General features: G+C 38.7%; 1 long non-coding RNA gene across 1 annotated transcript; it reads right to left on the reverse strand.

Moving 5' to 3' along the window:
- Positions 1 to 75095: 75095 nt before the first annotated feature.
- On the reverse strand, positions 75096 to 76527 carry LOC137043517 (uncharacterized). The gene is made up of 3 exons (XR_010898504.1): positions 75841 to 76527; positions 75567 to 75674; positions 75096 to 75457 (listed from the first exon to the last, which is right to left on the reverse strand). It is a non-coding gene; the product is annotated as an uncharacterized lncRNA (long non-coding RNA).
- Between the last annotated feature and the right edge of the window lie 211831 nt (positions 76528 to 288358).

Genomic DNA, 288358 nt, shown 5'->3' on the forward strand with positions numbered 1-288358 from the left:
TCTCTGTGCATGGTAAGCTTCCACCAGTCGCGCCACATTACAGCACTAAAAAACACATTTTCATGGATAAAATACATCTAGAAATAGTGGAGTGGAAAGATACAGGGAAGGTACATAATCCAAAAACATTAGAATTCTTTTTAAGCCATTTTAAGCTTCAACACATTCGCGTTTAACACACCATCATGCGCTTAGACAGTGTTTCCATCCTCACCAGAAAATGTCATTTTACAGGTTTTATCCACTGATCTATATAGAGAACAGTTAGCCTGGATGCCAGACGAACTAAGCCCCGCCCACAACATTTTTAGGTCGGGCGGTTTGGTCTGGCCTTGCTCCATAGAGGAGTAACAATCCCCGAACAGAAACTGTTCAGACCAATGAAATCATCAGGGCGGGCTTTAGACGATGACGGACAGATGATCAACAGTAACGTAATCATGCACGTCATCAAAGGGGCTTGGATTATATTTTTTCGAATCTTAAACGGAGAGCTTGGACTTGGTAACACAGTGCAGTTGAACTCTGTTGACATTTGACAATGCGTCGCTTCACTGCTCTGATTGGTTGTAGCTCTATCCAATTGATATCTTTCCTGGTTCGGTTGAAACTCCCCATAATCACAGCCCAATGGAGCAGTATCAGACTCATATTCTGACTAGAATTGAGTATGACCACATCAGGCTAGAGAACAGTAGTTATATGTTACTAATTCACACAAGTATTTTCATTTTGCATGAAAGCAGGTCCTGACAGTCTGTGTTAAACTTCAAATTTCACTGACTGAGTGCTGAAATTTAGAAATATCTTCTTTAGGACGCTAAATTTAGGTTTAAAATTATTTTATGAGAGTAGTTACTGTAAAGACATAACAGCATTACACTGAGTATAATTGTAAGGCACTTCTTAAAGCCTATTTACAGGATAAAGAAATTACAGTAACAGGTTGCTTTGTCCATAGCGATGTGTGTGTGTGTGTTCCAGCAGAACATTCCTCTAATCTGGTAACACTGAGTTTGTGTTTTTTAGTTATTTTGTTTTTCTTTAATATAATTTTAATGTTGGGATTTAAACTCCAATTGCTTAGTAACTTATGGCACAAACATACCTTTACAAAAAATAACCATGGTTTTAAAATCATTAAACCTGGGTAAAAAGGTTTTCCAGTTAATCGATTCTCATTTTTATGAACCAATATCAATACTTAAATCCAAGAATAGATTTGTTTATTCTGTTTTCACTTGATAAATAAGCATAACTTTAAAGAACCTCTCCCATCCAAATTAATCACAATACGCTTTGTGCTTTGTTATTTTGATAAGATACAAAGTCTCAAATTTCAAATTACGCCCATTTTATTATGAAAATAAATACCGTTACCAGCTCCGCTCAAGAGAAGTGGTAGCGCGGAGCACACATGACCTGATCATCTCTTCCTCTTTTACATCAGTTACAGCACAAAATAAACCTTAAAGAACATCTGACATCTGAAGGTATGTTAAAAGATACAAATCGGAATCGAAAATGAGGACTGAAATCCTTATCATGTCACATGTAACTGCTCAATATTTCAACTGCGGAAAGACGTCAAAAAAACAGCTTGTGAACAATGTCACATAATGTCACATTTACCTCCGAAAAAAACATTTTAGTGTCCATAAACTCAGTAGTCAGCTTGAAAAATTAACTTTGGACATCAGCATTTTGATATGCACCACATTACATAAGCCATTTAAATGTTTATTTAAGAAAACTAATTGGAGTAGAAATATGATTATATAATTGTAAAGTTAGTAATAAAATTGTATTATTGTAAAAAACAAAACAAAACGAAAAAAAAACATCATTGAGTGTAAAGGCCTGTTCACACCGGGATGATTTTCGTGCACATTTAACGCCTCCTGACTAAACAAAGAGTGCCACTGGGCGCCACCTGTGCACACTGATGCGCAAAACGGAATAATAAAAAAATATATATATATAATTTTTTTTGAAGCAGTGCGTTAAACTGTCCGACCAATGAGATTGGCGCTTTGTTCAGCACCACCTTGTGTACCAGAAGCGCCATCTACTAAATTTGCACCTTTACTTGGACCCGATGAAAAACGTCTTAAAGAAAGCTGGCGATAAGCAAGCGTGATATTCGGTGTGTACAGGCCTTAATTGATGTTTGTATATAAATCAGTTAAGGTTAACCTTTAATAGTATAGTAATGTGCCAACTGACTACCATGTATAGTTTACAGCAGTAAAGATTTTTTTTTCTTCAAGAAAATTTGTCATGTACTGAATCGGATATATATCCACAATAATCGATATTGAATTGAAATCATAATCAAATCTAATCGAAAGCTTGTGAATGAAAATCAAATCAAGAAACCATGTTTTTATTATAGTAAAACAATATTTTTTGGGCGTATTGCTTACCATTTGTATAACCACACATATAGTTAAACTATGAATTTGAAGCGAAACCATGGTTAATTTTTGGTTCCCAATTACCATTGAATAACTACAATAACACTTTATTATTTATTTATTTATTTATTTATTTATTTATTTATTTATTTATTTATTTATTTATTTTTTTATTTTTTTATTTTTTTATTTTTTTATTTATTATTTGTTTTGTTCATTGTAAAACCATGGTTAATTTATATGATGGTATTATGTGTTTTCATAGCACTCAGTTTACTCGCTTGTTTGAAGGACAGCACTGGGCAGTATTTGGAATAGTGTTTTTTCAACAACAAAAAAATATAATAATTTTTATCCAATTAATCAAAACAATTATCGGCCAACTAATAGATTATCAAAATATTAATTAGTTGCAGCCCGTAGTATCTTGGGGCTGACGCATTGGGACCACGGATGTGAAGTCAGAAAATGGATAGATATCGCCCGATCATGGAGAAAATGTGAGAAGGACGCTTCCTTTCAGCTAATCAGAATCGAGCATTCAGACAGATCATGGTAAAATACGTCAAATATTTTACGCTAACCAACTGCTATTTTTCACTATTAAAAGCATTGTATTTGCTATTCCTATAATTGACATTTATTCTGGTTTGTCAGCCACTGAGTTTGCAGAAAATGCTATCTTGAAATGCTGCTTTGGAATCTGGCTAAAATAATCTTATAAGTATCTTAGAAGGTGCCTGGCAACGGGCTTTGTATTGGGAGCACATCTACAATGTATTAAATTGTTGCCTATGTAGGAAGCTTAATAGGCTCACTAGTGACACACACATTGTATCCATACAGGAAGTCATGTCAGCAGTAGCTGTGATTGATTGATATTCCTCTGTGTATGTGTCTGATTTTATAAGCTCATCTGTCAGAGGCAGGGAAGGGCGTGTCTCTAGTGTCCTGTTGCATGAAGAAATAATGCCATTTGGATTCAGACATTCCCCTGCATTCATTCTCAAGTTGATATTGCTGTTTTGGGTCTATAATGATTGTACATGAGGGCTGCACGATTACCGCAATCGTGATTTGGCTTATGTGTGATTATGAAAGCGTGATCTGTGATCAGTAGTAAACGCTGCTCCATCTGAAAGCACTGCGAGTTTGAGTCGCTTATAAAGTGCGTTTGAAAAAAACAAAAAAAGACCTTTAATATATTTTATATTGCTTCATATCATCAGTCAAGACTTTGATATTTCCTTTTTTGTGAGCTGATGGGGCTTCTTATCACACAATGAGGCAAACGATTAATTATTGTATAGTATTCTATTCAGTGGTGAAGTCTATGTTGCACTGCATTACAATATACTTTATTATTATGAAAATACCCAAGATGGCTTGAAAAAACTCAAATATACCATACATAAGGTGTATTATCTTCATGTAATACACCTTATGTATTACATGAAGCCTTTCTATATTCTTTTTATTCAGCTACACAACGCTATAACATCAAATTAAGGATTTCCGGAAAACGTCATTTGGCCTATATTACTTCTCTGAGGCAAATGTGGAGTTTCTGCACAAGGGTGCCCTCTTGCTTTCAGTATGAATGAAACATAAGTGTGTTTAGTGCCCAGCAGTGCTTTCACCTATCCTATAAATCTAGACCCAACCTAGCAGCAGCAAATGTAATTTGCAGCCATTACGTCTAGCAGCTCCCCACTGGCTTGCAAGCTGAAAAACCAAACTCTGGTGAGGCCAATCACATCGTGTATAGAGTCGGCAGGCGGGCTTAAAATAATGATGGCAGAGTTGTGACAGTTCCGCGTGCTACTTGAAAGCAGAGAAGCTGGCGAACGACGGCCTTTCAAATCGGCTTTGGTCGTGACTCTGGAAGATTTGGAGTTAAGCTTTTCTTTGAGAAAAGAACAAAGAATTGCACTGAAGTCATTCATTAAAAAGGAAGATTAATTTTGCCGACAGGATACGGCAAACGTTTAATTTATCAGCTATATCTATGTTGTTGGCTATCGTCACGTAAGTAAACATCAGTAAACAACACGATCGTGTATAACGTTAGTTAATTTATCAATATAGCATGCAATCTATGGTGTGTGTTTAAATACATTTGTATTTAAATTACAACAGTAATTTAAATACATTGTAAAACCACCCAAACATAAACCTAGCGTTCTCACAAAGCGTGCTTCGTCATTCAAATGCGCTTCGTCATTCAAATGCGCAATGGTTACTCCATTGTTGTTCTATGTATAACGTTACACTAGTCTGACGTGCAAAACCGTTTTGCTTGCTACTGCTAAGGTTTAGTCGCATACAATAGTCCATAAACCGAATCATGTCCTCATAAACTGTAAACACACACAAATGTTGGCAGGCCACTAAAAACAGTACATACCACAGAGACGGACGTCCTGATGTTGTTCCTTCTCCTGTTCAATTTATTTCAGCCTCCGGATCTGATTCTGGATCATATATGTATTAGTTGAATCTGATTGATAGCCATTTATTAGGGTAACGTTTTCTTCTCCACGCTTGAGGATGTCAGCTTTCAGAAGCTCTCGTGCTTTAGCTGCGCGCTCGTCATTCTTTAGCTCCGCCCACACGATTCGCCTCCAGGCGCTCGTTTTTTTTCCGGAAAGACTCGGTATAGCCTATATTTCTTCTTATAAATATAACAAAACTAAAGACTTTTCGGAGATATGAAGGATGTAATACTCTATCAGTGGCGATTTCTTTAAGACTGCAAGGGAAGCTCGGCTTCCCTTATAATGTCACAAAATTAATGGTCAAATATGTACTATTGTATTAAGATTTTATTGACTAAAAATGCGTTAAAAAACCTTCATCTCAAAGACGAGTTTGTTCAGAATCAGTTACATATAGCAGGTTGGCTGACTCGATTTCCTTCTCATACATTCCCGCAGCGTGCATTTCCCTATTGAAGCCCAGCGTCCATTGACTTCAATGTTTTTTTTCAGCGCTTTGAAACTAGACGGTCAATGGATAAACGCTGCGATTATGTCCCGCCCACGGACGCTCAGCGTCTCTGGGGGTGAATGGGGAGTGGGCTGGCCCGGACTCCGAGCTTCTGCATGATGATTGGAGGGTCTGTGGAAAGACTGCATCTCCTTTTGACTGACAGCGATTCTGTACTATAAGGAATCACTGAAGCTATTCGCGTTCAGTCCCATCACGGATTTCTCAAGTTCAGAAATAAAAACTGCTGCAACCTATTTCTTTGATATTTGCTTGGCGAAATTGCTTATTTTTCATCATACATTTCACACAATTATACACCACATTCCTTGTTTAAGTTTTACAGAGTTTAATATTTTTTTATAGCTCTGCTGGCCATTGAGAGGAAACTGGTCAAGTCACTTGAAAAGACTCCTAGTTGGTACGACAGGGTCACAGACCATTTTCTTGAAAAGGAACGCAGAGCAGAATTTACTTTTAAATAAATAGACAATTTTATGATGTAGGCCGAAAATGAGCTTCCCCTCTCTGACAGACCAGTAGCCGCCACTGTACTCTATAGGTACTCAAGATTGACATGAGATTGACTGAAACTGAGTGTTTCACCCCCCCCCCCTTTAATATATATATATATATATATATATATATATATATATATATATATATATATATATATATATACAAACATACACACTTTTCATTTGTAAAAAAATAAAAAAATAAATCAAGATTTTCACGAAAAAAATAAATAAATCATGATTTTAACCAGAATAATCGCAACTAGATATTTTCCCCAAACCGTGCACCCATATGTATATGCATTTTTGTCTTATTCTTAGGCCCAGATGATCAATGAAGGGGCTTGAGGGCAGAATCAGCAAAAGCTAAACGACCTGGTGTCCTCTGACAGAACCAATAATGTTTGATTATGTTGGGTCTGATTAGTGTTTTAATAATAAATACAGATCAGGGAGATCATGGAGCATAATTAGGTTGTTGAAGGCCATCATAATGAAGGCAACAGTGTTTGTATTGATTTATGTCCATCTGTTGTATGGAAGGTTGATTTATTGATAAACAATAAAGCAGTTCATTTAAAGGCAAGACTGACCTCAGTTTGCTCGTGTCCTTCCCATCTCTCCCATAAAACAGAGGTCAGGGTAAGGTCGTGCTTCAGTTGTCTTTTCACACACTGGCATACACTCACTAATGCACACAGTATGCAGGACATCTTCATTTCCCACTGGACACACAGAGTCACAGGTTTTCAAATATGGCATTCAGTCTTTTTATTACCCTTCCGCTTCCAAACCATTTATTAGGATCAAACTAAATTAAGAATGTGTTTATTCTGAACATTGACTCTCAGTCCTTATTTACCCTTTTCTCATGGTTTCTCAAAATAATTCATAAAAGTATAGAATAAAATATTATAGTTCTAATAGGAGCTCATTGTGACGCAGTGTTACACACACCCCACCTGGGCGACTGGGATTTAAACCGTGGCTCACGTCTTCAGCTGTTAGATCAGCATTTAAGAACTATCTCAACTGTTAAATTAGAAATATAAGATTCTAAAAAACTAATATCAGATTTGTCTTATTGTAAAAAAAAAAAAAAAAAAAAAACAGATGAAAAAAATATATATATTTTTTAAATTTTGGCGCATTTTTTTCTCCATATAGTGTTGATATGGCATCTAGTAAATACAAAAAAAAAATGTCATCCTGGCATGTGTGGAAAGTGTTAAACCATGAATGTTACAACAACACCGCATTAGGTTGTGCCCCGTGCTCCCCTAGACGTGGTCTCAATATTCAAACATAAGATATATAAAATATGTACATATATCTTCGTAGAAATTAATTCTCAGGACCAAAATAATTGTTCGTCAAATCATTGCATTTGGACAAGATTGTAAGATTACAAAATCAAAATGGCAACCCGTGACGCTCTATCCGAAGCGGTTCATGTCCTCAGACTTGGATGTGTCAACACTCAATGCCGAAATGAATCTGCAGCAGTCTGGTGGTACAAGTCAACTTTTATAAGTAGATTACATTCATTATTATTGCAATGTTATGTGCTTTGAGACACAACCTAACGCCGTCTCTTGTATGCTTTTTTGGATGCTTTTCGGACTTTGTTGTGTGCGTGTATGTGTTTTGAAGGAGGTGTGGCTTTGGAGAGTGCTCTGAAGAAAGGAGGGGATCTTGGGTCAATCAGCTCCCTAGTTCTGGGGCTGGTTGCATAAACCACTTAGACTAGTCTTCAAAATAAGTCATCTAATTTGTTTCCTTAAGACTGGTCCTAACTTTTTAAAATCAGTTAGACAAAATGGTAGATCAGTTCAATTTGAATAGTAAGACTGATTACATTTTGACTAATTGCTAGCTGGACAAATTAATGCTTAAGACACAGTCTAAACATAGTGGCTAAGTTTATGCAACTAGCCCCAGTAGTCAGGGCACTGATTAGGGAATCAGCCCATTGACTTATGTCCTGATCAGTGTCCTGACTACTGAACTAGGGAGCTGATTGAGATGCACGCCCATGTTTTCAAAGCTAGCTTGCTATTGCTAGCCTCTCCAAATTGCCTACCTTACCTTTAAACTTCACTTCAATCTGTGAACAGGAATTCAGGAAATAAATCAGGATGCATAATTGCAATTTTAAGCAATTAGCAGATCCATATAATTAAATTAAATTACATTAAAGTTCTACTGTCTGAGGCTTAAAAACATAATGTTGTATTACACAACACATTTTCTGTTAATGAGGTGCAGGGTGCATGTAAGGTTAGAAACAGTTTTGGTGGTTAGGTTTAAGGGTGGGTTAAGGGGTAAGGGAAGGATCAACGGTGTAATTATAGATGCAGTTACATAAATGAATTACAGCTGTAATCACATGCAGGTAACCGACTACTACAAATGTATGCCCTCTCTCTCTCACTGGACCTTGTCGTTCCCTCACAGCGAGTCAAAAAGTCACCCTCCAAAACTTTTACCATCTGTATTTCTATCAATTAGCAAATTAACATTTACTTAATTAGACAATTAAAGCTAGCCAAGTTTACACTACTAAAAATATTTAAGTTGAGATTACAAAGTTAAATGTATTAATTAGCTTACTCTCATATTTTAAGTTAAAAGCAATTAAAATGAGAGTTCAAGAGAGTACAAAACAAAAATCTGCCAATTACCGAAATATAACCTTTGATAAGTGTTAACTGGATCAGTTAATAATAAACAATAAAGAGCGGGGAATATATTTTTCCTAGATATTAGTAAAGCATTCCAATATTTACAAATTAAACTAACAATGTCCTAAAAATGTAAGTCGCTGTCTCCAAATGACAGAGTCAGAGGTCAATAACAAATACAGTCAGCACAGATATTCATTTTGCCAAGCTCATGTTGCAGCAAATGTGCTAAATATACAGAAATGTACATGCCATTTCTGTGTGACCAACTCGAAGAGACACTGGAGAGAAGACGTTATTCTGGGTCAGATCAATTCTGTCATAGCTGCATCAGCACATGTTAAGACAGGTGTCATGTCACAGGTCACTGTGACGGTATAAATCAAATGTGTCAGGTGCAGAGGTGAACGTCAATACAGCTTGTGCGCAGGTCAAGGATAACATAACACGAATGACAGGTCCTCGTATGTTTAATTCAGTTGGACACACTCACCCTGTGACCCTATTACCCCTCTATAGACTGACTATATCATATCAGAACAGACATATAAGAAAAACAGACCAGCTGATGAAACCGAGAAAAGAAAGAAAGAAAGAAAGAAAGAAAGAAAGAAAGAAAGAAAGAAAGAAAAACAAATAGCTATTTTTTGTGTGCATTTATGTTTCAATTTGTGTCTGTGTCACTTTATTTTTTCTTTTCTTTTTTCAGTTGCATGACAATAACACAGCAGTATAGCCAAGAAGTTTCAATATATTTTAACCAAAAACTTTTAACACCAAGGTGTGACACAATATGTGTGTAGTTAAATGAATACTGCCAAAAATGAAAATGCTGTCAAGCTGTTCCTTGCCTGTACAGGACTCAACATTAAAGTGGGGGTGAAATGCTGTTTCATGCATACTGATCTTTTTACACTGTTAAAGACTTGGAATCCCATACTAAACATAGACAAAGTTTCAAAAGTTAAGGTGGACGTTTGATGGGAGTATTTCTTTGTCAAAAATACTACTTCCGGTTAGTCATAAGTTTCGGCAAGTTTTTTGAGATCATGCGTCCCCTTTGACGTTAATGGGGGCGGAATTTCCTTGTATGGGCCTTACGGACAATTCTACCGGAAGCGCGTGAGAGAGAGCGAGGGAGAGAGCGAAAGCAACAGGCTACGCCCATCAAAGCGCTGGCTTGTAGGATGCTAAACAGGTGATGTGCACATAACAATGTCACCAAAAAAGTGCGTTTTTGGTTGCCAGACCAAGACAGTCCTGCACAGATTCCCCAAAACCCCGCGTTAAGGCAACAGTGGATGTAATTTGCTTTTCCGGATCAGCAACTGAGTTGCGCGAATGTTTATATCTGTTCGCTGCATTTCGGTGCCGACTGTTTCATAAACAAGGCCCAGCTCGACACAGGATTTTCCCGATCGCCTAATGCTGAAGGATGGAGCAGTCCCAACGATAAAGGTCCTAACGTTAGAACCGCAGGCTGTGAGTAAGAGTGCTTCAAATGTCTGTGTTTTTGCCTATGCTCATCAAGTAGCCCAAACATGATCACGTATAGCTAATTGATCAATGGAGCATGCGATGTGTAGTGCGTGTACATTTGTTTAGCTGGCCACTATATGTGTAACTTTATGTTTGTGTATTGTAAAAGCACTCCAAACAACAATACACAAAGAGGGGGGAAATATGTTGAACTAAATAAGCGCGCTTCTTCATTCAAATGCGCTACTATTCCGTGTCTTTCTATGTAAACAATAACTAATCCTGCTGTGCAAAACCAGTCCGCTTACTGTCTACACAAACCACGCGTAAACACACAAACACACGTGCACAACTGCACTTCCCACATGTACACCTTCAAAGACAAAAATACGACGATATAATTCAAGTATAAATATGTAAATAACACAAGCCGCTAAGCATATTATATAGTTAGTGTATAACTTGTACCACATATAGACGTCCTGCTCTAGTCGTTTTTGCTGCTGCTCCTGTTCAACTGCAGCCTCTGGGTCTGATTCCGGATCATAGATGTATGGCTGTATCTGATTAAAAGCCATATTTTTATTTTGAATAAAGTTTTTTTCCCGCTGTTAGGGATGACGCACTCGACTCAACACAATAGCAGCGCGCTGCTGCACACGTCATTATTTAGCTCCGCTCACACGACACGCCCCCACCCGCTCGGCTTTTTTCGGAAAGACTCGGAACAGCGCATCTTTCTTATATAATTATAAAAAAAATAAAGACTTTTCGGAGATATGCAGGATGCAATGCTACTCTATAGGTACTCAAGATTGACATGACACTGACTGAAACTGAGTGTTTCACCCCCCCTTTAACGCTTGTCCAGGAAAACATTTTTTTTTTTTGAAGGGGCAAGTAAAAGAGAATTGTACTTGCCCGACAAGTAGCCTGATTAAAATGTCAATAATCACCAAGATGCAAGAATGATTCTGCATTAATTTAGTGTAAGCGGCGATTGATAGTGTATAATATTATGTATAATAAATTGGAAACAAGGTGGTGCTGTTGATGCTCGCGCAGCCTCTCGAGGAGAAATCTAAACAAATGTACCCTGCTCAGTTAACATATTACTGTTGTAAATGTAAATAATATATATATATATATATATATATATATATATATATATATATATATATATATATATATATATATATATATATATATATATATATATATATAGCATTACACAGTCACAACGTCACACTACCAAGTGTGCTGTTTTCCTGAATACCATCACGATTAAAAATGTGACACTGAAATCATGATAGTTCCGTAAACAATTAATTAACATTAAGTCACTAACATTTTAAATGCAATATTGACAGTTTTTGTTCTATTTCAGCAGCGGAAATAGTTCCAAAAAAGATCACAGCAGAAACATAACGCATCTCACAGCAACAGTGTGTTACTGAATGATTCAGCGTTTGGAACGAATCAGTTGAATCAAAGATTCAATGACCTGTTTGTAAATCACTGCCTCATTTCTGAACAAATCAAGTAGGTCACCACCTCAAAATCAAATTGCCGCCACCTACTGGCAGTTTACTTTCATGCTTAAATATTCTTTCCAACTTTTCTTATTTGTATATGCAAACAATATGCAAAACTCATAACATTATGTAATGCAGTTGTAATTTTACAGTGTACATTATTTAATTTGATTGGTGACAGCCTATAGTGTCTTATTCTAATTTAATTTATTGATCAAATTTAAGAATATAAAAGGAAAGCTGAAGCACAGTCTATATTTAATAAGATTTCGGACAAAAATGTTCTTTATCACAAATATCACAAATATGCAGATTTAAATCTGATTGTCAAAGCTGATTGAATGCTGCTTAGATTGCTTTAGAATAAATTATATTTAAGACACACAAATACTAAAAATAAACTATTTTTTTGCAGACAAGTGAATGACAGATTTACTTGTCCAAAGAATGAGTTGAGCCTTGCTTTCTTCTACAGAACATAAAAGAAGATTTGGAAAAATGTCTTTGACTTTATTTCTACAGTAGAACACAAATGAATACTTTTTAACTCCAACCTTTGCAGTCTGTCAGTCATATAATGAGTGGGTCATTGAGATTGAACCAATTCGTTCAACCAACGGCTGATCGATTCAGGAACAAATCATTATGAACAATTAGCAAATCACAAACAATGTCAGTAGCCAAAAAGTCGATGGGACCCATTGACTCCCAAAGTATTTTTCCTTTCCTCACTATGGAAGTCAGTGGGGCCCATCAACTGTTGCCCATATTCTTCAAAATATCAAAATATTTTAATTTCAAAATAAATCATAAAAAAAAATATTTGTTTTGAAAATTTAAAAATGCAGTTTTCTGTAATGAGTAGGTTTAGGGGTAGGGTTAGAGTTAGAGTTAAGGGATGGGATATACTGTTTGTACAGTACAAAAATCACTATGTCTATGGAATGCCCCAATAAAATGCCGGGGTGGATTAAGGATTACACAGGCCCCTAGGTTCAGAGATTTTATTACTGCATGTTTTAGCCTATTAAAATGCTAAAATGTCTCGGAAATTCAAGATAAGGCAACACATTTTATATAATTTAAAAGGTTAGTTCACCCAAAAATGAAAATTATTTCATTAATTAGTCACCCTCATGTCATTTGACACCCGTAAGACCTTTGTTCATTTTCGGAATACAAATGAAGACATTTTTGTTGAAATCCGATGGCTCAGACAGGCCTCCATTGACACAAATTTCATTACCTTTCTCAAGACCTATAAAAGGCACTAAAGACGTTGCTAAAAAGCCCATCTCACTACAGCTGTGTTGGATACAGAAATAGTTCATTCACAACCTTTCTCACAAACAAATACGTAGTATTTCTTATTTTATCTTTTTCTTCAGTTTTTTTTTTTTTGCTAGTAGGCCTATAATGATAGATTTTCTTTTGAATCCTGGACACATTGAGTTGGTAAGTGGAGTTTATTGCCCATATCTTATGATGATTTTATAATAATAAATATTACAACATGCAGTCAATAATACGACTGTAATGTTGGAAATGTTGTGACTTGTGAGACAAGTGGTCATGTGACACAAGAACAAGACTCAGAGTCAGACCCGAAGAACGACTTGAACGAGAAGACTCGAGAGATGAACTGTTTCTGCATTCAGCCTATGGGGAATTGAACGAACGACTTCGAAGAATCGAGGGATGAACTAATCTCTTCTGTTTCCGGTGACTGCATAGCCTTGCCTAGCCTAGAAATCTAGACGCACCCTAGTGGCAGCAAATCTAATCTGCCGCGAGTATCGTCTAGCAACTCTCAAAACACTTCTGAGCTGTAAAAAACAAACTCTGGTCAGGCCAATCACATCGTGTATAGAGTCGGTGGGCGGGGCTTACCCTAGTGACGGCAGAGTTGCGCTTGCGTGCTACTAGTAAACACCATAGACTGTAAAAGAAACTGGCGAATGGCGGTCTTTCGAATCAGCTTTGACCATGACTCTGGAAGACTTGGAGTTAAGCTTTTCTCTATAAAAGAACAAAGAACGGCACTGAAGTCATTCTTTAAAAGGCAAGATGTGTTAGGAGTTTTGCCGACCGGATACGGTGAAAGTTTAATCTATCAACGACCTCCGCTTCACGTTGCTCTGGTTGGTTGTAGCTCTATCCAATTGTGTACAGAGGGAGTTTGAAAGACAACTGTTGATCCCACCTCTCGGATTGAGCTGTCAATGGTGAGTTTCCAGACCAAACATCTTGATGTGGGTCTGGCTTTTCAGGCTAAGCCTTGCCTAAATGGGGCTGGGACTTGATGAATGAATGACTCGAAGACTTGAGAGAACTAATCTTTTCTGTTTCCGGACACATATTAACTTTATGAGGCTGTCACAGCCCAGATCAGACATGATGACAAAACTAACGGCTCAAACCAGAAGTCACGAGAGGTGTAGCCTAGCTACTAATCTTTCTAGGGAACAGACGTGATTAAATGTGAAGTGACAAAAGAAAGAACGATTTGGATCGGCAGGTGAGGCAAGCACAATTAATTAATAATTTCTTTCTCAAAGTTTGACCATGATTGCATTAGCTTATAGTTTTTTTTATTATTATTCCAAAAGTAATAAATGTGTTGAAAAATGTTTCATGTAACATTTTAATTCGATTCTGCTTAAATTAATGAAATGACTTGGGAAAAAAAATTGTTCCTTTTGCTGAATGAGATTCAAAGATCTGAGTCAGTAAAATGATCAGAACTTCTCACCACCACTGGACTGGCAGCTGCAGCACCTCACTAAACCACGCCCCCTCCACACATAATCTCATTTCAAATGCAAAGATGTCAGCCAATCACAACAGTGGGTGTTTTCACTGAGGTCTCACAGCAGACACGCCTCTTGAAACGGAGCATGTCTTATGACATTTTTTGATATAAAACCATACTAACAATATTAGTAGACCTCAGGAAACATCATACAACAATTTTAAAAAAATCCATGCAAAACACTATCATAAACTTTCTCAGTTTATGATACTTAGTTTATGAATTTCCAACAGTCCTAGGAAAATGTGATGGATAATGCAGGATTCAAAGCCATTAAAGTGGCATCCACAATGAAAGTCGACCATTTGACCAATAATATTGGATAATGCATACAATATAGTAAATAATAAACTTTATTTGATATTGAGTTCCTGTAGCTCAAAAAGTAAAGGATGGCACTAGCACGTTCAAGGTGATAAATTTGATTCCCAGGGAAAGTATGGCCTGATAAAATGTATGCTATAGCATAAATGCAAACCCAGAGACGTCTAGTTTGATGCAATCTGAGATATTTATTTTTTGGAGTGTTTGTTTATCTGCAGTGCATCTATTAAATGTTTCCTGACGGATGTAAATTGACATTTAGAAAATGTATTTAAGATTATTTGTGATTTAGAATGCATGTAAAACTCACTTAATCAGATCTTTGTACACAGCAGATGCTTTCCAGATGAAGAGCTCTAAAATACATCTTGGAGACATACACGCTATCTAGGATGTGAGTCACTTGCAGTTTTCTCCATATTCTCCAAAAGAGTGTAATGACCCTACATTCAATATGAATGATGAAACAGGCTGTAGTAATAATAACCATTGGTGATGCAAAGGCCTGAAAGTACAGTACCTGGATTTTTCTTCAGTTTTCATAACTTTAAAAGATCAGCAGAATAATAAAACATAACCTCAAAATGTAAATAAACTATATAGCTTTTATATATTTAAATATAGCCATAAAATGCTTATACAGAAGAAACAAAATAAATCAACTTTATTTAATGAGCACAAGTTAATTTAAAGTAAGTTTCCATTGAAACAAATGTTTAAAAATAACGTAGGCAGGGCTTGATAGGTGAAACAAAAAATAAAACCACATCCCCTAAAAAATCCCCTAAAACCTACTTTATGTAAGACACTGATATCGATCTTTCATGAGGTTCTCTTTGAAATAACATTAAGTTAGATATACCCCCTACATTATGAGGACTTGCCGATGTCCTTGTAATCATAATGCAAAATTCAGAAGGTTTTGCGGAATGGGAAGGTTTAGGGGTAGGATTAGTGTAAGGTGTGTTTGTGATCTTTCATGAGTGTTTTTGTAGTTTGTGAGGTGTTTCTGTACAATCATACACATGGAGAGGTTTTATTTACATGTAATTGATTAAAAGTAGTTCCATAAAGTAGATTAAATCTAGAAAAACAGACATTTCACGAGTTCGTTTGTGAACCCCCCACCCAGGGACTACTAGTGCTAGGAAGAAGAGAAAGGTAAACATGAATGTAAGTAGGTGGAGTTGGGGAGGTGGAGGGAGCAAAACGACTGATGCCTGAAAGAGGTAGGAGGCTGCTTATATGCTTTGCCAACGTGATCTCATGAAAATACGTGAGTATTTTTACGTAAAGTGTGATTCTACTACACGTACATTTACTAACGTTTTCACACACAATAAAACGTACAATACTGACTTATTAACAGCACTAAAATGTACAATATTGACGTATTGACAGCACTAAAATGTAAATTATCAACGTATCTGTTAACGTGTAAGCAGCCAGCCACCGGCTCCCATAAATCGTGGCATTAATATTGTTTATTTTATATCCAATAGTCACATCAACACATGTTTTCAGTCACATTTATTAAATGCATTTTACTAAGTTAATCAACCTAATATAAAATAACAGAAATATAAAATAACATTTTGCTCTCGTGACATCACTACAAACTCATTTCGGGTGACTAGATAATGTTAAAAGAAGACTGAATTTTAAAACCGTCAGATGAATAACATTCTTGCCAACCATTTTGTAGTATTTAGCTTGTTGTTTGCTGTGAGACATAAAAAGGCATTAAAAAGGCGATCACAATATACACCAAAACACAACATCAATTCACAAAACGCAACACTTTATTCGTTTGCTGTAATCCAAATCGTTAGAATCCATATGTTTGCGAGAAACAAATCTAAAATTGAGCCCGGTGATCTTCATCTCCATTAGTCTTCATCTCCTCTCAGTAGCGCGACGGCAAACATCAAATCTCGCGCTCGAAAATTCAAATTTAAAAAACGCGCCCTCATGAAGCGTTACGACATGATTTACGGCAGTGGCATCGAACGCTCATTGGCTCTCGCCTGCTTCGTCACAGATTTTGACATGTCGTGTTTCAGTCGATTTGTATTTGAAATGGGAAACGCGCAACTTCACGGAGAGAAGCCGGATTCATATTTTCATTGATTAATAGCTAACATTCTGCTCTGTACCTCATACAAAACAATTAACGTTATATACCACCAGAGAGGACTGCGACTGCAACACATCTTCATTTGAACTACTTTTGGTACCGCTTTTGACATTTTTGCAATAAATAAATTATTGTGAGTACACTGGTCCGTCTGTTATGCTTTGATTTATAACAGTACGTTGTTTTAATAAATGCTAATGGGTAGGTTTAGGGGTAAGTGTAGGATTAGCCGTTCAAAATATTTTTTTTAATGCTATATTGTTACCAAAATCGTCATTTTCCAACGTTTTACCTTTTATTTTCTTTATATTCTGTATTAAATTGGTAGGTTTAGGTTTTGGGTAGTGTTAAGGGATCGTAGATTAATCAATAAAATGGTCAAAGGGAAATTATATAGATATCTTTATGATATAACAAAACAAAAAAAAATGTTTTTACCAGAATAAAGTTTTGTATTCTTAAAAAAAAGATTTCATGATGGATTCGTAAATATTTTACGTTTTTTAGCTGTAAAAATGTAATAATACTACGTTTAAATGTTGCAAATACGTCTATAATTTTACATTTAGCACTTCTCCAAACGTACTAAGACGTACGTTTAGTCTCTTTGAAAGTAACGTATTAATACCTACGTATTAAGGATGAGACCAGGATGGCTTTGCGGTTGATTGAAAGATTAGATGGGTTCACGCCTCTCGAACTTGCGTTTGTGTACGTTGCTAATTGAAAGATTAGATGGGTTCACTCCTCCCGAAATTATGTTGTGAACTTAACATAAATACAGTCTCTCAGCCTGTAAGAACAATGTTAGATTAGCACAAATTATATAGTCTCAAATGGCCGTGATGATGAAACTGCTGAGCAGAAAAGATTGAGAGGAGAAAATCTAATGAGATGATAGCATCTGTGTGTGTGAGAGAGAGCAGAAATCTGTGATTGTGTTACAGCTTTATTAGGACCAGATCAGTCCTATTATGTTTTAATGGCTTTGGCCCACCTTGGTTGCTGTGAGATTCTCGTTGGTAAATTAGCAGATGTGGTTTATCCGTGTGTGTTTTCGAGGTGTGTGAGTATACGTGTCAGGGGGGCCACAGCGCTCCACTTCATCAGATGAAATAACCTCATTTGGGTTTTCAGCTGCTTGTGCATCCCTATGTCAAAGACCCACACCATGCAGCTTGATGAGGTCAAGGTCTCTCTCGTTCACTCGCTCTCCTCCCTTTCTTTTGCTTCAGTAATCATTTTGTCCAGCTTGTCTTCCGGTCATAAGTGGGCATTTGCACTGTCCTTCATCTAGTTAGTTCAAAATGCCCTCATTAGTCCATTAGCCTCTCCAGTTCTTCCTTCTCTCTGTTTGTATTTGTATCCCGCTCTTTCAGGGATGTGTCAGTAACAAGGATGGATTATGGACCAATGGGGCCAGTGCCATGGGGCCTCTGACTGCCAGGGGCCTCGAGTTTAGAGCCTGACACCTAGTAAAAAGCCACTGCAAATGTACAATTGAGGTAGACAAACAGAGCTTACTTGAATGTTTGGGAATAGTATATGAAAATACTTTAAATGAAAGTTATATTAAGGCAAACTTTGATGTTGGCTTAAAGAATTGTTTTTGTGTAGAAGTTTAAAAAACCCTGTTTGATAAGACCATATGTCATAGATAGATAGATAGATAGATAGATAGATAGATAGATAGATAGATAGATAGATAGATAGATAGATAGATAGATAGATAGATAGATAGATAGATAGATAGATAGATAGATAGATAGATAGATAGATAGATACTCATAATCGGTCATTGGTCAATACACTGTAACCCGTTACTGTACATTTACAGGGAATTTCTAACAGTATTGTATACAGTATACTGTATTTCCATAAACCAGTAATATACTGTATCTTTTACAGCACATCTGTAAATATACAGCACTTTTCTGTTTTCATCTCGCTAAATTCGTAATACAGTATCACACTGTAAAAACATTGCATCGTGGGACTGATTTCAGAACAACAGAACAAACAGCAAACTCAACTCATCAGCGGCACTCAACAGAATCATTATTCATGCTATCATGTCGAAACACTGTAACGTGAATTTGTGAGCAGTTTTTAAGCTTCCTGTGCTTCTGTTTCAGTTTCAGTTCGCGTTTCATAACATTACATTAACTAGTTGCTTGTGTCGCATCAGAAAGGGAGGACGTTACACGAAGACGGCGCGGCGGAAGAATTTGGCATTTGTAATGTAGAAGATGATGAGTTTAGAGTTTAAGAAGATTGAAAATTTTTCGACTCAGTATTGATACGGTAAGCCAATCCATGTTTTGCGTTCACATTTCGACATTTTTTACATGAATGGTTTGATTTTGTGATCACGGTTTGCCACCGCGAAAACAATCTGTTCTCACCTCTTTAACAAGATTATGCAATATTTCACAGGCTAATATTGAACATTACCATGTAATTTGTATGGTCTGCTTTTGAACTATACATATTTTTTTCCATTTCAGGCTTGTATTATAAAAAACGAAGATGGTCCAGTGTATGTAAACAAGCAACGTAAGTGATTTAGTAAGGAAGTTAACATTGTTAGTTATAGTCCATTTGTTAACAAAAATGCTATAGTGTAAGTTCTGTGATCGTGCTTTTGAATCATTGTCAGCATTTTGCCAGCACATGGAAATCCATTTTAATAATCCATTTTAATATTTTTTTTTTCAAATGTGGTATTCCCGATTGCTCCAGAACATTAAAAAAGTTTACTGCTTTCAAGGCTCACATATTCAGGGATCACAAAGAGAGGCCCTCAAAGAAATCTGTTGAGCAGTTAGGAATGGATGCTTTGGTCTGTGACATTGGTGTCTGTCAAGTTATAGTCCATTTACAAAAGTGCAGTGATTTAAAAAAGCGTTGTTTTACACTTGATACAGTATGCAATACAAAAGTATTCCTGTATTAATGAACGCTACCCAAAAAATACTACTAAAACATAAAAAAATTATAATAATTTGTTACATTTATATAGCGTTTTTCTAGGCACTCAAAGCGCTTTACATAGAAAGGGGAATCTCCTCAACCACCACCAATGTGCAGCACCCACCTGGATGATGCGACCGCAGCCATATTGAACCAGAACGCTCACCACACACCAGCTTATGGTAGAGAGGAGACCGAGTGATGAAGCCAATCAGGATAGGGGAAAGATTAGGAGGCAATGATGGACAGGGGCCAATGGGCAAATTTGGCCAGGATTGCGGGGTTACACCCCTACTCTTTATCGAAGGACATCCTGGGATTTTGAATGACCACAGAGAGTCAGGACCTTGGTTAAACGTCTCATCCGAAAGACGGTGCTCTTTGACAGTATAGTGTCCCCATCACTATACTGGGGTGTTAGGACCCACAGAGACCACAGGGTGAGCTGGCTTTACTAACACCTCTAACTAAATGGTGAACCCTGTGAAGGGTGTTTTTAGAGTTGTTTTAATAGTTATATTGAACTGTGAAGAGACAACTACATAAAACCATTTTTAATATTTATTTATTTATTTATTTATTTATTTATTTATTTATTTATTTATTTATTTATTTATATACCAGTGCTGGATGTTAAGTTTGGAAGGTCAAGTTGTTTGTGAAGGAGCACAGCTTGATCCCTGGCCTGGCAGCGCTGTTTGCCTCCTTCTATAACTTCAACTTGCAGTACCAGGAAGAAGTAGCATGCACCCTTAAAGGTGGGATAAGTGTTATTTCAAAACCGTTTTAGGAAAAGGACACGGGCCAAATGGAAAAACAAACTTGTAGCCAATCAGCAGGTAATGGGCGTGTCTAGTAATGATGGCGAGAAGAGCACTCGCTCTCGCTCTGTGCACGTCATTATTCAAAACACACGAGTCACACATGACGGACATTAGCTGACAACTAGTCTAATATATGCTGCTTGACTATGCTCGTGTGTCATGTTCACTTGTTAGTCCATTTGCGATCGTATTGTGTCTCACGTCAGCGTTGATAAAGACCCGTTCATTTCCACACCGTATGGAGCATCTAAATCTCCTCACTGTGTGCTTCAAGCATCAGCTCACACAATGTCTCCGACAAGTAAGATACTATACTCCTAATATATGTTCGTTTACTCTTTTCATGATCTATATAACCCTTATCCAGTCATAATTGTAATATGTCGTTAGCTGGACTGTCGTGCTTGTGTTCTATAGAGTTGTTCATGAGAACAGTTTTATCACCATCTCTAATCTTGTCATAATTGTAATATGTCGTTAGTTGGACTGTCGGCTCGTGCTACAGAGTTGTTCATGAGAACAGTTTCTGATTTTGTGACCGCTATGACTCTAATCTTGTCATAATTGTAATATGTCATCAGCTGGACTGTGTGCTTGTGTACTATTGAGTTGTTCATGAGAACGGTTTGTGTGTGTTTTTGTGATTGCTGTAACTCTAATCTTGTCATTATTGTAATATGTTCGTTAGTTGGACTGTCTTGCTCGTGTACTATCGAGTTGTTCACAAGAACGGTTTGTGTTTTTGTGATTGAAGGGATGACTTTTTCATTGAATATTCGACGTGGATTAAATACACTGAGATTCTGCCATAGCCGTTGATGCCTCTGGGTTTACGTATGTGTGGGGCGGCGCTATCAAAATAGGGGCGAGACCCTTGTGGGGGTAGGGGCGTGTTTGTTTTGGTGAATTGAAATGTCAACAACTGTTACCAGATAGCACTTACCCCATCTTAAAGTTTGTTCAGAGGTTAGTCATTAGCATAGTTGCCATTAATATATTTTAGACTGAATTGTCACTAACCTTGTCTTGATAGCATTTTTTAAGGACTTCATTTTTTGTTCACAAACATTTTGTACAGCTGACTACAGGAATGAACAACATGGCCCTGGTTTCACAGACAGGGCTTAGTTTAAATCCACCTATGATTTACTCACCCTTAAGCCATCCTAGATTTATATGACTTTCAAACAAAGACAATCATAGTTAAATTAAATAATGTCCTGGCAAATCCAAGCTTTATAATGGCAGCGAATGGCTGGTTCAAAGTTGACAATGCCATTGTGCTTGTAAGAGCCAGAATATTATTTAAATGCAACTCTGATTGTATTCATCTAAAATAAGTCATATAATTGTTTTGAGTGTGTGTAAATCATGGTCTTATTTTCAGATTTGACTGACCTATTATTTTATGCCAGGTGTAGGCTTCCATAAAATTACGGTATTTAAGCAGCTTTCATACAAATGTATTGTAAATGTATGTAAAAATAAATTGAGGCTAAACAATGTCACTGACATATCACAGCTCAAACATGCATTTTAAATGATGTTTAACATTATCATGCAGTCATAGTCACATTGCAAGGCTTGCAATTGAGCTTAAGTATTGAAGTCATAAGGGTTTGGACTGGATTCTGGGAAGGTGCTGCATTTCCACTGATACTCAGATTGGACCTGATAGAGGAACAGATGAGGGGATGATAGTGTTAAGCTGTACGGTGTAACCAGTGCAGACAAATATGTTAATTAATCACAACATCCAACATTGCATTTTTCTGTAACAATTGTTTTTTTTTTCCTCTTCTGTTTTTTTTTAGATGCTTTCTTGACATCAATCCAGAACATGGATCAAAAACAAAGAAAGGAAAAGTAACTTCAAAGAAAACTAAGAAAACTGGCAAGTTGTGCAAAAAAAGAACACCACTGTAAACCCACAGGTTTCCTCACTTCTGCGAAAACTTGCAGACTTTGAATGGGATTTTGTTTAGATTTCGTTTTTCAGACTATTTCTGGGTAACTTGGAAGAAACTTTCCATTTGTTGTGAGTAAGTACATTAAAAGCAAATACGATTATGGCATTTTGAATGTTCTGGTATTTGAGAATTGCACTTATAAAAATACAACTGGCATTTCAGCCAACATGTTTATATTTGTTTTTCAAATATGTTTTTCTTTTTTTGTGACTTTTTCTTAGCCTGACAGGCCAGACCCACATCAAGATGTTTGGTCTGGAAACTCACCATTGACAGGGCTCAATCCGAGGGGCGGGATAAATGGTTGTCTTTCAAACTCCCTCTGCACGCGATAGGATAGCGCTACAACCAACCAGAGCAACGAAGGTGAAGCGGAGCTCGTTGATAGATTAAACATTCGCCGTATCCGGCCGGCAAAACTCAGAACACATCTTCCCTTTTAAAGAATGACTACAGTGCCGTTCTTTGTTCTTTTTTCAGAAAAAGCTTAACTCCAAGTCTTCCAGAGTCGTGGTCAAAGCTGATTTGAAAGACCGCAGTTCTTCAGCTTCTGTGTTTACTAGTGGCACGCAAGCGCAACTCTGCCATCACGATATTAAGCCCCACCCACTGACTCTATTCACGATATGATTGGCCTGACCTGAGTTTGGTTTTTACAGCTCAGAAGTGTATTGAGAGGTGCTAGACGATACTCGCTGATTTAGATTTGCTGCTGCTAGGGGGATTGCTAGGGGGATTGTTAGTCTAGATTTCTAGGCTAACTTTTTCTTGGGTCACTTTACGTTTCATAAAAAAAAAAAAAAAAAAACTTTCAATTTGTTGAAATTATACAATATTACTGCATTGTTAAGTGATTATTGTCATCTATTTGTTAAGTATCAAACTTGCATTTTACATTTTAATAAAATACAGCTGGCTTTTCAGGATTTTCTAGTGTTTACTTTGAACTAAAATAAAACCCAGAGAATGATGGTTTATTTTTCCTATTGTGACTACTGTTATGCAACTTTAAAGTATAAAATTTCTAATTATGTAATACATTATTTTATTGCTGTAGAGAACAGTTTAATACTGTGAAATGACATGATATAACAGTAGGACACTGTGTTTGATAATTACAGCTCAGTACTGTAAACGCTGTTTACAGTACTTGTCCTGTAAAATACAGTAAGTGGCTGGCAATCCAGCTGCCAGTATTTCACTGTACAATTACAGCCCAAAATTGTACAGTACAGTAAATAATTTTTTACAGAAGTAGTTCTGTAAAAAAAAAAAAAAAAGTAAGTGGCTGGCAATCCAGCTGCCAGTATTTTAATGTAAAGTCACAGCGAAAAGTTTTACAGTGTAAGGTTAATTAATCTGTGGGACAATGTTGAGTTATAGAGTTCTGGCTATATTCTAGTGTAAGGGGTTTGTAAGTCCATTAGAGTGAATTAGAGTTTGCCCATGTGGTGTGCAGGAATAATTAGACGAGGTTTAATACAGTGATTAATATCGCTTAGTCTGACATGCATTGTGTTCTATAATATTTGAGTTGGTGGGTGTCTAGCACAAATGTTATTAGCCTCAGACAGTCCTAGGGATGGCTGGAGCGTGTTTGAGGTTGACTGGGTATAGACAGAAAACCAAGGAGAAAAATGTTTCTCTGACTCAAATCCGATCACTTTATTTGCATTATACCATATACACTATAGAAAAATGGTGAGTGAAAATCTTTGAAAAACATAGTCATGAACGAACACATACAATATTTACAGAATACACAATGCTAACTAACCATGCCCAGTATATATATACATTACACAATATACATAATAACATGATAATAAAGGGGCTTAACTCAGATTGGCCACCTTTGAAATACAAAATACACCATTTACTCATTAGAGCACCATAATAAGTATATTATATAATGTATTGTATTTACTCAGTGTGCAAAATGTACTTTAAACAGTTACAGTTGAAACGGCATACTAAATCCATTAGAAGAATTCAGGTATTGCACCACTTTCTGAGTTTTATCTATTTATTTTATTTTGTTCTCAGTTATGTCAGATTTCAACCATCCCTAATTTTCCCAAACATTTTCAAAGTTTTTAGTTTGTTTTTCAACTTTTATTTTGTTTCCATTTTGCCCACTCATCACTTTGTTTTATTAGTTACTTTTCTTTTAGTTCAATATCTTGTGTATGTACTGCCCTCAGTTCATTGTCTGGTGTTGGCTGTGCTTTACTACACTGTTATGTTGTATGTCTGGTCTTTCAGAGTAAGTAGCACGTTATATTGTGGAGTAAATGGTCTCAGAGTTCATTATCTTTCTCTCCGGCTCATAGCTAATCATCACTGATAGTCACGCTGGGGCAACTCACCGATTAAGGCGGAGATTATGAATGAACAGCATGATTGAAAATGTTTGAAAGTCTGCTGACCCTTCAGAACCACACACTGTCATAAGGAAACGACACTCCAGCGGCTTTATCTATTGCATCACTTTACCCAAGTCATCATTTAAACGCTCTTACTGTGAATTTAAACATGGCTTTACTGTCAATTTATGAGTGGGAATTAGAATATTTCACACACCACTGGATGCTGAAGGACAGGAAGATGAATTTACTAAACTGCAATTCAAAGGAGTCCAAAACAGTCACAACATAGTCAGTTTATTAGACTTACATGAGCAAAACTAAATAAATGTGTGCGAATTATGTCAGTTCATTGTCAATATGTCAAAAAAAAAAAAAAAAAATTATGGTCTATTCTTCAATCATGGTCCTATTAGATTTAAATTAGGGCTGTCAATTGGTTACAATTTTAATCCCGATTAATCACACATTTGTTGTGTGATTAATCGCGATTTATCATAGCCTGGTTAAAATCAGACCATTCTCAGTAGTAACTAAGTCTGGCAAAGCTTCACAGACAAATCATTTCCAAAGGGGCGTCACCAACAGACGATGACGTATACAGAGTGACGGAGAAACCTCTGAGACAGCAATTCTTTGTTTGTGATTTCGAGGAAGATTTTGCAATGGCTTCTGACGACGTTTGCCGTTGTTTTAAAAGAAATATGATAATAGCTGGTGTCCACCACCATGCCATCAACATTTTTGTAAAATTTTGAAAAATGAAAAGCATCTCAGACCGACTGAAACATCTCGAATTGATGGTCGAACAGAAAACATCGAGCTCTGATCGCATTTGCCTCCTTTGTAAGGAATTTGTATTGCGATAAGAACACGCACAAATTTTATTCAAATTCAGTCATTTCAGATGTGTTTTTTAGACATGTTCAGACTTGAGCATAGTTACGCTAGTTATTTATATACAAGTATTTATATATATTTTTTTTTACATGATTACCAGAACTATTGTGAGGAAAGCACAGAAAGGCCATCCAGAGCTGCTGTGTGTGTTAGCACATGATCACACTCCCCATCCTCCTCATCAAATTAGCTGGTGTAATCCACACATGTAGCCGAGTTTTGTTTTTTCCTTGGGTTTTAATGAAAAGGAAAAGTTTTAATAGCTTAAAACAGACGCGATAGCTGATTCGCACGAGTGATATTCCACAGAATATCCACATTTTGTGTGGGGCACACGCTGTCAGGCTAAGCCAAATTTGTAAAGTTTTAATATGAAATTCAAACAATATATAGCGTTTTGGCTGCCACTTAATGTGCCAGAGCCTTTGAATAACAGAGTTGCGTTCATCTTTCTGCGTCGTGCGCTGTCACGGACCTCTCAATAGCTCCACACAAACCATTGCTGTTAATACATTGAATAGACAACAGCTTCACTATACAAGTAAACAGTACAGTAATGAACATTTTGAGGAGATATTTTGGTTGTAAAAATTATTTATGCAATAATTATGGTCCATTAATGAGCACTTAAAATATTTTTCTTTTCTTTTCTAATATATTTATATTATAGTGTACTGATTAAGGTTAAAATAGAGAATTCCGATGCAAAGAGGCAAGTTTAGTCATTTTGTGACTGGAAATATAATAACTTTTATTTGTAACTCCATTGTTTACCCACTTGGTGCCTGTATGGCTCTTTATTAAATAAATATACATGTATCAATATCCAATATACACTAGATTTCCTTAAATGTGAAATTTTAAAACATTAATACCTTGCATCCTAATATTTTTATTTTATTATACTAATATAAGCACACACAAGTGAAAATGAATGGATGCGAGCAAATACAATTTAACACAAGAAATGTTTAAAATAGTTCTTAAAAAGGCAAACTTTTTTGGGCGGGGCTTAACATAATGATGGCCGCGTTGTGTTTGCGTGCCACTAGTAAACACAGAAGCTGGTGAACGGCGGTCTTTCGAATCAGCTTTGACCGCGACTCTGGAAGACTTGGAGTTAAGCTTTTCTCTGAGAAAAGAACAAAGAATGGCACTGAAGTGATTCTTAAAAATGGAAGATGTGTTCGGAGTTTTGCCGACCAGATACGGCGAAAGTTTAATCTGTCAACTAGTTCTGTTTCACCTTCGTTGCTCTGGTTGGTTTTAGCGCTATCCTATCGCGTGCAGAGGGAGTTTGAAAGACAACCGTTTATCCCGCCCCTCGGATTGAGCCCTGTCAATGGTGAGTTTCCAAACGAAACATCTTGATGTGGGTCTGGCTTGTCAGGCTAAATTTCAAAGGCTAGTGGAAATTCTGATTGGCTGGTAACTTTAGAAGTCTGGTGATCAAAAAAGTTAATTTAGAACCCTGGTGTTAACATGTAACCCAACCCCATCCCATCCCATCCCTAAACCTACCAATTTGTGTATTATATGATATAAAACATGATATAACAGGCAGATACAACTGCATGTACAATTTATTCAAAAAGTACAAATATTATAAGTGTTCCAGGGACAAAACTATTGTTTTGTGTGAAGGAAATCCCCAAAAGCGATCAGCATCACTAATGGAGCATCCTGCTTTTTAAAATAATTATGCTAAAGGGGTACCCTGCCCCTATTCTCCCTATTGCTTGTAAACTTTTTTTTCTACCACATCTTTTCCTTACCTTCGCCTCCTTATAAATGTGCTTGGACACAGTTCTGTGAACAGCCAGCCTCTTTTGCAATGACCTTTTGTGTCTTGCCCTCCTTGAGCAAGGTGTCAATGGTCGTCTTTTGGATAAATGTCAAGTCAGCAGTCTTCCCCATGATATTGTAGCCTACAGAACTAGACTGAGAGACAATTTAAAGGCCTTTGCAGATGTATTGGGTTAATTAGCTGATTAGAGTGTGGCACCAGGTGTCTTCAATATTGAACCTTTTCACAATATTCAAATTTTCTGAGATACTGAATTTGGGATTTTCTTTAGTTGTCAGTTATAATCATCAAAATTAAAAGAAATACACATTTGAAATATATCAGTCTGTGTGTAATGAATGAATGTAAATGGAATTAGTAAAATAAATCAACGTTTTGATGATATTCTAATTATGTGACCAGTACCTTTAGATTCATTGCCTAGATGACATTTATAGGCATGTTTACACACATATTGCATAAAGTAAAATGGTATATCACAGAATTCTGTATTTTTCATAACATTGAGAATCATCTTCATACAAAGTTTGGATAAAAAAAAATAAAAAAATAAAAAAAAACTAAAGCATAAAAATTCATTGGTGAATGAAAACAAAAATCCCATTGTTTGTCATATCTTTTAAGTCTCTAAATGAATGGGATCTGGTGTCCTCTACAGAGCAGATGATATAGCATTTAACATAGGAATAAAAAAATAAAAAATAAAAAACAAAATTCTGTTTTGCATGCTCCAAACGATGTAATGACTTAAAACAAAAAAAACCCAAATAGATTAATAGTCCATTTATAGCAAAATATTTGTGAAATGAAGCAAACAAGGCAAAATGCCTTGCTATCTTCTCCATGTTTATCTGTTTAGCTCCACGATTCGGTGGGCAGGGCTACAGAATCAGGCATCATCAAATGTGTATATATATATATATATATATATATATATATATATATATATATATATATATATATATATATATATATATATATATATATATATATATATATATATATATATATATATATATATATATATATATTGTATATACACACTACATGTGAAAGCTCCCATTTTCTGGGCCTGGTGTCAATAAAATATTTTCTTTGACTAACAAGGAAGTTTTCAGCCCGAAACCTACAAGATATTCTTATATCAAGATTTTATATATCAAAGGCTCAAAGGAAAGTTGATTTCTCAATTCATCACCCCTTTAATATTACAACGCTGCACTCTGTTTGCTGCCTTCATTCTAAATGAGAAGAGCTTTTGTAGTGTAGGATAAAAGTTGCTACAGCTTAAAAGTGTTTAAATTTCAGATTCAAATAATTTATAATTCAATCTTACCTAATAAAACACAGCTCAGTAGTGAAGGCTCTTTAAATCATGTATATTATACATTTGTTTTATATTTGCCTATCAAATCAAATACACATTTTTTTTCAATTTCTAAGAATTTGTGGATCTAGTTCAGATTGTTATTACATTTCCTATTTAAATCAACTTTAAATCTTAATTTAGTAATGGTCTCGTTTTTTCCCCTTCATTCCTTCTTTCTTTCTCTTCATTTTAGTCTGTTTTTAATCTTGCATGTTTGTAATACTCCAGATGTTTGAGTGTATGTTATATTAACCGTCTGTTGCCATTGGCACAGGGCACTACAGGATTGAAATACTCGCTGACCTATGAAGAAACTCTCCATGCATTCAGGCACATGTGGAGAGATATGAGTGTGTGTGTGTAACTGGCATGCTAATGTGTCGAGTTCTTACCACGATCCTGTGACCTGGTTTTAAAGAAATCCTAGTGTGAGAGGTTGTATTTGTTCTCTGTGGTCCTGAGATGGAGTGAGGCGTCAGAGGCCCTGAGGCGGGGGGTGGGGTGGTGGTTGGAAGAGGATGTGGATGGGATTCATGTGGTGTGTGAGATGATTTTATACACAGTAAGAGAGAGTTTCATTAGGTTCACAGGAACACACAAAGCTAACTCTGTCCCCATTTCAATTTCTGCATTATGGTGAATCTCTTGAACAATAACATATAATATATCTAGGTTATATTTTACCCCAAAACTAAAATAAATACATTTTAAGACTATTGAATGTTCTGCATTGTGACTACTTTTATGATAGCTATGCATATTACAGAATAATAATAAAAAATCTTTGCTTTTCTTTAGATTTTGAGGTTAAATGTGGTCTGGACTAGCCTGACGTGGTCATACTCAATTCTAATCAGAATATGAGTCTGATACTGCTCCACTGGGCTGTGATTATGGGGCACATTTCAACCGACCCAGGGAAGAAAATGCCTCTACAATCAATTGGATAGACCTACAACCAATCAGAGCAATGGAGTGACGCATAGTTGTCAACACTCAGTTTCAGTCAATCTCATGTCAATCTTGAGTACCTATAGAGTAGTATTGCATCCTTCATATCTCCGAAAAGTCTTTAGTTTTATTATATTTATAAAAGATATATGGGCTGTACCGAGTCTTTCCGGAAAAAAACGAGCGCCTGGAGGCGTATCGTGTGGGCGGAGCTAAAGAATGACGATCGCGAACAAAGCGATGACGTCCTCAAGCGTGGAGAAACCCATGGCTATCGATCTCAGCTAATAGATATATGATCCAGAATCTAATTCGGAGGCTGAAATAAATTGAACAGGAGAAACAGCAACAGCAGGACGTCCGTCTCTGTGGTATGTACTGTATTTAGTGGCCTGTCAACATTTGTGTGTCTTTACTCGCAGTTTATGAGGACATGATTCGGTTTATGGACTATTGTATGCGACTAAACCTTAGCAGTAGCAAGCAAAACGGTTTTGCACGTCAGACTAGTGTAACGTTATACATAGAACAACAATGGAGTAACGTTAGTGCATTTGAATGACGAAGCACGCGATCGTGTCGTTTACTGATGTTTACTCACGCGACGAGCCAACTGCATAGATATTTGAACCAGTTTTACTCACCGGCTGCTTCCAAAGCAGGACCGAACCTTTATCGCTGGGACCGCTCCGTCAAAAACACACTTCTTGGAGTGTGGAGATCCACTTTGCGACGCGACTGAAGCGATGTTGTGAAGCTTCCCATCATTTCTGCGTTCAAATGCAGCGCTGCCTTCCCGGAATCCTGTGCTGAAGCGTTGAAGTCGCTTGATGTCACCGCGGAGTGTTTATGGGCGTGCATTTCCTCTCTCGCTCTAGTCAGCCAAGCCATACTCGGAAAAAACTCTCAGAAACTTGTGAGAAACCGGAAGGAGTATTTTTGACACAGAAATACTCCATCAAACGTAGAACTTTAGTTTTTGAAACTTTGTCTATGTTTAGGATGGGAATCCAAGTCTTTAACAGTGTAAAAAGCTCAGTATGCATGAAACAGCATTTCACGTTTTGTAAATATTTGCAATAAGACAGTGACTAGAAAAATCAAGTATAGAAATATAAAGGTTCGAAAAATGCTGGTAAAACCTCTTAAAACATTAACACATAGATTTTAGTTTGGATTCTTTTTGATGCAGTACCTGAAACTGTCACTGCACATGTGGACCCTCATGAAGACCAACTTTTTCCCACATACAAAGCCTGTGCCCGAGGAAATGCTTCACTCAAAAAAAGAAAAAGGTTTTTCTTCTGCCCTCTGAGAGACCAGCAATAACTAATGACAGAAGTGAGGAAACACAGCTGAAACTACAAACACCAGACAGAGAGAGATGGGGAATGGAGAGAACTCCAGCTGTGAGGCCCTGCATAAATGATAATGAACTCATAAAGCTCATCTGTGCTGGATAAGGAGATAAAGTGTTGTAATCTCACTCTAGCTAAACACCAGCTCAGAATTCAAACTGCCAGTTTAATAACAGCATGTGTTTATGAGTGGGGAAAAGAGAGAGTGAAGGATAGATAATTGTTGCAAAAGAATTACATATACCACATACAACCCAGACACGTGCACAAGAACGCATTCAAAAACACACATGGCCTTTATGCACAGGTTAGTAATGAAACATTGAGAATATATTCTAGCGCTGTGATGATGGGTTTGTCAGTGTTATGATAGCAGTCTAATATCAGCCTGAAGCAATCAGCAAACTCAATTTAACCACCGAGCCATCTGACAGCCATTATACCCTCCATTACAAAACATTGCAGCTTAATAATACATCTGCCCCTCACTGGGGCCTGTGTGTGAGAGATGTGAGAGGGGTAGAGCATGAATATATAGAGATATGAGCATTTGTGAGTGAGTGAATCAATGAGTGTATGTATGTGTGCTTGAGTGTTAAATGTGTATTGATCAGGAATGGATCAGGGCTTATAATTCCAGAAGCAACGTTTATGCTTTAAATAGAATATTGCCCCACACCATCAAGCACCAGTATTTTGTTTAAAATAAATAACTAAACGCAGACTCATGATCATATACAAATCAGTTCATTAATCCCATATGGTGTTCCCCAAGGCTCTGTGCTGGGACCAGCAGTTTTCCTTATTTCTGGGTAATCTGATCTGCTGACTCATATGCAGGGCCTAAAACTCAAATTCACAATTCTCTATTTCAATATCAATACAACAGCTAAAACTACTAGCCTAACTTATATACATTTAAAACATTATTAAAGACAAGTTGAATTGAGCAATAGCAAAAATAAACAAAATAAGTAGGGGGGACTCAAAGATGAGGAAGAGATGGATCAAAATGCGGTGAGTTTAATGATAAAATAAACATGATAACAAATCCAACACAGAGAACCAAGGAAAAGAATGAGTCCACCAAATCCCATGTAGAACAAGACTCTACATGGAACACAAGAAACACTGGTGCTGCGTCCCAATTCGCCTACTTATACTACGTCGTAAAAGTATGTACTCTTTTTGTGAAGAAAAGATATATACTTTTGAGTGTGTAGCAGAAAAGTATGCAAGCTTTGGGACATACTACTTCGCCATCTTTAATCAGGGGTGGTAAGTAATCAAGTAAAAATACTTTGATACTTTACTTAAGTATTTTTTTCGGGGATCTGTACTTTACTTGAGTATATTTTATTTGCATCTACTTTTACTCTTACTCCACTACAATATTAAAGGCAAAGTTTACTTTTTACTCCAATACATTTCCCCATGCCCGCTCCAAGTATTAAGTATTTATTACACTTGATTTCCAAACCGGTCAGGTCGGTCATTGATGATCCAGTCGGGTAGCCTATAGACTTGACAAGGCTGACAAGTCAGGTTTGCCACACTAACGTTAGCTCAGTGTTTCCCCAACTTTTTTATTTTGCGGCACACAATTTACTATGAAAACATCGGTAACATTTTACAATACAGGTGCACTATTATAATTCATGCCTAACTAAAGCAGATAATCATGAGTTAATGCATTACTAATGAAGAACTAAACCATTTATTAATGATTACTGCATCAGCAACTAATGAACTTTCTCTATGATTAATAGATTAAGTAATATATGAATTGCTATTAATTAAATGACATCATTAATTCCCTAATAACATATTACATGAACTAATAATGTAAATTCATGTATTCAAAGCCATGCATTCCGACTCTCAGTTGTCTGTTTAATTAATCATTAATCATAACAATTGGCAAAATTATAGTATGACTTTACTTGTTGAGGCACATGACTATAAACTAATTGTTATGTAATATGTCATTGTGGTTATGGCTTTTGAATTAATTTGGAATTAGTTAATAGTATCTTGTTCCTCATCTGTTTTATGGAGCTAATGTTATGGAACATGTCTATGTTAAGTTTAACCCCTATACTGCGTTAAGGTGCTTCATTGTCTCCTATTAATTGCAAATCTAACAAATTCTTAATTGCAGTATCTAATCTTATCATTTGTTCAATTAAAGCATTGCATATCAGTCCCAAAAGATTTTATCTGCTTAATTATTGATATTTACAGTTAATTTGAATATTTACTTTTTACTTTCGGTACTTGAGTACGTTTTAAATCTGATACTTTTGTACTTTTACTCAAGTGATGTTTGAATGGAGGACTTTCTACTTTTACTGGAGTATTTTTTTATTTAGGTATATATACTTTCACCCGAGTATAACTTTTGAGTACTTTTACCACCTCTGTCTTTTTGTGAAGAAAAGATATATACTTTTGAGTGTGTAGCAGAAAAGTATGCAAGCTTTGGGACATACTACTTCGCCATCTTTAACGGACTCTGTCGCTTAGTTACATGCATCCCGTCACCGTTTAACTGCCCTGTCAATCATCGTCAGATTCATCACAGTTCAAATTCTCCACATTCAGAATCTCCTACCGTATCGGAGAGAAATGTAGCTGCTTGTTGATCTGCCATTTGTGTGTCTTTGTGGGTCAGAGACTCTCCTCATGTGTTTGCAGTTTAAATATAATGATGCATTTAAAAGTTAATGGCCAAACGTGTCATTAAAAAAGTTCACAATGCTCCTGCAGGTGAAATATAATGTGGACAACACTGAATAAAAATATTTTTGTCAGGTTAAATATTGATAGTTGGTCACTCAAACCCCTTTATCTAAACTTCTCAACCGTCTGACTCGCACATCCGTCATGTTTGTAGTTTATTAACGCTTTTTATCCGAGTTTGTAGTTCTAATCGAATCCTCGTCCAACTCGCAGTGGGTTGTGGGCAATATCAGCCGTTAGAGTGCCCATCGATTCATACTTCAAATTCGGACCGGAAATAGTAAACCATCCGGGAATCTTTGGAATACACTTTTCAACATACTACGATTTGGGACATACTAATTCTAATTTTGAATACTATTTAGGATGGATAGTATGCAAATTGGGACGCAGGGTGGGGCTTAAATACACAAGGGGAAATTGGCAAACAACACACACCTGCCCCCCCCTCCCCACCCCCCACCCCACACACACACACACACACACTCCAACAATAAAAGCAGAATGCTTAACTTTAATGCCAAGTTGATATACAATTCTAAGGTCCAAGGATCATGCAATGGCATAGTTGATCTAAGCAGATCAGCAGAATCACCCCCATTTTGGCCAAATGAGCCAGTTTGATAGATTTCATGATTTCCTTAATGCAGACACATAATCCTCACTGCTGGGTCCATGTTTGGTCAATTATTCTGTTATGTAAGGTGAACTCAAAACAAAGGAGAACTAGATCCTAATGCAGTGAGTTTAATAATAAAATAAACACAATAAAAAATCCAACACAAATGCAATCAGTGAAAAGAATTAATGCACCAAACATAACATCCATGTAGGACAAGACTTAACAAGGAACAAAAGAAACACTGGGATTTAAATACAGGGGTACTTGTCAAACAATACAAACGGGAACAATTAGAGAAATAATCAGTAAGAAAAAACTACAAAGGACTACAAAACAGTTACAGGAAATACAACAAGAACAGGAAATGACATAAAAGTCCATATAAGTGCAGAGGAGCACAGGCTGGGACCTTGACAAGAACAAAGATAGAAATGAAATGAACAGTGCTTTTCTGTTTTTTCAGGTAGGTCTAACAGTAGTTTGCAGGTATAGAAACTGAAAAAAAGTACACCTAAAGTTAATGCAGTCTTCACTCTATAAATTAAATATATTCATTAAATAAGACTGCTGTCACTTTAAGACGAATCCTGTACACATGCATTGTCTTTCTTAACTGTTTACTTTAATCTATAGCCAATACTGACTATGTTTACTAGGATATTTTGGGGCATTTGTTTTTATCATTTTGTGTCAATTTGTCAGTTTGCAAGTAACGGATTGAGTTCTCTTTTACATCATATTGTGCTTGAATATTTGAATGGAAAAGACTCAAACTTTAATGACGATGCAGCCCTGGCTCATCAACTGTCCCGAGCATTGTTCACGTTCTACTTCTCACAATATTGCATTGTTAGGATTCATCAAAATGTTACCAGCCATTCACGTTATCGCTGTCAGGCACCAGTGAGTTTCAGTTCAGAGTAAATAGTGTAGAGAAATTCCACAATTAATCAAAACTATATTAGCCAATAGATACAAGCATACAAGTTTTTAAAACCATGAGCACATATGAAGCCACACTGGAGATTCATCTGGTTGGTAAAGGTGCTTGAAGAGACCTGAGGGTGTCTGTAATCTCTCGCCAATATGCTTTATCTTCTACTGTTCACACTTGCCAGTGAATCACAGAGGACATAAGCACTTTCTGGATTTTTGAAAACTTTGTTTCTTTGATCTCTCTCTGTGATTTATTCCACTTTAATTGTTAATTTACAAACATGCAGAAAGAGCAGCATTAAATATGAATTAACAGGGGAATTGTTTTTTCACCTCTGAAAATAAGAAATTGAAATAGTCACCTGCAGGTTTCTTTGTGGAATACTATGATTAAGCCGGCTGCCTTTTTTCATTCTGTTAAGAGAGATAACATTGTTATTTCTTTTGTGTGTCTTAGGTTAATGGGGTGGGGGTTAAAAACACAAAACTAGAACACTCCAGAAGTACATATACACACATGGTCTCTATGGTTGCCGTTGCCTTATATGTGGTTTTAGAAATTAAAGAGTGTATGCAGACTCTTCCTGCAGCATAATTAAAAGAAAAACGATCAGACCACTGGGGCCAAATTAACCTTCAAAGTAATACATGAGAGAAATAATTGAAATCTCTTCATGCTGTTGTTTTGTATTCATAACAATGAATTATATGGTGGTCTACATGCATCTTTGTTTTTGAGCCCCTTAGATCACTTTGGGAGAGTTTCCTGTTTTCTCTAATATATTGTCTGTCTTCAAACACAGCAACTGGTAATTAAATAACCACATCTGACAATAGCCACTGGCTGTGGCTGAAAAGGAAGGACCCCAAATGGGCTGTAAAATGACCAAAAGGGGTAAAAGCAGAGGGGAGCACACCTGGGACACCGGGTGTTGCTGTTGAGCCCTTTGGAGATGATGTGGGCCTATCAATGAAACACCAAGAAAGGAGGGTGCCCACTTCTTGACCCCCATGAAGTGATTACCACTACCCACTCAAGATGTTACGAAAGTGCCAATTATTCCATGAGATTGTTCTATCAAGTCCTATATCAGGGTTCCTCATATCTTTCCCTGGAGGGCAGATGCGCTGCAGAGCTTAGCTCCAACCCTGATCAAAAACACCCATCTGTAATTTTGTAATGATCCTGAAGACCCTGATTAGCATGTTCAGGTGTGTTTGATTAGGGTTAGAGCTAAACTCTGCAGGAAAGTGGATCTTGTGGGCCAGATTTGAGGATCCCTGCCCCATATGCTAAACAAATATGTCACATTAATGTTTCTGCACTATGTAAATAAAGACTATTGTAAATGTATGTAGTGTTTGTTTTAATTGGCAACCCAGAACAATGAACTCAAATTATAACTATGAGCTATAATTCCAATTTGTGTATTACATTGTAATATATGATTATAACAGATGTATTAACATGTTATAACAAACATTATTTACTACTGCATTCCAAATAATTTTGTCCCCCAGCATTTTTCATCAGTCTGTGGTCTCAGGTATATGTATCTGAGCTGGTTATTTGTGCGTGTTTTGAAACACATCATTTCTCTTCTGAAATGGCCTTTCTCAATGTTCCCCAATATCTTAACTTTGACCCAATTTGCCACTGACCGTTTGAAGCACAGCCAGTGATTGCCAGACAATTTGCATGATGTTTCATTATGTGGTCTGTGCTGAGGTGAAAATTCAATAAATATGGATGATATATCAAGTTGTACCACAAAAAGTCAAATGCACATCATGACAGCGAGAAAAAAAAAAACAATTTATGGAAGAAAGTAATTTAGTTTGCTTTCATTATTTTTTGTTTTGTTTTGACTTTTTTCGCTGTGGGAGTTGCACTGTCTGCACAATAAATTCACTTCAACTGGAAAAAAAAAATATATACTCATCATGTACTAACTCCAGCAGCCATTAATAGCCTAGGCCACGCCCTGGAGTGTACCATTCTACAGGTTAGTTAATCACTTCCTTGCATATATGCTTCTCATCACCTTAAGCATTTAAAAACAACATTATTCCATGATTAAAGGGCTAGTTCACCCAAAAATTTAATCTATGTCATTAATGACCCTAATGTCGTTCCACATCCAAAAAGACCTCCGTTCATCTTCGGAACACAGTTTAAGATATTTTATATTTAGTCCAAGAGCATATACAGTGGTATGCACACTATACTGTCCATGTCCAGAAAGGGAATAAAAACATCATCAAAGTAGTCCATATGTGACATCAGTTGGTTAATTAGAATCTCTTGAAGCATCGAAAATACATTTTGGTCCAAAAATAGCAAAAACTACGACTTTATTCAGCATTGTCTTCTCTTCTGCGTTTGTTTTCAAACCTCAAATAAAGATTAAAACGGTCATGAATCAGCGAATTGATTGATGATTCGGATCACGCGTCAAACTGCTGAAATCATGTGACATTGGCGATCCGAATCATGAATCAATACGCTGATTCATGACCGTTTTAATCTTTATTTGAGGTTAGATACGCTGTCGGACTAAATATAAAATATCTTAAACTGTCTTACGGGTGTGGAACGACATTACGGTGAGTCATTAATGAAGTAAATTTCTTTTTTGGGTGAACTAACCCTTTAAGTTACACTATAACACAATATAACAATACAACAAATGATTTAACAAAGATAAATCTTGTTTTATAGGAATGCTGGAAACCGCATGACATCACCCAACATGGTTCCTCCCATTCAGACAGCATGTTTAAATACTCCTTTTAAAACAAATACAGGTTTGGTCACTGGTGTTTTACGAGCAGGTAAATTATATTTGTTATACTGTTTAACCCTATCTTAAATTAAGACTTGAAATCAGACAAATGTGTGTTGCAGTTACTGATAATAACTAATGGCTAATTTTACCCAAACACATTGTACATACATGTATCCACTACACATTACAAACAAATGCACATTGTATCCCCACATATCTTAATCCTCTGGTGCTCTTCGTTTAGGTCATTGGTTGTCTTCCCGGTCACACCTAAAAATTAAACTTCCTCCACCCCAGTAAAACCAATGCAATTTAAAACCTGTCACCCCTATACTGCTGTGTACTTTTTTTCAGCATTGGGACGGATTGGTAGATTGTACACACAAATGTTCAGAGAATTTTTGTGTTTTTGCCGATTTCCCATTCATTAGGATCATCATTTTTGACCAAAGACTATAAACGCTACTTTTTTTTTTTTTTTTTAATGACCAATTAGCAGGCTTGAATCATGACCCCAATTTTTAGTGTGTTTACATACCTAATGCTAGAAAAGTCAACAAGTTTTATATCATTCCGATGAAGCAGTGATTTTTAAAATGTTAAAAACAGAGAATTTTCTGGTCAGAAATGACAGAAGAGAACCAGAGGGTTGAATGAAAGACAATGCATGGAAACATTCACATACATTGCACAAGTCAGAGTATGATATCAGTGTCAATAACCAGACCGTGTTAATGCTGCAACAATATATGTGTGCGTTAGATATGGGGGACATGCATGCAGTCTATTCATGATCACGGGATTGCTGTTTGATGGTGATGTTTACATTTTTTTCTTCATAATTCTGTAACACAAAGCATTTGCTGCTATCTACGACACTTTGAGGCCAAGTGTAATAAATGATTCACAAAGTTAAACGGATAGCCCCCCCCCCCCCCCCCCCAAAAAAAAAAAAAGAAAAAAAAAAAAAATGGTTCTCTCTCACCCTTATGTTGACTCAAACCTGTATGACTTTCTTTTGTAGAAGATATTTTGAAGAATGTTGGTAACCAAACAGTTTTGGTGACCATTGCCTTCCATTGACCAAAAAAAACACTGAGACATGTTCCAAGAAAGTCATACTGTTTTGGAACAACATCAAGGTGAACAGTCCCTTTATATGTTTCCAGAACACCTCCATTATTCACCATAGATTAGACAAACAGATTGTCCCACACAAAACATACGGAATAGATTGAGTCAAATAAAGTGAGGAATAATTGTCTAGCACCACAGAGGAGGGTACACATACATAGCTTACTTATAGCTGCATATTACGCTGGAATCATTGAAAGCTGAAAGTATTTTACCAGTAAAAATTACACACATCACCTTGACATCTTGTAGTGATGTGTAAAATCTGGGGGGAGAAAAGCGAGCGATTTGACCGTGGGTGTTCTTGACCCAGCTGTCAGTCAAAGCGCTGCCAGGCAGAGGATCTCTGCTTTGGCACTGGGGGGCAACTGCCAGCTGCAGCTGGTGATTTTAGTCTCATAGGCACTTCATCACTCCTCACAGCCCTCGGAGTGCATTCCTCATGGTCTCTCTTGTTTTTAGCATGTAGTGATTTCTATTTCTCGGCACTCCTCTGTCAGAGTGACTCACTACTGCCCACGATAAGCCGCGAAACATGCCGCTAATTACACACAGCAAACAGGAATAAGCTTCATTGTCAGAATCTGAGGCTGTTTAACTGTTAGACAGCTTCACCATCTGTGGAGCATTCCAACAATGTTTACTGCAGAAGTAAATCATTTACTGTGGGTTTTGTCTGTTCCTTTCTTCTATTATAATTTTTTATTTTTATTTTTACAAAAAAATGAGTGAAACCAGTCCTGAATGCAACCCTGTCACACTAACTTGTCATTTATTCATTTGGCAGATGCAACTTCAAAGCAAAGGAACTTTTTTTTTTGTGACTAAACCCACAATTAATCTGTTTTGACTTTAGCACGTAGCTAAGTGAACAACACAATGTAGCTACACCAATAAGCATTAATATACATTACACACAAACCTAATCTATACACTTTGTTGTATATTTTTATTGAAATTTTGGTAACGCTTTAGATTACAGCTCAGAAAGTACTGCGTTGTAGTAAAACGTTGAAAATTGTTTTAAAATCGGCCCATCACTATATGTCATTATTTAGTTTCTTCTCGTAAAAAATATTATCGTAGCTTCATAAAATTATTGTAGAACCACTGAGATGGGCTTTTTGAGATTTGTGTTCCGAAGAAGTCTTACGGGTGTCGAACGACATTAGGGCAAGTAATTAATTAGAGAATTATCATCTTTGGGTGAACTAACCCTTTAAATAGGATTTTGCAGTTTAATATTCACAGACACTAGTATATATTTGACTATAGTATGGAGCCCTGGGCTTAGATAAACACGGAAGCGACTGAATGCAGCTGCGGGTACTGAATATACACAGAGTCTGTAACTTACTTTAGAAACACTGGCATCATCACATTTTTTTTTTATTTCAGTAACAAATTTCCAGTCTGAAATACTAATAAACAGTGGACATACTGCTAACACTTTTTCATTTCTTCTTCGCTGCTCAAACCATGGTTGCTTGTAGCAACACAGCACAACTTCATGTGTTTGCAATACATTCTGAGCAGCGAAGAAGAACCGTGCAGCGGTTAGGAAAAGCTAGCGTTCGTCATAATAATTAACGTTAGGTCTTGTTTAAGAATAATGGTATCGAGTATTTTTCAAGTACTCGCCGATACTGATGCCAGCATTTGTTGTGGTATTGGTAAAAATTTCTGATATCGAAATAAGAACAACTACTTATGACAGTACCTAAAAAATGGGAAAATGCACTGTGGTTGGTCACTTTACATGTTGATATGATGGTCTCTTCAGACAAGGAAGCCAGGAAAGAAAGAAAAAAAGACTATAGTTGAGACTAGGAAGGCAGCTTACTAAGTTTTGGAACAGAGCCTCTCTCTCTGTTCCTCTTCTTGTCTGCTTGCCCAGAGGTGATGCAGGCAGTCATTTCCTTTTCCTGCTATGCTTCAGTGTAAGATGTAAATTTCATAATAACTGTGCCATGTGCTGCTATCTCTGTGTCATGGGCTGGTCACGCACACTGGTGGACTGTCAGAATATTCTCTTGATAAATTAGTGCTGAGGCATAAAGTTGACCGTGATCGCGTGACACTGAGGTGCAGTTGGAGCAGGGTCACCTTAGCAACAGGAAATGAAAGGACTTACGCTTGAAATTGTCTGTTTATTTGTCACATAGATACAAACTAAAGCACAACAGAGAGCACAAGAGTTCTGGAAGCCACTTTGACGCTCGACGTTTATATGTTGACTACACAAAGTTTAAATATTGCATTACAGTCAAGTTAGACTTTTGAAAAGGCTTAGCTGGTTAAAAAATGCCTGGTGTTATCTCAATTATCTCAGTATCAACATCTCAAATGTGTCTCCTTTGTAAACAGATTGGTACACTGTAAAACATTATTTAGAAAAATGTTACCTGGTTGCCTTAAAATTTTGAGTTAATTGAAATTAAAATTTGAAGTTGATGCAATGAAATTTTTTTGAGATTCGACAACCCTTATTAAAATATTATTAAATGTTTTTGTAAGCATATTGGGAAATTGTGCGTGTTTTATTTCTGATGACGCAGTGAAACATGCCAAATAGTGCTATTTTCATGATTTATCATTTTTTTTATGTGGTTCAGATACAATAATATTTTGAGTTTCTATTTATTAAACAAATTTCCTTCATTGTATCAACTCAAATTTTTAATTTCAATAAACTCAAAATTTTAAGGCAACCAGGTTACTTACTGTTTTAAGTTAAACCAACAATTTTTTTTTTTTTTTTACAGTGTAACAATTTAGAAGAATGGTCTGAACTGTAGAAAGTAAGGGCTTTAAAAAAAAAAAAAATAGAAAGTAAGGGCCATCCCAAGCATGGGGTGGGGCACGGTGCAAGTTAACATTCACGATTGTGTCCATTTGACATGGGGCCCTCTAAAGCGCAGGGCCTGTGTGTTCGCATATAAGTTGCCCTGTACTAAGGACGGTCCTGAAGGAAGAACTACAGGACAAATGAGTAGTGCTACATTAACACTTCACCTTCTAATATTAACTAATATGGAAACAAGATAAGTAATAGCTCATTCAGGACTGTGATAGTTCCTTATTAGGTATATCAATACTGAACTACTACACTACTTGTGATCTGGACCATTCATTTAAAGTGAATTTTTTTTCCCCCTACTTTTAAAACAACATGTCCTCCAACCAATACGCCTATATTGGTCGTTTGTCACTTCCTTGAAATCCGACGCATAAGAGCGTTTACTAAAGTTGCAGCCCTATCGACAATATTTTATTAATTAAATACAATGCACAGGAGCGTTTTCTTAAGTTGTGCTCCTATTGACAACAGGACACTTTCATTTTAAAGCATTTTTCCCTTTTCTCTGCTCAATATTTCAGGTTTTGCATAGCTCAGTTGGTAAAGCATTGCAGTGTACAACAACGCCATGTGATCATGCGATCGTGGGTTCGATCCCAGGGAACACACGCTTAAAAGTGTGTATGCACTATAAATCACTGGGTAGGGTTAAGGATGGGGTGAGTGTAGTTGTAAATTAAAAAATATATATTTTTGCTAAATGGAAATATGACAAATGGTGGTAAAAAGTCTAGACATTGCATTAAAATTAACACGCATTTTGATTGGTAACAACAGTCATACGTCATTTCATGACGTCAGACGTAACACGACTCATTATTTTGACGCCAGCTAGAGGGCGCATGACATTAAAACGTAAATATAGGTCGTAATAAGGTGCTTGAAAAACGACCTATAGAGTCGTATTTTTTTGGAGGACAGGTTGGTCAGTTCATGACGTCAAACGTAACAAGACATTGTCATTATTTTCACGGCAGCTAGAGGGCGCATGTCTTTAAAACTTAAATATAGGTCGTAATAAGGTGCTTGAAAAACGACCTATAGAGTTGTATTTTTTTGGAGGACGGGTTGTTTTAAAATAATGATCCAGATTAGAGACCTGCACTCCCGCGGGTGCGGCGCAAGACAATATTCGATGGGTGAATGCGGGTGCGGGCGGCAAGATATTATTGTGTGCGGGTTGCGGGAAAATTAAATTATTTGCAGGACTCCCGCAAAAATGGAAATATCTAACAAAATAAATAAAAAAACTAGAAACAAATAAACCTAATAAAATAAAATAAAAACGACGAGGTGCTAACTCTCACGTAGTTCATAGGCGTGGAACAGCCTAGCCTACCACACAGTGGCAAAATGTCTGCAACACATGGCATGACTCAGGTGAATCGCTTAGTGCTATAGAGATAATAGTAAGTTATTAAAGAAAGGAACATGCAAAACTACTGGTCTGTTTTGTTTTTGAGGAATAAGGATATTTTATTTTATTTTATTTTTAATGTTTGAAGGAATTGCTAAAAGCAGTATTACGCAGGCTTCACACTGCACGCGTAAGCAGCGCGTATTTTTTTTGCCGCTCGTGTTAACAGATGAGTGCATTCACAACGACAGCAGAGGCAGCGCAGCGGCGCATAGCAGGAGCAGAGCAGAAGCGTCAGTGCCGCGATCGTTTCGGCGCCGGCTCTATTTTTGACGCGCTGCTCACGATGAATTAAAGCCACAGTACATTGTTCTGATCAAAATTAACCTGGTTAACATGAAAAATAACACATTTACCCATGAAATAATTTAGTGAAGTGTTCCGTGTGTTTCTCAGTCACCATATGACATCCGGCGCTTCTACACAAAAACCGAAGTCACTGCCATAAGTTTTTGCCTGAACTACAAAACTAATTTTAAATAATGTATGCCAGTTTAGCTTAAATTAAATATTAATTAAATTATTTATATATTATAACTATATGCTGGCATAAAAACAGAAACGTTAAACAAAGCACGTGGTGTCACAGGCAGTGTTCTTCAGGAGTGCACCTGGAAAGACAGCCATGGACGACACTCGTCTCATCGTGAAGGTTGAGAAGCACAGTTCTCTATGATCCACACAATTTGCTTTATAAAGACTTGCAAGTGAAGGAAAAAGCATGGGAGGAAGTTGGTGAGCGTGAGCGGCTCTTGGTGCTGATGGTAAGTCATTTTAAAGTGTTTTTGACAATCTTTCGTTGTCTCACGAACGAACAACTAAATATGGATAGGTAAATAGAATGTACACACAATAATATAGCACACATACAGTATAGACATGTAGATAGACTATGATGTGCATTATTTTGTCATTTAAAAAAAAAAAAAAAAAACGTTTTTAGATAATTTGCTCACTTAGCCTACATATATCATTATGAAGTTTCCTCTTAGTTATTGCAGTCATTTATGAATTATCTTTAAGAGGTTTATGATGGGTAATGCATGTAAATTTGATGCCTATCCAATATTGCAAGACAATTTCCTGAAGTTTCTCTTTTTAGCAGTGTGCTTTTCATGGATATATAGTACGATGGCCTTTCTTCTATCAAAAACTCGCACTAAACGAAATAAAAAAACATCAGAAACAAGTGAAACGATTTTTAAAAATAAAATTAGCTTCATGATAAATCTTTGCTTTATTTCCATTTCAAATGCATTAAAGAGAAATGCAAACTTATCCATTATAGAGTACTCTGTACACAATTGCGCTTGAGAACTGCGCGCGACAAATGCTGCCTGTGTGAAAGCAAAAAGTGCGCGCGCTGCTACTGCTTTAGACACGCACTGCTTCGGTGCTGCCTACGCCCTGCTTACGCGTGCAGTGTGAAGCCGGCGTTAGGCCCTATAGACTACTTTTCCTTTGAACACGAACTAAATCCAAGTTTATTATTATATAATTTATTAGGCTATACTATAGGCGAGCCTATTATAGGTAGGCTATATATATTTTTATTTAGCCTACATTTCTTTCTTTTTTTTTCCTTTTTCTTTTTTTTTTTACTGTATTTCTATGTTCTATGCCTTGCTCAGCTCCTTAAACATTCGGTCCTGCTCTGCTTCATACTACAGTAACGTTAATAATCACATTCATGCACATGATTTCTGTCCGAATCCTATCCTGATTCTTTTCCACCAGCTGTGAGCTGAAGACCACATGTCCCGAGATTTTGCGCTTAAACTTGGCATCATCAAGCTACACCTTTGTTTTGAATATACGCCCTCAAGCGGACAGAAAAGATACATAGTGTAGCTTTAAAAACTAGAGTTTAGAGTAAAATTGTTTTAATTAATATCTTAGGTTTTGCCTCATATATCCTTCTCCCTTTCATGAGAAAATAGGTCTAGATCAAATTCTACACATGCGTGCACATGCACTCTTTATTTAAACTTGAAAGATTTCAAATTACACTGCACCGCTAACACAGAACAATACACATACTACATCCAGTGATATGTTAATCAGCTGTGTTATGGCAGCAGTCAGACCGAGACACTGTCCCATAACAGACCAATAAAATGATAATTACAGATGACGCTTACAGATGATAACAATGATGAATTTCTTCTCTACAGCATAGCACTCTTTTGGGAGAAGCTGGATAAGCAAACATTGCCCCTTTGTCTTTCTTGTGAACTGTCAATCTCTCTTTCAGACTTTCTCGGGTTTTCATAAATCCAGTTTCCCAATCAAACTCAAAGTGTTCAAGGAGTAAAAGTCAATGGAAGTGTTGCTTAAATTAGGTAAAATAGGTTTGAGATAAATACAGGGTTATTTGTCTTGGGCTGGAGTGGTGGTCGATTTCACAGGCCGTTAATTAGACCTGCTCAGGGGGCTGCCATAGATTGCAGGAAGCAGCATTTCCACAAATAGGTGCGATTCGCTGAGCTTTAAATGATTTTTTGGTCTGTTTGGGTGCCGTGCTATGTTCTGCCATATTCTGAGCTCTAGACAGGGAAACTCGGGTATATATAGACAATGTCTGCAACACCACTCGCTGTAATTTTGTCTCTTCTTTTTTATAAGCGTTTCATTTTCAAGTCAGAGGGAGTCACACATGTACGACTAATTCAACACGGTCAGAAAGTGAACTTGTGCTTCATTCTTGATAATGTTACCAGAAAAAAACAAGCTAAATCACCATTTGAAGATTTTTAAGTCACCAGGGGATATTCAGGACTTAAACGCAGACCTGTGAATGGGATACTCATTTGATTTAATATTGGAATATGATACACTTTAAAGTAAATGTAGACATATTGCAGTATTTTTTTTTTTTTCAATATTAAATTTAAGAGTATTCTCTCAATAGAAAATGTTCTCAATATCACTGGAGTTACTGTGAAACTAAAAAGGTCCACTTGCTTTAATTTAAGCCTTGGACATGCCCAACAATTCTACCAATAATTATTATTTTTTTATTTAAATTAAACTTTCTGCAGTCATATGGACATTAAACATTGATGGGAGTTTAATGTAAATAATTCACTGAGTGTTAAGTTTGTTTAGAAGTCAGCAGGGTATTGAGTGCTTTCAAAAACAAAAAAGTAGAAGAGACCGATGCTTGCAGTCACACTTTTAACTCCAATGAATTTCTCAGGGTAGGTTTATTTTTGATAGTCATTTACTTTAAAGTCAGAAAACTTAAAGTCTTGACTTCAAATAAGATATCATAAGAATATTGATACCATTATTGCATTAAAAATCCAGCTCATTGAACACACATTAACTTTTTGGTGACTCAGTATTGGTTATGTTGGCGTACTAAATAAGGCTAACACTTTACAATAAGATTATATTTATTAACCTTAGTTAATGCATTAAAAACATAGTCTAACAATGAACGAAACATTTGTTACATTATTAATATTTGTTAATGCTAGTACATAAAATACAACTGTTCGTTGTTAGTTCATGTAAGTAAGGGATAATTCATGGCTAGCTGTGCATTAAAGAAGGGTTTAATGCCATTTATATTTTGACTTATTTGCACTGTTAAAGAGTTGGATTCTCATGCTAAAAATGGACACAATTTTAAAAGATTAGTTGGACGTATGATGCATATTTATGTGGCAAATAAACTTCAGGATCTGAATATGTTTCAGAAAGTATTTTTATTTTATTTTATTTGGCCCTGTATGATGTCATAACTGGCGGAATTTCTTGTATGGACACTTCTCCCGGATGAGCCCATGTGCACATCAACCAGAGCGAGCGTCAGAGCACGCCCAGCAGCATGCTTCGTTCGGGTCTTTTTGTTTTTAGACCACAAATTCAACAATATCACCAAAAAAGTGTGTTTTTGGTTGTTAGGGAAAGATAACTTTGTCCAGCTTCCCGCGTTAAGGGAACAGTACGAAGTTTGTTTTTCCAGAACAGCAACAGAGTTGTGCAAGTGTTTGTTTGTTGCCGGCATTTCGGTGACGAATGTAAAAAAACAACACAAAAAAACAGAAAAAATAAAAACAAGGATCATTTGAAATTGAAAGATGACAAGGTCCCAGAGATAAAAGATCCCGTCATGATTTAGAATCACAGAAAGTTAGTAAAACTGCATCAAATGTCTGTTTTGTTGGCAATTGGTGCATATAATGTAAACAACACAAAATGTATAGTGAATCAAAGTTAATAAAGGATAATGTGAAGTATTTTTTTTGTGTGTGTGTGTGTGTGTGTGTGTGTGTGTGTGTGTGTGTGTGTGTGTGTGTGTGTGTGTGTGTGTGTGTGTGTGTGTGTGTGTGGTAATCCCTACGTTATGGGGACAAAATGTCCCCACAAAGATGGCAATATCCAAAATCCTTGTCCTTGTAGGGACATTTTTTTTTGGTCCCCATGAGAAAAACATCTTATAAATAATACAGAATTAGTTTTTTTTTTTTTTTTTTTTTTTTACTTTTTTACTTTTTTTGAAAAAGTAAAAATGCATAATTTTTCTTGTGATGGGTAGTTTTAGGGGCAGGGCCAATGTATTGGCATAGAAAATACGGTGTGTTCAGTATAAAATCCATTACGCCTATGGAAAGTCCCCAAAACATGGAAACACTACGTGTGTGTGTGTGTGTGTGTGTGTGTGTGTGTGTGTGTGTGTGTGTGTGTGTGTGTGTGTGTGTGTTTGTGTGTGTGTGTGTGTGTGTGTGTGTGTGTGTGTGTGTGTGTGTGTGTGTGTGTGTGTGTGTGTGTGTGTGTGTGTGTGTGATGGGTAGGTTTAGGGGTAGGGGCAGTGTAGGGGGATAGATTGTAACGGCGTAGATAAACACGCTAAAAAGCGATAATGCGTCTTGATAGAATGCCAAAATGGCATACAAATTGGCATGTCATATATACGCCATTTCATGAGATCAGTCTGGGAATGGAGAAAAAATATTACCACTTAGCGCCTCCAGTGGACGTTTCACCCGAAAGTGCAGGTAAATGTACCTGGAGGTACATATTTCAGGTGTTGCAAAAATGTAGGCAGAGTCACGTATTTACAATTTTTTTTAATTATAGAAATTAGGCTTTTTTTTAATTTAAAAGTAAGACAAGAAATGGAAGCTTCAGCTTAAGTTCTGCCAGGAAGACTTAATCACTTCGTCACTTATTAACCTAATCTCTATCCAATCACGTCTTCATATTTTCTGTATAAACGTCGTACTTACACATGTTTGAGTTCACAGATGCCGATGCGACAATAACCTCCATCCTCCCCACCACCACCAGGATGGTTCTGTCCATACCTCCAAAGGGGGGTCGGCTGCGCCCCTGCCTTCATCTTCAGGCAGGAATATGCTTATCCGCTACCCTCGGATTATAAACTATGGACGGGGCCTATGCCAAATCTTTATTATGCTTGCTGGGCTGTCAATAAATGTATGCTTCATTCATCATTCTATCTCCCGAGTCTTTCTGGTAGAACTTGTTGCTGATACCTATATATCTGTTATAGACTATAGAGATATTCTGTACAGGCATGAAGCAAAGTCTGTTTTATGCTCACTGGATTCTATTTACCATTCTGCTTTACGCTTTGTTACTAAAGCCGAGTGTTCTACACATCATTTTAGTTTATACAGTTTATCAGGTTGGCCTCCACTCTCAATTCGTAGACAGCATCACTGGCTCATTTTTATTTATAAGGCAGTGATAGGATTGTTGCCTTCTTATTTATCAGTTTACTCTTTGGTTGAAAACAATAGATACAATCTCAGGTCAAAAAATTGCATTATTTTTTACTATAACTGCTGTAAAATCTGAATTTGGTAAATTGCCTTCCGTTATAATTCCCCTTCAACCTGGAATGCTTTGCAGAAACACTTGAAGCTAGGCACTATAATTCCACTTAATGATTTTAAGATATATATCACAGAAACCTTAAACTATAAGTGTGATTGTATATAGGCTGTGATTTTTTGTTGTTTTTTTCAGCCTGTTCTTGTTATGGTATTGTGTCATATTTCATTTGTTGTTGTATTTAACTTTTGTCCTTGTTAGGTGTTGCATGGATTATGAGTTGCTGATACATTTTTAAGTGCTGCCTTTCTTGGCCAGGGATCATTTGAAAAAGAGACGGTAGTCTCAATATGATTTCCCCTGGTTAAATAAAAGAATATATATATATATTCCCCATTACGTAGGGATTACCACACACACACACACACACACACACACACACACACAGCAACATAATTGTGGTGATGTAATAATCTATATTGAGACTATATACAATATGGTAAAGACAAGTTGATTAAAAAGCATTCAAGGCTCAAGAACCAGAAGCTCACCCCTAGCATTGCCCATGGCTATTATCTACAATGGCCATGTGCTCAAGTGAGCTCAGTGGGCAGCTCAGGGTGCTACTTTAAGGTTTAAATATACTGTGTACATGTAAAATACACTGAACATGAACTGTGTGAGCACCAATGAACGCCTCATGAAAAGATTACAATATGATAAATGTCTATATTAGTTATTTATTAGTTGAATAAGAATGTAATTGCAATCCATTTGTCGATTTGGCGAGTGCTGTAGCAAATAAGCTCAAGAAGTCCTTTGTCCCACTCTCCAAAAAAAACCTGGGACCCACTTTATTAGGTGGCATTTACCACTATGTATTTAAATTAATCATTTAATATAATGCTCTTATTGTGTGCAAACAAGTATTTACATTGTACTTGCATTTTATAAATTAGAAATGTAATGATGTAGTTACATCTGTAATTCGTTACATTTATAATTACACTGTTGACACTTCCCTTAAACCTACCCATACCACCACACCTATCCATAACTGTACCCGTATCCCACCTCAATACCAGCGTGTGCAATACAATATGAACACAATAAGTACATTGTACTTATTTTTTGATGCAATTGCATAGAAATATATGTACCCCACCTGATATAAAGTGGGACCAACACCTGAAAAACAATGCTCAAAATAGGTTGGTTGGTTTGCAGCAAGTTTTAAATGTAGTACAAGCAGTAGTAGTTTCTTATATTACTTATGTACCATATACTTTATCCTGTTAGATAAAATGTGTTATTTTGCATTAGTAAAGGTAAACATAACTAGCCTAGAAATCTAGACGCACCCTAGCGGCAGCAAATTTAATCTGCCCGCAAGTGTCGTCTAGCAACTCTCAATACCCTTCTGAGCTGTATTCCCCTAACTCTTGCCGGACCAATCACATCGTGTATAGAGTCGGTGGGCGGGGCCATAATGACGACGGCCGAGTTGCGTTTGCGTGCTTCTAGTAAACACTGAAACTGGCGAACGGCGGTCTTTCGAATCCGCTTTGACCGCGATTCTGGAAGACATGGAGTTAAGCTTTTCTCTGAGAAAAGAACAAAGAACGGCACTGAAGTCATTCTTAAAAAGGGAAGATGTGTTCGGAGTTTTGCTGACCGGATACGGCGAATGTTTAATCTATCAACGAGCTCTGTTTCACCTTCGTTGCTCTGGTTGGTTGTAGTGCTATCCTATCGCGTGAAGAGGGAGTTTGAAAGACAACCGTTTATCCCGCGGATTGAGCCCTGTCTTTGGTGAGTTTCCAGACCAAACATCTTGATGTGGGTCTGGCTTTTCAGGCTAAAACATAACCTCATTGATGATACAAAGCTCTCACAATAGAGAATCTCTTATGCTTTTATACATTTCTATCTTTCTTTATATTGGTGTTTGAGCATGAATCCAGTTCAGCTCCACGTAGGCCTATAATCGGTGTGTGGGGCTACAGAATGTGGCGTTCTTCTGCTAAGGCGGCGTTTCACCACAATCTGACGTCACAGCTTGGCATATTCTGAGATCTCTCGTTTGCTGGGCCTCGGTGTCAATAAAAGCTTCTCTTTGACAGCTCCGAAACTTACAGGATATTCGTATATCACGATGAACTTTAATATATATCAAAGGTTGAATGAAAAGTTGATTTCTCAATTGATGAGCCCTTTAAGATTTGAGGGAGAATCCCAAATCATCTGTTTGCGACAGAGACCCAGACCACTAACAGATTCATCTAATGCATTTAAAAACTCCATCAGAGTCAAAATCAGCATATTTATTCATTTACTATAATCCATTAAATCCTTAAAAATTCCCTTGTGAATCCCAGGCCCTGACATGTGACATTTAGATCAGGTTATGCAAATGACACGAGTCCTCTCATCTGAATATGGAGTCCTGCTATGTCCTCTGTGCGAGAGCAAGGACATGCTGATTGGAAGATTGAGTCTGAATATGCAAATTCCCAAATGCACTAGTCAACTTTAAAAGCAGAATATGTAAAAGTGGTCATGTGTTCCCTGACAGTCCGTCAATAAGATGAGTGTGTACAGATGTATATGTGGAGAGAAGGATCTTTGAAGGGTAAAATGTCAAAGTCTTTCTTTCTTTCTTTCTTTCTTTCTTTCTTTCTTTCTTTCTTTCTTTCTTTCTTTCTTTCTTTCTTTCTTTCTTTCTTTCTTTCTTTCTTTCTTTCTGTTTTAACAAAGCCATGTGTTTCCTCTTAAGATCCCTAGGGAAAAGCCGGTAGAGCCACAAACCTTAACTAAAAAGCATCTCTGCAGAAAATCCCTCTGGAGATGGACACCTAAGACACCTAAAACATGCTTTTGAAACGTCCTCCATGGCTATTATTCAGGACACAGCTTTCTATTTGGATGTTTAATGAATGCATTAAAGTTTATTACAGTCCTTCAGAAATAATGATTGCATCTGACCCACATTATAAACACAAATGCAACAGCGTACCTCTATGAGCCACACATTCCCTCATTTAAAATCAAACACATTACTCACAAGAATAATTACTCTGATATTTTCAAACTTGAACAGTCTTAATATTACCATACATCAAATGTGTTTAATGACTTAGCTGAATAATTAATGCACATAGAGGGGCAAGCCATGAGTACATTACCCTGAGGACTGTGAAGTATGCTATATGCCCGCTTTCATTTGAGAAAACTGGAAAATACAAACTTACATTTTGAACAGTAGTTTGTATTACTTGCTTGCTCTCATTCATGTTTCTGTGATTAATATTGTGAAATGATGCAATGAAGATCTAAATTAAAGCAAGCAGTCTGAGGCTGTGCATTAGTTATTTTAGCATTAAGCAGCGCAAAGCCACAACAAGGATTGCAGCCCCAAAAAAATATGTTTAGTTTTATTCTATAAAAACCGTTGCCACAACATAATAATGTATTTTATGCAGTATACCTAAATTAATAATAATAATAATAATAATAATAATAATAATAGATTTTATTTATAATGCACTTTTCATTCCGAAGAATCTCAAAGTGCAACAAAGGGGGGAAAAAATAACAACAAAAAATGAATAACAAATAAAAATATAGAATACTACAAACAATCAACCAACACAGAAAACAGAACAGAAACAGAGCTGATGGTGAACAGAAACAGAGCTGATGGTGAACAGAAACATAGCTGATGGTGAACAGAAAACAGCTGATGGTGGAAGTCTCTGTTAGCTCCGCAGCACGCTGTGGTCCACTCCATGTTTCAGATTTCTCCCAGCGGCAGTCTCCCGATGACATCGCCGAGGAACGACAGCTGAAGACCAGATGATGGGTCTTCATGACGATTCAAACGATGGGGATCGCCGCAGCACCATGCAGGCGGCAGAACATTTTTCCGGGCACTTCTGTGGACACACCGAGGGTCGGCGCAGAAGTCCAAGCCGATCCACGGCCGCAATGCAGGACGGAACAGCGGCGCAGCCGAGAAGCGGAACATCCCAACATCATGCCAGACGCTGATGACGATGGCCCGGATGACGCTAGCCCGGTGCAAACTTCAGCCACCATGCAGCTTAAGCCCAAGGGAGACCAACAGTGAGCAGCCGCGGCGAGAAACATCAAATGTCCTCCAAACCAGAACCAACCGCAGCAATTCAAACGTAAACATTAGAGAAGCTGTGGAAAACGGCGAAACGACGAACAACGTTCTCTCAGTGGCTGCCAGCAATCAGCAACAGTCCCAATTGTAGCTCTGACTGTTAGACTAGTCACAAACATAAGGAAATAAAATAAAATCTAAATCTAATAGTACATTAACATGATTTGTGGGTGGAGAAGCGGCGAACAGACAACGCCAGCGTCCTCTCCCCCACGTTGCCTAGCAACCAATCCAATTTGTTGAAGACAAATACAGTGTTATTTCTTTTGTGGGTTGGGGAATTCGAATATATAGAAATAAAACCTGAACATGTACTTTTAAATAGAAAAAAAGACACAATTTTGTTTTATATATGGTTAATCGCGATTAATCACACACTTGTACTGAAATTAAGCATACATCATGTATCAGATTGAAGAAGTATTCTCACAAAACTGTATTTTCTGTAATCTTTTTTTTAAGTCAAATGTAGGTGTCTTTCTAAAAAAGGTAACTTGGAGACTCTAAAAGGGCACCTAATAACCAGATGATATACACACAAAAGAAAAACACATTACAGAACTTTTCAGCATTCACAGAGTACAGCATGTGTACAGTAAAACTGCAAAGAGCTTGTTTAGAGCTTGTTTACAATTTAGATATGTCAAGTTGAACTGAATACTGAAACAGCACCACATACATAGAGATGTACTGAAATGCGTCTGCATAAATACAATGTGCGATCAGTGCATCAAGAGCGCACATAAACAGTTTGTTTGCGCACCAATAATAACAGACTCACTCATGTCCTTACTCTACGTCACTGCAACATACCTTGGTTAGCTTAACACTTTCACCACCAAACAAATTTTCCGTTGTTTGTAAGAAAATGCTTCCCAAAAACGAAATGTTCTGTGTTTTGACTGTTAGACGCTAGGGGGTGCTATTATGAATCTTCGGAATGAATACTGAATCTCCTGATCAAAGCACACGCGAGGAACATGCAATAAAACAAACGATCGTATGTAATCATATGCATATGCAAAATAACGTGATCATGAGCATTAAACATCATATACATCAAAACGATCTAATTTTACTGAATGAAATGTGGACCCAGAACGAGATACAGGACTGTGAAGCATTAGAGGTGTTGATGGACCCGATCTACTCCATCTGTGTTTGATCATCGCTCTGAATCTGATCTGGATACAGTCTTTCTCAAAAATGGGATTTTATCAGCTTTTTGTTCAAAATGTTGTTTTTTATAAAACTACCCCATATTCAAGTGTTGATAAAACGTGTGTGTTTGTGTGTGTTTAAAAGAAGTGGTTCAGCTCTTTCTTTAAATATAGTGTTTGCTCAGATATTGATCAAACTAAATATTCTATTGGCTATTATACTTTTGTGAAAATGGTCAAAAACCCTGGCGGTGACTGGCAACTTTTTTTTAATGCTGGCAGAGAAAGAGTTAAAACCTGCATCCTTCAAAACTTTACTTGCAAGAAGCTGGTTTGCTTTATCCAGGTGAAAAACATAGTCTGCATTTGATCTGTATAACATGTATAACATGTCTTAATACTTCTTCTTTTTTACGCCATCTTTTTGTTATATTTGACCTTTATTCCACACCGCTGTCTCCACTGTCCTTTGAATGGCTCATAGGCTTCCTGATTCTATGAAGCCCTTTCCTCCAAAAAACAAAATGATCTTAGATTGGTTAGATGGCCAAATGTAGTTTCATGTATTTTTATTGGTTGAAGTGCCAAGCACAGGTTGTCCGGTAACACCACACCCCTTACCATTACGGGCAGAAGTCCGTTGTAGTCCAAACCAGCCATTTTTGTATAGGCAATAAACTGCCATAACTTTAAAAGACAATATCTCCGTTGGCATTGAACTTTCAGCGCTGTAACTTTTCAGATACTGTTTATCCTCAAGCAGCAACATTACACACTAACTAAAAAAGTGAAATCGCATGCAACCACCCCTTTAATCAAAGTGTTGTAATCTGTTTATTCAGCTCACCGATAGTATGATGTTCATGGGTACACCGATTTCCACATGGATTTCCATGAATGACGTGTTATCGTACTTCTGCGGCATTTACTTGGAGTACCCTGCGCGAGAGCGCCCTCTGACTTGCGGAGCAGCGTTTAGTACTGACCAGCCGTGATGCACTGAGAAGCTGCGCATGCAATAATCGCAGACTTTGACTCGTGAGGTTTTATTTTGCGATTTATTACTTAGCAAGCCAGTTAGCATTAGCCAACAATATTTTTCAAATAGGCCCCTAAGTTGATTTACAACATGGTTCCTTCAGCGATTAGCATATGGCTTTCTATCAGTAGAACCCCTGGAGTATATTCGAATGATTGTGCTCCCCCAGCAGAGGGAGCTATTTCCGTATGTTTTCAACCCACGCATGGGGAGTGGGATTGCACTCACAGCTCAGCACACAGCCTCAGGCATTCATATAAACGGAGCGGCCGGCGGAGCAAAGTGAGTGTTTTAACTTCTCAAATTAATTCCTATTAAAAGTTAAACTTCCAAAGGCATGAACTGAAAATCCGCCAGACTGAACACACGCTGAGAACTACTGCCGCAAGTGCGGACGCGTTTTCCTCAGCTCTCATCATGAGAGCTCTTACTTCAGCTCATTCATCACGAACGATGGTTGTAATCTTACTCCTTTGTGACACTCACTCAGCGACTAAATCACAATATATTGAACAGACACGTTCAGTTTATAATTGTAGTGTCTGTTCTCTAACTGAACTGATTTTATGAATCACTATAAGTGAAAGTGATTCAGTAGTGGTCCTTTTGGGAGTGGCCTCACACGGCAGCGAAGCATTCTGGGAATTGTTGTCTTTGATCCCCATGAGACTAAAATACATTGTCTTTTCTCTTGAAAGCACCAAATGCAAAAATAATTTCACATTTCTACTACATTAATGACCCAGTTTAAATACAGATCCATCTTCCCAGCGCTGAAGTACCCCTTTAAAGGGATACTCCAACGCTTTTTCAGGTATGTATCAAATCATCTTAGTTAATAACAGTTTAATATGAAAAAGTGGTGGAGTATCCCTTTAATAAAAAATTATATTTATCTACTGCTGTTTCAGTTTGTCTTTTTTATTTTAACCTAAAATTGATTCCTTTTCCTCTGACCTAAAACCCACTCCTTTTCTAATGAATCCACAGTTCAAGTGGACCATCTTCTCCTTTCGTTAAGTCAGGTTTTGATTTAAGTATTTTTGTTTTAGATGGTAAAACAGTACGTATGAGCAGATTTCCCTAGGACTTGCCTTCAGAGAAAAACAGTAGTCCCTGTTTCCCTGTAGAGGTAGCACTGATCCGAAAACAGAAGTAGGGATATTAGTTAGGGACCCCAGCACTGTTGTACTGACTTCAATGTTCCGCATTTCAACTTCTCCACCGAATCATTACAAAATCAATGAGAGAGCAAACCACTCTCCGCCGTGTGACTTTCTGTCCCTGGAACCCTGCATTATGAGAAGCATGTGTGTATTTGAGCGGATGGGCTGTGTATCTTACTACAATCCCTTTGACAGACCTGTGGAAGATGTTGACCTCTGTCAGTTCCACCCGCTCCACTCCAGCAGAAACACTTTGTGTCCTCTGGGGTGGAACACTTTTAGTGGAACATCTTAATCATGGAACATGTGTCACTGGGAAGGAATTAACCGCAGAGAGGAAATCTCCCCTCAGGACAAACCACTGCTGGTGTCAGCTTCCTGCTCAGAGTGTTACAAAAACAACCGATATATAAAAACAGACACGCTGTAGGGATAAATAACATGCACGTGCACAGCTCAACTGAGATTTCCGTGTATCATTTATGGATGAAGTTCAACCATAAAACATTTGCTCAGTAGCTCTGTTAAACTAACCCAGTGAGCTGCCTACCTACAGTATAGCATTGTAAGGTGGGGCAATAACATGTACCGGTGAGCAGGGCACAACCTAACACTTTTTGGCTTTCTCAGCTTGTATAAATCCATTTGGGGTTCAGATTTGTTGATTAATTTCACACGTCTAGTACAAATATGTGGTCTTGTTTAATACAGCACACATGAAAAAATACTATAGTGTATTATAGTAAAATTACTCCAGTAAATATTATAGTGTTTTTGAACCATACTATAGAAAATATACTACTGTAAATTAACAAAGTGTAGTTAATACTATAATATATTACAATTTAATGTAGTATCTTTACTATAGTATGGCTCAAAAACACTAGTATTTACAAGAGTTAATGTGGGAGTGTATCCTTTTTCCTTTATTTACCCTGTAATAATGAAAATTAAATTTACAACACAACATGCCCCAACAATGCAACATGACTTTTTAAATTGTTATCTAATCATAAAATTTCACCTCAAACTCGATGTTGTGCTTCTCAAAGCATTCCTGAACCATTTTTGCTTTGTGGCAGGGTGCATTATCCTACTGATAGAGGCCACACTGGGGAATACCGTTTCCAAGAAAGGGTATACAAGGTTTGCAACAATGCTTAGGTAGGTGGCACGTGTCAAAGTAACCTCCACATGGATGGCAGGACCCAATGTTTCCCAGCAGAACATTGCCCAAAGCATCACACTGCCTCAACTGCCTTGCCTTTTCCCCATAGTGCATCATGGTGCCATGTATTCCCCAACTAAGCCACGCACCCGGCCATACACGTGATGTAAAAGAAAATGTGATTCATCAGACCAGGCCACCTTCTTCCATTAATCTGTGGTCCAGTTCTGACGTTCACGTGCCCACTGTTACCACTTTTGGCGGTGGACAGGGGTCAGCATGGACACCCTGACTGGTCTGCGGCTATGGAGCCCCATAGGCAACAAACTGTGATCCACTGTGTATTCTGACACTTTTCTACCAGAACCAGCATCAACTTCTTTAAAGGGGTCATACAATGCCATTTTCATACAAGTTAATATGATTCTTTAGTGTCTCAATTAAAACTTTGTAATATACTTTAATTAAAAATTCTCATTAGTATTGTAAGAAAAGACTAATTTTACCTGGTCAAAAAAGCTCTGTTTTCACCATTGACAAATGACCCCACCTCTCTGTTCTGTGGGCCGGTGAGGAGTGTTGCCCTTGACAAAAGTAGAGGTGAAACGTGAGTCTCTAAGGACAGATCATAGACCGTAAAAAAGATCTGTCTAACTCTATCAATTTGAACCGGAGTCGGACCCATGACGTTTTTTTGAATGGTTAGTTAACGTAATGTCACTTTGATCTATCTTTATGTACTGGCAGGATAATGTTAGCGCGAATGCTATGTGTTTACTGATGTATACGTTGGTTCATTGACAGAGTGATGTTACACCTAATGCCAATAAATAACTTTTTTTTCTGTTATTGTCGGTTTGTCAGTGATGAGTAACGCTATATATGCATTGTAATTACTGGAACAACACTTTTTTTTTTTTTACAGTAACAGACACCACTATAAACCATCTACATAATTAAGCTTAGCGTTACCACATCCACGTTAACTTTAAAACCAGCGTACACAGTTTGTAGTAACACAATAACCATAACACGTTCATTATAAAGGTGGGATTATGAATTATATTGAGAACGTCATATACATAGAAAGCATGGCGTTGTTAATTTAACTTTAACCCTGTAAACTATAGCTGCATTCATCGTAAAGGGTGCAAGCGTTACACTCACTTCTTCTGGAGATCTTCACTTCTCTTCAGCAGACACACAAAGAGCTGGTACAGATCTTTATTCAGGAGCAGCTTCTTAGCAAAACCTACTTCATACTAACCCTTGGTTATAAAGCGATCTGGTTAAAAATGCTTTGCGGTTTGCGCAGATGTAAAAGCATCAATGAAAACAAAACTCAACCACGCGTCTTCATTTTCAACCACGCGTCTTCATTTTCATCTTCATTTTCGTCTTCGCGTCTTCATTCGATTTTTTGGAACATCAGAATGACTGCTGTGTTCATTATTACACCCCAGAACAGAACACCACAATCGCTTAGACACCATTCTGCTCCAGCGTCTCTACTTATACAATGGTGGACATGACGACAACATTGAGCTTGAGCTCCCTCAGGGCGGGTCTGAGGTGAAGCGCTGCTTGTCAGTCAACAGTTGTGGGAAGGGCGTCCGGGCGTAGGATTGTTATGTACAGGCACTGCCAACACACATTTTCATGCAATTAGCTTGTAAAAGTGCATGTACCATTGACCCCTTTAACAATTTGAGCTACAGTAGCTCGTCTGTTTAATCAGACTATTGAAGGTCTTGGTCTTGTCTCTGTCTCGACCAGATGTTTTAGGATTGGATTCTGGAATATCACTAAATTGCCAGTGCATGTTCATGATTGGATGTAAAACGTATTGCTTCAGATGCACTCAATAACATATTTCTATACTTTAAATTATTCATTGTGCGGTTCAGAAATGAAGGATTGTGTCAAAAATTACACCACAATTGAATACAAATTCTCACAAAATTCAAGATATTGTTGCAAAAAAGTACTTGTATGAGATCAGGATTTTTATATTATTATAATGTGATCAATATCACAAGAGCAAGAGAGCTGTTTTTCTTACAAATTTGAGCATGACTGCAAAAATATTTCTTTTATACAAACATTGAATAAAAAAATGACAAAAATAACATTATTTATGCATTATAACTTACCATTTCAGAGGCATCTTCAGTGGACCCTTTGCAATACAAAGGAGAATTTTGTTCTTAATGGTTTCATTTAATTGGTATAACAGCACTATATATAATGTCTTATTCTAATTATGTTAATTGATAAAAAAAAGTAATTTCTCAGGCAGTAATGTGGATCTTTTCTTCTGAATTTAAGAAGTGCTGGTCTGGTCTTAGTCTTGACTTTGCCTTGCTTTTTTCTTGGTCTTGTCTTGGTCTAAACCCCTCAAAGTCTTTTTCTTGTCTTGGTCTCAGCACATATTGGTCTTGGTTTGGCTCGCTCGGATTAGGTGTTTTTGATTACAAAATTAACATTTTGTTAATTAATATTACTCAGTACATAAATGTATAATTACACATAAAAAAAGAAGTATAACCAAAAATAGTTTAGAACACACAAATCTTTTTATTCATATGTTTTAGAAAAACTTTTAAACATGTCCAAGAACAATTAAAATGCATGGCTTAAAATTTTATGTTGCGTAATCATCAAGTTAACCAAATAACACATTTTCTTTACACATTGAATGCAAATGAGTTTACGCACTTAACCATCATTTTGAAAAAGTTTTTAAAGATACTTTTCTATGTACAAAGCATTTTCAACATTATTATATCATTATTTATTTAAAATATGTTTTTAGGGGATCATGCCACATTACATTTTACAACCATTTACTAACCTTCCCTTGTCAAAAAAATATCTGATTTTTATGGTATTTTAAGATGTAACCTTGACATTTTCATGCAGGTTTGTATCGTCCTTATAAGCAGCTTTACAAGGATAATCAGGAAAGTAGTGATTCAATGACTCAAACAGAGTTCAATTCTACTGCAAAGCAGTTCTAAAAAGAAGAAAATAGTATCATTGTTCAGCTGAGGTCAATTCAGTGTAGATTCAGTTCTGTTCAATAACTGTGTAAAGATCATCAGAAATTTGTTCAATTCAGCTATCAAGCAGCTCTAGAGAAAACAAGGATGTCATCGTCCAGCTCAGTTCAATTATCATCCAATAGTCTCAATACAGATGCGCCGAGATGCAACATGACAAATTTCCAACAGTAAACTGGTGCCCCATTCTATTTCTGACTCCAAGCCTTTGTGCTACTTCTGATATAAATGACAAATGGATTTGCAACGGTCGCTTTGTCACGTCCGGTGTGAACAGCTCCTAGATGTTGTGGCTGGATGTGACAACTATTGTTGTCGGATGACTGCTGTGATGCATCTTGCTGTTCCTTCAATGACTTTGCCTAGCTGGATCTGGCCATAGCACTTCATCCACATCACAGGTGATGTCCTCTCTCGGAAGACAGCGAGGTTAGAATTTTCTTGAATGGCTAATCCATCCTTGCACAGACCTGCATTAATTTGGCCACAGGCCTCCTCCATGGCTTGAATAAGGGGTATCCTGACATAGGGCTGGAGATCATAAACCTTCCACCACCATGCTGAGAAAAAAAAAAAACTCAATGGGGTTAGGAAGGGAGTATAGTGGGAGGTATTGAAGAGAAAATCATGAAACCAGTTTTGGACCAGAGCAGATCGGTGGAAAGGTACATTGTCCCAGATAGTGTGCAAGCAATGGTAAAAAAGTTTATTATAAGATCTTATAATAAACTTTTCGACCCTGTTGTTAGTTCAAATAAGTTGTACAAGTCTTTAGACCCCTGCTTTAGCTGGCTCCTCAGGCAGGAAAGCTCACAAGGAGCTAATCAGTGAAAAAAACTGGTCTCAAGAACCTTAGCTGTTGGTGTCCACCATCAGTAGATCCAAATATAAATGTCTAAAAAATAACCAGAAGAAAATTCTGTCTTCCTCTCAATCTTTCACAAGTGTTTGCCGTTCGAATGCCTCAGTGAGCTAACAGGTTAAAAACACGTATCCTTGTTATGCTGACCACCTAAAGCGAGCCATCTACCCCCAACTGCCTCAACATACTTGGATAAAAAATGAGTTTCTCTTGGTATACCTCATGAATGTCAGCCACACTCTTTCTCAGTTTCTGTAGTTAGCCATCGGTTTAAAAGGCTCCATCCTTGCCCTCTGCTTGATGTTGGGCTTGCAACAGAGCCACATTCCAGTCTTCAGATATAGAGCAGGGATGTTCGGATACAGAGTGCTGAGATGAGGATATCTCTGAGAGAACACACAGAAACACGTAGAGTGGCCTGTGAGACTAACCAAGGAAACCCCCAAAAATAAGCCTAGAAACCTTAGCCTCTCTTGAGGTCTTCCGTCCTGCAGGTGACCTCTCCTGACCGTGTGTTTGTTATCTACACCTTGCCAGCATTGCCTGCTGGTCATGTGTCCGCCCCTTTGGCCTCTTGGGAGATTGTGTCCTGGCAAACACACCCACAACAGGACGACACTCTGACCTTGAGCCAGACATGACTCCTCTCTGATCTTTATGCCTTGCACTGTTTACCTTTTCTCCGCTTCCTATTGTATGTCTTTTATTTCTACCCTTTCCTATACATTCCCCTTTCCTATTGTGTTTTTCTCTTCTCTCTGGAAGTGTTTGCAATAGCATCCTGCATACTGTTGTTTTTGCAGAATACATATTGAGTACAGTATGCAAAGATATCATAGATTGTATAAAATGCCCAGATGACCAAAAACAAAAATGTTCAGTTTTTTTTCAGAACCCTGAGATGAGTGCAATTTGCTACAATGTGCTTGACTTTTATTTCCAATTAGATGAATTAGAAGAAACAACAGCTGTGATTTGAATTTGAAGGAGCTACAAAAAAATATATTTATATCCAAAAAAACTAAACTATAAAATAATCATGAAAACATAAACAGTTGTGGTCAGAATTTGTGGCACCCCTGGTAAATATGATCAAAGATGGCTGTAAAAATAAATCTGTAATGTTAGTCTGCAATTTCTTTCTTGGGGCTTTCTGACCCCAAGACTAAACTAATCTCTGCAATTCTCCATCTGTGATCCTTGGAAAGTCTCTGACCACTCAAACTCTCTTTCTCATAGTGCATTAAGACAACAGACCCACGTCCTCTCCCAGGTAGATTTTTCAATGCTTTAGCTATTTTCTTACAGCCACTTTCTATTTTGTGAAGTTCAACAATCTTTGGAACATCAGAACTATATTCTTTGATTTTACTCATTGTGAATTTAGCCTTTGTGTTTCCTCGTATCCTGTGAAACAAGATGTCATAGACAATTTCATGCTTATAGTCACCCTGGTGTGCTAAAAACTGCAGATTTTTAATTGGAATATACTTGAGAGATATTTTCCTATATATATATATATATACGTTTTTGACTAAATTGACTCTCCAAATCAAATATTCATGTCGTGAACTGCATTGTTTTATTGATTTATGATGTTTGGGGGTGGACCTGGGGTGGACTTATAATGTTAGAAGGTTTTTCACATTTTAAAAAATGTCATAATTTATTAATAAATGCATTTTTCCTATCATGATTTTAGGGGGCGTGTCTACTGTGAGATTTCGGTGTAAATGCCAACTGCTGTGATTGGCTAACGCCTTTCCATTTGAAATAGCTAAGTATTACTCTCTCTTTAAGAAAATTTTTACTATAACAGTTATGATGGTTAACCAATAGTGAAAAGTGTTGCATTACAATTAGATCTATGGCATTATATTACTATTGTGGCATAAAAGGTTGCAAAGATTAACATTGTAGCTGATCACAGACATGTTGAGGGCATGAAAGCAGCGATCTGTTCATTGCAACTCAGTTTCTGCACACTAATGAATGATTTCATCTTCACTAACAGTGCAAACATGATATAGTTAAGAGATTAGGAATAATGTAAATTTGTTGAATAAAACTTGAGTCACTGATAAACTCACAGTTTGATTGACAGATCCAGAGCGCGCTGCTCCAATGATTGCAAAGGGAGCCATATTTGATCGTATTCTTTATAGAATTAACTGTTAAATAGAAATAATGATTATAGAAATAACTGTTAAATAACATGTTATTTTCATCCTACTAAGAGAAACAACGCAAGTTGACGTTTAGTCACTGGTTAATTTACTGACACACAGACAAAGTTCATCCGACTATACATGAATCATTACATATCAGAAATCACTGATCACAGATTAGAATTAGAATTCAGTTACTTAAATGTTGCATTACTGTTAAATCCAGGCAGCATCCTCAATGGCATTATTGCTTGGTAGCTCTATCTGGTTTAACACCATAGGCCTATGTTGCATAGGCTACCTATTCTATTGCATGTCATGCGTGAAACTTAGGGCAGGGTTAAACAGAAATGTAGGAGTTGATCTTATTCTGCAGAGGTGGCGCTTGCCTACCTTTGACATCATAGATCCCCACTTTGAAAAACCTGCCGTTTGCTGTACCTGGTGTCAATAAAAGCATTTGATGGACTAACAAAACAAGTTTTGTGTTCTGAAACGTACAGATATTTTTTAGTATGAGTGTTATAGTATTTCTGTCATTAATGACTCACCCTAATGTCGTTCAACACCCGTAAGACTTCCGTTCATCTTCGGGACACAGTTTAAGATATAAAATATCGTAATAGTATGTATTTATAATAGTATGTATTTATGACCAAAATGTATTCTCGATGCTTCAAGAGATTCTAATTAACTAACTGATGTCACATATGGACTACTTTGATGATGTTTTTATTACCTTCCTGGCCATGGACAGTAGTGCGCACTTGCAAAGGCTCTCGGACCATATATCAAATATCGTAAACTGTGTTCCAAACATGAACGGCGGTCTTACAGGTGTGGAATTACATTAGGGTGAGTAATTAATGACATCAATTTCATTTTTGGGTGAACTAACCCTTTAAGGTAGCATGGTTATATATTATTGTGATATTTAAAAAGCAAATGAAATGCTTTTTTAGAGATTAGTGTTTAAATGTCAACTATTAAAATACTTAATGTCTAAACTGATTTGCTATAAATTGTTCAACACTAAATATGTGCTATGTTTTAATATCTATTAGACTGTAAAGTAATTAGCTTAGAACCGTTCAAATGTCAAACTTTTTTATCATCTGTGAGTCATGTTTGCTTCTAGTGCTTTTCATTTGGCATTCAGGTGAAAAATAACAACATCATAGCTGCAAAATGCATTTCAGAGTACACTGTACAATTGTAGAGTATACGCAGTATGCTAGTCCATTCCAAACATAAACAGCTATATCTTCATTTCCTCCATTTTGTTCCATTTCTTCTGGTAGCCACACCTCTCCTAATGTCTTGGGTCTGTGGTTTTTTTCCCCCTCTACTCCATCTCTTCTCCCCCTCCCTCTTCTGGAGACTGTGTCCCGCTTGGCTGACGTTAGTGGCGTGCGTGACAGGGTTCATTCAGCATCGGGATTAGCTGTCAGACCGCATGTGTTCACTGCCACGGTAAACAAATGGACAAGGCTGTTCAGACACGGCAGCGAGTTTTAGATGCCAGTGCCTTCGTAATCAGTATATGACAGTTACTAAATACTCAACTGCAAATCATTTACAGAATGTCCAAACATTCTCTTAGCGTTGTGTCAGGAAGATAAAGTTGTGTATCATAACCTTTTAAGTTGACCTTTTTGACTTTTATGTTTGGAATAAAATATTAGCATAATGCTTATTGTATAGGCTACTCCACAGTATAGCCTTGGCCTATACAATTTACCGCCATTATATTGCCCTATACACTTTACCACCATTATATTGGCCTATACACTTACCTTAACTTACCAAGGTGTACCTTATTTTATTAGGTACACCTTGCTTGTACCGGGTTGGACCCCTTTTGCCTTAAGAAATGTGTACACAATCATTTGAATGTACTTTGTAGGTTTATATAGCCTGACAAGCCAGACCCACATCAAGATGTTTGGTCCGGAAACTCACCATTGACAGGGCTCAATCCGAGGGGCGGGATAAACGGTTGTCTTTCAAACTCCCTCTGCACACAATTGGATAGCGCTACAACCAACCAGAGCAACGTGAAGTGGAGCTCGTTGACAGATTAAACATTCTCTGTATCCGGTCGGCAAAACTCAGAACACACCTTCCCTTTTTAAGAATGACTGCAGTGCCGTTCTTTGTTCTTTTCTCAGAGAAAAGCTTAACTCCAAGTCTTCCAGAGTCGCAGTCTAAGCTGGTTCGAAAGACTTTGTGTTTACTTTAGTAGCACGCAAGCGCAACTCGGCCGTCATAATGTTAAACCCCGCCCACCGACTCTATACACGATGTGATTGGCCTGACCAAAGTTTGGTTTTTAAGGCTCAGAACTGTATTGAGAGTTGCTAGATGATACTAGCGGCAGATTATATTTGCTTCCGCTAGGGTGTGTCTAGATTTCTTGGCTAGGGTTTATACTGATACAAAGCCATATGCTAATCGCTGAAGTAACCCTTTAATGTCAACGTAGCCAAAGTTTCCAATTTGTTCCCTTGGTTAATCATTCAGTTCACCTGTCATTCAATTAATTAGCTCATCAGTTCCCTCAGTTTGTCTGGTATTTATTTTCCCTGGTTTTTCCAGTTCTACCAGAAAGACTCGGAGATAGAATGATGAATGAAGTAAGCATTTATTAACAGCCCAGCAAGCATAATAAGTTTTGGCATAGGCCCCGTCCATAGTTTGTGATCCGAGGGTAGCGGATCAGCAAATCCCTGCCTGAGATGAAGGCGGGGCCACAGCCGACCCCCCTTAGAGGTATGGACGGAACCATCCTGGTGGTGGTGGGGAGGGTGGAGGTTGTTGTCACATCGGCATCTGCAAATTCAAGCATGAGTAAGTACGACCTTTATACAGAAAATGTGAAGACATGATTGGATAGAGATGAAATTGGTAGTGACAAAGTAATTAAGTCTTCCTGGCAGAACTTAAGCTGAAGCTTCCATTTCTTTTGTTTTCTTTCCTGTTGGATTGAAGGCAGTTTAGCAGACTTCCTTCTTCTCCATATGCTTGTACAGCCACCCATAACACTCATGTATTTCGCCTTTATCTCTTTCCCCGCCAAACACGGAATTTTCCGTTATTTGTGAGAAAACGCATCCAGGCCAAACACGGAATTAGGAGTGTTGATGGACCTGATCTACTCCATCTGTGTTTGATCATCACTCTGAATCTGATCTGGAAACAGTCTTTCACAAAAAAATGCGATTTTCTCAGCTTTTTGTTCAAAATGTTGCTATTCTATGAAACGTACCCATATTCAAGTGTTAAAAAAAGGAATGCACGAAGCTAGAATAAAAGTTTTTTTGTTGTTGTTTTTGTTTTTTTAAAGAAAGAAGGTCAGCTCTTTCTTTTGATATATTGCATACTCAGATATTCATAAAACAAAATATTTTATGGGCTATTCAATTTTGGTGAAAACGGTCAAAAACCCTGGCGGTGGCTGGCAACTGCAAAAAAAAAACAAAAACGCTGGCAGGGAGTTAATGCATAAATAAAAAATAAAAAATAAATATATAAATAAAAAAAATACAAATACATTTTTTTTTTTTTTTTTTTTTAAAAGGCAACTTGGGGCCAATGCAAGCTAAGGTCTGTTTTTGACTTCCACCTCATTATGTAAAATATTATTCATTTTATTAATTTCTGCTTGTGGACTAGCATGCATATGGAAATGTTTTTTCCCCAGTTAAAGCTGCATTAGCTGTGTTCATTGCAGTGGAGAGAGAGATTGCCTCAGCCCACAAATGCTTTATGAGAATTCAGCATCAGTATCTATCTCTGTCAGAGCACAAATCGCAGAGAGGAGAACACTTTATTGCTTATATCTATCACTGGGTTCAGGGGGTGGGCTGTGTTAATGTTTTGGTGTGATGGTCTTCAATAAAACGAAGCGTATTGAATCGAGGCAAACACGGCAAGTGTCCAGCACTGTTCCTCCTTAATGCTGTGCTTAATTTTTGATGAATTCAGTAATAGAGTTTTTCAGGATGTATCGGGTCTTCTGATGTGGACAGACCTCGCATAAAATACATTCATCTGCAGAAACGGAGACAGAAAATGAGATGGATTCTGTTAAAATGGCAAGAGGAAGATAGAGGACTTTCTACAGCACTCTTCTTAGTAATCAAAGAAAGATATTAAAGATATACCTGTGGTTTCATGCTGTAGCCCAGAGCCACACACACGAGTTGCCTAGGGAAGTATCTTTATAGAGACAGAGAAAGAAAGATAAAAGGAAAATGTTCCAGGGAAGTAGTCGGGAATCTGTAGCAGCCAAATTATATTTGAATTACACTCCCTCTGAAACCAACCACTGATACTCTTGTTATCAACAATATAGCAGTCTATAGTATAGTGCACGTCCAGTAAATGGATTAAATCAAAATTAAATTAAATTGTACTGAATATTGTTGATTATTGTTTTCATTTAATTAGCACTGCTGGCATTTATGTAAGAATATTTTGAATATTTTGTGTGCCCACCATGACCCCTAAAGGGATATGGTGGTGGAAAATAATATAAGGAGGATAAAATAATGTCTTTTTTTTTTTACTTTGTGGCTGCTCACAAAACCTTTTGAGCTCTGTGTGTAAACACAAATCATCTTGGCAGAACGTAAAATGTTTTTGCAAGGGAGCACAAAGTAAAACATACGAGAGAACACAAAAGCATTGATGCTTATTTTTTTCCTTCACCATGTCCCCTTAGGGGCTTTGTACAAAACAAGCATGTCATGCATGAATACCATATTGGTCCAAGCTGGTTTATGCTGGTTAGAGCTGGTATAGATGCTTGTTTAGTTTCTGGACCTATAGTTTGTAGTTTGCTTGCTGTTCTCAAGCAAAATTGAGCTTGGTAAGCTAGTACAGCTATAGTATAACACCAGCACTCTCGCTTCCCATTGGAACCAGCAACCAGCATCCCATTCTTGTTCCAGCATCTAAAACATACCTTATGCTGGTGACCAGCAATTCTGGATTTTTCAGCAGGATGTGTGCTCAGATTTTGCTACATTTTTGGCAGCCAAAAATGACAGTAAAACCTGAAATCTAAAATTGTGTAGAGCAGTAAACACCTCTCATGTGGAAGAGACCATAATAATCCTTAAATCCATGAATGTTAAGCATTATTACATATTTGGGTCTTTAGCGACTTGGATCTATATCTAACACGGATGGATCTCAGACCATTGCAATAATGCAGACGTTCCTGATATTAGTGTAACAATTACATGATAATAAAATAAAGCATATTGTGTTACCTGTCTGAGCTTGGTTCTGTTTGAGCAGATATTTTAAACCATCATCACTGTCCTTGTCAGAGCTCATTTCCCAGTACATTTAGCATCTGGCTCATATTCGCCGTCTCAAACATATGTGGCCAGTCACGGAAAGTAGACACAAACAAGTCGGTTCTGAGGCATTTTGAGTTATTCACAGATTCTGAAAGTGTAGTCTTTCCAACAATGTGTAACACATGGAAATTTGATAATATCTGGAGAAGTTGTGGTCATTTAAATTTCAGCCTTTAAAAAAGCTCAAAAGGAAGAAAACAGCCTCTAAAGTTTGTGCCGTTCTCACCTGTTCTCACCTGCTGGGAGTGACAATAGGGTTATTTTACATCTCATTTAGATAAGCCATACCCCCTGTTAATCTGCATGGTTGCATAGCATCAGCAGATGCAACACGAAAAATTGGACCACATACTATATAATAATAAAGGATAGCAGATGCCAGCATTACCATCTAAAAGCCCATTATAGAAATGGGGGGTTTTGGCAAATGATACGATGCTAACGATTACAATTAAAACGACTGTTACAATTAAAAATTAACACACAAAAATTAAACAATTAAAATTGTTAATAACAATAGATAGGTATGGGAAGGTCTAAACATGGACTAAACATTAGATAACGTGTATGTGTTAAAGAATGAACACAAAATTAGAAACTTTGATGTTTATGGAAACTCACACTATTAGAAACAGAAAAGTAATATATCTAATAAAAATCTCCTATATTGTTTCTATAATCTTTCTCATTTTGCTCAAAAGTAGTCCTGCTGACTTGTGTCACTGGTGTCCGTGATGGGTCACATATTTTCAAATCATGGTTTGTTACTGTATAACCTTTGTTATAAATGACCATCTTGCTCTAAAGGCCTGTTTACACCAACACAAATGTTTAACATGGAAATGCTGTTTTGTCCATTCAGACCAATGTATAAAAACTACAACAGACAGGCAGAATAAAAATGCATAGTCACTCTCTAATAGTAGGTGGCACTGTTACAATCTCCAGTCACCAGCTCAGTCACAGCAGAACTACATTTCCCAGCATCCCTTCTGGCTCCACCTAAAATCACTCAAACTCTAGAATACTGATCACCCACATAGCTCATTCCCTCACCAATCAACCTTTGTATATAAGTACACACCTCAGTTACCCACATTGTCTAGTCCTGTTTTGAGTTAAGACTCGTACCTGGCTTTCTAAGGACATAAACATTTATCTGCAGCAATTACCATGTGTTTATCCATTCCCACATTTCCGTGTTTCGTCGTGTTCAAGTAAGTACTACTAGTCAACTTATATCTGTCATTATGAGTTGTGTACTTCATATCTCACTACGCTATTGTACCCTGTTAGTCCATACAAAGATAGATCAAAGTGACAGCTAACCAACCATTCAGAAACATCCTGTTTGAGCCTTAATTGTCGAATTTTGCTAGGGCTGTCATCTTGTTCCGGGTCCGATTCTGGTTCCAATTGATACGGTTGCACAGATGTGTCCTCAGAGAGTCTCGTTGACATTTCCCTCAACTGTTGTCAAGGCAACACTCCACATGTATTGTGTCAAACCACCCCACAGAACAGAGGGGTGGGGTGAGCAAAGATCATTATCATTAAAGACATGCACTGAAATGGCTTGCTGAAAAAAGAGCTGTTTTTGAGCAGGTAAAATGAGTGTTTTCTTACAATACTAATGATAATTTTTAATTAAAGTATATTACAAAGTTTTCATTTAAACAATAAAGAGTAATATTAACTTGTACAAAAAGGGTATTATATGACCCCTTTAAAACTTTGCAGGATGTTTTCATTCCCTTAGAACTGTTACACACTACATTAAGGAAAAAAAATTCTCCGATGACGCAAATATCGGCAATTTGCATCATCGGAGCAATTTTTGGCCAAAGGCTAAAGACTACACCTAGCAGAGAGAGCCATTTCCGCATGTTTTCAACCTGCGCATGAGGGACGGGAGATCGCACTCACAGCACTCTGCAGGCTTTCATATAAACGGAGCTATGATGAACAAAAATTTAGAACAGAAATTTAGCTTCCAAAGGCATGAACTGAAAACGTGCCAGACTGAACACGTGCTGTGAATGTATATGCTGCGAGTGCGGACGCGTTTACCTCAGCTCTCCTCACGAGAGCTCATTCAGCTCATTGATAACGATGGATGTAATCTGACTCCTTCTGTGTTTGTGCTGTGCCACTCCCTCAGCGGCTAAATCACATTATATTGAACAGATACGTTCAGTTTTTAATTGTAGTGTCTGTTCTCTAACTTAACTGATTTTGTGAAAAAGAACACAGTGGGAAAGTGATCCAGTCACAGTGATTCAGTAGCGGTGGCTTTGAGAGTGGCCTCGTAGGGCAGCGAAGAATTCTGGAAATTGTTGTATTTCATCCCCATGAGACAAAAATACATTTTCTGTCTTTTCTCAGTCTAGAAAGTACCAAATACAAAAATAATTTCACATTTCTACTACATTAATGACCAAGTTTAAATACAGATCCATCTTCCCAGCGCTGAAGTACCCCTTTAATACGACACTTTGTCATCTGCTGTTATAAACTCTTTTAGATTGTTTTACTATTCATCTGTCTTGAGTCTGCTGCTGCATAACAGGTGCTTATTGAAAAACAGAAATATTCTAGTTGCCTTGGTACACAAGGCACTTCACAACTTTCCTTTTCTGACACCAGCTTGTCATGGAGAAAGGAATTACAATATTATTTATGTGTTGAACAGCCATTCAGATTTATATTCACTATGGTGTTTATTAAGTAAAAACAGAGTACAGAGTTGGTTCTTTGGTTTTTTGCTATTTTTTATGTATTTTTTTGCCACCAAGTCATGTAACAGCAGTGGCTCTAGGCATTTGACCAAAAGCACAAATCCAATTGTTTGTCCAGTTGTCTTAGCAGTGCAATAAAAAAGCGATTCAAACCCCTCTACTTAAAACAAAAACAAAAAACCCTAATAATTATAATAAGCTGTCAAGTTGATGGCATTCAGATGTTAATGTCAAATTAACAGCAATTAATTTAAATCAAAATGTTTATCGCACCGAATATTTGCCTTGATGTGAACAGGCCTTAAGGGGGCATCACGCATACATTCACATTTATTTTGTCGCCTCTGTTTCTCTGCCTGCGTTTGCAATGCCGCTCCTCTGCAGATCATGCTAAACAATAAGGCATGCTAATTTCAGCTCTGCTGCTAACTTCCTTCAGCAGCTAATTACAGCCAATTAAGTGGGAGACTGTCAGAGCCGACAGCTCTGGTTTCTGATTGGTATTGTTCCAGTGATTACTAAGAAAAGAGAATGTCACACTCAGAAAGGGAGAAAGGGAGAGAGGCCGCGCAATGCTCGGCTCTCTGTGCATGATCTCATTTTCAGTTCATTCCTCACTCCTTAGGATACTGACAGCATCTACTAATGAACACACGACCACCCTTTATGTGACAGAGAGAGAGAAAGAGCAGACGAAAGAGTGGAGCATAATGATCTTTTTGCAGAGCCTCTCAGGATGTGCAAAACATTTGTTTCCTGTGGAGGACAATGATGTTGCACCCCCTACCCCCCACCCCAAACCCCTCTAGTAATAAATGTGGTGGGTGTAATTCTATTTCCAGTATAATTCCCCTCTGCATGTCTTTAATTGCGTTCTTGTGTTTGTTGCCACTTGCCATTGTCTTGCCTTTTTGCAGATGGGGTTGGGCTTTTTTTCCCTTTTTGGACACATAACGATAAATATGATGACTGTACAAAGATTTAGACTAAAATTGTGGATCAACAGTGAATGCAAATGAATGGAAAAGGATCATTAAACCAGCTGTAAGTGTTTTTTTGGTTTTTGGTTTTTTTGGGGAATACCATGAATAAAATGTTACTAGTCTCTGACAGATAAACCAGAGCAAAGTGGTGCAGGAATGATGGCAGAACCCGGAAGACTTATTCACTGCAGGTTCCTTTGAGATTTTCCAATGGTGTTTTATAAAAGGGTTGTTCGATATGTCTGTAAAATATAGCCTGTAAGAAACATAACTTGATTATACTTTGACGTTTTGTCCTACAATGTAAATTACGCACACGCATAGAGAAAACATGAATTTTGATTTTGGAGTCAAGTCACCTTGAAATTGGTGCTTTCTAGACTGAGAAAAGACAGAAAATGTATTTTTGTCTCATGGGGATGAAAGACAACAATTCCCAGAATGCTTCACTGCCCTACGAGGCCACTCCCAAAGCACCCGCTACTGAATCACTGTGACTGGATCACTTTTCCACTGTGTTCATTTTCATAAAATCAGTTCAGTTAGAGAACAGACACTACTGAATGTATCTGTTCAATATAATGTGATTTAGCCGCTGAGGGAGTGTCACAGCACAAACGCAGCAGGAGTCAGATTACATTCATCGTTTTCAATGAGCTGAATGAGCTCGCGTGTTCAGTCTGACACGTTTTCAGTTCATGCCTTTTGGAAGCTAAACTTTCATAGGAATTAATTTGAGAAGTTGAAACATGTACTTTTCTCCGCACAGCTCAGTGAACTGGTTGCCTGAGAATGCAAACCATGAAACAAGCTTGAAGTAGTTTTGAAACTATGCTATCGTCCCAGCGAAAACCCCTAAAAAGGCAAATCTGTGAAAACGGTCACTGCATGAAAAGTGGGATTTTCGTCCCCGTAAACGGCCGGAAATCTCCCTGATTTTCGACAATTAACGTCAGTTTACAGCCTGTGAACGTCGCGTTCGTCTGTGCCACATATTGACGGAAACGAACCATGACGTATGTGGAGCTTGCGGAGGCATGCTGGCGCCGGCGCTAATGGCTCTAATTAGCATATGAATAGCAGCTCTGGGCGGCGCCTTGCCGGAATGGCTTGAATTTCCTCACTCAGTATTGGTTGAAACTACTACATTGAAACAAGAAATATCACTCGTGATTGGTTGGCAGATCTGTTACTATTGGTCAACCTGGGTAATAAATTAATAAATTTAAACCCCCAAATTATAATAATTTTACACACATATATATAAAATTATGATTTGCATATTTTTTAATTATATATATTTATATTCATGTGATATGCTATTATGTTTTATATTCATGTCATTGTTATCCTATGGACTACGCTATTATAACCATCAAGGACATTCATTTATTGAGGAAAGGAAAATATGCCAGGGACGTGCAGTTTATTCAAAGAAAGAGCTTTATTAGAACAAACACAAACACACAACCAAATGCAAAACGTTTGAGATCTGCCCACACAACAATAGGAAGCTCACGAGAAGCCCAAAATCCTACAGCACCATGAAGTCTCTGTTTTCCGCTTCAGAGCTGTAGGTAACTAGCGCCATTCTGTCTGTTTTAAGTCCATTTTTCAGACGTCTGTCGTGCGTTGCCCTGTTCTTTGGAATCGCCTCTAATCTCGATTGCAGCGTGGCACAGAGCTCAGCGAGCTCCTGGCTGGTCAAACAGTCCATCCAGACACCGCGCGAACGATGCCGTCTTCCTCATCAGACATCAGGTCTATGGTAGCGCACTTCCAAAGGCCCACCTCATCCTCAGCTAACACACTCTTTCTTGCTTGTAGCAGCTGTAAAAACAAACAATAAAGACAATCAGTATTGCGCGATGTACTGCGTAAAATGCACCTGAAAAATAGTCACACTGACCAAAAACGGATCTAATCTAATAAATCTTACCCTCTTTCTTCTCAATCGACTCCGAGCTGAACTCTTCACAGCTTCTGCGTGCGATGCAAGAACTGGATGTTTGTTACCTCCTGCGTACTGTCTCTGTCTTACATGCAGCTGGAAAACAATTAAATGAGTGTTATGACGAAGTTGTGAAGACGGCGTGCTGCTTCCTGTAAAATGACCAGAAAAAGAAAACACTTTTATAAAACAAGGCTAATTTCAGCTTGTGCTACTTAAAAAGCTTTGCTTTAGGTTACTTTAGCTTAGATAACAGTCTTACCGCAATCTTAGGACTGGTCTTCTCTTAGGCACTCGTCTTCTCTTCTTAAAGTTAGTATCTTCCACACAGTTTTTCGACTCCAAAGCAAGCAACCTATCGTCTATGGACAGCAACCTGGAGATTACTAAAGTTAACTGCTCGTTAAAATCGGCAGCAAACTGAGCAAGCTGACGAGATAGCCCACTGATTGCATTCAGCTGTTTCTTCCCGCCGGTGTTACGGATCAACTGGGGATCATGTTATCTGGGGACGGGCGCGTGCACGCAGCTAGTTTTACCTGGATTTACAGCAGATGTTAGACGAGGACAGATTCGTCACAGCGGATTTTCCACTGAACAGATTTAAAATGCTTTCCACATTATTGGTAAATGTTTGCATAATATCAGGCTCTGTGTTTTCCTCTGTCGCTGCTTTGCTGTATGTTTCAAACGCAGTTTAATGGAATTTTTAATGTGGTTTCATTTCACAACACAGACCACGCCCACATTTTGTTACATTCATAAGTCGTATCGAATGACAATTACATTCAATAAATTACATTGTGTCGTATTAGTATCGGAATTTTTATTTTATTTTTAATAACTATTGTTTTTGTAATTTGCTTAGGGTATTTTTTAAATTATATATATATCCTAACTAAAATAACTCATAGCCTGTCATATTACCTTTCTCATATTAGCCTATTATATTCTATTATAATCTATTATATTGCCCACCCCTTGCCCACCTGCACATCCCAGCTGATATACAAGATTTGGGGGGTCATTCTGCATTTGAAAGTTTGAAAGGGTTTTAAATCTTCTAAATAAAGTAAAATGATTCAAAATCAAGTAATTTATATATGCCAAAGTCAACTTTAAACATATACAATTTAATTTCCAAACAGCAAAATTGTGGCCTGTGAAAATGCTGAGTGGCTAGTAACTTTGGAAAACCACTAGCCACGGTGGCCGGTGAGCAAAAAAGTTAATGTCAACCCCTGTATATATATATACATATACACACATATACATATACACACACATATATATATATATACACACACATATATACACACACATATATATATACACACACATATATATATATATATATATATATATATATATATATATATATATATATATATATATATATATATATATATATATATATATATGTAGTGCCGTTAAAATTAATTTGCGTTAACACGTTAATTTTGACAGGCAATGATATATGATATATAAAGTTTGCTGATGTATGACGCCGCTTATTAGCAGGAGACCGCAATGATTGGTAAAAGTTGCGGTGATTGGTCAAAATTACGAGTCACACTGAATTCACGGGGACTGATTGCAAATGACACACAATAAATAATCTAGAATACTTTCATCAAATATATAAATTCAAGCTTAAGTTTAAGATTTTACAATTAGGCTATACTGAGCCTGATCTATCTAAGAGATTTTCTTAGAAGGAAGTTAATACCTTTTAAATGTCACATGGGTTAAAACTCCTGCTACCCTGATTTGCATTTGTATAGCTCACAGCATGTTCATTTACATGTTAAAGCCTCCCCTGGAGTTAAGGGAAGGGGGGTATTGGGGGGGACAACTGCCAAGCAAGGCCCACGTCAATTTCTGACAATTCACGGCAGTTTTCGGTGTCGCCTGCAAACTGCCGTGTACAGTCGTAAACCTGATCTTCCACGACAATCTACAGTGCCGCTTACTGACGAAAATCCCACTTTTCATGCAGTGGGTGACGGCATGTACGCAAGCACTACCTGTTCGCCCTATAGGCATGCGTGTTCGAATATAAATGTGTGCATATGTGTTTTTATCTCTATAGAGGGGAAGCTTATATTGAAGTTATGTTAATTGAAAACGTACGTTTTTAATTAGTAACTAGATAAGAAGGCTTGTGATGTAATTGTGTGCAGTGTACATTGTAGAACAAAACGTCAAAGTATTGTAAATTGAAAAACCCCATTGAAATATGACCAAGGAACCAGCAGTGAATTAGACTTATGGGTCCTGATGTCATATCTGCACCACTCTATAGGTTAGGCTCTGCAAAGAAAAAAATCTGAGCACAGCCTGTGTGTGTTTTGCCTGTCAATCATTCTGCTTTTCTTTGTAGAGAGATCATGTTTGCCCCAAAACAGTTTTTTTTTTTTTGGTAGGGGGTAATACAACTATTGTAGAACCACTGTAGTGAGATGGGCTTTGTAACGACGTCTTTAGTACCTTTTATGGGTCTTGAGAGAGGAAATGACATTGGTGTCAATGTAGGCCTGTCTGAGCCATCGGATTTTCTACAAAAATTAATTTGTGTTCCAAAGATGAACAAAGGTCTTACGTGTGTCGAACGACATGAGAAATGAATGACCAAATTTTCATTTTTGGGTGAACTAAACCTTTAAATTGTATATTGTGGTATAATTTTGCCATTATGCCAAAACATTACTGTTGGTCCTCCGTGTTCTGCCAAATCAACGCAGAGGCGTGGACTCTACAAGACCCCTGAAGGTGTCCTTTGGTATCTGGCACCAAGACGTTAGCAGAAGTTCCTTGCGATGGGGAGCCGCCATGAATCGAACTTGTCGGCCCAGTACATCCAACAGATGCTTAGTTGAACTGAGATTTGGGATACCAGGCCAACACCTTGAACTATTAATCATGTTCCCTCAAACCGTGGTAACATTATGCATTATCCTGCGGAAAGAGGGCACTTCAACCAGGAAAACCCCATTGTCATGAGGCGGTGTACCTGGTCTGCAACAATGATTTGGTAGTTTGCTTTGCACACGTCAAATTTAAATCCACATGAATGGCCAAATCCAGGGTTTCAGAGCAGAACATTACCAAGAGCATCACACTCCTTCCACCGTCTTGTCATCGTGCCACTGTAGATCTTGGTGCATCACTTCCCAAGTATGCAGTACACACTGTAAAAAATACATTTTCAATAAGTTATGACAACCTATGTTTTTACATTTTTTTAACATTTTTTTAACTCATCAAAATAAGTTAAGAAATGTTAAACTTTTTTTATAGGTTATACAAGATTTATGTTTAAGTTTTTTGTTTAACATAATCTATGTTGAAATAACTTAAACATCCATGTCGATTGTTCTTAAAATTTGCAGGCTTTTACTTTTTTTTTTTTTTTTACAGTGCACATGTATACAGATGTCCAAGTCATCATAGGCAAAAGAATTGTCTACTGTCAGCTACTTCCAAATGTAATGGAAATGCATTCAACTGTATTGGTTTTGTGTAAATGGTCATGTGGTCGAATTTGTTCTGACTACCTCATACTTAATTATTGTGGGATGGTTTGTGAAATTGTAGCTACTTTCTTTATCCTTTTTGTCCCCTTCCTTTCCCGAATGCTCAAAATCTTGGTTGCATTGGTTTGCTCAATAGTACTTGTGTGCCATACTCACTCCCCACAAAAGGGATGTAGAGTGTAAAGAAATAACCTTAAAACATTTAAGTTTTAAAAATGTTTGTATAAACTTGAAAAGTACTTTTTGAACAGCTGACATAAAGAGAATACTTCTTAATATTAAACAATACATCCAATAATCCAATAATGTCATGACAACTGTTTAGCATGGAAATGAATATGACAATATTAACATGTTTGGTCTTGGTGGAATATTTATTCTGTGCAGCTGCTACTGTTGCAGAGCAAGTACTGGACTGCCAATACATACGCAATGCTGTAGCCTGACAACGTCATACTCAATTCTAGTCAGAATAGGAGTATGATACTACTCCATTGGGCTGTAATTATGGGGCGTGTTTCAACCGAGCCAGGAAAGACCTCAATTGGATAGACTGACAACCAATCAGAGCAACAGAGCGACACATAACATTAGTTGTCAAACGTCAACAGAACTCAACTGCACTGTTTAGTGTGCGGTCCGCGGTTTTCCCGAGGGTTGTTTTTCATGTCCATGGGTTGAAGTGAAGCAACCTCAATTATGTGATCTATAGACCCAGCAATGCAAATTTTACAAAATAAAAAATAATACACATTTTACCCCCAAACAACTTTTTTTCCCCAGACCCTATTGTTTTTGCTAGTAGTTGCCGGGTTTTGTTGTAAAAACTTTGCAACCCTACTGCACACATGATGGAATAAACGATATTTTCCCGTTTTGTAAAAAAAAAAAAAAAAAGATTTTAAGGATACACAGAGTACTTACCAACATGATCATCAAGTTCTCCGTTTAGGATTAGAAGAAATTTAGCCTAAGCGCCTTTGATGACATGGATGATTACGTTACTGTTTATCATCTGTCCCTTGTCGTCTTAAGCCCGCCCTGATAATTTCTTTGGTTTGAACAGCTCCTGTTCGGGCATAATTACTCCTCTTATGGATCAAGTCCAGACCGAACTGCCCGTGCTCAAATGTTGTGCGCGGGGCTGAGTTCGGCTGGCATCCAGGCTAACAACGCTGATGTGAGCAAGTAAGACATGCTGCTGCTGTACAATATTGCATACATTAATTATCCGTGGCAGATCTATACAGTTAGAGCTGGGGAAGATGGATGGTTTCTGAAAGCATGCTGCAAACAACTATAGCAAACACTGACCAAGTTTGAAAGTTGAGCAGAAAGCTCATTGCATGCTGATGCAACAGGAACCAATAAGCTGAGCCCTGTAGAAAACAACGTAATTGTTAGTAGATTGGCTTTTCAGCCTGCACCAATGAGTTTCATGACAGAACTTTAGGACCATCAAGATTAGGACCATTTATTTTCCACTGAACTGTTGTAAAGTCACTGTAATGAATGGTCTTGTGGCATATAGCTTTATGAAATGTTTGAAAATAATTGATGTCCTGCTGATGCATGGTTTTCTGATAGAGTTTCTAAGTGTTTATGGGAGTTAATCAGCCAAATTTGTAGTGTCCGGATCCTACGGTGTTTGTTAATCGTATATCTGTGAGTTCTAAGAACTTGTGTATGTGTTTGTGTGTTTCCTGCAGTTTATTCTGAAAAAGCTGCTGGCTAGAGAAGCGCAAACACTTTCACTCAAAATCCAACAGACCAAAATAGCTTATTTATTAAACTCAAATTCATTCTAAGATGAAAAGAAATTAATTTAATCTATGATTTCTCTCTCTCACAAGCCTGTGGCAAATCAGATTCAGTGCATCCAGGAGGAAGGATACTGTGGTGCTGTTGTTTACGGACTGTTTGTTGTTTATTTACAGCAGTGCACAGATGTTTGTTGATGAGGAGAATGCTCCAGAGACTTCTGGAACACACAGCACATGCATAACCACTTTCTGCCCCTTCATGGACTTCATGTATAATAAGAGGAAAAACAATATGTTACTTTCAATGTTCTCTCTCTCTCTCTCTCTCTCTCTCTCTCTCTCTCTCTCTCTCTCTCTCTCTCTCCCTCTCTCTCTCTCTCTTTCTCTCTCTCTCTCTCTCTCTCTCTCTCTCTCTCTCACACACACACACACACACACACACACACACACACACACACACACACACACACACACACACACACACACACACACACACACACACACACACACACACAACACACAATATCATGGGTTATTCTCATCCCCTCTAAACTCTGCCAAGGTTTTTGATGTTACAGTGCTCTCCAAACACTCCTGATAAAGGTGGGTACTGTGATCCTAAAATACATACACTGCAGATAATGTCAGATTTTTGGTTTACACTCCAACACATATATTCATTCTATTCAGGCTAACATACTTTTATTTGAACTTTCTGACACAGGTATGAAATAATGCTAAGAGAGCCTCAGATTATGTATACAGATATATCCCATGCAGGCATTAATAAAAAAAAAAAATCTTCAAAATGATATTTCGTTGCTTGCTGCAGGTTTTGTGACACTTTCAAAGTGAATTGTGGCGCTAAAAACACGTTCAGTTTTATCCAAAAACAGGGGAACATGAATCTGGCAAATGTTCATCAAAATGAATCATTAAAATGTTTTATTAGGTTGGTTGGTTGATGTATGTATCACAGCAAATTGGAAATTAAATGTCAGATGAGTGGCGCTGAAGTTGACATAATTTATCTGACATCATAATCTCTATTATTTTTGAAAAACGGTACCAACTATGCTAACCCCAAGTGTTTGAGAAAGTTACTTTGAAAATGCATTACACTATTGCATTATTCCCTTAACCCCCAAATGACTAATGTGTGTGATTCAGAACTGAATACCTCTTTTTTTTAGCATATCTTTCTATGTAAGTAGTAAAAGCAACCCGATCCCACATAAATGCGTATAAATAGTACGAGTGTGCAATGTCGTGGAATGTATACGCCAAAACTCATTTTGGCGTGCATATGATACGCTGTTTTTCGCTTGCATATGATACGCACTTTATGGCGTATATATGACACGCTCTCTTGGGTAGGTTTAGGGTAGTGGGGTGGGGGGTTCGTATGTATAATACGCCATAAAATGTGTATCATATGCACGCAAAAACAGCGTATCATATGCACGCCAAAATGAGTTTTGGCGTATACATTCCACGATATTGCACACTCGTACTATTTATACGCATTTTTCGTGAGATCGCCCTGAGAAAAAGTATGCAGTTCCGAATTCGGTTTAGGAAAAACAGCAACAGTGAAGGGGAAATCAAATGAGAATAGCCATTTAACACACTCTAAAAAATGCTCGGTTAAAAACAACCCAAGTTGGGTTGAAAATGCACCAACCCAACAATTGGGTTGTTTTTACCCAGTGGTTGAGTTGTTCTTACCCAGCAATTGGGTTGTCTTAAGCAACATTTAACCCAACCACTGGGTTAAAACAACTCAACCACTGGGTTAAAACAACTCAACCATTGGGTTAAAACAACTCAATTGTTGGGTTGGTGCATTTTCAACCCAACTTGGGTTGTTTTAAAACCCAGCATTTTTTAGAGTGCACGACCAAAGATCCTATGAGGCTTTTGTTAAAGATGTTTTAAGCTGTAAAAAACACTAAAATATTCAATTTTCATAAAACATTATAATTTGCACCGAGCTGCAATTAGTGCTGTCAGCGCTGGCAATGCTGGTATTAATGTTGCTCTTACTTTAGGTAAGCATATGGCAGGGGCAAAAAATGCTTTAGTGAGTGTTTTATCCTCTATCCAATATATCGCATGAATGGGGTTAGCAATTCAAGGACACACAGATGAGGAGTCAGTTTTTCAGTTATTTAACTTGTGTGCTCTCAAACTGTCCTAAAGCCATGGAGAGCAAATGACCTTTTTTGATATTTTAAATTAAATGACTGAAATGGTGGCCCATGGTGTACTGTGAAACTAATCAAAGAAATAAAATGAACTGAGTTTCTTTTGTGTGTGATTATGAATGAGTCTGCTGACGACACCATCTAGAAGCAGGTGTCTATACGCATGAAGATCAGGACCCAGAGGAACTCTTCCTTAACTTTACAGAATAGTATCTCGTCAAGCTATCTGAGGTTCTCAGATACCTCTTTTTTACCAACAAGGTGTGTTTTGTGGCGACAGACCACAGGCAAATGGTGATGTAAAGCGTTGCAGTGTGACATGCTGCTTGAAAAATTATGGCTTGGATATTTTGCTGAAAGGGAAAGTCAGTTAAAGGGCAGAACAAGTTATTACATTTTGATATAAAACTATGAATAAGATCGATTTTGACCAGAACCACATTTTGTGTTACCTAAAGTTTTGAAAATGTGAAACAACTATATGGTAGACATAGCTAGCAGCAAACAGGTGGTTGCAGACAAATGGATATTTTCCACAGCAAGTTATTATTTAACCCCTAGAGGTTGATGATCGTGCCGGTGCACTGGCCTCAATTTTTTTCTTATCAGTGTCAAAGAAATTTAAATAAGTCTGTTGATTTGTATCATTCAGGCAAGTGTTATACATGATTGTAATCTGTTACATTTCTACTTTTGTATAGTCACAATAAAAACAAAATGTTGTCCTTTTTGCAAAAAAGATGCATGATCTGCAGCCTGTCTCAATGGTCTGCAGCCACTCTCTCATTCAGGTATACTTCAGAAAATGAACTCTAACTTAGTGAAGACTTATCGCACAAACATGAGACATATGTCTAAAAAAACGTTGAAATATGAGGATTTAATCCTTGTATAGTGTTCGGGTCTGTTGGACCCGTTTTAATTTTTTAACGAAAGAAAAATGATACGATTAATTATTTTTTTAAACTGAGACTCATTGGCCTTGGCTAATTTTCTGTGAGGAATATTTTTCAGAACACATTTTCAATGACCACACACTGTACACCCCCCACTACACATTTATATTACACACAGGATGTTCGGGTCATAAAGTGTGGAAATTGTAGGTCCTGTGTACCTTTACTCTGTCCTCCTCCTGTCAGGGCCTGTTGTTAGTGTGTGTGTGTGTTGATGTATATGGTTTATGAGGACACAAATGTGTATAATGATATGGGTATTACAACGTAAACATGGTTTATGACGATATCTGTGTCTTCATACTAAAACATACTAAATGGTGTTTTTTGAAATTCAAAAAATGCCAAAAGTTTTCTGTGATGGGTAGGTTTAGGGGTAGGGTTAGTGTAGGGGGATAGATTATACAGTTTGTACATTAGAAAAAACATTATGCCTACGGAGAGGAACCATACACCGCATATCCAAGTGTGTGCGTGTGTGTGCGTGTGTGTGTGTGTGTGTGTGGGGGGGGGGGTTACGTGCGTGTGTTATGGTTGTGTGTGTGTGCGTATGTGTGCGCATGAGTTTCCCCCCTTGTGTTTCTACCCCTGTCGCTTCCCACAAGAGGTTTCAATTCTTATATGTGATCTAACAAAGGTAAAGAGAAAATATTAACCATATATGCCATTTATATTGCTTGTAATTGGGATAAAGTAAACATCTGTTGAGTATTTTAACATAACATTTTAGATTGAGTTGAATTAAAAACCCAAAAATGCAGCGGGTCCACCAGAACCACGAACACTGGCTGAGTAACACAAATATGAACACCACACAAGGGTTAAATGATTTAATTCAAATTGAAAACAAATATTCTGTGTTTCTGTAATCTGTCTGAAAAGAGAGATATGTAGTCTTCCGTGAGTGTATTATCCACTAATGCAGCCACGCCCACGGAGCGCGCAATCCATGCGAACAGTCAACTAAAATAAAACACATCAAGATTTGTGCATGGAGGCCTACCTTACATCTTTTTGAGACGTGGTAAGTAATAATCGTACAATAATTTACTGTTTATTAATAAAGTGTTTATTTCTAAGAGCAATGATGATTGTGAGGTATGTTTGTTCTGTTAAGAGTCTGTTAATATTAAACCACAAAAAGACAAATACAAAATTCCTGCTGCAACACAAAATGTCATAGACGACCATAAGTATTTGGGCTGTTTTGGACAGATTATGATGTGCTTACTGTAAAATAGCCTAGTGTCACATCATTAAAACTATTGTTCGCAAAGTACTGCTCAGAAGCTATATGTTTTGTGTACAATAGTTTACCCAGTGTAGCCATTAAAACGTTTTTTATTTTTATTTTTATTATTATTATTGTGATGTTTAAATATTATAATGTTATTTTAATTGTATTATGTCGATTAATTAAAAGTGAACAGAACAAGTAATAAAGGACATCATAAATAAACCAAAACTCTAAATTATATTTGAGCATTGTGTGTATTGGATAGTTTACAAAAGCAAATGATTCAAAATGTTTACCACTGAAATTACCTGGGGGACAAAAAGTGTCCCAATCCACCTGAGTTCACCCTGTACTCTTTGAGATCATAACTGCATTGCATTATGTTGCATTATGACCTAAACATTTTATAATAACAAATAACAAATGTAATCTAAAGTCAAATCTTAAGATAATTTAAAATATAATTAAGGCCTTTGTAATGAGCCATTGTTAACTATATTCTAAAAAAACTAAATATATTTATTTAGCTTCCCTGACCTTTATCCTTTTTTGTCTCTCAGGTGTGATTCACAGCATTATTCATGATCATTCTCACCCCCGGGGCGAGGGACCGCGAGAGCAGCCGGTGACGAGTGGTAATGAGTACCAGCTGCGTGACACACCGGTCTCGTCTCGCGGCCAAGTGACGGGAGAATAAAAGGAGGAGCCAAGGCAGTGGAAGACGAGAGAGGACCAGGCCTGGACTTTATGTTGAGTTTTGTTATGTGTTGTGGGCAGTCGTCCGTGAGGGGCTGCCCGCGGTTTACTTTCGCTTTGTTTATTTAATAAAAGTTGTTGAACGTTCGCCGGTTCCCGCCTCCTTCCTTCCCATCTAAGAGTCGTTTATTACATTGGTGCCGAAGCCCGGGAGGAAGGAGGGACGCGCTGTCGGAGAGCCCTCGCTGCTGAGGGGGATCACGGTGCTGAGGAGTTCGGGGAGAGTGGCTCGCCGAGGCGATGGTGCTGGAGCAAGTGAAGACCGGTGGGACGGAGAGCTCGCTGCCGTGCCCCTGGGTCGAGGTGGGGTGGCGGCCGTCCTGGAGGGAGCTGAGGAGTTGCCGGCGTTCGCCGTGGGCCGGAGCCTGCTGCCGTCCGCCGTAAAGGGGAGGAGCAGGGAACACGGAGCTCGCTGCCGACTGCCCTCAATCGGAGAAGCCACCGCCGGCTGCCAGGGGGCGGAGGAGGATCCGGCCGTCCACCTGGCGTCTAGCACCATCGCATTGCACTGCGAGGAAGAGCCTCTCGGCTGGTGAGGACCGAGCGGCAGTGTGTAGGGGAACCGGACCAGATTTTTTTTTCTTTCTTTCTTTTTCACTCTCTCCCCTCTCTCGTTCTGTAGCTCCTCGTGCTCCCGTCTCCATTTCTCTCGCCTCTCTGTCCTTACCCCCAGGTGCCGCGGCCGCCGTGATCGGGGGAGTAGAGCGCAGTCTCGGGAGTGCCCACCGGCCTGTAAAGGGGCGATGGGGGTATGTGGTGTGGCAAGCAGCGGGGCGAGGGACCGCGAGAGCGGGCCGGTGACGAGTGGTAATGAGTACCAGCTGCGTGACACACTGGTCTCGTCTCGCGGCCAAGTGACGGGAGAATAAAAGGAGGAGCCAAGGCAGCGGAAGACGAGAGAGGACCAGGCCTGGACTATATGTTGAGTTTTGTTATGTGTTTATGGGCAGTCGTGCATGAGGGGCTGCCCGCGGTTTACTTTCGTTTTGTTTATTTAATAAAAGTTGTTGAACGTTCGCCAGTTCCCGCCTCCTTCCTTCCCATCTAAGAGTCGTTTATTACAAACATACATCTGTTTGAGTCAATCTGTGCTGAATACAGTGTAATGACACTTTTGTTATTAATATACAATTAATGTGTTTATAAGCAACTAAAAAAAAGTACAAAAGTCTGAGCATGTCAAAACTTCTAAAGGGCCCCAAAACAGCTCAGATTTCAGAGGGTTAAAGAAAAAGACTAATTCTGATTTTAGTATCATGATGATGTTAAAGGCTTGTCACAGTGAAAACGTGTTCTGTGTAAAGCTTTTATGCTTAAACTAGGAGTGATGTTCCTGCCACACAGGATGTGTTTAAACTGACGAGACCCCTCGGTTATTATCTGTCTATCCTTCCTCTCGCAAGCGTTCATTCGTCAAACTCTTTCTCACTTTGATTCTTCCCTATTTCCTCTCTCTCTCTTTCTTTGTTTGCTGTGAAGGTGTGGTGATCCTGGCCCCTGATAGCATCCTTTGTGCTTTTCTGCTTGACTAAGACAAACGCTCCTGCTCTATGCACACACACAGACGCTTGAAGGTTGACTAAGATAAATCTGTTGTGCTGTTGTGCATTCAGCAGGCACAAACATGTCCGACAGCCGGTCAATCAAGCGGTGATGAGATTAAATCAGATCAATTAGCTGCCTTCCTCCTCACCCTTTCTAACGAGCAGCTTACCTGTCTGCATTTGCATTTCTACAGATAAGGATTATTCCACCCTCTATCCAAACAGCAGCACTTTAACACATCCTGCTCACTCTTATTGTATCTGTCTCTCTCTGATGAGCACTGCATTGATCAGAGCAGTGTTGTGGAGGGGATGTGAGAGACCTAGAGCATCAACACAGATACACATGATGCTCCCTTGCTCATTCTTAAACTGCGAGCAAGTGACTCAACAAAAGTAAAACGCTTCCATTATAATCAGCAAAGTTGTCTACATAAGCATGCAACTCTGTAAGTGTGTGATGTCAACATGGAAGTCACAAGATTTTAAGGGGCCAATGGGAAATATCACTCACTTATAAGTATGACACTTTGACATGAGGCAACAAACGAAAACATTTACCTTGTAATTAACGCTATGAGAATGCAAATTTGTGAAGATGCATATGTTATAATTGGATGTGACTTTGGCACTTTTGGCTCTGTAGAATGTTATTTAAAAACAAAATCTCTTAAATACTTTCATTCTCACTCATTTAAGTCAGATGCTATTTACACTAAGTACAAATAGCGATAGATGCTATTTATACCAAGTGTTAATAGGAACTATATTATATTTACATATTTTCGTAAAAATAATTGCTATTTACACTAAGTGAAAATATCATTTTCTTAGCAATAGATGATATTTGTGCAAATAGCTGTAGCTATTTACTAAGTACAAATAGTGATATTCTATTTACACCATATAAAAGTTAGCCTGGATGCCAGCCAAACTCAGCCCTGCCCACAACATTTGAGGTCGGGCGGTTCGGTCTGGACTCGATAAATAGAGGAGTGATTTTCCCCCAACAAAAACTGTTCGGACCAATGAAATCATCAGGGCGGGCTTTAGACGATGACGGACAGATGATCAACAGTAACATAATCATGCACGTCATCAAAGGCGCTTGGATTATATTTGTTCAAATCTTAAACGGAGAGCTTTTTTGTATATGCATTCACCTTCACTATTTCTCTCTGAAATGATGATCATGTTGGTAAGTAACTTGTATATCCTTAATTTCTTTCTTTTTTTTTACAACACTGGCAAAGATTGTTTATTCCAATGCGCGTGCAGACAGGTTTGCCAAGTTTTTACAACAAAACCCACCGACTACTAGCCTTAAACAATAGCTTCTCGGGGGGTTCTCCGAAAAAAAAAAATGGCATTTGGGGTGTAAAATGTGTTATTTTGACAAGGTTGCCTGCTAAAATTCACATTCATGGGTCTATATATCACATAATAGTCGCTTAAACAAGCAGACATGGAAAACAACACGCAGAAAAAAATGTGGAGTGCAGTTGCAGTTGAGCTCTGTTGACATTGGACAATGCGTCGCTTCGTTGCTCTGATTGGTTGTAGGTCTATCCAATTGAGGTCTTTCCTAGTTCGGTTGAAACATGCCCCATAATCACAATTATTGCACCCCAGTATTGTACAGAATGAAATAATAATATATAGATACATAATATAATATATAGAGTATAAATTATTTTATTTATTTAAATTATTAAAGCCCCACTTGGCTACATTTGCTCTCGGGGTCCCCCTACAGTTTGGAAAAAAAAATGTCCTCAACTACTGTCGTAAGCTGTCATCCTACAACAGGGGATGCCATCGCGCGTGCATTTGTTGACATGACAACCCTGATAGCCCTGAACTAGTGATGCGTGGGTCGTCTCATAACCCGCGGACCCCGTATGTCTATTTAATGGTCGCGGGTGCGCGGCGGGTTGTAAAAATATATACAGTGGTGAGGCGCGGGCCAAATAACTTCATAAAAGCGTCCCGCGGGTCGGTGCAGCACTAACAGTTCCCCTGAACACTGCAAGAGGTGTTCTTCTGGCGTCGCGTGTGAAATGTCTTCATCCCAGGTAACGTTACAGTCAGTGGCATGTTTCAGCATGTCATATGAATATAATTTCATGGGTTTTATTTTTTTCAAACGCCAAATAATCACGATGCTCACGTTTACAAGCCAGCGTCATTATAGTAATGTATTGGTTACCGTTTTACAGAATCTATATGATACTTCAGTTCAATGTTTGAGTGGTAGGTAATCACCGTAACAAGCAGGACAGCATCGGTCGGGCACGCCTCCTTGAGCTCATGTCGACGAGCAAACGCTGGTCCAATGTTGATCCTCGTCCTGCCTTTAATCCCATCACTTTTTCATTTCCTCTTATTGCTTTCCTCCAACAAAACCTTTTCTTTCTTATTTGTCTCTGCTGCTTCGGACATGACTATATTATCTGACGAACAAAGTTGGGCTCGCACGTCCGAATGTAAGGAAGTGTGTGTGTTGGTGGAAGTGACGTATATGCCGTAAAGCAGTCGAATTTTGTAGTTCTTTTTTTTTCTCGGGTTACTACCCGAAACCCGAAGTTTAAAAGTACGATTAAAAACGATACAGACCCCATCAGGCTATGGCAGACGTGTCATTCAACCTATTGTAAGTCGATTTATCATCACAAGAGTCTTAAAAAATATATTATGAAGGTTGAAAAGTTACCTAGTGCTGCTTTAAAGGGATGCCACCTTAAAGGGACAGGAAAAAACCTCCCTAAACCTCCCCTAACCCTATGCAATAAATGCTTTTATTATTATTAAACATTTCTTTAGGCACTTTATTTCCAAATTTAGAACATTTTCCTAATTTGTATTAAAAGTTAATGCCTTTCCGATAGGATTTGTGATAAGAAAAGAGAAAAGAGCTCTGCAAAAGGCAGATTCGAACCCAGGTTGATCGCATCAAAACAATGATCCACTAGCCATGTGCTTTACTGATTGTGACACTGAAGACATTGAATTATGAGTGTTTGCTTTATGTTGTTTGGCACAGCCAGGCACTGTTAGGTGGAGCTAGTGTGAATAGCACTTCCCAACAAATCACGCTATTTGCACTTGGTGTGAATAGACACTCCGTTTAATATAATTTGTTCACTAAGTGAATGACTGTGTTACAAATTATTATTTTAAATAGCTCATTTAATTTCTTATCTTGCTAAGTTTAATTTTGCATATAATGTATCCTATCTCCATATGCAACAAATGTAAAAATAAACATTTATTATTATTTTGAGAAGTGTTATCTCTTTTTTAATATTAAAAACTCTGAATCTTTTTTTTTTTGGGGAATTTATTATTTGATTTTCACTGTATTTTTTGATTTAATTGTACTGGTATATTTTTGGAGTTTTATGTACAATTTGTAATGGAGTGTACTACCCCTTTAAGAAACAACTTTCGGTGCGTTCTCTCCTCGCAGAGATGAGGATGGGTGGTGGCTCACGGAGCCAAAGGTAATACAATTTCAACATATTGATTGATGTTCATGTCAAAAACCTTTTCTTTGGAGTGGTTTAACTTTATTTACAATGTGGGATTACATCAATGTGCCGCTTTTGTCAAAGTCTATATTGTTTGTTTGTTCGCGTGGCTTATGTGCTGTTATTTCTTAACAGATGAAGTTTTTGGGAAGCCATACAATACATGCTTTCTAATATTAATTACTCGTTTGTCCAGTTCTTTCACTTGTCCAGACAAATAAAGATCCAGCCAGAGACCAGTCAAAGAAGTTTGGTGTCCCTATTACACACAACGCTGAGTTGACATCCCATCACATGGGACCGGTTACACATACAATTAAATAAAATTGTAACAAAGTTCGTATGAAGGGAGAAGGAGGCAGGAACTGGCAAAAGTTCAACAATTAAATTAACTAAATAAACACAAACTGAAAGTAAAAATGGCAACCTCCTCACCTACGACTGCCACACACATATAATAAAACATAAACAGAACACAATGTGAAAGTCCAGGCCTGGTCTTCTCTCGTCCTTCACTGTCATCACCTTATGCATTCAAGCTCCTCCATGAGACACGAGACTGATGTGGCACGCAGCTGACGCTCATTATCTCTCGCGCCACCAACCTCACCCTGTTCTCATGGTCTCTCGGCCTTGACTGCTTGCCACAAAACCCCATCACCCCTCGCAGACCTAGGGGTACTCCCTCATCATCCCTCCGGGGGGACCAATCACGGCAGTCGCAGCACCTGGGGGTAGGGACAGATGAGACTAGAAAAAAAGCCGGAAGCATGAGCAGTGACAGAGACGAGAGAGGGGAGTGAGAGAAAAAAAAAGATCTTGGTCCGGTTCCCGGACACACTGCCACTCGGTCCTCAACTAACCGAGAGGCTCTTCCTCGTGTGCCATGCGGTGTTACTGCCATGCTATGGTGCCATGCGATGCCCTGGCAACTTCTCCGCTCCCTCTTGGCCAGCAGCCACCCCACCTTGACCCAGGAGCATGGCAGTGAGCTCTCCGTCCCACCGGGACTTCCATCGCTCCAGCACCAAATCATAAAAGGGATTTGAAAGTAGCAATATTAACTCTTTCCCCGCCAGCTTTAAAAAAAATTGCCAGCCACCACACTGATAAAAATGTTCTGCTTGATTTACTTAAAAAATATGATGAATTTTTTTGCATCATTTTATTATGTAGATCAAACAAGACTAGTATTTGTACAAACTACTTAATTTTTCTATCTGTTAAACATAATTTGCACATAAAGTAAACTTAAGTTTAGCATTTCTCTAGTCCGTTTTTTGAGTGTGATCTACATAACTTTACGAGTTCTAAATGTGTATTTTTGATTGAATCCAACTTAATTTTTTCAATTCCATATTACAAATTTCAAGTAGGCTCTACTTTTTTTTTTCAAATTTGTTTGTGTATTTTAAAGTTACTGTACTCACATTTTCTAATTAGCAACTTATTTCTAATGCAAATAGTAAAACAAAATGTATAAAAAAATATATATATACCTCATAGATTAAGACATTGTGTACAATACATTTTTTTTTGTTTTTATTGTCTCATTTCAGGAATACCCTTAATCCAGTCAATACATTTCAACATATACATGCTGTAGCCAAGGGTTAACAATAATATTAAATTGACATCCGTTAGTTTCAACATGCCAATTGGATGTTTAACTCATATTTCAAAACATTTAAAATGACTGAACACTTTCAGTAAGTACCTTTAATTTATTTTATTTAAAGTATTTATATAGTTTTTACCTCTAATACACCATCTAATGTCCAAAAGCTTTCAGCATGAGATCACTTCCGGTAAGTGAGGTCTGGCATAGTTTACGCAAACCGATCGTTTCGTGTCTTAATACATCGATGTGTCGTCACGAAGTGTTTAATATGAATTTTTTTCTCATAGATTTTGTTACCATTGATATACATTATACGACTGACACAGCAATGGTTGGATTTAAAAATATTCATTTGTGTTCTACTGAAGAAACAAAGTCACCTACATTTTGGATAGCTTGGTGGTAAGCAGATAAACATCACATTTTCATTTTTGGATTAACAATACCTTTAACAGTCAACTTTCTATCAAATGCACCTTAAACAAGAACAGACTCACAAACATGTTTCCCCATAAGACATAGTAATAGTGTAACTTGAGAACGTGCAGTAGAAGAACCTGCATAATTGAAGTTTAAAACTTCAACAATGTCTGTATGACTTTATGGCCAGTAAGCAGACCATGAGATCATGAACTTTGGAGGACATTTTTTTGTTAACGTCCTCTAGCTCGAGGAATATTTTCTGATAAACCTCGAAGGTGTATTTCAGTTGATTTTGGATAGCTTAGTTCAATGGCATAGATAAGTCCCATTAGGTAGATGCTACATTGGGAATACCAAAAAGGACTTCTGCTCCCTCAATGGCTATTCCAGCCTTCTTCTCGAGACCTCCATCCTTGTCTTTGCTGACCACAAATATTTTGAGAACAAATGAAGTGAGGTCCTCTTCGATGGTTGCAGCACCGTCGACAGCACAAACCTGTGAAATATACCAGAGAGAATTAAACCTACTTTTTGTTTGCTAATGTGAAGAATGCATATAGCTCTTTGCGCTCCCTCTTAACAGAAATATGTTTATTCATTCTGTAATGTTACAGGTAGCTAATAATGACAAGGAGGCAGTTTAACAGATTTAACTTTGCTCTACTCATAGTGCAATGCAATATGCTGCAACAAAAATGCTTTTCTTAATTAGTATTTCTGTTTTGTTTCCAGCCCAAATATCAAAACATTTTTAAATCAAGATGCTTTTACCACACAAGTAATATGACATGATATATTTTCTTGTTTTCTGAAAAAAAAAAAAAAGTTAAGTTACGTTACGTTTTGCTTAAAACAAGCAAAATGATCTGCCAATGGGGTAAGAAATCTTGTCTGTTTGGGACAAGATACAAGATTTTTCTTACCCCATTGGCAGATCATTTTGCTTGTTTTAAGCAAAAACTCACTTCATTTTGATTTCATTTTCCAGAAAACAAGAAAAAATATCTTATGTCATTTTACTTAACTAGTAAATGCTTCTTGATTTAAAAATTAGACTGGAAAAAAGACCAAAAAAAATTGATTGTTTTTTTGGCAGTGTAGTCTATGTCAATGGGTTTCATTCACTAAGCATGCGTATGCACAAATTTGTCTGTGAAATATGCATGTTTTGTATGCAATTCTGGATTTAGTCTTTATCAAATTTTTCTGTATCATAATGGAATATGAAATAATATCGATGATGGTAAGATCAGATCTCTGTGTGGAGCCCCGGCTGTTGTCAGACTCCTTCAGCATACAAAAATGTCACTTTATTATTACAATTAATGGCAAAAGGAATGTTTGTAAACTGATATTTCCTACTGACACACTACAGTAAAAGATATTAATAATGGGCTTAAAAACATTTTGTTTAAGGGGGGAAATACTAACAGTAAATAAAGAAATGCATTTGAGAATCCTACAGTATGAATTCATTAAAAGTGAGAGGGCAGAAATATATTTTCTTTACCGGGTAGTCCTTGATTAACTCCTCGGTCTTTTCACTAAGGTAGAGAATGAGGCCTCTGATCAGTTTCTCTACGGGATTCAATGCTGTTGTCCTACAAATATATGAAACATGAGATTTTCTTAAGTTGAGATATAAGAATGCAAGAACATTAAACTAACTGCTACAATATTAAACATCCATGCCTCATTTAGGATGTCAAGGGTCTCGTCGAGTTTCTTCCCAACAGCTCCCCCCTTCCTCCTGTACAGGCTCAACAATTTAGGTGTGTATTGGTCCAACTTCCCTAGGAATGTGGACTGTAGTGGCTTCAGTGTGATCCTCCGGAATTCCTCCTCGATCTGAGAAAGAGACAGAAAGAGATGGAGAAACATGAGATACTGAGATAAAAAATAATTATAGACACAGGGAAAGAGAAACAGAATACCAAGTAGAAAAAGTAATCCTAGAAATACACTAAGAACAGTATTTAGTTGGTCCAATGTCTGACAAGGGATGCTGCACCGAATGAGAGTTCATTCAAATGCATGGTTTGAGTTTAGTTAAGTTAGCAAGTTAGTTTGAGCAAATCACAGAATCACAGAATGTGACGTTGGAATCAGAACGTGAACGTAAACGTTCTTGGGTGGAGGGAATATCTATATCTTACCCAGATACAGCAAATCTATTTTATGATTGGCTGTTCGGTATCTATATATTTTTTTATTAGATTAACTGGTGGTGCGTGGCCGGGCCGTCAGGACTCTATGGGGAAATCGCTTGATTCCACTAATAGCGCGCAATTTAGTGTGTGTTACCATGTGTGAGAGAAATACATGGCGTGGCGTGTGAATGGGTTGAAATGCGTGTACTTGAGAGCTCTGCACTAACGTTACACGATTGCTCTATAACTAGCAGCTTGCTGTATGTTGGTTGGCGCTTTTTTAGCAATATATCTGCGGATTATTTTGAACGAGCTGTAAAACGGGGGCATTCCCGGGCACAAACAGCTTCAGTTGGCGCAAAAATAACTGAAACATACCCGGCTATCCACCTAAACCGACTTCATTGTATAGTACTCTGTTTAGCATTTATGGAAACATCCAATATTAATAGAAAAATCGCACCAATTGCATTAAAATCACACACAGACCATATAACTTACTGTTGTAACGTTAATCGTGTTTTATTACCTTGTTTCACGAGTAGAAATGTTTCTCACGGAGCTCAGAACGAGAAAGTGAACACGACAACGTCGTGCCGAAGAGCGGGATTATGCTCACGTTGGTTGAAGTGTGTAAAATGATTGACAGCTTTAGAGATCGAATGAGTTTTTACCGTTATAACTGAGGCAAACCTGGATTGCCATTTGTCTGTTAGCCAATAGCCATCACGCCTCAGCTTCAGCCACGTCCCGCCTTTTTGCAGTGAAGCCGCGCTCACGCGCTGCCAAGACTGCAATCGCCGACTTTGAGTTTTTGAAGCCTCAGAAACCTACTACGTCTACGTGCATATGTCTATGTGAACACAAATAAACTGGCCGACGTGAATGATTATATATATACACACGTGTTTTATTCGATTCAAAATACAAAAATAATAATAAGATTGATTATTTTGCACCCTTGACATAAGTTAAGAAATGAACGTCACTGCAACCGTTATCATAGTGTCAGATATCGAAGCTGGAGTCCTAAATCTTTCAAATATGATAACGTTACTCAGTTTGTCCAGATCAGGTAACGTTAGGAGAGTGACGTTTTAACGTGTTGAACATGCTGAACAATAATCTGGGGCCGTCAGCAATCTTTGAACGTAACGGTTTAAACAAAAACGATCTACTCTTTAACAAAAAGTTCGCCCTCGGGATTCCATAATGTTGTCACTTGTCAGACACTTGTTATTACACACAGAATAATAGGCTAGTCTGAGCATGTCAGTGGCAAAACTATTATATCGGGACTCGCAAAGTTCCGTGGCAACTGTAGTACAAGTAACGTTATGCAGCAACATTATTTTCAAATTGGCTACATGTAAATAGGCTATTCTTTTTTGCACAACAATTATAAAAAAGTACTAAAAATAACATAAAGGTAATGCAAATACTTTACCTTAAATTCAGTCGTCGTGCTCGTCTTCGTGTTGGTCTTCGTTTAAAATGCAAGGGGTTTCCAGAGCAACAAAACAGGGGGGAAGTGATTGTTTTGTACCGAGTAAATAAAACAAGGTTATTGTTTGTTGTGTGTGTGTACATACAAATATTTGTTGGAATTACTAAGATAAATTGTGTAAAAGAAAAAATGCTCATTGTCTTGTGTTTTTAACAAATGCAGAATAATTCAAAACTAGATATATACATGTAAAGATACAAACTTAACATTTTATTGTTAATTTCACAGATGTAATTACGTAACATTTACATCAACTCAGAATAATTTTTTTCAGTGCATCAGGGTTTTTGACTATTTTCACCAAAATTGAATAGCCCATAGAATATTTTGTTTTATGAATATCTGAGAATACAGTATATCAAAAGAAAGAGCTGACCCTCTTCTTTAAAAACATTTTATTCTAGCTTCTTGCATTTCTTTTTTATCAGCACTTGAACATGGGTTAGTTTCATTTTTTTTAAAAGCAACATTTTAAACAAAACATTTTGAACAAGCTGAGAAAATCACTTTTTGTGAAAGACTGTATCCAGATCAGATTCAGAGCGATGATCAAACACAGATGGAGTAGATCGAGTCTATCAACACCTTTAATGCTTCACAGTCCTGTAGTTCGTCCTCGGTCCACTTTTCATTCACTAACTTTAGGCAGTTTTGATAAATATGATGTTTAATTTTGATGATCCCGTTATTTTTCATATGCATATGATTACATACGATCACTTGTTTTACTCCATCTTACTCACGTGTGTTTTGATCAGTGCTCATTCAGAAGATGCGTAATAGCGCCCCCCTAGCATCTGACAGTGAAAACACAGAAACACAGACATTTCCGTTTTTGGACTGGAAGCATTTTTTCACAAATAACGGAAAACTCTGTTTTTGACGGGGAAAGAGTTAATCGACAAAGGGATGATCAAAAGTTATAATGTGACCTTCATATAACAACAACAACCAAAAAAACTAAAATCTGTTTGTTAAAAAACACACACATTTGGATATTACATGTGAAGGTTACACAGAAGTCATTCTCTGAGATGTTAGCAAGCAACAATGCAAAATGCAAAGCAAAATTTGGTTTAGTCAAATCTAGAGATTCAGCTATGACCAACTATTGACATTCTGTAGTCATTGGTGCCTGTACAGAGCTCTGTTCCCCTCTGATTTCATTTGTGTTTGTGTTGACTAATTGCTGAGTTTATTTGCCTCAGTAATCCCTCTTGTCTCTGTAGAGTGAATCTTGCCGGTCTGTTCTCTAAAGGGGCCTGTGAACAGTTTTATATTTTCATGCAGCCACCTGGTTTTGCGCTTAGCTCCAGACAACACTAGCACATTTTTGGGCGCTCTGATTTCCTGGACCTCATTTGGCAGGCCAACCCCCATACGCACATCTTACAGAACCTCCATTTAAATATTAATTAAAGTGTCCTTGTGTGTATGACTGTACAGGGCTTCCCGGCACACCAGGAGGGCACTGGTCTTTTCTATCAGCATTCTGCACACATACGGGCATGCACACTTGGTATGCTTGCAGCAGCCTCAACAGATGGAGTTTAGTGATTGTAAAGCAGAAGAATATGATAATAAAACCCACAGACAGGCCGGATAATGCCGCGGCAACACAAGAGGAGAAAAATCTTCTCCAAATATTAGAACAAGCATGTGGCGTGAGAAGGGGAAAGAAGAGCAGACGAGAATCTTGTGCTAGAGCCAAATGATGGAAACTGTGCCTGTATGTAGGCCTAGTTTATCTTATATTAAATGAGACAAGTTACAGCACATAATACTGCATAATCTGTCCCAACCTCATAAAAAAGTTGTGTTTCCACAAGCTCTTGATCAGACTAGTCTGTCCAAATAATATTTTCTGTCATGACATAAATTAATAATACAAAATAAAAAACAGGACTGCTTTTTCTTGTCCTGCATATACACAATATTGACAAAAGTTTTGGGACACCTGACTTTATGTGCACATGAACTTTCATGAAAGCCCATTCTTAATCCATAGGTTTTACTAGACTTTTATACTAGATAGGTTTTACTAGACTAGTTTTACTAGACTCATCCATTGGATTGCCAGACAGAGAAGTGCTCTAGAGTCCATTGTCGGTGTGCTTTACAACACTGCATCCAACGCTTTGCATTGCACTTGGTGATGTAAGATGTAACATAGTGTCCCAATACCTTTGGCAATATAGTGCTTGACCAGATTGTCTGTATTAACCCCTTAACCCCCCTTTTTTAGAATTGTCACGAAAATACACTATCCAAACTTCGAGGGCTGTAATTCAATAATGCTTTGGAAAATATAATTGATAGTTTGTTCTTGATTTAAAGCTGACACTCACTCTTTGTGGAAGTTTCACAGGGCTTTAATAAAATAATAATAATAATAATAATAATAATAATAATAATAATAATAATAATAATAATAACAATAATATTTAACTTTTACGAACTTTTGCCACATTTCAGGCTTCAAACGTTATATCTTATAAAGATATAAAACTGTAATTTTTTGTGAAGAATCAACAACAGCTGGACACAATCATGAAGTGGAATGAAATTGATTGGATATTTCATTTTTTTTTAACAAATCAAAAACTGAAAAGTTTTGCAAAATTATTCGGCCCCTTTACTTTCAGTGCCGCAAACTCTCTCCAGAAGTTCAGTGAGGATCTCTGAATGATCCAATGTTGACCTAAATAACTAATGATGATAAATAGAATCCACCTGTGTGTAATCAAGTCTCCGTATAAATGCACCTGCACTGTGATAGTCTCAGAGGTCCGTTTAAAGCGCAGAGAGCATCATGAAGAACAAGGAACACACCAGGCAAGTCAGAGATACTGTTGTGGAGAAGTTTAAAGCCGGATTTGGATACAAAAAGATTTCCCAAGCTTTAAACACAAGGAGCACTGTGCAATATTCATAATATTGAAATGGAAGGAGTATCAGACCACTGCTAATCTCCAAAGACCTGGCCGTCCCTCTAAATCTTCAGCTCATACAAGGAGAAGACTGATCAGAGATGCAGCCAAGAGGCACATGATCACTCTGGATGAACTGCAGAGATCTACAGCTGAGGTGGGAGACTCTGTCCATAGGACAACAATCAGTCGTATACTGCACAAATCTGGCCTTTATGGAAGAGTGGCAAGAAGAAAGCCATTTCTTAAAGATATCCATAAAAAGTGTCGTTTAAAGTTTGCCACAAGCCACCTGGGAGACACACCAAACATGTGGAAGAAGGTGCTCTGGTCAGATGAAACCAAAATTGAACTTTTTGGCAACAATGCAAAACGTTAGGTTTGGCGTAAAAGCAACACAGCTCATCACCCTGAACACACCATCCCCACTGTCAAACATGGTGGTGGCAGCATTATGGTTTGGGCCTGCTTTTCTTCAGCAGGGACAGGGAAGATGATTAAAATTGATGGAAAGATGGATGGAGCCAAATACAGGACCATTCTGGATGGAGGAAAACCGGATGGAGTCTGCAAAAGACCTGAGACTGGGACAGAGATTTGTCTTCCAACAAGACAATGATCCAAAACATAAAACAAAATCTACAATGGAATGGTTCGAAAATAAACATATCCAGGTGTTAGAATGGCCAAGTCAAAGTCCAGACCTGAATCCAATCGAGAATCTGTGGAACTGAAAACTGCTGTTCACAAACGCTCTCCATCCAACCTCACTGAGCTCGAGCTGTTCTGCAAGGAGGAATGGGCAAAAATTTCAGTCTCTCGATGTGCAAAACTGATAGAGACTTACCCCAAGCGACTTACAGCTGTAATCGCAGCAAAAGGTGGCACTACAAAGTATAAATTTAAGGGGGACGAATAATTTTGCACGCCCAATTTTTCAGTTTTTGATTTGTTAAAAAAGTTTAAAATATCCTCAAAAAATTGTTCCACTTCATGATTGTGTCCCACCTGTTGTTGATTCTTCACAAAAAAAAAATTACAGTTTTATATCTTTGTTTGAAGCCTGAAATGTGGCAAAAGGTCGCAAAGTTCAAGAGGGCTGAATACTTTTGAAAGTGGCAGAATAGAATAAATGTCTTAATTTTGTCCTGTGTTGTCACATCTACCCTCCTTTTCATTTTATTGCATTTTCATCCATCACTTGGCTAATAAGTAGGTTGGCCTCCTCCTAATGCAATCTATAAATGTTGTTGTATGTCTTGCACACACCAAATCATTTTTTGTTCCTTAGTAATATCTGGAAGGTAATTTTGGTGGAAGGCAGCTCTTCACACATTTTTAGCTCCTTCCATTTTTCCTTATGTAGATATGAGGTTAAGTAAAACTATAAGGATTATGTGAGTGCAGCAAAGTGCCCTTTCTATAGTTATTTTTCTATCTGTCTAACAAGTTAATGAGCATTGAAAGGCTTTTCTGTGGTAAATTTGACATGATTGTTCTTAAACTGTTTTTTAAAATATCTTTCTAAGGTCAAAGTGCTGACTGAGCAATCTGTCAGGCCACATTAAACAGCACCAAAACAACATTTATTGCTTTTATTTCGTGATAAAATCAACAGATTTTTAAAGCTGAAAGGTTGTTAATTTTTTACTAAAATTCACAAACACCTTAAAAATTACATATTAAAGGTGACAATTAAGTACACACCTTACTGTGATTATTGCTGTGCTACAAATTTGTAAAGGTAATACTATGTACCTTTAAGATACTACTATATACCTTTAAGGTACTAATTTGCACTCTTAAAGTACTGATATGTACCTTTTAATATGTACCATTTAGGGGTGAGTAAGGTACAAAGATGTACCTTTTCACTTTTGTACCTTAGGGTACCACCCCAGTGACAGCACTGTACCTTTTTTTCCTTGAGAGTGTAGGTGTGTATGACTTTCATATTTCAGATAAACACAATCAGTTATATGCAAAAAAACAAACAAACATGTCCTTGCTCTTCCAAGGATTATAATGGCAGCCCAAAATGTGGAGCCCCAAAAAGAGCATCCATCCTTTATAAAAGTGCTACACATGGCTCCGGGGGGGTTAATAAAGGCTTTTGGTAGTGAATCCATGGGCTTGTATAAGATGCCAACTAATCTGTAACATTTCTTGTTTTTAATATATAATGATAGCATATAGATTCTTATTCCCTATATATTTTAGACCTAGTCCACATGACACTGGTATTAAAAAAATAAATAAAAAAATGCGTCCACATGAAAAAACAAAAAACAAGCTATAAATCACTGTCAAGAGCATGCCAAATCAACAGGTGGCAATATCAACAGATATTGGGTGAGCTATCCCTTTCACTTATAATCAGACTGTTTTGTGTGAATCTGAATGTCAATCATGATCTGATTGTGCCGTCTGATATAATTCACTGTCAGACTATATTGATCAGATTTATATAACATAAATCCATGATCAAACTGTTATGTCAGAAGATGACCTTAAGATTGGACGTTCTGTCTGAATAGATTCGTATATATAGTATATAGTATTCATATAATAGATCATTTTCTGTGCATATACAGTGGGACTGTTCTGTATGAATGAATTTTTGATTAGACTTCAAACTTGTTCTATCACGTACACACAATCTGACTGAACACATGATATCAGGTCAATAGAAACTAATTAAAAAATTCTTGATGTCCTTTGGTTGAAATCCATCTATAAACTCTATATAAAAGCAAATTCCTCAGATTTTTTTTTGCACTGCGCAAAATACTTATTCTGCAGATTACTGTCTGGAGTCTGTCTTGCCAGGTGTATGCTCTCAAATGTCCAGAGCAAGCAAATTGTGACTCCATTTGCAAAGTTAATATTTGTGCAGTAAGGACCCAGAGCAGATGTCAGATCTCACCCTTTCTATTTCTTTTCAAAGTTATTTCTCTGCTGTCTGTGAGTGCAGAAGAATAATGAATGAATGCAGGGAACATTACTGCAGCGTGCAGCTGCGGCTGATTGATTACGGAAGTGCGGAGCTCTGCGTACAATCACTAATGACATTATAATGCCGCTTCCAGGAACAATAGAAGAGATGGAAAAATGTGACAATTATGCTGGATGAATGTGAAATATTTTTAGATATGCCGAACATTTGTAAAGCGGAAATTACATTAGCATTTTTATCTGTATCGACTTTTTGGTTGTACATTTAGGCTCATTTTTAACGGCCCATCATGTGCTTAAAGCAGTTCTGATTTTTTTCTCAAAATGGTTTGAAGGTCATCAGAAAAGACAAAAGCAACACACAGCTTGCATCTTACTCTTTTACTTTGTAAAGTTCTGGCAAGTAAATAGTTTTCACTGCATACCATTAAGGCTTGGGAATTATTGTAGGCTGGATTTAATAGGAAGTGACACTTCCTCAACACAAGAGAGAGCAAACAGAAGTTGACTGATCGACGTCAAACAGAACTGACTAGTCTTTAACCCACACTTTGCATCATCCTGTTGTAATGGTGGCGGCCCGATGAATAAATTCAAAATCAACAAATTACTTAATTTAAATTTAGGTCAATTAAGGCTTCACTATGTAACTTTTCCATCCGCTAGAGGGTGTCTATTCAAAACAAAGGTGTAGTTTGATGACACCAAGATTGAGCTCAGAATCTTGAGACGTGGTTTTCACCTCACAGCCATAGGCAAGGCCGAGTTTTCCCTAATGGTTAACAGGGGCTGCAGCCCCGGGCCCCGAACACCAGCCCCTACCAATTGTTTCCTCTACCAATTTACATAAGCAGCATTTCATTGTAATGAGATAATGGCAAGAAAAAAATGTCTTTCTAGTATTGTGTAGCAGTCCAACCAGAACCAGAGTTTTTTTCGAGTATGGGTCGGCTTGACGTCGATAGAGCGGAAGGTCCTTGTAATGCACGCCCATAAACACTCACTCATCAAGCGACTTGAACCGATTTGAACGCAGAACTGACGGGAAGCTTCACAACAATGCTTCAGTCGCGTCGCAAAGTGGATTTCCACGGTCACTGCTGTCACAGGACTTCACCAAATCATACCAAAGAAGTGTGTTTTTGACGGAGCGGTCCCAGCGATAAAGGTTCGGTCCTGCTTTGGAAGCAGCCGGTGAGTAAAACTGCTTCAAATGTCTGTGCTGTTGGCTCGTCGCGTGAGTAAACATCAGCAAACGACACAATCGCGTGCTTCGTCATTCAAATGCACTACGCAAAACGGTTACTCCATTGTTGTTCTCTGTATAACATTACACTAGTCTGACATGCAAAACTGTTTTGCTTGCTACTGCTAAGGTTTAGTCGAATACAATAGTCCATAAACCGAATCATGTCCTCATAAATTGCGAGTAAACACACACAAATGACAGGCCACTAAATACAGTACATATTACAGAGACGGACGTCCTGCTGTTGCTGTTTCTCCTGTTCAATTTATTTCAGCCTCCGAATGTGATTCTGGATCATATCTGTATTAGCTGAATCCGATCAATAGCCATGGGTCCCTCCACGCTTGAGGACGTCACCGCTTTGTGCGCATTCGTCATTTTTAAGCGCCTCCAGGCGCTTGTTTTTTTCTCTGTTTTTTCCGGAAAGACTCGATACAGCCCATATTTATTTTATAAATATAATAAAACTAAAGACTTTTCGGAGATATGAAGGATGCAATACTACTCTATAGGTACTCATGAGATTGACTAAAACTGAGTGTTTCACCCCCCCTTTTAATCCAAGTCTTCCGGTCTCGGTCAAAGCTGATTCGAAAGACCGCCGTTCACCAGTTTCTGTGTTTACTAGAAGCATGCAAGCGCAACTCTGCCATCATTATGTTAAGCCCCGCCCACCGACTATATACACGATGTGATTGGCCCGACCAGAGTTTGGCATTTTCAGCTCAGAAGTGTATCGAGAGTTGCTAGACGACCCTCGTGGCAGATTAGATTTGCTACCCCTAAGGTGCGTCTAGATTTCTAGGCTACTGAAACACATCATGTAAGCGTAACAACTTTTTTTTGCAATGTACCGAAGGTTTTGCTAAATGTACTAGTTTCCATTGGGCATTTTTTCAATTTGCAGTTTCAATTTGCGCAATTTGAAGGGTAATGGAAATGCGACCACTGTCTGCGTGCAGCCCAATGGTTCTCGTACAACAGCGCATGTGTGAGCACTTGAAAACAAAGTTCACTAGATAGTGTGCACAAGCCAAACATGTCTTTATGCGATCGCCGCCAAAGGAATGAAAAGAGATGGACCGGAATGCGGAAAATGCAGTTTAAGTGGGCCTTAATCCAATGCATCAATTTATTAGCATGTGGAGAGTTGTATCGATCAAAGCAAAAAGGCAGACAGCTAGGCCAATACATGGAGAGAAGCAGGAGGCGGAAAGACAGGCAGTGTCTGTCTGATTCTGTATGACTGTGGGCAGTCTACTCAGAGGGTTTATGGGAGTCTCTCTATATTGTCCGTCTCTTGCTTGGTTGGTTGTGTGATTCAGCAACTGTGGGAGAGAGAATAAAGCCTCCAGCACATCAAAGATGTCTCTCTGTCTTGCTCTCTCCCTCTCAGTCCGATTCGGTTATCTCTCTCTCTGGCAGATAAGTCAGATTGCCCTTCAGATTGGGTAATGAATCTACTTTATCAAAGCCCTTTATGGCCACTTGCCTCTTGCCAAATCTACTGCTGTAGAGAGAGAGAAATATTTGGCTGCCACTCCTCCAAACTCCATCCTCCTGTTTACAGAATTTGTTCATTTTTCCATTTCCATGTTCTTTTCAATCATATACTGTCCACCAACAAAGGACTACTAAAATAGCCATGATATTACTGTATGTACAAAAGCTACAGTTTTGGTATTTATTTTACTTTATTTACTTGCTTTATTTAATATGTACAAACCCGATTCCAAAAAAGTTGGGACACTGTATAAATACAGAATGTAATGATGTGGAAGTTTCAAATTTCAATATTTTATTCAAAATTCAACATAGATGACATGTTTAAACTGAGAAAATGTATCATTTTAAGGGGGGAACGGTTGATTTTAAATTTCATGGCATCAACACATCTCATAAAAGTTGGGACATGGCCATGTTTACCACTGTGTGGCATCCCCTCTTCTTTTTGTAACAGTTTGCAAACGTCTCGGGATTGAGACCAGTTGCTCAGGTTTAGGAATGTTGTTCCATTCTTGTCTAATACAGGCTTCTAGTTGCTCACTTGTCTTAGGTATTTTTTGTCGCATCTTCCTCTTGAAAAATCTGGACTGCTGGCTGCTCCACCATTTTTTGCCGCAGCATTGGGAGTATTGGTGATCCTCTACCCATCTTGACTTCTAAGAGTCACTGCCCCTTTGAGAGGCTCTTTTTATAGCCAATCATGTTGCCAAATGATGTAATAAGTTGCAAAATGGTCCTCCAGCTGTTCCTTATAAGTACATTTAACTTTTCCAGTCTCTAATGTGCAGCTCTCATTAAATCCAAATTGAGCCAATATTTGGCATGACATTGCAAAATGTCTCACTTTCAACATTTGATATGTTATCTATATTCTATTGTGAATAAAATATAAGTTTATGAGATTTTTAAAATTACTGTATTCCTTGTTATTCACATTTTTTCAGTGTCCCAACTTTTTTGGAATCAGGTTGTAAATACCTGGGTGCATTATTATAGCAATCATTCATCACATTTATTATTTGGACACCTAAAGTAATGGGGAGACTGGGTTGTCAATATTCTATTTGCATTGGTTAAAATGTATTGGTATAAGTTTGTTTTCCAATTTGTGTATTCAAAACCATCATAGCTTGCAGTGTCATTGTGCCTAATAAGTCTTTTGCTAGGTCCACATTCAAAATTGTATACTGTCTGAGTATGTACTACATTTGACAAGGAACATGCTTCACAACCTGTAAAAGTATTCTATATATAATATGTGTGTAGTAGGAATGCATTCTATACATAATACATCAGCCATGTTGGCATTGTCATGCTTCACTGCCATTCACAGCTCCTCTCCCATGGTCTCATGGAACAACATACTTTTCATACTGTTTTATGAATCTGAATTTGGACATACTGTTTAGGTCATATACTGTTTTTGTCACAGATGCGAAGTGATGAGAAGGGAAACATTTATAGAACAGGAACACGACAGCTTTACACCAGCATGCACAGGGCCGATCCTGACCAATTTGCTGCCCTAGGCAAGATTTTACTTGGTGCCCCTTGTATCAAGATTTGTTGGTTGTGTTTTTATATTTTTTTTTTTTTTTTTTAAAGGCACACACACACACACACACACACACACACACACACACACACACACACACACACACACACACACACACACACACACACACACACACACACACACACACACACACACACACACGCACGCAGCCCCTAAACCCATCATAGGAAACATTCTGCATTTTTACTTTCTCAAAAAAACTCATCCTGTATGATTTATAAGCCTTTTGAAAAGTTTGGCTGTTTCCCACAATGTAGGTAATCATAGGTTTTACTATCCTTACGGGGTCATTTGGTCCCCACAATGTAATATAAACAAGGACACACACACATATATACAAAAATGTGTGTGTGTGTGTATATATATATCCTCCACTAAACTATGCATGTTTTCACCATGAATTAAACTTTTTAAGAAATGTTTATAGTTAGTGTGCATTGTATTAATTTTTTTTAAGTTATTTTAGATAAACCTGTATATAAATATCATTACTAATTTCAGAAAATACATTTTAAAAACGCCATATATCCCCTTACAATTGCATAACTAATTAAAAACATTAGTCAATTAAAAAAAAAATTATATATGTTTATAAACAATTGAAATTATTTTTTACAGATTCTGATCACCCAGAACAGATACTTACATAGAAAATAACTGGAATTTATAAGCAAACATTCATATTTAGATAATGCATTTAGATAAACTGTTCATTCATTTCATCACTTCACCTCTGTCTTTATCCATTATTCTTTATCTTTGCTGTATCAGAGGGCTTCTGTCTTTTTGACACATTGGCCATCCGTCATAAATAATTAGGCAACTTTAAATGTCTGGTGCGAGCACATTAAAACGAAAGTGCGAGAGGCAACGCGAACAAATTCCCAATGTTAAACTGATCTCGCGTTCAATATCGGACACACTAAAGCACTCGCTGGGCAGGAGGAGATTGATGCTGCGGTCTGGGAAGAATCTGGGTCCAAACACAATACCAAACAAATGGCAACACCTGGGCATACTAATCAACATACAAAGAACTACAAAATAAAGCACAGGAAGGACTTCAACATAAAAGTCCAAGGACAGAAACAGAGCACATGTGAAAGTTTTATTCCTACTATATAGTATTTTGTATCATTTTTTTTGTTTCATAGTTCACCCAAAAAATGAAAAATCTGTCATGATTTAGTCACATTTATGTTGTTCCAAACGGAGTGTGAATTATTCAACGACTTTCAGGGAGGTCGACTTTTAAACCAGTTTCTGTCAGTAATTTTCAGGGCACAATCTGTTGAGGTTTGTCTTATGCAACCTTACTTTCTTTTGGCAGCTCTAGCACAGTTAGCCAAATGCCCTTTTAAACATTTTTTACACATTTTTACACTTTCACACATGTGAAAGTTTTATTCCTAATATATAGTATTTTTTATCATTTGTTTTGTTTCATAATTTTAAACCAAACACAATTATGCAAATGACATTCAAACATTCTCTCTCTCTCTCTCTCTCTCTCTCTCTCTCTCTCTCTCTCTCTCTCTCTCTCTCTCTCTCTCTCTCTCTCTCTCTCTCTCTCTCTCTCTCTCTCTCTCTCTCTCTCTCTCTCTCTCTCTCTCCTTCTCTCTCTCTCTCTCCAATGTAATTTTTATAATTTATATATAAAAAATTCCATTTGGCACTATAGGTGGATGTTATTGTTGGTTACTTTTTACTTCAGGGGTGAGAACACATTGATTTTCAAATACATTGACATAATTATCCACATCTTCTTTCAGTTTCTTTCAGCTGTGTGAATGCAGACAGCTCAATACGGAACTATTAATTGTGACCAATGGGGAGTACTCAACCTCATGACTGACACCTGCAGGGAGGCGGGCCATATGGCCTCTGGGCACACGGTTGTGCCGCACACTGGCAGAGCCATGCAGAGCACAGCACTGGCATTGGCTGATGCCACAGACGGGTTCGAGGAGAAGTCTTCACACGCATACACGGGCATATTTTTTCTGCTAATTAACCTGCTGTATTCTCTCATTAAAGAGTGCACTCTAACGGAGGGAGGGTTGAGAGGTTTTGTGACAACTGCTGTCCCTGCGAGAACAGATTTTTGAAACACTTCCTCATTCTGCACCCTCCCTCGATCCTCCTGTCACATTTCCCCCTACGCTCTTCCATTTCTATCTCTCTCACACCCTGAAGTTGTCAAGTAATTAATTTTCTCCATATAATATATTAGCAGAGACCTGCAAATAAGCTTTAATTAAGGTTAAAAGGAAGTGACAGGAAATTATAGATTGTAAAGTGGCTTAAACATATTGAGCCTTGCAAATAGTTTCCATTTCACGATTCCCAATATGGATACCACAACAAAACTGATATGCCAAGGAACACATAATGTCATTTGAGAAGTTAAATATGAATATAAATAATTTAAAAAAATAAAAATAAAACAATAACAACACTGAAACACTGAAAAAAACTGACTTTTTACTTGAATGTTAAAAGCAAATAATTGAAAGCAACATTCCAGCCATTTAATTATATATAAACATAGTCTCTGGTTTAACTGCATATCAATGTACATGTAAGGTTGCCAGAATAATAATCATATACTGTGTGTTAATATGCCAGAGGAGAACTGGCACCCCGACTGAGTCTGGTTTCTCCCAAGGTTTATTTTTCTCCATCATGCCCTGATGGAGTTTTGGTTCCTTGCTACTGTCTCCTTTGGCTTGTCTTGCTCAGTTGGGGACATTAAAATTATGATTTTCAACTTCAACTAAATTATTCAACTTCAACTTAAATTATTAATTTTTTGCAATAGTTTCCTGTTTAACATCGTGAAGCTGCTTTGAAACAATCGTCATTGTAAAAGTGCTATATAAATAAAGTTGATTGATTGATTGATTGACATGTACGGAAGCGTGATTGAAATGAAACCGCAAGTGACTAATTTGAAATGCTCTGCATGTGCAGCTTCTCACACAAAATATACCTTTATATGTGTGGTGTGTGTGTGTGTGTGTGTGTGTGTGTGTTGTGTGTTGATATTAGTGTTGCTATAAGCTAACAAAGCCACATATACATAAAATGTGCATAGTAGGCAGAAATCTAGAAATATTCAAAATTATTATGTTAATTAATTTATTAAATTACTTTTATATTCCACATTTCTTTGTCGACCATCTTGGACAGATTTTTCTTAGCTCATAGCGATGTATTCTGGGCTTTCCTACTTTGTGAATCATATTTCATATTCTGATTGGGATTTAGGCCACAAATGATGCACCTTGGACAATTAGATGGATCATAATTATAGCTTTTGGAACAGTCTTCACATTTGTTGTGTGCCTGAAATGCCTTCAAATGCTGTCTAGTTACGCAGCTAACTAGGATTTGGAAAAGAGATTAACTCACAATTTAGAGATTTCAGAACTTTTCTGTATAATAGGGTTGCCGGAACGTGACAACGTATGAGATCCACTTAATCTATGACAATCTATGCCATGTGAAATAAATTAATGGTAACTAACTCTCTTAGAGTAATAGATTGTCTTAATATCTGCTAACACTTTATTTTGATGCTCTGCCATCAGAAATTCTATACGGACTAAAAATGCTGGTTTAAAAAAAAAAAAAAAAAAAGTTGGGATGAAAATGAACAAACCCAGAAATTGGGTTGTTTCAATGGGTCCATTCACTGGGTTAAAACAACCCAATGTCTGGATTTGTCCATTTCAACCCAACTTGGGTTGTTTTTAACCCAGCATGTTTTTAGAGTTTAAGTAACTCAATTGCATGTCAACTTATTCTACCTAAATATCTTCTAGCAGTCTTCATTCTTGTTGCAAAGTTATAAAGTTTCTTATAGTATAATGTCTAAAGTGGCCATCAAAATAAAATGTAACCAAAATAAACAATGTCTCTTTGTATAAAATGTACGGTACACCTCAACTTTTAGTAATTTTTCCTAATCGTTATTGTCGATTAATTGTTTAAACTGGTTTACAAACCAGTCTAAATAGTTAATAAGCAAATTATCAAACATAATTTAGGACTACTGAGCATTACTGGACATTACATCATCTAATTAATATTCATGAGCTCCCTCCACATAGAGCTTTCAGAATTTTCCTACACATCTGATAGTTTCTTAAACATAGCTTAAAAATGTTTTCCAATGGCCTGGAAAATTATTTTGGTACCATTTTTTTATGTGGCACAAAGACCTGTGGCGTTTTCAGAAGAATGAGGTGAAACACCCACTGACATTTTGTTTTCACCAGTATTCTGAATTTTCCGTTGAGCCGCACACTCCTCAATATCCATTTTTTTCCTGAGGGAGCCTGAGCGCTACATTAATGCTTTAATATTTTTAGAAGCACTTCCTGTTGGGAATGGCTCTTTGTGTGCGGTTGCTCATTTCGTTGTTCACCACGCTGGGAGTTATGGATGAGGAAGCGCTCTCGCAGCATATGCTAACGCCACTTTTCTTTCCATTGCATGTCAGATGCCTCAGAGACACACCAGCTTCGCTTTGCTTGGAGACGGTGCCGCTCTACGGGCTTCCTCTTTGTCTCAATGTTTCATCAAACAGACACGGTTCTGTCAGCCGAGGTTTCCATATTTCTCACCCTCTCAGATGTTTCCTTGGGTTTGGCAGAGGAGCAGACAGATTGCAGAGTATGATTTGTGTTGGAAATGGATACGGTGAGGAGGAAGAGGAGGAGGGGAGCAGATGGCGACGGTGAGGAAGAGTGATTCATGATAACATGGGCCTGCAGTGGGGTCTTCTCCTGCCACTACCGGTTCCTGCAGCTCCTGCTGCCTCTGGGAACACTGGCAGGCTGGCAGGGGGCATCATCTATCATATATTTTCATCTTCCTTTCGTTTTTTTACAGCACTTCACACATCCCCCATTCTCAAAGACTCCAGCCCTTGCCGTGATCCATGCCCCCTCATTCATCAGCATCTTCTCTGGCTGCTCCTCTGGGCTCTGACAGATCTCCATTAGTATAGTGAGATCTGGCACAGAGCCGAACGAGCCCTACAGGCACTCTCTCTGTTCATGGAGTCCATGATCCCTCCACATGGGGAGGGGAGGAGGTTTTCTAGGCAGCACTGATCCCCTTTTCTTCTACTTTCTTTTGAGTCTTGTGTGTTTTCGTGTGTGTGTCTTGATGAAGTTTCTTTCCACTCTGTGGTAACATTGAGGTTAGCGTCACATCACTCTAATCTCTCTTCACAACAATTGCTTAAAGGAATAGTTCACCCAAAAAATGAAAAATCTGTCATGATTTAGTCATCTTTATGTTGTTTCAAACGGAGTGTGAATTATTCAACCACTTTCAGGGAGGTCGACTTTTAAACCAGTTTCTGTCAGTAATTTTCAGGGCACAATCTGTTGAGGTTTGTCTTATGCAACCTTACTGTCTTTTGGCACCTCTAGCACAGTTAGCCAAATGCCTTAAAAAAAAAAAAAATCTCTCTCTCTCTCTCTCTCTCTCTCTCTCTCTCTCTCTCTCTCTCTCTCTCTCTCTCAAATGTAATTATATATATATATTATTATTTAAATATATATTAGGGGTGTCTCCGACTAAGGATTTAGACATTTGAATCAAAAATGTCAAATCTTTCTGTGGTCAACCGATAGTCGAATCATCTATGTGTGTGTGAATGGTTGGAAGGGACACAACACTAGTCAGGAGGAGGGTAAAACTATTTTTACTTTCCTTTACTCACTACACACAGCAACAACTTTTAATAAAGCGACCAAAACTGCCTGCCAACTGGCAGACGAACTGACAATAGCGTTCTTATTTAGGTTTAAATAAAAGCTAATGTGGTGGATAAACATTCGTAAACTGTTTTCTAGGGGTGACCCCTAATAGTCGAAGATTCGATGCATCGATATGCAGGACCGGATTCGACCACTGATCTCATGGTCGAATCTTCGCCGGTGTTATGAAATGAGGATCATACCATTTTGGCAATATGGGGGTGCTAAATATTAGCGTTATAAAGACGTGTCGCGGCTCTGAGCGATCACCCCTTTAAGGGCACTGACTTTAAGGGCGATTAAGGGTGCGTTCACACTCGTAGTTCGGTTCGTTTGGTTAGTTTGGTGCGGACCAAAAAACAAAAACAAACATAATAGTCCTGGTCCGCTTAGCGTTCACACTGGCATTTTTAACAGCGAACCTAAAGTTACCGAACCAAAGGCACAGGGAGACGCTCACAACCTGATTGGTCGGTTTATATGACGTAGGAGCTCGTTTACCGAACATGCAAAACAATGCTGTGAGTGGATTACACACGCGGGCATTTTATGCGTGTACATATGGCATTATTTTTTACCAGAGAACGCATGAAGAGCTCATGAAATGTTCACAACATTCAAAACAATGCTGTGTGCTGGATTAAACGCGATCATTTTATGCGTGTAACACATATGGTATTATTTTTTACCAGAGAACTCATGAAGAGCTCATGAAATGTTCAAAACAACGCTGTGTGCTGGATTAAACGCGATCATTTTATGCGTGTACATGTGGCATTATTTTTACCCGCTGAGAACTCATGAAGAGCTCATAAAATGTTCAAAACATTCAAAACAGCAGCAGGATTTCCTCCGTTGTGCAAAAGAGACGGCCGTTCTGTCGTCTGTACCTGCTACAGGAACTTTGATGAGAAGAGTCAGGTATGCTTTTTGTGTGTTTTTTCTAGCATTTTCGAAACATGCTCGTCAGACCAAATATTGATGAGGCTCTTCCTCGTTGCTCTGCGTTTGCCCTCTAACGTTAAAGTTACTCATTTTGGATAACGTACACCGATCTTTCCGCGTCGTCAAATCAGCTGCATAATGCGTGGCATCTTGTGACATTATACGTCCGGTTTTTGGTCCGTTTACATGTCTTGGTCCGTTTACATGTCTGCCGAGACCCATCTTTTTAGCGGTCTCGGTCCGCTTGTTCGGTGCGCACCAGAGTTCGGGTGGCAGCGTTCACATATGTTCAAATGAACCGCACTAACCGAGCAACCGCACCAGGGTTCGTTTTAATCGAACCAAACATGACAAGTGTGAACGCACCCTAAATTTATATTTCCCTCAAATCGTGAATGTACATACTGATTTCACCCTGTGCTACCAGATACACTCATCGTGCAGCTCTTCCGTCAGAAGTCGATTTAAAATTGAGCTTGCGTGTATATAATGTTCACGTCTCCCTGGTGTGAGATACCTGAGACACGGCGCTGAGCTTCAGTCCGGTGTGAGACCCCCTTTAGGCGCAATCGGCTTAAGACAAGCATATAAATGCACTCAAAGTGTTCTTTTCCTCTCTAGGCAGGTATTTTTTTAGGTTTATTTATCAAAATGTTCTTTTATATATTTGTGTGATGTTCTGTGTTTTGATCGCGGCTTTTAAATCTTATGAGAGAACGGTTCATTTACGAATGTGTAGTGTAGCCTAGTTTTGATCACTTTATTAAAAGTGGTGGCTCTGTGCCGTGTGTTAAGTAAAATAAAAATAGTCTTAGCCTCCTGCTGACTAGTGTCCTGCCCTTCCCAACCCGTTTATACCATTTATTTTTTACGGTCTACGGTTTACACACACACAGATGATTCGACTATCGGTCGACCATAGAGAGATTCAAAAATTCTGATTCGAATGTGTAAATCCTTAGTCGGGGACACCCCTACTGTTTGCTCATATCAAGTTAAAGCCGCGAACGAAATACAGAACATCACACAAATATATAAAAGAACATTTTGATAAATAAACCTAAAAAAATACCTGCATAGAAAATAACACTTTGAGTGCGTTTACATGCACGTTCTTAAGCCGATTGTGCCTAAAGGGGGTCGCACACCGGACGCAAAGCTCAGCGCTGAGCCACAGGTATCTCACACGACCACCAAACGTGCACATTTTATACATATTTTGAATTGACTGACAGAAGAGCTGCACGATGAGTGTATCTTGTAGCACAGGGTTAAATCAATATGTACATTGACAATTTGAGGAAAATATAATATAAATTTAATATAAAACCTTGAAATGGCGCTCTGTGGCATTGCAGGATTTTAAACAACTTCCTGAGTTGCCGCCGACAGGCACCGAATGCCGCCACCAGTGTGTGTAAACTAATTGAATGTGTTCACATTTTAAATGCATGACGTTGAGCTTCGCTTTGCGGTGCGAAGCACAGCGCCCTTAAAGGGGTTGCACACCAGACGCTCAGCTCAGCTCAGCGCCGCGCCACGTCTTAAAAATATTGAGCACCCCCATATTGCCAAAATGGTATGATCCTCGTTTCATAACACCCGCAAAGATTCAACCATGAGTTTGGTGGTCGAATCAGGCTCCGCATAGTGATGCATCGGATCTTCGATTATTCGGGGTCACCCCTAATACATATGATCAACGCTATCTCACGACCAATTCGTACTAATTCATACGAGTGAATAAAAGGTGTCTAAGTCGTACAAATTTGTACGACCTCACTCGTACGAATTTGTACGATTTGTCTAAACCCACGTGATGGGTAGGTTTAGGGGCGGGGTCAGGGGTAGGTCATTCGTATGAATTCATACGAATTTGGTAACTCGTAAAATATGTACGAATTAGCAAAAATCGTATGAATTCGTACGAGTGAGGTCGTATCAATTCGTACGAATTAGCCACCTCGTAAAATTAGTACGAATTGCCGTGAGATCGGGTTGATATGATAAACTAGCATTCAATAGTTTGAAGCACTAAAATAAAGTTTTTGAAAAAAAGTATCTAATGCTCACCAAGGTTGCATTTATTCATAAAACATTATTTCAATTTAAAGCAGCTGTTTTCTATTTGAATATATTTTAACTGTAATTTTTTCTTCAGGCAGCCATCACTCCCGGCTTCAGTGTAACATAATCCTTTCTGAAGGATCGTGTGAAACTGAAGACTGGAGTAATGATGAAAGTCAATTCTAATAAAATTTCACAATATTACAGTTTTACTGTATTTTTGGTCAAGTAATTCAAGCCTTGCTGAGCATGAGAGACTTCTTTCAAAACCATAGAACAATTCTTAATTATTCCAAAACATTTGTCCAGTAATATACCACTTTGGAAAGCAAGCATCTAACAGCCATCTGTAACAGCTTTATGCAGGTTGTTCCACTGAGGTTGAAGGCTGTTTTATTAATCTGAGTGTTGAATGGTGTTAAGACCCTCCACATCTGTGAGTGGCAGTTAATCAAGCTAGCAGGGTTAGTGTTAGTGCCTCTGTTCCGACCCCCCACCTCATACACCTGTGCTGCCTACAGTGAGGCAGCGTCAGCCCAGAGAGCTGAGAAGCAAAGATAGAGAGAGCGATCTTATCCTACTCATAGCAGGTATTTGTGGGTCCTTCTCCTTCAAAATTATTAAAATATATTACATTTTAGGATGAAAGTCTTAAAAACACATTGCATCAGAGCTAGTTTGCTAGTGTCATACATCAGGTATGATGTTAATTTGTGTATGATATTTAAACCTAAGTTTTCTGATTTAAAGTGTTTAAAATTGTTTTTTTGTTTAATATTCCCTAACATCCAGTGTGTAATAAAGCTGTTTGTGAATGGAAACATTCTGCAAAGCTGTAAAGTCGAAATACGTTTTTCGACTTTACAGTACAATACAAGTATTTTCCAATCCCACTGCATGACAGTACTACGTCACTAGAAAATAAATATGCATTATATTGTACGTTGTTTGCCAGTGAATAACTAGCCTGGATGCCAGCCGAACTCAGCCCCGCCCAGCCCCGACTGAACTCAGCTGTTCAGTCTGGACTTGATCCATAGAGGAGTAATTATGTCTGAACAGAAACTGTTTGGACCAATGAAATTGTCAGGGCGGGCTTTAGACGATGACGGACAGATGATAAACAGTAACATAATCATCCACATAATCAAAGGCGCTTGTTGAATTTGTTATTCCTAATTGGAGAACTTGTTTGTATATGCATTCACCTTGAATATTTCTCTCAGAAATGATGATCGTGTTGTAAAGTACTCTCTGTATCCTTCAAATCTTTTTTTGTGTGTGTAAATATGTGTGTTATTTTGTCATGGTTGCCTGCTAAAATTCACATTCCTGGGTCTATATCACATAATTGAGGTCGCTTCTACCCGTGGACATGGAAAACAACCCTCGGGAAAACCGCAGACAGGTAACACAGTGCAGTTGAGTTCTGTTGACATTTGACAACTAACGTTATGCGTCGTTCCGTTGCTCTGATTGGCTGTAGATCAGCTTGCTCCTCAGAATCATATTTATTTATTGGTGTATATATTTTCTACCAGGTGTTCAAAGTTTAGTTTTTTATATTGTGTAAGTTTCCAGACCAAACCATATAACTCACATCATTACTGCCTTACTAAAATACTTCTGCTAAGCAGCTGTGGGCCACTAATCTGTTGCTTAATGCAGATTGTTTGTCATTCTTACAACTTTGAGTAAAGATTAAGGATGAAGCAAGATTTGTTTTGTTATATCAGTCATTTTACGTTAGTGCTGGGCTAATATGCACCATTATTGACACTGCATTTGCACCGTAATAAATAGAAACTTCTGTTTGGGGCGGCAGTGGCTCAGTGGTTCATGTAGGTTGGCTACAAACCGGAAGGTTGGTGGTTCGAATCCCGGTTCCACCTGACCAAGTAAGCAAGACACCTAACCCCAGCTGCTCCCGACGAGCTGGATGGCGCCTTGCATGGCTGACATCGCCGTCGATGTGTGAATGGGTGAATGTGAGGCAACATGTAAAGCACTTTGGATGGCCATGGCCATAGGTCTGTTAAAAGCGCTATATAAATGCAGTCCATTGTTTGTGGACATACACTTGTTAATGCTGATGGGGAGAAATTACAGTTGCAACATCTCATAATGTACATCAAAATGAGTATTGTATTACTGAGAAATTTTCTGCCCAAGTTGTCCTTGCAATGGAGGTTCGGGTTAAATAAAGAGTTCTTCCAATGTTTCATCATCGATTCAGACTTGCGCTCGGGTTCATATGGTAAAAATCAACATCTATGTTACTGATGTTACAGTGTGTACAATCGCTGAGCTTTAGAAGCCTCCGGGGAGGAGCTTAAGGAGTTCAGTTATGGTAATGGAAGTTTTCGCTTCTGTATGCGATAGATTCGAAACTCGCACTGTATGCGATAGATCAATCATGACAGACTGGGCTATCTGACCAATCAGAGCAGAGTAAGCTTGTGGAAAGGAGGGATTTAGAGGGGCTGATTCATCTATTGAGTTGTTTGAGAATCACTGAAAAATGTGGTGATGTGCAATGTATATTATGAGAAAATGAAACATAATTGTGAGCCTTTGAAATAGCCTAATAGGGGCGCTTTAATTACTTAAAGACCTCATTAAGTTGCTTGATGAGCACAGTTGTCCATTAATCATGAATCGTCCATCACTTCAGTCACTTGTGTCACTTGCAGTTCTACATGGAATCCTTGACTACAGAAAGTTTAGTCAGTTTATTAATTCTGATTTCCACAGAATTGGAATGTTCTGCACATCTCCCACCCCTTGTGCATTTGTTTGGTAAAGTCAATGTTTGGTAAATTGACTTAATTTGAGAAGTGAAATAAGATATTCATAGAAAAAACAGGATTTAGCATTTAGCATGCCAAAAGCATCGTTAGGAAACTATAGTCGCAAGTTCCGTCGTTATCAGCATAACCAGTCAGTGTTTCCCGAAACCATAGTTCCAACAAACATTCACAAACAGCAATGCAAACTTGTTTGGTTGCAACGACAGATCTCAAACCTGTTGTTAGAAGCATAGTTTATTGTTTGCATGACATCTTGAGCAAAATAAGCAAGCTGACATTTACAATATATATCTTTTATTTTGAATACATACATATGTCATTTATGTCATTATTGTATAGAAACAAATGAAATGTAAGTTTGTCAAGAGGTTTAAAACACCTTTTTTAAAGAGTGCACTTTAGAGGATGGATGCCCGACGCGAGCCCGACGTGTTCGGACGGGTCGGGCGGTTACTGCTCTGTCGGACGCGGGCCGAGCTCGGACAGAAAAATGCAGCCCGATCCGCACTCTAGTGCACATGTGTGTATGTGCTCTAGAAGGTAAGAACAAGCCTATGATTGAATCTGGAAATAAAGCAAAATAACTGAGAAAAATAAGAGTCCCTCAGGTGCCATGTCCATAATTTATAGCAAGAAATCTAGCATGAATCCGATCACATAAAATTTAATTAAAATCAGTTATAAATCCACCACATGAGTCACATCATTAACCAATGCGGTTGAACAACAGCTTTGCATCAATATGGTTTCAGAAAACAGTTGTGACTAGCTAGTTGATTTCTTCAATGATGCAACATACTAAGCATTGAGTTACATAATTTACGGTTAAAGCACCCTAGCCTGGCTCTGCCCTCCTAAGTATTTCCCCTCCTTCTGGGACTGCGGTGTGCGGTAGGTTTTCTCAGAACAAATTTTTACCGGTCCAATCAGCGAACAGAGGGAGTGGCTGAGAATGATGGCATTGATGTGGTGCGTTAGTTTGAGTTGTAGTTCAGTAATGGCGGCGGAGAAAGATGCGAACAAAACCATTCATTCTGTTGTGGCACCACTGCTGAATATCCAGAAGTTAAAGCCGGAGCAATAACAATCTTTGCTGGGGTTTGTTGGTGGCTATGATGTTGTGGCCCTCCTCCCACAGGGTGAATTTGGGAAAAGTTTGATTTTCCAGCTCGCTCCGTTAGTGGTGAAGGAGTTGGCTGAAGCCCTATTCAGACAGTAATTGTCCAAATGTTTCTTGTGGGGTCAGAAGGTATTGTTATAATTTAAGTTACAGGGACCGGGTTATTTTATAGTTATTTTATTGCCTTCAGTCTCCCACCACCTGCGTAAAAATCCCCGGCCGAGTTACCTACTGCTTTTGACAAACACCAAGGTTGTGTGGTGTTGTAATTGCTTTCCAAATCCACATCTCGGAGTTTCCAAGAATATACAGTGCCTTGTGAAAGTATTCGGCCCCCTTGAACTTTGCGACCTTTTGCCACATTTCAGGCTTCAAACATAAAGATATAAAACTGTAATTTTTTGTGAAGAATCAACAACAAGTGGGACACAATCATGAAGAGGAACGAAATGTATTGGATATTTCAAACTTTTTTAACAAATCAAAAACTGAAAAATTGGGCGTGCAAAATTATTCGCCCCCCTTAAGTTAATATTTTGTAGCGCCACCTTTTGCTGCGATTACAGCTGTAAGTCGCTTGGGGTAAGTCTCTATCAGTTTTGCACATCGAGAGACTAAAATTTTTGCCCATTCCTCCTTGCAGAACAGCTCAAGCTCAGTGGGGTTGGATGGAGAGCGTTTGTGAACAGCAGTTTTCATTTTTTTCCACAGATTCTCGATTGGATTCAGGTCTGGACTTTAACTTGGCCATTCTAACACCTGGATATGTTTATTTTTGAACCATTCCATTGTAGATTTTGCTTTATGTTTTGGATCATTGTCTTGTTGGAAGACAAATCTCCGTCCCAGTCTCAGGTCTTTTGCAGACTCCATCAGGTTTTCCTCCATCCAGAATGGTCCTGTATTTAGCTCCATCCATCTTTCCATCAATTTTAACCATCTTCCCTGTCCCGGCTGAAGAAAAGCAGGCCCAAACCATGATGCTGCCACCACCATGTTTGACAGTGGGGATGGTGTGTTCAGGGTGATGAGCTGTGTTGCTTTTACGCCAAACCTAACGTTTTGCATTGTTGCCAAAAAGTTCAGTTTTGGTTTCATCTGACCAGAGCACCTTCTTCCACATGTTTGGTGTGTCTTTTAGGTGGCTTGTGGCAAACTTTAAACAAAACTTTTTATGGATATCTTTAAGAAATGGCTTTCTTCTTGCCACTCTTCCATAAAGGCCAGATTTGTGCAGTATACGACTGATTGTTGTCCTATGGACAGAGTCTCCCACCTCAGCTGTAGATCTCTGCAGTTCATCCAGAGTGATCATGGGCCTCTCTTATTACACTTCATGATTGTGTCCCACTTGTTGTTGATTCTTCACAAAAAATTACAGTTTCATATCATTATGTCTGAAGCCTGAAATGTGGCAAAAGTTTGCAAAGTTCAAGGGGGCCGAATACTTTCGCATGTCACTGTATCACTTCAAAATTTGCTGTTTATAATAATTTTTGACCACTGCAGAGCACCGTACGATTGTGCTTTGCTGTTATTTGGATGCATTTCTAGACATACGTCACAACCAAACATTAGCGATTGGTTATGGCAGATCCAATAGTTTTAAACTCCAATAGTTAGTACCCGCCTTCATGGAAGCTTGTCATTGGAGAGTGGCTATGTACAAATGAAATGTATGAGAGTCTGGTACGACCAGACTAAACACACCCCAGGTTGGAACCAGAAAGAAAGCAGGTTTGCTAAAATAATGTCTAAAAAGCTATTTGGCTATTTTTTAATATAGCCTGTGTGAAATGGATGATGCCAGATAAAATAGAAAAGAATTTGAAAGGAAGAGTTATTATATAAATATGTTGATTTTTTTAAAGAGATAAATAAATAAAAGGGGAAATGGGTCAATTCTGATTTCATGTTGTCTGTAGATGTATCTAATATGTTAATAGTTAATTTTAAGCAATTACAGCATCTCAGCTCCATTTAACACATTTTACCATGTGTATATATATTCTGCAGAATTCCACAGATTATCCCCAAACAGCATTTCATTATGTATTACATAAAATTGTAGAAGCAAGTGAACTCTTACCTCGCTCTGATAAACAACACGGCAGTCAGCAGGCAGACAAACCCATTAGCTCACTCCCCTCCATGGCCAGGACACGGGACGCTAATGGCTTATTACTGAAATAAATGTGGTTATTCCCTTTTCTATTAGTGCAGTACAAGCGTACCCTCTCTGACACACTAGATTAATGTGTGTGTTAAAGCAGCACAATTAGATAACGGCTCCGTCCTCCAGCCACCGCTACAGAGGCAGTCAGCTAATATCTGTGCTGTGTAGAGGCATGTTTTCCCTGTTTCCTGTAAAAAAGACATATCTGGTTCCTAAATAGATTTTACCCTGCCAAATGACTCTACCAGAAAGCAATTACTGCAGGTTTGCGTCGGCTGATTGTCCATGAGTCACTTTGAGCATTTTAGCGTACTATATTTAACCTGAATTTTCCACTGGTCTTTACAAGCCCACAGCTCATTCAAGGAGGGGGCAGGCAGTATGAATGGGCGCCCAATTACCTACTACTTACCTGCTCTTAAAGTGACAGGAAAATTGTAGGGCTTGTCCATATTCTCTATTGTAAAATGAGTGGCTAGATCTAGATGCAGCCGCTCAGTCACCCTCAGGAGCCGTCAACCAAACACCTTAGGTCTGCCTTTTCCCAAACATTTCCTCTTGTTTTGTTTAATGATGAACCGGGTGAGATGTAGTTTCAAAAGCAAAGCATCAACTTCTTTAATATGTTAATTACATACAACTTGAAATTAACAATGTCATCTGAGTGGGATTTCGAATCAGCTTCTCTAAATCCCTCCTTTCTGCAAGATTGGTCAGATGGCCCAGTCTGTTATGATTGGTCTACCATGTACTCTGCATGTTTCAGAATCTAAACAGCCGTTATCATAACTGAACTTAAGCTCCATCCGGAAGTTTCCTAAAGCTCAGCGATCATGTTGATCGAGAATGTTGATTTTACCATATAAATCCCAGCGTGAGTCCCATGATGAAACATTGGAAGGACTATTCAACCGAACCTCCATAGCAAGGACGACTTGAGCAGGACAATTTCTCATTGATACAGTCCACATTTTGAGGTACATTATGAGATGTTGCAACTGTAATTCCTAACCATCAGCATTAACAAGTGTATGTCCATCAATAAAACCGATGTGTAGAATTCTAATTTATTGCGGCGCATATGCAGGAACTGTATCAATAACAGATATAGCCGAGCACTACCGTGAATGACTGATGTAACAAAACAAATCTAGCTCCATCCTTTATCTTTATTCAAAGTAGTAAGAACGTCAGACACTCTGACATTACATTAATAGACAGACATTAATAGACACAGTTTTAAGTAATAGTGGCCCACAGCTGCTTAGTATTTCAGTAAGACAGAAATAACATTAGTTACACAGAGACTTACACAATATAAATCACAAAACCACGTATTTTAAACAATAAAATGTTTGGACTACACCCCTGCACTTCCTTCAGGAATGACGGCACTAGAACCGTTTGTTGACTAACCCTCCGCCCACAAGAACACGCAAAATAGGGGGCGTGGTCTTGTTGCTCTCCGACGTGGAGAAGAGCATGCATTCAGCGCTTGCATCTCCCTGTTATGGTAAGAGGCGGGACCTTTCCAGGCAAAGTGTGCTAAGCTGCTGTCCAATCACAACACGGGAAGCGCTTGCCCAATCAGAACTCATTACGTGTTTCTGAAGGAGGGACTTCATAGAACAAGGAAATCATCAGGCCGTTTTTAGGACAGAGGAAACAGCGCTGTACAGATAAGTAAATTGTGTGTAAAATACTGTATTTTTTTACACGCGAAACATGAACTCATGTTATATTGCACACTGTAAATATAATCATAGCTTTGAAAACACGCGAAGAACGGGACCTTTATGAGCAAGCGTTTTGCGAAACCTGCGTTGAATTTAGATTTGAGAAGTAGTCGTCAGTAATATGACGCTTGAAGGATGGTCAAGTTGTTCGCAGACGGACAATGTACAAAATAGCCGCTATAGAAACTTGTTTTTGCAACAAATGGCAGTTTAAAGATGCTTGGTGTGAAAAAACAATTAGAACTAGAAAATAAATATAATTTACTGGTAACACTTTATTATGATGGTCTGTTTTGAACATTCTGTTGACTATAACTTTGCAATTACATGTCAACTAACTCTCATTGGAGTGTTAATAGTGTGTCTGCTTAAATATCTGATAACTGTATTGCGATGTTCCACCAACAGGCATTCTACTTACTATAAGTAACATTGTAACTACACGTCAACTTTTTCTAACCTTATACCTACCAGCATGGGCGTCGCTAGGCCCTTTTTTTTGGGGGGGGGGGGGATGGGGTGTCAGCCCCCCTAAACTTATGCCTCAGCCCCCCTAAAAAATATGTGTGATTAACCTTTAAAACATATGAAACTGGCGGGAGGGTTCGGCTTCGTCCTGTTTTTTAGTCTGTCTCTCCAATCCGCAGCGGCTCTGACCAGAGCGCAGTAAATGTCAGAAGCAGAGGTGTGTGTGTGTGTGTGTGTGTAAATCTGAGCATCATTGGTCTGCCACCGCTCATCAATGTCAAAATATTTGATAAAACCAATCAATGTCAAAATATTTGATAAAACCAATCAAACCAGAGTAGGCCATAACATAATTCTATTTGTAACATTCAGTAAATAAAATAAAAAATCAGCCTGTTTTTCAGCCTGTATTGGGCATTAGTAATGAATTAATTAGTGTTCATATTGTGAATTTAATCAACTTAAAACTTTAATAAACAGTAAATTAACGTGTCTAAGAAAATTATTCATGAAACATATAAATATCAGTATGTTAATATGTAAATCGTATGTTTACTTTATTTACTGACAAAAACGGAAAAAAAACTATATCAGTCAAAGCTTAGCGTTATGAGGGGAAGAGACAGGGTAAGATAAAAACAGAGAAAAAGAGAGATGTGGACATAAGAAAGACAAATATTCGACTGCCCAGTGACATGGTTTTCAAGCTAATGTTATCTAATTTTTTGGCCTTCAGAATATCTTAAAATGCACATATGTAGATCATAGAATTTTCTCAGGGGAGCATACCCCCAAACCACCCTAATATTTGGGATCTATAAACCTGCCTACATTATTGGGTATGATTAATGCATGTACAGTATGGCCATGCATAAGGTGTTAATATTTGCTTCATAAGTAATAATAAACAGCCAATATCTTCTGGGTATGCATGATGGTAAGCTATTTCTTAATAGCGCAATTTGGACCCAAAACTAAATAGTGTTACCATTTTTTCTACAGGCCTACCCTCACTGGGGGCTGAGCCCCCCTAAAATGAAAATCCTAGAAATGCCCCTGCCTACCAGTCTACTTATAGTCAACAGAATGTGTTAAAGAGACCATCAAAATAAAGTGAAACCCATTTACCAAATTCACCACATGACACTATGATTTATTGTTTTATTTTTTACTTTGTTTTTACTTCACAATTTTATTGTTATACTTGCTTAAATTATTTGGTTTTTCACCAAAATCAGTCAGAGCACTTGTTAAATGTTCAATAAGTCACATGTACTTTTTTGTTTGTTTGCTTGCCATTGTGTTAAATTCACACAAACCAAATATTAAAAAAATTATCTCTGTGTTCTACAGAAGAAAAAGGCATACAGATGACAGAATTTCTAGTCTTTTTAAACAAAGCTTTTAATGCAGCATCCAGAAATGCACATGCAACGAACAGTATTCACTTCTCAGAAGTTATGTTCATACTTTTGCAGGGAAGAACATTTCTCTTTTGTTGAAGTTTTATACAGTGAACATATGTTACAAAATCCCTGTTTCATAAAAAATAAAAGACTGTACGTCTGTTCCACAGTCTTCATGTGAAGTGTGGGAGTTTTGATTGAGAAAGAATAAAACAGTTCTCCATATGTATTCACACCTATATCGAAAAACAGTATTAAAACACGCTGCATATCAATTAGTTCTCTCAACCTTTCTCTGATTCAGCTGTTTTCTAAAAAAGGGGGGCATGTTTAATTAGTTAGAAAGCATACAGGTTTATGTGGGTTAAATATTGTTGGAACATTTTGACTATTTATATTTCTAATTTGAATTCACATCTATTTTGTTCTGAAAGTTCCTGTGATCTATGGGTATTTTAACTGCTCCTTTAATTATAACTGCAGTCCAGGTTTTTACAATGTAGGGGTTGTGATGGATTAATTAAATTATAATTCAATGAAACTTAAGGAGCATGGTTCAGTAAGCCCATGCTGGTATGCTGTACCACTATCTTTCTCCAATAGACAGCCACTGAAATGTGGCCCCATTATTCTGAGGATTTCCCCCCAAGCAACATACAGTATAAATCACAACTATGTGAAGTACATTTTATAGCTCAGCTCAAAAACTTTCCCAGAACTGAGTGCCCATGAGTAAAGATGGTAGCTGAACAAATGACAATGAGATGAATAGGAATACATTTGACTTTCTTCAGGTCTTTCTGAAAAATATCACTAATTTTTGAGTCAGTGAAAATTCAGCCAAATTGGGGAACATAATTATACATATATACCATATGATCCTGGTGGAAATGTAATCAAGCTGTTTTTTTTGGACAGTTGTAGATAAGAGGCTGAATCCACAAATAATTTAAGTGGCTGAATTGCAATATAGAACGCTCAATGCTATTGATCCTGCATGTGACACCTTTGCATATTCAGGCGGATAACATAATGCCCTGTTTGCATGTGCTAGTGGTAAGAGTGACAGCGACACAAGCACTAATCCAGGCCAGTTAGCACTGTCACCCTCATCATTTGCCTCTCTGTGACCTTGTGGATTTGGTTTCGAGGTCACATCAGTATTGATCTGGGTTCAGGTCAGCTCAATGTGCAGGTAGAGCTGAGGTTAGCAGAGAGGTCTCTCATGGGGTGGATTTGTCCCTCATGCAGATCGATAGGACATGTGGTTGACGGTAGACAATCACAGGAGAGTCACTGTGTTTAGGACTCAGCATTAGCATAGCACAAGAGACATGCTGTCCTTTCTGTGTAGCAGTGGCGAGCAGTGACTTCTTTAACCGGGTATGATGAGTGGTGCATTGTGCAAAAAAAGCTCAGATACGTAACTTTGGATGGCTTTATTACTTACTCTCATGACACCTAGCAACAACACTAAAACGATTATTGGTAACACCTAAGAATAATGGTCCGTTATTAATAGAAAACTATGCAGGAAGTAATGCAGGGCTAATAAGTAGCACTACATTAAAACTTCAGCTACTACTATTAACTAATATGGAAACAAGCTGAACTAATCAGTAAGTAATATTGAATTCAGGAATAAGATAGTTCCTTATTAGGTCATTAATAGTTACTGAATGAGAATGGTGTCACTAATAACTAATAGGTAACAAGGTCAAATTATAAAGATTTACTAATTAATTTCTAATAACAACATTAACATGTCTGAGATGTGAGAAATGGTATTTTTTACTCTCAATGTGGTCATAAAATGCATCCATAATTACTTAAGTGTTACCTAGTCATTATACAGGAACTTCTTGTGATCTGTCCATTATTTTAAAGTGGAAAACATTGTAAGTAGATCACTAGTAGTTCTTAAAAATGGTCCTTTGTTACTTTGAATAAAGTAATAAAATACATCACTAATTACTCAAGTACCCAATCACTCTTCTAGGACTACTGGTGATCTGGACCATTATTTTAAAATTAAAAAACATATTTTCTACTTTAAAATAATGGTCCAGATCACTGGTAGCTCCTGCATAATGACTAGGTAACACTCAAGTAATATAAGTGATGCATGTTATGACTTAGTAAAGGATATGATTAATTACATCTCAGACACACAACAATGTTGTTATAATTGGTCATTTAGTTAATATTATTAAGGCTAATCTCAGTCAGTAATTATTGATTAGTTAATAAGGAACTTCAATGTTACTTACTGATTAGTTCAGTTTGGTTCTATATTAGTTATGGCCTGGCCTTGATCCATAGAGGAGTAATTATCTCCGAAAAGAAACAGTTGGGACCAATTAAATCATCAGGGCGGGCTTTAGACGATGATGGACAGATGATCAACAGTAACGTAATCGTGCACGTCATCAAAGGCGCTTGGATTATATTTGTTCGAATCCTAAACGGAGAGCTTGTTTGTATTTGCATTCACCTTCACTATTTTTCTCAGAAATGATGATCATGTTGGGCAAGTACTCTGTGTATCATTATATTATTTTATTTTTTTACAACACCGGCAAAGATCGTGCATTCCAGCCTGATTTCAGAGCGTGTGTGGACAGGGTTGCCAAGTTTTTACAACAAAACCTGCCAACTACTAGCCCTAAACAATAGCTTCTTGGGGGGTTCTCCGGGAAAAAAATGGTGTTTGGTGGGTAAAATGTGTGTTATTTTGGTTGCCTGCTAAAATGCGCACTCATGGGTCTATATATCACATAATAGTCGCTTCAACCCACGGAAAAAAATGCAGACTTGGCAATACTGTGCTGTTGAGCTCTGTTGACATTTGAATTACAATGCGTGGCTTCGTTGCTCTGATTGGTTGTCGGTCTCTCCAATTGAGGTCTTTCCTGGTTCGGTTGAAACACGCCCCATAATCACAGCCCAATGGAGCAGTTTCAGACTCATATTCTGACTAGAATTGAGTATGACCACGTCAGGCTAGTTAATAGTAGTAGCTGAAGTGTTAATGTATAGTGTTACTCATTAGTCCTGCATTACTTCCTGCATAGTTATCTATTAATAACGGACCATTATTATAAAGTGTTACCCTATTATTAACCCTTGTGAATCACTTAAAAAAATTACTTAGCGGTACATAGAGGACAAACATGTCCAAGTCTAAATAACCAAGTGGATCGAGGCGTATTCTGTGGACGGAGCAAAAGAATGATGAGCACACACAGATATTGTGTTAAGAGCATCTGAAAGCTGAGACATCCTTAAATGTCCCCTAGGTTTAATATGTAATAATTAATTTAGTTCAGCATATTTTTTTCTTTGCTGCTGTTGGCCAGCTCAACAAATGGCCAGCTCAACAAATGTATTTATACACACACTATACATCGCATGCCACATTGATAAATTAACTATATGTGATCATGTTGTTTACTTGATGTGCACTTACGCGACAATAGCCAAAACACACAGACATTTGAAGCAGTTTTACTCACCACATGCGGTTCCAACACATGATGCTTGGACCGCTCCATCATTTAGCATTAGATTATCTTCAAATCAGATGGCGAACTGGGGCGAACTGGGCCAGATGTCAAATTGTCTCTGAAATGCAGGGAACAAAACTAAAACACGTGCACAACTCCATTGCTGTTCCGGAAAAATAAACTCCATCCACTATCCCCTTAATGCAGTTTTTTTTTGGGAAGCTGATCAGGGTTGTCTTGCTCTGGCAAACAACAGCAGGACTCAAGTCATGAAATCCTGTGACCTGTGCAGTGCAGTCGATGACTTCTCTAAAGTGCCTTGATGGGCATACTGCTTTCACTCTAGTTGACTCTCCTGCTCTGGCCGACAGGTGCGTGCACCCTTCTGGGAGAATTGCCCTTACAAGGAAATTCCCCCCTTGACGTCACACGGATCCATACTCTAAAAAAACTTGTAAGAAAGTAATAAACTCCATCAAACATCCAACTTAATTTTTGAAACTTCGTCCATTTTAGCATGGGAATCCAAGTCTTTAACAGTGTAAAAAAAAAACACCAGCAGTCAAAAGAGTTTAAAAAGTGAAACCAAAAAAGTCATAGTTACATACAGTACAGGCCAAAAGTTTGGACACATTACTATTTGTAATGTTTTTGAAATAAGTTTCTTCTGCTCATCAAACCTGCATTTATTTGATCAAAAATACAGATTTTTTTTTTATATTGTGATATATTATTACATTATATGAATTTTCAGGATCGTTACTGCAGTTTTCAATGTCACGTGACATCCAGTCTATCACATGATCCTTCAGAAATCATTCTAATATTCTGATTTATTAAGAGTGTTGGAAACAGTTCTGCTGCCTAATATATTTGATGAATAAAAGGTTCAAAAGAACAGCATTTATTCAAAATAAAAACATATTTTCAAATAATATAAATCTCCTTGAGATAAATCTCTGATGCCAAATGGCTTCCGTAGCAAAAGTTCTAGTGTTAAAATATCCTAAGTCAAGAACTGTGATGTCAAATGTATCTTCAGATTTTGTTCAGTCAGTTTGAAAGCAGACTAAAGCTCTGCTCTTCACCCTTTGTTCATGCAGGTCAGCCAAAGCGTAGGCCTTTGTAGAGAGTGAGCAAACTCTTGCTGTGTCGACTGAACCTCTGACTGCTGGGGGGTGAGATATAAAGAGTTATCACTTTCTAAACACAGAGAACGAAAGATCAGTGCCCAGACATCCGGGTGGGATTGTCCATCATACCATAAGCATACACTGCATGAAAAGTGGGATTTTCGTCAGTAAGCGGCACTGTAGATTGTCGTGGAAGATCAGGTTTACGACTGTACACGGCAGTTTGCAGGCGACACCGAAAACTGCCGTGAATTGTCAGAAATTGACGTGGGCCTTGCTTGGCAGTTGTCCCCCCCAAGACCCCCCTTCCCTTAACTCCAGGGGAGGCTTTAACATGTAAATGAACATGCTGTGAGCTATACAAATGCAAATCAGGGTAGCAGGAGTTTTAACCCATGTGACATTTTTCTAAAAGGTATGAACTTCCTTCTAAGAAAATCTCTTAGATAGATCAGGCTCAGTATAGCCTAATTGTAAAATCTTAAACTTAAGCTTGAATTTATATATTTGATGAAAGTATTCTAGATTATTTATTGTGTGTCATTTGCAATCAGTCCCCGTGAATTCAGTGCGACTCGCAATTTTGACCAATCACCGCAACTTTTACCAATCATTGCGGTCTCCTGCTAATAAGCGGCGTCATACATCAGCAAACTTTATATATCATATATCATTGCCTGTCAAAATTAACGTGTTAACGCAAATTAATTTTAACGGCACTACATATATATATATATATATATATATATGTGTGTGTGTGTGTGTGTGTGTGTGTGTGTGTGTGTGTGTGTGTGTGTGTGTGTGTGTGTGTGTGATATATATATATATATATATATATATATATATATATATATATATATATATATATATATATATATATACAGGGGTTGACATTAACTTTTTTGCTCACCGGCCACCGTGGCTAGTGGTTTTCCAAAGTTACTAGCCACTCAGCATTTTCACTGGCCACAATTTTGCTGTTTGGAAATTACATTGTATACGTTTAAAGTTGACTTTGGCATATATAAATTACTTGATTTTGAATCATTTTACTTTATTTAGAAGATTTAAAACCCTTTCAAACTTTCAAATGCAGAATGACCCCCCAAATCTTGTATATCAGCTGGGATGTGCAGGTGGGCAAGGGGTGGGCAATATAATAGATTATAATAGAATATAATAGGCTAATATGAGAAAGGTAATATGACAGGCTATGAGTTATTTTAGTTAGGATATATATATATATATATATATATATATATATATATATATATATATATATATATATATCCTAACTAAAATAACTCAATTTAAAAAATACCCTAAGCAAATTACAAAAACAATAGTTATTAAAAATAAAATAAAAATTCCGATACTAATACGACACAATGTAATTTATTGAATGTAATTGTCATTGGATACGACTTTCATCGAAAAGAATGTAACAAAATGTGGGCGTGGTCTGTGTTGTGAAATGAAACCACATTAAAATTTCCCTTAAACTGCGTTTGAAACATACAGCAAAGCAGCGACAGAGGAAAACACAGAGCCTGATATTATGCAAACATTTACCAATAATGTGGAAAGCGTTTTAAATCTGTTCAGTGGAAAATCCGCTGTGACGAATCTGTCCTCGTCTAACATCTGCTGTAAATCCAGGTAAAACTAGCTGCGTGCACGCGCCCGTCCCCAGATAACATGATCCCCAGTTGATCCGTAACACCGGCGGGAAGAAACAGCTGAATGCAATCAGTGGGCTATCTCGTCAGCTTGCTCAGTTTGCTGCCGATTTTAACGAGCAGTTAACTTTAGTAATCTCCAGGTTGCTGTCCATAGATGATAGGTTGCTTGCTTTGGAGTCGAAAAACTGTGTGGAAGATACTAACTTTAAGAAGAGAAGACGAAGACCAGTCCTAAGATTGCGGTAAGACTGTTATCTAAGCTAAAGTAACCTAAAGCAAAGCTTTTTAAGTAGCACAAGCTGAAATTAGCCTTGTAAAAGAACAAATGTAAGTTGCTTTATAAAAGTGTTTTCTTTTTCTGGTCATTTTACAGGAAGCAGTACGCCGTCTTCACAACTTCGTCATAACACTCATTTAATTGTTTTCCAGCTGCATGTAAGACAGAGACAGTACGCAGGAGGTACAAACATCCAGTTCTTGAAAAGCTGTGAAGAGTTCAACTCGATTGAGAAGAAAGAGGGTAAGATTTATTAGATTAGATCCGTTTTTGGTCAGTGTGACTATTTTTCAGGTGCATTTTACGCAGTACATCGCGCAATACTGATTGTCTTTATTGGTTGTTTTTACAGCTGCTACAAGCAAGAAAGAGTGTGTTAGCTGAGGATATGAGGTGGGCCTTTGGAAGTGCGCTACCATAGACCTGATGTCTGATGAGGAAGACTGCATCGTTCGCGCGGTGTCTGGATGGACTGTTTGACCAGCCAGGAGCTCGCCGAGCTCTGTGCCACGCTGCAATCGAGATTAGAGGCGATTCCAAAGAACAGGGCAATGCACGACAGACGTCTGAAAAATGGACTTAAAACAGACAGAATGGCGCTAGTTACCTACAGCTCTGAAGCGGAAAACAGAGACTTCATGGGCTTTGGGCTTCTCGTGAGCTTCCTATTGTTGTGTGGGCAGATCTCAAACGTTTTGCATTTGGTTGTGTGTTTGTGTTTGTTCTAATAAAGCTCTTTCTTCGAATAAACTGCACGTCCCTGGCATATTTTCCTTTCCTCAATAAATGAATGTCCTTGATGGTTATAATAGCGTAGTCCATAGGATAACAATGACATGAATATAAAACATAATAGCATATCACATGAATATGAATATATACAATTAAAAAATAATATGCAAATCATAATTTTATATATATATATATGTGTGTAAAATTATTATAATTTGGGGGTTTAAATTTATTAATTTATTACCCAGGTTGACCAATAGTAACAGATCTGCCAACCAATCACGAGTGATATTTCTTGTTTCAATGTAGTAGTTTCAACCAATACTGAGTGAGGAAATTCAAGCCATTCCGGCAAGGCGCCACCCAGAGCTGCTATTCATATGCTAATTAGAGCCATTAGCGCCGGCGCCAGCATGCCTCCGCAAGCTCCACATACGTCATGGTTCGTTTCCGTCAATATGTGGCACAGACGAACGCGACGTTCACAGGCTGTAAACTGACGTTAATTGTCGAAAATCAGGGAGATTTCCGGCCGTTTACGGGGACGAAAATCCCACTTTTCATGCAGTGATATAAACCTTAGATCTACCTGTATGTGTCTTTAAGCATACATGTATTGTCTTAAGCTTAACTGGTAGAGCACCAGCAATACCAATGTCATGGGTTAAACTTTCAAGAAAAAAAATGGGTACACATGAATCAAATTAAAAAGATTGTTTCTATTTTCAATTATTGGAATATATACTGTTTATGACCTGTCATTTCCATAAGAATACACTGAAAAAATAATAGTCTGAAACTATTAATAATTTAGTCATAATTTTATTATGCACGTATAATGTAAGTTAATTAGCCTGACATCAAAAACACAAGCAAACCATTTTGTAAGAAATTTTAATTGATTGTAATTGATAAATCAATATATACGACCCCTAGAGTTCAAGGGGAGAGTTTATCATAAAAACAAACGTAACGCATTTGGTGTCTTCAGATCAATTTAGTCTGGTCATTGGTAACAAATGTGATTGTCCTTTGCTTCAAGACTCTCAAATGCTAAAACACAAAAGCCAATCCTCTAAACCAAATGACCAGTTGTCTAAACACATTTACTAAATCTAGCCATCATTTTCCAATATCATGAACACATTTCACATGAACACAATTCACAAAACAAAATCCTCCGTTCTCATAAATCTAAACACATTTTCCTTGCTAAAACACAAGTTGCAAACGAACTCTGCTCATATTCTCAAATGAAAGCTCAGTCAACAATATTTGAACACAATGAGCACACCTGGTGTCATTCATTACACACAAGGACTCACAATTGAAGACATTTGTTGCTAATGCTGTGACCACATGTATAAAAGCAAGTTCAGAGTGCACAGTTTGCTGAAGATTCCAAACAACCAGAATAGGATGAAGGCAGAGTCATGGGGAAGAGGAATTCGAGTCAGAGGAGGGAGAAGAGCTGGTCATGGAAGAAGATGAGGAGGCCAACAAGGGAGAGGAGAAGGGCTAGGAGGGAGAGCAAGACAACCTCGCACCATCATTACGGACGAGATGCGAGCAACAGTCATTGACCATGTCATTGTCCATGGCATGAAGCAGGACTAAGAGTCCGTCCAAACCTGAGTAGGTTCACTGTGGCCACCATTATCAGGGCATTCAGACAACATAGCAGGTATTGTCCTCTATTGCTTTCTTTGTCACAATACAATTTTACAAGCCTGTGAAAGAAGTATATTGGTTTCAAATCAGTTGTTACTGTATTGTAAAACATGTAAATTGACAACACATGTTTCTTGCTTTAGAGTTGAAAGAATGCTACATAGAGGTGGGAGGGTTGCCATATTTACAGCGGCACAAGAAACCCTCATTGTGGATATGGTTCGTGAGAACAACCTCATCAGACTCTGAGAGACAAAGTCATTGCCGTTAATGTCAACTTTGAGAGCATTGACGTCAGCTTGGCCACAATAGACAGAGTTCTCCGGCGCCAAAAGATGCGGATGAAACGGGTCTATAGGGTTCTCTTTGAGCGCAACTCTGCGCGACACAAAGACCTTTGTTACGAGTATGTGCAAGTAAGCATACATCCATGTTCACAGTACAGTTAGTGGACATACTGTGTTGCTCAGTGGCCTACATTACTTCTGGACAATACTGTACTACCTGATTGACTGTTGTTCTGAACACCTGTGCACTTTCACATTTTCACAGAGGATATTACAGTTGGAAGCGATGGCCAGACCTCATGAGTACCTCTTTCTGGATGAGGCTGGTTTCCACCTGCAGAAACGAAGGCAAAGAGGCCATAACATCATTGGCCACAGAGCCATCACTGAGGTTCCTGGCCAACGGGGGGGGGGTAATATTACTCTTTGGGCGGCCATGGGTTTTGAGGGGCTTGTCCACCGGCATGCTGTCCTTGGGTCTTGCAACACCCAACATCTCCTCACCTTCTTGGAGGAGCTGTTGGGTCTTGCAACACCCAACATCTCCTCACCTTCTTGGAGGAGCTAAAAGACATTCTCCTGGACCGTCAACAACACCATCCTGGGCCCGCACATCACATTTATGTGCTCATTTGGGACCATATATGCTTCCACAGAACAAATCAAATCAGAGAGTGGTTCACCACCAACAGTAACCACTTTTTAAACGTCTGTCTGCCACCTTACTCCCCTTTCCGGAACCCTATAGAGAAGTTCTTCTCATCGTGGAGATGGAAAGTTTATGACAGACAACCATACACTAGAGAGAACCTCCTAAGGGCAATGGAGCTGGCCTGTGTTGACATCCCAGTGGAGGCCTTCCAAGGATGGATTTGTCATTTCAGGGTGTTTTTCCCGCGGTGCCTGGCAAGAGACAATACAGCCTGCGACGTGGATGAGGTGATGTGGCCTGATGCAGCTCAGCGACATGATGCCGCACAGTGATTGTGGTGTGTAAGGTGTAAATAAAGTAAATAAATAAAAAACTTCACACCATGATCATGTTTTCAAGAGTACTGTTGTGTGCAATAGATTCTGTTTTTGCATTGAGTTGTGTTACAGTAGTGTACATGCAGAATTTACTATAGATTTATACTCTTCATATGAAACTCACAAATCTAAATGCCTAATCCTCTGCAGAGATCTAAGAAGATCCCTAAAAAATATACATCGGCAGTTATGAAACAAAGAACCTTCTCACAAATTGAGCATTGTGTTTTCAATTGTTTTGCTGTAGTGTGTAATGCTTTGTTTACATTTTTGAACGCTTCAAGCTGCTCTTTTGGTGTGAAAGTTTGAGTTTTGAAGTGAGAAGGTGTGGTTGTGTTTATGTAGCTTTAGAAAATGGTGTTGTGTTTAGACATTGGGGAACATGGAGGAAACATTTGTGAAATGTGTTTTAGCATTTGAGAAAAACTGTAATGCAGGTTATGTCCTTTTGCAGCACACGAAACGCTATTGTGTTTACATCCCACTTGTGAAATCCTGTCATTGCCAATGTAACAAATTTCTTAAGCCTTAAAACGGGCAGAATTATGAAGTTGGTTACATTTCCTTTTACCAGTTTAGTTTAGTTTTAGATTTCTTTAAACAGGATAAAAGATTGGGTTTAAAGTGAATATATTTAATTAAATGCATACTACACCATAAAAAATCTGTCAAAATAGGGCACTGTGTACTGTATTAATTTAACAGAATTTTCCATATTTATGTTTTACAGGTGTTTTACCTATACATAGAATTTTGAACTTCATTGTGTTCTATGTCAGGGTTAATGCAAATGTCCGTAAAATTACTGGAAAATGTCCAGATAATGAGCTGGAAGTTTGTATATTTATTTATTTATTTATTTATTTATCTTTATTTATCTTTATTTATCTTTATTTATTTATTTATTTACAGTGTTTGTTCAATCGCTTAATATCGTTATCTAATTTTTCACGGCGGTGGCCTTTAGTGGTTTTTGCATTTGAAGTCTTCATTTGATTTGGATGACTAGACATTACATTGTGGTGCCTTAGAAGTGTGTATGAAATGATTTTCCTTATGAGACACCTGCATACAAGAACTCTGTGTGCATCTCAATTAGGTCCCTAGTTTGTGAATCAATATATCGCACATGCACATGAATTCGGGCACTGGTAACCCTGACTTACTACACGTTATGATGGCTTTATTTCCGGCGACAAGGCAATGTCATCGATGTACTGTAGAATGTCAGCACAGATAACTTTATAACATTATTTGTTAATGTGATGTAAAGGTATATTATGATAAATACTTTGATTGTTAGATATCCCTGCAACATTTTAGGCATGTATTTTTTTATAAATGTTAGCAAGATTATGTTCATTACCAGGCTAACGATGTAAGTTTATGCTGAAATGTAATTATATACCCCCTGTAAAGTCCTTGTGCAGTTGGATCATAAGATTAATGTTTTGCACTTCAGAACTTCCATTAAGGGAATATAAGTAAGCATCTATGCTCCCTGGTTTTTACAGTGCATTATGGGATTTTTTTAGGCAGCAAACTTTTCAGTGCACTGGAAAGATTTTTAAAATGGCCGACTACCTGATCAATGCCCTGACTACTGAACTAGGGAGCTGATTGAGATGCACCCTCTGCCTCAATTCATTGACAGACTAGGAATGAGGCACCAAGACAGCTACCTTAGTTTTCAGGTTGAGGCTTTGTATTTCAAAAGATTAGTCTGATCGGAGTAATTGCTCACAACTACACTGATGTATTCCTATGCTCAAATACTGCCTTAGTGCACAGAGACTATGTTCATGTATGTTCAGGATGTGCACACTTAGCCATTTCGATAAGAAAATCTTATCTTTATTATTATTATTATTAGGAGGAGGGTGGAGGAAAAAGGAAGGGGAAAATATGTGTACGCATATGGTAACACTTTAGTTTAGAGTCCAGTTCTCACCATCTCAACTAGTTGCTTATTGGCATGCATATTACTAGGATATTGGCTGTTTATAGTACTTATAAAGCACATATTAATGCCTTATTCTGCATGACCCTATTCTACATCCCTTAATCCCCCAACACATAACTCTGTTAATAACTAGTAAAGGGTTAGTTCACCCAAAAATGAAATATAGATGTTTATATGCTTACACCCAGTGCATCCAACATGTAGGTGTGTTTGTTTCTTCAGTAGAACACAAATGAAGATTTTTAACTTCAACTGTTGCTGTGGGCAGGTCATAATCATGTGAATGGATAAGGCTCTAGGAGAGCAAAATATACAAACAAAAAAACATGCTTAGGCAACGTGCACAAAAACCCTGCTGCTCCTGACGACACATTGATTTCCTAAGACACAAACAGGTTGGTTTCTGTGAGAAACCGAACAGTTTTTATGTTTTTTTTTTTTTTTTACCTCTATCCCGACGAGTCTCATCAAGTTTTCCCATCGTCTGTTACTTCCGTCTGGTGAGGTGAAGCTAGCGCGATCAGTTTTTATGTTTTTATGTTGCTATATATCATAAGAATATACCATGTAGATTCCTCATTTGATCGATCCACGAAGGCACTAATTATATATATATATATATATATATATATATATATATATATATATATATATATATATATATATATATAATTATATATATATATATATATAATTATATATATATATATATAATTATATATATATATATATATAATTATATATATATATATATATATATATATATATATATATATATATATATATATATATATATATATATATATATGATCGCACCAGCTTGACCTCACCAGACGGAAGAAATAGACGATGGAAAAACTTGATGAGACTCGTCGGGATATGAGGTAAAAAATAACATAAATACTGTTCGGTTTCTCACAGAAACCGATCGGTTTGTGCCTTAAGAAATCAATGTGTCGTCAGGAGCAGCAGGGTTTTTGTGCATGTTGCCTAAGCATGTTTTTTTGTTTGTATGTTTTGCTCTCCTAGAGCCTTATCCATTCACATGCATTATATGACTGGCACACAGCAACGGTTGGAGTTAAAAATCTTCATTTGTGTTCTACTGAAGAAACAAACACACCTACATGTTGTATGCACTTGGGGTAAGCAGATAAACATCACATTGTCATTTTTCGGTGAACTAACCCTTTAATAAACAGAAATTAGGAATTCAGGCAAAATTCATAGTTTAAAGTGAGCATTGGATCCTGAAGTAAAGTGTGAATATGTATTTTTATGCAAAAAAAAAAAAAAAAAAAACAGGAAAAGATGTTAAATAATTGAATACCCTGAAACACTCAACACCCGCAAATGACACATCTTTCTGATAATAAGGTTTTTTTGAATTGTTGTTTGTCTCATTTTGTTGTGTTAAGCCGGGTGCACACTGTGCGATTTTGGCCACGATTTGGCCGTCTGAGACAAATTTAGGAAATCCTAAAAGATTCCTCAGATCCTAGGCTAAAATCTGACATCTTTGATCGTTAGTTTGACATGTTCACCGGCCGCCGATTAATGAGCTCTGCGATCAAATTTTACCTCAGATGCAATTCTGGCAGTGTCAGAAGATTTGGCGCAGAATCCTGCAGTGTGACTTCTCCTACGACAACAGTCAAATATCTCGGTTTTTCAAGACAAACTATGACCAAAACGAGAGCTAGAAATTTATTTGTAGCCAGCATTTCAGTCCCGCGTGTAATGCAGCTCACTGTCACTGAACGCGTCATTCATTGATGATATAAAGCTCCGGGTGAGATTTCTTGCGCGCGTCCGTTTTTAGCGCGCCTAAACTATCGTGCAGTCTGACATTAATGACAACTGAGATCTTACAGTGTGACACGGGGATCATGTTCGTACAGTCTGACAAGGGACATTCGCAAAGGATTTTGAAAAATCACACAGTGCGCAGGACCCATTAGTCAGGATGTGTATTTTTTTTTTTACAATCTGTGTATGTATACTTGTTTCTTTTAAATTTTTTGTTCATGTACACTTATACAGACAGATGAAGACTCTACCTAGAGTATGCTAAAACCTGTCAACTATAATAGCGTATGTTTACTAACTGTCAAGAGACTTACCACGTGCAAGTGTCCTCAAGATTATTAACCCCTTCACATGTACGATCAAACCGGTGTGATCAGTCTAAGTTGGTCCCTGGAGTGTATGGTCACACCGGTGTGATTAGAACATCAGAGTTTGTCATATCTATTTGTCATATCTAATTGCTTGTCATATCTACAACAACTTTTAGTGTTTTCCATCGCATAACACTTATTTTAGGTTTCAAACATTTAAATACACATAAGTACCAGCAAAAAAATACATTTAGACTGTTTAAAAAAACACAAGTGGAAGTGGAAGTGGAAGTGGTAATAATAATCCTTTTCCTTTAGAATTAGACAAGTTTTATTCATAACAGATTCACATTGTGTAAGTAATTTTAAAGTGTATTCTTCTTCCAGTTCACCGGCTTCTTACTTTCATATATTTCAGTAGAAGTGGATGAGCTCACCTGTTGTAAATCTAATAGTTCCGATTCTCTGAACAGCGGCACAAGGTAAAATGGTGGTGCCCATCGCGCATATAGTTCTGCTATACACAGTTATAACACAATCGCTATAAAGGCGTTTAAACAACAAAACTGCCCTACAAAGGCAAAAGACCTTAACTCACTGGAGTGTGGAACTGAGAAAAATGACTTTAAAGATTTTTTGTTGTCCAGCCAAATTAGTTATAGGTAGGACACTGGAAATCTGGCATTTAGATGTTTTAGTAATGACAATTATCTACATACACTTTTTTTTTACTCAAACTTGACTTTTGACCCCTATTTTGAAGTTACGGCACTCTGCCTTTGTATTGTCTGCAAAAAATGTGGAGTCATGCCAAGGCAAAAGGCAGTAACTTCCATATTATCAATATTTGGTTGCTGATCACCATTTGCAAAATCAATATAGTAACACCTTTATAAAATCTAATGATCATGGCATTTATTTTGGATGATTTACAATTAATTATAGCCATCTTATTATTATTAAGGACACAATACCTCTAGTAAAGAGAATCTTCATTGGTGTGCAGCAAAACTTACAGGTTGATAGGTGACACTGAATTATATGAACAAGATAAGATTATTTCTAATGAGTAAACATTTGCATATATAATGCAAAGATATAAAAAATAGAACAAATAAAAAATCTTGTAAAAATGCATGTGATAAATAAGACAAATAGCAAACAGTGCCGCTGGTTAATCAAGGGTTAAGTTTGGCTATCACGCTATTATATTTTGGCTAATGACAGCGCTGACTGGATCGGATTGCCCATTCATAGGCTAAACAGAGTAATTATTTATTGCAATATGTTTTTAATGTTTTTATCTAGTAAAAAAAGATACAATAGGCTACATAGCTTATACTTTTACATCTTTGAATGAAAATCGCCAAGCCTAAAAGGACAACTTTTAGATTGATGTGAACGACAGGAATAATTCTCAGAATGCTTGTGGATTAAACATCTCCGATGACGTTCATTGGCATGGATTTTATCGGGTTTACAAGAAAAGGTAGGATATATGGATATAATTGCGAACTGTTACTAGCCTACTGATTGTATGCGTGGTCGCACGCTGTCACTGCATTCGAGTAGCCTACACACACTCGTGCAGTGGGCAGCCCCAGACTGCCTGACAGCGCGCTGAGAGGATATTCTGCATTATGAAAACATGTATGACAGTACACAGGCTACACCGTAACTCAAACGCGGCAAACTTTAATAGACATTAATACAAAGGCGGGACACCATAACTGCATGTCGGTACCGTAACTTAATTTAGACGCATGGCTAAACAAAGGCAGAGTACCGTAACTCAGTTTGAGTGTTCTAAAACCAAGGCAAAGAGCGGTAACTGCTGTTACGGTGTTCTGCCTTGGTTTCTCCTGGGCTTTTGGAAGTTACTGTTCAGACAATCCATAATTTTCTCGAAAAAACAACATAATTGACTAACGATATTTATCCACATGATAAAGGAGGTCTTGAAAGTCCCAAAAATGTCAATAACTCATTTTCGACCAAAAACGAAGTTACGGCCTTTTGCCTTTGCACGGCAGAAAACACATCCACTTTTAAACCCATATTTTGCAATTTAAATATCAGATATTTTATGCTATAGTTAACAAATTTGTGAATATCTGTAATAAAAAATACAAAAATAAAAGAGATCATCAGTCATACAGCACTATTGTGAGTGTCACGTGACACGCATTGACACACCACCATGGAAGCAAAAAAGTGATACATTCTAAAAATGGAGGGTTCAGTCAAAATATTTCAAACTTGTGAAAGGGTTAAGATTCAGCTTCCAGAAGCCTTACATGAGCAATATAAAAAAAAATGATATGAAACTTCAATAGCGTTGTCTGCTGAAGTTTGAAAGCTGTGGTCTGCTTTTACTGTGATTGCATGGAAAAGAACGACCAACACATTTTTCAGAATTTCTAATTTTGTCTTCCATAGGGGAAAGAAAGAAAAAAATCATAGAGGTTTGGAATGTCATGAGGGTGATTAAATGAGGGTGAGTATTTTTTTTCTTCTTTTTTTAGAATTTGGTCAAAGGAAGAAATACATTTAAAAAACTGAAGCCTTTCTGAGCACCTATCTGAGAGGATGAAAGCAGCAGGAGGGTCCTGAAATAACTGAGCAAAGCTGACAGCAGAGCATCCCAGCAGAGAGTCATATCTCTGCTTATTTGGCCAGTGATATTCTCAAACACAACACAAAGCTAATGCTCTTCAACATCAGTGGAGGAGATGAAAGACAACAGACTTTGGACATAGAGAGAGATATCAGACAGTGAATGAAAAGAGATTTTCAGTGCTCTCTCTCTCTCTCTCTCTCTCTCTCTCTCTCTCTCTCTCTCTCTCTCTCTCTCTCTCTCTCTCTCTCTCTCTCTCTCTCTCTCTCTCTCTCTCTCTCTCTCTCTCTCTCTCTCTCTCTCTCTCTCTCTCTCTCTCTCTCTCTCTCTCTCTCTCACACACACACACACACACACACACTTGCATACAGAGATCAGCCATAACATTATGACCTAATAATGTGTTGGTCCCCCTTTTGCTGCCAAAACAGTCCTGACATGGACTGAGGCAAAATGTAGCAGCAGATTCTTTAAGTCCTGTAAGTTTCGAAGTGGGGCCTCCATGGATCAACTTGTTTGTTCAGCACATCCCACAGATGCTAGATTGGATTGAGATCTGGGGAAATTAGATGGCCAAGTCAACAACTCAAACTCGTTGATGTGCTCCTCAAGCCATTGCTGAATCATTTTTGCCTTTTGGCAGGGTGCATTATCCTGCTGAAAAAGGCCTACCAGTGAATACCATTTCCATTATAGGGTGTACATGGTCTTCAGCAATGCTTAGGTAGGTGGTACGTGTCAAAGTAACATCCTCATGGATGGCAGGACCCTAGTTTTAAAGCTGAACATTGTCCAAAGCATCACACTGCCTCTACCGGCTTCTTCCCATAGAGCATCCTGGAACCATGTGTTCCCCAGGAAAGTGAAGGACATGTACTCGACCAGCCACATGATGATAAATAAAACGTGATTCATCAGACCAGGCCACCTTCTTCAATTGCTCCGTGGTTCAGGTCTGATGCTCACATGCCCACTGTTGCCATTTTCAGCAGAGGACAGGGGTCAGCATGGGCACCCTGACTGGTCTGCAGCTATGGAGCCCCATACGCAACGAACTGTGATGTAATGTGTATTCTGACACCTTTCTATCAGAACCAGTATTAACTTCTTGAGCAATTTGAGCTACAGTAGCTTTTCTGTTTGATCAGACCACACAGCTAGTCTTCGCTCCCCATGTGCATCAATGAGCCGTGGCCGTCCATGACCACTGCAGACCAGGAACACCCCCCAAGAGCTGTAGTTTTAGAGATGTTCAGTCCGAGTCATCTAGCCATCACAATTTGGCCCTTGTCAAACTCACTCAAATTCTTATGTTGCCCATTTTTCCTGCTTCTAACAGGTCAACTTTGAGGACAAAATGTTCACTTGCTGCCTAGCATAATGGTATGTCTGATTGGTGTATGTGGTTTATTCTCCATAAACAACATTTTTATACTGTACAAACTGTATTCTATCCCCTCACACCAACCCTACCCCTACATCACAGAAAACATTTGGCGTTTTTAAAAATCAACAAATGAACTGAATTAAAATACTGTTTAGTATTGGTAGTATGGTTCTTCGAGCTATTTGGTTTACATTGTCATTATAAACATTTGTGTCCTCATAAACCATGCATACAAGAACACAAAAACACACACATATGCACGCACACACTCTGTCTTTGTGTTAACATCTCTCTCTGTGTCAGATGCTGTTGTATCTGTGAAATTCTTCTGTCAGTTCTTCTTATTCATCAATCATTTTTTCCTTAATCTTTGGTAATGAAATACTTTGTACTATGAAAACATATACTGACCTTAAATCTTTCTTCCCAGTCCATAAAGGCCACCCTTGTGAAAAATAAGTATTTAATTGTATTGAATGTGCACTTGCAGTGTACTTCAAATCTTAAACGTATACACAACATGTTCATTCAATTAATTTAATATTAATTAAATAAAAGGAAACTTAAAGGTATATAGTTCTCCCAAAAATGAAAATTCTGTGCTCATTACTGACCCTCAAATTATTATAAACCTGTATTAATTTCTTTCTTCTAATGAACACAAAAGAAGATATTTTGAAGAAGTCCGTTTCAACCTCAGATTAAATATAAATAAATACAAAGGTAATTGAGATTTAAAATATTCCCAAATATGACTTTATATCTCTCATTATCATTATATATCACAATGCAACTTTATATAACTTTTTAACTCATAATTGGGCCTTTAAGTTGCAACTGTATTTCTCACAGTGTGCTGTATTTCAGACTACAAACCTTAATCTCCCACTTTTTACTTTTTGCTCTGAAGTGGAAATGGGTTTTCATAGTTCTTAGCTGTGTATAGCACTTAACAACAAACCTTAACAACTTGAGTGGCACACTTCACCACAGACTGTTTTTTTTTTAAATCTGTTTTATGTAATTTAGGCTTTGTAAAGATTCTGTTATGAAAGGATAGGGCCATTATAAACTATATTGGACTTGACAGTTTGTATCTCATTCAGATGTAAAGAGGAACATAAAAGGCACAAAAGCAGGCAAGAAGAAAAAAAATCCCTCACCAATATTATAAATGGAATTCAAGGAAGATGATTTGGCCCCTTAAAATATATTTAATGTGTCATTGGTCTCTCATTTTCACTGTATTTAAACTCTCCAGTCTTTGTATGACTCTGTCATAGCTGTGAATTACAGATTTTTATGATGCGGTCATTATGTTTATTTCAGCTACATTAACAGTGTGTTAGATTGCTAACGCAGCATGCTATATGAGCAGTCATTAACAGCCGAACATATGGCTGCTAATTTGATTAATCTTTGCTTCAAGAGAAAGGGAATTTCTACATATTTCTGAGATTAAAAGAGAGAGAAACATATGCATTTATTTAAAAGTGGTGCCATATGGACATGTCAGAGTAGATGCATAAATATAAAGGCTGAGAATAAAGGCTATCATCAAAAGGCTGAGAATATCAATAGTTGTTTAAATATTTTACCAAACTTTAATAGTATTTTAAGGTGTCTCGGGTTGCTGTGTAATGTATTAATGTAATATGTATTATTTTATAATCCAAAATAATTTTTTGAGCAAACCAGCCAGTGTTCAAAACTATGTCCTTACCTTGATTTTCAATGGTAATAATGTGTTATAATTTCAGTGGTACTGGTAGCATTCTGCTGTAAATTCGAAAATGGCTCCATTCTTCTTTGCGTCATGTCATGTCTGTATACATAAAGGAGTCTGATTAGTAAGCTATATTGTATGGTGGCCAGTAGTGCACAACACAACAAAATGTAAAAAGTATACATAAGTTCACAATACAGCAAAATAAAGATACAACACCACAGAATCAAGCCACAACACAACGAGAAAGCCATAAATCAACTGAATCAAGCCACAACACCACAACAAAAGTCTCAACACAATGGAATCAAGCCACAATGCAACGAAAAAGCCACAAAACATCGGAAACAAGCCACAACACAACGGAATCAAGCCATAACACAACGAAAAAGCCACAACACAAACAGAAATGCTCCCGACCACTATGGGGCTCTTAGAGTGCGGTAAAGTTACAAAGATATAAACACTATGATAAGTTTTAAGTGTGTAACCATTGTATGTCTAAAGTAAAAATATAAATTCAAAATCACCTACATGCATTATAGCTGCATATTTATACTTGGAAATGCTTTCACTTACTATCATAGCGCATTATGCCCAAGGGAACATCTGCCAATTACATATAATTTGTATGAATTAAAATGATATATATTTTTTATGTTCAAATTCCAATGTTCTGCATCACTGAGTAAGTTTTACCAATGCAACCAATTGTGGAATTTTAACATGTCTGTTTTTAAATGTTAAAAGTAATTCTAAAAGGGATGCACCGAATCCAGGATTCGGGTTCGGATTCGGCCGAATATTGGGCTTTTTGACTGGGTTCGGTTTCTGCCGAACCATATAATTTTTTTCCACCAAACCAAACCCAACTTGCACTATGTGATACTGGTCGAACATGATGCCGGGGTTGATTATGCCAACGTGTTTACTAGGTGGACCGTTCGAATGCAGTAGGCTGTGAGAGAGTGAAAATGGAACTTGTGAACAGAAAATGTGTTGTTTGGCAGTACTTTCAGTCACAAGAAGGCAATTCAAGTCGAGCTATATGTTTCAATTTGCAATGCCGATTTGCTTTTTTAATAACGCTGTGTTGTGCACTACATAAGTTAAAGGACATCTCCGGTGAAAAATAAACCTAGGGGTAATTAGCACATAGTTACCAAGTAGATCATTCTCTGGGATGTGTTTTCATGAAAATCAAATGTAAAGAGTTTTATCTCCTAAAAACAGTTTAGTTTATAACGCTTGTCTATGGGGCACAGAGTGAAATTAAATCGCTAGTTAATACCACTAAGAAGGCTCAAAATAGCCTCACACTAACACAGTAGCATTATGAGGGTCCCTATTCTCTATGCAAACCGACGCATTGAGAACTTTGTAAGTGTACAAACAGTTTCATAAGAAGATACTTTATAAAGACAGTCAATTACCCGTTTACAGACATGCACCATCTTGGAAAACAGTCTTGAGTCACAAACGCAGAAGAACAAGTTTATTGTTCTTATGCTATATTTAATGAAGAAGTGATGTGAAACTTTGGTATATGGTCATGGCCAAAATGATAGCCACCCTTGGTAAAAGTATTTTTAACCGTGGACATGGAGTGCTTTTTATCCCTGTTTGTACCAAACCCATCGGATGAGTTTGCTACCAAAAAGCTCTTATTTTAAAATCTGTTTACAGAACCCGATCCCTTTTAAAGTTGGACATTCTGACAACTGAATATGCTGGAGTGTGTTTCTGGATGAGCAAGGGATATTTTTCTTGAAACCCTCCCAAACAACATGTGGTGATTATGGGTTGTTAGATTTTTTTAAAGACTTTCTGAGCCCAAGACACAACTAATCTCTGTAATTCTCCATTTGTGATCACTGGACAGTCTTTCTCACCGTGCATTAAGACAATAGACACCCGTCCTTTTTCAGACAGGTCTGTAACATCTTTGGTGGATTGGAACTTTTTAATTATTGCCCTGATGGTAGAAATGGGAATTTTCAATGCTTTAGCTATTTTCCTTCAGCCACTTTCTATTGTGTAAAGCTCAGAAATCATTTGCTTCACATCAGCTATATTCTTTGGCTTTACTAGATTAAAGATTAAGGGAATTTGGCCTTTGTGATTCCTCATATTTATACTACTGTGGAACAAGACATCATGGCTGGACAATTGCATGGTCCTAGTTAACCTGGTGTGCTAAAAATTTAAATATTAATGGGAATATACAGATATATTTTCTAGGGGTGCCAGTAATTGTGGCCAATGTGTTTTGGAGAAAAACATTTATTTTAAAACATGTTTTTCCCCTGACTTTCCATGCTTTTACTTCAACGAAAGGTTAGGTTTTTGTGATTTATTTTTATTTTTATGATAGATCAAAAGGATAAACAATGCAGATTTATTTTTACAGCCTTCTTTGATCATATTTACCAGGGGTGACAATAATTTTGGACATGGCTGTGTAATGTTAGAATGCTTTAGAATTTATAAATAAAAGGTATTTTCTTTTCTACCCCGATTATAGCCTTCTGGTTTGAATGCTTTAAAGACGTTTTAAAAGCAGTATCTGCTGTGAGAGTTTGGTGTAAATGCCACTGCTGGGACTGGCTAAGATCTTTCCATTTGAAATAGTATTACTTTCTCTTTTAGCAATTTTTTACTAATACAGCTCTCATTGTTAACTAATCATGAAAAGTGTTGCATTACATTAAGATCTATGCCATTATATTAAGATAGTGGATATTAAGATATTTTTTTTGATATAACTCTGATTATATTTACCTAAAAGAAGAAAGTCATGGTAGGCTTAAGAGTGAGTAAATCATGGGGTATGGGTGAACTATCCCTTTAAATGCATTTGATTTGATTCATGCAGGCTCCAGTTAACAGTTATCATTGATTTTTACTTATTTTTATTCTAATCTGTAAGGGCCTACAACACATCCATCCGTCCATCCATCCATCCATCCATCCATCCATCCATCCATCCATCCATCCATCCATCCATCCATCCATCCATCCATCCATCCATCCATCCATCCATCCATCCATCTATCTTCCAAACCATATGTCATATATAGGATGGCAAGGTTGCTGAAGCATAGCAGCGTTTCAGGCCACAGGGCAGAGAAACATTCTGGATGAATGGGTCACAAAACAATTAATTAAAGGGTTAGTTCACCCAAAAATGGAAAATCTGTCATTAATTACTTACCTTCACGTCGTCCGATACCTGTCAGACCTCCTTTTATCTTTGGAACACAAATGAAGATATTTTTGTTGAAATCCGATGGCTCAGGACAGGCCTTCATTGACACCAATGTCATTTCCTCTCTCAAGACACATAAAGGCACTAAAGACGTCGTTACAAAACCCATCTGTAGTGATTATAAAATAATTTTATGAAGCAACAAGAATAGTTTTTGTGTGCAAAAAAAATAAAGGTATATGAATGGGCTGATTTCAAAACAAAGTATTGAACCATTGTAATACAAAGGTTTGAACATTTATGAATCAGCATAATTATTTTGATCGCTTGTCAAAATGCCAAACTGCTGAAATCACGTGACATTGGTGAGTTGAATCCTGAATCAGTACGCTGATTGATAACTGTTCAAATATTTGTTTCGGACAATCACTATATAGGTTGTTATTTAGTTGTTGTTTTTTTGCACACAAAAACTATTCTCGTCGCTTTATAAGATTATTGTAGAACCACTGTAGTGAGATGGACTTTGTAACGACATCTTTAGTGCCTTTTATGGGTCTTGAGAGAGGAAATTACATTGGTGTCAATGAAAGCCTGAGCCATCGGATTTCAACAAAAATATCTTCATTTGTGTTCCGAAGATGAACGGAGGTCTTACGGGTGTTGAACGACATTAGGGTAAGTAATTAATGACATAATTTTCATTTTTGGGTGAACTAACCCTTTAAAAATCAGAAATTCATGCACCAAACAGTGACCATCCTGACAAAATTATAAGCTAATGTTCTGCATTTTACAGTTTTCATTTTAAAAATCATTCTTGCTTATCACAAAAAAACATGCAAAACATGTTCCAAACAGGGTGGTAATTTACATTTTTAGACCACATCCATAGCTTGAGCATGAAAGAAGGTGGTCAGAGATCTGAAAATTGAAATATTTAGATATGGGAACAGGTAAGTAACCTCTGAAACCATTTACTATTGGGCTTTGAATTGCATTCTGACTTAGGGTGTGATTCAGCAAATTGATTCAATTTGTGATTCAGTGCTTTATGATTAGATTCAACACAAATTTAAATTCTATTTCAAAAGAATGCCTGAAAGTATATTATACTGATGGAAGAATGCTATACTGATCAGTGTGTATTTAACTGTAATTCACTCCATAGTGTGACATTCTCTCTTGGTTTTGTGCAGATACAGTATTGTTATTTTCTGCTTCAGAGAATATTGAGCAAGAGACTGCAGCAGTGCACAATAACTTCATTTTTACAGAAGATTTCAGATTTAATGTTAGAAAAACTGGGTCATTATTGGTCACAGTGCTATTGTGAACGTCCCTTAGTTGTTTTCATCAAGAACAATGTGACGTTCCTCTGGGCCTGCATCTTATTAATGGACCACATGCAATTTATATGTTTTATTATATGTGGTGACAGATCTATTATTTGTATTCCATTCATTCTCTTTTTTTTCCGTGGTCTATTGTACTGTGGTAAATGTGCAACTGCAGTGTTTCGAAGAAGAAAATAACATGTTTTGTTCAGGCATTACAGTACATTTGCAACCTTGTTTATTTTTGAATATCATCGGTGTAACAATGCTTCACAATGACTCATGACTTAGATGGAATTGTAATAATTTAAGCAAAAGGCCTGCACTGTAAAATGCCTTTTCTTAGAGATGTGAGGCGGGATTTTTGTGTCACATTTTACAATGGATGTAATGTTTCCATTCTAAATAGACGGTTTGTGTCTTTTTTTCGTGGATCCTTTGTTTATTAATGTGACCATAATGAACAGTCAGCTATCTGTACGATTCTTTTGTGCTATCAGACTCTCTGTGGGATCGATTCTGAGCCACGTAGGTCAGGAGCACCATGAACGGGACGTGTAGAAGATGCTATCGGTGTAAAGTGGATCTCTGACAGGGTCTTTAATCACGGCCCAGGGGAAAAAAAGCACAGCCAAGCACGATTCCCTCATATACAGACCCTTGACCCTTGCGTTGCATTGCTGTATTGCTGTACATGCCAAACACAACTCTATTTTATTGGCTAAATTGGATTCTCTGAGGGTAATGAAGACAAAAGTGGCTGTCATCGGCTTGAACTGCTGACTAATTAATATATGTGTGCTTGGGGTGGTGGTAAATTAAATTTGTTTTGTTGTTGTTGTTGTTGTTGTTGCTTTTACACATTGAAGTATTTCATGATTAATTTCATAAATCAGAAAGAAGTGGGCATGGACACTATTAAACAGCAGGAGTTAATGTAAAAAACTAATGCGGCTTGTGTCAGAGAAACATTTCTGATATAAACTGGAGGGCTGGTCGAGTACGTGGTTGTGCAGTGTCCTATCTAATACGGTCATGCTGGCAGAGTCTGAGACCATCTGTTTTAATGAAAAGCACACACATGTGAACACACAGATACACACACTTTTGTAAACGCCAAAGGTCAGATGAGTTTCCAGTGTGAAATATTTGCTCTCCGCTGTGAGAAAACAGAGCTAATATTTGTCTGTCAGTTTTCACCTGTCAACTCTTGAGTGTGAACACAACCAAAGCCCAAAATAAATATTTGCTGTTAATTGAAAACATGACCATAGATGTACAAACTGAATGAATTTATCTGTTGATTAGTTGTTTTAAGTGTTTGCATAAGTTTGTATCTGATCCCACGTCTAACTAGAGATGCGAAGTGTAAGGCATTTATAACGTCTCTCATTTTTTAACGATAGTTCAGATAAAAATGAAAATGAATTTATGCTGTATCAAAACAGTTTGACTTGCTTTTCTTCTTGAAACTATCGAAGTTCAAAGTTATTGAATGGTTAGATAGAGCGTCATAAAATGGTCAGGAAAACTTGACTGTTTCAAACAAAAAGTATGATTTGACTTGATATGGATAAACTTTTTTTGGGTAAATATTTGATTTCACCCTGCAACTCAGGCTGGAAAACTGTACATTAATTTATCCTGCTTTTGTTACACACTTGTGGGAGCCAATCACAGACTGGCTTATGTACCTGGTGCGCTATTGGGGGGTTTAACATGATGATGGATAGAGAAGCGACGGAATTATGCTAATTGGTCACACCTCTTGTGCAGTAGAAAATACAGAGCAGACTTCGCAGACCAATGTTCAATCTTAAAAGATGACAGCCAGACAATGATTTGATGCCTTTTACATAAGAAAATCAACAATAGGAAAACAGTTATATCAGTGGTTCCCAAACTTTTCTGCTGGGCACCCCATTTGTAGAGAAAATTAATTTCAAGGCAATTAAAAGGAAGGCAACCCATATCCTAACTGCATGCATCCACATTCACAAGACACTGTCAGAATTTATTTGTGAAATTATCACAGTAAACTAATTTGAAACTGTACAGTTCTACAACTTCTCAATTTCATTTGGCTTCTTTTTGTGTTTTAGAAATCTCTGTTGCATCTTAAATTATTTTGTTTCATACTGTCAAGAACCTTTATTCTGAAGCATGCAAAACACTGTGGTCTCTCTTCATTAAGGCCCCAAAATACTTCAAGTGAAATCAAACACATTATATGATGTTATTTCAAACAAAATCAGACCGGAACGAAGTTCATTTGAAGTTTTTTTGGCAGTTTGAAACAGAAAAAAGCACACTCCGGAAAAGTTTGCTTTGGCTGGTAAACGCAGGTAGATGTGCATGGAGGCTCTGCATTTTTTCTCGTGAAAATCTTTTCTGCTTAATTTGGCCTCATTTGGCAAGTGAAAACATGAACACTCTGGAGAGCTGCGTCTGATGAAACTCGATAATGTTTTTTTTCATGTTTAATATTAGCCTAGAAATCTAGACGCACCCTAGCGGCAGCAATTCTAATCTGCCCACGAGTGTCGTCTAGCAACTCTCAAAACCCTTCTGAGCTGTAAACGCCAAACTCTTGCCGGGCCAATCACATCGTGTATAGAGTCGGTGGGACGGGCCATAATGACGACGGCCGATTGCGTGCTTCTAGTAAACACAGAAACTGGCGAACGGCGGTCTTTCGAATCAGCTTTGACCGCGACTCTGGAAGACTTGGAGTTAAGCTTTTCTCTGAGAAAAGAACAAAGAACGGCACTGAAGTCATTCTTAAAAAGGGAAGATGTGTTCAGAGTTTTGCCGACCGGATACTGTGAATGTTTAATCTATCAACAAGCTTTGCTTCACCTTCGTTGCTCTGGTTGGTTGTAGCGCTATCCTATCGCGTGAAGAGGGAGTTTGAAAGACAACCGTTTATCCCGCCCCTCGGATTGAGCCCTGTCAATGGTGAGATTCCAGACCAAACATCTTGATGTGGGTCTGGCTTGTCAGGCTAGTTTAATATGGTAATGCTGCTTGATTCTTAAGCTATATATTGTATAAAGTATAAATAAAAGTGATGTGGTGTAATGAAGTGCCGTAAAGCTTGTGCAAACATAACCACGCTGCTATGAGTAGATGCTTGTCTTATGCTTTATTAAAATGATTGCCGTTTTCTACATTTTGTTGTGTGTTTATTTTGTTATATAGAGGAAAGTGTGCAGGACATATTTACATATTCATCTAAAGGTCGCTCTCAGCAGTGTGGGCAGCATTGGATGTTTGATAAAAGTATTTGGCTGGTCACGTATTTCAAAATTAATTTTACAGAAGAATGAAAAAGAACTTTGCTGTTAGTTATATCAAGGCCTTTACCCACCATTAAACTGGTGAATCTGAGAGCGAGAAATTAGGTCTGTCATATGATGTCATATTTTCTTGTCTTGAGACTGTCTACACTGGATGCATCACAGCAAACATTTCAAATCCATTTGTCCTTTGTGTCAGAAGTTTAGTAAGGGTTTGAAGTACGTCAGAAGTCGAACAAATCATCAATTTACTGTTGAAATTTGTCATGCTGCATGCAGTGTAGACAGCCTAGCTTATTGTAATGGGTTCTATTTTCATTAGTTGTGTTGTGCCACTCTTGTCTGGTATACACATATTGTTTTGATGGGTAGTTGACTGCGGCAACCAATCGGAATGCAAAAGTCCTCTGCTTGAGAGGATTCCAGAGAATGCAGTCGAGCAAACTTTGGTTCCCTTTAAATCCATACGCATAGGAATTCATAACGGTGTGCATTATGAATACAGCCTCTATTCTTCGTGAAAGATAAAGACAGAAATGCGCATAGGAAATAAAAACCTTGCAAAAATAATATACGATCCACCTAATCCTGGCCAAATCACAGAGATGTCAATTCGCACAGGACTACTATCACAGGACCTCGGTGTTCAGCGAAATATGGTAGGGAATTTGCGGGGGAATTTTTACTTTACAAATTACAGACATGGCCGATTCGCACGGGATTAAGATCACAGACATTCTCAGCAATTATTACAAATCACCAGAGGTCCCCAGATAATTCTAATCCCATGCAAATAGGGCTTTAGAGGTCGTATAGAGTTACTATTAAGAGTACCACAGGTATAAATGGAAGCAAATTCTAAACTGGAAAGGCCATTATCAGTGCATGAATTCTACTTGGCAGTACAAGAATTGGCTAATGGTTTTGCCCCAGGAATTGATGGGATCCCTATGGACTTTTATAAATCACTTTGAAGTGCAATAGGGGCAAACCTGCTGGCAATACCCAGTGAAAGCCTTGGTGAAGGGCAGCTACCAATGAACAGCAGGATGGCTGTTTTTACATTACTGGCAAAAAGGGGGATATAAAGAAATCATGGAGACCTGTTGCTGTGCTCTTTGTTGATTCCAATGCCCTTTCAAAAGCTAAAATGATGGTGAAGACCGATATCTGCAAATGGATATTTCATGCACATCTCTGGTCATCTTGGCACTGAGGATAGGATGCTTGTATTCCACAGACAAAAGAAGGTAATGCAGATTTGGAAAAACCTATTTGTACTTTTAACTATTCAGTTAATATGGCTTAAAATTATAGAAGGGCTTTATCCAGACCACATCAGCATTCATTTGAGTTAAAGAAGATGATGATGGTCTCAAAGTAATGGACGTAATGGAACATTTTCATCAGTGAGAGTAAATCGGGGAAAGGAAAAAGCTTTGGGTTACTGATAGATGAACTGAACATTAGAGTTGTTTAAACTGGGTAATCAGTGTTGGTACATTTAGGTAATGATTTTACTGTGATTTTACTGAATATTAGAAATGGGTGTCAGGGTAGGACATTGGTAGTGGCTTCTACCTCGTTTGTCTTCTAAAAACTCATTATAAACAGATTGATTGGTTCATATTGGCAGTACTCCTGTGGATATTTCAGAGAAAGTACAAACATTGATTGTTCATTTCTGATGGGATAAATACATTGGATACCAATGTAGGGATTAGATAGGGGAACTTTTGAACTTATGTTTTAGACTTACATAAGGATATAGGGATACAGGGATTTGCAATTTAGGGATTCAGAAAGGCCTTGTACAATAAATCGCTGTTATAGATAAAGGAATAAATTTTATAAAATATAATCCATACCTTTATATGAGGACAAAAGACTTTTGTGATGTCACTCCCTCAAAGGTGATATCAGGAAGATTGTTTTTCAGGAAGATGTATACACACACACACACACACACACACACACACACACACACACACACACACACACACACACACACACACAATCCTCTCAGTGAGTGATGTTTAATGCAAATGACCGATGACCTTACTGCTGAGTTACATAAAATGTGCAGATGTGAAACTGCATCACTGAAGACAGTATAGCGGGCATAAATGGCTTTATTTCATCTGTTTCTCTAATTCCGAACACTGAAAGGTTGTTGTGTTTACATTTTTAATGCATTCATTGTTTTTTTCTTTTTCTATCAGTTGATCAGTCATGCACACGGCTACTGTGTGCTTCTGTCGCCATGACGACATATCCAAACTATCTGCTGATTGAATCAGTCTCTCTCCCTGATGATTAGATCTGCTCTGAGGGATCCATGTGTCAGCAGAACAACTGACTTCATAAAGACGGCCATCTCTGGGTCTTAGACAACACCCCATTCTTCAGAAAAGTATCCCTGTCTTTCTTTATAAAATATATATTTAAATATTTAAATAATTAAAAAATATAATTAAAAGTTCAATATTTAAATAAATTTACAGTTATTTAGGCATGAAACAGAAGTTGTACAATACACAAAATACAATCGCGGAAGTTTAAAACATGCTGATGACTCTGCAGTGAGGCACGTGTGTGTGTGTGTGTGTGTGTGTGTGTGTGTGTGTGTAGTGATGCATGGTTCATGGTTATAGCCACCGACCAGGCGGGCAAAGTAATTTTAATTTTTTATGTAAAACCCATGCAAACCTCATAAGTTGACCTCAGACAACAGTATAAAAGATAAAAAAGTCAGACCCACACAAGACTTTAGATACAAAACTCTGCATTCATCTGACATTTTTTCTTTGCATGAATGGTCTTTAATGGCAATGAAAATATTATTAGTCAGATATTTAAATGCCTTATATATTTAATATTATTATATATTTATATATTTATATATTTAATTTTAATATTATTATATATTTATATATTTAATATTATATATTTAATGCCTTATATATTTAAATAATTTCATAGTCATTTACATTGGCATTTAACAAATGTGATAGTCCAATGTGTGCTTTTGTTGCAAAAGCCTCTAGAGCTGTTTTTTAATGTAGGTTATGTCAGTTTGCAGCACAAGCGGAAACCTGTCATTGCTACTGTAATGATTTTCTTTAGCCTTAGAACGGGGCAGAATTATGAGGTCGACAACATTTCCTTTTGCCAATGACTGAAACTGCCTCAGTTTAATCCAAATTTCATCATACTCCTCCATCTTTTTAAGTTAAAAATCTCTTTAAACAAAATTTAACCTGCAACTTGACAATAGCGTGGTGCTCTCTTCATCACTTTGGAAGACCAAAATGCAGACACTAATTTTTAACACTTCTGGTTCCATCATCCCTGAAGTCAATGAGATGTTTTAATAGGATTTTGGTTAAATGTCTGAAATAAGGTCTGTGGTTAAAGGGTTAGTTCACCCAAAAATGAAATTACCCTAATGTCGTTCCACACCCGTAAGACCTCTGTTCATCATCGCAACACAGTTTACGATATTTTATATTTTAGTCCCAGAGCATATGCAGTGTATGCACACTTTACTGTCCATGTCCAGAAAGGGAATAAAAACATCATCAAAGTAGTCCATATGTGACATCAGTTGGTTGATAAGAATCTCTTGAAGCATCAAAAATACATTTTGGTCCAAAAATAACAAAAGCTATGAATTTATTCAGCATTGTCTTCTCTTCCGCGTTCTTCCAAAAAGATTAAAACGGTATGATTTGATCAATGATTCGGGTCGCCAATGTCACGTGATTTCAGCAGTTCGAAATGCATCAAACAGCCAAACTGCTGAAATCACGTGACATTGGCGACCCACAGCATTGATCGATTCACTGATTCATTAACCGGTTGAATCTTTTTGGAGACACACTGAAGAGAGGAAAAATCTGAATAAATTCATAGTTTTTGATATTTTTAGATCAAAATGTATTTTCGATGCTTAACATAACAATTAATAAACGAAAAGTCTGAAGAGCGGCATTGTGTTACACACATGCACTGAGCAAAATTATAACTGCAACACTTTTGCTTTTGACCCATTTTTTTTTTAAATACACTGAACTCAAAGATCTAAGACTTGTTCAATGACCACAAAAGGCATATTTCTCTCAAATATTGTTCACAAATCTGTCTTAATCTGTGTTAGTGAGCACTTCTCCTTTGCCGAGATAATCCATCCACCTCACAGGTGTGGCATATCAAGATGATGATGATTATTGCACTGGTGTGCCTTAGGCTGGCCACAATAAAAGGCCACTCAAAAATGTACAGTTTTTATGTCGCAAGATGTCGCAAATTTTGAGTCACAACTAAGCGCAAACATGACTTATTACCACCGGCTGCGAGTATCTGTGTCTGATGTTATCTTGGTTCTCATGTCAAAGTGTAATGATGTGTTTTTACAATAAGTGCAAGTGTATAAAATGAGGAATTTAAATGTTAGTACATAGTAGTTAAGGTCACCTAATATACAATGGATCCATAAATCTTATACACATGCAATATAACTAATAAAAACAGTAAAAATAAAACAAATCTGTTTACTTGCATGTCATGTGACCATAACCATCTTCAGAGAACCATGAACTTATGAAAATCTCAACCCCGGCTCTTTGTAAATACGTGACTCTGCCTACATTTTTACAACACCCGAATTATGTACCTCCAGGTACATTTACCTGCACTTTTTGGGTGAAACGTCCACCGGAGGCGCTAAATGGTAATATATTTTCTCCATTCCAGATGCGCAACATGACTTCGAGTAAACATACACGTGCCAACCTGAATGAATATTCATCAGAATTAATATTTATAGCCTAATTTTATATTTTGGAGCACCTAACTCAACTCCTACCCTAAAGCTACCAACTCTCAACAAAATAAAACACGTAACAGGCAAATAAATGTACAGTCACATGTATTTATTGCAAAAACTGACCAAAAAACTGTATAAAAGTATTAACTCATGTTGCGTTCCAAGTCTTCTGAAGTCATACGATATCTTCATGTGAAGAACCGAGTTGATCTTGATGTTTTAGTCGTTGAAATGATGATCGCGCTCCTTTGCGAACAGAACACACACACACGCACTCATTCATTCATATTTCTAATTCAAATGATACACACGGCAAGTGACTCGATCGGTCACGAGGCACACGAGAGCCAATGGCATTTTACAATCAAAGCTGACGTAATGACGCAATTGGTCACGAGACACACGACAGCCAATGCTACCAAAGCTGACCTGACGTTTCTTCCAGCGGCAATATTTGAAATGTATTAATATTCGGCGGATGGACTCAACGTTACTGATCGCTTTTGGGGATTTTCTTCACAAATCAATCGTTTGGCCTCGGAACACTTGGGATATTTGTACTTTCTGAATAAATTATACCTGCAGTCGCATCTGCCTGTTATATCCTGTTTTTTATAATACACAAATGGGTCGGTTCAGGGAAGGGATTGAGTTACGCGTTCAAAATGTGTCTGAATATGTGTGTGTGTCCACAAGGTAAATGGATTTATAAACATACTAAATTGTTTTTTTGAAAATGTAAAAATGCAGAATGTTTCTTGTGATGGGTAGGTTTAGGGGCTCTGTGTGTGTGTGTGTGTGTGTGTGTGTGTGTGTGTGTGCGTGTGTGTGTTGAGTAGGTTTAGGGGTAGGGGCAGTGTAGGGGGATAGAATGTAACGATTATGCGTCTTGATAGCACGCCTAAATGGCATACGAATTGGCGTGTCATACATACGCCATTTCATGAGATCAGTCTGGGAATGGAGAAAAAATATTACCACTTAGCACCTCCGGTGGACGTTTCACCCAAAAAGTGCAGGTAAACATACCTGGAGGTACATATTTTGGGGTTTGCAAAAATGTAAGCAGAGTCACGTATTTACAATGAGCCTGTGTTGGAAAATCTCAGAGAGAACAGTTTTTTTTTTTTTTCAGCTGATAAAAATGTTTGGGAATCCCTGATTTAATTCAAATGTTTTGTGTAGAGGTTAAAAAATATCACTCGCTCTGTATATCAATGGAAAATCCCTATCCAGACGACAGTTTGTAAGGCTTTTGGTATAAATATGTTTGAATTTATTTATAAAGTTTTTATGCAAGTGTGTGAGGGTGTATGTAAGCACATGTAAATGCGTGAGTGAAAATAATAGTGAGCATTGGTGCAGCAGATGGGGCAGCAGCAGGTGGTGTGGTGTGCTGGGACCTCTGCAGCCTTCATGAGCGCTCTGCTGTGATGCTGCTTGACAGCGCCGGGAATTCATGCGTCTGACAAAGACTTTCAATCCATTAGTAAACTCCCTCACAACACACATACACACAATTACCCTTCATTAAAAATGAGGCTCAAGACCTGCACAACCACAACAAGACGAAATCTCCCTCACACTGACCGCTCTTCCAGATTAGATTCCCTCTTGTTGGATTATTGTCGTGCAGATGTTTGGTGTCCGTCAGGGTAAGCACATTATCCAGGGGGAATTAGATTGATGAATAGAATTTTCTCATTCAAATTAGTGCAGACAAACAGGCGTGAGGTGTGTGTCTGTGCTGATAATTTGAGCAGGATTTGGGCCAGAGATGAGCAGCCTCACTTCAGCTCACAGATAGGAAACCTGTCTAATCTTTCTATAAGCTTGTCTTGACGCTGCAGCCAAAGGTTCATTTAGTCCAGTATGTTCTGTCTGCTGCTGACTGACTCCAAAACATGAGCCATATGGACCTGGCTTGAAAAAATGTAGGGCGGGACTTTTGTCCATCAGGAATATATTTGATGGTTGTGGTTCGCTATTGCTGGGATCTCATGTGAGTGACAGGCTGACACGCCATTAAAGAACAGAAGAGATGGGGGAAGTTATTTTGATTAAAGATTACGAGGTTACATGATAATAATGATATGCACAGATGAATCATTTATAATAAATACTGCAATATTTCATAAAAAGAGCTTAAGCACACTAGCCTGACAAGCCTATGTTGTTTGGTCTGGAATCTCACTATAGACAGGGCTCAATCCGAGGGGCGGGATAAACGGTTGTCTTTCAAACTCCCTCTGCACGCGATAGGGTAGCACTACAACCAACCAGAGCAATGAAGGTGAAACAGAGCTTGTTGATAGATTAAACATTCGCCGTATCCGGTCGGCAAAACTCAGAAGACATCTTCCCTTCTTAAGAATGACTTCAGTGCCGTTCTTTGTTCTTTTCTCAGAGAAAAGCTTAGCTCCAAGTCTTTCAGAGTCACGGCCAAAGCTGATTCCACCGTTCGCCAGCTTCTGTTTTTACAGCTCAGTGTATTGAGAGTTGCTAGATGATACTCACGGCAGATTATATTTGCTGCCGTTAGGGTGCGTCTAGATTTCTAGAGTCTATTTATCTGCTTTGTTACAAACATTCTTTAAAATATCTTATTTTGTGTTCAGCAGAATAAATAAACTCATACAGCTTTGGAACAACTTGTGGATGAGTAAAGTATGACAGAATTTTTTTTTTTTTTTTTGGGGGGGGGGGGGGGGTGAACTACCCCTTTAACAAAGAAGTACACCCTCTGCAGAAGCTCATTGTTAAGAACTGAAATGTGTATTTATTTATTTTTCACTGTCATTATTTGTTTAAGTATTTCTGTTATACAGTAGGACTGGTAATGCTTGAAAACATGAATTTACAAAGCTCTTCAGTAGGGCTGTCCTCGACTAAGGATTTACACATTCAAATCAGAATTGTTGAATCTCTCTATGGTCCACCGATAGTCAAATCATCTATGTGTGTGTTAATGGGTTGGGAGGGGCACAACATTTGTCAGAAGAAGGGTAAAACTATTTTTATTTTCCTTTACACACAGCAACAACTTTTAATAAAGCGACCAAAACTGCCTGCCAACTGACAGACAAACTGACAATGGCTTTCTTATTTACGTTTAAATAGCCTAAAAGGTAATGTGGTGGATAAACATTCATAAACCGTTTTCTCATAACATGTTAAAGCCGCGATCGAAATACAGAACATCACACAAATATATAAAATAACATTTTGATAATAAACCTAAAAAAAAAAACCTGCCTAGAGAGGAAAAGAACACTTTGAGTGCGTTGGTTGACACATACGTTCTTCAGCTGATTGTGCCTAAAGGGGGTAAAGGACGCGAAGCTCAGCCCGCGCCTCAGAATCTCACACCGCTACCTGACGCGCACATTATACACGCGAGCTCAATTTTGAATTGACTGACAGAAGAGCTGCACGATGAGTGTATCTTGTAGCACAGGGTTAAATGAGTATGTACATTCACAATTTGAGGGACATTTAATATAAATATAATTAAAAAACCTGAAAAAGCGCTCTGTGGTGCGGGAGGATTTTAAACAACTTCCTGAGAGGCCGCGGACAGGCGCTGAATGATGCCGCCGGTGTGTGTACACTCATTGAACGTGTTCGAATTTTAAAGGCGCGGTGCGAAGCTCAGCACCCTTAAAGGGGGGGGGGGGGGGGGGGGGGGTGAAACACTCAGTTTCAGTCAACTTTGCCAGTTATATGCTATATTGTTAATAGCCTACATTTTGTCCTTTTAGGATGTTAAGTTCTACTTATGTAGTTATTTTAGTGAAAGTAACTTAAAAGTAGTAATGTACAGGAGTAATGTAACACATTACAATTCTGAGTCAGTAATATTGTAATGTAAAAAATTACTTTTGAATAACAGTAACAAGCAATATATAATGTATTACAGTTTGGAAGTAACTCGCTCAACACTGGTCACATGCACTGACAACATTTACGATGCTATCCAGATATGTAATTTTAGTCAAATACATACTATTTGACTTGATCATTGTGTATAAACCATACAATATGCTTTAAATTATCACTACTAAGTAAATATGCACTACATCAATGACCAAAATGACAATCTAGCTGTTATGGGAAAAAATAATAATAAATCATACCTGTCATAGCAGTAGTTATTCCAGCCACCATGTTAAATATTATGGCACACACATCTCGGGAATTTGGGTATCAAAAATATTTCTTATAGGCTAACTTCCCAGGGGTAAACATGACCTCAGTTCATGTAGTGTGCAACAATTATAACCTAGGAAATTCATATTTACGATAATTCATATAGTACATGAATGCAGCATTACACATCAACTTTGTGGACAAAATGTTCACTTGCTGCCAAATATATCCCACCCACTTACAGGCATAGGTGCCGATTTATGTTTTCCTCCGTGGGGGCTCATGGGCGCACGTGCCCTTTAAAAAAAGACGTAAAAAAAGTAGTCAAAGTTTTTTTGCATTTCAGAACCTTAGGAAATGGACAGCGGCCAACACGAACACACACACCTATTTAATTGATAATAAAGCCTTAAAGTAGCATATTTTTCAAATCAGGACAGTGCCACTTCTCACAAATACAGACAGGTTTGGAGATGAAAAGTTTAAAGGTCCCATTCTTTGCGATTACATCTTTCAAACTTTAGTTAGTGTGTAATGTTGCTGTTAGAGCATAAATAATACCTGTAAAATTATAAAGCTCAAAGTTCAATGCCAAGCGAGATATTTTATTTAACACAAGTTCCCTTTCAAAGCAGCGAACGGCCGGTTTGGACTACAGCCCTGCACTTCCTCCTTTAATGACGCAACTAAAACCGTTTGTTGACGAACCCTCCGCCCACAAGAACACACAAATTCGGGGCTGTTGTCCTTTTGCTCTCGCAGGTCGAGAGAAGCTTGTTTTTGTAGAGTGTGTTTGTCGCCATGCCATTGAAACGTTGTTATTTTCATCCCAGAGTCAAATCACCTTTGTTTGGCCTTCCCACGGACGCTGTACGTAGAGATCAATGGCTACAGTTTATGTTTAACTCGGTTCCGGAAAATTATAATCACAATTTAAAACTATGTGCAGCACATTTTGCTGAGGACTGCTTCCTCAATCTCAATCAGTTTAATGCCGGATTCGCAGAAAGATTATTCTTAAAAGATGACGCAGCTCCCTCTTTGTCTGGAGAAGGCGTTGTTATGGACCATAACCGATAAGTGTATTTTATTATTTAAGTTGGTCCATTTAACAGTTTATGTTACTCATGACACAAAGTCCAACGCTGTTTAGCTTTGTTAACTAACGTTAGATGGTAATTGAAACTAATCCGAAAAACTTAGCATATAAAAGTGTAGTAATTCATTCAGACACCATCGATTGTAGGTGTTTGTAATGATCAGTTTAAACTACTGAATAGACAGCTTACCATTCTGAAACATCCAGCAAAAGTCTTTCCTGAGCAGGTTGTAATCGATCCTCTTTGATATTCTCCGGGTCTGATTCCGGCTCAAATTGATAAGGCAGTATAGACATTTTTGCAATAACATAGAGCGCGCGTATCTACACGTTATGGTAAGAGACGGGACCTTTCTGGGCAAAGTGCGCTAAACTGCTGTCCAATCACAGCGCGGGAAGCGCTGGCCTAATCAGAACTCGCTACATGTTTCTGAAGGAGGGACTTCATAGAACAAGGAAATCATCAGGCCGTTTTTAGGACAGAGGAAACAGAGGTATACAGATAAGTAAATTGTGTGAAAAATACTGTTTTTTTACATGCGAAACATGAACTCATGTTATATTGCACACTGTAAACATAATCAAAGCTTCAAAAACATGCGAAGAATGGGACCTTTAACTGAGACGTAACCGCGATCAGCCTCGTGGAAAATTAAGAATCAATGTCACACAAATCCACACAGTTAAATTGGTGGATAGGATATTGGAGCAGGTGACTGACAGCGACACATAGCACCAACCTCAATGTTTAATATTAAATGAATGTAGCCTACTGGCAGTCTGGCACACGTGGGTGCTCGGTATTGTCTTGTATCGGCACCTATGCTTACAGGTGCTGTGATGAAGAGATAATCAGTGTTATTCACTTCACCAGTTCATAATTGTTACGGGTACAGACTGATGGAGACAAGAGATGGTTAGCAGGTTTTATTTTGGACACCAGTAGAGTGATAACTGTGAGAGTGAATGACATGACGGTGAATGGGCTTCTCAAGTGAACTTCGGAGGGACTTGGAGAGACTCAGGAGGGAACGATGGAGAACACGGAACACACCAACGCTGGTCACAGGAGATCGCTGGAGACTAGGAAGTAGACTTGGAGACAGGTAATTCTCTTCGAGGGAGTCCTTAAGGTAAGCAGAGCAGGTTAGTACCTTGTGCAAATGAGACCAGACAACTGTGTGTGTGTGCGTGACTCATATACTGTGGGTGATTGGGGTGGTGATGGATTGCAGGTGTGCGTGATTAGTATTCCGGTGAGAGTGATCGTGGGGTGTCTGTGACGTGAGAGCCTGGCGTGTCTGTGACAATAATGTTATGCTTGATTGGTATGTGTATATATATACAAACCCGATTCCAAGAAAGTTGGGACACTGTACAAATTGAGAATAAAAAAGGAATACAACAATTTACAAATATAATAAACGTATATTTTTTTCACAATAGAATATAGATAACATATCGAATGTTGGCTCATTTTGGATTTCATGAGAGATACACCTCCCAAAAAAGTTGGGACAGGTAACAATTAGAGGCCGGAAAAGTTAAATGTACATATAAGGAAAAGCTGGAGGATTTTTGCAACAAGAGCCTCTTAGTGTGGCAGTGTCTCTCAGAAGTCAAGATGGGCAGAAGATCCGCGATTCCCCCAATGCTGCAACGAAAAATAGTTGAGCAATATCAGAAAGTTTCTCCAAGAAAAATTGCAAAAATTTATCATCATCTACAATGCATAATATAATCCAAAGAATAAGAAAATCAGCATCAAAATTTGAAGTTCTTTTTGGAAAACTGGGATGCCATGTCATCCGGACTAAAGAGGACAAGGACAACCTAAAGCCTAGTTCAGAATGCATGATTTTCAAACTCGTCGGGTCACTGCTCTTTTCACACTGCATGACTATCTGGGGTATCATTCAGTCACTGCTGTGTTCACACTGCACGATGGTTTGACGACAGAGGAGTTCACACTGCATGACTGAACAAGAGGAAGAATCGCCGACAACTCTTTCTCTCTCTCTCCGGTGCGCAAATACACGTGCGATGTGACAAGTAAACAACGCGAGATCACACGTGCGTCAGACCGGAGTTCTCGCGCATGGCCGTCGGAAGCAAATAAAAAGTGGGTGGGTCAGTAGCAGCTATATACTGCTACTATGAAAAAATATGATAGGGGGTGAAATTGTTTTGCGGGGGGTCTCGGGGTCCTCCCCCAGAAAAAAAATAATTTCATAGATGTGATTTCCTGCATTATGGTGCATTTGAGGCCATATCCCTTTCCTATACCAAAAAAGACCTCAAACCAGTCAATACCAATAGTCTAATAAAAAGGCTATATTCATTTAACTGCCATAGAAATCAAAAGTTTCACAGATAATGATAATGAACAAGTTACATGTTTTTTATGCTCCGTGTCCAGACAGAAAAAGTGCCGTTTACTAAACGATTGATTGGGCCAGACAAAATTACAGAAATCACTGATTTATTTACTGTGGCTATAGAGTAGGGGTTAGAGATGCATAGCATCAAGTTTTGACGCATATCGAGCATAGATTCGAATCCGGCTTTAGCCACACTCGCATATCAGATCGGAAAGGTATTTATTTTCAATAAAAAAAGATAATAAGTTTCTCGTTAATTGGTAGTCAAGGTAAACAGACGTGCTGAATTAGAGACGATAAAAGTGAGTGGGTCCAATTCATTATTCTTAAAAAGTGGGGTCTTGTCCCACCCACACACAATGGTTCCGACGCCCATGTTCTCGCGACACTTGGAATTGTTATTAAAAATGATAAACTGCACAAAGTTTGCTTCAAATTGTATGTGCGCTGATATGTGGAGAAAAATAAAAAAGATTATGGCGGAAGAAATTGTTGGAGAGACAGAGGGAGCCAGGATTGTGTTCTGCAAAAACAGTTTGAGGTAAATAAATAATTTTGTAATGTGCTGCTGCTGTGGCTGGATGTGCAAATGTTTGGGCTTTGTTTCTGTTTGATAGAATTGTAAATATATCTATTAAAATACTGATATTCTGCTCTATAACTCCTCCCTGAACGTCCTGCTGCCCTGTATCTCACTCTCTCATTGGCTGTCGGTCATCGCCGATGTAATTTTCAGTCAGAACGCAGTTCACACAGCAGGAGTTTCAATCCCCGACAGCTCCAGATATTTAGCATGCCAAATATCTCACGGGCGTCGGCGACTCGTCTGCCATTCTCTCTGATCGCGTCTTTGATTATTCACACTGCGTGATTGTCACTCGCGTGCACGAGCACCGATTTGCCTATGATCTCGGGCATTTGTCGGCGATTTTACAAAACCTGTCGGCGACTCAAAATCGGGGCAAAAATCGGGCAGTGTGAACTAGGCTTAAGTTGTTCTCAGTGCTCAGTTCAGAAGCCTGCATCTCTGATGGTATGGGGTGCATGAGTGCATGTGGCGTGGAAAGCTTATGTCCCATCCAGACGTCATCTCTTTCAGGGAAGGCCTTGCATTTTTCCTGACAATGCCAGACCATATACTGCATCAGTTACAACATCATGGCTGCATAAAAGAATGATCCGGGTACTGAAATGGCCTGCCTGCAGTTCAGATCTTGCACCCATAGAAAACATTTGGCGCATCATAAAAAGGAAGATGTGACAAAGAAGACGTAAGACAGTTCTCTCATTCCAAACATTTGATATGTCATGTTGTATTCGGAATAAAATATTGAAATTTGAAACTTCCACATCATTGCATTCCGTTTTTATTCACAATTTGTACAGGTTCCCAACTTTTTTAGAATCGGGTTTGTACACTATTCAGATTCATTTTTATTTATTTATTTATTTATTTAGGCATTAGGCTTTTTTAAAAGCTTCATAAACCTCATTATTATTTAATTTTATTGAATTAATGCTTACAAACTTGCCAATGGGGTAATAAAATAGAATTTTCTGGAAAGCAAGTCTTATGTAATATCTTATTCAATATTTCTCCTCAAGTAAATTTAAGTGTTTATGAGTGCTTAGATGCTTCAACTGGGAATGAACGAGGCTATCAGGCACAATTTATTCTTAATGAATTCCCCCTTCTCGGGTGAATTTCTCAGAGACGGTGTGAGTATCACATCAGCTCAGCACCTTATGAATTATAGAGAAATCAGAAGTCAGTCTGGCTGCATGACTGACCACTGTGTGACACGATCCAGCTCTCTTATTTAACACCCTGCTTTATTTAATAAACTGGATTGCTGGACTGTGTCCATCCTTAATAAGCTCTTATAACCCACATACACACAGGGGCTGAATATCCACAGGATGTGATATCTCATGACCCCATATGGAGATGTTTACAATAGACAGTATTAAGTTAAATGACAAACCCATTAATCTGAGCAGGTTTTGGTTAAGAACTTATGGAGTGAGGTGAAGCTTGAGATTGCTGTGGTTTGTGGGACTCTATCGTGTTCCTCCCAAACTAAGGCACCTTCACCCTCTTATTCTTACTGAGCATCTTTGTCTTGTTTCCTAAATATCCTTAAAATATTATAAATTCACCACATACACAAAATATGATATGCATATGATATTTATACTTTGTTTTAAATAGATATTTAAAATATATACATTGGAAAAGAAGATGTATGTTTACTACAATTTATTATACATTTTACAAGCTGTATACGGTAAATCATTTTATTTTTATTTTTTATTTATTTCATGGCATCTGAGGAGATATTTTGCGTTATGTCCACATTCAATTATAGGCTCATTCTTGTACTTACAGCACACAGTTTACCCCATACAGTATTTTATTATTAGTATTATTATGAGGCTTACTGTAGACAGTCACACAACACATGATCAAATAAAGATGTCCCTAACTATAAATGTTCAAACTTGGTATTAATTATATAAAATTGGTATTAAATATGGTATTAAATATATATATGATTAAATATCATATATATTGTTATTAAATATATATATATGAGATCATGTATGTGAAGTGATTTTTCTTAGAATGTGCCTATAGCTCCATTGTACCCTACATTTTTGCCAATGAGCCAGGGTTATCGGGTGGTATTTTGATTTATTGCATGTCAATCATGAAAAATTGTATGAAATCATAAATAGTTTTTTTTTTTTTTTTTTTTTTTTTTTTTACGTTTTCATCTGATTTTGCTCCTGAAGCGTATGTAGGGATGGATTTCCATAAGTTGCCTTTTCAAAACAATAAGTATAAACAAAGTGCAATATAACTCTATGTGTCACTTCATCAGAATAACCCGCACAGGATTACAACATTTATTTGTATAATAAATAATATTTGCTTACCTTTAAAACACATGCAGGAGCGGAGTCTCTGTCAAGTTCAAGTTTATCATGATCTCTCTCCATCTCGAAAATGCCATTCTGATATTTTTCCTTATTTTATTTCTCTGTTTTGTCCCAAAGCCTACTCACCTCAGTTGATCTGTTTACGGTTTTGGGGGATTTTCTGTACTCACCAATGAATAATTGTGATCCATGATGACGATACAACAACACGTGCTGGCAGTGGCATAACTTTGTTTTAAAAAGTGGGTGGGACATAAATTGCGTATCATATGCACGCGAAAAACTGCCTACTATATGCACGCCAAAGCTCATTTTGACGAATGAGGGGCGCTCATAAATCAAAATGAGCTTTGGCGTGCATATAGTAGGCAGTTTTTCGCGTGCATATGATATGCACTATATGGCGTATTAAGGGGGGTTGCATTTCTGATACAATGTTATATCAGATGTAAAATATGTACAATAACAATTGCAGAAAAATTAGTATTAAGATGTCCGGAAATCAATTAAATAGTTCATTTATTGATATAGATCTCGTTTAATTATTGCATCTAAACACAATATAGCGTTGTGCCAAGAATTTTCATGTGAATAAAGGCATATAGATTTGCACACTTTGCTTATAATCCCTGGTCTAGTCTGTTAAACGTGTTAGAAGTTCTCGTTTCTAATCTGCCCTCGTGGCCTATTTTGTCTCTCATCAAAACCGAATATCATCAGTACATCAAGAGCAGGGACAGTTTTTGTGTACTTTGTTTTGTGATCTGACCGGAACAAATAGAAAGTCTCTGCAACGGCATTAAGCATTAGAATAAAGCGCTCGTCTGTGTGAAGACTGCACGAGCCACGAGAGAAATCTGTGTCAGTGATAACAGCGGCAACGAGCGCCAGATCGCCTCTTATTTAACAAACGAACAAAATTATAGTGCCTACTCTTCTAGTTAACCAGAGATGTTTTGTTTGTATTAGTTAGATTCATCCGTGAAGCAAGATGTTTTAAAAAAAGTGGTGGGGACATGTCCCACCCGTAAATTACGCCTATGCGTGCTAGTGTGTTTCCATGGTTTTTACAACCAGAAACTGAGGATAGCGTGGATATCATATCCTGGAAATGACAATGCACGAGCCATGATTTAAAATGACAATTTCTCTGGATTTGCAAATCCCTGTGAACTTTTGGAATAATGTAAGTACACAACTGCATGGAACATATTACACCATGCATTTTTGTGGATATCTTACATACCGTGCCTTTAAATTAAAAATGTCTTCTGTTACTAATTGTAAATCAAATCATTAAATAAATAAATCAAATTTCAAAGATGGTAACATTTCAATGAACTTCTGTGAGATTTCAATTAAATTGCCAGAAGTTCTTGTTGAGTTATTCAGAAAGAGTGATGAGAGTGACATGATCTCTAGCCATGTACATTATTTTTACTTTATCATGAAAGATAACACAAAATGAAGCTAATTAGAGAACTGATGAGGGCAGAGAAAAAGGCCTTGCCCTGGGAGAGGGAATTCTCTCTCTCTCTCTCTCTCTCTCTCTCTCTCTCTCTCTCTCTCTCTCTCTCTCTCTCTCTCTCTCTCTCTCTCTCTCTCTCTCTCTCTCTCTCTCTCTCTAATTCAAAGATAGATGCCACGTTCCACCCCTTTCAAATTAAAAACCTTCAAAAACTTAATAGCTATGCCTTGAGCAGTCATCCAGTCAGAGAGATAGCCGAGTGCATTAGGGCAGGCTAATTATTTTGCTGTCACACTGGCCTTGTAATGAGAGAGGGGGGTGGGGGTTCACAATTCAGCTCTGTGTATAACAGTTAATGTGACCCATGCATGATGTTAAGTATGGATCAGGGAATTAAATGTTTTAATGTGACGTGTGTGCATATGTGTGTAACAGCAGCACAGTATGAATGACAGTGAGTCATCTACCCTATTAAAGTACACGACCCTACAAGACGAATGCTTATTCCAATTTTTTGGCTGATTGGTGTATAAAATAACTAAAAACAGAACTGTAAGGTCCATCTGTTAGCACAAGTACGGAATCTAATGGCCTGGTTGAAGGACTTCTGCGTGTAAGACTTTTCAGCATTTCTGTTAAATTCACTTTATTTATTCATATCATATTTTCAATCTGACTCCATTAATAATTTTGATCTGACTCCGATTCGCTTAAGTTCAGAAAGAACTTAAATAACATAATTAAACAAAAATCCATGGTACACAACTGTCAGCAAAAAATATGCAAAGTAATATGAAAATACTTTCAAAGAGTCATGATATCTGGCACAATATATGTGAGTGTCATTATGACATGGACACAACATGGCATGGGGGTTCTGTCTAGAATGTTCCCAAATGGCAGCTCTGCTACCCTTCTTTAAATACCCAGACCAGAACAAAGGATTGGAAATATTTGCAACACAACACCTGGTTTCTGGGGAGAAGTTTTAAATATCTTTGAAGAGACCTGAGAAGGAGAAGCCCAGAATTCTCAAATGTTTCAATCTTTCTCTATAGACTATAGTGAAATTGAGACCAATTTATCAATCACACTGAGTTCTTTAAAAAGACATAAAACATGAAAATCAATAGATTCCCAAAATACATAATCTGTAGAATATCTGCATTCTGTGACTTGATTCAGGGAGAGGGGAGAGAGGAAAGGGGAGAGGGAAGAGGGGAAGGTTTTGTGCAGGGCAATGTCCTCAGTCTTTCTTTGAGATCTCTCCAGATTAGTAAGTTTTATTGGTTAATTGCAGGGCGTTGGATCTCAGCTTTTGTCTTAGAAGTAAAACCAGTCCTTACAAAACTAAGAAGAAAAAAAAAACAAAAAAAAAAACATTTATATTACTTGGAATATTAATAAAATGTATAAAACTTAAGCTTGTTTTATTTCTGCTAGTTACTAAAATTTCTCATTTTAATATAACAACTAATATAAATATAATTAATATAAATTAATTAAACCTATATAGATGGAATGCAAACACTATTAAAAATGATTTAAAAAAAAACAGAACAAAATTTAACGAATTAAACTTTTTTTATTTATTTATAATTTCTGATCCTGGACCACAAATCCAGTTGTAAGTCGCACAGGTATATTTGTGGCAATAGCCAACAATACATTGCATGGGTCAAAATTATCCATTTTTATTGTATGCAAAAAATCATTAGGATATTAAAGGTGGGGTAAGTGTTATTTTAAAACCGTTTTACAAAACGGACTTGGGGTGAGACCAATAACAAACTTGTAGCCAATCGGCAGTAAGGGGCGTGTCTACTAATGATGGTGAGAAGAGAGCTGGCCTTGCTCAGTGCACGTCATTATTCAAAACACACGATAGAGCCCTGCACGGGCCTCAAATCTAGGCCCTAGCCCGGCCCTGACCCGAGACGCTGAGGCCCTAGCCCGGCCCGTTAAAAAAAGGCTTTTTTTTAACATTGTTGCAGCCATTAAAATAGTTCAGTTTTGTTTTTAATGTCAAAGTAGTTATATTTCGTTTAGTTTCTTTATTAAGTTAATTTAGAAAAATGTTTTTTGTTTGTTAAATTTTGTTAAAGTTTTAATTTTTTTAAGTGACGACCAAGCGGCCAGCGGCTGTTTAATCGATTTAGTCTCTCAAATCAACTCTTGACTTGTCTTGCCACTTCAAGCATCTCAATGTTAGTTAATTTCGCCTACTATTACCACCACATTAAAAGGCATTTTTGACAAGCTGAGGCAGGATGATTCTGCTCGCAGCTGTCGCAAACGGAGCTAAATAATCTAAAAACAAATAAAAATTAAAAAAAAGAACATGCAGGTTGTCTTATACCTTACACCTACACAATGAATATAAATCCGATCTTCAATTCCCGTGGTATATGCTCATTTAACGGAGTTTACAGCAACGAAAGCAAAATATTCAAGATGCATTTTATTCAGCTCATTTCAAATTCAAAGACCACAATATAAGAGAGAGCGAACTAAGCGCACTGGTAAGATCATTTAATCTCATTTCACTAGTTCACACTTATATCAAATTAAATAGAGTAAAGATTATGCGTATTTGGCGTGCTGTCCGGGGGAGGGCGCCCGGCTCGGAATTTCGCCCGAACCCAGAGTACCCCCCCGTGATAGAGATACTCTAGAACTGGACTGGAGTATATTATAGATTGAGTTGACATCTAATAAGAGTTTGTTAGAATCAAGTGAGGAGCTGGGGTGGTGGAGGGATGCTAAAATGAAAATGGTCAACGAAAGAAGGTAAATCAGCTGTATTTATTCACCCCTTATCGTTGATTAGCTTGATGTGCTCCACTTGTGTTTAATTAGGTTTAATTATATGAGCGTGCTCCGCTTGTGTTTAGTCAGGTTTAATTATCTGCACGTGCTCCTCCCGAAATTTTGTTAATAAAAACTTCACTCATTTTTATTGAAGATGATTGTGTTTTTGAGCATCTAAGATTTATTTTAAGTTTCATTTACGGCCATTTGCGTTGGCTTGCTTTACTCATTTGCAGTGATGTGTGTTGCAGTAGCACCATCATATCTATCTGACTACAAAATATAGCCCATAACACGCTCTCACACGTTTATTTGTTAACCATTTGCCAGGAGTAAAATTTATACATGTTTAAACAACCAGATAGGCTACATTTACATTGTCCGGTTCGTCTGAAATGCTTTCATCCTTCTGAATTGGTTTGTTTAGTGAACGGAATTAAATAGGCTACGTCTCGAAAGAATCTCGGGACTACTCCTGGTCATTTCACAATAAGATAAATACCTGGTCAGAGAAAACAATTGAAGGAACCAGTTGTAAAAAGGCCATAACGCCGGGGACACACTGCAAGCATGTCGTGAGCGTCTCGGCTGCGTGGCGTGTCCGTTTTTATTTCGGCTCCCATGTTAACCAGTTAGAGCTTGCATACTGCCTGCGTCACACGCGGAAAACGCTTCTGGTGTGCAAAGACAGAGAAAACGCCAGGCAGACACCCCGCGCAGCACATCTCATTGTTCCTTTTAATTAATAAAATAAATATAAAACGAAGGAGAAGCCTAAAAAAAGGCCCGAAGCCCGGCCCGCGTTTTAGGTATGACGTGAAAATTGGCCCAAAGCCCGGCCTTAGGGGCGTAAAAAAGTCGGGGCCCGTCGGGCTCGGCCATAAATGCAGGGCTTTAACACACGACACATGACGGATATTAGCTGAAAATTAATATATGCTGGCTTTTGCTTGAATATGCTCGTGTCATGTTCCCCTGTTTGTCCATTTGCGATTGCACGATAAAGCATGATAAAGCATGATAGCATTGCATGATAAAGACCTGTTCATTTTCACACCGTATGGAGCGTCTAAATCTCCTCACTGTCTGTTTAAGTGTCAACACACAAAATGTGTCTGACAAGTAAGATACTGTACTTTGTTTTCTCTTTTCATTATCTATATAACCCTAATCCAGTCATAGTATTAATATATTATTAGTTGGACTCATGCTTGTGTACTATCGAGTTGTTCATGAGAACGTTTTGTATTTCTGTGATGGAACACTTTTAGAAAAAAAGGTAAAGCGCTGTCACTGGGGCGGTACCCTAAGGTACAAAAGTGAAAAGGTACATCTTTGTACCTAAATGGTACATATTAGTACCTTAAAAGGTACATGTCAGTACTTTAAGAGTGCATATTAGTACCTTAAAGAAACATAGTAGTACCTTAAAGGTACATATTAGTACCTTTTTGGTTTTGTACCTTAGGGAACCGCCCAGTGACAGCAATGTACCTTTTTTCTGACAGTGAAGGGGTGACTTTTTCATTGAATATTCGACCTGGATTAGTAACACCGATTTTGCCATAGTCGTTGCCTGGGTTACGTATATGTGTGGGGCGGAGCTATCAAAATAGGGATGAGACCCTTTAGGGGGAAGGGCGTGTTTGTTTTGGTGATTTGAAATAACAACAACGGTTACCAGAAAGCACTTACCCCACCTTTAAGTAAAGACCATTCCATGAAGATATTTTGTAGTAATTTGCGTTTGGACTTCATTTTCAAACCTTTATGCACCGAGGAATTGTTTACTTCAGGCTTACTACACCTGTATATTCTTACAAATGTTCCTGCCATACAGTCCCTCTCTGGCGTATCACCCTCCAACTGGTACTTTACATGCATCTTGGTGTTCTTCAGCATAATCAATAAGAACTTAATGAGTTTCATATTTAGAGAGAGAGAGAGAGAGAGAAAGAGAGAGAGAGAGAGAGAGAGAGAGAGAGAGAGAGAGAGAGAGAGAGAGAGAGAGAGAGAGAGAGAGAGAGAGAGAGAGAGAGAGAGATGGGCTAGATGACACTTATGTTGCGAGAGTGAAGAATTAGGGGACCAGAACGCACACTTGTGCACGCTCTTCACACACAGAGAACAGTGCTGAGTTGTGCTTGATTGATTCTGTCACCTTGCATTGCAGTTCTGTAGGACACTTGCATTGCAAAACCCTACAGACTGAATGTGGAATTATGGGATAGACAGATGTGCAGATGTCATAGAGAGGGAGAGAATAAGAAAAGTGTATAAATGGTTGGAAATACTGAGCAGAAAATGATGAAGGATAAATGACTGATGTGCATCTGCCGTGTGCTCTTCCTCTCTCTGTTTATTATATTCTGTGTTTTCTGAGCCTGTGCTGTATATCAGATCTGATTAATGATGATAAAACAATACATATGCTTGTAAAACTTGAATTAAAAAATATAATCAGAATGCAGACAGAAAAAAAGGGAAAGTTAAATAGATAATTTACTCACCCTGAGTTGTTCCATTCTTCAAAATATCTTATTTTGTGTTTAGCAGAAGAAAGAAACTTGACACGTTTGGAACAAATTAAAGGTGCAGTAAATTATGACTACATTTTTTATTTTTTTGGCAAACCAACCGTTTAAGGCTGTCAAGTATTAATATATGTTTGTCGACATTTGAGGGATGAGCATGAGTTGATGTGACCCAGAGTAAAATGTATTGCTGTAAATGTGTGAGGTAAGGGCATAGTTTGTTTTTAACTATATTTGTATGCTTGTTTCTTTATTTATTTACTATTGCAAAATGGTCTTGTGTGCTATCTTACCACAACATGTGGATGATTGCATAACTGCAATAAATTAATAGCATAGTTAACAATTATTTGTTTTACAAATTGTATGCTTTTTATATTATTTAGCCATCCTCTTTACACATGGGGAAAATGTATTTTTTGGTCAATAATTCAATAAATCCTATTTTAAAGCTCTTGATTCTAACTTGTAGTGTATATACCCTCCTTCAAGTGTACTATAGTGTAATTGTAAATTAAATGTAGCATTTTTTACAATAAGGATATAATTACAGATACGACTATTGATGGCTCTTCATTACCATGCTTTGGCCAATGTTGATTTTTTTTTTTTTTTTTTTTTTTGTGGCAAGGTGGTGCTTGACAATGAGCGCCAGCTGCGCCACACACCGGTCTCGTCTTACCACGGCGGAGTAATGGGCGTATAAAAGGAGGAGCATAGACAGTGGAAGACAAGAGAGGACCAGGCCTGGACTTTATGTTGAGTTTTGTTATGTGTGTGCGGGCAGTCGTCCGTGAGGGGCTTCCCGCGGTTTACTTTCGTTTTGTTTATTTATTTAATAAAAGTTGTTACGAACCTTATTACATTAATCTATAGCATTTATTATGAAAAATAGCAACCACAATAGTACAGAAACAGAATACAGAAGCTAGCAACATGCCACAGTTGTAATATAAATATACCTGGGGAACACATGGCACCAGGATGCACTATGGGAAGAAGGCTAGTCGACAGAAGCAGTGTGAGAATTTGGCCAATGTTCTTCTGGGAAACCTTGGGTGCTGTCATCCATGTGGATGTTACTTTGACATGTACCACTGACCTAAGTATTGTTGCAGAGTGTGTACACCCTTTCATGGAAGCGGTATTCCCTGGTGGCTGTGGCCTCTTTCAGCAGGATAATGTACCCTGCCACAATCGAGTGCCTGTGGGATTTGCTGAAACAAGTCTGATCCATAAAGGCCCTGCCTTGCAACTTGCAAGACTTAAATAATCTGCTGCTAACATCTTGGAATAGGAAAAGCTTGAGAAAATCATGGAGAATGCTGATGAATTTGCGCACAGTAGTATAGTGACTTGAACACCATGAATGCACAATTAAATAAACCAGGCTTCAGTCATATTGCATTCAGTTCAAATTGGTCCATTCAGTTTGGACAGGAATTTAGCACATATGAGAGCTAAGAAGGCTCAGTGGTGTCTACTAAGACAATGTTATATATCTTGGGTCTTCTTGTGTTTCTTTTGTGTTACTTCCCATTTCCTGTTGCCATGTTTTTTAGTCCCATGTAGCCTTTCTTATATATTAGTCTGATTATTCCCAGGTGTCTTAGCTCTTTATCCCCTATATACTCTATATCGCCCATGTGTTTCCTTTGTACTTTGTTCGTAGCTGGTGCATGTCCGTGTACCCTGAACAAGGAATTTCATCAAGAAAGAAATGTTAATTTCACTATTTAAGATAGCCTGTTGGCAGGCCGGTGATGCGTTTTGGTAGCCCGTCTGGAAAACATATTGCCCCGGGACAATGAACCAAAAACGCCTCAAAAAAATAATTCTCTATCCTGTGACAGCGTGCTAAGTTTTGTTCAGTTAGACATGTCCACATAATCAATGGATATCAAAACGATCTCTAACAATGCAATACTATCACACATATATATAAAAAAAAAATGTTTTACTCACATACTGTAAGCCTTTAAAGGGGTCATGAACTGGCATTTTACATTTTTGTATACTGTTGTCTAAATTCAACTTATGACGTTTGCATGGATTTTACATTCAAAAACATCATAATGATTAAGTAATCAAATAAGCTATTTTCTACCCTGGTTTCTCCTAAATGCTCAGTTTTATGGACGTCCCGCATTGAAGACTTGGAATTAAACACCCACTGCTATACAGTGGATAACAGTTTTGCATATTATAATAAGTTTGGACTCCCTGTCAGTACACGTAGGGAATTGTTTTGAACTTCCAATTTAGAAAAATGGCAATTGTAATGATTCACCCCAGAGTCTGATCCCGAATCGTAGGACAATGATTCAATAACACTTCAAATACAAAGGCTACTCCAAGCCTGTGACAGCATGGTAAGTTATCGTTAATTATGTTTAGTTAGATATATACACATAATCAATAGATAGCAAAAAATGCAATACTATCACATATAACAATATTTTTTTACTCACATAAGTATGTTGCACCATTGCTTTCAGATCCAATATTGAAGGCACAGCATTGTTTTTTAATCTTATTCTGTCTGCAAATCGTATCTTTTTTACAAAATAATCAGCGGAGAAACGATGTGAACAAATGCACAATGTCTTACCCACGTGTGCTGGAACTACATTCAAAATAAGGTTCAACCGCATTCCTATTATTGGTATCCGAAAGGAAGTTAATGCAGTGACTGTGTTCTTCCACCACCAGGCACAATATTTTTTAATCTTCAATGGCATGTTTGTTGCTTGGTAGCTCGATCTGGTTTAGCGCCATGTAGGCCTATGTTATTTACCTAGTATATACATATAATGTGCTTAAAAGACAAACTGTTTGGCTTACATCAGCTTTAACCTAAAAAGAATAAATGTCAAATAATGGTCAATTGCCGCGTCTCCCATGTCTGGGGTATGGACAGACGATACAGGAGACGAAGACAAACCAACAGGACGAGAGAGTGGAGAGAGGGAAAACAAATTCTGGTCCAGTTCCCGGACACACTGACGCTCTGCCCTCAGCCAGCCGAGAGGCTATTCCTCACGGTGCCATGCGATGGTACTGGACGCTATGTGGACGGCCTCACGGCCCCTGGCAGCCGGTGGTGGCTCATCCGGATGAGGGTGGTCGGCAGCGAGTCCCACACATCATGCTCCTCCCCATCATAGAGGATGTTGGCAGGCTCCAGCCTACGGCGAATGCCGGCGACTCCTCCGCTTCTTCCAGGACGGCCGTCACCCCACCTCGACCCAGGGGCACGGCAGCGAGCTCTCCGTCCCACTGGTCTTCACTCCCTCCAGCACCATCGCATAGGGCAGCCACTCGCAGTCTTCCTTCATCCGTGCTGCCCAAACTCCTCACCACCACAACCCCCCTTAACAGCGAGGGCTCTTCGACAGCATGTCCCTCCTTCTTCCCAGGTATTCGGCACCATTATAACAGTTTGTAGATATGGGACGGAAGGAGCCGGGAACCGGCGAACATTCAACAATTTTAATCAAATAATAAACAAACGAAAGTAAACTGCGGGCAGCCCCTCGGGGACGACTACCAGCACACACATAATAAAATATAAACAAATCTACAACATAAAATTCCAGGCCTGGTCCTCTCTCGTCCTTCTCTGGTGTCGCTCGTCCTTATATGCCTCCGAGCTCCCTCATGAGAGAACTCGAGAACGGTGTGCCTCGCAGGTGACGCTCTTTCGCAATCACGCCCCAGTTTTGCTTGCTCCTCCAACGTCTCTAGCTCATTCACCTCACAACAGAAGGGTAAACAGATGGATTCTCCGCGGCCTTGTCCACCCCAGAATTCCATTGTACACCAGTGATGACAGGATTTAAATACCTAAAATACCTAATACAAATGTAACAAAACTAAAGAAAAATGCTTGTTTATACAATTGCTTACAGCAACATATTATTTAGTGTACTACTGTATTTCCGTAGTTTTTAATATTGTCATATTTATTTCTTGCATTATGTTTACAGATTTCTGTGTGCATACATGTTAGACAATTATTATTATTTCTCTTTATTTCCCCCTGTAGACCATACAATATCACAGCTGCATACCTCACATGCATATTCAAGATTGTAAAATAAATGCCTCATTATCAAGATGTATAACATGAGTATACATTCTAGAAAAGTAGGATTTCCTGGTTTGCATTCACCAAACATTTTCATTTTCCTTGCAACCATAACGTGTGATAGAGTTCATTATATATTTCATTATATATGTGTGAAACCTTAGATTCATTGTTCTCAAGAGTCTGTTAAAAAAAAACCTGTCTCTATTAATACAATATATTACACTGACCTTTTCCATAACAGAACATTCACCATTAACTTATGAGATATTTCATATAGGTCAGAATGTAACCGTTTTTAAAAGTCATCTAAATATTTCAAAACCAAGCTTATGGGGGTCAGAATGAAATGCATCTATGCGTGTAAATGTGTGTACGTGTGGCATTTTTCAACACACACACACACACAGCGGTTTAGGCCAATGATTCTTGTAAATTAGGACAACAAAAAGAGAATGCCAAACCTCTTAGGGAACATTTGCACACATAAACAAACCAATTTCATAGATTTTCATATACTCCAGAGACATACATTTCAGACTTTCATCAAACACAATTAGATAATTGCATTAGCAGTTCACCAAATCAAATCAATCATGCTCAGAGACCGAGACAAAGAAAGTCAGACAAAACAAGTACTCTCTTCTCAAACTCTAGTGAGCTGCCTCACTATATTCAGTCCACAAGCTACCTTCTAAGGCGACATGCTACCCAAAATGGAACCTCATTAGTGACTGATTTGAAACACGAGCCAGTAACTCCATTAATGCTCATTTACCAACACAACGCTCCTCACAAAGACTCGCAAAACACTCACAGCTGATTCCAATAGACTGTTTTATGTTGCTAAGCTAACCACACCATGCTCAAATTAGCATAAATACATGGAACAGACAAACTTAGTTCTATTCCAAAATATATTTCTAAAATATCCTGTTCTGGTTTAATTCTAAGCTCAGGTATCCATTACAGAAAAGGTAAACCCACACTGATGAAAATATTCAACGTGATTGACAGAGATAAGATAAATATTTCATTCAATCCCAAAAAAGTAATCAAACTTTTTAGCAAGTATTTGGGTAACACTTTACAATACATGTGCACTAATATACATTAATTAATTCTTAACTAACACACAAATAGTCACAAGTTAATGTATGACTCATGAGCATGATTTCAGAGACAAGGTTTAGATTAAGCCAGGACACTGTCACGGTTGGCAAATCCGCTGTCTCAGGCCCTGTCCACACGAACACGGGTATTTTCAAAACCGCAGCTTTTTCTACGCGGTTTGGCTGTTCGTCCACACGCAAACGCTGTAACCGGTTACTGAAACCGGACTTTTTTGAAAACTCCGGCCAGGGTGAAGATTTTTAGAAACTCCGGTTACAGCGTTGTCGTGTAGATGGTGAAACCGGAGATTTCGGTTTTTTAAATTGAAGTGCGCGCCGTTCTCTCCTTTGTTTGACGTCAGATTTTCCACATCTCCTTTTGATTTACGTGAGTCGATTCTATGCGGTGGACTCCACTAACAGCGCTTATCACATGTATATCCTACAGATGTTCAGTTATTTCATTGTATTGCAGAACAAAGGCGCCAGAATGCAAAAATACTAAATAGTAAAGCAAGTGTTTGAAGCTATTACAGTCCACTTCGGCCCTGCACCTGTCACTGAGTCCAAAGTAAAGGAACTTGTAGAAGGGTTTCACTTGAGCCCATGGCATCCCTCAGTCAGTGCAATGTGCATCGGTGCAGTGAATGGGACCCATGTGGAAATCAGGCAGCCAATCATAGCGTAGTTTTGCTCTCATGTGGACAGATTTTTTTTAAAAACCGTGCTTGTGTGGACGCGATTGTTTTTTTAAAACGGAGGAGGAAAAACTCCGGTAATAAAAATACCCGTGTACGTGTGGACTAGGCCTCATTCTAGTCTCGTGTGTGGTGTAGGTGTATGTTGTGTGAGTGTGTCTCGTTAAGTTGTTTGTTCTGGTGGGCGTGGCCGCTTATTATCCTGATCAGCGGCAACTGCACTTCATTTTCACCAGCCTACCTAATGCCTTCTCTCTCTCCATGTTGTCAGATCGTTGTTTGAGTCTCCTGTGTTTTGTACCTGTTCCCTGTTCCTCGTGTTTCCTGTGTACTGGACTCTGGACTCTTCATTTGTCGATCTCACCACGGACTCACCTTCACCCTGCGTCACGCTTTCCTGCTCTCAGTGTTCCTGCTCTACTGCCTTCGTGCAGAAGCATTGTGCACGATCTTTCATTACTCTTGAGTATCTGTTCAATAAAAATTACCTTTTGCATTGCATTTGCTTCCGTCCTGTTTATCATTACAGAACGATCTGACCCAACTATGGAAGCAGCAAGTGCAAATTTGTTCAAGGATTTTGTGGAGAATAGCATTTCCAGGATGGATCAGCAGCAGGAGAGCATCTCTTCCAGCGGACGCGCTGTACAAGCGCTCGTGATGCAGGTCTCCAGGCTCACCCAGCAGATCCAACTCCTAAGTCCTCCCACTGTGTCGCCCACAACGACCATTTCCCCCGAAAGGAGTCATCTCCCTGAACCACGCCTACCTGTTCTGCATTTGTTCTGACTTTACTGAAGGGTAAAGCAGCTCTGTGGGGAACGGCGGTGTGGGAGAACTAAGAACCATGCTGCACCTCGTTCCATGCACTAGCCGATGAGATGAAGAGAGTGTTCGACCAGAGGGTAACGGGCGAGGAAGCGGCCAGAAGACTCGCTGACCTTAAACAGGGAAGCTCCTCAGTGGCCGACTACTCGATTCGAATTTCGCACTCTGGCGGCTGAGTGTAAATGGAACGAAGAGGCACAGTGGGATGATCCTGCATGGTCTGGCCAACTGTGTTCAAAAAGAAATGTATATGTTGGATTTGCATCCTCAACTCAATGGGCTTATCGATCTGGCGCTGTGGATGGATGCCCGTATCAACCAGCGGGGCCAACACATTCCCGTGGCCCACAAGCATGAAGGTGCCAGAGGTCGGGGCAGTATGGAGGAGAGCACGGTCAGTCCCATCGATCACGTGCCCATGCAGGTAGGGAGAGCCCGGCTTTCCCGGGAGGAGAGAGAGAGGCGGAGGTCTCAAGGACTTTGCCTTTAATTTTCTTGGCCGGGGAAACTTTCTAAACTCATGCCTGGTAAAAGATCATGGCCGATAGTAAAGTTGAGGCTACTATCGGGTGGGATCTCTGCCTGGAAGCCCTCACCATCCACTCTCCTTCCGGATAAGACTGAGATGGGGGAACAACAGGACTCACACCGCATGTGCACTTGTGGATTCCGAGGGGAAATTTATGGATATTCACTAGGCACACAAGTTACACCTTCCCATCTCATCTCTTCCTCACCATATCTTGGTCAGTGCACTCAATGGATAACCACTTCCCAGCATCTCCCTATCCACTGGACCCATAACGCTCATGGCAATCATACTGAGACCATCTCCTTCCTCCTCATGTACTCACCTGTCTCACATTGTGTTGGGGCCTCCTGGCTGTTGAAACACAATCTCCGTGTGGACTGGGGCTCCAACTCGGTGTCCATGTGGAGTGAGTTCTGCCACGGGTCTTGTCTTGCCTCTGCTTGTTCTTCTGTCTCTGTTTCTGTGTTTCAGGAAAAGGCGACGGATTTGTCAAATGTGCCCGCAGAGTATCTGGACCTGAAGGAAGTTTTCAGTAAGTCTCGAGCTGCTTCTCTTCCTCTTTCCGTTCCTGAGAGGGAGGCCATGGAGAAATATATTACTAATTCTCTAGCGGCTGGATTCATCCAACATTCCTCTTCTCCAGTGGGGGCGGGGTTTTTTTTGATGGTTATCTGCGACCTTGTATTGATTACCAAGAGCTGAACAACATCACGGTAAATAATACGTATCCTTTGCCGCTGATATCTACAGTTTTTGAGAGGTTGCAGGGAGCATCCATCTTCACAAAATTGGATTTACGCAATGCCTATAATTTTGTTCGCATCAGGGAGGGGGATGAATTGAAAACCGCGTCTAACACCCCCAGGGGGCATTTTGAATACTTGGTTATGCCTTTCGGCCTTTCCAACTCCCCAGCGGTGTTCCAGGCATTCACCAATGACATGTTGAGAGACATGGTTGACCAGTTCATATATGTTTACCTGGATGACATATTGATGATTTTGTCTCTCCAGGAACATGTTCAAGACGTCAGACGAGTGCTTCAGAGGCAGAGGTTTATCATTACAGGACACATCCTGCCATGGCGGTCAGCATCTCCACCCTGCCGCCGGCAGAACCTCAGCCTGCTCATCACCTCAGCCTTCTCATCCCAGAGTGTAGCCGTCTGCGCCTGCCTCTACTCCCGCATCACAGCCACCACCCAAGTGACGTTGAGGAGCCAGGCACAAGCAGGCCGCCCCGCCCATCCAGGCCTCCAGCAAGAGGGGTGGCAAAGCCAAGGGCAAGATTGGCAACCCAAAGATGGGGAGGCGTTCTCTTCAGGAGACGGTGACTAAGCGAAGATAAGCGTAAACCCTTGCATCAGCGTAAGCCCTCTTTTGAAGTAAAAAAAAATACTCTCAGGATTTACTAAAGATACACAGTGAAAAATGTGCTCTGAAAAGGCATAGTCAGGGTTATTTTTGCTGCTGACATTACTGCATTTGTAGGAGTTTCCATTTTCAGATGCAAAACTTATGGGAAGAGAGTATTTAAATGAATCATGCAAGTTGATTTACTAAGGTCTGCATAAGTCAACTTACTGGTGTTTGCGGCATTACCATGTCTTAAACCAGATGCTAATTTGTGCTGCTCTTGGTAGGTCGTGTTGGTCATTATGGAAATGATCCGGCTGTGTCTGTGTTCTTTCATTTGCACTGTTTAGTAATTCTGGTCTCTAGTGATTTAGAGAAAAATAATACCAAATGTGCCATTTACCCTACTAAGCACCTTTAACCCTTGTAGTACCATTCATGCTTGGCTTAAGGTGTGTTCACATTTACTATTGCTTGGCAAAATTTCACATGCAAATAAAGCAAGACCTGATGTAACAAAATACCAATAAATATGGAAATAATGATGACAAGACTGTGCACTGCCAGAATGACTACCACATCCATTGTGGATCTTTATTTTTTTAATTTCTGTTAATGTTTACCTAACTTGTATCTGATGTGATTTTAATTAAGGGAAAAGTCAATCAGGCCATATTCTTTATTGCACTGATTCATTTTGAAACTACTGGATTTCATCCGTGAACCAAACTTTAAGAAATTAACTTTTATATAAGGCCACATCCTTTTGTTCCCTAATTTAAAAAAAAAAAAGTAGATTAATGTCCTTAATGTCCTAAACCTGCCTGTTGCATCTAGGCGGGCAGCTCAAGGGTTTGGAAGAGAGCAAAGGTGTGTGAGGCTGGAAATGTCAGCCCCAGTGAGTCATAGAAGGGAACAGGAAATATGGATAATTTGAACAGAGGAGGAATGGAGAGACAAACAGAGAGGTAATGAGTATGTCAGAGATGAGGTCGAGCTGGAATCGATACAGAACATTTCATATTCTCACCATTTGGAGTGCACAGTGTGTGTGCAGGTGGATGTCCCCTCTTGACCTTAAAGTAATGCTATTCCGTCCCACTAAATGTCATCTTACTGATGGGGGTCAGTTGGGCATTATGAGCAAAGGACAGAGTGTGTGTGTCTGTCTCTTTGCGGAATGAACGTTCTATTATGGCTGATTATTCAGAATGTATCTCCTGGCAAACAGGAAGTTGGAGTCCGCCCATAATCCAGAGGCATTACACTCCTCCACACAGCTCAATCAAATATTGTCCCAAGGGAGCATAGAGAACCTGTGTGTGTGTGTGTGTGTGTGTGTGTGTGTGTGTGTGTGTGTGTGTGTGTGTGTGTGTGTGTGTTCCAGCATTCACGTTGTATTATGTTTTTCTGCTTGACGCCAACAGTCAAAGGTAAACTGGGAACTCTGTAATTCATGGACTTTTTATTGACAGCTTCAGATTTACAGGAATAACAACCAACACATCCATTCACCACATTCATTAGATGCATTAGATAGATTAGATCTAAATTCTAGAATGACAGAAATAAAAAAGAGGGCCAATTATTGGAAATCAATTGCTTTTCTTTCTCTCTGGAGAAGAGCATGATGGGTAATGCATTAATGAATTATGATCATCGGAGAGAGGCCATGATGTCACCCACACTGATGTCATTAATTGGGATTTCTCTATAAACAGATGTCAAAGATGGAGTTGAATCTCCAAATCTGGGTCTCTAGTTCTCATTGATTTGAAATGCCAGAACTGGGATTAATTATTGATATTGTAAAATGTATACAACAACCAGATTAATATATGCTTACAGTAATTTTTCCTGTTTAATTAAGAAAGAGATATCAGTGCACAAAGATAGACCTACGCATATCTGATTGAATTTAAAGTTTATTACACTTTCAAAATGTGTTCATCATAGTGGAGGTGTTATTATGAATTGAATAAATATGAAAAAGACGGGAAATATCCAAATACTAATTGTGGATATTGTTTGCAAGTGCCATCATTGTATTTGTTGTTGATGTGCATTTTAATGTGAAGTGGTTTACTGTTATTCTCTCTGGGTTTAATGGCAGGATTTTAGTTTTAAAGTTTCTGACAGCCCCGAGTCTTGTTTCTCTACATGTGAAGCACATAATTAACAATAGTGAGGAGCTGTTTGTGTGATTAATGAGTGTGTAGAGTGTGAAGTGTTATGAGTGTTATTTTTTTATTTTTTTGTAGTGCATGCTTAGTTGTGCATAACACACATCCAGTAAATAAAACTACTCCATGTCACCATCTGCTATAATGCAAACTAGATATTGTACAGGGGTGTGTTTCACAAAAGCACTGTTAGTAGTTGCAAGTTTTGATTGTTGCTAAATATCATTCAACAATTTGCCATTTCTGAAAACTAAAGCTCCAATGAAAAATAAAATAAAAATGTTGCATAAGCCGCGTTTCCACTGCGGGAACTTTCCTCAGGAACTAGGAACTTTGGGGTGGAACTCGGTGTGTTTTGACCGCAGGAACCAGGGTCTAAATGAAGCATCCTAAAAGATTATGACTTTCTTCTTTCAACCAAACACAATTGGAGTTAGTGTTAGGGTTATTAAATTATCATAGGATGGCTCATAGGATGGAAAGTTCCATCATAGGATGGAACTTAATAGTTCATTTATATGAACTAATAATTAATGTAGATTTTTAGGTATCTAATGTACAATCTAGCTACTATTGTTTAAACATGCATTGAGGAGAATGTTCTTTAAAAGGTTAATGTTTCCTTTTAAGAAAAAAAAAAGAGGTAAAAGAACAACAACAACAACTTTAATTGAGTCAGATTAATTATATTGGAGTCAGATAAATAATAATTATGCACGTCATATTTCAACTGATTTTTGTTCCAATAATTGGTTCAAAATACAATAAAAATACAATACACTGCATAGCTTCATGCCTTACAACTACTATGTAAAAAATTGTGAATATACTTATAATGTATATTCTGTACACATTGATGGATTGTAATTACATTTAAAGACCTTGTATTTATTGTACCCAACCTTTACCCCAAAGTGTGTTACTGACACTGGAGCGGCTCAGTGAGTAGCATTATTGCACCAAGAGGCCTTTTTTGTGTTAAGTTTGCAACTCAAGAAGACACATTGTTGTGTCTTCCCAGTCGTCTGGTTTCCCCCACAATCTAAAAACTGGAAATGGAGACACTAAATTGCCTTTAGGAGTGAGTGTGAAAGTCCCATCCACTGGGCTGCATTAGACTGTGCATTTCCAAACACAGAGAAAAAAAAATGGAAGGGTTCTGTTAGCAAATTGATTTTTGATAAAAGTAAAAAAAAAAAAAATTGGACCAATTTAACTAATATCGTCATAGGAGAAGCATTTAAAATCATGTTCTTACCAGGTGTAAATAATTGTGTGTCTCAGCTGACCACCTGTGATTGGGATCACCCAAGACAGATGTTAAAACCAGGTGTAAAAAGTACCACTGTGAAACACCAGCTGGGAATGTTGTCACATCACAGACACAGAAATATCAGTCCCGCTTCCTGCTGTGTCTGTCTTTAACAAAATACACAAAACAAAGGAATTTATGAGCCTCTGTTTCCTTGTTCTTAAACTACTTATGATTCACAGAGAAAACCACAGAGAATTCACAGATTCTGAAATACTATGCTGGAGATCATATTTAGATACCTCTGATTTTATGTTTTAGTTTTGTTTCTCTATGTGGAGTGTTTTTTTGTTTGTATGTTTTTTTTTTTTTTTTTTTTTGCATCTGTTGGTTGTTGCTTGAGTGTCTTCAATTTATTCAAAGACTACAGCTTAATTTCCCATGGACATCGATTTCAAAACCCTACCATGGAAAGACCTATCGATTCACTGTGTTGCTTCATGGCTTCACCACTCTCCCCTGAGCAATCTCTCAACTTCAGTGTGTGGGAAAACCTCTGTATGATCGTGTAAGAGAACTCTGCCAGTTTATAGTTACAAAATGCTAATTTTTTCTTCTGTAGAGAGGGAGGAATCAATACATTCAGAAATGGAGGAAAATTCACGTTAGGCAGGAGAGCTCACATGATTGGGGTAACCAATACAATAACCCTAAAGCAACAACAGGTCTGGGAAATTTCAATGTATATAATTTTATTTTTGGAAATCTTTTGGTGACCACTAGGACTAACGATCTCCACAGCACAAAAAGCAAGCTCACCACTAAACCCCCCAGGGCCCTCAGTGCATACAGTTCAAGCTGACCACTATGGCCGCTGGGCCTCTCTGTGCATTCAACAAAAACTAGCGACTAGGGTTCCTGCTCTCCGCAGCAAAAATAGAGCAAGCTCACCCCAAAGACCCTAGGACCATCAGTGCAGGTTAAACACTTGGGGCAAAATGGGCCTCTATGCATGTAGTTCAAGCTGACCACTAGGGCCTCTGGGCCCTTCTGCATAATCAGCATGAGCTGTCCACTAGGACTCCAAGATGCCGAAAAGTTAATTAATGCGTTTATGACCTCAAGGCTAGATTATTGTAATGTTTTACTGGGTGGTTGCCCTGCATGCCTAATAGACAAACTTCAGCTGCTCCAAAATGCAGCAGCTAGAGTTCTCATTTGAAGCAGGATGTATGACCATATTAGCACAGTTCAGTCAACACTGCATTAGTCTTGGCTTCAAATGACATGTCCACAGACTGTTGGCTGAACATCTGATGCATATGGCACACTTAACTGGAAACACCTTTCAGTGTTTCAGAAAAACAGGATTTTAGAAGTCATCCTCTGGTTGCTTGAGTTCTACTGGTTGTGCGAGCTGCTATTGCATTATAGCCCTGTCTACTGCGAATGGAAGCTTTTTTTTATGTATCTATTTAGCACCCAAACTATGGAACAGTCTTTCTAGCCTTGTTTAAGAGGCACACACACACTGTCAGTTTAAATATTGATTAAAGACCCATCTATATAACTGTAATCAGTTACTCGTCTTGTCAGTCTTTACAACAGAGTATCTTACCTGACTACTCACCTTCTTTCAGAGGCTTGTTCCTTCAGAGCTATTATTCTCATCATGCTTGTCTTCAATCCTACAAGAAGAAAGATTTGTCAGTTAAGTGAGTACAGATCTTCAGCAAAGAAAACAAGAACAAGACAAGTGCTCTGCACAGACCTCTATGGCCAGCTTCAACTCCTCCCAACATATGCCGACATGATGTATTCCCAATCTTCAAGCAGATGGAATTGGATAAAATATTCTGAATTATACCAATCCACAATCTGATTTGCGATGAAGCCTGGATTCATGGCCACACCATGTTGGACTGTTTGGTCGTAGGAGAACTGATCCCTGACTCAACCTGGTTTCTCCCAAGGTTTTTTATTTTTATTTTTTTCTCACCAAAGTTTGGATTCTTTTAAAATGCATTACAGTAGAATTGAACCCTGTTTGCAATCAATAGATCATTATTTTTCTTTGTATTGTAAAGCATTATATAAATAATGGTGACTTGACTCCAGATCTCTGCAGCTCAAATATAACAAGTTCAACATTAGGCTCCCCAGGACCCCTTGGTGCATACAGTGCAGGTTAAACACTTGGAGCCCCATACCCCTCTGTGCATACAGTTCTAGCTGACCATCAGGACTCCAGATTTTTACTGCACAAATAAAGCAAGCTCACCACTAAGCAAAACAGTGCATACAATACAGGCTAAACACTTGGGGCGCCCTGACTCTCTGTGCATACAGTGTTGAGTACCCATTTGTTTAAACTTTCTTTATATATCAATAAATAATTAAAATTTAAGTACTCTAAAAAAGAAAGTATAAAAATTGAGTTTCTGTAGACCTCTCACGACTGTTTTAAAGACAATTCATTATCTCCTATCAACCCACCTTATCCCTTCTAGGCTCTTTCCAAAAGCCACGCCCCCGAAATACATGAACATGCTACGTCAACTGCGAGTGGAGTGCATGTAGTGCCATCATGTCACAATCACATGTAATAAAACATCTAACTTTATCAGTATGAATATAAACAAATAAGACGTCTTTTAGTACTCACTATCAAGCTAGAATACAGATACTGGTAGAGCTTGAAATATATTTTTGTTTGGCTTGAACTAGTTATATTTATAAGGCAAAGCTAAAAATGTTTAGCATTGATACATTTTTTTCCAATAACATCAGTTATACTGTGATGAAGATGAATTTCATGTAAGATTCATAACATATACTGTGTTTTGCATGTAAGAGTTTCCATGATGAAAGCATTGGGGGCGAGGATACAGGAAGATACCGGCTCTACACGGAGGCTATAGAATCCAGCGAAGTATGTCGCCCAGCCCGCAGCTCTACATATGTCTTTCAGCGAGGCGCCTTGAGCCAGTGCCCAGGAAGAAGCAACACTCCTAGTGGAGTGTGCCCTTACTCCGAACGGGCAAGGCACGTCTTGGGACTGGTAAGCCAAGACTATAGCATCCACTATCCAGTGGGCTAACCTCTGCTTGGAGACAGCCTTTCCCTTCTGCTGGCCTCCGTAAGAGACAAAGAGTTGCTCTGAGGTCCGAAAGCTTTGGGTCCGGTCGATCAACCCAGTCTTCATATCGGCTGGAGGAACCGACCACTCGACTGGAGGGATCCCCTCGTAGCACTTAGCCGCACCACCATCGAGGGTAGTGAGGACGGAGGAGTCAGTTGATCGCAGGCGAGCGCTGTAGGGCGCCGCCCACGACTTCGTGAGCTCCTGATGCACTTCCGGGAAGAATTTAACCAGGGCGGGGTGCTGAGAACCAGCACAGGCCGTCCCGAGAAACCAATCATCCAGCCGCGAAGGTTCGGGACCTGGTGGAGGGTTCCACTCAAGCCCGACATTTGCGGCGGCCCGTGCAATCATAGCCGTAAGCTCCGGGTCGGACTCGGGCAACGCTGTCACACCCGAAGGGGGCAATGCAGCCGAATCTTCATCCTCGGAGCCCATTAGCTCGTCCCCCGATGCAGCGACCCACATCTCATCGTCCGTCGGAGCCCCGAAAGTGACGACTGGCGCTCCGCACGGCAGGTCAGCGTGCCCTACCAGAAGCTCCACTGGTGCACTGGAGGGGGGAGGGGGAGAATATGGGGGGAGGGGGAGAACATGACCACTGCGATGGTCATATTCCCGTAATGGGAACATGACTCATCCACGAAACGCAGCCTCAGCGTGGAATGCGTGGATCGCATGCCAAATTTCATTGCCTTGTTTTTAAACACTCGAAGTAGGATTGGTCTCTAAAGTCAGATCCCAATTCGTCGGTTCAGTTCTGACGTACGTCGAACGTGACCGACTGAAAGGGAACACATAATTTTATTATGTATCATTAGAGTGAGAAAAACAAAGAAAAGTAGAGGCACGTCAGGCGCCCCAAAAATGTTCTAGGTCTTTAAGGGTTAAGAGAAGTCACATTTGCATGCTTTCAAAGAGAGCTCCACTGTGTTTGCCTGAGTGTGTAATCATTATCTAATTACCCAGCACCAGCATTGACAAGCTCTCAGGTGAATTGTCTGTTTGGTGGAAGTCTTCAGGTGCAGACAGACAGCTTAGGTCTGTGGGGGTGCATGCCCCCTTGGGTCAGATATTTGTTCTGTAGAAGGTCAGTAATGCCACAGCGTCAGTTTAAATTCAGAGACAAAGAGTCATCAGCTGCATAAGACCAGCATTTGCTTTATCAAACGTGTGATGTTCAGACATCTGATCTCCTTCTAAAAGAGCCCTATTAAACCCTCCTGTGATAACAAGCTCTTAGCTTTCTTTTTTGTCTCTCCCTCGCTGTCTCGCTGTGTAACAGACTCTGACCTTCTTCTGCTGCTAATTACCCTCTCCAAACATAAAGCCCCCTGTGATGAGCAGAAGGAAACCAAAGCTACAATTCGCCAAGTACCATTAAACACTCTACCTTCTCTATACACCTTAAGAACAGTCTCTTTCTTTCTTTCTTTCTTTCTTTCTTTCTTTCTTTCTTTCTTTCTTTCTTTCTTTCTTTCTTTCTTTCTTTCTTTCATGTGCAAATGTGCACTCTGAAACAATTTTCTTAACCAGTATTTTTGTTTGATTTTTTTTCAGTAAAATATACTTGAAAACAATGTATATATAATTTTTTTACGTTTCTTTTTTAAGTGTTGGGCTTTTTTTTCTTCCTTAAAAAAAAACTAAACAAAAAAAACAAAAAAATTAATTCTGGAAAATAAAACCTCGATATATTTTCGAAAATACATCTCATTATATCTCAAAAATGTTCATCCGATTGATCTTGTTTTAGATGTTTTTATTAGCCTGGATGCCAGCCAAATTTATCCTTGCCCACAACATTTGAGGTTGGACAATTCAGCCTGGAATTGATCCGTTGAGGGGTAATTATACCTGAACAGAAACTGTTTGGACCAATCAAAATGGTCAGGGTGGGCTTCATATGAAGATGATTTACAGATAACGCCACTTAATCATCCACGTCCCCAAAGACCACTGGGTTTGTTCTAATCCTAAACGGAGAACTTGTTCATATATGCATTCACTATTACTATTTCTCTCAACAGCAAATATCCTCCTAGCAAATATCCTCCTTTATTTTTTACAACATCGGCAAAGATCGCGTTTACACTCATCATTCATCTCATCATCTACTTCTTCCAGCGTGCGTACAGTTGAGATCTGTTGTGTCATTTTTAATGAATCTTAAATCATAAACAACAAATTGTCTCAGAGGGCGATTTGTTAATTTTGTGTTGACCGTGCATGTGCTACAGGCTATCGGTTCTAGACAGGATCTTCTGCACTCAGTCTATGGGGATGAGAACGAATGACTCCCGAGGACTCGAAAGACTCGAGAGCTGAACTAATCAATTCTGTTTTCGGGAGTGCAGGTATTGCATATGCCATGGCCCAGATCAGACACTGATGACGGAATTAACGACTCAAATCCAAAGACAGGAGAGGTGAAACGTTGCTAATCTTTCGAGGGAACAGGCGTGATTAAATGTAAAGTGACAAAAGAAATAACGATTCGGATTCTAACAAACTGCATAGCCTGAAGACCCAACTGACCAATTAATGAATTATTTCTTAAAATTTGCCCATGGCTGCTTTAGCTTATAATGAATTTTTTATTCCAAATGTGATCAATGTTTGCATAAGTACTAGATGTGTTGGGGAATTTAACGTGACTTTTTAATTTTATTTAATTTTAACACGAATTTTAATTTTATTCTGCTTAAATAAACGAAATGACTTGAAAAAAAGATTTGTTCATTTTGTTGAACGAGAGTCAAAGATCCGAGTCCGTAAAATGATCCGAACTTCCCACGACTATGCGTCGCTCAACATACATCATTTACTCAATTACCCTGATTGGTTGTAGTTCTATCCAATTGATGTCTTTCCTGGTTCGGTTGAAACACGCCCCAATAATCAGAACAATGGAGCAGTATCATACTCATATTCTGACTAGAATTTAGCATGGCAACGTCAGGCTATGTTTTTACTAATACTTATATGGTAAAACTGGTTAGTACTGGTTTGGCACTGGGGTATAGTGGAATATACACATTTATTAATATAGCTCTTTTAACAATGCACTTTTTTTTTTAAAGGAGCTTCACAGTGGTAACCAGAAACTAATGCAACAGAATTTGATTTGGCTGTACACTGATGTCATTCAGTTTGCATATAGTGTCAGTGCAGGTGGATCAGTAATATAGTTGGATATTTAGTGTCCCCAAATAAGCAAGCTAAAAGCAAAAGGCAAAAGAAGCAAATGTAATTGGTTAAGTTGGAGAAGATATTATACTGGAGACTAACATTGAGTCTTTGTTTATGAAATGGCCTGCCATTTTGTTTCTATAAATGATGCTGACATGCGGAATAGCACTTCTGAGAGTACTTCGACTTTGTGCAGTAAAAAGTGACGCCTGAAAAATCCTCCCTCACATCTCCCCCTCACTCTCTCATTTATGTCAATAGGGGGAAAGGAAGATGTGAGGTTGGATCTTTCAGGCATGACTTTTTACTGCGCCGAGTCAAAGTACTCTGCTATTCGGCCAAACATTATACTATAGTTATCCTTTTTAACCCGCTAAGAAAAGTGCCACGTTTTATTTTGTGTCAACATACTTGGTTGTTCAACTATCCGTGTAACTGTATTTAAATAGGGAAAACGTGTGAAAATAGGGGAGGTGTTTGGTCGCTTCTAACTTGATCTCTGTTTGGTACTGGGCTGAATGAACTGGGCTTAGTGGGCTAAGCTAAATGCTATCAGAATGTCACCTCGCGTCAGACCTATTAAGTGCACACACTCAGATGAGAGAGGTATGTATTAACTCATCTTAGTTAAGGGAATAACATAGTTTAATATGAAAATGCGGTGGAGTATCCCTTTAAATTTCTCTCACCATGGACACGTTTTCTCTTTTAAGAACTGGTCACCAAGCTTGCCATGACAGAATGCTGAGCGATTTTTATGTTTAACTGACAAAAGGGTTTTCACTTTCTATAGCCCTATTCGGACGGGATTAGATTAACATGGGGACATGGGGGTAAAGTCATTTTACCTTAGGACGTCTGTAATATTAATGGCCAATTCGCACGTGATAAGACATCTCAGTACCTCCTTGACGTCATGTGCGTATGACGTTACCTTTATCACGTGACCAAACACACAACCTGAGCGCCAGTCTGAACTCCGTCTCCAATATATATGTGTGTTTTAATAAACAGTTAGGTCCAGTCTAATGATTCTGATTGGATTATGTTGGTAATAGACACTTTCCTAGAGCTAAAATAAGTGTTGTGCCTCTAATAAGTGCTTTTGATCTTCTTTTTGTTTTAAATGATATGCGGAAAATACTGGACATTTTCCACAGATTCGTCCCACCACCTACAACACAACCGAATGCTTCAAGCGCCTCCAAGTTCGCAAAATGCGCTTTTTTAAACTTTTAAACAGGAAATGACAGAATTTTACCATACATTTATACAGCAGGTCTATGCGAACGGGATTAGTATTACCCGAGGTCATTTTTCCGGACCCCCCCCCATGTTAAACTAATCCAGTCCGAATAGGGCTTTAGTCTATAAAAGTTATAACTCTCTCTCTATCTCTCTCTATCTCTCTCTCTCTATCTCTCTCTCAGATGCGGCTTATTCTCATCCTATGTTTTATTCTGTCCTGCTGGGGACAGGTTTTACAGGTTACTGAATACAGTAGCGTGTGAGGATATTATGCTGGTAACCCAGGGTGACTGTCATGGGAGAAATGTCACAGCACTGTAACACTGTCCTCCTTTCAACGTACACACAGCCAATATCACAGAGTGCTGACAGATGTATATCACGCTCAATATACATTCATTGAAGCAATGTATGTCAGTGTCAGCGGAAAAGATCACTGTAGACAGAGGCATGATGAATTGAGCCATTATTCCAGATCATTATAAACACAAAACTATCTATCTATCTATCTATCTATCTATCTATCTATCTATCTATCTATCTATCTATCTATCTATCTATCTATCTATCTATCTATCTATCTATCTATCTATCTATCTATCTATCTATCTTCTAAAAAATGCTGGAGTAAAAACAACCCAAGTTGGGTTGAAAATGGACTAACCCAGCAACTGGGTTGTTTTAACCCAACGATTGGGTTGTCTTAAGCAACATTTAACCCAATTGTGGGGTTAAAACAACCCAATTGCTGGGTTAGTCCATTTTCAACCCAACATGGGTTGTTTTTAACCCAGCATTTTTTAGAGTCTATCTATCCATCCATCCATCCATCCACCCACCCACCCATCCATCCATCCATCCATCCAGTTTGACCTACGTGTCTCTTGCATACTGCCTATGATTCACATCTTCAGTGTGCTAAATTATAAAACCTCACCTAAGGCACATGTCTGTTTATATTCCTGCAAAGTACTCATGGTTAAAGTGACGTGTTCCTCCTCTGCACAGCTCCGAGCTGTAATTTATCCAATGCGATCTGTTCATATTAATACTGTTCTAGCAGGTGCTGCATAAAAGTCCAGACAGAAAATTCATATATATATTTTTTTGTTTCAGATGATTGTTGTTCAGACTTCTGTGTGAGCTTAAGGATAATACTTCTTTTATCATGCCAATACATCAGTGGTTCAGCGCAGTGACAGTTAAAAGTTATCAGTTAAAACCTACATTAAACATATGCCTCATTAGCATATTTTAGGGCAATTTAGAATGTGATATGATAGATGAATAAACAGAAAGCACAAACATTCGCGTCCAGATGTGTTTAAATCGACTGAAGTTGGATGAGCAGTCTGCTCATCTTCACTAGCACTCTTGGGAGTTTAGTTGTTTCCTCATGCTTGATTAGTTTGAAGGATGAGCTGCAAACTAATTATCATACTGTCCATCTTAGGATAAGATTAGTGTGTCCTAAATAACAGTACATTAAAAATAGTATGTTGCTAGATGGTGTACTGATGGAGTTTAAATGTATGCATTTATTTTATGCATCTGTACATTTTGAAGTTTTTAATGCTAATATTGCACCTTGCACAATGTTTTTTTTTTTTTTTTTTTTTTTTTTTTTACTACCATTCTCTTTTGAACTTAGTGTTTTTAATTGGGAAGTAAATATAGAGTCTTTCCTAGACTTGCATTTGTTGTCTTTTTAACTTCTGAGCAAGATGGAACAATACAAATGCAACCATCATGATTCAGACTGATCTCATGAAATGGCGCATGTATGACACGCCAATTCATATGCCATTTTGGCGTGCTATGAAAACGCATAATCACTTTCTAGTGAAAAAAAAAAAAAGTGAAAAAAAAAAAAATCCCCCTACACTGCCCCTACCCCTAACCCCCCCGTGGGTGTCTGATTCAGACACATTTTGAACGCGTATCTCAAACACTTCCCTAAACCTACCCATTTGTGTATTAGAAAAAAAAACAAAAAAAAAAACAGGATATAACAGGCAGATGCGACTGCAGGCATAATTTATTCAGAAAGTACAAATATTACAAGTGTTGTATGTCATTTTAGCACTTTGGGATCGTTTTTAACTATGAAAAGGGCTTTACAAATAAAATATATTATTATTATTATTTCGCGTGACCAATTGCGTCATTACGTCAGCTTTGAATTTAAGCCAATTTAAAACGCCATTGGCTATCGTGTGAATTTTGACCGATCGCGTCATTCTAAAGTCTAGAGTCATGTCAGTGTATCATTTGAATGAGAAATATAAATGAGTGCGTGTGTTCTGTTCACAAAGGGGCGCGATCATCATTTCAACGATTAAAACATTAAGATCAACTTTGTTCTTCACATGAAGATATCGTTTGACTTCATAAGACTTGGAATGCAACATGAGTTAATACTTTTATACTGTTTTTTGGTCAGTTTTTGCAATAAATACATGTGAATGTACATGTTCCTGTTACATGTTTTATATTGTTGGTAGTTGTTAGGTTTAGGGTAAGAGTGGAGTTAGTTGCTCCAAAATATAAGCGTAGACATACACGCGGAATCACACGGCGTAGACATACACGCGGATAGCTCAAAATGCGTACAGATAACACGCAACTTGGCTTTAGAAAGTGGCGTGTATGTTTACGCAAAGTCAAGACGTCATGTTGCATGATTACAGGTACAAGTATGAGACACATTTATACCCAGTTTCACAGACAAAGTTTAAGCTTAGTTCCAGAATAAAAATCATGTTTGAGCTATTTTAACTGAATGAATATTGCTTTGACATATCTTAAAATATGTCAGTGCAATTTTTTTGTCTTAAGTTGCACATCAGTAAGGTTTTGTTGATTTTTTATTTTATTTTTAATCTCTAAGGCATGTAAAAAAATACAATAAAATAATAATCTTAATATGTCCTAATTGAACTAAGGCCTTCTCCTGGCTTAGTATAATAGTCTTATATAACCAAATTGTATTTTCATATAAGACATTGCAACAGGTATCACTTGGGTTAATACTGTCAAATAATACAATTTACATTAATTTAATTAATAGGAAAACATGGATTTTAGTTACAAGGACACTGTTTTAAGTTGTAACATGCAAACGTTGCTTTAAAGCTATTTTACCTGAACGGTCCTTAAATTTAGTTGTGTTAGTGTGACCTATATTTAGGTTGATTCAGTAATGTTTTTGAATAAAACAAATTAATTTAGATGTTACCACATGAAGCACATATTTTTAGGTTACCATTGGCTCCTGACACAACTCACACACATACAGGTAACCTTCTGGAGTAACCTACGTTCACTGTTACCCTCCTGCTTATCCTCTATGGTTTCATCCTCACTTCCTCCCCCTAATCAGTTCTCATTACGAGATGGCTACTGAGGACAGATTTTACCCCCTTTCATCCAGGACTCTACGAACATCGTTCTAAACTCAGGTCAGCAGAGAGGAAGTGGCCAAAATCGAAAGATCCCACTGTCCTTAAGTTGTAAGTCACTTCTCTGTTCCTTCTCTGCAAATGCTAAAGCATCATTCTACCACAACAAAATTAACAATTCTTCTGACTCACGCACACTTTTCAAAACCCTTGTCCTCCCTCTTCTTCCTCAACTCTAGCAGCTGACAACTTTGCCACATTCTTCATAAATAAAACAACAACCATCAGCGGCCAGTTCTCCACACCACAAACTGACAAACACATCTTAACAGCAAACACACTCACTCTCCCTTCCTTATCTCCACTCTCGGAGGCAAACGTCTCCAAACTCATCCATTCCAATCACCCTACTGCCTGTCTGCTGGATCCTATCCTCACTCACCTCCTTCATGCCATTTCTTCTTCAGTTTTCCTTGCACTCACTCATATCATCAACACCTCTATTTACACCGTTACCTTTCCCATAACATTTAAGCAGGTTTAGATAACCCCACTGCTTGAGAATCCCACTCTTAATCCAGCACTCTAACTACAGGCCTGTATTCCATTTAGTGCTAGCACACGTGAGGTAGACGTGTTCAGCCAAGTCTCTACCTTTCTCACACAGAACAACATCCTGGACAACAACCAGTCTGGATTCAAAAGTGGCCACTCAACCGAGACTACCTTGCTCTTGTTATTAAAGTTTTGAGACTGGCAAGACCAGCATCTAAATCATCAGTACTCATCTAGCTGGATCTGTCTTCTGCTTTTGACATGGTTAACCACCAGATATTCCAGTCAACCCTCAAGACAATGGGCATCTCAGGAACAGCACTCCAATGGTTCAAGTCTTATCTCTCAGGTAGGTCCTCCAGGGTGTTGTGGAGGGGGGAAGAGGTGAGACCAATTCTCCATCTACAGTACAGGCCAAAAGTTTGGACACATTACTATTTGTAATGTTTTTGAAAGAAGTTTCTTATGATCATCAAGCCTGAATTTATTTGATCAAAAATACAGAAATAAATGTAATATTGTGATATATTATTACAATTTAAAACAATTGGTTTTCAAATTTATTATACTTTAAATGATCATTTATTTGTGTGATGCAAAGCTGAATTTTCAGGATCATTCCTCCAGTCTTCAGTGTCACATGATCCTTCAGAAATCATTCTAATATGATGATTAATTTTCAAAGTTGGAAACAGTTCTGCTGCTTAATATTTTTTCATAAACTGTTATACTTTATGACACTTTGATGAATAAAAAGTAAAAAAAAAAATCTAAAATGTTTTAAAAATATAAGTCTTTTGTAATAATATACACTACTGGTCAGTAATTTGGGGTCAGTCATTTTTTTTTCCTTTTTTTTTTTAAATAAATCAAAAACATTATTCAGCAAGGATTGTGTTAAATTAATAACACAATTGCACATTTCCTATTGCACTTGACCAATACAGAATAGCACTTACTGATCATATCAACGTCTCTCACCCGGATTTGTGCCTTCAGGCGGGTATGTTACATAGTTATCATAGCTACCAAAATCCAGTGTTCTGCATTTTGCGTACGTGACTTTTTGCTGTCGATGGCTATTGCTGCGCGTTTAGCTAGAATGCCATACAAAACCAACCCATTGGGCCACTGAATCCGCATTAACGACAACAGTTGGGGCATCAGCCTTAGTCCTAATGGGTTGTTATCATAGCTATCCAAATCCAGTGTTCTGTATTTTCCGTACGTGAGTATTTGTTGTAGCTGGCTATAAAAAATAAAAAAATAAAAAAAAAGTTGTGTACTGTGCTAATTAATTGAGATTTCTTACAGCTCTTACAGGTTGTTGGCTTTGTTTGTTTCGTTGCTTCTATTGCTCTACCCTTTTTTGTAAGTCGCTTTGGATAAAAGCGTCTGCTAAATGATTAAATGTAAATGTAAATGTAATACAAATTGATAGTAAAGGAAATTTATATTATTTGAAAATATGTTTCTATTTTGTCATATTTTTTAATATGTCACTCATAATAAATCCGAATATTAGAATAATTTCTGAAGGATCATGTGATAGACTGGATGTCACATGACACTGAAAACTAGAGTAATGATCCTGAAAATTCAACTTTGCATCACAGAAATAAATTATAATTTAAAGTATAATACATTGAAAACCAAATAGTTAAAATTGTAATAATATATAACAAAATAAAAAATAAAAATAAAAAATCTTTATTTTTGATTAAATAAAGGCTTGATGAGCATTACAATGAACATTACAAATACCAATGTGTCCAAACTTTTAGCCTGTACTCTACATGACATCGCTGGGATCTGTCAATGAGAAACGTCTCGGGTAACTATTGTAACCCTTGTTCCCTGAGAGGGAACGAGACACTGCGTCGTCGAGTGACGACACTCTGGGAACGCCCCCAGCGTGACGGCTCTGAAGTATGAATGAAATCAGCCACCAATCCAATTGGTGCAACGTCGTGACGTAACCGGTGACGGTGTACGCGGAAGCTATAAGAAGGCGCCGCCCCAAACAACAGACAGCCTTTGCGATGAAGCGAGCGCTCTACGTGTTGGTGTGGCGACGAGACGCAGTGTCTCGTTCCCTCTCAGGGAACAAGGGTTACAATAGTAACCCGAGACGTTCCCTATATCGAGGGAACTCAACACTGCGTCGTCGAGTGACGACACTCTGGGAACGTCAATACCCACTATGCCACACCGAGACACGCCCATCCTGGTGTGAAGCTGGAGCCCAGGCACACTCAGGACGCAAGCACTCTAGCACCCGGCGTAGCCGGGAGGTCCAGCTTATAAAATCTTATAAAGGTGTGTGGATTAGCCCAACCCGCCGCCTCACAAATCTCAATAAGTGAGGCTCCCGAAAGGAGGGCCACCGAGGAGGCCAAGCCCCTCGTAGAGTGAGCCCTCACGGCCATGGGTGAAGGCATATTGCGCACCCGATAAGCCGTGGCTATCGCCTGCACGATCCAGTTACTAATAGTCTGTCTCGCCGCAGGCAACCCTTTCTTAGGGGGGCCAAAGCACACCAGAAGCTGGTCCGATTTCCTCCATTGAGCTGACCTGTCTAGATAGATCCTCAATGCCCTAACCGGGCAGAGCAGGTGCAGCCTAGCTTCCTCTGCCGTCGCGTGAGGCGGAGGATGGAAAGCCTGAAGAAACACTGACCCCATCCCTGAAGATGGGACCTTGGGCACGTAGCCCGGTCTGGGATGCAAGATAGCTTTCACCCCGCCAGGGGCAAACTCCAAGCAAGCAGGCGTGACCGCCAATGCCTGGAGGTCCCCCACTCTCCTCAGAGAAGTGATGGCGAGGAGAAATGCTACCTTCAGGGTCAGATTTCTCGCCTCAGCTGACTCCAATGGTTCGAAGGGGGCCTCAGCCAACCCTTCCAGAACCACTGCCAGGTCCCAAGCCGGGACTCAGGTCCCAAGCGGTCCTAGCTGCGGGCTCGGAACGACCTCGGTCGTCCGCCCCCGGGAGTGCCAGCTCTGAGCGATCCCGCCGCAGCTAGGACCGCTTGCCAGAAGCCTTCTTCGCCTGAAGGACTTCCCTCAAGTCGCCCTTCGGCTTAGAAGACTTCTGGCGAGAACGTCGCCTCCTTTGCCAGGCTCCCTCGGGAGGGGCGCGGGAAGCGACGCTCTCCTTTTGCGCCTGTCTGTGGGCGCTGGTGGAGGGCCGGGACTGGCCACCAGAGACCTCCCTGCTGGCTACAGGAGGCCCCTGGCGGCGAGGGAGATACTGCCGGAAAGCCGCCGACTGCTTCCTCACCTCCTGGAATCTCTCGACAACGCTATTGACTGCGTCGCCGAAGAGACCCACAGGAGCTATCGGGGAATCCAGAAGGAAGGATTTCTCCTTCTCCTTCATCCCCGACAGGTTTAACCAAAGGTGCCTCTCCACGCACACCATGCCAGCCATAGAGCGGCCGATAGCACGGGCCGTCTCTTTGGTGACGCGGAGAGACAAGTCGGTAGCTTTCCGCAGCTCGGTGATATCGTCCGGAGACGGACCCTCTCCCTCATCGAGCTCTTTGAGGAGCTCAGCTTGGTATGCCTGCAGTACCGCCATGGTGTGCAGGCAACTACCAGCTCTTCCGGCCGCTCGATACGCCCTGCCCACCAGGGACGACGTGTCCCTGCATGGCTTGGTGGGCAGGACAGGGGCTTTCAGGGACGCTGCTGCCTCGGGAGACAGATAGCTCGCTAACGCCTCCTCGACGCGAGGCAGCGTCCCATAACCAGCCTCAGCCGCGCCCACGACACACCCGAAGTCGAGAACTGGGGGTGTCGATAGGCGCGACGAGTATGGTTTTCCCCATGATTTGCACAACTCATTATGCAAATCCGGGAAAAACGGCAAGCCCCTGCGTGGCGGCTGAGCACGCTTTTTGAAGAAGCGTCCATCCAACCTGCTCACAGGCTGGACTTCCACCTCTTCCTGTGGCCAGTCGATACTGAGTTTGGCCACAGCACGCGTCAGCACGTCCACAAGCTCTTCTTGAGCTGGAGAGTGAAGAGGTGAATTCACCTGCACTCCGCCCGCCTCCAGGCTGAACTGATCTGATCCCTCGGAATCAGACAGCATCAGCACTGGGTTATCGACCTCGTGGGAAGAAGCCGCAGCGCGGGCTTCCTCACGAGGCGGAAGAGCGTCTGAATCATCGGACGAGGATTGGGAAGATGCCTCAGCATGCCCGCCTCCCGTCGCGAGATCCAGTTGTGAGCCCCAGGATCTACGCCGCCGCGCTGCCTCAACAGACGCGGGACCAGACCCACGGGGCTCGCGAGCCTGACCGCCTTCGGTGAAGACGGCCAGCCGTGAGCGCAGCACCCGGAGCGGCAGCCTCTCACACTCGCTGCAGGCGGCACCCTCAAGCGCCGCCTGAGCGTGCTGCGCTCCGAGACACTGCACACACAGCTGGTGTGTGTCCGAGCCCGTAATGAAGCGCGGGCACGGATGAACACACCTTCTAAATTGCTCGCTTGCCATGCTTTGTTCGAAAAGGGACTGATATTCAGACAGACAACAGTAAATAGACAAACAATATTCACACAGAGCGCCTCGCTGAAGAGCAAAGACTGTCTGTTGTTTGGGGCGGCGCCTTCTTATAGCTTCCGCGTACGCCGTCGCAGGTTGCGTCACGACGTTGCACCAATTGGATTGGTGGCTGATTTCATTCATACTTCAGAGCCGTCACGCTGGGGGCGTTCCCAGAGTGTCGTCACTCGACGACGCAGTGTTGAGTTCCCTCGATATAGGGAACATGACTTTTCCTATCACTGATATGATGACATTCAACTCTACCACTTATTCCAGCAAGATTACCCAATGGTAACTGATCCCATCTCTGCCTGTCTGACAGCCATTTCAGACTGGATGAAGGACCACAACTCAACCTTGCAAAGAAAGAACTGCTTGTGATCTTGGCCAACCCAACATTCCATCACAACTTCTCCATTCAGCAATGTTTGTCTTTCATAACTCCTTCCAGGACAGCCAGGAACCTCAGAGTTTGATTGATGATCAGCTAAACCAGTGTTACTCATTGCGCAGCTCGCCCAGCTTAATTTGCGGCTCTCATGGCCAGTAAATAATACAGTGAAATGACCATTCAGTCAATAAATATGTTACATAAAAACAAGCCTATAACATCATCCATTAAAAACTCAAAGTGCCTGCTCTATTACAAATAATATATATTTTAAAATACCCAAAACAGCTGCATTACAGGATGGAAATATAGACTAGAAAGGATATTTAAACTTGCTTACCCCTTACGTCCATGACTCACTGCAGGGTTACCTGTTATGGCTGTCTTTCCTGCGCTTAACTCTGAATGTGCTCTTATAGATCAACACGTTTTCATGAAATGCGTATCTACAACACGAATTGTATTTATCGTGCTATTTATATGGCAAAATTACATTTTATGCACATATGATACGCATTGTCAACACACAGAAACAATTATGCCACAATGTCCGTTTTGTCAAGTATTCTCATTGTAAATAACGTCTTAAATGAACTAAAAGAGTTGTGAGGAAGATCTTAAAGCGACAGCAGCTATTAATGTTAATCACTCACTGCTCTTGACTGAAGAACTTTTGCAGTTTTAATAAGGATTAATCTATATTTAGATCATAATTTATGCAGTTCAGACTGTAAACTTTATACTAATAACTACTTTATACTAATAAATAATGATAACTTTATTCAATTTCTGTAGCCTATTTCCTATCTGTTAGACAGGGAGAGCACAGGTATGACATGGGTTTATGAGAGGATGGTTTAAGGCCTAATAAATGTTAAAAAGCTTGCAGTTACACTGTAATGTTGAATGGCTATAATTAATATTTGATAAGGGGGGATATTTAATAGAGACATATCTAGTATCAGTGATACTGGCCTTCATTTATAAAAAGATTCCATTGAACATATATTTAGAATATACTGTCCTTATGTTTTTTCAACATTAATTTAGCGATTTACTGTGAAATTACTACTTCATAAAATATATAAAAAAACATATAAAAACTTTTTTTTAATTGCATGAGATTAATCACAAAAATTTGTGATTCATCTAAAATAAAATTTAAAATGAAATGACAGCAATAAAATAAAGTTTACATTAAAAAAAAATCTACCTTTTTGTTTATTGCATTGCATATTGTATGTCCAGGGATGACAGATTAATAAGCAGATATGACCAATGATTGGATGCAACTAATACTTTGCGGTAAAAGTCAATCAATCAATCAGCTTTATTTCTATAGCGCTTTTACAATGATGATTGTTTCAAAGCAGCTTCACAGTGTTAAACAGGACAATATTGCAACAAAATTTGACTTGGCTCTACAGTCTTTCTGGAGAAAACAGTGATGTTATCAGCTTATTTTAATTTAAAAGTGGCTCTCCTCTTGATGTTGTCCTATCAGTGTGGCTCTCCTGAAAAAAAATAGCGAAGATCACTGAATTAAACATTGCTAGAATGCCTAGGTCCTGCAGATTTGCCTTATACAAAATTTGGAAGATCAGGCCCTTCCGATCAGAGCATGCTACAATACTCATTGTCCAAGCTCTTGTTCTATTCCAAAGCCTAGACTACTGCAATGCTCTCTTGACAGGCCTTGCAGCATGCATTGTCAGACCTCTGCAACTGATCCAGAATGCCAACAGCAAGAGTGGTCTTTAACAAGCCTACGAGAGTGCATGTCACACAATTTGCATATATTTGGACTGGTTGCCAATAGATGGTTGCATTAAATTCAAGGCACTCATGTTTGACTAAAGAACAACCACCGGCTCTGCACCCCCATACCTAAATTCACTACTTCCGATTTAAATGTCCCTCCAGAAACTTGTGTTTTGAAAGTGAACAGTGTCTTGCGGTTTTAATCCAGTTTTGTGTAAAAAGGAAAATTTCCTGACTTGTGATGATCAGACAAAATTATGAGAGGGTTAAACTTGTAGCTGACAGTTCTTTAACCTTTTGACATGTATGATCACACCAGTGTATAAAGGTGAATTGCGCCGTATTTCATCAATATAGATTCATTTATTATTGTGCAAAAAAAAATATACGTACAATCCTACACACCTCGGGTCGTTAGCGACCCTATACAATTTTGACAAAAAAAACAGGCTTTCAATTATAATTCAATTATTTTTCTCGTTATATTGTTTAAAATGGATTGTTTGAGGAATACTAAGAAGGTTGATGTGTAACTTTAAAAAATGAATGAGAAGCAGGGTAGTGAATGACGTCTCGGGTCGCTAACGACCCGAGGTATGCATTTAAGGGTTAAACAATCACATGGTAGTTGCTTCAATGCATTTAGGGGTCTGGGTCTGGTCAAGACAATCTCCTGAACTCCAAACTAAGTATCAGAATGGGAAAGAAAGGTGGTTTAAGCAATTTTGAGCCTGGCTTGGTTGTTGGTGCCAGACAGGCCGGTCTGAGTATTTCACAATCTGCTCAGTTAATAGGATTTTCATGCACAACCATTTCTAGGGTTTACAAAGAATGGTGTAAGAAGGGAAATGTGGGCAAAAATTCCTTGTTGATGCTAGATCTGAGGAGAATTGGCCGACTGATTCAAGCTGATAGAAAAGCAACTTTGACTGAAATAACCACTCGTTCCAACCGAGGTATGCAGCAAAGCATTTGTGAAGCCACAACATGCACAACCTTGAGGCGGATGGGTTACAACAGCGTAAGACCCCACCGGGTACCACTCATCTCCACTACAAATACAAATCTTTTATGTTTTATCTTGGGATACCCATCCCAAGGTCGGTAACTAGAGAGTACGTCAGCTCAAGTTTGGATCCAGCCTCTTATATGACTTAAGATGTCACAACACCTAAAAAGAGATTACTCAAGAGGACTCAAACTTTTTTGAGGACTTCAGAAGGTGCAAACTCTGAATCAACATGCACTAATGCTAAATTTTCCATGTATGGTAATCATTATGTTGAATGAAAATTACTTCAATGAGCTAATTGTTTCTGCCTTAAATTATTGTTAGCTAATTGCATGTTTTGGATTCAGAGCCACCTTTGATAACAAATAACACTAAATTGTAATGTAGACACATGCATTTTCTATAAAACTGCTTTGAAACACTCATGCTTGGGGGTTAGCTAGAATATTTTAAATTTACATATGAAAGGGTTAATCCATTGGAAATTGAAGGTGAAGTCAAGTGCATTGCGTGCTACAGCATTCTACGTAGAGTGTTTTGTAGTGTACTTTACATTTGAGCAAAAAGATTTATAATAGCTATAGTTTTGTATTCATAAATCAGGTGACTAATCATTAATCATAAGTATGCAGGTGTGTAGGTCTGCCTATGTGTGCATGTGAATAGGAATGTGAGATTAGGTGAGGTGTGACACGTATGGTGTGTATCTATGTGTGAGTGAGAGAATTCAACATGAGGATGTAAATGGTTTGTGTGAAGCAGTTATCTGGGACAGTGAGAGCTCTAGATGATCTCGGAGTGCCACTCAGCACATTAAACACAGCAGTAAGCGACTTCTCTCCTGTCTGCACACTCGCTCTCGTCTCCAAGTGAGCTCGGAGTCAGGTTTGAGCTCTTCACCTTCAGATGTTTCCGATACACAAAGCCGCAGGGCTGACTGATATAAAGCTTCATTCGCCACTCACAGGACTCCGCCACCAGCCTGGAAAATGTGCCCTGAATTATTTAGTTGTCCTTTAATGCCTTTGTGACCCACACAGATCTCTTCGTCTCTCATTCTCTCTTATTTTCCTTACACTGTTTTTTTCTCTCTCTCCAGAGGGTGACCCCGGCCTGGACAGGGATGTGGGTCTGTGTGTGTGATTGGTTGGATTTGTGAGGTATGTACGATAATAAATTTATCTCAGCCATGCAGGCCTATGAATGACACAGGCTCACTGGATTAAATTCATCCACATTTATGAACTCCATATGAAATATCACTAAAGCCTCACTTTTTGGATCTCTTTGAGGTATTTCATATTTCCTCCTGTAGCTATCTATGACAGGAATAAATTATGAGTGTGCCTGGCGCAATTTCTTTGAAGAGACAGTGTCTGAAAATAATAAATATGACAATAAAGGAACAACAACCCAAAAAAAAAAAAAAGCATACGAAATTTGATTTTGAATCAATTTTTTTTTCTGAAGAAAAACCACAAGACTAGTGCATATAGGTTCCAAGGGAGGCAATGCCATTTTTGGCTTTGTTGAGCTTATTATATTTCACTGACCCCTTTTTCACCGAAAAGGAGATATCCCTCAAACAGGATGTTGGGGAATCTCTCAGATCCAATCCTTTTTTTTTCAAATGACTTGATAACCAAATGATAATGATTTTGTTTATGTTGCGCCAAGTATAAAAGCCTGTTCAAACTAAGCATTGTAACTATACTGATAACTGTAACTATCAATCAATTACCAATTAACAAAATCAAGTCCCGTCCTACAGTCTCTTGTTTGAGAAACAAACTTGAATATACGTCACATATGGAAAAAAATACATAACTTCCATTTCGTTCCAACTTTAAAGGTGAATTACTCTATGCATTTTCCTAGCGGAATTACAAAAAATAAAGCCTATTTTGAACACCTCCCCAACTCAAAAATCACAAATGTAGCTTGTGAAGGCATGTCTCCACGTGTAAAAATAGCCTCCTTTCAAAAATTCATTATAAATAATTTTATCTGTGCAGCTATGTGTCATGAGTAAACAATTGAATTGTAACGCTGTCAAGAGTAGATGTGATTGTCTTCCTTATAATAAACCAATCAGACGGATCTGCACTGGGAGCATTTTGACATAATGTGCCAAAACTATTTAAGGTTTTCTACACTTGACACAAAGTAAACATTATAAACTGTTATATTTGACCAGTTTATTCTTTGAAGGTCTGCAGTGAAATATGGCTTGCACATCTGTAACCGAACCTGAATGTCTTTTCCCATGTAACGCATTAGCCATCATGCCCATAACTCTCCCTATTAAGCTGCAAAGAGACAGAGATCTGAGGGGAGCGCTCTCAGTATTTTGATGGAGACTGGGAGTGTTCAATCAGTGGCATACATTGGGCATGGCAGGGTATATAGAATGGCTCCCTGGTTAGGTCAATACAAACAGAGGTAGGTAGTAATGATTTACTTCGTTACATTTACTTGATTAACGTTTTGTAAAAATACTTTTACTTTAACTCACATGCATTTCTAATGAAAACAAAACTGTACCTTTGTTACACAGGGCGACAGTCCTCTCGTTACTTTGCTTTAATACAATACATGTAATCAAATGTGTCATTCCAAGCGCGCATCTCTTTTTCTAGGGCATGAGCGATGCCCCATTCAGAAATGGATCCCTCTTTTGAGTCGATTTTGTTCAAAGGCAAGTTCGTAATACTTTACGGATTGCTTTAGTTTGGTTCTGCAATTACTTTATTAATAGAGAACAATTTGTTTACTTTAATGGTTTATTTTCCAAAACTTCTAAAATTTCATTTGGGGTTCCTCAGGGTACTATTTTAGGTCCTTTATTGTTTCTAATTTATATTAATGATTTATTCCTTTGTTGTAATCATTTCTTACCCTTATTATTTGCTGATGACACCAATCTCATTGCAGTGCACGAGGATTTTGACACCCTGATCAAACATGTTAATGACGAGTTAAAAATATTATCTAATTGGTTTCGTACTAACAGGCTAACGCTCAATGTCAAAAAAAGTAATTTTATGATATTTCACAATATTAATAATTTTTATCCCAAAGAACATGCTGGTATAGAAATTGATGGAACTCCAGTTATTCAAGTGGCTTCAACAAAATTTCTCGGTGTCCTGATTGACGAAGGTTTAACTTGGTCCAAACATGTTGATCTAGTTTGTACAAGATCCTCTAAAATGTTAAATGTTTTAAGAATCGTTTTACCTTCAATTCACTCATCTGCTCATTTAACACTTTATTATAGTTTTTTATTCCCCTTTATGAATTATTGCAACATTGTCTGGGGTGCTAGTTTTCCCACTTATCTCGCAAAAATTTCAAAAATTCAGAAAAAGTTCTTGCGTATGATCTCCAACTCTTCTAAATATGCTCCTTCTGCACCTCTATTTCTTAGATTCAAGATTCTTCCAATTGAGAAAGTCAATGTTTATTTATCATGCATATTTATTCATAAGTTCATTTATAAGAGAGAAGACCTTCCACCAACATTACAACACTTTTTTACTTTCATTTCAGATACTCATATCCATCAAACAAGGCATAGAGAAATAAATCTTGTTTTAACGTTCTCTAGAACTTCAGGTCATAAAACTGACCTCAGTTTTAGGGGTCCTCAATTATGGAGTAAATTAAGTTTGTCCCTAAGATCTATGTCTTTTTTACTCGTCTTTAAAAAACAGTTGAAAGATCTTTTAATTTTACTATGACAGTCTTTTGTCTTAGTTTCCTGCAGTATATTTCATATGCTGCTCTTCTCCTTTGATCCTCCTTTACCATTACCCTTCAACATCTGTAACCTTAAGTTAAAAGGATAATCAGGCTTCTGAAAATGTGTTTTTCGACCTTTTTTATTTTTTATTCAATTTATTTGTCTGCGTGTCTTTTCTTGTGTTTTTTGTTTTTTCATGTAAGTGGAGTGGAACTCTGTATAAACCCAATTGGGCTTCGTTCCACCCCTTGTACTGTATCCATGTGATATTCGTGCAGAAATAAATAAATAATAGAAAATAAATATGTCACACCATGACCTCTTAACTGAATTTAAAGAACATTAAAGCTACAGGTTTGCAGCATTGCGGGAAAGTGGTGTAGAATGTATATTTCTACATTTTAGATTCATTTTTGTTTGTTATATTTTGAATTTGATTTTTTTAAAGATGTGTGATGTCATATCCACATATATTGCAGTGTGTGGAAAAAAATAGCTTGCTCAAAGTTTGAGAACACTGCTTTACTGATATATTCATCTTTATAGTTATATTGGTGTGAAGAGGCCTTAAAGCTCTCATGAACTGGCTTTATTTTTTTATACTGTTGTCTGAGGTCAACTTATGATGTTCGTGTGTTTTTTTTTAACATTCAAAAACGTCATAAATAATAAGTAATAGGCTATTTTCTACACTGGTTTTGAGGCTCTCTCCAAAACGCTGGGTTCTGATGGGCGTGACGCACTGTAGACTTGGAAGTAAACGCCCACGGCTAGGATTGGAGAAGATTTGCGTATTTAATGAGCTGAAGCTTCCCTGTCAGTCCACATGGAGGAGAGGAGAGAATGAGGGAGAACCGACAACCAGAATGATTTTCTCGATCACATGGCTCGTAAATGTCTTTATCAAACAAACAGAATGTTTAATTTCTTGTCGACCCGTGATTGATTGGACTATTATTTTTATATTACACATAGCCCGCTAGATCGGACAATATAAGCGCTAACCGCGTGCACACACATACACGTTCGGTGTGCGCACCGCCCTTCCGATGTCAAAAAGAGAGACAGAGAATAGCAAGAACAAAATATAATAAGAGTCGTCGGCCTGCCGGCCTTTGCGAGCCCTGGCCCATATAGCCCCTTTCACACTGCACGTCGGACCCGCAATGTTCCCGGAACATTGTCGGGTCGCCTTCTGTGTGAAAGAAACCACGTCCCAGAATTGATTACCGAATTGAACGCGGGTCGGGGACCTAGTAACATTGCGGGGTTCGATCAGGGACAAACGCTGTGTGAACAAAAGCCGAAACTAATGCCACAACGTGTACGTAGTTATCGTGCGACTCCTGGAGCTTGTTTTTTCAATAATACAACCCTGCAGTGCCAGAAGAGCTAGTCGGTGTTTTAAACGCAGAGAGTGTTCGTATACAAAAGAAACTAAAATTAAACAAGCAGAAACATGCGCAAACTGGACACAAGTCGAGACCACGGAGCTCCTTACTATCTGCGCTGAAGCTGAGATCGCTCGCCATTATACGTCACATCCGGATGTCATTTGTCAACTCGATCCAGGACCGTTACGGGTTGTGTGTGAAAGCGCACATATTACGGTATTTCGCTGCTAGTGTGAATGGACCAAATCTATAGGCCCGGGAACAAATGCCGGGTCGCATTATTCGTGTATTTGCCGGAATCACAGTGTGAAAGGGGCTTATGTATCTGAGTCCAGCGTGCTGAGGTATGTTCTGTTAGACACGAACAAGGCAAAACATTCTATAACAATGCAACACTATTACATATAAAAACATACGGAAGCTTATTGCATTCACTTGAGGAAAAAAAAATCTACTCTGGTTTTCTGAATTAATGACTGAATTATCTCAGAATTATAAATATTATTAAAAAAAATATTTTGTTCTGTTTTTCTGTTCACATTTTTAAATGTGCCGCACTGCAATAGGCCATGTGGCTGTCAAAAAAAAACAATTACCTGTTACGTGTAGATTCCAAGATTTCCAAAGATTCCAAGTGTAGATTCCAAGATTCCAAGACTTCCAAGACCTGGCTTTACAAGAAACATCTATCACTTACTTGGACCATATCAAACATAGAAGGCCATCTAATGTTTTAATATCAAGACCGGACAATGAAGGACTGAACACGAGGGAACTAAATACAAACACTGATGACTGGGCTAACAAGGGGGACAGGTGACACAGATAACTAAACACAGTTGACATTACTTAACAGACGATGGGACTGAACTGAGGAGGGAAAACTGGAACAAAGGAACATGTGACTAAAACGAAACCAGGAAGTACAGGGGAAAACACAACAGACAGAACACACATGTGACAGTACCACTATACGATTAAATTATGTGTAACATGTCAAAAGGCAGTTTCTTTTTTTTGCCTGTTTAAATATCAAATGCAAAACGAATTTCAATCACGGTAAAAACCCAAATTCAGAGTAAGGAATTTGCCTCATTTGAAATGACCACTCTGTGAACAGCTGTGTATCAGGATGTCTCTCTATAGGGGTCTGGGCCGCAGACAGGGCTGAGGAAATGAGAATGCTACCTGGGCCAGATCTCACCTGTGTCCGGGCCTGACACCTCTCCACAGGACTCTCTGCCTTTCCTCCCACATTCTGTCCATCCTGCTCTGCCGTGAGCCACACACATACATACACACCTTTGCTCTCTGCTCTTGAGTGCATGGTCAGCACTTTATTATTTGGCAGCTAGACATGATCAAGATCATCATGTCCTTCTGCTGCTAGTCTGTGTGTGTGTGTGTGTGTGTGTGTGTGTGTGTGTGTGTGTGTGTGTGTGTGTGTGTGTGTGTGTGTGTGTGTGTGTGTGTGTGTGTGTGTGTGTGTGAGCATTGTAAACTTGGGCCTGTTTTATATGTCCTCATTAGGCAATATTAGCATTGCAAGCTTCATTTTATTGAGTTAATTTCACTGAATTGGGTATGTATATTGCATTCTAAATGTGCTTTTGATTGTGTACAAGATTGTGTGCAAGCGGAAATGAGCTCTCTCCGCTTGTAGTATGTCAGTCATGCTTATCAGGAAAATTAGTGAAATGCACACAAACATACGTTATCAAAGCACACATCATTAATAGCGGTTCACTTCTGCGATTTAGATTGTGTTCATATCAGCAGTGAACCGTACCGGAGTTCACATGAATCGAACCTCAGACTACCTTTTTAAGCGGATTCGGGTATGGTTCGCACCAGAGTTCAGAAGACAGCGTTCACATCATATGAACGAACTGAACTCTGACATCAATTCGAACCTGGGTGCACACCAAAAGTGCTAGCGTGAAAGAACCCTTTAAAAGGGGGGTGAAACACTCAGTTTCAACACTCAGGGGGGTGAAAAGTCTTTAGTTTTATTATATTTATAAAAGAAATATGGGCTGTACCGAGTCTTTCCGGAAAAAAAAAAAACGAGGGCCTGGAGGCGTATCGTGGGCGGAGCTAAAGAATGACAAGCGCGCAAAGCGGTGACGTCCTCGAGCGTGGAGAAACTCATGGCTATCGAGCTCAGCTAATACTGATCCAGAATCATTCGGAGGCTGAAATAAATTGAACAGGAGAAATAGCAACATCAGGACGTCCGTCTCTGTGGTATGTACTGTATTTAGTGGCCTGTCAACATTTGTGTGTCTTTACTCGCAGTTTATGAGGACATGATTAGTTTTTTTCGACTATTGTATGCGACTAACTTAAACCATCCGTTAGCTCATTTGAATGATGAAGCACGTGATCGTGTCGTTTACTGATGTTTAATCACGTGACGATAGCCGACAGCAGAGACATTTGAAGCAGTTTTACTCACCGGCTGCTTCCAAAGCAGGACCGAACCTTTATCGCTGGGACCGCTCCGTCAAAAACACACTTCTTTGGTATGATTTGGTGAAGTCCTGACAGCAGTGAACGGTGGAGATCCACTTTGCGACGCGACTGAAGCGATGTTGAGAAGCTTCCCGTCATTTCTGCGTTCAAATCGGTTCAAATGCAGCGCTGCCTTCCCGGAATGCTGTGCTGAAGCGTTGAAGTCACCCATAGGAATAAAGTGGAGCGCGGCACCTGGATCGACTGGATCTGCAGCTGAGAGAGTGTTTACGGGCGTGCATTTCCTCTCTCGCTCTAGTCACGCGCTCGCACCCTACCGGGAGAAGAGCCCGTACGGCCCATACAAGGACCTTCCGATCTATTAACGTCAAGTAGACCTACCCTTACGAAACAAAAATATATTGCAATATACTAGAATTTATATTGCAATACATTAGAAAATATATTTCAATGTATCAGAAACTTCCTCATATATTTGAAAATATATAGCAATATATGGATGGACAACCTATTGCTATATATTGATCCATATATTAAAATACATTGATATACAAACAAAACTGAATTATTTCATGTATATTTATTGAAACAAAGTATTTTTTGTGAGTTAAGCAAGCTCCTGCATATGTTTACAGAGGTTGATTAACAATAGCCCAAATCAGATGGTGCATGACATTCAATATATTTTCTATATTTAGAAAATATTTCTATTAGAGCCGGGACTTTAACGCGTTAATTAAGATTAATTAATTACGTGACTTTAACGCGTTAATTAATTACGCAAAAAAAAAAAAAAAATTTTACCACACTTATTTTTGCACCGCGGAACGTTTTTCAATGAATGAGTTTCGACGGACCAATTATACTGGAACACCAACTAGCGCTCCGGTTCGCGATATTTTTTTTCCCAGGATGGTAGGGGAAGGTACCGCCTTTTTCGTCTATGATTGGCTAGAAGGGCTCTCCTCCCATTGGTTATACATCTCATGGCAGGCTGTAAGCTAGTCTGTTTTGATCGTCTTTAAAACAGAAGTAAACGAAGTCAATCACATAGCCTACACACACACGTTTGTTTTTGTGACATAACCGTATTTTCTATCCCCACACTGCCCCTGTCCCTAACCCTAACCATCACAGGAAACATTCTGCATTTTAACTTTCTCAAAAAAAAAAAATCATCCTATATATGATTTATAAGCATTTAGAAATTGGGGACATGGCCAATGTCCTCATATTTCACCCTCTCCTTGTAAAACCTGACATACCCATGTCGTGTGTCATATGTCACAAAACATGCCCACACACACACACACACACACACACACACACACACACACACACACACACACACACACACACACACACACACACAATTACTATGTTTAACATGCACTAAATTGTCTATTACTAGCAAGTTTTTGCAATGTTAGGTTCACAATAAATAAAATCTGTCATATTTGTATCATACTGTGGTGTCTCTTCTATGAAATTGGTCTCTTCTATAAAATTGCCAATGAAATTGTGGACTTGAAATATAAATCTGAAGACACGGATATGTGCTTTTCTTAGTATGTTGGATTGACTTCGATCGTTGTAAAGACCATAGGGTAAAGACGATCAAAACAGACTAGCTGACAGCCTACCATGAACGTGAGATATATAACCAATCGAAGGAGAGCCCTTCTAGCCAATCATAGACGAAAAAGGTGGAACCTTCCCCTACCATCCTGGGAAAAAAAGAATCGCCTCCGGTTCGGAGTCACGACAACAACAAACCATAGTGAACATGAACGAAGCTATGGAACGAAGAAGCTGATGAGAGCGCTTTGCTTGGCCCCGTGGATGGGAAATTTTGTTTTAAAAAACGAAAGGATGGAAGCGTCGTCAAGAGCATGGTTGTGTGCAAGCTACGTTATACAACAAGGAATTCGCGTATCACCGCAGCACATCGAGCCTCAAATATCACAAAAATGCTTTTGCTAAACTGGCAAACATTGCTCTGGTCTGCTGGACTGAAATAAATAAACAATATTTTGTTGATTAAGCTTATGTATTCAGTCATTATTCAATGGTATACTAAAAATCCATGTGAAAAATTACTTCTCTCTGTTCTCAGGTCAAATATTTATATGCAATTAAAATGCGATTAATTAATTACAAAGCCTCTAATTAATTAGATTAATTTTTTTAATCGAGTCCCGGCCCTAATTTCTATATTATTTTTTAATCTGTTATATTTTAAAATATATGACAGACAGTGTACATTAGATTATTTCATATTTACCATGTATACAATATATATGATAATTATATACTATGTAATATAAATCAATATATTTAAGACATATGTTCCCATATAAATCTGATTATATTATCCAGTACATTGAGGTATATTATCTCATATAATTTTACATATATATTTACATATATATACAATGACTCTTCCAATATATAATTTCATATATTGTAGGATATATTTCAATATACATAGCAATATATTGAATAGTATAATAATATGTATTTATTTAATATATGAAAACGGCAATAATTGCAGTATTGTCCCATATATTGCAATATATAACTTGCATATATAATATATTATTATATAATATATGATATATTACCATGTAAATTTCACAATATATGGAGACACATGAAATATATTGTCAACTAATATATTGAGAAATATATTTTTGTTGCGTAAGGGTATACTCGAAAAAAACTCTCCGAAACTTGTGAGAAACCGGAAGGAGTATTTTTAACACAGAAATACTCCATCAAACATCCAGCATTAGTTTTTGAAACTTTGTCTATGTTTAGGATGGGAATCCAAGTCTTTAACAGTGTAAAAAGCTCAGTATGCATGAAACAGCATTTCACCCCCCTTTAAGGTGCACTATGTAGTATTTTTGCAAGTAAAATATTCAAAAAACACCAGGCCAGTGTTATATATTTTGTTCAATATCCCAAATGTTTTCCAACTAAATTTTGAGAAAATTGCTATTTTTAACCAAGGAGCCGGGACGTCTGAGGGAGTCGCCTGTCAATTGCATCATATCTGCGTTACCCTCGGTTTCCGTTTATTTTTTGCTATACTCTTAACAGTGTGAACAAGTGTCACAGCAGCCGTTGACCGATCAAACAGAGTAACGTCATAACATCATTTTCAACACACTCAAATGTATCTAATATGATAAACAGAGCTAGCGTCACCGACTGTATCCCTTCATAATAAAAGTCTCGCTGCTCGTGAGGCGTGTTGTTCATCTCATTAACAATCGCTCCAGCGGCCTTGCTCAGCTCCACAACTCTTGGTCCTGCTCTGCTTCACACTACAGTAACGTTAATAACCATATCCATCAACATGATTTCTGCCTAGTCCTAGACCGAGTCCTAGTCCGATTCATTTCCACCAGCTGTGAGGTGAAAACCACACGTATCAAGATTCTGAGCTCCAATTTGGCGTCAGCTACACCTTTGTTTTAAATAGGCGCCCTCTAGCGGATGGAAAAGTTGCATAGTGCACCTTTAAAGCTAATCATTTTCCTTTTAATACACATTTTAATATCTTATATATTTTCTTTATAAACAGCTCTCTTGAATATTTGAATATTTCTTGTGATTTGACAATCATGGCATTCTAAATATCATTTCAAATATAATTGTGTAATGGTAGCTCAACTATAAAATTGACAGTTGTTCAGTGGCTAGTGCTAGTTTTAGTCTCTTGCAGCACTCTCTTCTTTATACTCAAATCAATACCTCATGTCCATTTATTCATAGTCTCACATTGAAAATTAGTGGGCTCCAATGTTCTTCAATTTACTGCAGAATAAATAAATGCATACAAGTTTGGGAAAATAATAGTAATATATAAATAATAGAGAAAATGTTAGTTTTAATAAATAACACAAATATCAATAAATCAAACTCCAGAGATTATAAATAAATTATAGATAGGACAAATAAATAAAAAATATGAAGCATGTATTATTTTTTATTTTATTTTTATTAATTATATATTATTTATAATTTAATATTATGTATATTTAAATATTCATATTTTATTATTAACAGTTATTTTTTTAAAATAATAGTACATATACATTTTATATGGAAGAATTTATATGGAAGAATTTATATAGACACATAATTCATATGGAAGAATTTTTTTTTTTTAATTCAGACCGACAGAGAGAGTGAAAAAAGGAAAGAGGTAGGAGGTGAGGACATTTGTGCCATCAAAATGTGTGTGTATGCATTAAATGTTTGCCTGCTGACACGTCAATCAGTAATTAACTCCACATGTTGTGTGGTTTGAGGAGGGCATGGGTCACCATAGTGACAGCAGTGGCAGCTGGGGGTAGTGACAGCTCTGTATGGCAAGGGATTATGGGAAATGGGGTTCAAAAGTGAGGTCAGTGATTGATGGCTAAATGCAGGTCCCGCAGGACGGCCGGTCCGTTGCTACTGGATACTGGCGGTGTCTCGGCTCCAGGCAAGGACAGAAGGGCAGATCGAAAGGAATTACACACAGATCTCTTTCACACTGTCTCACTCTCTGTCTCTCACCTTCTGCTTTCCCCTGGCAATAGACACAATTAATGATGACACTCATAGCATCAAGCACACATTTGTGTGTAGATGTTTTTAGTTTTATAATGGTTAAACTTGCGTTATTGTTTTAATGAGGATGTTTTATATGTACATATATATGACAGTATATATGCTCAGGTTAATAAGAAAGAAACTCTCTGTTGATCAGTTACTGTTTTTGCTGGTCATGTATGGTCAAGTATTACATCCTATATATTTTTTTAAAAGTACTTCGTTTTTAGTTTTATTACATTTATAAAAGACAGATAAGCTTTACTGACGCTTACTGAAAAAAACTCAGCTCCAGGAGGCACACCATGCATAAAGTTAAAGAGTCAGGTGTGCACACACACACACATCATTGCGTCATAGACTCCCTATTCGTTCTGGTTAAATGACTAAGGTTGTAGTCAAGACTAAGATCAGTGTGTGTTAAGACCAAGACAGGACAAGACCGATTTAAGACCAAGACCAGACCAGCACTCCTTAAATTCATAGAGATCCACATGATCACCATGAGAAATTACTTACAACTTATAATAAATTAATATAATTAGAATTAAAATAAATATCATTAGAATAAGACACAAAATTCATCTCTGCGCTACAGAGGTGAAACAAAAGATGCATCTAAATTGGTAAGTTACAATAGCATAAATAATGTTGAGGATAATATTTAAAAAAAAATATTAATATACTTGGGCTGGGCAAGTAAACGCGTTATTATCGCGTTAACGCATTAATTAATTAACGCTGACAATTATTTTATCGCGCATTAACATAGTTATTTATTATTATATTGAAAGGCCGTTGCTCACTGCCTCTGAATACACATACAGACAAACCATTGGTCACAGGAGAATACAGGGCTGTCTGTAGCCTACGCCGAGGGCTTGACAATCTTTGTCTGGGACAAATAAAATATAAAAATAACCAGAAATGCGAGAATAATTCAGATTGTTTTGTTGTTGTTTTTATTATATTCAATGTAAACAGCGATTAGTGTATCTCTGCCTCTGGTATGTTGTACGTGGTACGTACTCTGGAGAGGCTCGCGCTGACTGTCTCTTTGTGAGACATTCGTGGAGAAATCAAAACAATTGAGCAGCAATATAAACTCACAGAAGAAACATACTGGGGTAAAACATACTGGGAGTTTTTTGTAGATATTGATATTTATGATTTATGATATTGTTAATAACACAAGTCGAATTTGCAATCCTGAATTTGTGTAGCATGAATGGTGTAGCCTAGTTCAATAAACAAGTAGCCTAATTAATATTAAGTTACTTCCAGGATGTTAGGATCCAAACAACCTTCTTTGTTCAATTTCACCCATGATTTCACCGACAAAAATAGTTCCAGAGGAAAGCAACACTCAGCGCGGTGTTTTGTGACGAAATGATTCAGCGTTTTGAATGAATCATTTAAATAAACGACTCAATGACTCACTTATGAAGACGATCACTTGCTGCCCCCTATTGGCGGTTATGTTTAAAAGTATGATTGCATGTTTTATTTAGAACATAAATCTTATAACATTATTTATTGCAGCTGTATTTTTTGCAGTTTAAATTATTTAATTTGATTGGTAACAGCCTATAGTGTTTTTACTATTATAAATGAATTTATTAATCAAATGTAAGAATTTAACATGAAAGATGATGCATATATTTAATAATTAAATAACGCCCTGGGGTGAATATCACAAATATGCAGATTTAAGTCTTATGTAAAAGCTGACAGAACACTGGTGAGAATATTACTACAGAATCAATATGTATACCACCAATTTAATTTAATTTGATTAAATTAATGTTTAAGTTGATATTTACAAGAAATATTTTAACTGTTACTAACTTTTAACTGCTGTAAAAAGCACCTTATTTGTTTAAAGTGTTTGCAAACCATGTTATTGCACTTTTGTTCATTTAGCAGCACTTTTGTATTCATTATTGAATTTTGCGCATACCACAATTAATCACAATTAATCACAGAAAATCATCCGATTAATCATGATTAAACATTTTAATCGTTGCCCAGCATTGGGTGGGTGGTGGGGGTGGGGGGTGGAACACTCAGTTCTCATGTCAATCTTGAGTACCTATAGAGTAGTATTGCATCCTTCATATCTCCAAAAAGTCTTTATTTCCGGAAAAAAAACGAACGCCTGGAGGCGTATCGTGTGGGTGGAGCTAAAGAATGATGAGCGCACACAAAGAGGTGACATCCTCAAGCGTGGAGAAGAAAACGCTACCCTAAATAAACCATGGCTATCGATCAGATTCAACTAATACAGATATGATCCAGAATCAGATCCGGAGGCTGAAATAAATTGAACAGGAGAAACAGCAGCAGCAGGACGTCCGTCTCTGTGGTATGTACTGTATTTAGTCAACATTTGTGTGTTTACTCGCAGTTTATGAGGACATGATTCGGTTTATGGACTATTGTATGCGACTAAACCTTAGCAGTAGCAAGCAAAACGGTTTTGCACATCAGACTAATGTAACATTATACATAGAACAACAATGGATTAACGTTAGCGCATTTGAATGACGAAGCACGCTTTGTGAGAACGCTAGGTTTATGTTTGGGTGGTTTTACAATAAACAAACTGACACCTATATTGGTCAGCTAAACAAATGTATTTAAACACACACCATAGATCGCATGCTCCATTGATAAATTAACTAACGTTATACACGATCGTGTTGTTTACTGATGTTTACTTACGCGACGAGCCAACATAGATATTTGAAGCAGTTTTACTCACCGCCTGTTTTCAAAACGGAACCGAACCTTTATTGCTGGGACCGCTCCGTCAAAAACACACTTCTTTGGAAACTGTTGATTTCGTGAAGTCCTGTGACAGCAGTGGCCGTGGAGATCCACTTTTGCGACCCGACTGAAGCGATGTTGTGAAGCTTCCGGTCATTTCTGCGTTCAAATCGGTTCAAATGCAGCGCTGCCTTCCCGGAATGCTATGCGGCCGCTTTAAAGTCATTTGATGTCATCCATAGGAATAAAGTGGAGCGCGGTGTGACAGACGTGTTCACAGACCTGCAGCTGAGAGCAGTGTTTATGGAGCATTTGCTCTCTCGCTCTAGTCATGCGCGCGCGCGCACCCTTCCGGGAGAAGAGCCCGTAAGGCCCATACAAGGACCTTCCGCTCTGTCGACGTCAAGCGGACCCATACTCGAAAAAACTCTCCGAAACTTGTGAGAAACCGGAAGGAGTATTTTTGACACAGAAATACTCCATCAAACGTCCAACATTTAGGGCTCTCAAGTCTCACGCATTGGGCGTGAGACACACGCATTTCAACCCATTCACACGCTCACACGCCACACCTTGTATTTCTCACGCAGAGAAATCGCCAGGGTAACACACACTGAGTTGAGCGCTATTAGAGGAATCAAGCGAGTTCCGAGTTCTGACGGCCCTGCCACTCACCAGTTTAATCTAATAAAAATAGAGACCGAACAGCCAATCATAAAATAGATTTGCTGTATCTGGGTAAGATATGGATATTCCCTCCACCCAAGAACGTTTACGTTCTGATTCCAACGTCACATTCTGTGATTCACGCCTCGGACTCGCTCATTGAATCAAATGCTCGCTGAATAACCGTTAGTTGGCAACTAGAAGCAACGATGACAGACGCAGAGACACAAAGATAATGCTGTTAAGTTAAGTTTCTGACAGCACTTTGTTTTCTGTTCTTAATCCCTCAACAAAACTTAAAGGAAACTCAATCATGATTTGCAGGAAATGCATTTTGCTATCGTAAGTTATTGCGCTCTCACTCAGAACATCTGTGCTCTTCTGCACTCGTGAATGCGGTGATGGACAGCTGTCCTCATTCCACTAGTGTTTGGATGTGATTTTTTTAATTCACTTTCATTAATTAATTTATTAAAAGTAACTCCATTTTGTAAGATCATTTTCATCTAAGTAATTCACGAGGCAGACGACATTAGTGATCAATTACAGTCGAGCTATTAACACATTCCACAGAACCACCCAGTGGATTTAGTTATAACTGCGAGATTTAGAGGGATTTATCATGGATTCACTGCATTTACGGCCAGCGAAGCAATATAGTAAAATTTCAATTTTATTTTTATTTTTCGAATATTAATTACAGATCGAATATATTCGTGCTCACCCCTATTTATGGAAGCTGAAGTGTAGCGATATAAAATTTGCAATGCAATATGCAAAATGGCATTTCAGTATTTAAATTTACATTTTCCATACCATGTGTGCAACATTTGGAACAAAATGATAATTCAAATTGAATAATATAATTTACATTTGCTATTTCCTACACTAGTTTTAACATATAATTTAAACATAAATTGTATATTGTAATACTTTATATAAGTTGCAAAATTTAAATTTAAATGTATTACAGAAATTACAGAAATAATTAGATGTGTTTAACATGTTCCAGCAAAAATTGTAGCAAAATTATCATTTAAATGTTATTTTTCTAAATTGCATTTAAACTTCCATTTAAGATACTTGCGATTGCATTTTGATTATATATCCCGCAATGAATGTAACAAAATTCAAAGTGGAATTGAAAATGCAAAACTCCATCTCGCCTAGGGCAACCAAAGAGCTAGAGCCGGCCCTGCCGCTGTCATAAAGAGAGGAAAAAATACAACCATACTGATATAGCAAACAATAATCATAGGCAGCTTGTCTAAGATTATTTAAGAGTAAAATAATCTCTGTTGTAAACCACAGCTCACATCAGCGCGACCGTGCTCATGTTAAGGTGCCACCAACCTCTGGGCTGAAGGCCTCAAAAACCTGCTACCAACACCAATAAACAACGCTAACCATTCTCTCTCTCTCTCTCTCTCTCTCTCTCTCTCTCACTCACTCACTCACTCACTCACTCACACACACACACACACACACACACACACAAATTAAATGCATATTTTTTTATTTGTACGAATGAATGTGTCATTTTTCATATCAGACCCTCGTACCCAGCCAAACCCCCGTTGCTGCCGCCACGGCCGAAATCTCACTCTGAACTCAGTTCAAAACTTGAGAGCCCTGAACATTAGTTTTTGAAACTTTGTCTATGTTTAGTCTTTAACAGTGTAAAAAGCTCAGTGTGTATGAAACAGCATTCCACCCCCCCCCCCACCCCCTTAATATATACTGTATATATATTGAATGTTTGATAAAGCAATAACGTGTTAGCACGTGTAAGCAGACATGCTCAAATTTGTGAAAACAGCGCTGTTTCTTGTGATATGGGTTATTACAAGTACTAAACCGATCGGGAGTTTACGTGTGCTGACCATAGACCGATAACTTTCAGTTGGAATCATTTTGTGGCATGTGACAGTTTGTCTGGCGCATCAGAAATGTCGACTGTCCTCTCCAGGTTTTATAAAAGCTATTTATTTTTTGTAAATTGTAATAATCATCTCAGAAAAATACATTATTCTGTCAGGTGCAGTTGAAGTAAAAAGTGCCTTGGACAAACACTGTCAAGATAAGACAGTGTAGCCAGGCTATGTCTGTGACATTATTCCAACATTATCTTCATAACTTCTTACGAAATAAAAAAGTTTACCCCTCAGAAAAATTGACTTTCCTGTCTTGTCAACATCATAGCCTGTTGTGAGCGGCGCACACTCTTTAGTAGTGAAGGCGAGCGCTGTATATCACGTCACATCAACGCACACTCAAAAGTGAATGGTGAAATGTTTTGTTTGATCGGTTCATGAAATGTTTATCCCACCCCTCTCAAACCGATTACAATTTCATTCGGTTTAGGCATTCTATTCCAATTGAGGTGTTTATATAGAGCATTTTCATTCGGATTGGACTTTTAAACTGATTACAGTGCTCCATGAAAACACACCTATTATTTGGGTAACACATATTCTGAATGCCTTTGGCAGAATTCAGATGAGCCATTTTAATCTAGATTAATTCCAAGATTAATCTATCTTAAAACAATTAATCTATGCCCACCTCTTTTAATTGCATATATTACATGTTATGAATCTATCTCATACAGGAACTTTTTGCAACAATATCTTGAATTTTGTGAGCATTTGTATTAATTTTTGACATGCCCTACAACATACCCTAATAATTAGAACTGTTCTAATTATTTGTTGTTCAGTAAAACTTTGAGATATGACTTCATTAGTTAACATGTTAATTCATTATTACCAAACTGACAATGAAAAATACTTATAAAGAATTAATCATTCTATGTTGATTTCTTAGTTACTTTTTAATAACATTAAAATCAAAATAACTTTTTTAATGGACCTAAGATAAAACTAACAATGATCAGTATTTCTTAACTAACATTAACAAAAACATTATACTTTCTGTACCAAATGTAGCTATTGCTCAATCTTAGTTAATGCATTAACTAATGAGACCTTATTGTAATTTGTTAGCCTACCTGTTGTTCTTTATAGCCTAATTCTTTTGCACTTTAATCTGCTTGAAAATTGTACTTTTACAGCTCTGAAAAAAATCAAGAGACCACTTAACATTGATTTCTCAATGAGGGGTCTCTTAATTTTTTTTTTCCAGAGCTGTATATATTTGTGGTGCATTATTGTATTTAAACATTCAGTTCTTACAAAAATAGTTCTTAAAGCTGTTATGCTATGGCAACACTTTTTTTTGCATCTTATTTCAATATCGTGATAATATCGTATATCGTGATAAAACTTCATCAATTAATCGCAACATGAAAAATTTATATCGGCACATGCCTATGTTTGACACATTTCCCAATAAATTTTTGAATAAATAAATAAACAAAATTAGAAATAAATTATTGATTGCATCTGAAGCAGTAAGTTTTACATCCATTTGCATTAATGATGTTAATAAATAAATCATGCAATGCACTAGCAATTTAGTAATATCCCAGGAGTTGTGGTCTTGAAACAAAATTCAGAGTACTCTTGACTGAAACTGAGACTGAGTACAAAAGCAGTCAAGACCAAGAAAAGGCTAAGACCTTTAAAAAAAATGGTCTTATGAACGGTTTTGAGACCTAGACCAGTCTTGAAATAGACTGGGTAAACCCAGCCTGATGTGCCAGCGTTTTGATTTTGCCCGGCAACTCAGTCTGGAAACCTGTACATTCATTTCTACTGCTTCTGTTACACTTTTGCAGGAACCAATCACAAACTGGCTTATCCACCTGGCGTGCTATTGGCAGGTTTAAAACGATGACAGATAGAGAAGCGATGGGTTGTTGTCCATTGATCATGCCTCTTTTGGTCTGATTGGTTGAAGAACTATCCAAGTGCATACAGAGTTATTTGAATAATTCCAGTTGATCACCCCTCTTGTGCAGTAGAAAATACAGAGCAGACTCCCCAGACCAATATTCAATTTTAAATTGAGCATGGTCTGGTGATAGCCAGACAATTGTGACAGTTTTGTCAAAGGCTGAATATGCTCAGTTAAGGACTGCAGGGGCTGCACGAGAGTTGCAGGACTGCTCAATGACTTTGAAAACCTATACAGGCGAAAAAGTACCAACACTAGGCGCAGCAGATGTTACAGTAAAGTATAAAGGCCAAGTCAAACAGCTACCAGTAGTGGTCGTAGTGGGGCAAGGACCAAATATGTTAGGCTGGGCATGGATAAAGCAGCTGGGAATGCACTGTGTTCGTATCAATAAGATGGAGCAGCAAGAATTGACATTGCAGTATTTGCTAAGGAAGCATGAAGAGGTTTTCAAGGAGGAACTGGGCACATAGAGAGGCCCACCAGCAAGAATTTACGTTAAAGAAGGCGTGGCTCCAAAGTTTTATAATCCCCGGCAAGTGCCCTATGCGATGGGGAAGAAATTGGAGATGGAGTTAGAAAGACTCATGAACCAGGGAATTATTGAGCCAGTGAAATTCTCTGAGTAGGCAGCACCGATTGTGCCGGTGTTAAAAGCTGATAATTCTGTGCACATTTGTGGAGACAAGCTTACTGTCAACCAGGTGTTGAAGCTTGATACATAAAAGCTTGCTACAAAATCACTGATGAACACCTTTGCAATGGTGGATTCAACCTCAGACACACTCACCAGACAAATGCATTACCACTGGATCTGTGAATCTATGTGAAAAGTATTGGGACAAAATTTATTGGATATTTCAAACTTTTTTAACAAATTAATAAATGAAAAATTGGGCGTGCAAAATTATTCGGCCCCTTTACTTTCAGTGCCGCAAACTCTCTCCAGAGGTTCAGTGAGGATCTCTGAATGATCCAATGTTGACCTAAATGACTAATGATGATAAATAGAATCCACCTGTGTGTAATCAAGTCTCCGTATAAATGCACCTGCACTGTGATAGTCTCAGAGGTCCGTTTAAAGAGCAGAGAGCATCATGAAGAACAAGGAACACACCAGGCAAGTCCGAGATACTGTTGTGGAGAAGTTTAAAGCCGGATTTGGATACAAAAAGATTTCCCAAGTTTTAAACATCCAAAGGTGCACTGTGCAAGCGATAATATTGAAATGGAAGGAGTATCAGACCACTGCTAATCTCCAAAGACCTGGCCGTCCCTCTAAACTTTCAGCTTATACAAGGAGAAGGCTGATCAGAGATGCAGCCAAGAGGCCCATGATCACTCTGGATGAACTGCAGAGATCTACAGCTGAGGTGGGAGACTCTGTCCATAGGACAACAATCAGTCGTATACTGCACAAATCTGGCCTTTATGGAAGAGTGGCAAGAAGAAAGCAATTTCTTAAAGATACCCATAAAAATTGTCGTTTAAAGTTTGTGTTTTTTAGCTGTAGGGACAGGACGACTAGTTGTAATCTAAGGAAAGAGGAATGCAGCCAAGTACAGGGATATCCTGGACAAAAACCTTCTCCAGAGTGCTCAAGACCTCAGACTGGGCCGAAGGTTCACCTTCCAAAAATGACCCTAAGCATATAGCTAAAATATTGAAGAAGTGGCTTCATAACAACTCCATGACTGTTCTTGCATGGCCAAGCCAGAGCCCTGAATTATACCCAATTGAGCATCTCTGGAGAGACCTGGAAATGGCTGTCCATCAACATTTACCATCCAATCTGACAGAACTGGAGAGGGTCTGCAAGGAGGAATGGCAGAGGATACCCAAATCCAGGTGTGAAAATTTTGTTACATCTTTCCCAAAAAGACTCATGGTTGGTCTGATCGATAGCCATGGACTTTTTTTTTTTTTTTTTTTTAATAAATCTGCAAACATGTCAACAATTGTGTGGGTTTTTTTCTGTCAATATGGGCTGCTGTGTGTACATTAATGAGAAAAAAAAAATGATTTTAGAAAATGGCTGCATTATAACAGTGAGTGAAAAACTTAAGGGGGTCTTAATACTTTTCCTATGTGTTTTTCTGTATCTGTTTATTTATATTTGTGTTGATTATGTTTATGTACCTTGATGTTCTGTTTATATATGCACATTTTACTCTTCTTCTTGGTATCAGCATATGAATATTAAAGCAGTAATCTCAAACTTAGTGTGGTGTGATGGGTAATTATGTGTTGAATCTCACTAATTAGAGGCGTCTGTCTTCACCTAACGAAGGATAACCTGCCGTGCATAAGAGATTAAGTAAGTTTAATGGCAGTGCACATCTTCATTTATGAGTGATTGAAATGCTAATTTTTTGGCATCGTCTTGACCTGCATTAAGAACTAGAATAGAACTAGACCAAACAATTACTGGACAAAACAACAGATTGCACAGATGTGCAAAACAACTTATTCATAGTTTGAGCTGTTAGGATAAGGCCTCAAACTTCCTTAGCACATCTATACATCTGTTAACATAGACATTTGTAGCTTTATAAAGGTCCAGTGTGTAATATGGAGGATCTATTGACATAAATGTAATATAATATATGTTTTCAGTGGTAAATGAAGTCTGATGGTTCTTTAAATATAATGACAGCATTTTAAACAAAATTATTACTACTGAATAAATGTATTATTAGAATATATAAAGCTGTTAGTGGAGGGTTAATCTATCTTGTTTTTCTGTCTGTCCATTTCTCTCTTCCTCTGACAAGAGTTTCTTCACTTCTAGAGGTGTTATTTCTCTCTACGAGGACACTGTCTGATGAGCCCTCTCTCTCTCTCTCTCTCTCTCTCTCTCTCTCTCTCTCACACACACACACACACACACACACACACACACACACACACACACACACACGTTTTTAAGAACTGCTGAAATGCGGACAAGAATGATTTGCTTCTTTTGGCTCTGAAACTTATAGCTAACTTGACCCAATAATTTACTACTGTAATTAACTCTTACCATAACCAGTGCATTTGTGTGAATTCACAGGCCCCATGGTGAAATTGATTGTCCAAATAAGCTAGATATACCATAGAGGATTGCTTTGATTACAGCAATTAACTAGTATTACCACCCTTTATTATAACCTATTTAACTATTAACCACTTTCTCATTTCCTGACTTTTGTTCTCAAAATTTGCTTAATCTCCGACATGGCAGTCTCGTCACGTCATGGCCAACCACACTAGAGTCCCCAACTGTTATAGCCACACACAAGAGTCCCCAACCATCATGGCCACCACACCAGAGTCCTCAGCTGTCATGCCCACCACACCCAAAACAATAAAGGCTGTTCCAAGGCATTTGAGACTGGTGAACAGTGTTAAGAACCCACCGCTAATATCAGTGCAAGCAGCCAACATCCATATGGTCCCAGTGTTTCTAAGTCTATTGGTCCTAATGCTTCCAAGTCTGTTGGTGCCAAGTCCAGTTGTCTCAGTGCATCTTAGTCCAGTGGTCCTGATTCCGGTGGTCCCACAACATCTAAGTACAGTGCCATCTGCTACATCACCTCCTGAGGCAGTTAGGTCCACTAAATCCCCTCCTGAGATGACGGCATCCGTTACTGCTTCTCCCGAGGCAGCGGCGTCCACTACTGCTCCACCAGAGGTGGCAGTGTCTGCTTTTGAACTCTCAGCTTGCCCTGTATCAGCCAAGGAGGCCACCTATGACTCTGTCTGCTCTGCAACAGACAAAGAGGCCTTCTTTGAACTCTCTGTCAGCCCTGATATGACCACGGAGTTCATCTCTGAACTCTCTTTTGGCCTTGGCACGACCAAAGAGTTTGTGCCTGAACTATCTGCCTGTTTGGTAACAGTCAAACAGGCTGTCCATGAACTCTCTGCTTGTCCTGAATTGGCCAAGAAGCCTTTCTCTAATACCTCTGTGACAACCACAGAGGCAGTTTGTAACCTCTTTGTACTCTCTATTACAGTCCCATTTACTTTACTGTGGTGATCTGATCTGCCGTGGGGTCTTCAGTCCTGTTTACTCTACTGTGGTGGACTTCTGCTCCACAGTGGGCATCTTCAGACCTATCTTCTCTGATGTGGTGGCTTTCTGCTCCACCATGGGGGTCTTCAGACCCGTCTTCTCTGCTGAAGTGGTCTTCTGCTCCATTGTGGGATTTTTCAGTCCCATCTGCTCAGCTGTGGTAGTTGCCAGCTTTGCTGAGATGGTCTTCAGTCCTGTCAGCTTCACCTGGCCAGGAGTGCTGCTCTGTTGGCTTCGCCCTGGCTCCCTGACCCACCTCAGTCACCATTCCTATTCCACTCCACAGGCCTGGCTTTTCATTCCTCCCCCAGTCCATCTCCCTTCTGAAACTGCCATGCCCACCACACCCAGAACAACAAAGGCTGTTCCCAGGCATTTGAGACTGGCATAAAGTGTGGAGAACCCACTGCTAGTATCAGTGTGAGCAGCCAGCATCCTGGTGGTCCCAGTGCTTCCAATTATGGTGGTCCCAACGTTTCCAAGTCCAGTGGTCTTAGTGCATCCTAGTCCAGTGGTCCCAAGTCTGTTGGTCCCAGCGTATCCAAGTCCAGGTCCGGTGTTTTTTACCCTCTTCTTTCATGTAGTTACTGGGTAAATACAATAAAAACATCTGAAACTCATGTCATCTGAACTGGCATCTGTGTTTGTCTTGTTTGTTTCTTATTGATATTATAATATATTATGTTATTATTGTGTATTATGTAATGTTATTATTGTGTGCGTTCACGTCACTTCAAGTTACGTCAAGCGTACCGTGAACTTAATCCACACTGCGTTAGAATGAGCCCCAATTAGAACATCGCTATAATATTCTATACTTTTATAAATTCTATTGAGAAACAATGCCAAAAACGTGAATAATGACTGAAGTAAGTAATTATTTTTATGTTTCCAAGCATTGCATTTTTATTCAGCTATTGTTTGTCTTTGAGTTCACCCAATGTTACAAATAGTCAGCTTGTTAGAGTCTGGAATTTCTGTCAAATAAATGCTGTTTTTGTTGTGTTAAATACATACAGCATGCATCAAAATGGTTATCTGAATACTTAAATATAACTTATTCATATTATACTTCTAAATATACTTTCTAATAGCCACAGAAAGCATTGTAGATGTTTATGGCCCACCCAACTTAGACACTCAGATATCTTAAATCTGTTTTAAGATCCTCACTCATAAAATACGAATAATGTCACCAATACCCTACTAAGAAATCATGGCATGCGAATCCAGCATAAATCTCAAATCATAAGTCATGGTCTCAGCATAGGGTTTCAGACAAGGCCAAAGTAATTTCCAAAGTACTACGGGTGATAACTACCTACAAAAAATTAAAATAATTACAATAAACTGACAGCTACTCAATCCCTGGTCTTTGGTGTAAAAATATTTTGGACTGCATTTGGGCTAGTCTTGGACTTAGATTGTCTGGAATGTGCCTTTTGGCCAAATTCTAAAGTAGCATTGCATGTCATTTGAATCCCAGAATGAAATGCAACACGCTCAGTGTGGAAAAGCAAACAGTTCATAAATGGTGGAAGACCCAAAAGGAGAATTAGACTAGACTAGATCTAGTAGGACATCAATTATAAACATACTGATTATTCATTATATATATGCTGTGTATTTTTGTATCATGTTGTTAGCTTAGCAACATGCTAACATCAAACTTATTAGAGACAATTGAGACAAGTCTGTGCTTCACATAAGGAGCAATATTGCACCCAGTTTCTGCATGTAGTGAGCTTTAAATCAGTCACTTTTTTCCCCATGCAGTTTTAGCAAGGCAACTCAAAAGATGTTGGAACAGTGCCAAATTTAGCTCTGCATTCAGACGCATTCACAAGGGAAATAGGAATAACTGAAATTCATAATTGTCATTTAGCATGACCAGTCCTATGGGATACACTTTAGTTCCTTTGGTTACAGAGTAATTTTAAGACCATTATAAGCTGCAAGTTGCTGACATCCCAACTGGTACGAACAAACTGGCACTCTGGATCGTGCCTATGAGTGAATATCACTGCAGTCTTCCATGTGAAATGTACGCATTAATGTGAGAAACCTAATCAGCTCTAGATGCTAATGTGCCTCCAGCTGCTCCTCTTTTGGCATAATGGATTGGATTTGGCAAAATGATCCAATAGTATTTTGGTAATTTGTCAATTAGCAAACCCTGTTTGCAAAAATTACTAGACGGTCCCTCTGGAGCAGCCTGGGGTTAAGTGTCCACCTCAAGGACACAGTGATGATATGGTTTCTTGGTATCTCAGTTCCGGTTCATGGGTTCAAACCAACGAGGTCTATAATGCCCATAGAAAGCTATCCATTACTGTTCCCATTAATTTCAAAAGCAATTGCTCGGCTGGTTCCAGACCCAAAGGAAGTACACAGCTTTCATGTTTCCATTTTTTCTCATGGGTACTCAGTTTGGCTGCCAGATTGTTCTGTGCCATAAATGCCATGCGACTAATTACTCACTTGAAAATGAAGTCATAACAACACTGATAGGCTGATGGCACCACGGAAATGCAGAGTCTCAAACCTTCACTATTGTCCTCAGAGTAGAATTAAGAAAGTATATACTGGTGATAAGGTGATTAGTTACATTATACTTATTGCTCAGTTTAATGACTCAAAATGATCTTGAACTGAAACAAATGATTATTGCTATCTATATAGGACACATTCAAGTAAACACTATAAACCAGAGGTCTTCAACCCTGCTCCTGGGGACCCACAGTCCTGCAAAGTTTTTTTCCAACCTGCTTCAGCACACCTGCCTGTGTATAGAGGGAATGCACGTGACGTCATCGTCAGCTGGAGTGACTGTGATTACGCCCCGCTGAGTGGCAGAAAGACTGAGAGGCAGCATTGGTTTACAGCGCGAATGCAGCGAAAACTCACAAAACCACGCCCGGCGCCAGAAGGGGGGTAGGGGGAGGCTTGTTCACGGACCGCATAGTGATCGCTGTTCTGAGCTTGAGACGGACTTGATAATACCGTGTAATTTTCTCACTCAAACCACTGCCAACTGCTGCAGCTTCTGCTTTTAGAGAGAAACGCTGCACATAACTGCTTGTCTAGGATATGTAATCCTCTGTAAAAATTCGTAATAACTGCATATTATCAGCGAAAAGGAGCTAGCAAAAGATCCAGTGTGTATCTGTATTTGCACTCGTCAAATGATTACATTTCCAACGTGTTTTCGCCTCGGTGAGTAATGTAGCCAATCACAGACATGTTTGTGGACTTCTACAACGGAATTGGCCAATCACAGGTGTTCAATTTGGAATCACTCACCGCTCGAGCGTTTGTCCAGGCGCTGAGTTCAGTTAAACACTCAGCAATCCTCTGTAAGTGCAGACACTGTGAAAATAAGAGATTCATTGTATACCAACGTCACTGCGGAACTTTGTGAGATTGCGTTTATTGAATTTGTGACAGCTTTTAATGAATATAAAGTATATTACCACCACTACACGCTTCAAAACACGGACCCATCCACATATACATGCGGGATTCACTTGAAAAATGTATTGAATGACAGTTTTAAACGTTCTTGTCGAAATGAGGCTCCTAAAAATGTCAGGAAAACACGATTCCTGGCTGCATATCATTATCCATGGATCACTGAATCTTTGGTAAGTTGTAAGGATCGTTTGCTTTACTCGTGTTTTCCTCCATTAACTCCACAGTCACTCAGCAGCTCTTCTGCCACTACGGCGGGAAAGTGACGTCGATGCATTCCCTCTATTTTCAACAAGTGATCCTGAAGGGCTTGATTAGCTTCACCTGTCTTTGATTAGGGTTGGAGCTAAACTCTGCAGGATTGTTGGTTTCTCAGGATCTGCTATAAACTGTCTGAACAGGTACATGATGTTGTAGTATGGTATTAAAGCATTCACTGCCACATTGCAATGGCCATTTTTTTTTTTTTTTTAAATACAGTGAATGTTGGCTTGCACTCCTGTAGCCTGAATCTGAATTCGTATCTGAATAGGAATGACTTTTCCCACACTGTAATTTTTTTTTTTTTTTTTTTTTTTAAGGTAGGGTAGGTAGGACTGATCTAAAACACTTTTGTCCAGATTTGTTTAAACTTTCTTTATATGGCAATACATAATTAAAATGTAAGTACTCTGAAAAAGAGAGTATAAAAATCGAGTGACTCTAGACTTTTTAATCTGCAATAAACACAATGATTGGCTTGGGCGACTATCACTCTCTCTTGCTACCATGGCGACCACCGCTTTCGCTACAGGATCTGCCCACATGCCCGTGCTCCTTTGATTTGAGCAGTTCAAGAGGCAAGAAACCTAGGCAAAATAATGGCAGAGAAAGAGCTTTCAAAATTCACAGTGCAGGGTTTTACAGTCAGCGAAGGCAAACAATGCAAAAAAGGAAGACAGTACGAGTAAAGGCAGTGCACAGAGTAAATATCTGAGTGGCTTTTCAATGATGGTGAGAACTGAGGGACCTGAAAAACAACTCATCTGCTGGACAGGTAATCTTTCATTTTGATCATAAAAAAATTTTGGTTTATGTTTTCATGAAGCATGTATCAAGAGCACATGAAGCTGCCTAATATAGCTAACATAACATTACTTAGCATAAAGTTACAATGTTTTACACTTAGCCATTAGTAGAGATGATAAATACTCAATTTGCTTAGTTCAAGTTGATCGCTGTTGGTTGAATTTCGCAAAATTTAACTTTAGATAACAAAATGTATGTGTAAAAGCTAGTACACCGCATCCAGGAACTTTTTTTTAGAACAAAGTTAGCTTTAGCTACTACAAATCAACAATGCTTTCATCATGGAAACTCTTACATGCAAAACACAGTATATGTTATGAATCTTACATGAAATTCATCTTCATCACAGTATAACTGATGTTATTGGAAAAACATGTATCAATGCTACCCGTTTTTAGCTTTGCCTTATAAATATAACTAGTTCAAGCCAAACAAAAATATATTTCAAACTCTACCAGTATTGGTGTTCTAGCTTGATAGTGAGTAATAAAAGACATCTTATTAGTTAATATTCATACTGATAAAGTTAGATGTTTTATTACATGTGATTGTGACATGATGGCACTACATGCACTTCGCTCGCGGTCGGCGTAGCATGTTCATGTATTTCGGAGGTGTGGCTTTGGAAAGAGCCTTGAAGGGAGAAGGTGGAGTGAATGGAAATAATGAGCTATCTTTAAAACAGTCGTGAGAGGTCTACAGACACTCAATTTGTATACATTCTTTTTTAATGTACTTACATTTTAATGATGTATTGATATATAAAGAACAGTTTAAACAAATTTGGAAAAAAAGTTTTTTAACCAATTCCTACTTACCCTACCTTTAACTTAAAAAAATAAGTAACATGGTTCCCTTAAAATGTTGAGTTTATTTAAATAAAAAAATTGAGTTGATACAATGAAGTAAAATTGGTTTAATAAATAGAATCTCAAAATATTACTGTATCTGAACCACATAAAAATGTGATAAATCATGAAAATAGTACAATTTGGCATTTTTCGCTGTATTATCATAAATAACACACACACAATTACCCAATATGACTACAATATCTTTTTAAAATATTTGAATAAAGGTTGTCGATTCTCAAAAATTGTAGTAACTAAAATTTTACATTTCAGTTAACTCAATTGTAAGGGAACCAGCACTTAAAAAAAAAAAAAAAATATATATATATATATATATATATATATATATATATATATATATATATATATATATATATATATATATATATATATATATATATATATATATATATATATATTTTTTTTTTTTTTTTTTTTACAGTGCATGTAACATGCCAGCCATTATGGTTCTACACTGGCTAAACGCCCAAACTCTCGCTATAGGTTGAGCTGGAAAGAATTTGATGGATCTGAGCGGACTGCTCTCAATGTTATGATGGTGTATGAGAGGCATACAAATAGTAATCAATGAACAATAAGCTGGGTTAAGGGAATATATTTTAATATCTTTTTTTTAAATTTTAATAATTTTATTATTATTTACCTTTAATGCATCAGCAGGGCAACTGGTCAAAGTCCATATTTTTATTCTATATAACCCACTAAAATTTAGTAGTGATGAATGAGAATATGTAGCCTGGATGCCAGCTGTATTTAGCCCCGCCCACACATTTTTTAGGCCAGGCAGTTCGGTCTGGCCTTGATCCATAGAGGAGTAATTATCCCCGAACAGAAACTGTTCGGACCAATTAAATCATCAGGGCGGGCTTTAGACGATGACGGACAGATGATAAACAGAAACATAATCATGCACGTCATCAAAGGGGCTTGGATTATATTTGTTTGAATCCTAAACGGAGAGCTTGTTTGTATATGAATTCACCTTCACAATTTCTCTCAGAAATGATGATCACGTTGGGTAAGTACTCTGTGTATCATTAAATTATTTTATTTTTTTACAACACCGGCAAAGATTGTGTATTCCAGCCTGATTTCAGCTCGTGTGCAGACAGGGTTGCCAAGTTTTTACAACAAAACCTACTAGCCCTAAACAACAGCTTCTCAGGGGGTTCTCCGGGGGAAAAATGGCGTTTTGGGGGTTAAATGTGTGTTATTTTGGCAAGGTTGCCTGCAAAAATTTGCACTCATGGGTCTATATATCACATAATAGTCACTTCAACCCGCGGACATAGAAAACAACCTGCGGAAAAAACGCGGACTTGGCAACACAGTGCAGTTGAACTCTGTTGACAATTTTGACAATGTGTCGCTTCGCTGCTCTGATTGGTTGTCGGTCTATCCAATTGAGGTCTTTCCTGGTTCGGTTGAAACACGCCCCACAATCACAGCCCAATGGAGCAGTTTCAGACTCATATTCTGACTAGAATTGAGTATGACCACGTCAGGCTAGAGAATATGCAAATTGGCTGATATTCTGACGTAAGCAAAATTATATAACAAACAGTTAAATATCAAAAATATGAATAGGTTTTGTAATTTTGTTCTGATATTGATTCTCAGTGTGGGCTGTATAGCTACAGGCATCAGTTATGCCATTTTGCCTCCATACAAATCTAAATGTTTATGTTTGTGAAGATTTTTACCCTTTTGCCTAAACATCAAAATAAAGAAATGTAGCCCACACAGTGATTAAATCTAACACCAGGCCCTCAGGTGAACATAATTAAAGGCAATTCAGTCAAGCATGACAGCATGTTCGCCAGGGGAGGTTTCATTCAAAGGGCATAAAAACAACAGCTCAAAACAAGACTGTAAAAAAGGGAAATCTGTATCATAATACAATACCGCTTTAGTCCATCTAAATAATGTCTATAAATGAAATAATACAGTATATCAAACTTTGATGCAGTTCAACCGAGTTCTCAACCTAAGGCACAACCTAACACGGGGTAACACTTTCCACACATGCCAGGATGATGAAACTTTGTGCGTTTACTAGTTGCCATATAAACACTATATAGAGAAAAAAAATAGCGCCAAAATTAAAAATATCTTTGGAAGATATCACTGAACATTTATTTTACCATAGCAAAAGTCATTTTCTTACTTAAGATTATTTTTCATCTCAATTTTTTTGTATTTATTTAAAACAAGACAAATCTGATATCATTTGAATCTTTTGAGATTGTTCTTTAATGCTGATCTAACAGCTGAAGACGCGAGCCATATGGTTTAAATCCCAGTCGTGCAGGTGGGGTGTGTTGTAACACTGCTTTACAATAAGCCCCTATTAGAAGTATGATATTTTATTCTATACTTTTATGAATTCTTTTGAGAAACCATGAGAAAAGGGTAAATAAGGATACACACATCAAAAATGTGTGTATTTTTTATGATAAAAAAGCCATTATTTTATTTCAAAAAGTTAATAACTGCATTTTATTGACAAAATATTTTAGTTTGTTTTGGATATTTTTATGATTGTATCAGATAACATTTTAAGCTGTCATTTGCTCATGTTACAATGTGCCCCCTCACATGTTACAATGTACCCCACCCATGGGCGAAGATTACGAGGGGTGCGGGGGGACGTGTCCCCCTCACTTTTAATAAAATGTGTTTTCGTCCCCCGCACTTTTACTGGGTCCTGCTCTGAGCAGGATTCGAACTGGCGTTGCCTGCGCGGCGCCGGACAAGTTAACAGGGACGCTAAAGACAGCTTTCTCCTCGGTTGATAGCGCACTTCTTGAGATCACGGGGACATTTATTTACATAAAAAAAACAATGTGAATACATCAAGATTTAAATTCAGAGACAAAAAAATGATCGATGCATGACCAGTCTCTTCCCGCGCCGAACCGGCGCCCTGCCCTGCCCACACCGCCCTGGGCGCCTGAACTTTGTGGGCCACCATGGTCTCATGAATTTTTTGTTGTCCTATTTCTCCCCTTGTTGACCCCTCCCTTGTCTGTTCCTTCCTTGTCTGTTTCCCCTATCCCTCCCGTGCCCCCCTGGTCTGTCCCTCCCGTCCTGCCCTGGTCTGTTCCTCGCGTTCCGCCCTGGTCTGTTCCTCCCGTCCCGCCCTGGTCTGTCCCTCCCGTCCCGCCCTGGTCTGTCCCTCCCATCCCGCCCTGGTCTGTCCCTCCCGTCCCGCCCTGGTCTGTCCCTCCCGTCCCGCCCTGGTCTGTCCCTCCCGTCCCGCCCTGGTCTGTCCCTCGGTCTGTCCCGCCCATCCCTAGAGGAGCGTCTGGTAGCCGTTCCTTAAGGAGGGGGTAGTGTCACATGCCTGTCCTGTCTTGTGTGCACATGTGGGTTTTGTCATGTCTTGCATGTGCTCCTGTCATTGTCTGATCCCTCCCCCTTGTTATCTGATTAGTGTTTATTTCTCCCACCTGTCCCCTCTTGATTTCTTCCCCTTATAAGCTCCTTGTGTATGTCTCGTCTATGTCTCCCGGTTCCCTGTGATTCCTTGGTAAGTCTTTGGTTTATGTTTTATGATTATGTGTTTTTCCCCCTCGTGGGTTTTGTTTTGAGTTTATGTTTTATTTTATAATAAATGATCACTTTCTGCACTTGAGTCCTCGCACCCATTCCTTTGTATGTGACGTGACACTTATACACTGTATTAATGATACAAAGCCACAAAATTGTTCTAGACATGTGTACAATTAATGTGGGAAAAATTAAATACTCTAAACCCCAAGTGGATCTACACAAACTGAGACCTTTTCACACCTGGTCAGTTCATGGGTTTTCCTTAACAGGGGCACATTCAGTGCTCAAACCGGTGAGCAACGCTTTGCTACGGTTTTCGTTTGAATGTCATGGAAACGTTGTGCAATGGGTTTGAGATGCGTTCTCTCGTTTGGTGAGTGTGTCAAATATGTCAGCCCAATCAGCAGCAACATGTATATAAACCACACAGTGTTAAAGAGACAGCTCGCACAATGGGTCCAAGTAAGTTTGTTTATAAATGTGTCTGCTGCAGCTCGGTTTATGCAACAATTGAAAATAATTAGAAGACTTGAATGTCATTAGAATTGTATAGTTTAGTTTTACAGTCTGTTTAAATATCATTAAGTAATTGCAATGTCTTCTGGCCCAAATCATTTCCGTATAAGGTGTGCTAGACACTGCTTAATGTAACATAAAAATACTATACATATTTATATATTTTGCTATTTTATTGTGGAGTCACACTTTCATAAACGTTTATATACTCCTCTGATTATATAATGGTAAATATTACAATATTCAACAGTGATCAGTAAATGATGAAAAGCCTAATTCTCACAATAAAAATAAGGTCATTTAGATCATAACACAATCTCAGATGTAAGAAATGGATTTTCCTTCACCGGAAATGTTTTTTTTTTTTTTTTTTCATCCTGAAATGTGAGGCAAATATTGGATCACAATAATTAGGAACCACAGTTTCCACAGATCCCTTTACTCGATTGGGATGTTCTCTTTTATTTTGGACGCCAAGGGCAGTGACTGTAACGTCGAGTGTATTTTGTTGAATTAAACACGCATTTATATTGATTTCATCAGGCTCTGAAAATTCTTGAAAAACAACACAAAGAATGGCCTTCTCAGCTGCCATAGTTGCACCTCCTGCATCGTCAGAACAGGGCATTGAACACAGCACCGTTTCCGTTTATAAAACGCTTTGCAACGTTTTGTCGACGCTGCGCAGCCCTGGTAACTATGCACGATGTATGCAGGTCCTCCCTTCAGATCCACTTAAATAAATCTTGCATACAGGCACTTTCACTGCCATTATAAAGCTTGGAAACATCAGGATATGTATTAAAAGATTAGTTTAATTGAAAATTAACATTTCCTGATGATTTACCCACCCCCTCCAAAATTTTTACATCTGTCTGGCTTCAGTTGTGTTTTTGATTCGGTCACATGTTCCTTTGTTCATTTTCCAGCCACTCCTGTGTTATTAGGGTCACTGTCATTATGAGTTCATTTGTACCAGCTGTTTCTTGTTAATTAGTCTAGTCATCACTGTGTTTGTCCTGTGTATTTAGTCTGCAGGTCTCCCGCAGTGTTTGTCGGTCGTAACTGGTGTTTCCTGAGTGTTTGGCCATTAAAGTTACTATTTCCTTCAGCATCTTTGAGTACTTTGAGTCTGTTACAGTGATGTCCAAGTCTTTCTTTCTTCACTGAAAAAGAAATTAAGTGTCATTGAGGAAAACATTTCATGTTTTTTTTGTTTTTTTCTCCACACATTGGACTTCAATGTCAACCAAAATGTTAAAGGTCCAAATCAATACGGTTTCAAAGGGCTTCAAATGGTTTTCAGAGTCTCTGCACGATCCCAGCTGAGGAATAGTCTTATCTAGTGAAACCATTGGTAATTTTATAAAATAAAAATGTATTTAATAATTTAACTAAATTGCTCATCTTGCACTGCTCTGCGACACCACATATTGCACAATCATCTCGGAACACATCCCTGTGTTTACAAAGTGTTCATGCGACGACTAATACAAACATCCTTTAGCAGAAAAAGAAAAGGTACAAACCATAGACATCATATACGTAGACTCCCCATGATGTGCTGGAGCGTGATCCAGCGTCGCCGCCATATTGGTTGGGTCTCTCCACTCAACGCTAGCATTCAGAGTCAATGGAGAGCGAGCAATTATGCCTGTATTTTATGCAGCTTACGGTTGCAATAACGCAATATTAATACCAGATCGGATGGGATTACATTTCACAAGTAAGATTGAACAATAATTTAGGTTATTTTACAATTTATACATCATCATTTCATGCTTGTGTCATTTGTGGTGTCTGTAGGCCTATTTCACAAAGTAAGGCTGCAACACATCGCAAAATTAACTACCCTGGAGTTACAGAGTGCAAGCATACGCAAGAAGCTGTGCAAAACAGTTCTTTTTAAAGGATTTTAGCTCCCCAGTCCCAGTTGCAAGCCTGACAGGGTAATGTAAGATACTGGAATGACCTGGAATTATAACGTTTACTTTAGTTTAGGCCTTTAAAAAAAATAATTCTAAGCTGGTACAGTATATATGGGAGCTTGTATGTGTTACAGAAGGTGTGTGTGTGTGTGTGTGTGTGTGTGTGTGTGTGTGTGTGTGTGTGTGTGTGTGTGTGTGTGTGTGTGTGTGTGTGTGTGTGTGTGTGTGTGTGTGTGTGTGTGTGTGTCTGTGTGTGTGTGTGTGTGTGTGTGTGTGTGTGTGTTTGGGAAATAAAGTGAAAAATCAAACTTGTTTCTTTATTAAATGTATTAATTAGGTCATATTTAATTCTATAAACTATCCAAATCAAACTAGCCAAATCAAATTTTGTTGCAATATCGTCCTGTTTAACACTGTGAAGCTGCTTTGAAACAATCATCATAGCGCTATAGAAATAAAGTTGATTGATTGATTGTGCTGATCAAGGAAAGTCTGCAAGATTTTGTCTTCCAGCTTGAGGGTTGAAACCTCCCTCCTGAATTTGACACTACTCTTCCCAGGCACAAAAACGTAGGAGTATAATTGTGTAAAATGAAGAGCCACGTCTGACGGGCAGTTCTTGTGTTTTTCTGTTTGCATCTGCATTGAATTGGCTCTTGACTCCTCTCAAAAGCAGATTTGTTAGGGTCAGCTCAGCAAACCTTGCTCAGACTCAGGAGGAGCATTTCCCAACGTTTCCAAGTGTTTTTCGCTCATGCGCATTATGTTCAGCTCATTTAACTGGAATGGGAGGATAGCATAGCCTGAAAGGAGAGGATTCATGCTCTGCTGAGCAAAGTTCCCTTAAAAGAATATATTAATAGCAGCACTTCATTTTTCTTTCTATTTGGGTAGAGAGACGGGCAAGAGGAGGTTTAGTGTGACATCATACAACTATTTAAACAAATCCGATTGATTTATATTGATTTTATTTTAGATTGATTTTATTTGGTGGCAAATTACCTAAACATTTGGGTGACTTTTTTTTGCTCACTATTTCATTGCAGAAACCAAGATCTTCACTAACCAGTGACAATCCAGTTTAACCTTGAGCCCAATAGCACTATACTGTGAGTATTTTAAGTCATTGTCATTCTCTTCATTGCAAACACGCCTCCTTTCTTTGTAAATTAGGCATATTGTGCCTTATTCACAACTTCTTTGCCCCAATAGTCATTTAAAAGGGTTGTTTGTGTCTATGGCAGCAGTAATTAATCAAATGATGATCCAATGTTGGAGAAGAGTGTTAGATCTATATTGAACACATTTGAAGCATTCCAAAAACAGACTTTCAGAAACACTAACAGAAATTCAAGACTTTGACTAAACACAAAATTAAACTCTAGACTTTCTTACTTGGCAGGAACCTCTCGCTCTGGTGCCATGCACCTCCTTTGCTCCTTTGGCCAAATTCCGGGCTCGGAGATCTCCCCTTGGACGGCACGCCAAATACGCTAACCTTTACTGATTATCTGATTATATGCAAGTGTGAACTTGTGAAAGTGTTTTGGCAGAAAACTAAATATAGGCTATGTGTGGTATTTTAACAAAGACAAATATTAATGTTAAATTACAAGTACAACAAAACCCTTTGTGTGTGTGTGTGTGTGTGGTGTGTGTGTGTGGGGGGGGGATGTTTTTTGACGTGAGGACACAAATGTGTATAATGACATGGTTATGGCACATGTATTACAAGGAGAGGGTGAAACATGAGGACATTGGCCATGTCCCCACTTTTCAAAATGTTTATAAATCATACAGGATGAGGTTTTTTTAGAAAGTAAAAATGCAGAATGTTTCCTGTTATGGGGAGGTTTAGGGGTAGGGGCACTAGAGGGATAGAAAATACAGTTTGTACAGTATAAAAACCATTATGGCTATGGAATGTCCCCATATGTCACAAAAACAAATTTGTGTGTGTGTGTGTGTGTGTGTGTGTGTGTGTGTGTGTGTGTGTGTGTGTGTGTGTGTGTGTGTGTGTGTGTGTGTGTGTGTGTGTGTGTGTATTTAAGTTCTGTGCACGTTTTGCTATTTTAAAAAACTATGTCATGGTTAACCGAGACAGTGAAATGACGGCTATTGTTTGCTGTGAGTCCGCCATTTCGTTCACAAGAACTCAACACTGACCAACAAAAATCGAAATAGCACGGCATGAAACAAAGCATAGGTTTAAATTAGGCACTAAAACAGATGCTAAAACAAAATGCTATTAGCATTGTGAAATATTTTTTATCTCATTAAAACATGTGGGTTGCTAACACATCATGTCTACCGTATATATATATATATATATATATATATATACATATATATATATATATATATATATATATATATATATATATATATATATATATATATATTGATGGGCTGTTATCAGCGTTAACGCGACTCTTATCGGACTCTTATATTAACGCCTTTAATCAATTCTCAAAGTTGGGTTGGGAGCTGGGTCTATACCAGCGTTTCCCAACCGGGTGCTGTCTGACGTGAGCAGGGGTGCCGTGTAAAAGGTGCCGGCACGCACTTGCGCCGCGGTTTATCTCACATCTGATGATGCATCTTTAATATGGGTTTTAACTTGAAAACAATGCTTTATGTATGGTTCTGTTGATGGATACACGTGCTGGTTTCTCAGTGATACATTACAACAGTGATAATAAAAGAAAAACATGGGCAAAACGGCCTCTCTTTGTAAACTGTTCAGTGCATGCGAGTGCTGCCTGTGGCAAGCAGCGGAGCGAGGGACCGCGAGAGCGGGCCGGTGACGAGTGGTAATGAGTATCAGCTGCGTGACACACCGGTCTCGTCTCGCGGCCAAGGGACGGGAGCATAAAAGGAGAAAAGGCAGCAGAAGACGAGAGAGGACCAGGCCTGGATTTATGTTATGTTTTGTTTACGGTTTATTATGTGTGTGTGGACAGTCATCCGTGAGGGGCTGCCCACGTTTTATTATGTGTGTGTATGTGCGGGCAGTCGTCTGTGAGGGGCTGCCCACGTTTTATTATGTGTGTGTATGTGCAGGCAGTCGTCTGTGAGGGGCTGCCGCTGGGTTTTGTTTTGTTTTGTTTATTTATTTTGGAATTAAAGTTGGTTAAACGTTCGCCGGTTCCCGCCTCCTTCCTTCCATCAAAGAACCTCGTTACACTGCTGTATATCAGAATATGACCAGTCATTTCCGCTGTCATCACCCGGGTGTAGAGCCAGAAGATGCGAGTGAGAACTCACGCATGCTGAGAGGAGATTTATCTCTGCACTCGTACCAAAGAGTGCACACATCTCACAGCGTGCAAATATTGAGTTATAGTTCAAGCCTTGCGCTTGAACGCACAAACTCACACAAGAAGTATGTCAACATGTCCATCTTGATGAGTGTCCAAGCAGACATAGTCTGAATATGCCTGAAAGTGAACTTTATACAGTCGAGAAAGACGACTATCATTGCATTAGGTCTTAAAGGGGTAGTAACTTTTACTCTGTTTAATGTCAAACAAAAGATAAGGACATCACTCACTGCTCTTGATTGAATAGCTTGTGTAAGTTTAATAAGGATTCATCTTTAAAGGGGGGGTGAAATGCTGTTTCATGCATACTGAGCTTTTTACACTGTTAAAGACTTGGATTCCCATCCTAAACATAGACAAAGTTTCAAAAACTAATGTTGGACGTTTGATGGAGTATTTCTGTGTTAAAAATACTCCTTCCGGTTTCTCACAAGTTTCGGAGAGTTTTCTTCGAGTATGGCTCGGCTTGACGTTAATAGAGCGGAAGGTCCTTGTATGGGCCGTACGGGCTCTTCTCCCGGTAGGGTGTGCACGCGAGTGTGACTAGAGTGAAAGAGGAAATGCACGCCCATAAACACTCTCAGCTGCAGATACAGTCGTCCGTAAACACTTCTGTCGGTTATAGTCCACGCCGCGCTCCACTTTATTCCTATGGGTGACATCAAGCGACTTCAACGCTTCAGCACAGCATTCCGGGAAGGCAGCGCTGCATTTGAACCGATTTGAACACAGAAATGACGGGAAGCTTCACAACATCGCTTCAGTCGCATCGCAAAGTGGATCTCCACACTCCAAGAAGTGTGTTTTTGACGGAGCGGTCCCAGCGATAAAGGTTCGGTCCTGCTTTGGAAGCAGCCGGTAAGTAAAACTGCTTCAAATGTCTGTGCTGTTGCTTATCAGTAAACGACACGATTGCGTGCTTCGTCATTCAAATGCGCTAACGGACTTCATTGCTGATCTATGTATAACGTTACACTAGTCTGACGTGCAAAACCGTTTTGCTTGCTACTGCTAAGGTTTTCGTTAGTCGCATACAATAGTCCATAAACCGAATCATGTCCTCATAAACTGCGAGTAAAGACACACAAATGTTGACAGGCCACTAAATACAGTACATCCCACAGAGACAGACGTCCTGCTGTTGCTGTTTCTATTTCAGCCTCCGAATTAGATTCTGGATCATATCTATTAGCTGAGATCGATAGCAAGGGTCTCCACGCTTTAGGACGTCACCGCTTTGCGCATTCGTCATTCTTTAGCTCCGCCCACACGATACACCTCCAGGCGCTCGGTTTTTTCCTGAAAGACTCGGTACAGCCCATATTTCTTTTATAAATATAATAAAACTAAAGACTTTTCGGAGATATGAAGGAAAACAGTGAAATATGCAATTATTTTACATTTGATTACTTTATTCAATGTATCTACCTAAAAACCAATGTTAGACCTACCTGAAAAACTTTATTAGTATCTTTGCTCAATAGTATTTATTTGTGCTGCTGCTTGTTTTTAAGTTATTTTTTCTTATTTTCCTTATTTTTATTTGACAGTAGTCCTTTTTTCCCTTAACATAGAAAATACAGAACTGTACGGAAAATGTGATACAAACCGAACCGTGAGCAATCTGTACCCCTAGCGTAACGTATGTGAGAGGGCCATTCTGAAAGCATTCGGCAGACTTTAGATGAGCCATTTTAATCTAGATTCATTTCAAAATTGGCCTCTATTCAATTCATGAATTGGAATGACAGGAAGTAGAATTAAATTCATGACAATTCAAAGAAATTCCACAGTCACACAACAGTAAGAATGTGTTAAATCTCACATACATTCAGTGTTAGGAAGGTTACTTTGGAAATGTAATTGCTCACTGTTATAAGCAGTGATATATACCCATTATAAATGTGGTTTGGATTACTTTATCAATGCAAAGCAATTTCCTTTTAATATGATTAGTAACTAACTTGAATTACACATTTTACCTCAGTAATACAACAATTACATTCATTTTGTATGTAAAAAAAAAATTCATTACACACATCTACACTGTAAAAAATATTACACATCTACTTAAAAAAAAACTATGGTTACAATATTACACATAATATTTCAGTAGTTTTTATAATGAATGAAATCTTATATGTAGAATGTGCTTTTTTAATGTAAGTTGATTTTGAAAAAGAAAAAAAAAAGGTAGAGTAAATGACCTGTTTATATTTAACTGTCAGTTATGTTATTCAATTAATAGTCTGTTTGATGCTGGCACAAGTAGAAACAATGTTATTGCACCAGCATTATTGCTTATTGAACAAAGCAATGTTTTTCATAATAATAAAGTTATTCACATCACAACCTAACCATAAGCTCTACTCTCCTGCACAATGGTAACTTCAAAACTTGAACAAAACTTCAACATAACAAATTCTTTCAAATGTCAAGCATAAATGAACATCATACATTAAAAGATGTTTCCCTTCACTCAAAAACACATTAAACAACACTTCATTTCAATATTAATCTCCATTTCCAGCCATATGCAAAGCATGCTGGGAACTAACAATGGTGTCTCTAAATAAAACTGCATAATTGAGACAATTCTCTTAAAATAAACAAGTAATCTTATTTTCCTTAATTTTATCAGTTTAATCGGTTCCTAAATTCAAGCCTCAAAATTTCTTACATTTCCTTAAAAAACATTTTTGTGAAAATTGCAAGACCCTTTTTTTTTTTTTTTTTACAGTGTCACTCCTCAAACCTGCATACATTTTATTCAAAAATACAGATAATGATCAATTTAAATAAATTAACCCCTCAATGTTGTATAGTTTTGTTCCAATGTTATTTTATTTTCAAAGTAATAAAATAACACAAAGTTGTTGTAAATGCAGTTATCATTAATTCCAATGCAAAACTCACTGAGCAACACTGATGTATCTAATTCTCAATAGCTCCTCAAGTGTTTTATCATAGAGTCTGCAGCGTTCTGGTCTGAAGATCTTTCCTGAAACACAAAAGATTCAACAGGTACAGATGAAGCTGCTATGGCAAAATGAACATGTATATAAATTTCTTTGAATTTTTCTTGAATTTCAATTCGGATTGTAATTCTACATTCTGTTTTTGACTAACCTAGAAATCTAGATGCACCCTAGTGGCAGCAAATCTAATCTGCCCGTGAGTGTCGTCTAGCAACTCTCAATACCCTTCCGAGCTGTAATCGCCTAACTCTTGCCGGGCCAATAGAGTCGGTGGGCGGGGCCATAATGACGACGGCCGAGTTGCGTTTGCGTGCTTGTAGTTAGGAAGACTTGTAGTTAAGCTTTTCTCTGAGAAAAGAACAAAGAACGGCACTGAAGTCATTCTTAAAAAGGGAAGATGTGTTCGGAGTTTTGCCGACCGGATATAGTGAATATTTAATCTATCAACGAGCTCTGTTTCACCTTCGTTGCTCTGGTTGGTGGTAGCGCTATCCTATCGCGTGCAGAGGGAGTTTGAAAGACAACCGTTTATCCCGCCCCTCGGATTGAGTCCTGTCTATGTTGAGTTTCCAGACCAAACATCTTGATGTGGGTCTGGCTTGTCAGGCTAGTTTTTGACATCGATTCAGATTCCATTCAAATTCAAGAAGTGATTCTCAATTCAATTCTTAATTGTGCACAAGCCTGGAAAACACCCCTAGACCAATAGTTAACAAAAGTGAGGTAACGACACATTTGCTGAAGCATCCGTTACATTTTATCGTGTTTATACATGTTTTTTCGCACTTTTGTCATGACTTGGTGCTCAAGCGGGCCCCTTCGCAATTAATGCCGTACCAGGTGAGCTACCGAACAAGTTTGCTGCATTAGAAAAGCTGTCAATATGAAGCTGGTTATGTAATGAAAATGGCAATCTGCATTAATTTAAGAATTATGCACTAAAAGAGTTTTGAAGTCATAATAGTAGTATTGTGCAAGGAATTTCAAGAAAATAAGTCTTTATTAAAGGGATAGTATACCCAAAAATGAAAATTTGATGTTTATCTGCTTACCCCCAGGGCAACCAAGATGTAGGTGTGTTTGTTTCTTCAGTAGAACACAAATTAGTATTTTTAACTCCAAACGTTGCTCGTATGATGAAAAAAAAGAACAATAATAATTAAGGAACACTTTTTAATCAGAGAATAGCATCAAGTCAGTTAAACTCCTGGGATATTGATCTGGTCAGTTGAGTAGCAGAGGGGGATGTTAATTAGTTTCAGCTGCTTCAGGTTCACTAGATTGGCAACAATGAGAAGACCCCCAAACCAGGAATGGTTTTACAGGTGGAGGCCACTGACATTTTCTTTTCCTACTCATCTTTTCTGAGTTTTTTTCATTAGTTTTGTATTTGGCTGGGGTCAGTGTCACTACTGGTAACATGAAGTGATACCTGGACACTACAGAGGTTGCACAGGCAGTCCAATTCCTCCAGGATGGCACATCTATACGTGCCATTGCCAGAAGGTTTGCTGTGTCCCCCAGCACAGTCTCAAGAGCATGGAAGAGATTCCAGAAAACATGCAGTTACTCTGTAAAAGGTTCTTGATCCATCAGCAGGACCGGTATATGCTCCTTTGTGCAAGGAGCAACAGGATGAGCACTGCCAGAGCCCTACAAAATGACCTCCAGCAGGCCACTGGTGTGAATGTCTCTGACCAAACAATCAGAAACAGACTTCATGGGGGTGGCCTGAGGGCCCAACATCCTCTGGTGGGCCCTGTGTTCACTGTCCGGCACTGTGGAGCTTGATTGCCATTTACCATTGAACACCAGCATTGGCAAGCAGCTTGTGCTTTTCACAAATGAGAGAAGGTTCAGTCTGAGCACGTGACAGATGTGAAAGGGTCTGGAGAAACCGCGGAGAACGTTGTGCTGCATGTAACACCGGTTTGGTGGTGGGTCAGGGATGTTCTGGGGAGGCATATCCATGGAGGGAAACACAGATCTTTAAAGGCTAGACAATGGGAACCTGACTGCCATTATGTATCGGGTTGAAATCCTTGGACCCATTGTCAGACCCTATGCTTGTCCAGTGTGTTCCTCCAGGTGCACACAACAATGCCTGGCCTTATGTGGAAAGAGTATGCAAGCAGTTCCTGGAGGAGGAAGGAATTGATACCATTGAATGGCCCCCACACTCGCCTGACCTCAATCCAATAGAACACCTCTGGGACATTATGTTTCGGTCCATCCGTTGTCAATAGGTTGCATCTCAGACTGTGCAGGAGCTCAGTGATGCCCTGGTCCAGATCTGGGAGGAAATACCCCAGAACACCATCAGTCGTCTCATTAGGAGCGTGCCCCGGCATTGTCAGGCATGCATACAAGCATTTGGGGGCGATACAAACTACTGAGTATGATTTTGTGTTGCTGCAATGACATTTCAGCAAAATGGATACCTAATTTCACCTAATGCATTATTTTTTTGCTTTGAGTTTCACAGTGTCTTTGAAATTAGTCCTCTGTAGGTTAATCATTTTCATTTCCATCAAACAATGTGGGATCACAAATCTGATGTGTTTTTAAAGTTTTTAAAGTTTTCTTTATTTTGTTTTTATTTTTTTGAGCAGTGTATGCTGGTGTTTTACTGCTGTCGTTTTACCTAGAAATTGCAATAAATGTGTGACTGTCAGTTATTATGACACTAAATAAAGCATCTCCATGTGGCACCGGTTAAAAGCCATTATCAAAGTATAAACATGGTCACATAATTATTCACATGGATAATTACATGAATATTAAACTGTTATGATAATTTGGTTATAATTAGCCAATTCCCATACCTAATTTGGCAGTAGAGATATTTTGCTGGCTGTTTATAGTGGGAATGAAAGGACTGTGTCCCGCAGTGTGATCAGGTATAATGATCACACAGGCAGATCCCACACACATCAACATGAATTAGACACTTAATGTTATGTTTTGATGACTGATAACGACAGTTCTGCCCTTGCAGCAGGTTTCTCGTGAGGAATTTATTTTGTCCTTGAGCAGTTTTTGACATTGTCTCTGTTTTTTTTTTTGTTTTTTTTTCTAAGCTAAAAATAAAAGTGAATTTTACAAACTTATGATATCTGCATTCAAATCAATTCTGTGTTGGCATATTCCGCTAGTCATCAGAATTGTAAAAGTAACAATGCACAGATGGGTGATTAAACACTGATAGCAGCTAACAAGTTAGAGTGGTGTTAGAATGTGTGCGTCTGTGTGAAATTTGCTCTTCCTAAAACTATGAGAGAGAAACTGCTGCTAGTAACACTAAATCATTTTAAAACTTTGGCAAAATGGCATCTACTGTAGTACAGTACTTTACTTATAAAAAAACTCATAAGTAAAAACTAATTATAAGAAATACACTGAAATGAGCTGTGAATGTTTTGCTCCGGAGATTAGCATAACATACAGACAGAAGAAAGACTGTAATGGAACACTGTTTTAGGTCTCCCTGGAATCACACAAAGGAAGCAATTCTTCAAACAGGAAACTAAAAGAGGACATAGAAGCTGACTGAGACCTTTTCCTATAAGAACCAAGCAACCATATACCATACTATTCTCAAGGTACATTTCAAATAGCAAAATACTAAAGGACAAAAAAGTGCTTAAGTTATGCTATGCTAGCTACAGTAATTGCAACTATATACACAAACCATTGGCATGCCAACATAACTAGCCCAATGGCCAATCAAAATTACCCCCAAAATAGCCCAATGCGATTTTCTCTGACGGAGGCCAATTTCTCAACTGAATTTGTATGTCGGCCAGGGAGACTCAGTTGGAGCACCAACATTTTACATTCCCGGGTGTGAGAACCAACCAGTGGGAAAAAAATGAAAAAAATAGCGTGCACTGTAAAAAATTATTTAGCAAAAAAGTTACCTGGTTGCCTTAAAATTTTGAGTTCATTGAAAGTAAAATTTTGAGTTAATACAATGAACATTTTTTGAGATTGGACAACCTTTATTAAAATATTATTAACATATTTTGTAAGCATATTAGGTAATTGTGTGTGTGTGTTTTATTTCTGATTTTATTTCTTTTCTACGCAGTAAAACATGCCAAATAGTGCTATTTTCATGATTTATCAAATTCTTTATGTGGTTAAGATACAATAATATTTTGAGTTTCTATTTATTAAACAAATTTCCTTTATTGTATCAACTCAAATTTTTAATTTCAATAAACTCAAAATTTTAGGGCAACCAGGTTACTTACTTTTTTTAGGTTAAATCAACAAAAACCATCCAACATTTTGTTACAGATTAATTACATTAAGGCCGTGTGTCCACCAAAGCGTTTTTTCACGCTGCTGGCTGGCGTTTTCAATTGTTTTTAATGAGAGCACCGCGCTTTTAGAGCACAACGAGGCGCTGAGCTAGTATTTCACGCTCACGCGCTCAGCGTTTTTTACTGGTCGCCGAGAGTTGAAGAATGTTCAACTTTGAGTAAAACACAGCGCTCATCACTGTCACTGTTCACCCAGCCGTCCAATCACAGTGGAGGAGGGGCGGGACAAACACAACACAGACCAACTGCCACATTCTGCGTGTCATCATCAGATGACAACAAGCAAATAATAACGGAATAAAATGATTTAAAACAAAAGCCTGAGCAAATACTTTACATTGTATCTGCAATTTTATATAGAATCAATACAAGAACAAACTACCTGTGAAATTACAAAGACCTCCGTGTATTTTCCGTATCATAACAACAAGCAGAGTATCAACTGAGGAGAAAAAACGTTGCTTGCCAAAACGCTCTCAAGCGCTCACAGCGAGGCGTTTTCAGCTGAGCTTTTTCAGCTTTTTTTTTTTTTTTTTTTGTGAATTGGAATTTGTGCAATGATTTGTGGGTGATTGGAGTATGTGAAGGTTACACCTAACCCTTCCTTCAAAACAAACCAAATGAAGGACACAAATGGAAGGCTGTCTTCCAAGGAATCCTTCAAATTGAGACAGCCTTCGGCTGTGCTTGAGGACATGGCAGCATAAAGAAAAGAGAATCGCTAATATTATCAAACAGTTAAAAACTCAATTAAGGCACTGAAATGGGCCAAAATATGAATTAACACAACTGGTCTATATAAATGACTGGATTGTGATGTCATAAAAAGTGAAGCTACTGTGTCGCCATTTGGGCATTTCCTTATATTTGCTCACATGCTATTGAATTATAAGGAAAACATCTGATTTTAATGAGAAAGAATTATCTAATGAGTCAGCATTTTTTTTATCTTAAGTTTCCCTACATTCTTATAATGCAAGTAAAATAAAAAACATATTTGTTTAAATTTGGGATTTTCCCCTTACGTTGCAGTTATGTTCATCTTCATTACAGTAGCAAATATCAGATTCACTGATGGACGAGACACCTCAACATTTGTATTACAAAAGAATACTGTGAATGGTCAAGACAATGAATGAAATGACAAATAAATATTTATGTGTGTCATGTAGTACTGATGACTGGATATAAAAATAACAAGGTTTATAAAAGCAAGAGAGTAAGGACTTAACAGCGTACGTGAAACAAAAATGTGCTGTGTCCGAAAACTGGAAATTGCTGCCTTTGGAGGACGTATTTCAAGGTAGGAAGGCATCAAGGCACATCCTGATCCAATGTTAACTTCACTTCCTGTCTCCTGAGATACCTTCATCTGATCGATTTTTGAAAGCCGCACAATTGTTTAATTCACTGCCTTTGATATCCCACATTCTTGTGCATTCCATTCGGTGACAGTTGAGCTAGAAAAAAAAAAGAGTACAATTTTGGTTGTTGGTCAGTTTGGGTGTAAATGTACATTTTTTTACCAATGTGTTCCACTTTTTTCATGTAATTTCTAGCGACAAATTACTACTGTAGTAATTAAATATTTGTTTAGTTCTCACCAAAGCTCGCTTTATTTTACAAGTCATTACCTGATAAGGCAGTGAGGTAACAAGTCAGCTGCCTAAGTTTTCAGATGCAGCCACGAACAACAACTAACTAAAAGTCCATGAAAACGAAACTAAGAAATAACATAGCTGAATGTGTTATTTGTGTACAACCGCTTTGTGAGAGCAAGACATGGCAGAATTGTTCAGTGTAAATACAAATAAATTAATTAATAAATAAAAAATGCCCCTCAAATTCCTAATGTGACTTGAACTTGTATGAAATTTTGTATTTTGTGTTACATACCATAATACAATATAGTTAAGCAAAACAGCCTTCCTTTCGTGTCCTTTATTTGGCTTATTTTGAAGGAAGTATTAGGTATATCCTTCGCATACTTCAACCACCCATGCACACATTCACGAAAAAAAAAGAAGAAAAAAAAAGATTTAGCAGAAAATGAATGAGCACTGAGCTCATCCAATTTTTATGACAATAAAACTATAAAAAAAGAACAGCTGAACATGGGATAACAAGGAATCTTTCTTTAAACAAGTTGATTATGAATTTAAAATTTTTAGACACAACATTGTCAATTTTTACTGTTTTTGCTCTATTTTGCCAACAAAACTGCAGTGTTTCATTCTTCAATGATACATCGTTTTTGAATGGATTGGTTAAGTCACTGATTCAAATGCCAGTTTATAATTTCAGTGTTGTTGTTGTTTTGTTTTTTTGTTCATGTCTTTTATTTTGAAATTATCATTGTCATGTTTTCTGCTTCCTTTTTGTCATGTGATTCCCTTGTTGCATATGCTATACTGCCATGTGCTCTGCTTGTGAATGTCATGTTCTGATTGTGTTCTGAGGTTGTTTTTAGTTGTGATATATATATGGAGCATTAATCATACATTTAGACAATTATAATTGCAGTGCAAATGGATTTTGATAAATGGTATGATGGATTGAACTTGAAAAATGAGTACACTCACTAAATGAAAGCAGGTTGTATGAAATCATCTTTCAAAAACGTAGGACAAAAAAGGTTATTAAAGAGCTGTAGTTTTATCACATCACACGATGGCAGAGATGCAGCATAACGGCACAGGTCATCATTAAACATTTTAAAATGCTCCCAACATGTCATGCTCACACATACTAAACACATTAAGTGACAACAAGCTGCCCGCGTGCGAGGGAGAGACGCGCCAGCGCAAATCACACATCTATCTATGTTTAAGTAAATAAATGGGAGAGGGAATTCAGCACATTATGCATGTGCCAATTGCGGGAGTTATTAGCATTGTACGCAATACTCGTGCCAAATCAGAATCAAAAAGAGCTTTATTGCCAAGTATGTTTGCACACACAAGGAATTTGTATTGGTGATAAAAGAAGCTTCCAGTACACAGATAGTAAAATAAATAAAGATATATGTAAAAAATTAACACACACAAACTGAACCAAATAGACAAATTTGTACTATGTACAGGTGTGCAATACAGAATAGAAAATAATAGAGTTAACTGGGAATGGAATGATTGCAAAATACACTCACCTAAGGGATTATTAGGAACAGCTGTTAAATTTCTCATTAATGCAATTATCTAATCAACCAATCACATGGCAGTTGCTTCAAGGGGTGTGACCCCTGAACTCCAAACTGAATGTCAGAATGGGAAAGAAAGGTGATTTAAGCAATTTTGAGCCGGGCCGGTCTGAGTATTTCACAATCTGCTCAGTTACTGGGATTTTCACGCACAACTATTTCTAAGGTGTACAAAGAATAGTGTGATAAGGGAAAAATATCTAGAATGTTGCAGTCATGTCAAAAATGCCTTGTTGATGCTAGAGGTCAGAGGAGAATGGGCCGACTGATTCAAGCTGATAGAAGAGCAACTTTGACTGAAATAACCTCTCGTTACAACCGAGGTATGCTTTCTCACAATGGTGTAATGGTACGGGGGATGTTTTCTTGGCACACTATAGGCCTCTTAGTGCCAATTGGCCATTGTTCAAATGGCACGGCCTACCTGAGCATTGTTTCTGACCATGTCCATCCCTTTATGACCATCATGTACCCATCCTCGGATGGCTACTTCCAACAAGAAAATGTGCCATGTCACAAAGCTCGAATTCATTTCAAATTGGTTTCTCTGCACTAACAGTAATGGCCCTCACAGTCACCAGATCTCAACCCAATAGAGCATCTTTAGGATGTGGTGGAACGGGAGCTTCGTGCCCTGGATGTGCATCCCACAAATCTCCATCAACTGCAAGATGCTATGCTATCAATATGGACCAACATTTCTAAAGAATTGTTGATTCAATGCAACGTAGAAATAAGGCATTTCTGAAGGTGAAATATGGTGTTCCTAATAATCCATTAGGTGAGTGTAAAGTGATATTACACATAGTTATTATTGTAGGAGAGGACATTTAGCTGTTGATGAGATTCAATAGATTGCCTGGAGGAAGAACATTTTATTTTGCCTGGCTGTTCTGACGCTCATGCTCTGTAGTGCCAGTCAGACGAGAAAAGTTCAAAGAGAAGGTGGCTTGGATTTGAAGGATCCAGTGTGTTTTTCTCTGGATTTATACCGTTCTTGGAGGGTGGGCAAGGGAGCACCAATAATCCTCTCAAGCAGTACAAACCATCCTCTAGTCTTCTGATGTCTGATTTTGTAGCTGAGCCAAGCCAGACAGTTATTGAAGTGCATAGAACAGACTCAACTGCATTAGCAGCACCTGAACTTCATTTGGCAGAGGAAGTTCAACCTTTGCTGGGCTTTTTTCACAATGGAGTAAATGTGATTGTCCCACTTCAGGTCCTGAGAGATGATGGTGCCCAGGAACCTGAATAACTCCACTGCTGCCACAGTGTTCATGATGGCGGGTAGTGCATATATATCCATAATAAAGGCTAGATGTCTTACTGTGGAGTCACCATCGTCATCACCGGCGGCCATCTTGTCACAGGCAAGCTTTCTGTCGGGCTCAGTGGAACCTGATGTACGCTGAGTGATCTGTACGAACTCTTATCTCGCTGAAATCTTGACAGATTTACAAATGGTTTGGTTTCTTACAAACGTTATTAACATGGCTACAAATCTGGGTGCTTTAACACGTTGAAATTGCAGCTTTTCATTTAGATAAACGACTTAATCGTGCAGCTTGTGTATCACGGCTATAACTTACGTGCAGGTTATCAAGGCTGAGACCACAATCGAGCTGATCAATTATATAGGTTTTATTGACACCAATAATGATTGTATGACAACCAATCTTTTGTCTAGTTAAAATAAACTTAGTTTGCATGTTTTTTTTTTGTTTAAATTTTTTTTTTTAAATACGAATTATGTTATTATAAAAGTGATATTCTTATTATAAAAGTATATATATATATATATATATATATATATATATATATATATATATATATATATATATATATATATATACAGTCCCTGACAAAAGTCTTGTCACTTGTGTACAAATTGACCTAAAGTGCCGCTGAAATATATTTCTAATCAAGATTTTTTTTTACAAGACATGGCTCATTTTAATCCCACCAGCTTTTGTGATAATGTTTCAGTGAAAAACTAAACTTTCAAAAAGTATTCTAATATTCACAGCTTGGTAAAGACCATTAAGTCAATTTTTGCAAAGACATAAGTGTTGTCACCTTGTCATATGAGCTTCACCTGTGACTAATAATGGATCAATTAGGTCTCAGGTGTGTATAAAAAGAACCCCAGTACGCTAGACCTTCACATCAACTGCAACTAGACCTCTGCAAACATGCCTAAGATTCACCCTGAGACTAAAGTTTTGATTATCAAGAGGCTGAAGACCAGATCCACTGCTGATGTGGCAGACACCTTCAATGTGTCTCAGTGTCAAGTACAGAGGATAAAAAAAAGATTTGAAGAGACTGGAGAAGTTTTTGACAAGCCCAGGTCAGGCAGACCCCGCAAGACAACTGCTCGAGAGGACCGTTTGTTGGCTCGAAAATCCAAGGCCAGCCCATTTTCCACTGCAGCAGAGCTCCACGAGACCTGGTGACTGTTTCAACCAGAACTGTTTGTCGGATTCTGTCTCGAAATGGCCTCCATGGTCGAATCAGTGCCCAGAAGCCAGCACTAAACAAAAGACAATTGAAAAACCGTGTGGCATTTGCCAAGGCCCACAGCCTGCTAAAAGGATGGACGCAGGAAAAGTGGCAGAAGGTGGATTTTTCAGATGAATCTTCTGTTGAATTACACAACAGTCGCCACAAATATTGCAGGAGACCTACTGGAGCCAGAATGGATCCGAGATTCACCCAGAAAACAGTGAAGTTTGGTGGCGGAAAAATCAAGGTCTGGGGTTACATCCAGTATGGGGGTGTGCGAGAGATCTGCAGGGTGGAAGGCAACATCAATAGTCTAAAATACCAAGAAATCTTAGCAACCTCTTATATTCCCAACCATAAAAGAGGCCAAATTCTGCAGCAAGACGGTGCTCCATCGCATACTTCCATCTCCACATCAAAGTTCCTCAAGGCGAAGAAGATCAAGATGCTCCAGGATTGGCCAGCCCAGTCACCAGACATGAACATCATTGAGCATATGTGGGGTAGGATGAAAGAGGACGCATGGAAGACGAAACCAAAGAATATTGATGAACTCTGGGAGGCATGCAAGACTGCTTTCTTAGCTATTCCTGATGACTAAATCAATAAATTGTATGAATCCTTGCCAAACCGCATGGATGCAGTCCTTCAAGCTCATGGAAGTCATACAAGATATTAAATTTGGATCTTACAGCACCACAACTTAATTTGCTGACATTTTTTTGTATTTGCAGTAAATTTGTTCAATTTCTGTATAGGCGACAAAACTTTTGTCTTGCCAAAATTTGACCTTTCTGTCTTGATTAAATGATACATATTTTTTCTATGAAAATTATTTATTTCAGTGCATTAAACATCATTTGGGAGGGTTTTAGCTTTTTATATGAGCTATTTCTAACACCAATTAATTAATTAAAAGTCAGGTTAATATCAGGTATTTCTACAAAATAGATAAGCGACAAGACTTTTGTCAGGGACTGTATATATATATATATAGCAATAGCTAGCTCTGGAAAAAAACATTCAGATATGTACAGTCTTGTTCAAAATAATAGCAGTACAATGTGACTAACCAGAATAATCAAGGTTTTTAGTATATTTTTTATTGCTACTGGTAACTTGGCAAACAAGTTACCAGTAGGTTCAGTAGATTGTCAGAAAACAAACAAGACCCAGCATTCATGATATGCACTCTCTTAAGGCTGTGCAATTGGGCAATTAGTTGAAAGGGGTGTGTTCAAAAAAATAGCAGTGTCTACCTTTGACTGTACAAACTCAAAACTATTTTGTACAAACATTTTTTTTTTCTGGGATTTAGCAATCCTGTGAATCACTAAACTAATATTTAGTTGTATGACCACAGTTTTTTTTAAAACTGCTTGACATCTGTGTAGCATGGAGTCAACCAACTTGTGGCACCTCTCAGCTGTTATTCCACTCCATGATTCTTTAACAACATTCCACAATTCATTCACATTTCTTGGTTTTGCTTCAGAAACAGCATTTTTGATATCACCCCACAAGTTCTCAATTGGATTAAGGTCTGGAGATTGGGCTGGCCACTCCATAACATTAATTTTGTTGGTTTGGAACCAAGACTTTTACTAGTGTGTTTTGGGTCATTGTCTTGTTGAAACAACCGTTTCAAGGGCATGTCCTCTTCAGCATAGGGCAACATGACCTCTTCAAGTATTTTAACATATGCAAACTGATCCATGATCCCTGGTATGCGATAAATAGGCCCAACACCATAGTAGGAGAAACATGCCCATATCATGATGCTTGCACCTCCATGCTTCACTGTCTTCACTGTGTACTGTGGCTTGAATTCAGAGTTTGGGGGTCGTCTCACAAACTGCCTGTGGCCCTTGGACCCAAAAAGAACAATTTTACTCTCATCAGTCCACAAAATGTTCCTCCATTTCTCTTTAGGCCAGTTGATGTGTTCTTTGGCAAATTGTAACCTCTTCTGCACATGCCTTTTTTTTAACAGAGGGACTTTGCGGGGGATTCTTGAAAATAGATTAGCTTCACACAGACGTCTTCTAACTGTCACAGTACTTACAGGTAACTCCAGACTGTCTTTGATCATCCTGGAGGTGATCATTGGCTGAGCCTTTGCCATTCTGGTTATTCTTCTATCCATTTTGATGGTTGTCTTCCGTTTTCTTCCACGTCTCTCTGGTTTTGCTCTCCATTTTAAGGCATTGGAGATCATTTTAGCTGAACAGCCTATCATTTTTTGCACCTCTTTATAGGTTTTCCCCTCTCTAATCAACTTTTTAATCAAAGTACGCTGTTCTTCTGAACAATGTCTTGAACGACCCATTTTCCTCAGCTTTCAAATGCATGTTCAACAAGTGTCGCCTTCATCCTTAAATAGGGGCCACCTGATTCACACCTGTTTCTTCACAAAATTGATGACCTCAGTGATTGAATGCCACACTGCTATTTTTTTGAACACACCCCTTTCAACTAATTCAACTAATTGCCCAATTGCACAGCCTTAAGAGCGTGCATATCATGAATGCTGGGTCTCATTTGTTTTCTGAGAATCTACTGAACCTACTGGTAACTTGTTTGCCACGTAGCAATAAAAAAATATACGAAAAACCTTGATTATTCTGGTTAGTCACATTGTACTGCTATTATTTTGAACAATACTGTATATATATATATAATTAATTAATTACTCATGTTGCCATTCGGTACACAGCTTTAGTAGCCTATATATTGATTTTAACATAAATACCTTTTTTATTGCACCTGTCTGTTCTGTTCAATGTTACTTTCATATTGAAGTCCATGGTTATAATTATTCATAAATATTTAGTGTCCTAACTACATCTCTGATGTTTATAATAAACAAAACAGTTTGGAAATTGGTTGAAAATTGAGCAAGTTATGGCTATTTAAAAGTACATGCACCATTAAAACACACTGTTACGAGTGAGCGAGCTGCCTGTGACAAGTTGGCCGCAAGTTGCGGACGGCGATCTTCATTGGCCAATAGCGTGCAAGAGACATCTAGCCTTTATTATGGATATCTATGGGGTAGTGTGGCAGTTTATGGACTATTGTATGCGACTAAACCTTAACAGTAGCAAGCAAAACGGTTTTGCACGTCAGACTAGTGTAACGTTATTCATAGAACAACAATGGAGTAACGTTAGCGCATTTGAATGACGAAGCACGCTTTGTGAGAACGCTAGGTTTATGTTTGGGTGGTTTTACAATAAACAAACTGACACCTATATTGGTCAGCTAAACAAATGTATTTAAACACACACCATAGATTGCATGCTCCATTGATAAATTAACTAACGTTATACACGATCGTGTCGTTTAGTAATGTTTACTCACGCGACGATAGCCAACAACATAGACATTTGAAGCAGTTTTACTCAGCTTGAACCTTTACTCACCATGAACCTTTACCGTTGGGACCGCTCCGTCAAAAACACACTTCTTTGGTAACTGTTAATTTCGTGAAGTCCTGTGACAGCAGTGACCGTGGAGATCCACTTTGCGACGCGACTGAAGCGATGTTGTGACGCTTCCCGTCATTTCTGCGTTCAAATCGATTCAAATGCAGTGCTGCCTTCCCGGAATGCTGTGCTGAAGCGTTGAAGTTGCTTGATGTCACCCAAAGGAATAAAGTGGAGCGCGGCGCGACAGACGTGTTGCACGGACTAGTGGATCTGCTGCACCTGAGAGCAGTGTTAATGGGCGGCGTGCATCTAGTCATGCGCGCACCCTTCCGGGAGAAGAGCCCGTACGGCCCATACAAGGACTTTCTGCTCTGTCGACGTCTAGCGGACCCATACTCGAAAAAAACTCTCAGAAACTTGTGAGAAACTGGAAGGAGTATTTTTGACACAGAAATACTCCATCAAACGACCAACTTAGTTTTTGAAACTTTGTCTATGTTTAGGATAGGAATCCAAGTCTTTAACAGTGTAAAAAGCTCAGTATGCATGTGTGGCAAGGGGGGCGCGGTTCAGCGAGGTCTGCAGCGGGAGAGAGGGCCGCGGGACGAGCGGTAAGTGAGTGGGTTGGACGCAGATTAATAACACCTCCCATATGGAAAAGTCTTGCTAAAAACATATGTGATTCTTATATGTTCCAACAGAAAACTATAAGGATCATATATGCTGCAAAAACCACATATACAAATTGTACAATATTCATGTATTTTCAATCATATATGTCCTACACTGTAAAAAAAAAATATATGCTGGATTGTGTTAAATACAACCCCTGCAAATCAGTGAGATTTTACTTTAGTAAATTAATTAGCAAGTAAAACGAATAAAAAGGGCTAACCCTAATGCAAAGAAAAAAAAAAATATATATATATATACATATATATATATATATATATATATATATATATATATATATATACACACACACACATACACACACACACACATACAGTTAACAATAACACAAGTCAAGCACACTGGCATGTTCCTACATATTTAGCAAAGAGCTGTAACTGCTGAAAAGTGCACCGACATTATTGTTAATAAAAGTAACAGTTTTACAGGTTTTTAAATTGAGCAAAAACACATCAAATAACAATTAATTTTAACATTTAACCTCCTTTAAATCAGAAGTAAAGCATGATGGGAAGTAGAAATTTGTTGTAACTCATTCTGTAAAAGTGTTTATGTGTGTGTACATGCATTCACATTAATATGGGAAATTCAATATACAGTACAACACAATAAAGGATACAACTTAATGGATATTACATGTAATACTATTTATATCTTAATTACTAAATATTTTATGTGTTAAAATATAGCCATATTTTATAAATATAGTCAATATGCATACATTGCAGTAGCTATATTAAAAAAAGGCTTTAGTTTCCTTTATTCCTTTATATTTCCTTTAATATAGGCTATTTTGCATATAATTGCAGTATATTCCCATATATTTGTTTCGTAATGTTCTACCCATACAAACTGTTTGTTAACAGCAATATCAGCAATATTTAAAAAATAATAATTAAACACTCACTCTAAGCGTTAGGCTTAGACGATGAAGATTTCTGTAACAAAAATAGCCTTAGTTCTGTCATCGCAAACTGCGCATGCGTCAACGCGCAGCGGCCAGGAGGAAATCAATCGCGGGTTCTTGTTGTCTCCGTGTCCGTGAAATGATTGCCTCCCAGCGGAACCGCGAAGTGTCGAGCTCCAGGTAAGAATGGTGTTTGTCATGTCGTTCTCAATGCAAATGTTAACTTATTTAATGGCAAGATTTGCTAAAAGATTTGTAAATTGTTCGTTTCTGTTATCATGTCGGTGCCACAGCCGTAACGTACAGGTAACGTTAAGCCTAATTATGATGTGCGCACGTGCAAAAATTAAATTACAAGTATTTAATGTGCAAAAACAAGTGAAAAATGCTTATATTTGTATTAAAGTTATTAAACTATATATGATTGGTCTCATCATTTGTTAGTCCCTTTGAATAAAAGCGTCTGCTAAATGATCAAATGTAAAAAACGACTATTCTAGTTGTTTAACTATGTCATTTGATAACTAAGTTAAACCCTAAAGCTCATGGTTTGCATAGATAACGTTATACAACGATTGTGTGACACAGTGAAAGCTGTGTGACACTGACAAAAAGCAAAAGTTAGAATAAATGTAATGTGATTTGTTTACCGGATGTTCCTTTTGTGATCATTAATAGTCTATTTTGTGCCAATTCACTTTAAAAGAGTTAATGTTTTAGTGAACTTGAGTTTGCAAATTGCTCTAATGTAGTTAAAATATAGCTAAAATATAAACTTCTATAATTTGCATTCATGTAACTGCAACATATATGAATCTAAATGATGTACAATATTACAATTTTGTAATAGAAAGTAAGTAACTGTATAAGAATATATTGTTATACTGAAAAAAACATTATATTGAAACGTGTTTGTAATATTCCTGTATGTAAATGGGGTGGTAAAGAAGATTTTCTTTTTCTTCCACAGAAAGATCTTCATGAAAACATTTGAAGACCACGCAAGAAGAACAGGTTCAGCCACAGACTGTTTCATCCCATGAGGACTGGTTCAGTTCTGAATGGGAAGTGTTAAAGAAGTTTATGTACTCTGAGTTGTAAGACTTGAACTGATGTTAACAAATGAGACTTTATTGTAATGTATTAACTAACATGAACTAAAAATGAGCAATACATTATTACAGTATTTATTAAACTTTGTCAATTTTTAACGTTTAGTTCACCCAAAAATGTATGTTGTTAAAATGACCCTCATGTCGTTCCAAACCCATAAGACGTTCATTTATTTTCAGATTTCGTGATTACGTCATCCTTGGCACCTCGCAGAGCTGAGCAAGTTGAACAATTAAGGTTGAAAAGTATATACATTTTTTTTTTTAAATGACTGATCGTTTGACTAGATAAGACCCTATTTCTCCTCTGGGATCACGCAGAGGCTATGAAGCCCTTTGAAACGGCGTTGATTTGGACCTTCAACATTTTGGTTGCAACTGAAAAGCATTATATGATGAACAATCCTGGAATGTTTTCTTCAAGAAACTTAATTTCTTTTCCACTGAAGAAATAAAGACATGAACATCTTGGATGAGATGGGGGTGAGTAAATGATCAGTCAATTTTTATTTTGGGGTGAACTAATCCGTTCATTATCTTTGATTGATGGCCATGACACAGTCTTCAATGTATTTTGTTGTTGTTTTTTAGGTTTTGTTTTTTTCCTGAGCAAAGTTCAGTTTGCTATCAAGTTGGAATTGTAAATTACTCATGTGGAGTATAATTTGAGTGTTTAATTTTGTGTTGAAATAAAAGTGTTTCCATCACAAATGTGTGTATGTCATTGATTGAAATTATATATGGTTAGTATATGCAGAGATGTTGTAATATTGACTGAAATCATGTATGATTATTGTATGTAGTTTATATGTATATTATATAAACTTGAAGAGCTAACACATCATTTCCCTATTAAAAAATATGAAATCTGTATAAAAAGCATATAAACAAATGACACAAAATATAAATAAATCCTATATGACTTTAATATGACTAGCATATGATTCAGTATAAGAACTTTATATGATTTGTATATGAATATCATGTATTTTCTACTAATACCATATACCATTGCATACAGTTTACATGTAAAACTCATATAAGATTTTTGCAGGATTCATACATGGCCCAAAAGTTTTCTGTGTGCTTTTTAGTATGAAATGGGCCATAAACGGTCTGATTTTGTGTATGACATATATGGGACTTACATTAAACATATAAGATGATTCTGACTGATTTAAGTAAGGTACATATATGGTCACTATATATGAACCATATAGGTTTTTTTCATATGGGCTGTCTCTTGTTCTAGTAATGAGCGCGGAGACGGGATAAAACACCAGCGGAACCGGAGACCAGGGAGAGAGAGAGTCGGACTGTTGATGCGACCCCCTGAGATATCCGGAACCCGGAAGTGCGTGACCCGGAAGCGAAACTGAGCATATACAGAGACAAACACACGCTGAAGCGTGCACGTTGTGATTGGAGTTATTGAGAAAATAAAGAGCATCAACAGTCCTGCCGACCCCCGTGTCCTCTTCCTTCCTCACTATATCGAACTTGTTACGCTGGTGCCGAAACCCGGGAAGGAAGCAGGACAGAGCCGCCGCCATGACAACGCCCTCCGCCTCGCCATTTGCGGAGATCATCAACTCCCTCGCGGTCCTCCACCAGGAACACCATAAGGCATTGCTGGACCTTCGGACCGAACAGGAGCGCCGCTTCGAGGCCATCGTCCAAGGCCAGCAAGAGGACCGCGAGCGGTTCCGGGACTACGACGACCTGAAGCGGGCCATACTTCAGCGGGTCGGCCGGACCCCAGAACAACACCGCCAGCGTTTCCGCTCCCTGGAGTGGGGTGAGTCCGGTCGACCCTTCGCATTGGCCCAACAGCTCCGGGACGAGTGCCGCAGATGGCTGCTGGCCGGCGGCAGCGACGTGGACCATGTTGTCGATCTGGTGGTGCTGGAGCAGTTCATCACTCGGCTCCCCCGGAAGACCGCCGAGTGGGTCCAGTACCACCGGCCCACGTCGCTGGAGACGGCCATCCACCTGGCGGAGGACCACCTGGTGGCGTGCCCGGGGGTCGGCGAACCCCCACTAACTTCTCCCTCTCTCTCTCCCCCCTCTCTCTCTCCCCCCTCTCTCTCTCGACCTGTCCCTCTCCCCAGGTCCTGCCCTCCAGGCCCTCCTCGCGTCCCCCCCAGAGGCCGGGGTGGGATGGGCCTTGGACCGTCTGGGAGTTCGCGGGTCCCGCCCAGGGGGGCGGGGCCGCTGGGGGCTGGTGGTGACAATGGCTCTGGTTCTGCCCCCTTTCCGCGCTCATCCTCCAACCCACTCCCCGCCGCCGGGGCGGCGGGTAGGCCTGGGCTGGCCTGCTGGCGGTGCGGCGATCCGGATCATTTTGTGGACCGATGTCCGATGATGGACATCGGAACAATGATCCGGATCCCGGACGTCCAGCGGACCACCCCCGATCAAGCAGGAGAGTACCAAATTCCTGTAAGTATCAAGGGGGGTACATATCAGGCCTTGGTGGATTCAGGATGTAACCAAACCTCGATCCATCAAAGCCTGATGCAGCCTGGGGCATTGGATACAAGCCGCATGGTTAAGGTGCGGTGTGTGCACGGGGATGTGGTGGAATATCCGGTTGTCCCAGTCACGATACAGTTTAGGGGGAAAAAGCATAATGTTGAGGTGGCGGTTAGTCCCCACCTCCGGCATCCGCTAATTCTGGGGACGAATTGGCCCGCCTTTTCGGCGTTATTGGGGTCGTTATGCGCGGATGCCGCTTGGGGAAACAAGGCTAGGAACGGGGCGGTGCGAGTGCAGGTTGGCGAGACTGATACGGGACCCTTGGGAACAGCTTCAGGGGAACCGAGCGGGGTTGAGAGACTGATTCTCTCGGACCGCGACGACTTCCCTCTGGAGCAGTCCCAAGATGAGACTCTAAAACATGCTTTCCAACAGGTCCGCACTATCGACGGTCAGTCCCTCCAACCCGCATTGCCCGTCACGTATCCTTATTTTGCCATAATTAAGGATAGGTTGTATCGAGTGACCCAAGACGCTCAGACAAAAGTGGATACAACCCAGTTGTTAGTACCAAAGAGCCGCCGGGAAATGCTTTTCCAGGCGGCTCACTCTAAACCGATGGCGGGCCACCTGGGACAGGCGGCCACGCTGAATCGTTTAATGACCCAATTTTTTTGGCCAGGCATTCATGACAATGTGCGCAGGTGGTGCGCGTCTTGTCCTGAATGTCAGTTGGTGAACCCACTGGCCGCCCCAAAAGCGCCATTGCGCCCCCTACCATTAATGCAGGTCCCCTTCGAGAGAATTGCGATGGACCTCATCGGGCCATTAGAGCGATCCGCACGCGTACATCGTTTTGCGCTAGTTATCGTGGACTACGCAACACGATATCCGGAAGCAGTGGCTCTCCGCAACATCTCGGCGAAGAGTGTTGCGGACGCACTGTTTCGTTTGATCTCCCGGGTGGGGATTCCGAAAGAAATCCTCACTGATCAAGGCACGGCGTTTATGTCACGCACGTTAAGCGAATTGTACGGATTATTGGGCATTAAATCCATTCGAACCAGCGTCTATCACCCACAAACAGACGGCTTGGTCGAACGATTTAATCGCACTCTTAAATCCATGATCCGTAAATTCGTACAGGAAGACGCCAAAAATTGGGATCGGTGGTTAGAACCCCTCTTATTTGCTGTGCGCGAGGTCCCGCAAGCCTCCACGGGGTTTTCCCCCTTCGAGCTTCTCTACGGGCGACAGCCACGGGGGGTGCTGGACGTCCTACGAGAAACTTGGGAGGAGGGGCCTTCGTTGGCCAAAAACGAAATTCAGTACGTCATGGACTTGCGAACAAAACTCCACACATTGGGGCGGCTATCTAGGGAGAATTTGTTGCAAGCCCAGGACCGCCAGAGCCGGTCATATAACAGGGGTACTAAACTACGCAAATTCACACCGGGAGAGAAAGTGCTCGTTCTACTCCCAACGTCGAGCTCAAAATTAATGTCAAAGTGGCAGGGGCCGTTTGAGGTCGCACGGCAGATAGGAGAGCTCGATTATGAAGTGATACGATCCGATAGGAACGGGGCACGTCAAATATACCACCTCAATCTGCTTAAAAAATGGAATGAGGTGGAATCGGTGTTGTTGGCAACGGTGATCGGGGGAGAGGATGATCTCGGGCCAGAGGCGAGCATTAAAGCGCAATCAGTCGCGTTGGCCCCGGGGGGAGATCACCTCTCACCGTTACAACTCGCTGATTTATCGAAATTACAGGCGGAGTTCGCTGACGTGTTCTCGCCCCTACCGGGACGTACCGGCTTGATTCAGCACCATATCGAGACCGAGCCGGCCGTGGTAGTTCGCAGCCGGCCGTATCGCTTGCCTGAACACAAGAAAAAAGTAGTTCAGGACGAATTAGGCGCAATGCTCGACATGGGAGTAATCGAGGAGTCCAACAGTGACTGGGCGAGCCCGATAGTTTTGGTCCCCAAAACAGACGGCTCGGTCAGGTTCTGTGTGGACTACCGCAAGGTGAACGCTGTGTCGAAGTTCGACGCGTATCCAATGCCACGGGTTGACGAATTGCTTGATCGGTTAGGCACGGCTCGATTTTATTCGACACTGGACTTAACAAAGGGCTATTGGCAGATCCCCTTGTCTCCATTGTCCAAAGAAAAAACAGCTTTCACCACGCCGTTTGGATTACACCAATTTGTCACGGTTCCTTTCAGCTTGTTCGGGGCGCCCGCAACCTTCCAGCGGCTCATGGATAGGATTTTGCGTCCCCATGCTGCATATGCTGCTGCGTACCTAGATGACATAGTGATTTATAGTCACGATTGGCAGCGGCATATGCAGCATGTGAGGGCGGTCCTGAGGTCGCTGAGGAGAGCGGGGCTCACGGCCAATCCGAAGAAGTGTGCGATTGGGCGGGTGGAAGTAAGGTATCTGGGCTTCCACTTGGGTCATGGACAGGTGCGTCCCCAAATTGATAAGACTGCCGCAATTGCAACCTGTCCGAGGCCCAAGACCAAAAAGGAGGTAAGACAGTTCTTGGGGCTGGCGGGATATTATAGACGGTTTATACCAAATTATTCAGACCTCACCAGCCCTTTGACTGATCTTACTAGAAAGGGGCTACCAGATACGGTCCAGTGGACGGAGCCGTGTCAACAGGCTTTTACCCAAGTAAAGGCTGCTCTATGTGGCGGGCCGCTGTTACACTCCCCTGACTTTTCTCTCCCTTTCTTGTTGCAGACTGACGCGTCGGACAGGGGGCTGGGCGCAGTCCTGGCCCAGGAGGTGGAGGGGGGAGAGCGGCCGGTGCTGTACATTAGCCGTAAGCTCTCCAAGAGGGAAGCTAAGTACAGCACCATAGAAAAGGAGTGTTTGGCCATCAGATGGGCCGTTCTCACCCTCCGCTATTACCTCCTGGGGCGGGAGTTCACTCTCTGTTCGGACCACGCTCCTCTCCAATGGCTCCACCGCATGAAGGATACCAACGCGCGGATCACCCGTTGGTATCTGGCTCTCCAGCCGTTTAAGTTCAAGGTGGTCCACAGGCCGGGTGCTCAGATGGCTGTGGCCGATTTCCTCTCCAGAAATGGGGGGGGGGGGTGCTGCAGGCCGGACGGCTCCCCGGCCTGAGTCGGGCGGTGGGGGTATGTGGCAAGGGGGGCGCGGTTCAGCGAGGTCTGCAGCGGGAGAGAGGGCCGCGGGACGAGCGGTAAGTGAGTGGGTTGGACGCAGATTAATAACACCTGTCTCTTGTTCTAGTAATGAGCGCGGAGACGGGATAAAACACCAGCGGAACCGGAGACCTGGGAGAGAGAGAGTCGGACTGTTGATGCGACCCCCTGAGATATCCGGAACCCGGAAGTGCGTGACCCGGAAGCGAAACTGAGCATATACAGAGACAAACACACGCTGAAGCGTGCACGTTGTGATTGGAGTTATTGAGAAAATAAAGAGCATCAACAGTCCTGCCGACCCCCGTGTCCTCTTCCTTCCTCACTATATCGAACTTGTTACAGCATGAAACAGCATTTCAGCCCCCCTTTAAATATGGATATATTTAAATAAATCATGGCTAATTTAAATTTTTGGGTGAACTAACCCTTTAACTTTCTTTTGAAGAACCATTATATTGTCAGTGAAAGTTAAATCCATATTCCAAGATTTTTATATGAAGATGCCATGGAGTCGAGTAAACTTACTTACTGCATAACATACAGTGCCTCTGTTAAGTATTCACTGTGTTTCACTTTTTGCACGTTATGTTACAGCCTTATTCCAAAATGGATTAAGAAATGTCTTCCTCACATTTTTTTTCCTCACAAATTATGCCCCATAATGACAATGTGAAAGAAGTTTGTTTAAAATCTTGGCAAATATATTACAATTAAAAAAGAGTAAAAAATCCCATATACATAAGTATTCAAAGCCTTTGCCATGACACTCAAAACTGAGCTCAGGTTCATTCTGCTTCCACTGATCATCCTTGAGATGTTTCTCCAACTTGTTTGAAGTCCACCTGTGGTAAATTCAGTTGATTGGACATGATTTGGAAAGGCACACATATATTTATATAAGCCCCTAGAGTCAACAGTGCATGTCAGATCACAAACCAAACCATGAAGTCCAAGGATTGCTCAGTAGACCTCTGAGATAGGATTGTATCGAGATCTGGGGTGGGGTACAGAAACATTTCTGCAGCATTGAAGGTCCCAATGAGCACAGTGGCATCCATCATCCGTAAATGGAAGAAGTTTGGAACCCCAAACTTGCAGTCCATTGCTAACGGCTGGACTAGCATGCATAATACATTTTTAGTAATTGTCGTGGATCAGTGTGAACAGGGATTTTGATATTCCATTGTCCTCTGTACAACGGGAAAAAAAGTTTCAGTTTTTAGCACACTGTCGTCATGTAAACACCCTGGAAGTCTAATATGAAAATGAAACCAAATCAAAAGAAAAATGTCACACTACAGTACTCTGATTGGCTGAATTGATTCAATTTATTTATTTATTTTTGTATAGAAAACAACACAGATACATGTAATAAGGACATTTAAAAGATGCTCAAGGAAATCACTTACAGATGGCAAATATTGCTTTTGTTAAACTAAATGAAATAAAATAAAAACACCAGCATGGGGATAACATGCAAACTCTACAGTGTCTCCTTCTAGCTGGGATTCTAACCAGAGACCTTATTGCTGTGAGACGAAAATGTTCTACTGAGCCAGTGTGGCTTACTGGACAAAACACTACAGGACAAAGATAACGTTACTGTAGTACACTGAGCTCAGCTGGTGATTCAGGAGTGTGGTAAAGAGCTATCACCTTGTGCAAGCAATGACAGCGGCACTTTTGCTATTTATTTATTATTGTGTGCATGGCTGCAGGCCATAGTGCTTTAACTGACATAAAATCCTCCCATTAAGTCACATTGTATCTATGGTTCACATTTATCTCTGCCTTGGAGATGGAAGAATAGAAAGTAGTCTTAATCTTTTCCATAGCACAGTGAGGTCTGACAGCTTCCCTTTCTCACTGAAATCATTTCCCATTATATGGTATTTTTAAGCTGGTAGAACTGAGTTCATTCCCAATGCTGGCAGAGGTAGAACATGGCTGGCATCCCTCCGGCCTCCAGATGGCAACACACACTTGCCAGATACCCCCGTTCCCTGACACACAGGAACAGGGGCTGGCATCCTGTAGCTGCCCTGTGCCAGGTATGCCATGCTCTCTCTTTCTGTCTGTTTTCCTCTTTTTCACATTGCCATGGTAATCATGGCTGGAAGTTTGATGCCTGATGCATTAGGTTGTTCTGATGGGGGACAGATCATTTGCATATGCTGTTCATCTCGTTGGAGTCTTCAGCCAGAACTTTATCTATGCGGGAGAGCTGGACCTGACAGACGCACAGGGCCATGTCAGGATTCATTTAGCAGGTGTATAAAGACACTGTGGAATCAGAAAATAACATATTTATACTTTTAAAGGCAAGTTCTGGATTCAGAATAAGGATTATCTACAGAGTCAGTGAAATGCTATTGATTGCCACACAAAATAAACGTTGTCTGTCAGTTTGTAAAAAAACAAACTTAAACCTTAAAATGAAATAACAATGGAAGATTAATGGACGAGTTTCTGCAACCGGGTAGGGTTGCACCAGCCGTTTATAAGTTGTTAAGTTGTAAAATAAAGTCTAAGCTTAGTAACTACTAGATAGTTTGTAATCTCTCTATAATGCTATGCATAGTCGCTTTAATATGCTGTTTACTTTCAATGATCCAATAGCAGCCTACAAATTCATGAGTAGAAATTGTGTTGAGGCAAAATAAATCAGAATCAACCTTAACAGGATGAACTGAAAATTGTTGAGTAACTTATGGTAAAAAAAAAATTTCCACTGAAATATAAGCACTGAACTCTCTGTTTTATGTTCGTAGTTGATGACTTTGATGTTGACCCTAGCAACAACATAACTTCCTGAAAATCACCTACAACATCTGAACATTTTTTTTCCTTCATGTTCTTGACAAACCCTGCTGATAAATTCAGTATTGCTGGTCAGCAGCATAAGGTTTTTTTTTTTTTATGCTCGGACCAGCATACAATGCTGGTTAGTGGTCCCCAGTATGGGAAGCAGAAATGCTGGTGATCCAGCTACACCAGCTCAATTTGGTTTGAGAACAGCATGGCTGTGAGACTTTAGATGTGCTGCGATCGTTTTGCTCACTTGAATGTCCCAAAATATTATAAGTAGCGACTGATGCACAATAAATACAGCATAAGTCAAGTCACCTTTATTTATATAGTGCTTTTTACAATGCAGATTGTTTCTAATCAGCTTCACAGTGTTAACAGGAAAATGATGCAACATAATTTGATTCAGCTGTAAAGTCGCTCTGGAGAAAACGGTGATGTCATTCAGCTAATTTAAATTATCGTAGTGTCAATGCGGGCAGACCAGTAATGTAGTTGAAATCTTTATGTCCCCAACTGAGCTCCCAACTGAGCCCCCAAGTGATGGTGGCAAGGAACCAAAACTTCTTCATGGCAGAGTCCTGCACGGGTCCGATTTTGTAAATCTCTACCCGCCTGTACCCGCGGTGCGTTAAACCGCATCCGACCCGTTTTCCGACTTGAAGCACTAATTAAAATCCGCACCCGACCCGCTTAATATAGAACCAACACCCAACCTGCATATAACATTATATAGGCCTACACATTTATTGCCAGGTCATTCAAAAGTAATTACAGCACCATGCCACGTCTTTAAAAGTCGAACACGTTATTTTTAATGGTTGTACACACACCGTCGGCGGCATTCCGCGCCTGTCTGCCGCGACTCAGAGGGTTGTTCAAAATCCTGCCGCGCCACAGAACGCCAATATACTGATTTCACCCTGTGCTACAAGATGCACACATCGTGCAGCTCTTCTGTCAGAAGTGGATTCAAAACTGAGCTTGCGCGTGGCATATATAATGTGCACGTCCGGCGCAGAGCTTCGCGTCCGGTCTGCGACCCCTTTAAAGCCTTGTGTGATTTTTTGAGAGTGGGGAATCCTGGGAGGGTGCACGGCGACACGAGCACAAATAACCTGATATTGTTTTAAAATTATTTTATTAACTTGAAATACAGGCAAGACATATTTCTGTAGATGTGTTCCTAAACATATGTATATATTTTTACTTTAAACCAGTGTTAGACACGTGTTTCCCCCTTGTCCGACCCGCACCTGTATCTGACACAGTTGGATGTTTTTCACCCTTTTCAGCAAAATTTGCGGGTACCCGAACCCATGTAGCACTCTGCTTCAGGGACCAGAATGGAGAAAAAAACCTTGGGAGAAACCAGGCTCAGTGAGGGCGCCAGTTCTCCTCTGGCTGACAAACGAATAGAGTATGGTTATTTACATTTACGCATTTGGCAGACACTTTTATCCAAAGCGACTTACATTGCATTCAAGGTACACATTTTACATTTTGTCAGTTCTTGCTTTCCCTGGGATTCGAACCCCTGACCTTGGGGTTGCTAGCACCATGATCTACTGTTTGAGCTATCGGAAATTAAACTCCCCCTGTGAATGCTGCAGACACAACATCCTCATTAAACCCCCTGACCTGTAATGTCGCCAGGTTATGATTCTGGCAACATTACAGGTCAGATGTCATATTAGATCAAAAGATATTTGTACGATTATTGGAAAGAGTGGAGTTGTCATGCCGGAGTTGGGTTTAATGAGGATGTTGTGTCTGCAGCATTCACAGGGGGAGTTTAATTGACATGGTCTCTGCAGACATGTCAGGGATGCATTGGTCATGTCTAGGTGCAGGTCCACCATCTGATCTGGATATGGCCTGGATCCGGCTGACTGCAGTAAACCTCAGGATAAACAGAGAGGCTAACATTAGCATAGATGCCATTCTTCTTATGATGTGTGAGTGGAAGTGGAAGTGGAAGTGTTCATGGTTCCAGCTGATCATGTTCTATGTGTATTGTATATTCTATGTGCTCTGTATAAACTGACAGAGTGTGTCTGCTTCCTGAATAATGCTAGGAAGACTGTTCTAGAGTTTAGGTGCTAAATAGGAAAAGGATCGACCGCCTGCAGTTGATTTTGATATTCTAGGTATTATCAACTGGCCAGAGTTTTGAGACCGCAATAGATGTGATGGAGTATAATGTGTTAAGAGCTCGCTCAAGTACTGGGGAGCTAAACCATTCAGTACTTTGTAAGTAATTAGCAAGATTTTAAAACGTATACAATATTTAATAGGGAGCCGGTGCAGTTTTGACAGAACCAGGCTAATATGGTCATGCTTCCTGGTTCTAGTAAGAACTCGAGCTGCTGCATTTTGGACCAGCTGGAGTTTGTTTATTAAGTGAGCAGGGCAACCACCCAGGAAAAGATTACAATAATTTAGCCTTGAGCTCATTAATGCATTAACTAACTGTTCAACATTTTGCATTTAAAGCATGTGCCATAATTTAGATAAAACTGGTAATTTAGATATAGATAGAATGCAGTCTTACAGATGCCAGAAATGTGGCTTTCAAAAGAAAGATTGGTATCAAAGAGCAAGCCCAGTTTCCTCACTGACAATGAGGGCTTGACCGAGCATCAAGTGTTAGACATTATTCTAGGTTACTACTTGTGGAGTTGCTGTGGAGAAAAAAAAATTGTATATCAGCTATGCATTCCTTTATTTGTGTAAATTGTTAAGTTTTCTCAGGGCGTAAAGAAATATAGAGCTGAGTCTTGTCAGCAAAACAACGGAAACTAACACCATGCTTCCTAATGATATCTCCCAGTGGTATTATATAAAGGGTGAAGAGCAATGGTCCTAGCACTGAGCCTTGCGGTACCCCATACTGAACTTGTGATCGGTGTGACATCTCTTCATTTACTGCTACGTAAGGGATAATGTACACCCAGCCGGTTGTTATCGCAGAATAAACCCCGACAGAGAGATCAGGACCCCGACGCGAAAATGAGGGGTCTTGCATCACTCTGAAGGGGTTTATTCTGCATAACAACCGGCTGGGTGTACATTATCCCGCTTATTACATGACTACTTGTCTCAAAAAAAATTGGACACAAAATATTGTCTTGAGATTAAATATTTTATTAGCTCTTACGCAAAGCTTCCACTAAGAAAAACAGTTCCAAACTGCTTTAAGCCTTTATCTATTTCTGCTAAATGTTGAAAATAAATGCTCAAAGAGTTAGTTCACCCAAAAAATGAAACCAAACCTATGATTTCAATAGGTCTAGACAAATACAATCAGAGTTATATTTAAAAAGCCTAGGCTAACGTTAATCCCAGCAGTAGTTGTAGCTGTTTTTGAAGTCCATAAAAAATGCAGCTGTCTGTCAAATAACGTGCTCCACACGACTCTGGTGGGTTAATAGAGCCTTCTGATTCGAATCGATGCGTTTGTGTAAGAAAAATATCCATATTTAAAACTTTATAAAGGAAACTCGCCTTGAAGTCTTCCATTGTAGCCATGACAGCCACAAGATGGCGCCAACGTTAAGCATAGAAGTAGTACCGGTCAAAATAACTCGGTTGTTATCTGGAAATAACATACCACTGGAATGCGCAATTGACCAATCAGAATCAAGGATTTCACAGAGCCGTGTAATAAAAACTGATAACGGTCAGAGTTTATTCAAAAGAATGTTGTGGTCATATTTTTCACAGAATTTGTTTGTTATAAATCACAAACAAATGCTCTAGCCTATTAAAACATTTATTATTATATTTATAGACATTATTCATAGTATTTTATATTGTTTTAATTTACCATGTGTATCTGTGAAATGTTTAATGTTACCCATGCTTCATCAATGTTAAGATTCTTTTAAACATGCCAATAAAAATACTGAAGGCTGTCTTCAGGTCTTTGTGTTTACTTTCATGAACCGTCGTGTATTTGAAAGGTTCCAGCAGGGATCTCTTAAGTGAGAGCGAAAAGTTTAAGCTTTACAGGCTTCCATATATTGTATGTCCACAGTATCTTCTAGGATTTATAAGTATTTTTTTTTTATCTGCATTTGATGCATCCTCGATATCTATCGACACATCTGGCTACTTTCACGTGTCCTCTGTGTTTGTGTTCTATCTGAACTTCAAGTTGATGATAACGTAGTATGAGAACAAAAGGATGCAAGATTTGTTAAGAATGCATATTGAAAAACAGCCCATGCATGTGGCGGCTCAGCGGAGACCAGCTAGTGAGAACTGCATGTAAACCTTACTCTTCTGATATCAAGAAGCGCATAGCGAGTGATGGAAGAGACTGCGGCCCTTAGCATCCTTGTTGGCGCTGTCTCCCATGCTGGAGACGCCGGTAGAAGTCTTGCTCTGAGCCTAGCAAGTACTGGAGGGCTTACACATGACTATAGCTCTAACCAACATGGAATTCATGCTGGTTTATGTCGTATTTTTTAGCACAGAAGGCATAATAGGCACTATCCAATAATAAACACTAATAGATTTACCAATGTAATTTATGTAAGTGCTAGTCCAAAAAACACACAATTAAATACACTCACATACAAAATCGGTCACAAATACAAACACATTTTCTGTGCACCTGAAACGGGCTCATCACGGCCTATTCTTGAGATCTTCGCATGAGTCACAGTCACGTATTATAGAACTACTCAGCCTCTCAGAATGGAGTGAATGAGAGAGGGGGGAAGAGAAGAGTGCTGCTAAGGTAACCCAGCTACCAAGCCAGGCATCCCTGATCCTGAAGCTTTTAAAGCTGAATATGTGAATTATGCATGCAGTGTAGACCCAATGCATGCTGACTGGCCTCATTCCCGCTTTTCTCTTTTATAATGGACGCTGCAGGGCAAACTGACCTCCTTCACATCAAAACTACATGGAAGTCTGCTTATACGTTAACTGCTCTTGATTTAATCTAATATTACATTATATTCCATTAACTACCATTTGAATATATTCTATTGGAAATATTTTAAAGGGGGGGTTAACACTCAGTTTCAGTCAATCTCATGTCAATCTTGAGTACCTATAGAGTAGTATTGCATCCTTCATATCTCCGAAAAGTCTTTAGTTTTATTATATTTATAGAAAAAATATGGGCTGTTCCGAGTCTTTCCGGAAAAAAACGAGCGCCTGGAGGCGTATCGTGTGGGCGGAGCTAAAGAATGACGATCGCGAACAAAGTGGTGACGTCCTCAAGCGTGGAACTCATGGCTCAGCTAATATAGATGGGAGGCAGAAATAAATTGAACAGGAGAAACAGCAACAGTAGGACGTCCGTCTCTGTGGTGTGTACTGTATTTAGTGTCCTGTCAACGTTTGTGTTTACTCACAGTTTATGAGGACATGATTCGGTTTATGGACTATTGTATGTGACTAAAACTTAGCAGTAGCAAGCAAAACGGTTTTGCACATCAGACTAGTGTAACGTTATACATAGAACAACAATAGAAGTCAGTTAGCGCATTTAAATGACGAAGCACGCGATCGTGTCGTTTACTGATGTTTACTCACGCGACGAGCCAACAGCATAGACATTTGAAGCAGTTTTACTCACCGGCTGCTTCCAAAGCAGGACCGAACCTTTATCGCTGGGACCGCTCCGTCAAAAACACTCTTCTTTGGTATGATTTGGTAAAGTCCTGACAGCAGTAAACGGTGGAGATCCACTTTTGCGACGCGACTGAAGCGATGTTGTGAAGCTTCCCGTCATTTCTGCGTTCAAATCGGTTCAAATGCAGCGCTGCCTTCCCGGAATGCTGTGCTGAAGCGTTGAAGTCGCTCGACGTCACCCATAGGAATAAAGTGGAGCGCGGCACCTGGATCGACTGGATCTGCACCTGAGCGAGTGTTTCCGGGCGTGCATTTCCTCTTTCGCTCTAGTCACGCGCGCGCACCCTACCGGGAGAAGAGCCCGTACGGCCCATACAAGGACCTTCCGATCTATTAACGTCAAGTAGACCCATACTCGAAAAAAACTCTCCGAAACTTGTGAGAAAACTTGTGACAGAGCCCAACAGAAAGCTTGCCTGTGACAAGATGGCCGCCGGTGATGCCGATGGTTACTCCGCCGTAAGATATCTAGTCCTTATAATGGATATCTATGGTCCTTCCAGCACACTCAGTGTCCGAATTCGCTCGCTCGTTTTCATTCACTCCTTCAAGTGAATTATATTAGTAGAGTAATGTAGAGAATGGGGGTATGAGAGGTGATTTCGAACACAGCACTGGTCAATTAAGAAGATCAGTAAATAAACACATGAGTTGGGAACACATAAATAAACCAAAACAGAACATAAATCTGACATTAAACCCCCTTCCAAAAAATGCACAGTAAAAACAATAGCCCAGAGGAGGAGTTGGAAAGTGGTGTGACCCGGGGGGCCAGAGGGAAGGCGGAGATCGGTGGACCCGAAGGAGTGGGGGGACGAAACACAGCCAAAGGCTTGGAAGTCTATGACGTGGGCAGAGCAACGACTGTCCAAGGCAGAGCCTGAGCGACGAAGGAGCCCAGTAGCTACAACTGTAACGATGACCGTTCCAGGTGGAGCCGAGGTGGAGTGGCGGGATCCACATGCCAAGGAGGAGCTGGAGACCAGAAGACCTGAGGCAGATCTGCAGAGTAGCCAAAGAAATGAAGGGAATCGGGGGAGGTGGGGCTGAAGAACTAAAATGCCCTCCTCACAGGATGTTGTTGCCGCCTCATGCATCTGGTCAGACTCACTGTTGGCCTGAGGCTCTTTTCAAAGTTTGGTTCAGCTGCTTGCTTTGAGATAGGTACTGTGTTTGCAGTGCATGATGTATGACATGCATGGGAGGCATTGCTGACTGCTGGCTAGGCTCTAGTTCTGTGATTGTTTTGGACAAGGATATCAACTGGATAGACACGTTTTAAACAGTGGAGAATGGCTTCTTGCCACATGAGATCTCCTATCTCTGGCAAGTCCAGTGGGCCATAATAATTTGCTCCCAGCCATTAAGTAGATTTCAGGGTTGCATCAACCAGACCGGAATGCTGGGCCAACACACAGAACCTGGCAGAGATCATTCTTAATCCATTGCCATGACATGTGCAGGGCTTTTTAATATTCCCTTCTAATAATCCCTAATATTAATCTTTAATCACAATAACTTTGTAAGTTTTCCCTTGCAATTACATCTCATCACTTCCTTGATGACTTGTTCACCGGTGCAAGGGCAGGACAACCTGTCACTCAAGAATGATCCAATCAATTCCCCATACAAAATACTCCAAATTTGTTTTGAGAGTCTGTTTTCTGGCTTCAGACAGTTTCTGCTTCTTCAATCATAGACATATCTGATTTTCTGTACATAATTAAACACTTTTCACACAAAACTTTTGTAAGTACAGTCTTTGTCACATGTGAGGGACATATATATTAACGGAATACTGCCCATTGTCTCAACAGCTTTCAGCAGTAGACACAAATTGTATAGTATTTCCTGTCACTCTTGATATATACAGTATATAATTTCCAATTTAATTTGTCTCTTTAGTCAAGTTAATAGGAATTTTTATTCTCAATGATTTTCTATCTCTTGTAGAGTGGATTTTTGCTGAGTTGTGCCCAGTTAATAATGGGAGACATTAACCTAGCCAAGATCATTATTCTTTTCTTTAGATAATGCAGTGTTGCCTTTTTATAATTTATAATTCATCTGCTTACAATGCTTGTTTTCTCTCACAGTAGTATATATAGGTATATCTCAATATGCAAATATTTCTATACATTACAATTGCATTGTAATAAAAAGGCCAACATTTAATAACTTAATTTTTTTAATCACATTTTTAGTGCCAATGTGTGAATAGTCTGTAACAAAACTTTATAAAAAGAGACCTTTCCTGACATCCTAGGTTGTCTAAGCCTGTAGACTGATTTTTATGTGGCCACTTGGGGCGTTTTTGCAGGGAAAATTAAAAGGATTTGACATTTACATGTGCTCCCGAGAGCCTTTCTTTTGTGCTATGACACATGCTCAACACAATGTACAGGATAATGAAGAAAGAGCTCTTCTGTACTCTAATGTCAATGTGCCATGCAACACAAAAAAAAGAAAGAAAAAGAAAAAAAAGAGAGAGAGAGAGATTTATTTGAACTATATTCTCAAATATTCTCATAGGCAGATCTATATAGACTACATAGAGTATGCACATGACGTTAGTGCAGTAAGGAGTCACAAGATAGGGATAGCTGCAGGTCAGCGTAATGGGCGTGCTGAAAGGTAAATTCCAAAAAACTAACCCCTAACTCTACCCCACAACCTGACAGACAGATTTTGCCCCTATACCTTTTGTCATGCCCATCACTCCAACCTGCAGATACCCACACTTGGAGAGTCACTGCGGTCAGACCCACTGAGTGGCAAAAAGACAGATGAGCAGCGCCGGTGTTCAATGTGAATTCTGGAATTAAGCTATTGAAAAGAGAAACTGGATCACTGCTTTTTGCAGAAACAATTGGAATCCAGGCAGCACAACATTGATTTGCAGTTATTATTTTGTTTCTGTTATTTTGAATCTTGAGGTAAAATGTTCAGTCTTATATTGTTTTAGTAACTCATGAATTAAATACTACAAAGGGGGAAGTTTGAATAATGTTAGGCAAACCCATGTTTTCCTTACAATGCCTTACCATTTCCTTGTCATGTTTTCCTTACAATATATATATATACTAGAAAGTATGTAATACAATATATATATATACTAGAAAGAAGTACACTGGAGAAAGTCGGCCATGTTCTGGCGAGAAAGTGACATCATACACTATATCCTCAAATATAGCCTAGCTACTTTATAATCAAACTATCATGACAGTGTAATTTTAATTACTGTCACGATTCACTAGAAATAACAGAGCCCAAGGGCAGGGGTGAGCAGAGAATAGTGATGTATTAACAATAAAGGGAACAATGTGTAACAGTACAGAGACAATCCCAGCAGAGGTTTGGGCACAGGATTAAGCATCCTGGGAAACAGCAATCAGTGGAGTCTCAGGCTGGGCAGGACAGGACTCGAACAAACCGACGAATACAACACAACAGGGAAGAAACAAGACTCAAGAACAAAACCATCCAAATATTAGAGAAAAACAAGGCAGGGCAAACATGAGTTGTGGCTGAAAAACTAAAGCTATACATCCCAGGGGAAGAAAACTAAATAAAACTCTAAAGTAAATAACTAAAGCAAAACAGTCAATGACAGGAGAAAGCTAGGAGTTAGATATGTGTAAACCCACGCTTAATAAATCAAAGAGACAACTACAGTAAGAATAACAGATAAACTAAACATAAAAACCTGGTAGAAAGAACCAAACAAGAACTAGAATAGTTCAAGTAAAACAAGACAACGAAAGAAGGCTACATAAGGTATAAACACAATACTTGAAAAAGGTCTAAGCCACAAACACAACACATCAGTCTAGTAAAGGCATGAAGCAAGGAAGCACAATATATAGGAAGGAAAGCACACGGACCATATGTGAGCACAACTTTTGAAACGAGGACTAGACAAGGCCTAAACAAAGGGGTATGATAAAGGGTAACAAGAAAGCCAGACAATTAAGGGGAGTGTCTGGCCAACTTAAAGACAAAGATACTTTAACTTCTGTTTTTCAAAACTGAAATTATTATTGCATTATTAAGAGGAAAGTGTGTGGCACATATCATTAATCTAAATGTTTCTCTCAGCAGCATTGACAGCGTCTAGATCAGGGGTTGTCAAACTTGGTCCTTGAGGCCCACTGTCCTGCAAAGTTTAACTTCAACCTTGAATAACTCCCTTGCTTGTTGCTAATCCTGAAGAGCTTAATTAGCTGGCTCAGGTGTGTTTGTTTAGGGTTTGATCTAAACTCTGCAGGACAGTAGGACTTGAAGACCAGGGTTGAGAATGCCTGGTATAGATCAGAGGTGAGCAATTCCTGTCCTGGAGGGCCACTATCCCTATGCAGAGTTTAGTTCCAACCCTGATCAAACTCACCTGGCTGTAGCCTTCTAGCAATCCTGAAGATATTGATTAGCTGCTTCAGGTGTGTTTGATTAGGGTTGGAGTTAAGCCGGGTGCACACTGTGCGATTTTGCCCACGATTTGGCTGTCTGAGACAAATTCTGCAAATCCTCAAAGATTCCTCTGATCCTAGGCTAAAATCGGACGTTTTTGATTGTTAGTTTGACATGTTCACCGGCAGCCGATTAATGACCACTGTGATCAAATCTTTACCTCAGACGAAATTCTGGCAGTGTCAGAAGATTTGGCGCACTATCCTGCAGTGTGACTTCTCCTATAACGACCGTCAAATATCTTGGTTTTTCAAGACAAACTATGACCAAAACGAGAGCTAGAGATTTCTTTGTAGCCACCATTTCAGTCCCGCATGTAATGCAGCTAACTGTCGCCGAACGTGTCATTCATTGATGATATAAAACTCTGGAGTTTTCTTGCGTGTGTCCGTTTTTAGCACACCTTGACTATTGTACAGTCTGACATTAATGACAACTGAGATCTTACAGTGTGCCATGGCTTACATCGGAGATGATGTTCGTACAGTCTGGCAAGCAACATTCGCAAAGGATTTTGAAAAATCGCACCGTGTGCATGACCCTTTAGACTGCAGGACAGTGGCCATCCAGGACTGGAATTGCCCAACCCTGGTCTTAATGATCATGTACACTATACCGTAGCAAATATATTACTAACTTCGACCAGAAAGACTCGGGAGGCCGGATTAAGTATAATAAAGTAAGAAGTTTATATTAGCAGACCAGCAAGTATTGTAATTAGAAGTTCTTTGGCATAGGCCTTGTGCGTAGCTCTCGTCTATAGGGTAACGGACTCTGAAGGCAGGGGAAGATGAAGGCAGGGGCGCAGCCGACCCCCCCTGGAAGGTATAGGCAGGGACTATCCTGGTGGTGGTGGGGAGGATGAAGGTAAATGGCATCAGCATCTGCGAACTCAGACGTGTAAATTACCATATTTTATACTCTGGGAATTAGGACATGATTGGTTAGGTCATGTTCAGTCTCTTGTATGGTGTGTGTGCATAAGTGTGAGCACAACTAATAAGGTGCTGGCTGCAATTAACTTAACGGCAACTGGTGTCATTACAGTTTTTTACAATTGCTTATATCTAGTTCAGCCCTAATATTGATCTCCAACAAATGATGTGAAATCATAGGCAAATCGGTGCTTGTTCACACGAGTGATAATCACGCAGTGTGATTTATCAAGGCGAATCTGAGAGAATCGCTATCATTTTTATTCGCTAATGAATCGCAATTGTTAGCGAATCTGAGAGAATCGCTAACACCCACGAGATAATTGACATGCTAAATATCTGGACCTGTCGGCGATCCTGCTGTGTGAAATGTGTTCTGACTGAAAATTACATCGCCGATGACCTACAGCAAATAAAAGAACAAGTTAACAGTGCAGCGGGAAGTACGGGGAGGAGTTTTAGACCAGAACATGAGTATCTTATTAGATATTTTTACAATTATATATAACAGAAACAAAAGCACAGACATTTGCTTGACCAGCAACAACAGCATCACATTGCAAATGTATTTATTTCCCTCTTGCTCTCTTTGCAGAACACCATCCTTGCTCCTTGTGTCCCCAACAGTGGTGGAATGTAACGAAGTACAAATACTTTGTTACTTTACTTAAGTACATTTTTTCACGTATCTGTACTTTACTTAAGTAGAATCAATAGTGCATACTTTTTACTTTTACTTTGTTACATTTTGCAGCAAATATTTTACTTTTTACTCCACTACATTTCTACAACGTTTCGTTACATTTTCGTTACATTTTCTGATCAGTTTCAGGGCTCAAGATTAAGGTTTGTTTGGATAATTAATGGATAATAATAGGCTAATGTATGAACTGACGGTTGCGCTGTTGACAATCGCGCAGCCTCTCGAGGAGAAATGGAAACAAACCAACGCCGCTCATCCAGAGAAACTCAGTAACATACTGCAGTAAATCTTCAAAATGTGAAGGTTTTTATATTTTAGAACGTATAATACAGTTAAAAAACATCACATAACACGACCAAGAGTGCTGTTTTCCGGAATTCCATCACGACTGAAAATGACAGATTTCATGACAGTTCCATAAACAATTAATTAACATCAAGTCACTTACATTTTAGATAAAATATTGACTGCTTTTGTTTTATTACAGCAGCGAAAATATTTCCAAGATCAGATCATATTTCCACAACAGAACCATGCATCTCACAGCAATAGTGTGTTAAAATGAATGATTCAGCGTTTGAATGAATCGGTTGAATCAAAGATTCAATGACCTGTTCGTAAACGACTGCCTCATTCATGAACGAATCAGCCGTTTGAACGAACCGACTCAATGACTCACTCATTAAGACCCGCCGCCACCTACTGGAAGTTTAGTTTCACGTTTAAACATTATTTCCAATGTTTCTTATCTGTATTAAAAATATATAGTTAAAACAATCTCAACATTATTTAATGCAGTTGTAATTTGTCAGTGTAAATTATTTAATTTAACAACCATATAGTGTTATTCTAATTTAATTTATTGATCAAATTTAAGAATATAAAAGGAAAGCTGAAGCATTTCCTATATTTAAGATTAATCCTCATAAATATGAAGATTTAAATACATCAAAGCTGATAAAAATGTTACTTCTGAACGTTGATATTTAACTCTGCAGATCACCCTGATATTGTGAGTCAGAATGTAAACTGGGCAACAGATGATAAGCACAATTAGCCTACTTTAACCCAAAACTAACTTAATTAAAATTATTTTTAATTATTAGAATATAGACATTAAGATAATAAATTGTTATACAAGTACTTTTACTTTTAACACTAAAAGTACATTTAAAATCAAGTACTTTTTTACTTTTGCTTAAGTAGCATTGTCGTTGTAGTACTTCTACTTTTACTTAAGTAAATATGGCTCTGGTTATTTGTACTTTTACTTAAGTACTGAGATTCAGTACTTCCTCCACCACTGGTCCCCAACCTTTTCCTCCTTCATAATCTTATTTTATTTTCTCCTTTTAGCTTCAACTCAGCGCACAGACAATTTGGATTGCAAGCGTTCTGCAGTCTATATTTTTACTAGCCATTCCAGTCTTGCGCAAGAACTCTGTTCTGACTCACATGTGATTTCGTGTGTTTTCCTTGTCACTTCTTTCATGTGTTTGGTTTTGTATCATAGTTAGTGGACAGGACAGAGTTGTCAGCGATTCTTGCTAGCCGAACCATTGTGGAGCGGGAACACAGCAGGAACTAAATGCTACCTCAGATAGTCATGCAGTGTGAAAAGAGCAGTGATCCAATGAGTTTGAAGATTGTGCAGTCTGAATTTGGCATAACACACTAAATTAAAAAATGACAAAGTTAGTGAAACATGGTGTCACTTTTTGTTCCATTTAAAGGCACTGTTTTCCAAAATACCGCACCTATGAACCAATTGATCAAACACAGCTGTCTGGTGTGTAGACACTTGACAAAAGTGCTTACAATTGTAAACTCAATAATCAAGTGAAAGCACTATTAAAGTGAAGACTACACAACACTGTCACAGCAGAAGACCAATGGATATAAACAGATAAGATGCATTGCCATCTGGGACAATGTATCTTTCCTCTACTCTGGTTTCATTACCATTATCAATTTTCTCTCCAATACATTCCACCATACTCTTCCTTTCTTAACCCCATTGAGGTTTTTTTCCCCAACATGGCGGTGGAAGATTTACGATCTTTAGTCCTATGCCAGGATATCCCTCATCCAAACCATGTAGGGTCTGTGCAAGGATGGATTCATCATTCAAGAAGATTCTTCCCTTGCTGTTCTATGAGAGAAGATATCACCTGTGTTGTGGACAAAAGTGCTATGGCCAGATCCAGCTAGGAGGAGAGATGGAATCGCGAAGAACGGGACCTTTAATTTAGTACAATAACTGATCTGTTCTGCTACTTGTGTGTGTGGATGTGTGAGTTGTGTGCACTGTAATATATATATATATATATATATATATATATATATATATATATATATATATATATATATATATATATATATATATATATATATATATATATATATATATACAGTCCCTGACAAAAGTCTTGTCGCTTATCTATTTTGTAGAAATACCTGATATTAACCTGACTTTTAATTAATCAATTGGTGTTAGAAATAGCTCATATGAAAATCTAAAACCCTCCCAAATGATGTTTAATGCACTGAAATAAATAATTTTCACAGAAGAAATATTTATCATTTAATCAAGACAGAAAGGTCAAATTTTGGCAAGACAAAAGTTTTGTCGCCTATACATAAATTGAGCAAATTTACTGCAAATACAAAAATATGTCAGCAAATTAAGTTGTGGTGCTGTGAGATCCAAATTTAATATCTTGTATGACTTCCATGAGCTTGAAAGACTGCATCCATGCGGTTTGGCAAGGATGCATACAATTTATTGATGAAGTCATCAGGAAAAGCTAAGAAAGCAGTCTTGCATGCCTCCCAGAGTTCATCAATATTCTTTGGTTTCGTCTTCCATGCGTCCTCTTTCATCCTACCCCACATATGCTCAATGATGTTCATGTCTGGGCTGGCCAATCCTGGAGCATCTTGATCTTCTTCGCCTTGAGGAACTTTGATGTGGAGATGGAAGTATGCGATGGAGCACCGTCCTGCTGCAGAATTTGGCCTCTTTTATGGTTGGGAATATAAGAGGTAGCTAAGATTTCTTGGTATTTTAGACTATTGATGTTGCCTTCCACCCTGCAGATCTCTCGCACACCCCCATACTGGATGTAACCCCAGACCATGATTTTTCCACCACCAAACTTCACTGTTTTCTGGGTGAATCTCGGATCCATTCTGGCTCCAGTAGGTCTCCTGCAATATTTGCTGCGACTGTGGTGTAATTCAACTGAAATTCATCTGAAAATCCACCTTCTGCCACTTTTCCAGCGTCCATCCTTTTAGCAGGCTTTGGGCCTTGGCAAATGCCACACGGTTTTTCAATTGTATTTTGTTTAGTGCTGGCTTCTGGGCACTGATTCGACCATGGAGGCCATTTCGAGGCAGAATCCTACAAACTGTTCTGGTTGACACAGGGACTTCAGGTGACCAGGTCTCGTGGAGCTCTGCTGCAGTGGAAAATGGGCTGGCCTTGGATTTTCGAGCCAACAAACAGTCCTCTCGAGCAGTTGTCTTGAGGGGTCTGCCTGACCTGGGCTTGTCAAAAACGTCTCCAGTCTCTTCAAAACTTTTTTTTATCCTCTGTACTTGACGCTGAGACACATTGAAGGTGTCTGCCACATCAG

Source organism: Pseudorasbora parva, chromosome 16 (assembly GCF_024679245.1).
Source record: "Pseudorasbora parva isolate DD20220531a chromosome 16, ASM2467924v1, whole genome shotgun sequence".
Lineage (NCBI taxonomy): Eukaryota > Metazoa > Chordata > Actinopteri > Cypriniformes > Gobionidae > Pseudorasbora > Pseudorasbora parva.